The 275,594-nt window shown below is 42.8% G+C and overlaps 5 protein-coding genes across 6 annotated transcripts; 3 read left to right on the top strand and 2 right to left on the bottom strand.

The window, feature by feature from the left end:
- Positions 1-76,519: 76,519 nt before the first annotated feature.
- Positions 76,520-95,902, top strand: SMTNL2 (smoothelin like 2). The gene is made up of 9 exons (XM_059829315.1): positions 76,520-76,924; positions 84,857-84,944; positions 85,693-85,932; positions 86,640-86,693; positions 88,288-88,363; positions 89,731-89,901; positions 90,476-90,593; positions 91,941-92,092; positions 94,358-95,902. Exons 1-9 carry the CDS (start codon positions 76,520-76,522, stop codon positions 94,482-94,484), a joined length of 1,431 nt encoding a protein of 476 aa, XP_059685298.1. The 3' UTR covers positions 94,485-95,902.
- Positions 95,903-102,221: 6,319 nt separating this feature from the next.
- TEKT1 (tektin 1) lies at positions 102,222-106,777 on the top strand. The gene is made up of 7 exons (XM_059829344.1): positions 102,222-102,411; positions 102,803-102,968; positions 103,248-103,376; positions 103,784-103,927; positions 105,185-105,407; positions 106,075-106,271; positions 106,544-106,777. The coding sequence occupies exons 1-7, from the start codon at positions 102,222-102,224 to the stop codon at positions 106,701-106,703; spliced, it is 1,209 nt and encodes a 402-aa protein (XP_059685327.1). The 3' UTR covers positions 106,704-106,777.
- Positions 106,778-107,717: 940 nt separating this feature from the next.
- On the bottom strand, positions 107,718-110,919 carry FBXO39 (F-box protein 39). Its single transcript, XM_009806956.1, has 3 exons — positions 109,906-110,919; positions 108,604-108,780; positions 107,718-107,846 (listed from the first exon to the last, which is right to left on the bottom strand). Exons 1-3 carry the CDS (start codon positions 110,917-110,919, stop codon positions 107,718-107,720), a joined length of 1,320 nt encoding a protein of 439 aa, XP_009805258.1.
- Positions 110,920-114,267: 3,348 nt separating this feature from the next.
- PIMREG (PICALM interacting mitotic regulator) lies at positions 114,268-122,334 on the top strand. Of its 2 annotated transcripts, XM_059829277.1 has the most exons (5): positions 114,268-114,285; positions 115,815-116,134; positions 116,968-117,299; positions 120,599-120,645; positions 121,997-122,034. In XM_059829277.1, exons 2-4 carry the CDS (start codon positions 115,844-115,846, stop codon positions 120,627-120,629), a joined length of 654 nt encoding a protein of 217 aa, XP_059685260.1. In that variant the 5' UTR covers positions 114,268-114,285; positions 115,815-115,843; the 3' UTR covers positions 120,630-120,645; positions 121,997-122,034. The 2 variants fall into 2 exon arrangements, with proteins under 2 accessions (XP_059685260.1, XP_059685259.1); XM_059829276.1 differs by lacking the exon at positions 120,599-120,645 and having other exon boundaries at positions 121,997-122,334.
- A 7,613-nt stretch (positions 122,335-129,947) lies between these two features.
- On the bottom strand, positions 129,948-240,078 carry PITPNM3 (PITPNM family member 3). The gene is made up of 20 exons (XM_059829530.1): positions 240,048-240,078; positions 239,137-239,259; positions 216,947-217,054; positions 195,762-195,809; positions 176,235-176,311; positions 173,726-173,961; positions 165,881-166,070; positions 162,940-163,059; positions 155,644-155,825; positions 152,809-152,978; positions 149,863-150,033; positions 143,273-143,467; positions 142,390-142,538; positions 139,352-139,468; positions 138,544-138,660; positions 134,398-134,546; positions 132,266-132,415; positions 131,209-131,392; positions 130,677-130,805; positions 129,948-130,274 (listed from the first exon to the last, which is right to left on the bottom strand). The coding sequence occupies exons 1-20, from the start codon at positions 240,076-240,078 to the stop codon at positions 129,966-129,968; spliced, it is 2,955 nt and encodes a 984-aa protein (XP_059685513.1). The 3' UTR covers positions 129,948-129,965.
- Positions 240,079-275,594: the final 35,516 nt, after the last annotated feature.

Below are 275,594 nucleotides of genomic sequence, written 5' to 3'. Positions count from 1 at the left end.
GTTTCCGTCTCGGTGGCCCTGGAGGACTGCCGGATCATAGAGTTTCCGTCTCGGTGGCCCTGGAGGACTGCCGGATCATAGAGTTTCCGTCTCGGTGGCCCTGGAAGACTGCCGGATCATAGAGTTTCCGTCTCGGTGGCCCTGGAGGACTGCCGGATCATAGAGTTTCCGTCTCGGTGGCCCTGGAGGACTGCCGGATCATAGAGTTTCCGTCTCGGTGGCCCTGGAGGACTGCCGGATCATAGAGTTTCCGTCTCGGTGGCCCTGGAAGACTGCCGGATCATAGAGTTTCCGTCTCGGTGGCCCTGGAAGACTGCCGGATCATAGAGTTTTTTTTGATATAGTGTTTATTTTTTCCTTTGTTTATCAAATGTGTTTTGTATGATCTAATTTTGCATCGTTGGTGGTTGTATATGAGATTGTAGGGTTTTGTGAGCAATAAAGAAAAATAAAAATAATAAATCTGGTGCAGCAGTAGGAAATGGCTTGCTCCCTGGGAGAAAGTATTGTGTGTGGTTTGTGTTTTTTTTTTTAGTATTTATTTACTCCCAGGGAGTATGCCATTTTCTACTGCTGTTAAATTTGAGGGTAGAAATTTATTTATTTATCTGCTTGTCTAAAAAAGGCAAAGGCACACATGGGCCAAAAAAGATATTACTCTAACATAGCATATAACAAGAACACTCCCACCACTCAAAAACAGACAAAAGCAAACACAAGACAAGGGATACATGCATCCACTGCCACCACACAAAGGACTGAGACCCACAGCTGCAACACTAGGCATCTAAGACCAGGACAAAGCAAGGCAAACACCTACAGCCCCCAGGGAAGAGCTAACACAAAGACAAACAGAATGCATGGACAAAAAAACCCACTGCCAACAACAGAGAGGGAACTGAGGCTGGGAAACAAAGGCACAAGAGACAAAAAGAGAAAATGCATCTTTATTTAAACTTCATCATATCAATTTTCTTTTGCTTAGCTTAGGGTGCTCCAGAAACTAGGCCTTATTGGAGTTCCAACTACTATTTTTAGCTCTCTAAACAACAAAGGTAACTACAGCTCCCCTAGGAGCTTCCCATCTGTACTGCTCCATTTGATACTTTCCTTTACCCATACTCACATTTAATCCACACCCTCTCCTATTGTCATCACCTTCATGGGAGGGCTGCTTGGCTTAGGTGGCTTTTGGGGCCAGGTTTAATTTGGGTTGCTTTAAAATGCCTCAGGGTTCTTACAAAGAAAAAATCTTGACTCTACTGTTAATACTCAAGCTCTGCTTTAGAGCCCCAAAGATGCATGCTTTCTTTAAACCCATGTACAGCTACCTTTACCTCTATGTATCACCTACGCTCCCTCATATGCCTATTCCTATCTTTACACTATCATATACAAAATTTGCCACCACCAGTCCTGAGCAAGAGGGACTTTCTGGTCCCATAACTGATTTCCATTTTTTCCGCTCCTGCCAAGAGCTGCCTACAGGCATGCAAGGCCCACATCTCACTTTGTACTTTCATTTGGCATTTCAGTCATTACCGTGCTTTCAAGGGGGATGCGCTACCACCTGTTTTTTTTCCCCCACTTTGTGTTTATATCTGTCCTTTTCTGACTCCTAGTCAGTGTTACAGTATCTACACCTGTGGTTCAACTCTATGCTGTTCTTTTACTACCACAATAGAAATACTCAGTGCATAGAACATCAAGTAATCCCTACTATTCCTTTTGTTCAGTTTTTAGTAATTTCTCCCATTAATACATTTACACTCCAGAACTTTAAAGCTACCTTCATAGGCATAGCAACTCTTTAGTACCTGTGATTCTTGGCCTAGGACCCTCTTCTGCATTCCTCCCTCCCATTACATCCACCACTTTACATCCAGCCATTTTCCTCTTCACTGCAACATTGTCTCCACCAATTGTGTTCCCAAGCCAAAAGCCAGCAAGCTCTGCTTCTCTCAACACACCCTCAACTACAGCAGCTACACACAAAAATAAAATGCAGTCTGTTTCAGTACATGAGAAACTACGAAGCCCATCAAAAATATTTCCCATGGCCCCCATGTATAATACAGTTAGGCCCACCCACTTTGCAATCAAGCCTTCCCTGATCCTGACTCCCTAGTCCACCTCCCCACACCCTTCTACCACAAGATCTGTGACAGTCTTCCCATGACCATGCACTAAACACCATACCTCCCCACAATGACAGGCAAATGCCCTGTTCCAGGGAAGTGCTCCCCTGGAACAACATTTGCAGGGGCCTCAAAAAAAAAAAACCAGCAAAACGAACCACCCTGCCTACAAAAACACCAGCCCCAGCCTGACCTCCACCCAAACACTGGTAACAAACATCACCTCACACAGCGGCCGGGAATGGGGAAAAAAAAAAAAACCCAGCCAGGGGAAAAAAAAAATCCCCCGGCTGGGGTTTTTTTTTTATTTTATTTCTCTTTCCCTATGTCCACAAGAGACAACAATCTCACCTCCACCCTACACGGAAAAAACACATGATCAGGTAAAAACCAGATCACTATACAAGGCTAGGCACCTCCACAACACACCGCTCATTCAGCTACTGCCTACATCACCCCCCACTCTCACCTCATCCCCTCCTGCCACCCACCCGCCCCGAGGGGCTGGCGCCCATTTCCGCCACGCTCCCAGGAACAGCCTTCCCGGGGCGGCCTCAAAAAACACACCCACACGCCACCCTGCCTGCAAAAACCCCAGCCCCAGCCTGGCCTCTGCCCAAACATTGGTGACAAACATCACCTTGCAGAGCGGCCGGGACCGGGGGAAAAAAAACCCAGCCGGGGGAAAAAAAAAAATCCCCCAGCTGGGTTTTTTTTTATTCTATTTCTCTTTCCCTATGTCCACAAGAGACAACAATCTCACCTCCACCCTACATGGAAAAAACACATGATCAGGTAAAAACGAGATCACTATGCAAGGCTAGGCACCTCCACAACACACCGCTCATTCAGCTACTGCCTACATCACCCCCCACTCTCACCTCATCCCCTCCTGCCACCCAGCCACCCCAAGGGGCTGGCGCCCGTTTCCGCCACGCTCCCAGGAACAGCCTTCCCGGGGCGGCCTCAAAACACACACCCACACGCCACCCTGCCTGCAAAAACCCCAGCCCCAGCCTGGCCTCTGCCCAAACATTGGTGACAAACATCACCTTGCAGAGCGGCCGGGACCGGGGGAAAAAAAAACCCAGCCGGGGGAAAAAAAAAAATCCCCCAGCTGGGGTTTTTTTTATTCTATTTCTCTTTCCCTATGTCCACAAGAGACAACAATCTCACCTCCACCCTACATGGAAAAAACACATGATCAGGTAAAAACCAGATCACTATGCAAGGCTAGGCACCTCCACAACACACCGCTCATTCAGCTACTGCCTACATCACCCCCCACTCTCACCTCATCCCCTCCTGCCACCCAGCCACCCCAAGGGGCTGTCGCCCGTTTCCGCCACGCTCCCAGGAACAGCCTTCCCGGGGCGGCCTCAAAAAACACACCCACACGCCACCCTGCCTGCAAAAACCCCAGCCCCAGCCTGGCCTCTGCCCAAACATTGGTGACAAACATCACCTTGCAGAGCGGCCGGGACCGGGGGAAAAAAAAACCCAGCCGGGGGAAAAAAAAAAATCCCCCAGCTGGGGTTTTTTTTATTCTATTTCTCTTTCCCTATGTCCACAAGAGACAACAATCTCACCTCCACCCTACATGGAAAAAACACATGATCAGGTAAAAACCAGATCACTATGCAAGGCTAGGCACCTCCACAACACACCGCTCATTCAGCTACTGCCTACATCACCCCCCACTCTCACCTCATCCCCTCCTGCCACCCACCCACCCCAAGGGGCTGTCGCCCGTTTCCGCCACGCTCCCAGGAACAGCCTTCCCGGGGCGGCCTCAAAACACACACCCACACGCCACCCTGCCTGCAAAAACCCCAGCCCTGGTCTGGCCTCTGCCCAAACATTGGTGACAAACATCACCTTGCAGAGCGGCCGGGACCGGGGGAAAAAAAAACCCAGCCGGGGGAAAAAAAAAAATCCCCCGGCTGGGGTTTTTTTTATTCTATTTCTCTTTCCCTATGTCCACAAGAGACAAACAATCTCACCTCCACCCTACACGGAAAAAACACATCATCAAGTAAAAACCAGATCACTATACAAGGCTAGGCACCTCCACAACACACCACTCATTCAGCTACTGCCTACATCACCCCCCACTCTCACCTCATCCTCTCCTGCTGCCCACCCACCCCAAGAGGCCATCACCCATTTCCACCACACTCCTTGGAACACTGTTCCCAGGGGCCTCTAAAGAAAAACAGCCCTGCCTGCAAAAACCCCAGCCTGGGCCCGACCTCTTCCCAAACAGTAGCAAGAAATATCACCTTGCAGAGTGCCTAGAAACATGGTGGGAGGGTGCAGGGCAGGCACAGGAAGGAACCCACTGGGAGAAAGAAAAAAAACACAGAAAGAACACCCCACACACCCTGGCTGGTTTTTCTTCCCCCACTGAATGTCTGAAAACAATTTTGAAATTTCATTTCTGCATACAACCTGCAAGGTGATATTGTAAAACCACCACACCCCAACACAACTATACAAGCTTAGGCGCATGCAAAACACACCCCTCATTGAGCTACCATGCAAACAACTCCTCCCTCTCAGCTCATGGATTCTACTGTCCGGCCTCCAGAATGAGCTGTTGTTCCATGTCTGTGCTGCTCCCCAGAGCCTCAATAATCACCCTGCCTGCAAAAACCCAGGCCTGAGCCCATCCTCCTTCCAAACACAGGCAAGGAACATCATGTTGTACAGCAGCCAGGACCAAGGGAAAATACAACCACCCAGCTGGTGGAAAAAAGAAAAAACCACACAACACACCCAGCTGGGGAATTTTTCCCCAAAGATTTATTTTTAAAGAAAAGTTTTAGCATCTCAGTATTTATTACAACCTGCAACAAAACAATTCACACATACAAGGTTAGACACATTCAAAAACCAACAGCTGTTCAACATCTGCTCAATTCTACCCCTCGCTCTAAAAAATCTCCGTTTCACCACCCAGCCTCCACCACAGCATATCACCCCAGTTCTAAAGCCATTCCCAGAACCACCTCGCCATGCACCTCAAACATCCAATTCCAAAGCATTGGCGTTCATCACCAGAAGCTGACAAAGACTCCTCCCTACGCATGCCACTCCCTCACAGTTGCTTTTATTTCTATGCTCCAGCAAAACTCACTCAAGGATTTGGTCCAGGGATCCAACCAGCCCCATGGTGCCTGCATAACACAGCAGAAGGGACTCTACAGCCCAGTTACTTGTAGCTACCAGCTATCCCCCAAAACCACCTCCACCCAAACAGACCACACTACTCGACATACTGGCATCCCACATTTGGACCGCTCCACCCTGAGTGGTATCACTACACACACAAAGCTGCTCCACCTCAAACATGTATATGCAAACAAACATGACATAAGGCTGCGAGAATAGCGCACAGGTTAGAGTTAATGCCAGACCAAAACAGAGCCTCACAGTAAGCGCAACAATGCCACAGCCACCCTGGCACGGCCTGCCGTGTGAGAACACTGCTGCTCTGGACAGAAGGCAGGCAATGAAGCCGCAATGACCACTTGAGACAAAATGCCAGAAAATACTTAAGACTACGATGACACTGGGAACAAAGCCCTGGAGTAACCTGAGGAAGACACTCAGCAAGAGAAGACCCAATAGCAAAGCCCTAGCGAGAGCTGTGAGACAGATTGGCCAAAAACACCTGTGACGCTAAACTGGACAGGCTGCTTTCCACTTCTATGTCATGCCACAAAATGTGATGCAGTCAATTGGCGAGGCACCTATAACTCGAGACCGAAAAGATGCCACGGATGGCTACTCCGATTGAAGAATGAAACGAGTATGCCAGAGGTTCCTCACATTTGAAAGCCCAGATGCATCAACACATTAGGTAAGGCACATGTATGAAAACATGGTAGACATGCAACATGACCCTACCTGCTCATCCCAGAGCCACTTTACCAGTGTGCAGGCCGCACGACCTTTTGCACCCGCTACCCACATACAGCTCTCTCGCCGCAAACAACTGTGTTGTTACCCCACCATTTGGAAATGCGAGGTCCCCACCCCCTGCCGCTTTGCTATCATAGTGCTGCGGGTCACCGTACATCCTCAGTGGCCATCCTCAATAGCAGGCGCTTGACCTAAACACAAAGTTCCTTTAGTCACCTCGTGTCCCTCAGTCACCCACAAAAACAACACACAGAGCTGTTTATTACATGCTTCATATGTGAGAGAGCAGCCCACCAAAGCTCCACTCGCCTGCTGTTCTCCAACTTTAAAAAACACATCACAGACAGAGTCCTCTAGCACTTAAACCTAGAGTGCCATAACGACCAAGACGCCCCAAAGCGACCGACTATGCGGAGACCCATCACACTGCTCCTCAGACATCAGCGTCTCAACCGTTTCCAGAGGCTTGCCGCAGGGCACCTGTAATAACAATAGGATAACCGTTGCCAACTTATCGCCTTAGCTCACGCTACCTCACAATCCCACCACAATCCGCTCGACTCCCGTTCATGTGCGCAGACACCTCTAAGTCACCTTAACCCTCTACACCGGCTACACGATGCTAAACATTGCAACACTCTCACATCATCCACCACAAAACCCAAGTACAGACACAAGACGGTCTCAAAAGACAATCAATACGGGCGCGGAGCGACACCAACGCGCTGCAAAACCGGGCGCGGAGCGACACCAACGCGCTGCAAAACCGGGCGCGGAGCGACACCAACGCGCTGCAAAACCGGGCGCGGAGCGACACCAACGCGCTGCAAAACCGGGCGCGGAGCGACACCAACGCGCTGCAAAACCGGGCGCGGAGCGACACCAACGCGCTGCAAAACCGGGCGCGGAGCGACACCAACGCGCTGCAAAACCGGGCGCGGAGCGACACCAACGCGCTGCAAAACCGGGCGCGGAGCGACACCAACGCGCTGCAGAGCAAGACAGTCTCAGATGGCAGTCAATACAGGCACAGAGCAAGACAACGACCTGCAAAACCAAGTTCAGAGCAACACAAATGCACGGCAAAGTGAGACAGTCTCAGGTGGCGGTCAATACCGGTGCAGAACAATATAATCCACTGCAGAGCAAGACAGCCTCAGGTGGCAGTCACTACAAGTACAGAGAGATACATACGCACTACAAAAGCAAATACAGAGCACTGCAATGAAAGGCAGTCTCAAATGGTAGTCAAAACCAAATACAGAGTACAGCAACGCAATACAAAACCAGAACGATGCACATGCAAGAAGCCCGGCTTTAAGACCTAAGCCTATAGGATCACAAGGATGAAATGTTGTAGGGGATTCTCTATGAAAACAGAACTTTCAAGAGCTGGTCCAGATGGCCTCTGCAAAGGCAACCCTCCGGAAGCACCTGCCTTGCAAAACACGCTTTAGGCTCCCATTGCAGGACCAGAAGCACATGACAGGCTCTACACCAAAGCGGCGAGACATTCGAGACCCTATGGACACCTCCTGAGGCACATGCTAAGAGCAGAGAGCCTGCAGTGCAGAATGTAAAGACCTATGGAAGGCTCCACATAGGAGACAGAACACAGACTACACTAGGCACTAGTGACACTAGGACACCGACCAGAATGTTCATATCTAGCGGAATGGACCCCGGGCCCTCTATCTGCCCACAGACTTAACGGAGCCCAAATAACTCTCTCTGCAACTCTGACATTAGACCCCTCCCTGCTGGCCTCACCTCACCTACCGCTTCTGCCCCTTGACTTACCTTTCGGAGAGCAAGGTCCACAATCCCTCCTCATCGGGAGCACATCATCTAACCAGGATGTTCCCGCATTCACCGGGTTCCTCTTCATCACCTGCAAAACCAGAACATCACCAGTCACCGACACGCCAGCCAGCATTGACCTCTACCGTGATAACACCCTCCTCTGAAGCCCCGCGCCGCTTCTGATAGGATGTCACAGCTAGCATCTGCCACAACACCCTCCTCCTCAAAAGCAAGGTGGCGTTCTATTCACCTGCTCCACCATCAATTCCCAAGTCACCTGCCATGGCCCTGATTGCTTCTGGCACCTACGATACCAAGAGACACAAAATTATCATTGGGCTTATGAGAAGTCACCGGCCCCATGCTCCTCCTTGCTACTACCTAGCTCACTACAGGTGGTCATCCCAATTCCTAAGGTGGCCTGCACAGCGTCTGCAAAACCAAAAAGGTAAATACTTAAGTGAGTTGCCATATAATACTTCGCTACTAATCGCCAAACTGGCCAACAACTCCTATCCTTCTCAGACTGCTCATTGGGTGCGGCGTTGTCCCTACCAGGCTGCGTTCGGCACCTGCAAAAACTGAAGCAAAAAGGCACATGCTGAGATACTGCTGAAAACCACAGCGTGCCCGCAGTTACTCCCTATCTCCTGCACTTTACCTTGGCTTCTCACTGGACCCACCTCTGCCATTTATAGGCTGTCAGGTAGAGGCTTGGGTACCACCTGTAAATCATTAACAACACAACATGCTTATAAAACTTCACCAACAACACAACACCTGAAAAATAACTGCTATTTCAGCCCACTAGTCACATCTCACCTTACCCGAGTCTGCTTTGCAGCTTTGAAATAAAAAAGCTGCAAAACAAAACCTCTAAGCTAGTCATACAGCCACCAGTCGCATCTTCCCTCTGACACCTCGCACTGAACCACCTTCTTATGGCGCTCCACTCACGTCTGCTCCATTGTTTGATGACATACAGCTTGTCCTGCTCAATCTGAAAAAGCAATATTGAACAAGTCACCCAGATGCCAATCTATGGCTTAATTCCAGAGGTCTCAATTCCATTTAGGAATACCAACTACAGCCTGCCATTAAAAAACCCACATGATGACCACAAACTTCAAGCCCCACATACAAGCATTAACACCTTTGAGATTGTCTACTTTACTACCACTGAACAGCCCCTCCCCACACAGTGCCGACCATCTCCATAAAACACTATTGAAGTGACCATCCACACATCCTGCCAACGGCTACTCGATCAGAGATGACTGTACAACCCTTGCCTAGACAGTCTAGGCACATCAACATACCATAACCATAGACTCTTACAGCTATTCCACCTATCCCTGGCACCACACCCCCAGGCAGAGCAGCTCCAAGCCAGACACACACACACAGGCCAACACTACTCGGAACACTGCAGACAACATGACTCAAAGATGAGAGAAAACTCTCAGCAAGAAGAATGACACCCAGAACAGAGACTATGTCACACTAGAAGACCTAAATAGCCACAATGATGAGGCAAGAAGGCTCTACGGCAGCCCTGGAAGAGTCACACATAATTGCCCGTAATAAAAAGTAGTCCCTGTCAAAACCAAGATGATGGATGCACAGGAACCCTGGCTTCAAGAACTAAGAACGTAAGGATGCAGGGCAGAAGAACCCCCAGTCCATGAAAATAGACTGTGAGAGAGCAGAGCTGCTGACGCAGCCTGGAAGGATGCCGCGAAAATAGGACCGACGGAAACTTCTGAGGCACGAGACTGATCCACGCTTTAAGCTTATAACGGAAGAAAAGAAGCGCCCGATTGCCTCTGTGCCGATGAGTACGGGCATTCGAGACCCTAGGGATGGCACCCAAGGCGCATGCTGCGCTCCTCGAGCGCAAAGAGCAACGCGGACATTGAGACCCAAGGAAGATCTAAGACACAGAAGACAGACCACACAAACTACACACCAACACAGGCTGGAACTGCCCTGCGTAGCACGTGCTAGTCTTGTGCTGAACAGTAACCCGCGCCCTTTACCTGCCCAAAGGGGACTGTTCCTGGACAGCCCTCTCCCCTACGCTACCTTTAAAAGCCCTCCCTGCAATTCCCAACCTTGTCCCCTCCTCCCAGCCCCAGTCCCTCAACTTAGCTGTCAGAGCACTGGGGGTCTGCATCCATCCTCAGAGTTACATCGGCTAACTGGAACGTTCCTGCAGTCAACAGGTTCCTCTTCATCACCTGCAATAAAAAACAAAACAATAACAAAGCAGTGCTGGCAGTGAGCATCACATCAGCCCACGCCAACCTCTTCCACAACACACGCCTCCTCAGATGAGACGTGGCATTCCGCTTACCTGCTCGTTCCAGAGCTGGACGCTGCGGCTGTCGTCACCTGCTGTAAATAGATTCCAAAAGACACAAAATTATCACTGGGCTTGTGAGGAGTCACCAGCCCCATGCTCCTCCTCACTACCACCCCAGTTCACCCCAAATGAGCATCCAGTTCCAAAGGCAGCCCACACAGCCCCTGCAAAACCAAAAGGTAAATACTGAAGCGAGTTACTGTGTAATACTTTGCTCTTGCAGCCAACCACCTTACCTTCTCATACTGCTCGACAGCATGTGGCTTCACCTTGCAGAGGCTGTGTGCGGCACCTGGAAAAAAAAACAAAGCAAAAGGCACACGCTGAGATACTGCCTGAAACCTCAGCCTGCCCACAGTAATTCTCATCTCCTGCTCCTTTACCTTGACTGCTTTCCCACCTGGCCTCCATAATTTTGGGCTGCCACCTTGAGGCTCAGGTACCACCTGTAAGACACAAACAACAAGGGATGCTTCTACCTTCACCAACAATAGAACACCTCAAAAGTAACTGCTACTGCAGCCCACTAGTCATGGCTTACCTTGACCACGGCAGCTCCGCTACCAATATCCCACTGTGCTCATCATTTCACACATTCAAAATAAGAAAAACCAGAACCACAGGGTAGTCATACAGCCACCAGGTGCATCTTCCCTCCGACACCACACAGCAACCCACCTTCGTACGGCATGCCACTCGCCTGCTCTGTTGCTCTTTGGTGCTCATCTTGTCCCTCTGCATCCAAAAAAAGAAATTGATCAAGTCTCCCAGATGCTGATTGATAGCTGAAGAACTCCAGAGGTCTCGATTCCAGTTAGAAATACCATCTAGACTCCAAATACAGCCTGCCATTAAAACAAAATAGACCAAAAACTTTAGGCCCCACACATACAAGTCTTAATGCCTTTGAGATTCAATTTGCTTCACTACCACTGAACAGCCCCTCCCACACAGTTCCAATCATCCCCACAAAACGCTGTGGAAATGACTGTCCACACAACCTGCCGATGGCTACTTGATCCGAGATGACTGTACAACCCTTGCCTAGAGAGTCTAGGCACATCAACATACCATAACTGTAGAGTCTTACTACTATTCCACCTAGCTCTGACACCACACCCCCGGACAGAGCAGCACCAAGCCGGACACACACATGCAGAGACCGACACTATACAGAACACTACAGACAACACAACTCAAAGATGAGAGAAAACCCTCAGCAAGAAGACTGATGCCCTAAACAGAGATGCTGTCAGGCAAGAAGACCTGCAGGGCCGCAACAATGAGGCAAGGAGGCTCTCCAGGAGCCCCAGAAAAGAGTCTAATGTAACAGCCCGTAACAAGAAGTCACTGTCAAAACTGAGACGATGGATGCATGAGAAGCCTGGCTTCAAGACCTAAGAGTATGAAGGTTGCAAGGAAGAAGTCCCAGTCTGTGAAAATAGACAGCTAGAGAGCTAAGCTGCTGACACAGCCTGGAACAATGCTGCAAGAGAGGACTGACAAGAAACTTCAAGACACGAGACCGATCCACGCTTTAAGCTTATAACACAAGAAAAGATGCACTCAATTGGCTCCGTGCCGATGAGTATGGGCATTCGAGACCCTAGGGATGGCACCCAAGGTGCATGCTGTGCTCTTCAAGCACAAAGAGAAACAAGAACATTGAGACTCAAGGAAGGTCTAAGACACAGAAGACAGACTACACAAACTACACACCAATACACAGACACATGCTGGAACTGCCCTGCCCACGCTAGTCTCGAGCTGAGGAGTAACCTGCTCCCTTTACGCAGGCAGCCCTCTCCCCTACACTGATTTTAACACACATCCCTACAATTCCCAACCTTGTCCCCTCCTCCCAGGCCCTCCCCTTCAACATAGCTTTCAATGAGCCGGGGGTTTGATTCCATCCTTGACAAGAAACAAAACATTGGATAACTGGGATGTTCCTGCTGCAGTTGCCAGGTTCTTCTTCACCATCTGGAAGAAAAACAAGCACCAGCAGCAAGCATCCTGTCGGTTGACACCAACATCTTCCACATCACCCTCCTCCTCAAAAGCAATATGGCCTTCTGCTCACCTGCTCTGCATCGATTTCAGAGTCGGATGCTGTGGTCATGATTGCTTCTGGCACCTAAGATACCAAGAGACAGAAAATTACTGCTGCGCTTGCAAGGAGTCACCGGCCCTGTGTTCCTCCACACTACTACCCAGCTCACCTCAAAACCTTGTCCAATTCCACAGGCGGCCCACACAACACCTGCAAAACCAGACAAGAAACACTTCACTGAATTGTCGCAGCATACTTTGCTCCGAGATGCCAACCCGTCCGACAGCCACCTCACCTTCTCTGACTGCTTCTCGGCATGCTGCTTCACCTCTCTGAGCCCGTTTACAACACCTGAAAAAGAAGAGAGCAAAAGACACACGCTGAGATACTGCTGAAACTGCAGGCTGCCCACAGCAATTCCCATCTCCCACTTCTTTACCTTAGGCTGCCTCCACCATTTATACTTGGCCACATTCAGACCTGGCTGCCACCTGGAAGACACAAACAAGGGATGCTTTGACCTTCACCAAGAATACAACACCTGAAAAATAACTGCTACTTGAGCCTACTAGTCATGGCTCACCTTGCTGGAGTCACCTCCAGTGCCAATAGCCTGCTTTGCACCTTTAAAATTAACACACAAAATCTATAAGCTAGTCTTACAGCCACCAGTTGCATCTTCCCTCCAACACCACACACCAACCCACCTTCTTAAAGCTTTCTGCTGGCCTCTCCTCCATCACCCACTGGCACACAAGCTTGTCCCTCTGCATCTGAAAATGCAGTATTGAATGAGTCACCCAAATGCTGATTGATAGCTGAACAGCTCCAGAGGTCTTGATTCCATTTAGAAATACCATCTGGAGTCTAACTACAGCCTGCCATTAAAACAAAGTAGACCAAAAACTTTAGGCCCCACACATACAAGCCTTAATGCCTTTGAGAGTCAATCTGCTTCACTACCACTGAACAGCTCCTCCCACATGGCTCTAAATCACCCCCATCAAACACTATGGAAATGACTGTCCACAAAACCTGCCAATGGCTACTCAATGTAAGGTGACTGTACAACCATTGCCTAAATAGTCTAGGCATATCAACATATTAACCACAGACTCTTACTGCTATTCCACCCACCCCTGACTCCACACACCCGGGCAGAGCAGCTCCAAGCCAAACACACTCACACACAGAGACAGACGCCCCTCAAAACACTACAGACAATGCAACTCAGACGAGATAAAAGCTCTCAGCAGGAACAATGATGCCCAGACCGGAGATGCTGTCAGGCAAGAACACCTACAGGGCCGCAACAGTGAGGCGAGGAGGCTCTATGGCAGCCCCAGAAAAGAGCGCAACATAATGGCCCGTAAGAAGAAGTTACAGTCAAAACTGAGATGATGGATGCACAAGAAGCCTGGAATCAAGACCAAAGAACATAAGGATGCAGCGAATCATCCCAGTCCATGACTATAGAAGCCTAAGAGCAGAGCTGCTGACACAGCCTGGAACAACACCGCAAGAGAACCGACCAAAAACTTCAAGAGAAGTGAGACAGATCCAGGCTTTAAGCTTGTAACGCAAGAGAAGAAGCACCCAGTAGGTACTATGTCGATGAATACAAGCATTCGAGATCCTAGGGTTGGTGCCCAAGGCACATGCTGTACTTCTTGAGCACAAAGAAGAATGAGGACATTAGGACCTGAGGAAGCCCCAAGACACAGAAAACAGACAAACAACCACACCAACACAGGCTGGAACTGCCCTGCCCAGCATACATAATGTGTTGCTGATAAGCAACCCACTCCCTTTACCTGGACAGCCCTCTCCCCTACGCTAACATTTAATCTGCGTGCCCCCCACCCCCAGTTCCCAACCTTTTCTGCCTCCTCCCAGCCCCAGTCCTTCAACTTAGCTTTCATAGGGCCAGGGGTTTGAATCCATGCTCAGCAAAAACCCACACAAACCACATTAGCTAACTGGGACATTTCTGCAGTCACCAGGTTCCTCTTCATCACATGCAAAAAAAGAAAAAACAAACAAGTGGCAGCAGTAAGGACCACATCGGTCGACACTGACCTCTTGCACAACACCCTCCCCCCAAAAAGCAAGGTGGCCTTCCGCTCACGCACACCATGCCGATTCCAAACTCGGACGCTGCAGCCGTCATTGCTTCTGGCACCTAAGATACCAAGAGGCAGAAAATTACTGTTGCGCTTGCGAGAAATCACCGGCACCGCGCTCCTCCTCGCTACTACCCAGCTCACCTCAAAAGCTTGTCCAATTCCACACGCGGCCCACGCAACACCTGCAAAACCAAAGGAAAATGCTTCAGTGAGTGACCACAGGACACTTTGCTCTTAGACACCAACCACCTCACCTTCACGGACCTCTTGTCCGCACGCTGCTTTGTCCCTCCGAGGCAAAGTGCAGCACCTGCAAAAACAAAAGCCAAGAGGCACATGCTGAGGTACTGCCCAAAACCACAGCCTGCCTGCAGCAACTCCCCTCTCCTGCTCCTTTACCTTGGCTGCTCACCCACCCTGCCTCTGCTATTTACAGGTTGCCACACTGAGGCTCAGGTACCACCTGTAAGACACAAACAGCAAGGGGTGCTTCAACCTTCACCAAGAATACAACACCGGAAAAATAACTGCTACTTGAGCCTGCTAGTCATGGCTCCCCTCACCTGAGTCACCTCCAGTGCCAATAGCCTGCTTCACTCATTGCTTCACACCTTCAAAATAAAAAGCCCAATACCTATAAGATAGTCATATAGCCACCAGTCACATCTTCCCTCTGACACCATGCAACAAACCACCTTCTTGCACTGAGCGCTCACCTCTCCCTTTTGCCCATAGGCACCCCGCTCATCCCTCTGCATCTGAAAAAGCAATATCAAGCAAGTCACCCAGATGCAGAGCAATAGCTGAACAACACCAGGGGTCTTGTTTCCATTTAGGAATACAATCTGGAGTCCAACTACACCCTACCATGAGAAAAAAAATCTGGTCATCCCCTGTGTCTGCATAACACTATGGAAATGACTCTCCTTGCCTGCTGCATACATGGCTACTTACTCTGAAATGGACTGTACACCCTTTGCCTACAAAGCCTAGGCCTATCAAGATATTAACTAAAGAATCTTACCGCTATTTTTCTGCTGAGTCTATTACTGCTACGCCTCCAGGCAGAGCAGCTCCAACCCAGACAAAAACCACGAGCAGACCAACGCTGCACACAAACAAGACAAAGGACACGACCCAGAGACATGAGAACGCTCCCTGTAAGAAGAATGTCTCCCAGTCCAGAGGTGCCATCGGGCAAGACGACCTAGGTGGCCATGAGGAAGAATCTATGGCAGCTCCAGAAAAAGTCAAATGCCATGCCCCTTGACAAGAAGATATGGCCGCAACTGGGACGAAGCGTGTGCAAGAAGCCCTGCGTAAAGGCCTAAGAATGTAGGGATGCAGGGAAGAAGTCCGAGAAAAGGGATCTGTGAAAATAGGCCACTCAAGATCAGAGCTGCTGACTCAGCCTGGAACAATGCCACAAAAAGAGGACCAACTGGAAACTTCTGAGACGCAAGACCTATCCACACTTTAAGCTTGTTATGCAAGGAAAGAAGCGCCTAGTTGGCACTATGTCAATGCATACATGCATTCAAGACTGTGCTCCTTGGGCACAAAGATGACATGGAGACTTCAGGAAGGTCTAAGACACAGAAGACAGACTGCACAAACTACATAACACCACACCAACACAGGCTGGAACTGCCCTGCCCAGCATGCGCTAGTCTTGTGCTGAAAAACAACCTACTCCCTTTACCTGGACAGCTCTCACCTATACTACCTTCAAAACACCTCCCTGCAAGTCCCAACCTTGTCTGTCTCTTTGCAGCTGCAGTCCTTCCACTTATCTTACAAAGGGTCAGGAGTCTGAAGCCATCCTCAAGAAAAAACACACACAAGCCACATTAGTTAACTGGGGCATTTCTGCAGTCACCGGGTTCTTCTTCATCACATGCAAAAAAGAAAAAACAAACAAGTGCCAGCAGTAAGCATCACATCAGTCAACACTGACCCCTTGCACAACACCCTCCCCCCCAAAGCAAGGTGGCCTTCCGCTCACACGCACCACGCCTATTCCAAAGTTGGACCCTGTGGCCATCATTGCTTCTGGCACCTAAGATACCAAGAGGCAGAAAATTACTGTTGCACTTACGAGAAATTACCAGCCCCGTGCTCCTCCTCGCTACTACCCAGCTCACCTCAAAAGCTCGTCCAATTCCACACGCGGCCCACACAGCGCCTGCAAAACCAAAGGAAAATGCTTCACTGAGTGGCCACAAGATACTTTGCTCTTAGACACCAACCCAGACGACAACCACCTCACCTTCACGGACCTCTTGTCAGCACGCTGCTTTGTCCCTCCGAGGCAAAGTGCAGCACCTGCAAAGACAAAAGCCAAAAGGCACATGCTGAGGTACTGCCCAAAACCACAGCCTGCCTGCAGCAATTCCCATCTCCTGCTCCTTTACCTCAGCTGCTCACCCACCCTGCCTCTGCTATTTACATGTTGCCACACTGAGGCTCAGGTACCACCTGTAAGATACAAACAACAAGGGGTGCTTCAACCTTCAACAAGAATACAACACCTGAAAAATAACTGCTACTTGAGCCTACTAGTCATGGCTCACCTTGCTGGAGTCAGCTCTAGTGCCAATATCCTGCTTTGCACCTTTAAAATTAAAAAACACAAGATCCATAAGCTAGTCATACAGCCAGGAGTTGCATCTTCCCTCCAACACCACACACCAACCCACCTTCGTAAAGCATTCTGCTAGCCTCTCCTCCATCACCTGTTGGCACACAGCTTGTCCCTCTGCATCTGAAAATGCAATATTGAATTAGTCACCCAAATGCTGATTGATAGCTGAACAGCTCCAGAGGTCTTGATTCCATTTAGAAATACCATCTGGAGTTTAACTACAGCCTGCCATTAAAACAAAATAGACCAAAAACTTTAGGCCCCACTCATACAAGCCTTAATGCCTTTGAGATTCAATCTGCTTCACTACCACTGAACAGCTCCTCCCACATGGCTCTAATCACCCCCATCAAACACTATGGAAATGACTGTCCACACAACCTGCCAATGGCTACTCAATGTAAGGTGACTGTACAACCATTGCCTAAATAGTCTAGGCATATCAACATATTAACCACAGACTCTTACTGCTATTCCACCCACCCCTGACTCCACACACCCGGGCAGAGCAGCTCCAAGCCAAACACACTCACACACAGAGACCGATGCCCCTCAAAACACTACAGACAATGCAACTCAAAGATGAGATAAAAGCTCTCAGCAAGAACAACGATGCCTGGACCGGAGATGCTGTCAGGTAAGAACACCTACAGGGCCGCAACGGTGAGGCAAGGAGGCTCTATGGCAGCCCCAGAAAAGAGTGCAACATAATGGCCCGTAAGAAGTTAGTCAAAACTGAGATGATGGATGCACAAGAAGCCTGGCTTCAAGACCAAAAAACATAAGGATGCAGGGAATCATCCCAGTCTGTGACTATAGAAGCCTAAGAGCAGAGCTGCTGACACAGCCTGGAACAACACCACAAGAGAACCGACCAAAAACTTCAAGAGAAGTGAGACAGATCCAGGCTTTAAGCTTGTAACACAAGAGAAGCAGCACCCGATAGGTACTATGTTGATGAATACAAGCATTCGAGATCCTAGGGTTGGTGCCCAAGGCACATACTGTGCTTCTTGAGCACAAAGAAGAATGAGGACATTAGGACCCAAGGAAGCTTCAAGACACAGAAGACAGACCACAAACTACACCATACCAACACAGGCTGGAACTGCCCTGCCCAGCATACATAATGTGTTGCCGATAAGCAACCCACTCCCTTTACCCTGACAGCCCTCTCCCCTACACTAACTTTTAATCTCCCCATCCCCCCCATTCCCAACCTTTTCTGCCTCCTCCCAGCCCCAGTCCTTCAACTTAGCTTTCATAGGGCCAGGGGTCTGAAGCCATCCTCAAGAAAAAACACACACAAGCCACATTAGTTAACTGGGGCATTTCTGCAGTCACCGGGTTCTTCTTCATCACATGCAAAAAAGAAAAAACAAACAAGTGCCAGCAGTAAGCATCACATCAGTCAACACTGACCCCTTGCACAACACCCTCCCCCCCAAAGCAAGGTGGCCTTCCGCTCACACGCACCACGCCTATTCCAAAGTTGGACCCTGTGGCCATCATTGCTTCTGGCACCTAAGATACCAAGAGGCAGAAAATTACTGTTGCACTTACGAGAAATTACCAGCCCCGTGCTCCTCCTCGCTACTACCCAGCTCACCTCAAAAGCTCGTCCAATTCCACACGCGGCCCACACAGCGCCTGCAAAACCAAAGAGACACGCTTCACTGAGTGGCCACAAGATACTTTGCTCTTAGACACCAACCCAGACAACAACCACCTCACCTTCACGGACCTCTTGTCCGCACGCTGCTTTGTCCCTCCGAGGCAAAGTGCAGCACCTGCAAAGACAAAAGCCAAAAGGCACATGCTGAGGTACTGCCCAAAACCACAGCCTGCCTGCAGCAATTGCCATCTCCAGCTCCTTTACCTCGGCTGCTCACCCACCCTGCCTCTGCTATTTACAGGTTGCCACACTGAGGCTCAGGTACCACCTGTAAGACACAAACAGCAAGGGGTGCTTCAACCTTCACCAAGAATACAACAGCGGAAAAATAACTGCTACTTGAGCCTGCTAGTCATGGCTCCCCTCACCTGAGTCACCTCCAGTGCCAATAGCCGCCTTCGCTCATTGCTTCACACCTTCAGAATAAAAACCCAATACCTATAAGATAGTCATATAGCCACCAGTCACATCTTCCCTCTGACACCATGCAACAAACCACCTTCTTGCACCAACCGCTCACCTCTCCCCTTTTGCCCATAGGCACCTGGCTCATCCCTCTGCATCTGAAAAAGCAATAGCAAGCAAGTCACCCACATGCAGAGCAATAGCTGAACAACACCAGGGGTCTTGTTTCCATTCAGGTATACCATCTAGATTCTAACTACAGCCTGCCATGAAAAAACCTGGTCATCCCCTGTGTCTGCATAACGCTATAGAAATGACTCTCCTTGCCTGCTGCATACATGGCTACTTGCTCTAAAATGGACTGTACACCCTTTGCCTACAAAGCCTAGGCCTATCAAGATATTAACTAGAGAATCTTACTGCTATTTTCCTGCTAAGTCTATTACTGCTACGCCTCCAGGCAGAGCAGCTCCAACCTAGACAAAAAACCACGCACAGACCAACGCTGCACACAAACAAGACAAAGGACACGACCCAGAGACATAAGAATGCTCCCTGTGAGAAGAAGAATGACCAGAGATGCCATCAGGCAGAAAGACCTAGGTGGCCCTGAGGAAGAATCTATGGCAGCTCCAGAAAGAGTCAAATGCCGTGCCCCTTGACAAGAAGATATGGCCGCAACTGGGACGAAGCATGCGCAAGAAGCCCTGCGTAAAGGCCTAAGAATGTAGGGATGCAGGGAAGAAGTCCGAGAAAAGGGATCCATGAAAACAGGCCACTCAAGATCAGAGCTGCTGACTCAGCCTGGAACGATGCCACAAGAAGAGGACTGACTGGAAATTTCTGAGACACAAGACCTATCCACGCTTTAAGCTTGTTATGCAAGGAAAGAAGCGCCCAGTTGGCACTATGCCAACGTATACAGGCATTTGAGACCCTAGGGATGGCAGCCAGGGGACATAATGTGCTCCTTGAGTGCAAAGATGACACAGAGACCTCAGGAAGTTCTAAGACACAGAAGACAGACCGCACAAACTATGCAACACCACACCGACAGGCTGGAACTACCCTGCCCAGCATGCGCTAGTCTTGTGCTGAGAAGTAACCTGCTCCCTTTACCTGCCCAAAGGTGAATCTTCCTGGACAGCCCTCTCCCCTACAGTAACTTAAATACCCTCCCTCCAATCCCCAACCTTGTCCCCTCCAACCAGAGCCCCCTCCCCAGTCCTGGTCCTTCTACTTGGCTTTCAGAGGGCCAGGGGTCTGAATCCATCCTACATAAAAACCACATCAGCTAACTGGGATATTCCTGCAGTTGCCAGATTCTTCTTCACTATCTTCATAAAAACAGTGCCAGCAGTAAGCACCACATCAGTCAACACTGACCTCTTGCACAAGACCCCCCTCTCCTCAAAAGCAAGGTGGCCTTCCGCTCACCTGCTCTGTGCAGATTCTAAAGTCAGATGCTGTGGCCATCATTGCTTCTGGCACCTAAGATACTAAGAGACAGAAAGCTACCGTTGCACTTTGAGAAGTCACCAGCCCCGTGCTCCTCCTCACTACTACCCCAGCTTACCTCAAATCCAATTCCACAGGCAGCCTGAATGGCTCCAGCAAAACCAAAGAGAAACACCTAGCTGAGCCGCCACATGATTATCTGCTCTTAGACACCAATCCAGACAACCACCTCACCTTCTCAGACCGCTCATCAGCCTGCAGCTTCACCTCTCCGAGCCTGCTTGCAGCACCTGAAGAAACCAAAGCACAAGGCACATGCTGAGATACTGCCCGAAACCACAGCCTTCCAATCTTTCATTCTTTACCATGGTGGCTCACCCACCAAACACGAACAAGGGATGCTTCTTACTTCACCAAGAATACAACACCAGAAAAGTAACTGCTACTTGAGCCCACTAGTCACAGCTCACCTTGCCTGAGTCACCTCCAGTGCCAATAGCCTGCTTTGCTCATTGCTTCCACCTTCAATATAAAAAATCCCAAACCTGTAAGATACCCAGGCCTGATGCTTATAATCTATGAGGGACCTGCCACAAGCTGTAAAGGTTTAAGAACAAATTAGTACTCTGTGGGCAACTAGGTAATTAGCTGCCCCATACCCTGAAAGAGACTATGAATTATGTCCCAGCTGCTTTCTGAAAAAAGTGTTAAAAGTCCATGGACAGATGCATACAAAATGCTCCCCCTAACCCCTGCTTAAAAATCTCACCATCGGTCCTATTAGTAAAGACTATATCTGCAACATACACAACATACAGCACAACTGGTGAAAAAACCAACATTCCACCATCAATAAAGTCAGGAATTCCAGGAAAATGCAACACACCTAGAATAAAAAAAACCCCTACACATGATCAAACCGTCTTGCCACCCCTGAACACTCAATACAAAATTACTGACCTGAAAAAAAAACCCCACTGCATAGAGATATACTTTCTACTACATACGCTACTGAACCTTGACTGTACCTGAAGCTCTTACCTCAAACAGACACCTCTGCTTCTTCAAATATCAAAACACATCTGCTCTAACAGCTTCAACAGCTCAAAAGCAGCAATCAACTGGAGAAACAGCAGAGTACTAACACCAGAGAAGCCCAGGAGCAGAATGAGCTCCCTGATGACAGGCTGTGGCTCATATACCCCGGGCCTCGCCCACCGCCCTTCCCACAACCACCTGGGGAAGGGGAGGGGTGAATCACCAGAAGGCATAAAGGCAGCTGGAGGAACAGCAGGGAGTTTGCTCGTCTGCCTTAAGTTTACAGCATGTAAGATGCTGAACGGAGAAAGCGACCCTTACTGGAAATGACAATACCTGCTCTTTTACTACATCTATTGCATCAGCAACGTGACCGGGTAGGGAATGAAACAATTTTTCTGGGGCATAGATAGAAAAAGATAGATGTCGTACTAAGCTATGTAAGAAAGTAGTTCATTAAATGCAATAATTATATTACTATCAAAAATGATGTGGTTTAGTTTCCTATAAAAAATCCAATTGGAGGCCATCGAGATGGAGGAGAGGACAAAAACACTGCTCTGAGGAAGAGGGATGACCTGAGGAGATGTTCTGACAAACCAAGGGGGTACAAATTACACTCCAGAAATAAAAGCGTGCTGAGGAGACCCTCTAAAGCCTCGGGATGAACTGAGAGAAGAGAAAATAAGACACAAAGAAAATTGAAAAGGTGACAAGGTATGTGACAAACAAAAAAAGAACTAAAAACCAGGGATGTACAGTTTGTTAAAAGTAGACATAGAAAGAAAATTTTAAAAGCAAAAGGGGACAAGGCAGAGGAGAAAAAATGTAAAAATAGGGACAGAAAGCTAGATAAAAGTAGGCATAGAAAAAAAATTGAAAAATGAGGGCATTAAAGGAGGAAAAATTTAAAAAATAGGGACAACAAACTAAATAAGCAGAGACATAGAAAGAAAATTGAAAAATTGAGAGAGTACCCAAAAGACAAGAGGGAATTTAAAAATAGGGACAGGAACTGTATAAAAACAGATGTAAAAAAATTTAAAAAGCAAAAATTTGAGGAAATAAAAGAAAAGAATAAATCATAGTGACATATAGACATAGAGAGAAAATTTAAAAAACCATGGGGACCAGGAGAGTGAGAGAAATTAAAAAATAGGGACAGGGTGTTGGAGAGAGGTAAACATAGAAAGATAAATTAAAATGCAACGGGGTACAAGGAACACAGGAAAGCATTAAAAAGTAGGGCGAGGGAGCTGCCAAGAGGAAAACAGAGAAAAAAAATTGATAGGTGAAGTAGTACAGGGCAGAGTTGGCAGAAGAGTAACAAGTTTTGGGGAGGCGGACAGGCAGGTGGGCTGGTAGAGAGGGAGACAGAAGCGGGGACAGGCAGGGAGGCAGGCAGAGATCCGGGGAAGGGCGGCAGAGGTGGGCCGGCCGGGACGCACACGAGGGAACATGTGACTCACCACAGCTCCGGGCACTGGCAGGAGACCTTCACCGCCCCAACGCTTTTCTCTCTGCCTCAGCGGCAGGCGCCTCAATGCTCTTCTACCTCCAGGCTTCCCAGCGGCTCACCCATGCAGCCAGTGGAGGCACCGAGCTCCCAGCACTGCGTGCTGGTGGTGCGTTCTGTCAGGGACGGCTCGGCGAGCCCCTTCGTGGCTGCAGGGACTGGCCGTTCCTTGCTGGAGGCACCTGCCTGCAGGGCCCCCTTGGGTTCCCTCCTCCTCAGCCAGCTCCCCTTTGTCAGCTCCCTCAGGCAGGCGTGCCCTGGCAGCCCCCTTTACAGCTAGAGCCCCTTCACACAGCAGGGCCAGCCCCATCCTCAGCCTCACTGGCCACACCTGGGGCGGCCCCAGCTCCAGGCCCAGCTGGAGCCCATCAGGAACAGGGGCCCTGGCCAAAGCCCCCCAGCACATCCCTGCCTCCCCGGCACCTGTCCACAGCCAGGACCTCTGCACCCAGGGGCACAGAGGAGGCAGGAAAAGTTTATTTGTTAAAGCACATAAGGAATCCTGGCAGTGAGTTGGCTCCAAGGCTCAGTGCCCCAAGTCAGCAGAACAAAGGAAAAAGAGGGAAGAGGAAAGCAGGAGGAAGGACAGAGGGAGGTAGAGAAGAGGTGTGGGACAGGGAGCCAGGTAATGGGATGCTGGGAACACGACAATGGTGTAGAGAGAGGAGAGCAGAGATATTGAGCAAAAAAACAGGGACAGAGAGAGGGAGGAATAAAAAAGAGAGACAGGGAGCAGGAGGGAGAGGCGGAAGGGACCAGCAGGACAACAAGATAGAGACAAGTCAAGGAACAAATTCTAAAGTGATAGGGGAAAAGAACCACAGGCAATAAATGAAAACTAGAAACAGGGAGCCAGATAGAGGTAGGCATAGAAAGAAAATTTCAAAAAGCGACACAGTACAAGAAACATAGGCAAAAACTAAAAAATAGGGACGGGGCTAGAAAGAGGGAGATGTAGAAAGAAAATGTAAAAAGTGATGGTGTACCGGACAGAGAGGGAAGAATTAAGAATTACAGATAGGGAGATGGGTAGAGGGAGACAGAAAATTTTGAAAGCAACAGGATACAAGAACCATAGGCAAGAACTAAAAAATAGGTACACAGAACTGCATAGAGGGAGACGTAGGAAGAAAATTTGAAAAGCGGCGGGGTACAAGAAACAACAGGCAAGAAATTAAAATTAGGTCAGGGAGACAGAGAGAGGGAAAGGTAGCAAGAAAATTTGAAAAGCAACTGGGATCAAGAAACATATGCAAGAATTAAAAAGATGGAGAGGTAGAAAGAAAGTTTCAAAAGTGATGGAGTACAAGAAACATAGTCAAGAATTAAAAAAATAGGGACAGGGAGCCTAACAGAAGGAAACTGTGGTGGGCTGACCTTGGCTGGCCATCAAATGCCCACCAAGCTGCTCTATCACTCCCCCTCCTCAACAACACAGGGGGAGAAAATACAACAAAGCAGCTTGTGGGTCAAGATAAGGATGAAGAGATCACTCACCAATTACTGTCACAGGCAAAACAGACTCGACTTGGGGAAGTGAATTTAATTTATTGTCAATCAAAATCAGAGTAGGATAATGAGAAATAGGAACAAATCTGAAAAACACCTTCCCCCACCCCTCTTTTTTTTTTCCTGGGCTCATCTTCACATCTGAGTTCTCTACCTCTTCCCCCCAAGCAATGCAGGGGGACAGGGAGCGGGGGTTCTTGTGTGTGCTGCTCCTTCCTCCTCATGCTCTTCTTCTGCTCCAGCATGGGGTCCCTCCCATGGTGCTGCAGGTCCTGCCAGAAAAACCTGCTCCATCATGGGCTCCTCTCCATGGGGCCACAGGTGCTAACAGCAGCCTGCTCCAGTGCAGGCTCTCCACAGGGTCACAGCTTCCTTCAGGCACATCCACCTGCTCTGGTGTGGGGTCCTCCACAGGCTGCAGGTGCATGTCCGCTCCACTGTGGACCTCCATGGGCTGCAGGGGGACAACATGCATCACCATGCTCTTCACCATGGGTTGCAGGGGAATCTCTGCTGCTGTGCCTGGAGTACCTCCTGCCCCTCCTTCTTCACTGACCTTGGTGTCTGCAGAGTTGTTTCACACTTGCATTTTCTTTATCACAGCTTCTGCACAGCATTTTTTTAGCTGTGCTTAAATATGTCATCACAGAGGCAGTACCAGCATTGCTGCTGGGCTCAGCTTTGACCAGCAGCAGATCCATCTTGGAGCTGACACTGGCTGTGCCGAACATGGGGGCAACTCCTGGTGTCTTCTCACAGAACCCAGCCCTGCAGCCCCTACCCCCACCCACCCAGCTAACAAAACAATACCACAGTGATCAGCTACAGGGCAGAGAGGGATGATTGAAGAATAGGGAAGGGGAGCCACAGAGAGAGAGGTGGTGGGTGTCAGGGGTGGAAATAGCGATGGGCTACAGGCCAGAGATGAGGAAGGGACAGGGATCCAGACTGAGAGAGATGGAGAAAAACAAAGAGTAGTGATGGGCCACAGGGCAAAGATGGAGGAATTAAAAAAGGGGACCGTGAGGTGGACAGAGAGAGACTGAGAAATACCAAAATCCCCTTTAGCGATGAGCTAAAGGGGAGAGACAGAGGAATTAAAGGACAGGGAGCCAGGCAGAGAGAATGGTAAAGAGAAAAACAGGCTATGGGACAGAGGGGGAAGGGGGGAAATTAAAACACAGGGACAGGGACCTGGAACAAGAGAATCTAAGAAAGAAAAAGTATATGTAGAGAGAGGAATTTAAAAATAGGGACATGGGGCCAGACAGAGAGAGGTGGGGGGTGGGAATTATGAAGGGCAGATGGGGAGCAATTAAAAAAAAATGGGATACGAAGACAGACAGGTAGAGAAGGACAAAAATAGTGATGGGCTGCAGGACAGAGACAGAGGATGAAAAAAAGAGGGCCAGCCAACAGGGCAGAAGCTCAGAAAGAAAAAGAAAATGGAGAGGCAGGACAACAAAGAAAGAGGGAGACTTGGAGAACGAGAGAGGGAGAGGTGCAGGGAAACAGAAAAAAAATTACAGCAATGAGAGAAAGAGAAGGCAGGGGCAGGGAGGGACCGGGATGCAGAAGAGGGGTGACATGGCCCCAATGTTCCAGGACTCACCGCAGCTCCCGCTCTTGGAGCTGTTGGGAGAATTTGACAGTTCAGATGTGTCTTTCTCTCTCTCCCCCCCTCCCTTCCTCCTCTGTAGCTCCAGTCACTTGACTGTCATGCACCCAAAAGAATAGATTGGTGTCTTACAGCTCTTATATTGCCAGATACATAGCCTCACATGCATACACACCACATAGCTGTCCTGTGCTTTTGGCTATGCATACAGGCTCTGCCGTGCACACTGGTGATCGGATCTGCTGAGGACTACGGTAGGGGGGATCCTGCCTCATGTTGGGAGGCAGGCTGTCTCCTGTCTGCAGCTGGAGGCAGCTGCTGCCTGGATCCCCTTTACTTTATTCTTCAGCTGATTCACCTTTTCCTGGCCTCTCCAGCTTCAGCCGTGGAAACTCCTGTCCACAGCCAGTAAGTGCTCCAGCTGTCCCTTTTCACCCGTGCTGAAACAACAAAGTCGGTACCGAGCCCACGATCGGGATGGTTTTCCGAGATGAATAACTCAATAACACCTAGTTTGTTATTAAGCAGGCATTCTTTAATACAGCGCTGGGCAGCACTGGGGATTCGTCCACCACGAGTGCTCCAACGGGTTAGCAAAGCACCTCAGTTCATATACAGAAGAATCATACATATTCATCAGAATTCTAAAAAGGGCGGTCTTATGTGGATGAGTTCCCGGAATTCATTTGCATAGTCCAAGCATGCGTAGTAAAATTAGGGTTAGGGTCTTTTCACCCTCTGGTGGTCGTTCATAGTCTTCCTCACACTGTCCGCTAATTGAACTTCGGGCTTCCTTTGTCCATACATGGTCATGGAATTGGCTCATCCATCCTTTGGCCTCGGAATGTTACAAAAGGGTCAGTTTGAACTAGTTCTTTGGCACTTATCTTGACACAAACGTCTCGAGTCCCTGTTATCAATGATATATTCAGGAGGCATGATGAGCTACCTCAAGGCCCGTTTGATCCTGTCAGGAAGGGAGTTACACGTCTTGAAACATCCTATTATCAACTCTGCTCAGCAAATAACTAAAACTATGCAAGTAAAGCTTTTATGTATCACAGTAGGGTCTCAGCCAGGGACCGTCAGTGATTTAACCCTCCATTCATTCCCCCCTTTTCTTTAAACTTTGTAAATTCTTTTACAAAGATTCTAAATTGTCATATTTCATTACCTTAGGCAAAGCCCAAACTCTCACAGTCAGCTTTTTCAGCCTATACCACAAGAGGCAATTGATGGCTGTTAGTATGATAACAAATACCAACAGTATCAAAAGTGGATGAACTAAAACATTCAAAGTTTGTTTTGCAGAGGGTGAGTATCCTGAAAAGATATCCCACCAATGATGGGCACTATCAGATTCAATTTGACTAGACAGTCCAACAAGTTTGTCTCTAGTTATCACTGTTTTAATGACAGATTCTGCTAGTGTCTTATTTAGTTTTCTCAAATGTTCTTGAAGTTCTTGAGATTAGTTCAATATCTCGTTTAATTTCTTTAGAGATAAACTTGCATGACTTAAATTTGAGCTCTCATAATGCCAAAACATTGCCACTTGCTCCTCTGTATATGCAAAGAATGAGTATGTTTGCCCATGCCAAGTTAAATGAATGGGGTGGTCACGTTATATTCTTCAACTATTGATTGATTGTTAGTCACCAAGCACACATTTCTAGCATTAACCTCTACAAACATTTTGAACACATTAGGAGAAAGGATCGCCTATTTACAACTATTAACAGAACGTTCTAACAAGCAGAGTTCATATAATTGGGATTGTTGTCCACACAAAAGGCTGTCGGGGTGGTCTCGCAAAGATCTAAATCGTATGTTTTATTATTATTCCCAATATACTTCCCTCAGAATCCCAGTAACCAATATTCTAGATTCTCTTGACTCGAAAAGAGTGTTGGCAGAATTCAAAATTTACATATTATTTCTGGGTCGGTTACATTATAGAATATCAATTTTCCTGCACACCACATATCATACATTAATATTTGTTTTGGATCAGTCTTACAGACGTGGGTCCTATGGGTTGGGATTTCCATGATCCACCGGGCGCTTTCTTAATTCTTGAATAGTGGATCCAAGCAATGTGCTTCTCAAGCTCGACTGCAGTGTAGGTTGTGAGTAGAACTTGAAAGGGGCTGCTCCATTTCTCTCCGAGAGGATCACCTGAAATATTTTTAACATAAACCCAATCCCCAGTTTAAACAAATGCACTGGGGAATCCAAACCCCATGCTCTAGTAGACATTACTAATTTATTTACTTTTTGTAATTGCTTCCCCAATGCAATCAGATATTGTTGTATATTAATTTCTCCTACTTGGGTGAGATCTTGCCCTTGATACCTAGTTTGAAATGGTCTTCCATATAAAATTTCAAAAGGACTCAGTTTTCCTTTAGTCCTTGGTTTGACTCGGAGCCTTAGTAACACAATAGAGAGGGCTTGATCCCACCTTAAATTGGTTTCCTGGCAAATCTTACTTAACTGTGTCTTTATTAAGTGATTGATCTTTTCTACTTGCCCACTCACTTGCGGGCGATAAGCTGTGTGCAATTTCCAGTTAATTTCTAAAAATTTACTAACTTGTTGAACTATTTGTGAGACAAAGTGTGGTCCCCTATCAGAGGAGATAACTTCTGGCACTCCAAATCTAGGAATAATTTCTCTCAATAAAATTTTTGTTACCTCTCAGGCTTTATTGGTCCTGCAAGGGAAAGTTTCGGGCCACCCAGAAAAGGTGTCAGTTAATACTAATAGATAGCTATACCCCCCTTTTCTAGAGAGTTCCGAAAAAAATCTATCTGCCAATTTTGACCTGGAACTTTCCCTTTATCAATACTTCCAAATTTTACACGATTTTCTACTTTTGGATTATTCTTTAAGCATGTCTCACATCTATCACCTATGGTTTTCACAGTTTGAAACAAATTCCTGGCCACTATTTGCTTTGTAAGGGAATTATACAAAGCTTCAGTTCCCCAATGGGTCTTGTCATGTTCTGTTTTCGCCAGTTTCCATAATATTCTAAAGGGAACTATTATTCTAGTATCTTTTAATTTCGCCCAACCTGATGATTCAGCTTCTGCTTCCAAATCTTTAATTAATCTAAGATCCTTTTCATCATAATTGACCAAGTCTGGTAGTGGCAAAGCTCTTTCAGGAACCAAACTTAATACCTCACCTTGTTCGGCCGCTCTTTTTGCCTCATAATCTGCCAATTTATTCCCCGCTTCCTGAGCAGTGTTACCCTTCTGATGCCCTTTGCAATGCATAATTGCAACCATCGAAGGCAATTGTACCACATCCAAAAGTCTTAGGATCATGTCAGCATGTTTAATATGTTTTCCTTGGGCCGTCAAAAGTCCCCGTTCCTTCCAAATAGCTCCATGGGCATGAACTACACCAAAAGCATACTTTAAATCTGTCCAGATATTCACTTGTAGTCCTTCAGCAAGCTCTAATGCTCTCACCAAAGCAATTATTTCAGCTCGTTGTGCAGAGGTACCCTTAGGGAGTGACTTTGCTTCCACTACTTGGTCTGTGGTGGTCACGGCATACCCCGCCATCCGAGCTCCATCCTTTACAAAACTACTCCTGTCGGTATACCAAGTGTGTTCAGCTTCCTCCAGCAGCTCCTCCTTCAAGTCAGGCCTGCTTGCACACACGGCCTCAATGGTCTCTATGCAGTCATGCACAACAGTTTCCATTTCCTGCTTATCGCTTAGAAAAGAAGCGGGGTTAATGACAGTAGATGTAGTAATTTCCACATCATCTTGTTCCATCAATACTGCTTGATATTTCAAAAATCTTGATGGTGAGAGCCGATGTCCCCCTTTTCGTTCCAAGATGGAAGTCACAGCATGAGAAGTATACACAACCATCTTTTGCCTCAGAGTAAACTTTCAGGCTTCTTGAATAATCAGCACAACAGCAGCTACTGCTCGAAGGCATCCTGGCCATCCTTTACTAACTTCATCCAGTTGTTTAGAAAAGTAAGCTACTGCTCGTTTATAAGGACCCAGCTTCTGAGCCAGAATTCTCAAAGCCACTCCTTGCCTTTCATACGAAAACAGCCAGAAGGGCTTTGTTTTTAAATGCCCTTCTAGCTTCGTCAGTCCATACTAATTGTGTCTGGCTGTTTTCCAGTAGTTCGTATAATGGTTTAACCATAAGTCCATAATTATAAATCCATAATCGGCACCAACCTGTCATTCCCAAAAAGGTTCGAAGCTCTTTTACCGTGTTTGGTTCTGGAGTCCTGCAAATAGCTTCTTTTCGGTCTTTTCCGAGCTGTCTCTGTCCCTTGGAAATCACAAATCCCAGGTATATTACTTCTTTCTTCAGGATCTGGGCTTTCTGTAATGAGAGTCGGTAACCACTTAGTCCAAGAAAATTCAACAAACTCACAGTCCATTCTTTACATTCTTCATTCGTTTCTGTGGCTATCAAGATATCATCCACATATTGCAAAAACTTCCCATTTCCCCGAGGTCTTTCCCAGGCCTCTAATTCTTTAACTAATTGATTTCCAAAGATTGTGGGGCTGTTTTTAAATCCTTGAGGTAGCACTGTCCAGATTAGTTGGGTTTTTCGTCCTGAATCAGGGTTTTCCCATTCAAAGGCAAATAAATTGCAGCTTTCAGGGGCCAAGGTGAGGCAAAAGAATGCATCTTACAGATCTAATACTGTGAACCATTCATAGGTTTCCTTTAAATTAGTCAATAAGGTGTATGGGTTTGCCACTACCGGGTGTAAATCTTCCACTATCTTATTTATTGCCCTCAGGTCTTGTACTAATCGATAGGTTTTGCCATCAGGCTTTTTGACAGGTAGAATAGGAGTGTTATATTCTGAAGAACATTCAATTAATAATCCTAATTTTATAAACTCTTCTATAATGCTTTTCACTCCTCGCCTGTCTTCCAATTTCAGAGGATACTGCTTTACCCTAACAGGTCGTGCTCCCTCTTTGAGTTTAACAACAACCAATTCTGCATTTTTAGCTTTTCCAGGTATCCCTGAGGGCCATACTCCTGGGTATACCTGGTCTTTTATTTCTTGTGGAATTCTTTCTTCCCTAATTTGGGGTTCAGTAAGAGCCAAACTTAAAATTTCAATGTGGTTTTCTTCTGGTATTTTAAATTCAATTTCTCCATTTCTAAATCTTATTTTGGCATTCAGTTGTTCTAATAAGTCCCTTCCCAAAAGTGGTTTAGGAGCCTCAGGCAGGTAGAGGAATTTATGAATCCCTACGCTTTTCCCAATTTTGAATTTTAATGGTTTCATAAAGAATGCCTTCTCAACCTGTCCAGCTGCTCCTACAATATTAACAGTTTGCCTACTCACAGGTAATAAGGTCTGATTCAATACTGAAAACGTAGCACCTGTATCTGTTAAAAATTCTACAGGTTTCTTTTCTTTCCCTAGCTGAACTTTTACCAAGGGCTCCGCTAGGGAAGATTCCCCTGGTCCCCGTCAATCATCTTCTACATCTGTTACCATCACCGGGTTGCCCAGCCTCGGGCAATCCCTTTTCCAATGCCCCACTTGCTTGCAGTAAGCACACTGATCTTTCAGGAGGGGTTGATTTCCCCCAGGTGGGGCACTTACGCCGCTTCTCATGGCCCCCCTCCGTCCAACAGTGTTGTTTCCTGATGGGTTCCGAGGGGGTACCTGGCCCCCTGTGGTGCATAAGGCAGCCGCTGTAGCATTGGCAATTGTTTTGCTCATTACCCTCTCTTTCTGACTATCCCTATTCTGATACACTTGCCAGGCAGCCTCCAACAATTTCTCTAAATCTCTCATATCTGTCCCTTGCACTTTCTGTAATTTTCTCATGATACCATCCGCCGACTGTCGCAAAAACAGGAATATCAAATGACCCTTTCCCTCCTGAGAGGTAGGGTCTAAAGGGGTATATTTCTGCATTCCTTCTTTTAATTGGTTCAAAAAATCAGTAGGGGATTCTTTTTTATCTTGTTTAATTTCATACAATTTAGACCAATTCACTGATTTTGGGACAGCATTTCTTGTTCCATAAGCAATCCATTCCCTGTACCGCACTAACAAATTCCGGTCTCCCGTCTGATTAGGGTCCCAACCGGGATTAGTAAATCGGATCCACTGTTCCTGGCAGAGTTCCAGCCAAAACCAGAGCCTGCACCTGGGTTCTAGCCACTCTTACAACCATCTGCTTCTCTCACTCATTAAACACCGCATCCAACATTGCATCCACATCCTCCCAATCAGGGTCCTGATTCTTCAACCCCCAACAGCACCAGCATCTCCTTCTCTATCACCTTCTTCTGGTGGAGGCAAGCAATCCTCTAATCTCTCATTCTGTGAACCAATCTTTAAACATCTTTGCCCAATGCTGCAAGCCGAGCAGCATCTTTTTAGCTTCCTATTTTGCTTATTGTTCTTTTTCTATCGCCAGGACCATAGGGTCCTGGGGTGCTAAATTGATTCCGCATTCTTTTTGCCATTCAGGGTGATTTCGCAAAGTGAAAAACATATCTGCATAAACCACTTCATCCCATTTTCCTTCTCGGCGCATAAATAACATAAGCTGCAACAAAGTGTTGTACTTTCAAGTTCCCTTAAAAGGCCATTTTTCTCCATCATCTAGCTTGTATAAAGGCCACCACTGGTTACAATATTTAATTAAGGTCTTACAATTTACAGTCCCTCCAGGTGGTCCCCCGATATCTTTCCAGTGGTCTAAAATGCAGCCCAAAGGGCTCTTTTTCAACACTCCGCCTTGTTGGTTCCCCATTCTAAATTTATAGGACACAAGGACAGGGGTCAGGGCACGAACACTACACAAAACTGACAATTACTATCACAGATAAAATAACAACCATTAACTCCCGGGTAACAAATGTCAACTTAGGCTGATGAAAGATTTTCAAATACGCGTATATCAGACATATGTGTGCATCACACACACATATGTAAACTGCAATCAAATACAAATGCACAACCAAATGACCGTACTAACCAAATGATCAATACAAACCATGCAACGTAGTAACCAAGTGATTAATACAAATCATACATGCAATTGTATGCCAACCGGCGGGGTTCTCACAAACCACGACTTATGAGCAGCTTCAAATGACCGGTCCCAAACCAAAAAGAATGCCTTATTCTTACCAGAGGTCCTTGTCTGCCCCCGCGAGGATCCGCTGAATCCGTGAGTCCCTCCAGAGAATTCTCCGGGGCTGGCCTAGGGAGTCGCCGACTCAGAGGTTCCTGCAGCCAGACAGAGATGGTCCCATCTGGGTCACCAAAACTGAAACAACAAAGTCGGTACCGAGCCCGCAATTGGGACGGTTTTCCAAGACGAATAACTCAATAACACCTAGTTTGTTATTAAGCAGGCATTCTTTAATACAGCGCTGGGCAGCACTGGGAATTCGTCCACCACGAGTGCTCCAACGGGTTAGCAAAGCACCTCAGTTCATATACAGAAGAATCATACATATTCATCAGAATTCTAAAAAGGGCGGTCTTATGTGGATGAGTTCCCGGAATTCATTTGCATAGTCCAAGCATGCGTAGTAAAATTAGGGTTAGGGTCTTTTCACCCTCTGGTGGTCGTTCATAGTCTTCCTCACACTGTCCGCTAATTGAACTTCGGGCTTCCTTTGTCCATACATGGTCATGGAATTGGCTCATCCATCCTTTGGCCTCGGAATGTTACAAAAGGGTCAGTTTGAACTAGTTCTTTGGCACTTATCTTGACACAAACGTCTCGAGTCCCTGTTATCAATGATATATTCAGGAGGCATGATGAGCTACCTCAAGGCCCGTTTGATCCTGTCAGGAAGGGAGTTACACGTCTTGAAACATCCTATTATCAACTCTGCTCAGCAAATAACTAAAACTATGCAAGTAAAGCTTTTATGTATCACAGTAGGGTCTCAGCCAGGGACCGTCAGTGATTTAACCCTTCATTCAGTGCCACTATGAGAATGAGGCCAAAGGCAACCCACACAAACCTGAGCCAGAGGCATGAACAACATCCCCAGAGAGGAACCAACAACCGAGTCCTCAGTGCTGCTTCTGGGAGAGGGAAAGAACAAGCAACTGTTATCCACAGCGATTACATTAGCTCTCCTCAGGCAGGAACCCCTCCTTCTGCAGATGCTTCTGGAGACACTGCTCTTTCCCCAAACCGATGCTAGCAGCACCTGCATTTATGGAGAATAAAGCATATTCAAGGGCCAGCTCCCTGCCCTGAGGACAGGCCTCGGGGGCAGTCTGTGGCTGCGGGACAGGCTTCAGGGCAGGCGCCAGAGCTGGGGGCAGCTGCAGAGGGTGAGCAGGGCTGGAGGAGTTTTGTTGAGCTGGGGAGGCACCCAGCACCTTTTCCAGGGGGTGGGAAGGCCTCCAGGTACCCGGAGGCATGGGGGCAGCTATCTCCTGCCCCTCTTCCTGCTTCTTCTCCACCAGCTCTCTGAAGATCCCTGGGAGGTGCCCTGATGGGGCCTGACTCCAACTGACCTTCAACCTGTTGCTCTGGATGGTTGGAAAACTCCTTGCAGCTTGTCAGCACTCTCAAGCAGGCATGCCCCAGCAGCACCATCCTCTGGGGCTGCAGCCCTTTTACACAGAGGGGCCATCACTAGCAGACTCACTGGCCCCACCTGGGGTTCCTCCAGCCCCAGCCCACAGCTGCAGCCACAGCCCCTTACACCCATTCTGTAACCTGCTCCCCTGGACTCTCTGACAGCCACTCATCAAGTCCAAAGGGCTACAACCACAGCCGTGAGGGCAAAGGAGACAGCAGGAGTTTATTCGTTAATGCGTATAAGTCTCAGGGGTGAGTCTGCTCTGGGGCTTGGTGCCTGTACCCTCACCCTTCCCCTGGGACAACTCGGCAGTCATTACTGGAGCAGCAGATGCAGAGAACCAAAATACAGGGATGGGGAGCAGGATGGAGGAACAGAAGGATAAAAATAAAATGAGGGGGAAGGACTGAGGAGCAGAGAAAGAACGGTACGGGGAAAAGGACAGTGAGATGGAGAAATCAATAAAAAAGGGATGAGGAGCCCTGCAGGGACATGGCAGAAGAAACACAGGGTCAGGGAGCAGGACAGAGGGAAAGAGAGAAAATGATGAGCGTGGGGCAAAACAGATGGACTGAGAGAGAAAATGAATGAGAGGAATAAGGAAGGAGGGAAGGAGAGAAGAGAGAGAACAAGCCAGAGGGATTGAGGAAAAAGAGAGACACAGATCAGGACAAAAACATGGAGAAAGAAAAACGGACTGCAAGATAAAAAAAAAAAAAAAAGGCCAGGGAGCAGGTCAGAGAGGAATAACGGCACAGTGAGCTGGGCAGGGGGACATAGCAAGAAATGATGGGACAGGCAGTGGTACGGTGATATACAGACAAAAAGTTAGGGGGAGGATGGAGGACAGGGAGAATAAGAGGAAAGGGACAGGGAATGGGGCACAGGTGGAGAAAGAAACATTAGAGACAAGAGAGGAGGAGAACAACAGGACCAAGGCAGAGAGATGGAGAAAGATAAAAAAGACAGTGATGGGTAGCAGACCAGAGGGACAAGGAAAGAAAAAAAGAAGGACAGAGGGATCTAGAAAACAGGTGAGGAACAGGGAGCCAGAAAGCAGGATACTGCAAAAGAGAGAAGAGCAGGGAGCAGGACACTGGGATAAAGAGCCAATGAGAGCAACAGAGAGAATGACAGAGAGGTGGAGCACAAGAGAAAACAGGGACAGAGATGAATCAATAAATAATAGAGACAGGGAGCAGCACGAAGGGTGAGAAAATAAGGAATGAACCGGGGGGGCAGCAGCGAGCGCCCGGCCTGCAGTACCGCCGTCTGGCCGCCAGGGGGAAACAGCGAGCCCGCCAAAACCCACCACTGCGCATGCACAGCTCCCGACCTGCAGTACCACCTTTCGGTTGCCTAGGAGTAGGAGCAAAAGCAGCGGCGTGTGCCACCGCGGGTCCACGGCACCCGAGTTGCAGTACCACCATTCGGAAGCAGGGTGGTGTGCCACTGCACAGGCACACTTCAGTCATAGCTGCGGCGCTTGTCAGGGAGCAGCTGCAGCTGTAAGCCCGCAGGAAACCACACAAAACTGACAACAATACTACACCCTGTGCCCCAAGGACCACGGTGGTAGCAAGGACTACGCTGCGCCACACACGCTCAAGAGCGGTGCAGCTGCCTGGCAGCCAACTCCGTCAACACGGCTGACCAGAAGCCCCCCTGCCCCAGGACTACAGCTCTCAGCATGCCGCAAGAGGGACCCTGCCCTGCTTTTTGACCCTGCAGAGACACCATTCCCCCATCCTCCGCTGACCAAGCCGGAAGCCCCACACGCAGCCCCATGTTCCCCAGCGCACCTCCAGGCAGCCCCCCTGCATACCCCCCTGACCCCACTGCCGGCTCCAACATGATGTGGCTCCCCCACCGCCCGGTTACCAGCAGCCCTTGCCCCTGGCTCTGACACGGCATGGCATACCCAAAACCCTGCCACAGGCCCCACTGCCCACCCACAGGCACCACCACCCACCTTGACGCTTTCCCTGGGACCTGCTGGTTGATCACACAGACCTGCTCACCTTCTCCCTCGGTGCAGCCACAGCCCGGTGATGCTCGGCAACTGCTCTGCTCCTCCCTTGGTTCACACCAACCCCTCCACAGCCACCTGCAGAAGGGGAGCACCAGCCCTTCCACCAGCAGCCACACCTTAACAGGGAGGGGCCATCACCATCAGCCTCACTGCTCACACCTGGGGCTCCTCCAGCCCCAGTCCACAGCTGGAGCCCAGCAGGAACAGGGGGCCATCACCTGATCCCCACTGTGTGTCACCTCCTCCCCTGGGCTCCGTCACAGCCCCTCGCCAGGCCTGTGTGAGTGCAAATGCAGCCAGGAAGGCAAAGGAGATGGCGAGTGTTTATTCAGTCATGCACATCACAAGTACCAGGAGCAAGTCTGCTCCAGGGCTTAGGGCCCCCAATTCTCCCCCTGCCCCTGGGACACCTCAGCAGTCATTCCCAGAGCCACGCTCGTCGGTTCGCTGGGGAACGGATGGTCGGTCAGCTGGCTCTTGGAGCGATGGGCTGCTGGGCAGAGGTGGAGGCCGCCAAAAATGAGGAGCAGGAACAGGACACTAAAAGAGAAGAGAAAGAAGTGGCAGCCAGCTGGACAGTGGGGGTGTAACAAGAAAGCATGAGACAGGGAACAGGACAGCAAGAGAAAGATGGGGACAGGAAGCCTGACAGAGATGGAGAAAGAAGCAGCAGAGAGAGAGGAGGAGAGGCAGCAGGACAGAAAGAAGGACAGGGAGCAGGATGGAGATGCAGAAAAATCCTGGGACAGGTAGCATGACAGAGAGGGGAGAAAAAAGAATAGGGGGAGGGAGCTGGACTGAGAGAGATGGAGAAAGACAAAAAAGTGACAAAGAACAGGGCAGAGAGGGAGAAATGAAACCACAGGGACAGGGAGCTGCGACAGCAAATGATGGAGGACAGGGACAGCAGGGGCAGCGGGGACAACACAAAACAAACCACATAGCTACATGCTACAGGGCATGCAGAGAGTGAAGAACTAAGAAATAGGGACAGGGAGCCAGAAAAAGAGAGAGATGGAGAGCAAAAAGAATAGCAATGTGTACAGAAAGAAGAGGGGGAAATTCTGGAACAGGGTCATCAGAGAGCCAGAAACAGTGAGATGGACAAAGGACAAAAGCAACAGGCTACAGGGTGGAGCGGGAGTATTCATGAATAGGGACAGACAACTGGCTAGAGAGAGACAGAGAAAGGCAAAAGACTGCATGGGCAACAGGGCAGAGAAGGAGGAATTAAAAAACCAGGGACAGGGAGCTGGACAGAGAGAGAGAGGCAGAAACAAAAAGCAACAGGCTGCAGGGCAGAGAGGGAGGGATTGATAAATAGGGACAGCGGACCAGACAGAGCATGACAGAGATGGGGAAAAAAGATAGTGGTGGATTACAGGGAAGAGGGAGAAATTAAACAACAGCGAACTGGACGGAGAGTGATGGAGAAAGGCAAAAACAGCGGCAGGATAGAGAGCAGAGAGGAAGAAGAGAGAGAGGGCACACTGCAGGGACCAGAGCCAGCATGCAAAGGCTGGGTTGCAGTACCGTATTTTGGCCACGAGGCGGCAGCACTGCTGCACCCCTTAGCAGTGGTATCCCTGCAGCACCATGCTTGGGCCACGAGGCAGCAGCGAGCACCTGCCGGGCAGCACTTGCCCAGAGGCGGCACCGGCACTGCGGTTCCCAGCTCTGCGTGCCGAGGACCCGCTGACACCGCGGCAGTTGCGTTTCCTTAACAGGAGGCCGCAAGGAGCACGGCAGCCTCACCTCGCAGGCACGTTGGTATACTAGATGTCCTTAGCAGGTGACCGTAGAGCCATGGAGGGTCCATATTTGCTCTGTACAAGAGCGTAGCTCTGCACTACTTGCTGCTCCTGCCAGCAAGTGTCACAGTTGCACTTTGCTGCCTGCAACACACAATACGTAGCCAATGTGTCAGGTGAGCAGCTCAGTTCCTTTGGCTGCCTAATTTGCCTTCTTAAAACAAACACTTCAGCAATTAGTTTCTTTAATCCAGACTCCTCTAAATACCTCCTGGCCCACAAGCCATTTTCAGGTAGCAACACAGCTGAAATACAGTGCTGGTAGAAATCTAGTGTCATCTTGCTTTGATGTCAAAAGGCTTTTGTAACATGAACATCAAGACTATGTTCCAGGCAAGAAATATGACTTTACTTAACAAGCAAGACACCTGCCAAATAGCTGCACACAGTGATATGTGGCTGCCTATGACTGGCACCTTTCTCTGCTAAAAGCAGAGCACGGTTCCCTTGTGAAGAGCCACTGGCAGTGCAGAATGCACCAGGTCCCCAGGGAACAGCATCTGTGACTGGAGTGTGCAGCTGCCTGCTGTCATCCCAGCCCCTTGCCCTCAAGAACATGCCTGCTGTCATCCCAGCCCCTTGCCCTCAAGAACATGGCTGCCTGTAGCAGCAGCAGAACCACTGCTGCCCAAAGGGGAAAGGAATGACTTGCTGTAAAGCACTCCAGGCTGCCTGTGTCCCATGCAGAGTCAATGACCTCAGCAGCCTATACACAGGGCAAACCTAACAACCTGAGAAGGAGTCACAGGGTGTAGCAGTTTGTGCAACAAACATACTTTCCAGCCTAGCTAGACAGAGTAAGAGGCAAGAGAAACAGGCCTGCTGGGTCCCTTGAGAGGCAGAATTACTGTAGATTGTGCCATGGGCATTTTGCTCTTTGTCTTTGGCAGAGTTACTTCCCAGAGGTTGGGAGACAGGTGTGCTTGCACGGCCTGAGTACTGCTGCTTACAGAGCAAAAGGCACTATAAAGCAGCAATGAAGAACAAGGATGGCCTAGCAAGATGGTAGGAACAACATGGAGAGCCTAAAGCATTAGCCAGGCAGGGCTCACAACTAACCTTGCGTCATGGTTTGATCCCAGCCAGCAATTAAGCACCGCGCAACCACTCACTCACACCCCCCCGTCCCCCAGTGGGATGGGGAAGTGAACTGGAAGGGCAAAAGTGAGAAAACTCATGGTTTGAGATAAAACCACTTTAATAATTAAGAAGAAATAAAAACAACAACAAATTGTAAGGAAAAGGGGAAAAAATAACAAAGAGGAAAATAAAACCCACGAAAAACAAGTGATGCAAATGAAAACACTTGCTCACCACCAACAGACCACTGCCCAGCCAGTGCCAAGCAGCAGTCCTCCCACCAGCCTCCCCCCAGTTTTATTGCTGAGCGCGATGTCACATGGTCTGGTCCCCCTTTGGTCAGTTGGGGTCAGTGTCCCAGCTGTGTCCCCTCCCAATTCCTTGTGCACCCTCAGCCTGCTCGCTGGCAGGGCAGGGTGAGGAGCAGAACAGCCCTTGACACTGTGGCAAGCACTGCTGAGCAATAACCAACACATCCCCCTGTTCTCAACACTGTTTTCAGCACAAATCCAAAATGTAGGAGGAGGGAGAGCAGGGTGGGAGTGGGGTGCAGTGAAGTGTGGGGGGCATGTTGGAGTTTCAGGGGGGTGGCAGTGGTCAAGGGGGGAGGTGCAGGCAGCACCCCAGGGGTCCAAGAGAGAGAGGGGTTATGGGAGGACAGTGCAGAATATGAGAGGGTAGAGGGGGGAGAGAGGGCGCAAGATAAGAGGGTTGGGGATGTAGGGGGACACATCACGCAGTAAAAAAACCTCGCACAGGGTGTGTTTTCATGGAAAGCATTCAGAGGGCAGAGAGACATGTGGAGAGGGACGGGAGACAGACAACACGGTGGGGCAGACTGACAGGCATGGCATGGGGGTCCTTAGATCCAGGGAAGACAGACTACACAACACAGACACAGGCTGGCTCTGCTCTGCCCCACACACACTACTGTTGTACTGAAGAGTAACCCACTCCCTTTACCTGCCCAGAGGCAGCTGTTCTTGGACAGCCCTCTCCCCTACAATAACTTTAAAATCCCTCCCTGCATTTCCCAACCTTGTCATCTCCCACCACCGCCTCCCCATCCCTGGTTCCTCAACTTAGCTTTCAGAGGGCCAGGGGGCTGAATCCATCCTACACAAAAATAACATCAACTAACTGGGATGTTCCTGTAGTCACCAGGTTCCTCTTCATGATCTGAAAAAACCCTCGCAGAAACAGTGCCAGCAATTACCATGACATCAGCCTACATCAACCTCTTCCACAACACCCTCCTGTTCAAAAGCACCATGGCATTCTGCTCATGTGCTCCTCATAGATTCCAAAGTCGGACACTGTGGCCCTCATCTCTTGTCGCACCTAAGATAAAGAGACACAAAGTTACCATTGTGCTTGCGGAAATCACCAGCCCCATGCTCCTCTTTATTACCCAGCTCACCTCATAAGCTCATTCAGTTCTGAAGGTAGCCCGCACAGCATCATGCAGGGAAATGTTTAACCGAGTTGCCGTATGATTCGTTGCTATTAGATGCTAACCCAGCCAACAACTGCCTCACCTTCTCAGCCTGCTCAGACTGTGTGTGGTTTCACCCCTCCGACGCTCTGTGCAGCACCTGAAAAAACAAAAGCAAAAAGACACATGCTGAGATACTGCCCAGAACATCAGCGACTGCTATCTCCCTCTCCTTTACCTTGGCCACCTGCCCACCCAGCCACCACCATTTTGGGCTGCTGAACCGAGGCTTGCGCACCACCTGTAAAACCCAAAAAATGGGGGATAATTATAACTTCACCATACAACACCTGGAAAATAATGGCTACTTCAGCCCACTAGGCATTGCTCACCTTGCCTGAGTCAGCTCCGTTGCTGATATCCTGCTTTGCTCCTTCAAAACAAGGAAACCCCCCCACACACACACAGTCTAGTGAGCCACCAGTCGCATCTACCCTCTGACACCACATGCCAACCCACCTTCTTACAGCACTCTTCTCACCTCTGTCGCCCTTTGGCACACAGCTTGTCCCCCTGCATCTGCAAAAACAATATTGAAGAAGTCACCTGGATGGTGTGCGATAGCTGAACAATTCCAGAGGTCTTGTTCCCATTTAGGAATACCATCTAAATTCCAACTACGGCCTGCCATTAAAAAAGAAAACAAAGCATTAAGCCCCCCACATACAAGCCTTTGAGATTCAATCTGCTCAACTACCACTTGAGCAGCCTCTCCCAGGTGGTTCCAGTCATCCCCTCTGCTTCCTCATCAGCTGCAGATAACTACTTGCTCCCAGATGGACTGTATGGCCTTTGCCCACAAAGTCTAGGAATATTAACCATAGACTCTTACTGCTATTCTTCCCCTGACTCTACCGTTGCTATACCCCTGGGCAGAGCAGCTCCAACTCAGACAAAAACATCCACAGACCAACACTGCACAAACAACCCAAACAACACAACCCAAAAATGTGAGAAAATTCTGGGCAAGAAGAATGAATCCCAGACTGGAGATACCATCGGGCAAAAAGACTTACATCCGATTTCTGACAGAGAGAGCCTGCTGTGCAAAACAGACTAACAAATCCCATTGACTGACTCAGATACTTGGGCAACACTGAGAGACCCCAGAAGCACAAAACCCAAGCTATTGACCTCACCCCCCCATGGCACCATCCACTGGCCTTCGCTATCACACCTCACTCATCTGTCCTGCTTAGGCCAGACCTGTACTTAAACTGCAAGAATAAGTCAAACCATTCATCAACACAGAAAAATGATAGTTACTGCCAGATGACTCAAATATGGGGGAGACAGACAGAGCTGAAACTCAGGCCTGCAATTGCCAGAACAGATAATGGTACCTAGCGTCTGTGGCTGGCATAATGACAGACTTTTCCTCTATGGGTAAGTAACTCCTAAATGACTCTGAGCTGCAGCAAGGAGAACCCCTTGGTAGACAGCATTCTTGAACAAGAGTGCTGACATAAATGGGACACCAGACTGGGCTGCCAGAAGCTGCTTGCATACAGAATGCTATTATTAGCTAACACTGCACTAAAAAGTCTTCAGTCACAAATGTATAGGAGTTACAGGAGACCTGAGGGCAGACAGATGCTGAATATGACTCAATGGTCACAGAAATCTAATGGATATGGGTGCCAAAAATCTAATGGAGACCCCTCAGACCCAAATGCTTGATGAGAGCCACTTCTTGCCAAAATACAAGCTTGATGAGGAAAAGCCGAAGGTGATGCAGACCAAGCTATTAAAAAATCTGTGCAGAAGTATGCATTACTTCAAATGGCAGGATGGTTCTGCCAGGTTGGTCCGACCTGGGTACCAGGTTCTAATGCCTGTCCAGTAGTGTCCACAATACGCCTCGCAGCCTCCAAGTTAATAGAGGGTTCCCCCATCCAGGACCACGTTTGCATGTCTGAGCCCCCCCCCCCCCCCCGGAACCAGGCCCCCTGTGATGAAAATCAAACAGAACAAATACAGACTCTGCATCATCACCCTGGCCTCCGAAAGATGCTTCCTTCCTCCGCTGCTGGTAGACACAGATATCCTCATGCTGTTCCTTGAATGGGGGCTGGCCTTCAGGTGCCTGTACTGCCAAAGGAAGTGAAAATGATTATGCTCTAATAACGTGCTCCACCATCCTCTTGTTCTTCCAGAAATCTAAAGAAAGCTACCATCCCAATCACTATATAACACAAGTTTGTGCAGGAGATGACTGAGCATATCCCTATAAATGGAAAACTCTGCTACGACCCTGCTTTGCCTTTGCTAATGGCACCTGTCATCAGGGTGCTCTAAACACCTTTGTGAGTCACTGGAGAAATCAGATACAATTAGTTCAAAACATACAGCAAGTAAGATATGACCTAAAACCATATGCATATCCCACTTTATCAATGTAAGTTTTGTGGGGGAGGAAACCAGCTTCTGCAAGTGCACAAAACAGAACAACATTACACTAAACAGAACAAAAACCTTACCCTCTGACACACTTTGAAAGGGATTAGTGCACTCACATCATATATACTCACACAGTCAACCCACATACCAGACTTCCTCAGGGTCAGCCCTGCAAAGCTGAGAGAAAGCCTGATGCCACCTCCCCAGGTGCCCCAGAGCTCCGAGCACTCTGCTCACCTCTCTGCCACTCTCATCGTGTGAAAACACAGGCAAGGATACTTGGCAAAAAAAGAGGAAAAAGAGCCACAGCTTTGCCACAACACATCATGTTGCTCTTACCTCAAATAGCACCCTCTGCTTCCCTAAGCTTGAAAACATACCTTCCCAGATATCTTCACTAGCTCAAAGACCACTAGCAACAAAAAAACACCCAAACCCAGACCAGTAAGCTCAGTGGTAGCCAGAAGCAGAATGAGATGCCTGAGGTTGATATACCACTAAGCCCCACCTACCATCCCACCCACAATCTCCTGAGGAAGGGGAGGGGAAAACCAGCAAAATGCATAAAGACACCCAGCTGGGCAGAATAAAAACTTTTACTTTATCTTAGGTTTAAGTATACAAAGGACAGAAAAGGGAAATAAACTGATGCTATGAAAGCCTACATATATTACAGCAGTGATATAAACAGGTAGGTAGTTTAAGCTTGGTTTTACTCTAACAAATGCAAACCTTTAGTTTAAGCTGTTAAAGGCATTTGAGGTTATTGGAGGTTTAGTGTCATCTAAAAGGATAAGAGAGGAAAGAAGTCTCTGATACAGAAGGGGTCCTAAAAGGATTAGGCAGACAAAAGAAGGCTCTGGGGCAGATCTCCTGGCATGGTCCACGGAAGAACATAGCCCACTGGAAGCCGATTGCCAGAAAACTTCATCTCCCGGCATGCTGCGTGGAGCGACATGGCTGACCGCAAGCCCAGTTACTGAACGTGACATCTACCCGTATGCCACGTGGAACAACGTGACTGACTGAAAGTAAAGCGCCAGAAGACTTACATCTCCTGGCATGCTGTGGAGAACAAGGTGCCTGGCCAGCATCCTGATGCTGGAGGACTACATCTCCCAGCATGCTGCAGTCCATATTGCTGTGGGAGGTGTAACTCTAGGGAGAGGTCGTTCTTCCATCCCGACCCGGAAGCCACTTTGGAGCGCAGAGCTTCCAGAATGGCCCCGAGCTGCTCTAACCCTTCCCCTGCCACTGTGACCCTCCCCAGGGATTCCCCCACATCTCCCCGCTTCAACACAGTGGCCCTGACCTGACCCAGGTCTGTGTCCAACTGACCTAAGGCTACTATGACTCCTCAGAAAGCTCCCCCCTGTTGGCCCCCTCTGGCACAGACCTGGCGCTACGGCAGCCTTGCACCGCTTCTTTGCGGCCCCTCCACGATTCTGGCCCCTTGCCAATGCAGTGCGCTGCCCTGCTGTGGGCCCCGTACTGCGGCTTCCCCTATGACTCTAGGCTGGTTCTCTTATTGCATGAGGGGACTGCCAACTTTCCTGCAAGTTGCCCAGGAAGTTCTCGTCCACCCCTCCTGTAATGGGCGGGACCCACTGCCCGAGCACAGAACTGCCTGTCAACGCTCACCTACTTCACAGCTGCAGCTGTAGTTCGGGTCCTCGCGGGCAGTGTTCAGCAAGTCCCTGGCACATGACTGTCCCCTGGGGGCAACACACCCCTACCCATCTGCCCGCAGCTGCAGTCTGGTCCACCAGCCCCTTGGTCCAGAGTTGCTGTCCATGGGAAACAGATGAGCCGTTGCCATTAGCCCCATCAGGGTCAGCTGGGTCTGCCAAAGCAGCTGAGGTGTGCCCCAGCTCGTGAAAATGGCACAATGAAAGCTAAATAGAGAGACCTGGATTGTGCACGGAGAAGTAGCATTAAGAAGAGAAGAGAACAAATGGAGAACTTTGCAGTGCACCAAAAGGAAAAAAGAGAAACACCAGGGGGTGACATAGAAATGGATGACTCTGGGAGCACAGAAAGGCAAAAGAATGGGCCAGTGGCATGCCAAAAGGAAATCAGAAAACCCTGAAGCACACCAAAAAGCACCTGGAAACGTCTGAGACAGAAAAGAAGGCTAAACAGAAAACTTTGTCACACCTTGCATGACAAATGGCAGGCCTTGGTACACACCAAAACACCGCTAATGCATGCAGTGGGACTCAGTGGGGCTGATGGGAAGTCACCTGTCCTTATGGAAACTCCAACTCCCACCCCCACTGCCGAAGGCCCCAGCCCTTGTCACCAGACACACCAGGAATATCTCAGGGTGCTGACATATGATAATCCATGAGTGGCTTTCAGGACCTTGCACAGCACTGGAGGGACCCTGGCTGCCCCCAGGATGATGTGAACAGTTCCTAACAGCCCAGTGTCTGCAGCAATGTGAGACAAATTCCCTGCAGTCGTGTCAACAGCACAGGGGTTGCTCTAGAACCTTAAGGAACCTTAATATGGTCCGCCCTTAGGACTGGTCCCCACCTTCTCAGACACAATGTGTAACGTCCTCCCTGGAGCTCTGTGTTGAGACACTCTTTACTGATTGCAAAGGGACATGGATTTGAATGGCCCGCACGGGAAGCTGCTGCTGGGCACAGCCCCAGCGGCACACCCGAGAGCCAAGTCTGGAGGAGCTCCACTCGTGGATGACGACATGGCATGTCCATCAGAGACTGTGGGTGCTGAGGCCAGGGGAAGCCAGGTGCATCCCCCACGGGGTGGTGGTAATGCTGGGCAGCATGTGAGTCCGGGTCCACAGAAAGGAGGCAGGTGGCCCACATCTCGCTCACTCGCACACACCACAGTCATGCCTTCAGAGTGCCTCTGGGGAAGCATCCTTGCTGAGGGCTGTTTGTGCCATCTGAGAAAGGCACAATTAGATCTAGTGCTTGGAAGCAGAAAAGAAGCACATTCACACCGCAGAAGCAAGTTTGTTTGTTTGTTTTTCCTCCGTGGGAGGAATCAACTGTTGGAACAACTTGTCCAAGGAGGTACTGGATTTGCTGGTGCTTGGAGCTTTCCAATCAAGATTATATATCTGTATAAAATCAAAGTGCTGTATTTTATGACAGTGAAGCAGTTTGGCCACTCTATTTTTTTGTCCTAAGTTTAGTTAGCTGAACGTACTCAAGGGCAATAGGAGTTTACTTCTTTCTATTATGGGTGATCCAGAGTTTCTGTTTCACCAGCTACCTGGGAATGACAGGCAGGTGGGACAACTGAAAATTTGTCTAGAGGAACTAAGTCAGTGTCACAGACCTTGAGACAGCAAAGGGTATTTGAGGGAGCATGTTACTAAAATCTTAGCTGTATGCTGTTAGCTAACAGGCCCTGCCTGAAGAAGGAAATCATCCCAATGCCCACTTCTCTCAGGACGGGACCTATCCATTTTCTCTGGTGGGAAAGTTCCTGCCCTCCACTGTTTGCGCTTGCTTTTGCCCTGCAATTAATTCAATACCTCCCTGGTTTGATAACTCCTGTGTCAGTGAGGCTGTGCTGCGACACCGTTACTTCTAGCTTACTTTCTTTAAACAAACAAACAAACAAACAAACAACCCCTCCATCCTGGGGATTATCTCCGTTATCTAGTCTATACCATGACTGCTCAGACCATTGTAGCAGCTCTGTAAAGAGAAAGGTGGATGGGACGGTGAGAAGGAACTACTTATCCTAGCGTCACTGCTTGCGCAAGCCTGTCCGTGTATGTCATGCTGAGGCCAGAAAGAGAGAAGTGATTTGCCCAGCGTGGCTGAGACAGCCTTTGTCAAAGCTTAAGTTAGCACTTAGCCATGGCTGGCTTCTGGCCTGCACGCAAAATTCCAGTACCTTGGCTCAGTTTGTATGTATTTGCAAAGTATAACGCAGAATATCCACTTGTTCTCTGCTCCTGCATCCAAAGTAAGGGAGTGAGGATATGACAAGCAACCGAGAGCACTTTGCAGATTTATGGTCCTAGGGGAGTTTTACTCATGCTATCGGGGGTTTCAGAGAGTTGTTTTGAGAGATTCAGAAGATGTGATGAAGTCACAATGGCTGCATGTGTTTGAGGACAGAGTAACACAGTATCGTTTTAGCTGTGTTCCTCAGCTTCTTTCTTTGGCTTGTTTTATAGTTAAAGATTACAGTTATTTTGTGGGTGGTAGGTCTGGATTAGGAGGCTCTGACCCACCTTGGGAGGCGTTAATGTCCTGTCCGTAGTTCTGTGGGGGTGTGTCAAGTGATTGAGTTGTAAAACAAAACACTTGGGGAGGAGATTTTTCTTTTAAAACCAAATTAACTCTCTAGATGTGCTCTAGCTGGCAGCCCCATACAGCTGCTGTGGCTATGGTAACCCTTGCTCCAAGGAGACAGAAGTGAGCAAAAGGAGGTGGTGCTGGTGTGGAAGTGGCCTTAGGAGCCACTGCTGAAGAAAGTACTGCTCATTCAGATCCTCGCAGCCTGATGCATCCTGCTTGATTGCCCTCTGCGCTGTGTCTTGACTGAGGGCGGAGTTCATGGAATTTAGGTTCAGTAGTATTTACCTTACGCTATCTCTTGGGCACTGGAAGGGTTTTGCAGACTCTTGCTTGCTGTCCGTTTAGCTGTCACTGGCCTTTCTTGGTATGGGACAGCCACAATGGGGCTGTCAAAACCAGCTTTTCCAAGAGCTGTTTCACTGTAGCTTCCTCTGTCTTGACTGCCAGATTCACACAAGAGACATGGGCAAGGGATCTTTCCTGCAGAAGCTTTTCTGCATTGCACATTTACTTAGCCAGCCTCTGCTCTGGAAAGAAGGCAGGGCTTGTTGACTGTTAATAACCTTCATTTGGAGCCAGTTGTTGCCTTTCTTAGGAAAATTGTGACATGGTCGAAGGCTGAGCCTACCCTCAGAAACGCAGCATGACTGACAAGGCGATACGTGGAGCGTGTGCCATCTCCAGAGAGGATTCAGTGACAGTTACTTGGGATGTAGGAAGACAGCTGGTGACAGCTGGCGAGTTTATCCTTTTATCATTATGGCTGTCAATGCTGCTGTTCTTCCCTTAGTTCCATTTCCATGCATGTCAGTGCTGCAGCTGTGCTGATTAAGTGCAGAGGATTAATTCACTCGCTTGTTATTTCAGCCACTTATAGATCCAGATCCTGTTAATGGGTCTACCTGGCAGAGACAAGAGGATAGTTTGTTTGGGGTTTTTGGGGTTTTTTCCCCTCACCCTTTTGTAATTTGATTGATAAGAGGTAATTCTACAACTCAGTTTTCAGTCCTGCTGAAGCTATAGTATCATGCTTATCAGGGAAAGCCGCAAGTGAATGAATGCACATTGCATTCAGCTCTCAGGATTAGTTTCCCATCTGTCCATCTGCATCGCGGCACAAAATCAGAAACCAGTCCTTCCAGCATGCAACTCTGCACAGCATTTCCCCCGACCGAGTTATTCAATTCCCAAATTGTCAATTTTGGCATCTTCTCAACTCTTGTTCCCAACCAGTGAAATACATGTGAAAAGGAACTGCCTGCAGGCCGTAAAAGTATAACTGCAAGTACTGAATGAAAGCTGAGCTGAACTTCGTGGTCTTTTCATAGCTTTCTTCCCAAACTCTTTGGCATCACTGGCTCTCAGTTCTCTACGGGAGAAGGAGCCCGTAAAAGCCACACGGAAACATTAGCTGGCACGGGTAGAGTGGCCTCCCCTCCCCTCAGCTGCAGGTTTTGTTACCCCCTCTTTGACATCCACAGTGGTGTACTGAGCTGAGTCAGGGCTGAGAATGGTGGGAGAGAAGTTAAGTCTAAGGACTGGAGTCACAGGCGGCAACAGCAGCCTTTGTACTCCAGGCCTTTTTTGTTGACTCTTTTTTGAGGCCTTGAGTAAGCAAAGCCCCTCGTGCTTTCAGGGGAATAAAACCCCTCTTCCTTCCAGCCTTTGCCTGCCTCTGCGGCATACTCAGGGGACAGGCTGTGGCTGTACAGGGGCACGTGACCCAGCAGGGACACTGTTTTGATCGAGTCGTGACTGCCACAAATGGAAGACTGCTCTTGTAAAGACCCCAAACACTAAAGTGGAGGAAAGGACCACTTTCCCCCAGAGGACTGCTGAGTAGCTGTAGGCAAGTCTTCTTCCTGAGCAACTTACTAATGTGGTTTGCTGAGTTTTGGTAACGAGATTGGGAGGGGGATCAGACGGAACGCTGCTCCTGTTTTTCCTGCAGTCATATGTCCTGATCCTTCGTGGCCTTAAATGATATGTAGCCCAGTCAGTCTTTGTGTTAAGCGCTGTAGCTGTAGCATGGCCCATAATTTTCACTGGTCTCTGCTGATGAAGTATTTCAGTTGCATTAACCCATGTATCTCAGCCACTTAACTTCTTAAAGTTCTTCTGATGAAGTGCAGACCTTTTAGAAGTCAGCTCATCTGTGGCTTTCTCATCGCCCCCCAACACTGACTCTGGTATCATCTTTTATTTCCAGTTCGCAGATTCTGAAATGTAAAACCCTCTTTCCGTCTTGTTCCCTGCCCACTACACTTGCTACCTCTCAGCTCTCACCTTATACAATCAGAATGCTCTTGAGGACTGGGACAGACTTGGCTCTCTCTGTACTGCCTCAAGTATGGTGGAGTCCTGATTCTTTATTGAATTTCCTCACTGACTGGATGAATTTCATAGCTTGTGTTATGTAGGAGGTCAGCCTGGAACAGGCATTCCCAGATGTTTTGGATCATGAGTGAATGAACTTTTTTTGCAAATGGCCAGCCACTGTTCCCTTTAAATTTGGAATGAGAACAGTATACGATGATACCGTTTCATGCACCTGCTGTGAATCACTTACCTGTACCCTTACGGCTGCCGGTGGGCTGCAGAGCATGGTTGGGAATGCCGATGAGATGATCTAATCATCTGGTTTTAAAATCTAGTGAGTGAGAGCTATAGGCATTACTTTAATGTTCATAGTCGTGCCTGATACGTTTAAGCAGCACAGAGGCTACTTCCAAGAGCCTTCAGAATGTCTTTTGTGTGGTAATAAATTAGTAAGAATGCAGTAAATAATGTAGAACAGGAATATTTACAGAGTATATATTTTCCTGCAAAGCTTTGAAAGGCTCGATAAGGGAGGAATATCCCAGGTGCTCACTGATATACAGCTCCCTGAGGCAGAATGCAGCAGATGTTTAACAAGCTTTAACAGCCCCCAGGCAATAATTCAGGTCCAGGTCTGAGGGGTACTGTGTACAATGGAAGGCAATACTGGGAATTTTAGAATGTCAGAAAAGAGTCGTTCCCAAATGGTCGGTGGGCCAAAATAGAAGTAGTGACAGTGTACAAAAAGTGTCAGTGCAAGTTCCTCACTTCTGCGTTTTGTCCAAAGGATAGTGCCTTTGTTGACACAAACCTCTCAAATGCCCCGCAGATTGAACAGGGGCTGTTCCCAGAGACGAGCATGATACCAGATTAATCGCTGCTTGCTCCAGAGTTTGGCTTGCATTTTTCGTGTTGGCTTGGCTTGGTTTGGCTTGCATTTCCATCATTACTCTGATTACATTCCCAATTGGGTCAGTAGGTACCGTTGAAAAGGAGTAATTTGCATTCTTCACCATGGCATAATTTACAGATTCCTGACTCTTAGGTTGAAGTCTTCTGTGCGAGATAAGGAATAGGAGTGGAGGAGGGCATGGAAGATCCCTTCATTCGGACTTTAATTCTCACCTTCCCAAGATGCAGGCTTTGGTTCTAACAGTTTGTTGGCGGCTGCAGAGGTGCTCCAGGGAGGTGACCAGATGTCTGTGTTTTGCCTCTACTGTCTGGAATACAGGATGGTATCCAGTGTCCTGCTGAAAATTTCTATAAGGTTATTTTTTTTCTGTATTTTATTTGGGTCACGAGCCTTTCCTTGTCTGTCCCTTTCAGTGACATCCAGCACCAAGGCAGAGCCTCAGTAGACTAGAAGCAATCCTGACAGCACCCATGACATCTAAAAGGGATGTGCCACCGTAGGCCGTGGGATGCTTCTTCTGTTACAAGCTCCTTAAAGAAACCTAAGTGGTGAGTTTTCTTAAGGGGAATATTTTCCATAAGTGAATATCACAGCCTGACTGTCTGTACTCTGACGTTTTAAATATCTATCTATCTTCCTTGTTATTCAGCTATTCCCTGTGTGAAGCATACCCTTACTCCTGTTAGACAGCGCTATAAAGAGCCAGATATCCTGGAGTTAAAATCCCACCCACCAACGGCTGAAAAACAAACCATTAATTGTGGCTGCTCTCCTGAAAAACAGCTTCTCTCTCTCTCCTCTCTCCCTCTCCCCTCGCTTCTCTCTTTTTTAAACTGGGCAGTATGGTTGGAATTCTTGCATTTAGCTGGTTGACTGTCGCTCAAATTGTGGATTTTACTTCCCTCTGCTTTACTTTGATCACTTTGTCATCTCAAGATGCTAGAGATATGCCATGTCTTACTCGCAAATGCTATGCTCTCGGGCATTTGCATTCCATTCCGTTCTCCAGAGATGCCTATGCTGTCCACCTCATCATATTGGGTGCTGTCCAGTGGTACACCAAGTGAGGTGGCTACCGTCTGCCACTCTTTCTTTCTGAACTCTTCACCTTCCCTGGGGGAGAAGAGTGTGCCATGGAACCTCTGCTTTGGTAGAATGTTTTGGCTCTGGAGTTTTTCTTGGGAAGACTTGGGGTTATTTATTTTGATGTGATTTTCCTTTTTCTACAGCTCTAGGTTGGGGGAGACACATTCAAAATAATGCAACTTGTTCTTGGAAGGGCAGGAGAAGAGATGAGTGGTGGTCCTAGTTTCTGGAGGGTGATCAAGAGCATTGGGAAGGCTCGTTTCATAGATTTGAATCAGCCTGTAAGAAAGGCCAATTTTCAAAGGAAGAAAATGGTCTACCCGTCATCTTGATCGGTGATTCACAGTACTAAGAAAACCTAATGTCTCAGATGTGGCAGACACTAAGTGCAATACAGCCTCTGGAGTGGAGTGGGAGATTAAAATTAATGACAGCTTCGAATGTGTGGGTTGGAAGGGCTGAGGACAGAGAGAGAGAGAGGTCAGTTTGATCTGTGGGGTAAGCAGGAGTTACTTCCAAAATCTCAGTGTGAGTGAGGGCATACATTTGAAAGGTGAGCTGCATGGTGTTACGTCTGATTGCCCTAGATTACAATAACAAAGACAGTGAGTACAACATGAATCTTGAAAAATATTTAATATGCAATGATATTTTGATTAGGTTGAGGAGCTTTTTGACATGTGCGTTCACAGTAGGTGTGGATGTAGTCAGTATCTACCTTCCCAGGATTTGCATGGCCCTCTTGATGTAGCTGTAAGTGGCAGTATTCATATTTTAGGTTTGGGTGCATCATTTAAAAGTCTACATCTCCCTAGGTCTCTCTCTGTCTTGTTGACAGAGTGGGAGGTTCTTCAAGAGAGCCTTTCAGAGTACCTAGATTTACCCCAGATCTAGGCATCTTAAATGCCTTTGTAGATGCTGTGTGGCTATAATTCACAGGCCTTCGGCTTTCTCTTTATCTTATTCTGTTACTGAAGCTACCCCTTCTGCATTCAGGTTTCTCATGGGTTCTCTGGGTTTAAGCGTTTAGAAAGCATCTCATTCAGCCATCTGTTCAAGGCAGTACCCTGCAACTTGGAAAGTCATTCATGCTTGGAGTTAATAGGTTTTGTTTTTCCATTGATGTGGAGAACATTAGATACTGATTCCTGTCAGTGGACATGATGGAGCAGATCCAGAATTCTGGGAAAATGTTTTGGAGTCAATTTGGTTTTGGTAGGATTCTATTGAAAGTGCTAAAGGTGGCCTAAATTGCTAGGGATGGACCATAGGTGCAGATTTGAAGGGACAGTAACCTTTAGCAGGAAAAAGAGGAAGCAGTGGATGAGCAGGAACAACAACCCCTTTTGATAGGAGTTTGAATGACTTGACCGAGGTCACACACCAAACCCACATCACAGTCGGAACAAATATCAAAGCTACCAATTTCTTCTGCAAAGTCTTCATCTTGGGACCTTCAGCCATTCATGTCAACACTCCAGTGAGGTGCTATGTAGCTCAGAAGTGGGGTTTAAGACAGTGGGTTAATTACTCGTTTACCAGAATCTCTTTGCTTAGGTACATCCATTCAAAGTGAACCCTTCTAATCACTGGCCTTTTGATCTCAGTGTTTCTCATGGATCATTGTCAAATGCATGCACAGCGATACTGTGGTTCTAAGTTGCAGTGAGCATCGAGTTACAAAGCTTGCTGCTTTGTAAAGACACAGAATCGTCTTGTCATGCTGTTAATAACATCGTCTGTCTGTTTTTCCACCCCCCTCTCCCCCGCCTTCTTGGTTGTTTGTTTGGATGTTTGTATTTGGTGAAAATAATATCCCTTTGCCATGAAGAGTGCAATGTCCAAGCTGCAACTCGCATTACTGCATTTTATTTCCTCCTGCTGTCACACAACCCCTGCAGGTCATAATTCACTGTGGGTGTCATCACAGAACAGCCTTGCTGGCCCTGTTACTGTTATTGGGTCCAGAAAGATGAGTTGCTGACCTTTCCCAAGCGCTATTTCGGTTGACTGCTAAAAACCTTCAGAACAAAGTTGCGTGTTTCTTAGTGGTGCGAGCCAGACTCTATCTGCCCGCGAGCTTTCTGAATCTTAGCACATCTGTGAAGATAGGTCCAGGTATTTCAAAGGAGAGCCTAGTTTACCCTGTATATATTCTGAGGAAGGGTAAGCTTCAGGCCCTGACTACTGGTACTTAAGTACTACTGGTTAATCACATTCATGTAGTTTCCGGTTTGCTTGTGACGTAAGAGTGAGCTCACCTCTGCTTGCAAGCTCCCATGTAGAAGGCGTACTGCTGACCACCACATGGACTGCCTACTGTTGGTGTGGGCAGCCCAGTGCTGGTCTACGATGTAAGGAGCTCATTAGGAATACAGTAGCAGGGTGGGAAAAAAGGCGTTCTGTATTTCACTGCTTTCAGGATAACAGTTGTCAAATGCCTGCTATTCTGCTCTGCATCTTAACTCTTTTGGGTATTACTTGCAATGCTAATTTGGAGCAAAGCTCCCAACCTGTACCAAGCCGTATAGGGTATAGGTAAAGGAACTGCCAGTTCCACAGTTCTGCAGATTATGGAAGAAAACCCCACCTTTCTAAATACATCCTGGGGGATGGGGGCAGGGGGCAGGCAGAAGCAGCACGGAGGCAAAGCTCAGGCCTGATGCTAGAGGACTAAATGGGAACTGTACAAAGCTGAGTTCTCATCCAGCAGCTTAACCACTGATGCTGTAGGCAGATCGCTTCAGAAAATGCCTCCATTTCTGTCCTGTCCGTAAAATGAGGATAAAAATCTTGGCTTTCTTAAAGGACTTAGTGATCTACTCACAGGAAGAGGTCTATATAGCTAAGGAATCAGGGATTAGTTTGGTTCTACATAAAATGAGTTGAAGCAAGGTCACTGGCGAGCATGGTGCTGCTCTCTGCATCTCAGTGTTCACTGCTCTGATGTTAAAACCTCACCAGGGTCCAGCTAGCCTGTCCGGTGCTTCTAGACTAGTGCCTTTCAGTTGCTTGCACTAGCCCTTGGGTAGTGCCTAAGAAATGCTTGGCAACAGTTGGGATCAAAGGTTTTTGATGAAACAAAACACAAATGAGAAGAGAATGCTTTTCTCTGCCTCTAGATAAAGAACACCTTCCTTTGTTACTCATTTATTGGCCTGTATGAGAGGATAACAATCCTCCTTTATAGAATGGTTTGTTTGTGGTTTTTTTTCCACTGTGACAATGCAAGGCAAGACAATGACAGTGCTGAAGGTCCCGAGTTCAAACCACCTTGATGACCTATGGGGGGAACCGTTATGCTTAGGCAAAACGTGGTTACTCACTAGTATGAAATGCTCAGATGATAAGATGTTCAGATAGTTGGTAAAAGCATGAGCACTGTTATTCAAATAGTTGCCTGAGGAAGAGGGAGATGGTTTCTAGTTGCTTCCATTTTTTGATGTTGAATTCTATGCATTCCCACATAAATTGTCACACAAGCCTCAGCTTTTGAATGCCAGCCATTGTGGAGGACCAAACTCTGTATGTGCCCAGCCAGGTAACTCAAGACACAGTGATGGGTATGCAGTGGCCATAGCATGTTCTCTTTCTGTCTATACAAATGCATCCTCCTGCTGCCCCCCAAAATAACTTCCTGCTTAGTTTGGTCTGTCAGTTAACCAGCCAGCATACCCAGTAGCTGGAGAAAGGCCATCTGAACACCAATTGCCTCTCCATGTTCCAGATCATAATCTGTGAAGTGTCCAGTATTTATGGTACTGTGACCAATGCACTGATGTGGAAGCTGCCTGAGTTACCTGTGTCCTTATATCGTCAGCATGCTATATCCTGTTATACTACAGATGCCTGGGAGAGTGACTTTGCACGGAACTTAAATATTTTTAGTTTTAGTAACTTCAGATGGTCTAGGACAGTTGGTGCTGGCTAGAGATCAGCTCCCACTTCTTTACGTACGTTTGAACTACACTAAAGTCAAGGTCTTACGATTCATCCAAATACCACTGTCATCAACAAGAGTCAGTCCTTTATTTTGTCTGTATTTAAACAATGCAGTTAAGCAGAGGAATGGAGTTCAATCTTGGAGAAGCAGAACTTTGTGAAGGGTCTGGACATAATTGTTGCACGTGAGAGGTGAAACAAGGAATGCTAGCGTAGTATCAGTGCATTTGTACTGCCTTAAGTAACAGGAAACTGAGGCTCATTCTCATAGTGGGTTTGCATTAAATAGATAGGTGTATCATCAGAAGAAGTCTTTAGCATTGTTTTACTTCACTGGTAATACAGTTTAAGAATTTAAGAGAGGGTAATCACCTTGAGATTGTATCTCACCACTGCCCCCCTTTTATTGTTTGAACAGCTGGTTTCTGGGAATATACTGAAGTGGCCTCTAAGTTTAATATCTGCCGTAAGGTTCTACATGTTTTCAGTGCCAAAGTTTGTATGTCCAAATGATGCTCTGGTATCGTTTTTATTGTAGTGGCTTGCTATAGCTGAAACATAGTCTCCCTGTACGATCCTCAGTACTTCTGTGACTGCAAATTTGTAAGCAGCTGAGATAGCTGCTGATACTCTCCTCACCCACTCAGTTTCCCTGTCCTTTCTCATGACAGAGTGTTGGGGCTGTAGTTTAACTTATGGTCAGATACTTAAAAAAAAAAAAAAAAAAACCCAAACCAAAAGATACCTAACTGCCATTGCTGTTGGCAGAATTTGGCTGGGAAAACATCCTAATAAATCCAGTACTTAGTATGTGCAATCTGCAAAATCAAGACCAAGGCCTGCATTCTGGTTTTCGAGACGCAACTGTAAATCTCAAGTAACTCTGCAGGAATTGATAGAATAACTCCACATTTACCCTAGTATTATACCTGAGACTGGAATTTGCCCTGTTATCTTTTAAATTACCAGCATAGCATATGCATATTTTCCTTGATTAGGAGCTTCAGATCATTCCTTCTGTGATGTTTAATGTGAATATGCAAGGTCTGGGTTCTGCCTTTGGTAGGAGTCTTTCCCAACCTTCCAGAAATCATATTGAAAATATTACGTGGCTGCCTTTGATAAATGTCTGACTCTATTGCCAATTGCTGGTACAGTCAGTGATTTAATGAACATTAACCGTGTCACCTGTGTCACACAGTCCAAAATACCACAGCAGCCAAGGGCTAAAATTCTCCTGTTGAAGGAAGAGAGCTGATTGCTCTCTCTTTGGGACTGTATTAGATTTGTACAGGTTTGCCATAGGCTGTGAGCATGTTTTAACACTCGCGGCCTCCCTCCAAAAGGAGACATAATGAAATCGGTTCACTGAAGAACAAGAAAGAGAGGGACAGACCGTAGCAAGCTGGAAAGGATAACAAGCCAGAAAAGCAGAGCATTCAGGAAAAAGGGGACCCCAGTCGAGAAAAGAGACAAGCTGACATACTGGTCAGGCCACTATCCAAACAGTGGGAATTTTATGTGGTACACAGGAATGTGTTGGAGGGTTTGTGAAGGATGCTTGAGGAGCTCATCAACCAGCATTATCAGACAGGAAAACCACTATCAAGCCCTAGCCTGATAAATGGTCAAAGAGCCCTGGAGAATTCCTTAATGGAAGTTGGAGTAGTTTATGAAGTGTTTGGGGAATGCAGAGTGAGATAGTGGGGTACCTAGCAGTAGATTACACCCGAGGCAGGAGCAAGAACGGCATGCTACTGGTCTCTTGACATTCCTGAAACTCACCAGATGCTTGGCAAAGGTGTTTCTTAGAAGGAAGACAAAAGCAGACTGCCATTAGCTGATTTGGGAATAAAGCACTGGCCATTTTAGCCAGAGTTTCGCATGTCTTTTGGCAACTCCTGAGGGCAAGCTCCCCAGCCATGCAAGCATGCAGCGGTGTCCCAGCCTGACGGGGTGTCGGGATGCTAACCATAGAGCTGCCCCTTCCCATAGTATTGGGTGACCCTGCTACTTTCAAATGCAAAATCCAAAGGTCAGTTACTACAGTAGGAAGTTTTCATCCTCCCTCCCGGGGATTTGCTTGCGAGACCCTCAGCCCGGGTCACTCTCACAGCGCATCAGAGCCCCATAAGACTCGTGGTTACTTCTCCCTTTTTCCCACCTCTGTACCAGTCTCAGAATTTCCAGTGGTGTCACCTCTGGCCCCCAGACTGGGTAAGCTGAGTGCTGTGGAAAATAATGGCTAATAATAAGCCACATTGTAAGATACTGTGCATGATGAAGCAGGTGCTAAGGAGGAGATGTGATTAAGGAACTGGTTTTGGTGAAGTGACCGTAGATTTTTTCCACTTCTTCTGTAACAGAGCGCTTTGAGACAGGTGCTGACAAAAAATGTCCCATCGCTGAGGCCTTGCCCTCAGCTGGCAGTCCTGTGTAAGCTGGAGCTAGGCCAGGGTATCAGGTTGCCTTCTGCCATGAAAAGCTAGAACTCTGATCTGGAAAGAATTGGAACTGCTCATGGAACGCTGTCAGACACACGATCAGATAGCGATTTGCTGAGGAGAGGATGACCGGGCCTCAGTGTTATCCGAGATCAGTATTGAGAAAACAAAGTTTGCAGCCATGGCAGCGACTGCTGTCTCTTAAATGTCACCCCTTACAGGGCTTGGCACCCTGAAGTGTAACAGAGACTGTTAGTACTTCTTGTGGTGAGTGAACAGGGCCAAAAGAGCTGAAAGACCTGGCACAAATCAGGGAATGGCTGCTCCTTTTGCTGCCTGTGGATATATGTGATTGCACATATATCTGCAGGCACATGCCTTGTGAGTGCAGTCTGTTACTTTCTGCCATCATCATTTCAGTGTTGTCATAATTCCTGCCAAGCAAGGATGACACAGAAAAGTTGCCTGTCAGTTATGTTTAACTGAGGACTCTTGGCTATTAGCCCACACAAAGTGATTGTTATCTTCAGCTGTTTTCAAATAAGCTTTGCAGATTAGAACTAATGACCAAGATAAGTCACTAAGAACATAACAGATTTTTAATATTTAGAATGTTTATGCTCCTTTAGTTGCTAAAATCTTGTAATTTCACATGCCATCAGGCTGTGAAACCTCATCTCCTCATCTGAGCAGCGATTGTTCACGTGTGCTCAACTCATCCCATTTTAGAATCGGCTTCTGTTATTTAAACTATCCAAAGTCTTTCTACACCTAAGGTACCTCTTTAAATCCTTGTTGCACAAATTCCTTTGGATTACTTTGCTTTTAGATTAGTCCATTTTAGTAGGTTGTGTTTTCTCAAGCTTTGAAATGAGTATGCCTTAAGATGAGTCTAGAAAGATCTTATTTTCAGGTGAGGATTCGCCAGCTCATGCTTCAACTCACAAATAGACATGGGCACACCTATGCATGTTATATGGGCAAACAGTACCGGTCACACAAAGACACATGCACGCTCCTGTCAGAGTCTGTAAGATGTAGTGAATGTTCCCTGCAGAGGAGTAACTTCCAAAGGGTGGAATGTGGAAAGTCCTCTGATATATCAGCTTGTTTTCTGCAATACTTAATTGTCATTCCAAAAGTAAAAATCATCAACAGTGCTGTCCAGGAAGATAGGTTCACAGAATCCAAAAACATACCCGAGCTACTGTGGAGTAGGAACCTACTTCTTTCTTTATATGTGCCTCGTTTTTTAAAGAAGCCTTACAGCAAACTGAAGTCACATCCACCTCCTGTCACCCCAGTTTTGGCAGAAGAGTGTAAAGGGCCCTTAAGCCTCGGTAGTCCCAGAGATTCAATAGCTTGCCCAATGATTGCTGGAAAGTCAGTGGCAGAGGAAAGACTGGAGCCCAGTTGCTAGTCCCTGCTCTGGCTGGTCTGCTAACATGAATGAAAAGAGACTCAAGGAACCAAACCAGTTCATAAAATAAAACAAACTTACAAATGACATCCAAAGGGGAACAAATCTGAAGTGAGGAAAGCCGACAGTGAAGCACTTATCATATGCAGCTGTAGTGCAAAATTTATTTTAAGGGCTCCAGAATTATGACTGCAGCATGCTGTGTTGATCGGCACACGACTCACTGGTAAATCACGTTGAGGGCACTGGCAATGTTTTTGCGTCTGCACTTGCCTTCTGGTAATAATCATGTTTCACACAGTAAGTAAAAAGCCTCTGGTCTTTTGCATGTGCGTTGATGTGGTTTGCGCTTGATTTGGTACTGCATGTCTACATTTCTTGTGTCAAGCTGAAGTACAGCAAAACACTCAGGAGTATGTCTCTTTAAGAACAAAGCCAATCAGGTGCAAATTTGGACACAGGCATATGCATCTTTTTGAGTTGGAGTGCAAGTGACTGGACATGTATGCATTTCAGTGATGTGGTATTCCCTCTGCTTTGCCTGATGCCGTGAAGCTGCCCACTTAATCCAGTGCTTTTACAAACAGTATTTTTCAGCTCCGCTTTGATGCTGCCAGTCATTATAGGATGTTTTAAACACATATGCTGATTAATCCAAGCTGTCCTGTTGGCAGCAACCTAGAACTTTGAATCTTGTTCTCTAACTTCATCTCCTCATTGGTTAGAGGATTAATTTTGGAATACAAATAACAGCAAGCAGGAGTGAGCTGCAGAAGACGCCAGGCACTACTTGCTGGCATAGGGAACAGTCTCCCTGTGGAACGCTTGAGCTGTCTTGCAGGTTGCTGCTTAAACTCTGGTAGCCTGGAACCTGTCAGAGGAAGGGGTGAGAAGCAATGTCGGCTGGCAAAATGTCATGTCCTAACAGTTGGACATGTATCCTGGCGGTCCATCATAGTCATCAAGATTCCAAGCCTAAACCTGTGAATGTGCCGAGAGCTGATGGGTTAAGCTGGTGGTTAAGATGGGATGCTGCCTTATGAATGGTGCCAATGTTACAAATACTTCTTCTATTATAGGAGTGCTGAGAGCTCCCAGTTATGCCGGATGCTGCCTAGTCATTCATGGGGTAAAAAATAGTCTCCGAGAACCATATTCAGCACGACAGTCAATGGAAGGTGCTTTACCTGAGGGGATGTTATTAGCTGTATTCTGCATATAGGGGAACTGAGGTAGAGGAGGGATGAAGATGACTAGCGCAGGGAGGATGTCTCTGACAGAGTGGTTGAAGCGACTTGGGCTACCACATTAAGCGGTTATGCCTGTAGTTTTAAAAGCATCTGACCTGACATGAAAAATAAGAAAACTGCTGTCTTGAAAATGAATAAGAAAGAAACATTTCCCACCTTTAATCCATTGCACCTTTATGTCAAGTCTGTATAGTGCATTCCGGACTCCTTTGGAACCAAATCTTGGTGGTGGTTGTTGTTAGTATGAAAGGGTGCTTTCTGTAATAAATGCCAAGACTGCTTCTTGCAGGAAAAGCCTGACACAGCATCCCATACATCACTGGCAAATCTCCTACTGACTTGGCAAGCAGGATCTCACCCAAGCCATCTTTACAAAGCACAGCATCTGGCAATGAGCAGAAGCTGGTTGATTGTTTTCTTTTTTTAGCCAGTTTCCTGGTACAGAGTGGAAAAAAGGCCAACCCCATGAAAATCGGTAGAGGACAAAGGGATGTTAGGATGGGGCTTGGCAAAGAACAAATGGACAAAAGTGAAGATACTGCCACATGACCTACTTCTTGCAGGGAAAATCAGTTCCATACCTTCCCAGAGCACTCCCAGCTGGAATGCCAGGGAGAGGAATAGCAATGTTTTTGGCATATAAGTTGCAGTCAGGACTAGGATAAGCTGGGGAAGGACTGGCATAATTTGAAGAGCACGTGTTTACTTTGTCGGAGCAATAAAACCAATAATATTCTTCCATTGTAGATCCAATGCAGACTCGCTACAAAATTGGCTGGCTCATGAACAAACTGCCCTCGCGCAGTAGTAACCTCTTACTCATCAGTATGAAGTGCACACCCATGCAGACGCTCAGTTTAAACATTAGAGAAACCTTTTCCTAATAGCCAATTGCCAGAAGGGACAGAATTTGTGACATACTTTCTCTGGACTTAAAATTCTTAAACAATAAACACTCATGCGGTAAGCCTTTCTATGGGAGTCTTCTCCAAAAGAAGGCATTTTGCAGGTCCCTGGGAAATGGAGAGTCAGCAGGAGGATGAGCAGATGCCTGCTGGGATGAAAAGCCTGCCACCTTTTTCCTCTGAAACTTTCAAGTGTTGCTGTCTGCTTGCCACCTGGCTGTGTTTGAAGGTCGTCTGTTTGCAGATTCTGTGGAAACTGGGTACGTGCCAGCTCCTTTCTGAGCTTTTCCATTTGCCAGTCCTTGTCAGGCTACCATTTGCTAGGGTGAAATGTCCGTATCTGCAAAACTCAGTCATTAATGTTGCAGAAGTAGGAGCCCTGAACTGAGTTCTCTTTGAGGTCAGCCACTGTGCTTCTGCTCTGCCCCAGCAATACCAGGAAAACAGCGATTCAAAATTACTCTGAGGATTTTCCTCACCAGAGGGAGGAAACACAGACTGACCTGTTTGTACAGAAAAAACAAAGACAGCTTTACCTTCAGCTTTTAGCTAGAGATAGGGCTTCCTTGCCAAGCGGAAAAGGCACAGTATGAGAAGCGGTTAAGCATCTTTGGGCAACACCAAATTTATTCTCACAGCCCAATTTAAAAGTAAATGGAGTATAGATGGGATAGACTCACGTGTACTAAAACTGCAGGTGCTTATACAACACCACACATTACACACATCCATTCCTCACCCTAATGCCTGCTCTTCAGTGCTTCATTTTAGCTTCTGTTCTCACTTCTTTACTCTTTTGTTGCTTTCAGTACTGAGACCCTGAGGATCCTGCTTTATTTTCACTGCTCATTTGGCGGTGGCAGCGGAGAGCAGTGGTGGAGTGATATGGTCTTAGTCTCTTCACGAGCAGAATTTTGGCTGGCAGCAGTACGGAGGTTTCCAGTACCAGGACTATCCAGCATCTGTCACAGCAAGCCCTTTAGACTCTTTTGATGGCAGAGAATAAGGCCTTCAGTTACTTTACAGGATTTAAGGCATGGTTTTCAAGCTGTTGAGGAGAGGGGAAGGGAGAAGGGGGGAGGGAGAAGGAGAGGCAGACTTGCCCTGGGAAGCAACGTACCACAGGAGATAAATGGCTCCTACTCCAGCCAGATAAAGGGTGCAAGTAACTATGTGAGAACAAAAGATAGAAAGAGACATGGAAAACATGAGTGTGGCTGGGGCTGGTGATAGCACTGTTCTCTGACACCTTGCCAAAAGCAGCATTCCCACCGAGAAAACATTTTCCACCCCAGTGGTAGCTGTCAGAGAATACAGCAGTTGCATCCCACTGCCTTTCTAGAAGGAAAGCATCTCTTCTTTGATTTCTTTTGGTTTTTTTTTCCAAGGCAGGGACAGCTTCCCTGCTGGTATCAATCCCTGCCACCCTATTGGTTTATGAAGCTTTGCCAGCGTGGTGAGAGCTGTGTCTGCTGTTGGAAGTTACTGGGCAACGAGGTATGATACAAATGTGCTGTGCGCTAATTAAACAGCATGCTTTGTGCAGAGTGAGACTGAGGAACTGACTCCATTCAAGGGTACTCTTACTGCATGCTAAGAACCAGACTAAACGCTCACCGCTGCCCAGCAGAAGTGGCGGTCTTCCTTTCCTGGTTGCTGGGCTCCTGGGCTCTTCAGACTCTGTTCTGGGCTGACTCAGCTTACTAGCCCAGAAGACAGCAAATCCATTTCTTTTTTACTTGGACTGGTTTTCTGTGGAGATAGAGCTCTATCAGTAAATGATACTGTAACCTAGGAGAACTTCCCAGTTGCTCCAGAGTTTGTCAAGGCCTCTAACCTTAACGTGCACTTTGCCAGTTTAAGCCCTGAAAGCAAAGGAAACACAATTGGCCAGTTTTACACTGGAACTGGAGAAACGAGTGGAACTATGTTGCCTTGTGTGTGGTGGCAGTAACCGATGAGGAAATTATCAGTATGTATCTTTTCACCAAGGAAAGAGGGTTTGCACTCTTACGGTATGGCTTTCCAAGTGTCCCTGTCTTGCAGACCCATTTTTCCATTTCACGTATCTCACATGGTCTCTTTCCTCATGCCTGAGAGCATTGCTCTAAGCTCCTCCTTATTTCAAAGGCATTTTGATGACCAAAAAGGACATGGAATTTGCATATGGGCCAAGAGCACTTGGAATCCTTGAATCAATATATCGTGTCTCATTGTTTTCATTACTGTCTCAATTTTGCTTTTCGAATTGGGAAGGAAGACAAAATGGAAAGGTAAAAATAGAATGTGTGTTGGGAAAGGGAGATGTTGATCCCATGGGTTACTAACAATGCACAGCTTTGCCCTATCCCTGCTTGTTATCTGGGCCGCAGGCCAAATGTTTGGTTGATACAAATCTGCATAGTTCCAAAACACTGTGTTAATTTGCGTGCTTTATTACACCACCATTGAATAAGAGCATACTTCTCTTTAGTAAACATCTGATAGCATGATAAATCCAGTTATATTTTCAGAGAAGCTACTCCAGCCATGATATTTATCAGAGCAAGCAAGAACAGCCACACAATTCTGCATGTCTGGCTTTCTTCTTGAGCCTGTCTCCTATTTGGGTCAAATCACATGATACCCAGGAAGGTTTGGATGGATACCAAACAATAACCCAATATTGGGCTAGCAATTCCAATTTAGTATCCTCTGGCAAATGAAGGGAGGGAAATGAACGGTTCCACAGTTATTTTCAGTACTCATACATTTTTTGCAAGGTTTTACCCAATTGCCTAGTTACTTTGACCTTAAAGAACTTAAAATATGACAATCCCTTACCCTGCAAAGATCAATCCAACTGCTTAAGCTCAAGCACTTCCAGTGTTCACTGAGTTCAGTAAGTTTACTCATTACCTGTTGAAGAGCATATACATTTTCCACAGCAACCAAGGCACTAGGGTATGGAGGTGGTAACAACAGGGGCTATCAGGACAGTGTTGAATTTGAAAATGGAGGAAGTCACTCCTCCTTCCCTCCCTGTGGCTAGCAGGAGAGGAGTAGACACAGTGTCAGGAGAGATCACGCCTACCAGGAATGCTTTCAGTTGTTGCAGATCGACTGCATTCTTATCTCATGTTTCTCTCCTGGTACCGATGAATTCTGATGCAATTGTATTCACCTCTGGCGTAACAAAGACCCAGTTTTGTCCTTAGAGGCTGTGGAGTGATCCCGGGCTTTTTATTCTACTGCTGGTTTGCTCATCTTGGGTCATTCTTTATTCACGGAACGAGCTTTCTTGTTAGCCTTGAATATGGCCCTGCACCATCCCCAGTCCCAGCGACTCTGAAAACAAACCTGCCCAACAGAAGATGGGGTAAGCAGCAACATTCTTGTATCCAAAAGGCTTGGTGCTCCCCCTCCCTGCTCTCGTTGAAGTGAGGAGATTCTGTGTTGTGGGAGACGAAGCTCTTTCTTTCTGACTTGAACAGCAGCCTCAATTCTGCTTGCTTACATGCTGCAATGGAGTAAATCAGGAACAGCTCCGCTAGCAATGAGAAGGAGAGAAGACAGCCAAGATTAGGAAATTTTCGTTAGATGGGGAATTTGTAGGGACAAGGACTCTGGTCTCCCTCCACTAAGATCCTTGTTCATGAAAGATGCTGGAGAAAAAGCTGTTGATGATATATATGTGCACTGGTATGTGGGGACTTGTGTTATCACACAAATGAGCAGAGTTGGCACAGGAGCGGAGGGGCTCGTGGTGTCAATACGTAACTTGTCCCAGCAAAGAAGAGTATTTTGGGACAGCCAGAGGTGGCTCAGCCTCACAGTTTCTAGGGGCAGCATCAGTTTTCTATGTCCTTTCGCTAATGCTGCCTGGCGATGTGGCATGTCTCTCCTTATGTTATTTTTACTTCGGCTTACCCATCCATCTGTGGCAAATGTGGGGATGAAAGAAAGCTTCAGTCACAAAAGCAGTGGTAGCCACCCACCTGCCTAGGACATGGCACACAGCATGTTGATGTCAGGCAGAGTCATGGCTTGTTAGTGAGGAGTGAATACATGATGCTGTTATTTTCTAGAGAGCGACAATACTCCAGCGATGTGATGTATTACAGCCAACAAAATCGGCAGTCTGCCTTCTGCCTCTCCTGGAAAACTTTACTGTCCTTAAGGTGCTGATGTGTATAACAATGAGGAGGGCAGTTCTGCCCAGGGTTCAACTGACTTATTCTAGGTTTGCAGGATTTTAGTCTCTGACAAAGCTGGTGACCTCATTGTTTTCATAATTAACCTCCCATATATTGTAAAATATGTTGTAAAATGCAAAGTGACACAGTACTGTAAGTACTTAGCTGTCATTTTCTTGTCTGCAGTGATTTGACCCTTATAAAAAAAATGTCAAAGGTCTTACTAGAAAACCCTGGAAGCCAGAATATCTGACTGTAATTGTCTATGCCTTGATAAATCCCTAGCAGTTACTTGCTGTAGTAATACTTGATTGAAGACAATTCTGCAATGGCAGCTTTATGCTCTTACTTACAAGGTCTTTCTGAGGCTACTTGGGGAAAGAAGCTGAAGCTTAGAAATAATCTTTTCTTTGGGCCCAGTAGTCTAGTTGCAAGTCCAGATCTGGAAATGGGTTATTTCAATGTTTAAAGAAGGTCTAATGTGGCGGTTGGTTTAAGACCCTCTCAGGTTCTCTACCTTGATGAGACTGTGTCAGGTGATACACTCAATGGTGTAAAGACTCTTCTGACCATGTTGTAAGTAGGTCAAAGATGGTAGAAACTAAGATTTGCCTTGTCTCGCCAGGGTTTTTTAAAGCTTTGTTGTGAATTTGGGGCTGGGGAAAGGTGTCTAGTTACCAGCTTCAGCCACGTGGGTCTTCTATCCACATACCAGCTACAAGAAGAACAGCATAGCCTCGAATTTGGCAGGCTGTGGCTTTCCTACCTTAAAAAGTTACAGCATTTTATATGGAGTAGCAAATGGCACACTCTGGGGGTGCTATTTGAACTCAAAAAAATCAACAGAAACATATTACATTGTTATACATCACTCCAAAGGATAAAGCGGTTCTGAGAGAAGCAGCTTATTACAGGAGTAAAAAATCTAAAGACAAAAAAGCCAGTGAGGGCGTTCTTCCATTTCAAACTTTCTCTGATTAAGGAGCATGCAAGATGCCACATTTCTGTTCCATGCTTCACTGAATAAGCAAGGAACAAACTCTTTCCTGCGAGTACCAGACTGGCTGATTATCTCTTAAGTTCAGAGCACTCTTTCGAAAAATAAAGATCTAATATGGAAAAGCAGCAGCATGTGCTTTTGCCCTTTTGGGTCTCACTGCAGGACGCAGTTGACACAGACTGGCACAATGACTTACTCTGGGGACTGGTCTTTTGAAGACAGCATCGGGACCTCATGTGCCAGTGGTACTTGTGAAATAGGCTATGCCATTTGCAAACTAGACACTTCTCAGAAATTCAGAAGGTACCATGCAAGCAGATATTTATCTGCTCAGTGTGCAAGAATGCAGAACTTTCCATCATCTGGTCAAGGAGGAAGTGGCCTCTTCAGTACTGGAAATAACTGAAAGTTCTGAGCATAAGGATACTGTGGTAGTTCATAGGGTGCTACCTCCCATGAACTGAGCTGGCCTGGAAAGAATGTTAAATGTGCCTCTGACAAGAAGCTCTGCTCAGTTATCCTGAATGTCAGGGTGAGCCAAGCCTCTTAGCAACTGCTACTGTCATTTATTGGTGGGCCCTACCAAAGCCAATGGAAAACGATGCTGCTGTGCCAAGTTGCTCAGAGAAGTGAAAGGCAGAGAAGCATCTTAGCTGCAATGGTGGTGCCCAGAGTAGAATTTGTGTGATCTTGCATATCTGTGACAGCGGTGGACACCTTTTGCTGGCCCTATGCAGACCATGCTTACCATCTGGGTGAATGACTCTGCTTTTCATGTTGTGTACGATAGCATTTTTGAGACAAAATGTGGCAGTGTTGAGGTCACAGACCGATGCTATTTGTCTGCATCGCCATTTGTCTGTCGTCATATACTTGTATCGTACAGGGAATAGCCTGTTGTTCGCTCTTTGTTTAGCACTAACACAAGTGGAGTTCTGGCCCGTGACTGAGTTTCCCTTGTGCTACCATCATACAAATAAGTAAATAGTAATATTAAAAAGAGGGGGGACAAATGTGTTGTCTTGAGTAGAGCAGGTTGGATATTCCAGCATTTTTCAGGCTGTGCTCAGCACCCTGCAGAATTTGGCCTTGCATGTTTTGGTGTCTGATTAATTTTTTTTGCCTTTGGGAGGGGAGATGATAAGCTTTCGCTGCTGGGCCAAAGCATCTAAATCATGTATTTATATATTCTACAGGACTAGAAATTTCAGGGAGGCTGCCAAGCATTTTCTGATTAAGGGAAGTACAGCATGGCTTTCTGTAAAAATTCCATGAAGAGAACAGTTTGCTGTAGGGACATTGTAGAATTCTGCCTGCAGGACACACTAACTTTAAACTTTCTATTTATGTGGCAACCTGCTGCAATTAAGGTATCACACGTTCATGGCGACTGCGTCAGCAGAGGTAAATCCAGGCATGGCTTCTGTTGTTGGAATTGTGAGAGTAGCTGAATCGACTGTCTTGGGTTTTAATGCAAAATGGAAGGGCCTCTAAATGGTGCTTCTGTCATAGGAGCTCAATCCTATTTGGTAAAAGGAATAAGTTCTACCCTTATGAGTAACATGAGTGGTGATATAACTACATTAATGCTAGCTGTTTTGTAAATATTTCAGTTTAGGAAAATGATACTCCTAACTTACATTTTGTAATGTCATTACTAAAATTCAGGATTTTCTAAGAACTGGAAGATGGAATCCAGGTCACGCTGCCTTTAGGTGTCTTTCTGCTCTTATACTTGCAATGCATTTAATCTCTCCAGCCTTACAGGCCTTCAGATGCAGCTGTCCAGGTGAAAAACAATTGCAGTGACTCACAGGTTTTATAAAAACTGTGGAAGATAGAGGGTCTTAGTGACAGCCCTCCGCTTCTTTCCTTCCCCTCAAAATATTTCAGAAAAGCAGAAACTGTATTTGGCTTGGATTTTACAGAGTAGCTGCCTTGTGTTACGGTTTATCACATCAGGGTTTTTGTAAGACACTGGCCACTATCAGAAGTGTCTCTGTGTAAATCAATTCCAGAATAAGCCGTTACCTTTACTGTGCTACAGAATTAAGTTACGGAGCCCATGTCAAAGAGAATTAAATATCTACAGAGTGGAATAAATCCTCACTCCAATATAATTCACAGCAAAATGCACAGAAAAAAATTAACTCCGTATATGCCACTGGTTAATATACTGGTGTAAATAAATATTTCCTGAAAGGAGGTTGTAGCAAGGTGGGTGTTGGTCTCTTCTCCCAGGTAACAAGTGACAGGACAAGAGGAAATGGCCTTAAGTTGTGCCAGGGGAGATTTAGATTGGATATTAGGAAAAAATTCTTCACTGAAAAGGTTGTCAAGCATTGGAACAGGCTGCCCAGGGAAGTGGTGGAGTCACCATCCCTGGAGGTGTTCAAAAGATGTGTAGATGTGGTGCTTAGGGACATGGTTTAGTGCTGGATTTGGCAGTGCTAGGTTAAGAGTTGGACTCGATGATCTTAAAGGTCCTTTCCAACCTAAGTGATTGGAAATCATCATCTATGATTCTATGATTCCTCATTTGCCCCATTAATTAAGGAACACTCACAAGTAGTGAAAAATGCCAAAATGGTATCAATAATCTAAGTTAACACAAGGGGAAAATGACACATGACTTTCTCAAAGCCATGTGAAGAAAATGTGCCAGAGAGGACTAATTCAACCTCCAAGTCCTATTTTCAAGCCATGAACAGATGTCCCTTCTTCACATAGGGTTAAAGTATAATGGTAGAATCTCTCGCCTAGGTAGCAGAAAGACTTCTTTTTCTGCGCTCAAGTTTGCCAGATTGTTGCAGGTGATTGATGAAAAGCTGGAGGTGATACCCCCTACCACTGAAACAGCAGAATCCTGAAGGGGACATCTGTCCACCGCCTTCAATACCTACGTGCTGATTCTCTTCTCATTCCACTTTATACAACCTTAATTCCACTGAGCACATAGAATTAGTCTAGATTTACACCAGAGATTAGTCTAGATTTACACAGAACCTGGCTCAGACCTTTGGAACTAGACTGGTAATAGGTATAAGAACCCATGACTTTAAATTGTCCAATATTACTGTGCTAAACCTGACTACCCTCTAGTTTGCTAGTCACAGTGGACACAGTTGTAACATATCCTTAAAGATTATGTTAGGAGGAGGAGGCAGCAAAAGCCATGCTTCATCTCAGGGCCAACTTGCAGTAACATGACTAATGGGAGTCATCGGAGTTACTCCAGTTGTATTCACCGTGGTGCACCTGCACAAAGAACAGGGCCTATGCTGGAAGGAACAGACTAGCTTTGTGCAAATCCTTCTGCAACTAGAGGGGAGAACAAGAGAAAATCACAGGCAGTTGCTCTGTGCAGCGTTGCCACATACTTCTTAAGGGGAGCTCCATGGGAGGTATGCTAGCATCTGTGTGCATAGAGCCCCTTGGAGAAAAGGCAAATAGCTCAAGCATTTCTGGGTCGTATCCTATGAGAAGCCACGCATCAGATTATGTAGCAGGGCCACACGTGTGTATGCCAACGTCTTGCAGCAGGGAACAGGACATGACTGCACCCAGAGCCAGGATGCCTTTCAGTTGGGCTCCTTTGAATTAAAGACCTGCTTAAAAGTCTCACTCTCTCTGGCTACTGCTCAGCACAGATGCAGTTACGCCTGTGTCCCTTCAACTATGCTGCCCTTTGGGCAACAATGCTGAGTGTGTAACTCACTGCAGGCCACCACTCTTCTCTCCTTGGTTGGTCTGGGCTTTAACTGTAGAATGTCATGTGGAAGGAGTAATCTCAGAAGGTCTCATAAGGCAGACATTGTCTGCAAGTTGGGGATTGAAAACTGTGGCTTACACTGACAACCGCTGAGGATGCCACAGAACAGAACTAGAAAGGACTGCAGCAAGTGCTGATTCTGGACGTTAAAAGGAAGGAGTGGAGGAAGACTCTGTGTGGAACCTCAGCCTGTTCCAAGGGAGATAAGTAATATGATGTCAGTGCTCATGCCGATGTGTATCTTGTGAGAGAAAACAGACCCATGGCCCGAGAAGATCTGTGACAAAAGCTGAAAGCCTCATTTTGAACTCTCCATCATCCTGCTCTGCTCACAATGAAAACAAAGACAGCAGTTGCTGAGTGTGAGCTTTTATTCTGTTCCCAGCCCTGTGCCTCACAGGGCAGAACTGAAAGGAAATTCCATCCCATCCCATTGAGCTTCCCAGTTCCTGAAAACAGTAACAGAGAGATGGGTAGGAGGTGGAGGCTAACAAGATGGGAAGGATGTCAGATTTTAAAAGCCTTAAAACATTCAAAACCTTGAAAGAGATAGCTGGATACTCCTCTCACGCAAACATAACACAGAAGTATCTTCCAGATGTTTACACCAAGCGAATATCTAGATCAGATCCAAAGCGTTAAAAAATTCCCCCCAATTTATAGAAACGTAGTGCGATCCTCATTCTATGTAGCTCATCCTCCTTTCACTGAATTCAATGGAGCTTTACCACATCATGCATATTTAAGAAGTGACCCATTCAATCTCCAGACAAAACACCCACAAGGTGCATGGCCATTATATTCTTGTCACCACTTGCCATTGAAATACGTATTTCAGCATAGTCCTTAAATGTATTCTGGCAAAATGATACTATAGTTACGCATGTATTTGTAACAACACAGTGCTATTAAAATATCATGAAAAGCAGTTTACTATGCAGTGGAAGTAATCAGTGAACACCCAAGACTAAAAGAAAACAACTTTTTCATTCACAAATCTGAAGCTCAAATGTACACGTTAAAGTGAACCTCTGGATCATGCAGAACTTGCCAACCAATATTGACTTATATTTATTTTAGGTCCATTTTATGCCAGTGATTGAGTAATCACCTGTTTTATCATGTTCAATATATGCTAGCAGATAATCCAAGATGATGTAAATCCAAATGCTTGGATGAAGTTTAATTTGGATGATCTTGTGGCCTGTTTGTTGTGTCAAATTTTCACTCTCAAACCACAGGGAAAGCAATTTAGAGCTTAGCACTGCAAATTAAATTATTTTAGTCTAGTATCATTGTACTAGAGCACTGTGTTGACGTCAGATATTTGAACCACTGGGAAAAAAAAAATTATGGCAACGGATCAGTACAGGTCTGCCAGAACAGCTACACAGGTTTTTACAAAAACACACACATGTAAAACCATTGGCATTGAGCTTTAATTTGAAATAAAGCTTGGAACATTTAGTAGATTATGTAATACAGTGTTATTTCCTGTCCCCCAGACAACTGAGACAGACTTCTTTCTTTTCTTTCTCCCCTTTCCCATTTCCCCTCTTTGCAGAAGTCTTAATAGACTTGTGGAAGTGTTTCTATTCTCTGCTTAGAAATGCAAATATGATGAACCTCCCTGGGCAACGCTGGGAAAATGATCGTGCAACTGTTGCATGCCCTAGCTGTTCTACTGGGCACAGATCAGTTTTCAAAAGGATTATTCATACTTGCATAAGGATCAGTGACTCATATTGCTCTAGTCCATAGTTCCTGACCAGGACCACTGAAGGCAGTGGATTTACACAGAAGACAAAATGGGCATGTTGTAGCCTGTTGCACATTATCACTCCTGGTGGGGCACCAGATGGAAAGAACTCAAACTTGTTTATCAAAGCCCATGGTGAGCATGTTGGACTGGCATTCATTTAAAGACAAACTCAAAACTCCTCTATACGTAAATTGAGCATATTTTGTTCTGGACTGAAACATTTTTTGGTTTTTCCTTAGTTTGGTGCCTGGCCGTACCATTTTTCAATGACAATTTTCCAAGCAGAATTTTGCCTTAAGACAGCTAAACTGGGTATTTGAGATGGGCTGTGGAATCTAATAAGTTCCATGGATGCTGGTTTGCTTGCACGGTAGATTAGATACTCTAGAAATGCCATAAGGCCCTTACAAAACACATGTGATACTGCTACAGAAATTGTTCAAATGATTGTATTACTGTAGGCTGTTATATTTGGACCATTGCTATCAGAATATTGACAGGGTTATCATAAGCCAGGTTTTCCTGGGTGTTTCCTCTTCTCCTGCTGGGAGATTTTGCCAAATGAGATTTTGAGGATTTTATAGTTCTTGTCCAGGTTTCCCACATGCCAAGTATCTCCAGTCAGGCTATTCTTCCTCTAGAAATCCTGGATGTAACCACAGCACATTTTTAATATTGTTTGTTCATCCTCCCCATGACGTCCAGCCAAGCCGTGTTACCAGCTAATTTAGCTGGACCTGTATGTTCTTCAAGGTTCTAAATTGTGTCTGAAGACATGATAACTGGGACCTCTTTCTTGCTGGCAGAAGAGAGTTTATTTCATCATAGCAGACAAATGTCAAGAAGCCTCTTGTTTGGAGAAATGGAGGAAAGCAAACAGTATGTTCTAATGAAATGGCATGTTGCTGCTCTTCCAGGACAGTTTTTCTTTCTTTCTAGTACTCCAGATTGATTCTAAAAAGTGGTAAACACGAGCGCTCAGGGAACTATTGAGATCCCTCAAACAGAAAAATACCCATTGGTCTTAGTCTTTGGGCTGTGGCTCCGACCTGAAAAGAGATCCTTAATTGCTTGTACTTCAAAAGAAATCTTATTTCCTGAGAGGATTTTATTGAAGAAAAAGAGCATCAGATACAGAGACAGGGAAGGAGAGCTGAACATCAAATTCCTAGTGTGATTTGGACATCAAAATCTCTTAGGTAAATTTAAGCTCTGAGAATCTGAGTGTTGTCTTTCCATCTTTGAATTGTATCACTTGGTTTGGGCTTCACTTCTGGTGTTTACTTACAATAATGTGTTTTGAGAGGCTTTTGGAGACTAACATATTCCCATGCTGTGTCCAGCTGCGAGAGCTCAAAAGGAGATTTCAAATGGGAACAGAAAGGTAGGTGTGGTTTTAGGCTACTGAAGTATGAAGCCAATTCTTCATTTGTGGCAGGGCAGAGAGACAGACAGAGTGAAAGTTGTACTTAAATTTGTTGTGAGATTAGGAAGTATCTGAATTGTTGGTATCCTAACCTGTACTGTAAATTGTTCTAAATGCATGAACGAGAGGCAGTTTTAAAAATACTAGGTTTTTATGATTATTCTGTGGTTGCTGAGTCTGCAAACAACAAAAGAATTTGATTTTCTTGGCTCTGCTACACCCTGCTGAGAGTGGGTTAAAATTTTCTTTCAAAACACCTTTTGTCAGAAAACTGAGCTTTCAACTAGATTAATATTCTGTGGAAAAGTGTCAGCTTTCCTTAGTATTGTAAAATATTGAAATCTTTACCATGGAGGGAAAAATATTTTCCAAAGAATTATGGTATTAGTACCATTAGGTAATAGCTGATAGCTGTGAGCTGTCAATTTTAATATTCACACACACATTACTGTTAGATAAGGTTGTATATGTTAAGAAATGACCTGTGAACAAGTGGTAATTGACTTCTGTTATTATTGCTCTAGGGTTTTACACATACTGACGTAAACCCTTTGCAACCTGGAGGTGGGGTTAAAAGTCGAAGCAGAATTTCTCCAACATTCCCTGCTCATTCTAGATTTACAGGCTCGGCTATTTGCTGCTGTGCGTTAAGAGAACAACTGTTGACTACCATTAAACGATGACTCCTTTCTGTAAGAAAGCAGTCATTACCTTGTAAGACAAGCATTTTTCTACAGCAGTGTTTCAATACTGTAAAATAGGTCCCACAAAAGAGCTTGGGGTAAGAGAAGGGGAGGGCAAAGAAAAGGAATGCATACAGTGGTACTGGAAAAAAGGAGGAGATAAGTTGGTATTTAAAGTTATCAGTAGCTTAGATAAATGGGTAAATACTACATACGAATACACACACATACACATGTCTGCAGAGGAGCATTAAGTTTGTACACACAAAAATTGTCAAATGCAAAAAGCTTTAAAGTACAGTGTGCATCTTTGTCCTGCTTCACTCCTGGAGGGTTCTGACACAGACCTGCAGGGATTGTCTCTGTAGCGTTCTGCAAACATCTGGGAGTCTAGGCATGCTCATAAATAGGCTAACTCTGATTGTGTAAATTTGCTTGAAATATCTTCCAGATTTCCTTCTCCTGTGAGGCTTTATGCAGTCTTGTGCTGCAGTAGGCAATAAAGAGTGTTCCCCAACCCGAGAGTGTTCCCCATTGTGGCTCTGGCTAGTTTGACAGAAATGAGTATGTCATCCTGCATGCACACACATTGCATCTGCTGGATGATCTGGCTGCTTGGTGTAAACGCCCATTGAGTTGCAGCCCACAGTGGGAAACTCTTGAGCGTGAGAGTGAGTATTGGTGGGTGTGTGTACAAGTTCGTGCGCATGAAGGGACATGTCAGCCTTCAGCGTGCATGTCTAAAGGCGCATGCGTGTGCATTTCTGTCTGTTCTCCCAGAGCCAATTCTCCTCTCCTTTGCCTCAGTGCTCCCCCTGGAAGAGATAAGCTGTGCTTACTTTGGCATCATCGCCCAAGCAACCCGGGAAAGACCAGATACTCACCCCTCCTCTCCTCACTCTGTCCCTCTCCTATTCCTCCCCGACCCCGTCTCCCACGCCCTCCTCTCCCTTCCCCTCACCGGCGCCGCGGCCCCGCCCGCAGCCCCCCACGCCCGGCCCTCTCAGGCCTTTACAGCACTGGGCAGCTGTGAACAAGCCAGTGCCCCCGCCCCCTTCTCCCTCCCTCTTACACCGTTGCCTCCTGAAATTACATCTCCCCCTTTGAAGGAGCATACGCTGAGCGGGGCGGCCCAGGCAGCCGCCGCGCTCCCGCGCGCGTTCCCTCCGTGCCCCGCTGCTGCGCGGCGCTGCCCAGGCGCCCCCCGCCGGGCGCGGCGCGGGCTCGGCGGGGCTCTTTCTTCGCACCATGAGAGCGGGCCGTGGCCCGGCGGCAACGGGGACCGGCCAGCGCGGGGGCCGGGCTTAGGGCCGCCGGGAGGCAGAGGGCGCCCTCCGAGGGGAGGAGAGGCGGCGGCGGGAGGGGACACGGCAGGGCGTCTGCTGCTAGCGGCTCCCGACGCACCCCCCCTCCCCGGCTGCGCCGCGCAGCCTGCGGTCCGCGGACACCATGGCCAGCGAGATCGAGGATCTGAACAGCCGGGAGGCGCAGACCGTCTGCGAGGCCCTGGGGCGTTACGAGGACACGCTACGGGGCGCCGTCCGGGAGATCCACGTGGACATCCAGGTGTTCAAGCAAGGGGTAGGCCGGCAGGTGGAGGAGGTGCTGCGCCTCGCCAGCCCCCTGGCACACACCGTCTCTGAGCTACAGCAAGAGAACCGGCGCCTGCGGGCGCAGCTGGAGCGCCTGTCTCGGCAGGTGGAGGCCCTCGGCCGGTCGGCGGGCCTGCCGCAGGAGTGGGCGGACGAGGCGGCGGGAAGCCCCCCGGCCGCGGGGCCCGGCTCTCCGGGACAGGGTTCGGCCGGCGGCAGGTTCTCCAGCCACGCCAAGCTAGCGGTCAGTGGCCGGAGCCAAGTAAGTGCTGGCCGCGGCCGGGGAGGCGGCGCGAGGGAGGGCCAAGAGGGTGCACGAGTGGGTGCTTCATGGGTGTTGCCAAGCCCTGCACTGGCATGGGGGAGCGGTTAGGGATGCGGGGCTCCTCTTTTGCAGTGTAGGGTCAATGGGCTTTTGAGAGGTGCTCTGAGAAATGGTCTTGGCCCTGATACCACGTGGGGATGTTCCTGATTATGGCACTGTTTGGGCAAACTGGGATCTTTGTTGAAGTGGTAGCAACCTGTCAGTTCACTGTGGTTAGAAGTAAGAAGAGAAGCTGAGGCAGTCTCAGCTATCAATACACATATGCATGTCAATAGCTGTGTATCCTTTCTGGACTCAATTCAGGGGGATCTGTGTGCCAGCAATGCTGTTTGCCAGTTGGCAAGCTCACAAAGGAGAACAACTCAGCATATAGCAGGCAGTAACGTGTTTTCCTAAGATAGTGACTTAGCATCCTGCAGTGAGACAGTTTAGCTGCACAACCACTGTCCCACAGTGCGGCAGCTCATCCCTGAGAGGTGGGCCTCACGCAAACCATCATGCTCTCCATGACCTAAACTAGCACAAACACACACATTACTCCCAGTGATAAAACTCTTTCTGCAGTGTAGTGGAGCCTTGTAACTTGGTGCATGGGAACCCCAGGTAGTGGGAAGCTCATCTGGCACTGAGACGTTTTGTGTAATACTTTTTCTATGTGCCCAGCTCTATGGAAAGAATTGAGAGGTCCTGTACAATCCTTGACACCACGAGGTGACAGCCAGACAGTACACCATGATTGAGTCACATAAAACTGTGTGATACTAGAGACTTGGCTGTCACAGATGACAGCCTATTTCATGTAATCTTGAGTAAGCCATGTCTTAAGGGGTCTTCAAGATTGTTGGAGCATGAGAAGTTGGTCTGTGGTCTGTCCAGGCTTTGGGGATGGAAAATAAAAGCTTGGAAATAAAATTCACTCGAAGTTAAATTGGTGGCAATGACCAGAGAGTCTGTATTGCATTCTAGCCCTTTTCATTCCTACTAACTCAAGAATGGGGGCATAGACCTTCCACCAGCTGGGCAAGTGAAAAGGTAAAGCTGCTGCTTGATGCATTGTTCCAACATAGTTGTGGCAACTGCTGCCTTTTCCCCCATGTGACAAAGATAAGCAGCACACACAGAACTTTCAGATCTGTTCCTTTTTATTCCATGGAGCCATCCATACTTGCTTGTATTGCAAGGAACAGAAGTGAGCTGAGTGATATGGAAGGAACAAGGGGCTGTGGTCCCTTACATCATCGCACCACTGCCTACATTGTAGTGTGTACTTCACGGTCTGTGAAAAGTCTTGCATCGAGGTTACGGCAATATCCAGCTTTAGGTATCAGTCTGCATTAAAGCATAGAATCAGCTCTTGTTTAGATTGGAACCTTCACACTTTGGTTTGAGGTTTCAGGGAAGATCACTTAAGTACTGATAGTTCTTCAGTGCCCTCCCAGCAATTCTCCTTGGAAGGTTGGACAACTTCCCGAGTTAGCATAGCTGACCGAGAAGGAATTTCAGTACCGAGAACCACAGGACATGCAACTAGAGCTACACACACCAAATGCCTGCAGTGAAAACATGATTTTGTGGGTAAGGCTCTGATGTGGCTGTGCTCAAATGGCTAAAGAACAAGCCTTGGTAGCTGTGCCAATCACCCAGATTTTCTGTAACGAAGAAAGTGTTCCCTCAGTTGCTTGCAATTTCTGGTTATATGACCAAAGCACTTGAAACAGAGTACCATAAATGACACTGTGTGTGTTTTCAGATAAATGAGTACCCGTGACAAAAGTGGTGACACTTCTAGCCATGGTAAATACTTCTGTAAGTATGAGATACAAGGAACAAATAATACTGACCTAGAAATAGTAGCAAATCAAGATGTACTGTCTTTCTCCTGAAAGATTTATTGGTTGAGTTCCTTTTTACTGTTTGGTTAATGCAGCGTTTATCCCAACAAAAAGCTGGGTTCTGTTGCCTTCAACATTTCTAGCAAAATACTTGGGATAAGGGTTAAGACCATCTTTTGCAGATTGGATACTGGAGATTCTGAGCATCTTCTGTGTCTGAACCATTATTTTCTAATATTGCTAGATTATTTTTCAAGGTAATTTGATTGAAAAAAGTGAAGCCAGGGAGTTGCAAGCATAGTTCAGAAGTAAGGGCACAAATCTCCTTTTAATTCTAATCTTGAGGCAATCTCTGCTTATGCTGTCCTTGAAACCTGGTATACAACAGTCTAAGTGCTGATTTAGGTGGAATTTTAAATGGCCATTAGCCACTGTGATTTGGAGCTGAGTCTTTCTGGTATTTTGATGCCAAACTTTAATTTGGCTCTCTAACCAGGCCAGAATCTGAGAGCTGCTTTTGCAAAGGTGGAAAATAGGGTATGATTGAAGAATTCATTTTAAAGTGGGATCCTGGAGCCATAACTGCACTACTGAGGATTTATCCCTCACTAAGCAGTTTGTTGCTGCTTGTCATCCTTTGTAGTCACTGATGTCTCTCTCCTACCTGCCTGTGATTGTTAGAAAGGAAGAGTTTTGACCTTTTTTGTTGATCAGATCTTACATTTTGGCTGGAGCTTTATCACTTATGATCTTTCCATAGTGTTTGTGGTTGAGCATGATGCCTTTGTGAACAGGGAGGGCTAAAAATACTGTAAGGGTGTTCTGTTTTTATACTGTCAGATGAGTTTCTGTACAGTGTGGACAGACTGCTGCAGAGGACCTGCCTGCAGTGGTCAAAGCAGCAGAGAGACGAATAGCTGGCTATGACCACCTGGGAAGATGTAAACAAATATTACCCATTGGTATCTCTCTGTGGTGACCTGATGGCACCCAACGGTTAGTCAGCCTGGGGGTAACTGCATAATGACCTGGGGTATACAGGCAGGGAGATTAAGTGATCCAGCAGTCACCTGGCATTACATACTGTGATTCTAAACCATCTCAACTCCTATATTTGATAAGGGAAGTCCAATAGTTCCATTTCCTTCTTATTATTCTCTTACACTTCCTGCAGGTGTCCTTTTGGAATGGTGGCATTCCAGGGTTGCCTTGATCCTTATCTAGATAATTTTTTTTGTTGTTTGGTTTGTTTCGTTTTAATGCACCGTAACATAGCTGTGGGCACCTGCTAAAGCTGCCAAGGTAGAATTGTTCCCTGCTGTCCATTTTTACCCAGCCTTGCTTCAAAAAAGGTTCTGTGAAAAGTGCTTCTACTGTTTTTCTTCAGTGATTATTCCATGTGCAAAAGCTTTCCTGATATGCTCATGGTGGTCAAGGCATTTTCTTCAAGCTGCAGGGTCAGTTACAGATAGAGAATACCTGTGTTACCTGACAGACAGTGGCTTTCTAGTAGAAGAATTAAGGGGTCAATGTGGTGCAGTTCTTGCTGGCATCTAGCAGCCTTGTTTGCATTTCCTCACACATTTCATCATTCCCCATTTCTTATGTATCAATGGTCTCTTTATATGCAAGGAACAGAGCATCAAATCTTGCCTTGCGGAAGTCAGTGGTAGTTTTGCTGTTCACCAAAGTGAAGCATCAATTTCATCCAGCATGTGTAACAAGAGAGGGAGGTACCTCTCACAGATGAACAGCATTTCTACGTCCAATGATTTTTATCATGACCCTTTTGATAATTGGTGCTTTTATGAAAGACTTTGGATGACTGAGATCTCTCATTTGAGAGAGAGGAATCTCATTTGTCTGTCATTCTTTTACAAATTGACTTTCTTACAGGCAAAAGCTTGAAGATGTAACAGACATGTACCTTAGAGGCTCAGAGAGGAAATAAAAATTGTATTTCTCTCTTCTTTCTATTCTTATTATCTGGTACTTGTTATGAACGCATGGAATTTTCAGTACTGGGTTATAGTACTTGCATGTTTTATATTAGCTTCGAGTTAGGATCTCCAAGGTGTAACTTCTTTGCAGTGAAGGAGGAATTCCAGCAGCCCTACAACTACGGAAAGTATTATCACCCTACGTTACAGGGAGACTTCTGAGCTACAAAGAGATTAGTTTGAAGAGCAAGTCTGAGTAAGACACGCAAAACATTAGTGTTAACTTTCTTTTCTTCACCAGTTTCTCATCGTGGTGTTGCTACGTGAGTTGTACAAATAAGTGCTTCTCATTATTACGCACAGATATAGGACTCTGTCCCTCTGCTATTTACAATCTACGTAGCCAGTGTTGACAGAGGAAGTATTGTTATACACATGGCTTTGTCAGAAGCTTGGCATCTCCAAACAAAGTGGATTTAAAAGTACTTTAGCCTGACACTGCTAAATGCACGGTAGAATCTGATCCCAGATCCTCCCAGTGTCTTATCAGCACATCGGCCTTCCCTGTCCTCCAGCCTGGTATCAGTTTCTTCCCCAGCACTGTTAGCCAAAATGTGGTAATCAGGTTTGCATAAAATAAATTAATGCAGCACCTGTCACTGCATTAGGAAGCCAGTTCAGTGTGTAGGATGCTACACGATCTTTGCAATGACCACCTCATTTGACTGTTTTGCTCACTCTCACCCCCCCAGCTTATACAGTAGATTCATGTTTACAGTCAACACAGGCGTTCCACGCATTGAGGTCATAATGGCTGACACATTCTGCCACAGTTCTAACTGCATGCCATGGATACATTCTAGGGAGCTGCATTAGCTGTGCTTTACATTTCAGTTCTGGATATGGGCAATAATTGTTGACTAGGATCTCAATTACACTAAATACAGCAATAAATGTTCTGAACCCCTGATTCTGCGTGGTTTGTATAGTCAATATTTTGTGTATTTTTCACAAGTTAATCCTGGCAGCTAGTGATAACTGAATTTACTCATGCATAGTACCTTTTTCTTGACAAATATAGATGTTTAAAAATAATTTTATTTTCACAAATTAAAATATCTGGATACAATGACACAGATCCAGTTTAGCAGCAGTAAGTCAGACTGTGTATGGCATTCTCTGTGGGGATAGCAGATGATATAAAAATGAAAAATATTTTTGATTATCAGGAGAGACAAATGTTATTTTAAAGAAGTTGTTCTTCTGGTGATGTGTTGTGAAAAAATCCTGCAGACTAGCTTTGCAAAAGAGCTCATCGCTCCTTTTGGGCCTAAGCTGGGTAACTGAAGAGTGCAGCTTTGTTGGCTGTGAGCTCTTCTAAAAACCTGTCTGCAATGAAGCCTCTAAATGGGAGAGATCCCACAAAAATCATTGGAGCCTAGACAGCTAAACTGTAGTGCTTTTGCTTGTAAGAAAGTTTTAGATGCTGGGAAAGAGTGGGGAAGGTGAAACGTTCAGAACGTCTCAATCTAGTTTATTTTCCTTTCTTTTTAAATAAAGATAGTGGAAAATGGAAGCAAAAGTTCTCCTTGTTCAGATTGATATACTGAACTTCATTACAGATTTGATTTGTAGAACTTGCAGTGTATCTTAAGGCAGGCTAACCTAGCTGTGGAATGTACATTCTAACTCCCAGCAATCTTAGGTGCACCTGAAGCCTTCATTGGGCATCAGTGGAAATCTGTCAGTCTTGTTAATGGGGCTATAAGCAACATTGTGCTAAAACATAGTGTTGTGTGTGGTTGGTTGTTTGAGTGGTGGGGGTTGTTGTTGTTGTTTTTTAAAATTAAAAAAAAAAGCAGCCCCTCATGCATTGTAGTGGTAAACACACTAAGGAATGTCTTGGCTCGTCATGTAACCTCTGTGCTCTTATCTGGCGGAGCATGTAAGTGCATATATAACCCCAGGAAGATCATAGACTTAGAAACTAGGCAAGAGAATTAAAGGAAAGCTCCTGGCTGAGAAATTTTTAAAAGACGTCTTTTCTGAGTGTACATCTTCCACATTTTCCAGAAGTCTCCAGTCCTCTTCTGAATTTTGTATTGTTTTGTTTGAAAATCATATCCAGGTGATTTTATCTCTTTTCCTCACCTAGTGTAGAAAAAATTGATGGGAGAATCTGAACCCCAAGTTAAAAAATAGTATATGACCCAATATAATGAAATACACCAAGCTGAGCTTTAAAGACATTTCACAGTATCTCAATGTCTTGCTGCCATTCCTTTCTGTGTTTTATTATATTATATCTTTGTAAGACACTTGCTTACAAGGCAGAAGGTCCTCATCTTGAAGTCAGGTTAATGGGGTTTTACCACACTTTAATTGTTTCTCCAAATTATGCTATAGTCTTGAACAGCCTGGATACCGATTGTGATCTGAGAATGTAGGGTCCAAACTTAAAGTCAAGAGAAGGATTTTCCTCAACTTTAGTAGTGTAGGTGTGAAGCTCAAATTCTGTCATGTACACCTGTGTTCCATTGAAATCAGTTGGAGGTTGACACTTAAATGGAGGATCAGAATCTAAGCCCACAACTGTATATGCTTATGACATAACTGTATTTAGGCTGCCTTACTGTAATCTAATACTAGTTAACAGATTCTTAGCGAGATCTCAGACCATAGTTACCAGGAGTTGACTGGGATTTGTACTTGAGGTAGTGAAGGTTCTGGTATCTCAAGTAATGGATATTAAAACAGTCTGTGCACTCTGCAGCATCTAACAAGATTAAACGCTTTTAAAAAATTTCCAAGGTGCGTTAACATTGTTGTCTGGTGTTCTTAATTAAGGTTGGATGAGTGTAAACAGATGCATGGTAAACAGCAGACAAGTTCCAAGAAACTATTTGTGTTGATTTATCTTGAATTGGTCATATGGTTTCTGTATTTTACATGAGATATATTTTTCTACCCTGTGAACAAATTATTAGAATAATTTTTGATGAAGCTATGGAATAAATAAGTAAAATCAAACCGCCAGTTTGCTCCATATTTCCTGTGTACGAAAAGCAGAGACAAATTAAGTTATTACATGCACACACCCTGCTTCTTTCCTTTTCTGTTATGTTCTGTTGTTTTTATACTTACTTGCAATATAAAATCTTTTTCAGTATCTATCTTCAGTCTTTCTGTCTTAAAAAAACCCCTAAAAAACAAAAAACCAAAACTTGTTTGGATTGCATTTATAAGAATTTTGGATTATGTTTATAAGGACATATTACAGATTTTTTTAATTTATTCCTAAAATTTTTGGCCAATCTCGTAGTTAGATATCTGTCTAGAATAAATTAAAACTTTGTTATGGACTTTGTGTTGGGGAATTTCACTCTACTGCTTGTATATGCTGCTGCTTGGAAGCTATGTTTTTTTTAATTTAAGTAATTGTGTGTCTGTGAAGCAGTTTCTTCTTTCTTCAGTTCCTACAGGCAAGAATCACATGGTTCCTCATGACTTTTTGCACACCCACACACATACACAAACCAACCAAACAAAAAAAAAATTCTTGTCTGATTTTTCTGGAATTATATTGGCAAACATTATGGGAAAAATTGGTGCTTTTCTCAGAAAAAATCTGTCCTTACAGAAGTTGCAGGTTATAATGCAGCTTTAAAGTTCTAGGATCATACTTACTTTATGTAATGCTTTTACAATATGTTATCAGAATGTAATTTTTTCTGCAGCAAACAGAAAAAAACTGCAGAGCATTAAGCGTTTTATTTAATTTCAGTCTCTCCACTATTGTCCGGAGTCTTCTGTTTATCACCTTCGTAGTGGATGGTGATACCTTTATCTAACAATTGCGGAAGACCCCTCCTAGGTGCATGGGGGCTGTGAGGACAAGTATGTGAAGATTGATACAAGTCCTGCATTGCCACTGCTCAGTTTGCAGGTTTGGCTTTTGGGGTTAGATAATTGTTCCCTTCTTGTATTGTGGTCACTAGCACAAGGAAGACCTGTTCTTTGCAGGTGTTTCTGGATATTCTTCTAACTTGTGCTGCTGTTCGAAATTTAGCTGTCGTGTCTGTTGTTTGTTCTGACAGAGTGTAGACCTGGATGACCACCACAAACCTGAGTTTAGAAGAGTTTTTAGTTCTTCCATTATTGAAAATGGGCATCAGTCTTCATCAGGTAGGAACAGGACATGAAATGAAGTAGCACTACTTGTAAAATACCTGATCCTGACATTCATAGAGCAGCTGTCACATGTTGAAAGCATGAGAATCTGCTATGGTTTCAGCATGGATATTGTACTGTGGCACTGATACCATTTAACTTTATTTCCTAATTAGGTATTTAACTTTTAAACTTTATTGTTCAGCATGCACTATGGTGTTTCATAAATTAGAGACTATTACTGTCACATTATCTTGGGGCACTAGTGATAATAAGGCCGGCTACTCTGGGTGCCATTGTAGCCTTGCGTCCCAAAACATTTTGCAAATTACCGGTCTGCTTCCATCATCCTTCAATGGAGGAAGGACTTACTGTCTCCACTTTAGAGAAAACTGAGGCACACAGCATTTCATAAACCCATGAAAAGAACAAGAATGCCGACTCCTAACCCATGGCAGGAGATTGGGGGTGGGGGCTGCACAGAGGAAGAGGAGGAGCTTAATAAATGCAGATGCTTGTGGATTAATGATCTGAAGTTGTTGTTCTTGCTGAGATTCATGTAGGACAGGTATGATCGCTGCAAGGATCGCTTACACTAGGGTTGTTTCTGCAGTGTGCTGTAAATGGTATAATGTCCCACAGGGAGAGCTAGGTGGAATAATTCCAATGACTTGTAAAATAAAGTTGTTGCATGGAAATTGGTTTGTAACTTTCTTACAAATCTGCAAATAAATTTACCTCCTCTCTGCTTTTTATTCGCTAGGTCATGCAAAAGTCTCCCATGAACTGACCTCTTTTCACATGTCAGACTCTTCCCCTGAAGCCCATGCCCCTGCAGTCACCTTACAGATGCCCCACCTTCCTGTTACTGCAGTAACCAGGATATCAGAGAAGTTTTCAGGAGAGACCATCTGTTCAACAGGAACAACTAATGCGTCTGCTGGCCTGCTGGGACAGAGCAAGAGCAAAAATGCAATGGCAGTGAAAACTTCCAACCAGTCAGGTAAAAGAGACAGAAATAATTTGTTTGCTGAAGCTATGTCCCATTTCTTTACTTCAAGAAATCGGTGCTATGGGAATTGTCCTGTGACCTAGTGGTAATTATGAAACCTCACTTCTGTGGCTACGTATCCCATGGTGGAACACTCTGATTTAGAATATTGTGGGTCCTAGGTGGAGCTTTAGGCTATAATGTCACATCTGCTGAGAATTTTTGCTGCCTAATATAATTGAGTTCATAGTGCAGCCTATCCTCTAGCACAGTTACTGAATAAGTATCTCTTCAATGTGGCCAGCTGTTTTAATGAAACTTGCAGGAGTTTTTAGTGCTTTAAGACCTGAGGCCCCTTGAGAAGTTAGGCATGTATTTGGCTAACGGATTCAATAGTCATTTGGAGGGAGGAATGACTGACAGCAGACTGACACATATACACAAGTCAGAGTGACTGCAGAATCTTATTTATATCTAAATTGAGTTTAAAAAAAATTTAATTTCATTCATATTGAAGTCATTCATCTTTGAGCTGTATTTCGTATACATTTAGTGATAGTAACACTTGCAGTTCAAACTATATATATGGGTAAGAAGTTACCAGATGGAATTGCCAGCAAGAGATAGGGATTATTTGCAGATTATTCTTTCAACTTTTATCTTAGTAAAGCTAAGAATGTAGCAAAGCCTTCCTTTTTCTTTTTTTTCTGCTGTTTCAGTGAAGGCTTGGAATTCAAGCACAGTGAGAACAATGGGTTCATCTGCCACTGGAGGTGAGTGTTCCTATCGGCGTGTCCTTATGCAACACAAATTGAGAGGGATTCCATGCTCCATGTCTGGGGGATTCAGATGTGAGCATGTAGTTCCGATTAGTAGGTACATGGTAATATTAAAATTGCTGACAAGGCTGCATGCAGATTCAGTTTCCTAGGTATCATGGAAACTCGTTCCACTGTATCAGATTCTCAGTCAGTTCAAAGTGAGGGGTACTTACCCTTATTTGCACAGTGGTGTACATGTGTACTGTTAGGCAATCTCTGCAGTGGAAACAATAGGTGCCAGAAAAGTGTGGCAGAACAGACAGCTTGAACAGTGAAGATTTCAGCTGACCAAGTGAAAACTGTGTCTGAACGCTAGGTAATGGCAGCTGGAAAGTAGTGGGCCTACCCTATGGATGTTGAAGCAAATTCCTTTGAGCAGAATAGCAGTAAGTAGTCTCCTTTCTATATGAATGTGTCAAAGGACAAAATGCCTTAAGGATTTTCAATTTCAATCGAAATAGATGAGTCGGGCTCTGTCCAAAAGTACTTCTGATTGGTGTCACCAGGCTGTTACTGTCTACAAAATGTACTGGCATTTCACAGTGGTCTCACGTGTCAGTTTAGCAAAGATGTAGCTCATCCAGAATAGGCATTACACTTCCTCTCAACTTAAAACCTCTGAGATTTGCACAAATGTCTGGCAGTTGTTCATGGTCCCAAATTTGTCACATCTGTATACTGGTATTTACCAGGGTGTTTTTCGTGAGAAGTCTAGCTGATCTGGATCCCTTCTACAAGCAGTGGGGAGAGTTCAGCATTTTCAGAGAGTGATTTGGACATTGATCAGGCTGGATTGCTTCTAAGATGCCAGTATTTCTTCTATGTGTATAGAAGGATCCTTCAATAAATGAGTTGCTGGCTTATGCAACAAGTTTGGACTTTAGTGTGTTAAATCTGGGCAAGCCACTCTGTTGTTCTGCATTTACAGAGCATAGCTGGAGTCCAGAGCTGGGCTCTAAGAGGCAAAGCACAAAAGGTAGAACCTCAGGGGTGGGGGGAGGAAGATGCAAAGTTAGTTTTCAGCCACCTTTGCAACCTTTGGAGTGTGTTCTACTTTACAAACAAAAACATTTCCTGGTGGAAATTAGGTAATTTAAATTATGCTCTCAATCATGGCAGACTTCCCAGGACTCCGTAAGTCTGTCAGAATGACTGTTGCAAGCTGAGCTGTAGCACCGTTTCTTCCGTTCACTGAAATGTCCATGGCAGTGTGCCCTCCTCTCAGGTCTGCACAACGGCCTGAAATGATCCAGCCTTCCCGATGCAGTTTTATCAAAGGCATCCTCTCACAGCCCTTTCTGGTATGTTTATATGATCCTTGCTCCAGTGCAACAATTTTGCAGAGGGATTGAACCCCTGTGGAAAATCCCTCCCCAGCTTGTTAGCTCATACTGGAAGTTAGACAGAGGCCTGCAGCTTTTCACTGTCATGAGTAAAGATCAACGCATGGCTACCTATCAGGAAATAATGGTTTGAAAACGTATGAGGAAAGGGGATAAAAGAAGTTTCTGCCCTGATGCATCTTGTCTTTCCTGCTTCTATACAGAGAATACCACTTCTGTCGCTAAGTCTGTCTCAACTGCGAGCTGTGGGACGAGTAGTGGAACCAAAACTGGTGAAAGGTATGTGTTTTTCTTGACACTTTTTTAGGCCATTGTGGTCAGTATAGTCTCAAGGGACAGGTGTTCTGCTGGTTTGGAGAACAGGTGAGTCCCAGATGCTGTATTTTAAGCCTGCTAAAGGGTGTGAGCTTTCCTGAGGGCTATGTGGAACAGACATGGGAAGGGATAAAAATCTTTTGTAGAGCAGTTTAAAGCAGACCTGATTGTAGATTTCAGCATTGTTACAGTGTTAGTCAGTAAAACTCTCAGTGCCAGCGGTGGATTTGTTAGGAGGAGCAAGTTGTCAGGCCCTTTGAAAACACACTTAAAAATACTCAGCTGTGTTGAAATTTGTACTTGGGGCTTATTTTTGGAAACCAGCATATGACTGCCATCAAACATCCTTAGTTTGGCTAGCCTAGAGTTTAGTTCGTAGATAAATGCCTTGCTGAGGACTACTATACATTCTTGATTAACTCAGGGTCGCAGTTGCTTAGTGTAGGATTACATGGTATCACAATTACTACTGGCATGTCCAGGCATCCTCAGCATGCAAAATATCCATCAGGAAGAATGGGAGGGTAGCCAATTTAAATCCCTTAAATTGGGCTTGCATCAGCCTTGAAAATTATCCCAAATTTGGCATTATATTTCTTCTGAGTTAGTTCCAACATCAGCACTTCGATATTTGAGTCAAGATACACTGAGCACGCTAGAGAACTTGCTATCAGATCTGACCTCCATCTGTACCAGAAATTAATGTGTGACACTGATGCCATTGCTCTTTGCCTCAGTTTCCCCACCTCTGTCATGGGGAACATTTCCAAATGCGATGTGTGGCTTACTTCATCAATACTGATGAAGTGGTTTATGGCTCAAATAAACACAGATTAGAACATAATCCTATATTTCTCGATCAAATTACCAGCTTGCAGTCAGTGAAGCAACACTGACATGAGCTCAGGATTCTGTGTAGTATAAGTAAAAATTTCAGAACTAATTCCTAAATTACTCTTCAAGTTCCTTTTTTAAAATGTGACTTACCCTGCAGGAACCCTAGAGTTGGAAATTAAAGGGATTTAGTGCTCCTTTTCTTTTTTCTTAAGGGTGTCTAATTGTTGTTCTACTCAGTGCTGTAAAGCATTTGTGACTTGTCCAGCTATGTCTCATTTGTAGAAGTACCTTAGACTCTTCTATACTTAAGTGCTGATTTCCATCAATAAAACTTTGACTTTTACTTAAATTGCTTTTTACTCATTCAGGTCCTTTTGAAACAGCTGTTTTGGGAGGTTTAGAGCAGGCAACAGTTGGACCTTTATGCTGACTCCTGGCACTGCAAAGAGTTACTTTTTAGTTAACCGCATACTTTTCATGTTATGTTTCCCCAGTGCCACCGACAGTTACTGTGATGTGACCCCCAGCTCTCACTCCTCTCCTCCCACTGTACATCGCCAAGCTGAAAGGAGGCGAGAACTGGTGCGGTCTCAGACGCTCCCACGGACTACAGGAACACAGGCCAGAAAAGCGCTTTTCGAGAAATTTGAACACGATGGTGGAAAGTACGTCACACTCCTTGACTCCAGAATGGGTTTGTTAATGGGAAACTAATTTGTCAGTTATTACCAGCAGAGGACAGCTGGGTGGGAGGAGACTCTCTCAATACAGGATTTTGAGCTAAGGGACAATATGAGGTCACGTATAGCTTTGCTGACTTCACAGACTGAGCCCTGGAAATTCCCAGCTACAGATTCCTCTGGCTTTGGAGTGCTTCAGCTGAAGAAGCAGGTGCCTTTCATCAGGACAGAGTGCTGTGAAAGCTGCCTTCTCCGTCATTGTAAGAGACTGGGAATATAGTGACTTTCTGTTGCCATTCATTAAGGACAAAAAGCGTGGACTGTTCTTTATGCACCATGATGCGGGTATCATTTAAAAAGAAGAGGGCTTGGAATCCTGGCTCTAGTGAAATGAAAATGAGTTTTTCTTGCAGGACCAACAAGTTGAAGTTTCAGCAACGTGTTTCTCAAATATCATCTGGACAGGGGCTGACCTGGGCAAGGTTGCATAGATGTTGCTGACAAGTAGGTTAAAGTTTTTCTAGAATGTAATTTAATCTGATCTCTGTTAATTTTCCAGAGGAAAAGGAGAATCCAGAGCTAAGCTGAAGAGGTCGCAGAGTTTTGGGGTTGCCAGCGCTAGCAGCATTAAACAAATTCTGTTAGACTGGTGTCGCTCAAAAACCATAGGATACAAGGTGAAGACATGCTAGCACTTTCAGCTCTCTCTTTTTCAGGAGAATTTGCCAAAAAAGCATACTCAAAAAGTGAATGTAAAACATGCTAGACAATGAGTTAACTTCCTCAAGGTCATCAAGTTTGTGTGGGTAATGCAAACATCATGGTTTGCATGGGCAGCACTGCAAGACAGTCAGTGATTGCATGAGTGAGATCTGTATGTCTGTCAAAGCAATGCACTAGTGTTTGTCTGAAAGCCTACATTTTTGTGCTTATGGATATAGACACTCACAAATTTTTTTCTTGGTTTCAGGCTGTGATTTTTGCATTCTCATTATATATGGCAAGATCTGAGTAACATTTTGCCAGTATGTGGAGACTGGCCCTTTTGCTACACAGCAAACCAAAGTACTCTCCACTGGTAATAGACAAGTGAACGTGTAGTAAATGTTTGAGGTTGAATCACACGGTGTTAGTGAGCTAATTTCTATGAGGTAACATCAGTGTAGCTAAGAGAATTCAGCAGTTGAAATTTCAATAATTTTACCTGGCCTTAAACTGCAATTGCCAAAGCAATTTCCAGGAGAGAAAGAAATGTTTTTTTTCTAGGGTTTTTTTTGTGTAATGTTTTTCGATGTTACTGTAAAATGTACATTATTATTGCTGAACTTTATAAATTATAGTATACATAAGCAGAGCTAGTGAAAATTACTGTTAGTTGCTTACTAGAAAAGCTGGGGCTTGAATCTTATATGATGGGAAAGTAGCATGAGACAAGAGCCCAAGTATGTTTCTTTTCACTGTGGCAGCTGAACGTAACAACAAGCATTTGTTCTAAGAATCAGGTTTTGCAGTAGACGTCATTCTTCCTGTATTTCTACCTATCTGTATGTAAACAGGCATTGAATTGGACCTTACTGAAAAGCACAGCAAGCAAGTATAGTCTTTATCTAGTGTTACAGCCACAAAATGAACCGTTCTTCAATTATAAATACTTCACAGGGATAAGCAGTGTCCTTATTTTCTGCAGATACTGAGCTTGGTGCATTGGCCCTGCTCCAGAGCTCGCTGACGTTGACAAGATTCTTCCCAGTATTTTCAGTGGGCTTTGGATCAGGGACCCTGACTGTTTGTCTGCTTTGCATCTGGGCATTTCAAGCAAAAGGCTTTCATTGCTGAGCATGCAGTTTTTTCTCAGAACACAAATAATGTAATGGATATACAAAGAGGGGAAGAAAAACATAAAGCCTGTGCTCTGCTGCTTTGCTTAGCGGGAGAGAAGAACCGAAAACTGCAGTCAGCAAAAGCGGCTGCTTTTCCCTGTTCTCCCTTGCTGCATTAACATGCGTGTTTTTTTGTGATGACAGCACGTTGATCTCCAGAACTTCTCCTCAAGCTGGAATGATGGGATGGCATTCTGTGCTCTTGTGCATTCTTTCTTTCCTGAAGCTTTTGATTATAATAAGCTTGATCCCGCTAATCGCAAGCAGAACTTTGAGCTGGCCTTCACCATGGCTGAGTGAGTATCACATTAGATCTCTGTGAGTGCTTCCAGTTCAAGTCTAATGCGGCTGTGCAGCAGTGAAGAGTTTAATAGTTCTTCTTGTAGATCCTATATCCCTAGCTTACATGTGTCATGACAGAAAAGATAATAAAACTCTGCACAGAGAATGCATAGAACAGGAGACTTGGTGGTCTAAAATCAGAGGTGGTTTTACCAGGCACAGGATAAATCACTGGAGTCCCATGTTCAGGTCTTTCACAGTCTTCAGGCAGTACTTGAATTCTGCTTTCTCACCTATGTGATTCTCACGAGCCTTAGCACTGACACACTAAACTTGAGAAATCAGCCTCATGAGTTATGCTTGGACAGAAGACAAAAAAACCCTACTTCTCTTTGTGTTTGGGTTTTTTTTTTTGGGGGGGGGGTTATTATTTTGTCCAGAAATAATGAATGATTCTTAATTAATTTGCCGATATCAATCATAAAAAAGAAATTTGAATTCATAGAGCACAAGGCATCCAACGTTAACTGACAGTCCACAGGAACTGGACAAACAACTTGTAGTTTCTTAGCCAATCTCACCTGCTTGATACCTGATTTGAATTTGAGGCATGTTAATATATCCACCCAGCCTCTCTGTAAAAATGGTGACCCCTGAACGGCAGGGAGCAAGTAGATTAACTTTTTGGAATTGGGTTTTGTGGGAGGGTTCACCTCTGTCTGTGCGTTCCTTTGGTTGAACAAGAATGAAGGTTGAACTCGGTCTAAGCAGAGTTAGATCAAGGCTGAGGGCTTCTCAATATCTCAGCCTGGTAACTGCATTTTTGTAAAACGGACAGAGCTAGTACCATCAGTCACACTGCCCTAATCCTTTTTGCTGTAGTATACCAAGCAATTAAATGATAACTTGTTTGTTAAAGTCGTTATGAGTGTGTAACTTTTTTGACCCAGTATCAACATGATTCTTATTTGCTGTTTTGTTTGACTCGTGTAACAGTAAGAACACTCCATGCAGTATGCATCTGGGTTTGGTACGCTCTTTCCGAATCCTAACAGGCTGTGGGAATACACGGCTAAAGTTTCCTGCAGCTTCTGATACAGCTTCAAACACCGATACCACCACACTGAAGCTCTAGGGTTCTTTCAGAGTGCCTTTTTTTTTTTTTTTTTATTATTAAAGCAATAACTTACAGAACGGGATTTGCCATTTGCCATTCCAGAAAAAAGCTTTGAAAATTCTTACCATATGTTGGCTTTCCGTATTAGAGCCCCTAGCAAAGGAATTCATTTGGGAATTACAAGTGTTTTATATATGTATATATAAAAAATTTTGTTGCTTGTCAGTGAGCTGAAAGAGATTCTATGACACTTCTAGGTGGCTGATCTCTAAAGTAAAACTATCTGCAACTCTCAAAGGAAAGTTGCAGTGTTTTTCTATCTCAGTTTGTGTATAACGGTATAGGGGAGAACAGAAGACAGTGTGCACACAACAGTAAGAAACATTAGGTAAGAGGTATCTACAGAAATGACTACTTCATAGCTGTGATTGCCTTTAAACTAACTGTTCTCTTCTAGTGCCAGAAAAGGCTTTTCTCTTAGTTATTGCTGTTCGCCCCAGTGTGAGCTCTGCTGATCAAACTGCTTCCTGCCCCTGTGATTTTTTTATTTTTTTTTTTCATCCTAGGCCTCAGCAGATCTGTTCCTTTCTGGTGGTCCAGATCTCAGTCAGGCTTCTGCTCTCCAACCTGATCATCTGGGATTGTTGTCCAAGTTACTCACACCTTGAAGATACAGGGGTAGTGGAAAACAAGCCATCCACAGCCACATGGGCCTTCACTGGCACATCTCATCTCTTCTTATGTTTTCACATTCTTTTGGAGCTTCCTATATAATAACCAGAAAAACTCATAATTAGCAAACTCGCATGACCCTGCTTACTGAGACTTAGGCAGAGGAATGTGAGTTTGGGCTATATGCTACAGATACCAGGGATGTCAACGGCAGTCAACAGGGGGCAAAAAAACACCCTACAGGGCTTTGGATCAGATCCCAGTATAGAGGAAGAGAGGGAAAGAACAGGAATATTCCATGGTCACAAAAATAACAATCTCCAACCTAAGCCTAACCATTTAATTGTGAAATGAAATGTTGTTGATAAACCTCAGGATTTCTTAAATGCCTCAGTGATGCTCAAATCAGAGCAGCAAATGAATCTTGGAAGTAGTTACAAGCCTTAGATTTAACTCTTGATTTGCGGTATCTGTTTTATTATTACTATAGGAAGATGGCTCACTGCGATCGTCTGATAGAAGTGGATGACATGATGGTGATGGGTCACAAGCCAGATCCCATGTGTGTCTTCACATATGTCCAGTCTCTATACAATCATCTACGATGCTTTGAATAAAACCATCGACACCTCGCCAGCCAGAAGGGTCAAGTACAGTATACTAATGGGAGGAGTGACATTTTGCAAATGAAACCTAGTGTTTTCCCTTGCTTTTTACTGTCCCTTTGCTTACATTCAACTGCATGGCTGGCTGACTGAAGTGTTGCTGAGCAGCGCCCCAAAGTGTTGATCACATCAGCATGTCAGTAATATAGGAATATGTTTGAAAAAGACAAAAAAACATAGGGAAAGGCAAATGCTGTCATTTTGGTGCTAGTAGTAGGTTGTATTTTTAGTATTCTTGTGTTTAAAGATCACAGGAAGCTAATTTGCTGCTCCTATCTCTGTTAGGCTGCAGACACAGTTTTATGCAGTGATAGGTAACTCTGCTACAAAGGTGTTCCCTCTTAAAATGCAGGTAAAACTCCAAAGGATAGCACCTTCAGTTCCACTTCTCTGTTGAGCATAGCACAAAAGAAATAGCAGATGGACTAGGAAAATTCCATTTAGCAAATAATAACCTGGAGTACTCAACCACCAGGGCAGTATTGCCTCTCCTCCAACCCTATTCCCCCGTCTCCAGCTTACATGCACACACACACATCAAACAGGCATTGTTCTGTTCTCTTAAAGCAGAAAGAGAACATAGCCTCTTACCTGCTGACTGGGGCAACAGATAACTACCGTGTTACACAACAGCGTTTGTCTGTAATGGTCAAATCTAAAGTGATTTGCTTAGAGGCTTGCTAAAGCCTCTCCTGGCAGTCCTGGATTAACTTCTTGATTGTGAAGAATAGCAACAGCTGGGGCTGTTCTGTATATGAGATTGTGTGTTTGCATGATTTAGGATTACAGGAAAGGGGGGAGCTAGCAAGGTACAAAATCCTTTTAACAGTTGTAATAGAAGCAAGACTGCAGTGCGCTTTGACCTGGACTCTGAGGGAGAGCAGCTCTCCAGTGTGGACAGGAATTAAGTCCTTATGACTTGCTCAGTCCTCATGCTGACTCTGAGCTGGACAGGCAATATGCCAAAAAAGTATGAAAGATGTGGGAGTTTTGAAATGCCTTGGACTAGTTTCTGTTTTCAGTTAAATTAGCATTAAAACCACAATACAATGGGATTATTCCAGTTTTACTGGACAAAAAGGTCATGTGTCACCCTTTCTGGTTTTCTCTTTGATAAATCAACAGAGCTTTGTTTTCACAGTGAATGTTAAAAATGAAATTACTAAAAAAGCATACTTGAAAAAAAAAGAAGCCTTTTATTTCTTTCCCAAGAACAGGCTCATGGAAAGTAAAAACTGAAAGCCATGAGCCCTCTGTTCATGCTAGAGAATGTTTTTTTAACCTGCATCTGTGCTTTTTGTAGATATTTGTAAAGATGACTTTGGTTCTGTATTGATGACCATTTATAATAAAATATGTCAAACACTCTTCACATTTACTGCTTCTCTTTAGAATGAAGTGACAGATAACAAAGTAAAATCAGTGAAAAGAACCCAGAGCTTTTGCTTAGAAAATTTTTGTTCTAGTCATGATTCTGTATGCTCCGAGTTTCAGTTTAAAAAAAGTACAGAAGTTCAGTGGCATTTGGAATAGGATTTTAGTTCAGCCTGCCTTTCTAGTGAAGTTTACTTAAGAAACCATGAATGAAGCAACCACTTCATTAGCAGTCTCGGGGGGGGGGGGGGGGGGGGCAGGGGGACGAACCCAAACACCAAAAGTGTACAAAGGTAAAGTATAAGTTAACTGCTCAAGGTCTGGATCATCAAGTTCTGTTTGAAGTGTAGCTTGGCTGTTGCTATGACATTATGGAAACAGTTTGAAAGACACTTAAATGCACATCTTAATGTAAGTACCTGAAGGATGCTTGGTCAAATTAGCAGGATCCTTGGTATTGCTGATCTCGCAGCTTTAATGCAAGTGGACAGAGGTTGGGTGGTCTGTTCGTATTTGTCATGTGACTGCCATTGTCTTCAGTTTTTGACTTTGTCTTGAATGACCATAATTCTGAGGAGTAAGTGTGCACCTGTTGCTCTACCAAATGCACTGTATGGGTAAACACACTGTACTTGTGTTTTGGAGAAGTAATTAGAGTAAGCATCATGAGAAATCTGTCCACAACTGGCACATGCAATACACGTATTTACAGTCTTACAGCAGAATACTTTTCATTGACTAGCAGAGCCAAGTTCCATTGTAGCTACAACACAAGGGGCAATACTGACTTTACACATCATCTTCCTTCACAGTCCAAGATCATGTATGATTTTCCTGTGTGATGTGAGTGCTAAAGACAGTGCTTGGCCAATTTAGGCCTAGTAGCAAATAATTACATGAAGGAAGTTTTAGACAGTAAAATTACTGCCAATTCATCAGGGGGAGTTTATCATAGAATCATAGAATGGTTTGGGTTGGAAGGAACCTTAAAGATCAAGAAGTTTACATCCTTTCTATAATTTAGCTTGTTTTCACAGCTACCCAGAAGCTATTCCTACAGGTTTTCTGAAGTCTTCCCACTTCAGAGAGGTGATGGTAAAGATACATGGTACTTCCCAGCAAACTGACTGCAGGGGAGTGGAAGACGAAGCTGATTTTAACTGCTGGTGGTTCGTGTGTAAGAAGAAGATGGAGGTGGTGCTGCGACATAATTTTAGAAAAACCTACAGCTTGATGCATTAAGAGAAGAAGTCTGATCTATGTGAATAACCTTGACTATTAGATTGTATGATTAAATGAAATTTAAGTATGTAATGTATGCCCCCTGCTGGATTTTTTAGTATTTTTAGTTCAAAAAAAATGCAGAGTGTGTATATATGACAATAAATGTGTTTACCATAAGTGATAAAGAGAACAATATATTAAGTCGGCAGAGTATATGTTTCACACAGATGGACTGTTTCCTGGTTTTTCTAATGTTTCTGCACTGTATCTAAAATTCAGTACTGTCTTAAGGTGGTTTATTGGCAACTTGATCCTAATTTAAAGGCTAGATCAATTCATTCTGTGCAAGGTTTTCAAAATAATCTCCGTAGAAACATCACCTACTTTTTAAAATTAGGTTTGCACATAGGTTCCCACAGTAGGTAAGTCCTCCTCCTTGAAAGGACAATAATTGGATGGATACCTTTCATCACTTCTCCCTTTGTGTGACATTTCCAATGGTGTTTAATCTACACATATGCTCAAACCAGTGCAAACTCTTGGATGTATGTAATTAGGTATAAAACTAGCCCACAGGGTTCAACCTGCATCATTAATTTAAACCTGGCCTGGCTTACAGAGATAGGTTTAAAGCGTCCAAGATAAAAGTTGGTGTTGCTTTATGTAAGGTGCATCTAAAAGCCACTTTTAGTTACGCTAAAATCGCTCTGTCTAGCTAAAGCCTCAGCGGAATTAACATAGAACCATGGAATGGGTTGGGTTGGAAGGGACCTTTAAAGGTCATCTAGTCCAAACCCCTGCCATGGGCAGGCACATCTTTCACTAGGTCAGGTTGCTCAGAGCCCTGTCCAACCTGACCTTGAATGTTTCCAGGGATGGGGCATCTACCACTTTTCTGAACAACCTGTGCCAGTGTTTCGCCACCCTCATCGTAAAAAATTTCTTCCTTATATCTAGTGTAAATCTACTCTCTTTAGTTTAAAACCATCACCCCTTGACCTATCACTACAGGCCCTACTACAAAGTTTGTCCCCATCTTTCTTATAAGCCCCCTTGAAGTATTGAAAGGTTGCGGTAAGGTCTCCCCGGAGCCTTCTCTTCTCCAGGCTGAAGAACCCCAACTCTCTCAGCCTGTCTTCATAGGAGATTATTCCAGACACTAGTGGAACACCAGAATTCAGACCTGTTACATTAGTCTGCTTTGCAATTTCAGCCACATTGAAAGCAAGCAGTTAATGATGCTGCAGCACCAGCATAACCTAGAGAATTCTCCCACTTCAACGCACTGGTACAGCAGTTTGGATGACAGTTTAATCCTCTGAAGAAAGACGCTATCTATGGTATTTTTAATGCATCTACTAAGCAACATGGCAACGCATTTAATTTAGATCTAGTCTCATTAATGCTGGTTATTTAGACTCCTCCATAGAAAACACAAGGTATTTTTCCAGACTCTGAAGACTTTGGCCGCTTCTTCATAAATAATGAACCCAGTTTCTATGTCCAGACACAATTCACCAAGGTGAGGAAGTGCTCCTTTGTAAAATCCTTTACAAAGGCATTAGTATGGGACGTGGTACGAGAACAGCAGTTCAGCAGCACAGACGTTGGTGTTAGCTTACCAATACTGCTCTGCCGACGAGGATTTGCTTTTTCGTCCAGCTGTAACTGTGCTTGTACATGTTGTGTGCGAAAGGCAGTGCCGATTTCGATATACCCAGCGCTGCCACCCGCACAGGTCACAGTAGAAAGTATTACGCGACCCACCGCTCAGCGATGAGGACGACGCTGCCCACACGACCCTGCGCCACACGCGTCGGCCCGTGCCCGCTAGCGAGACGCGCGCGGGGCGCGGCTGCGGAGGCAGCCGATTGGCTGCGGGCAGCCAACGGCGGCTGGGGCGGGGGGGTGGAGGGGGGAGATGGCGGGGGCGGGGAGGCGTTGTACTGCGCGCGGCAGCAGCCCGGGCGGCCGGGCGGGCTCGGGGCGGGGGGTGGGAGCCTTTACGTGCGTCGGCGGAGCCCGGCCTGCCTCGGGGTCATTTTCTCCCCTTGTAAATTGTTAGAGGTTTTCAGGAATTAACAAGCTTTCTCAGTTGCATTCCTTCCTAAATTGTCCTAATTGCTGCGTCGATTTTACTTCTGTTATTTGACGAACAGCGCACTGGTTGTCAGCCTCAGGAAGTCTACAATGGTTTAACCCCTGAAACCCATCTGAGGTAAAAATGAAACTTTATTACGTCGTTTAATTCATATTGAAGGATCAGTTGTAAATTTCGTATTAACAGTTTGAAAGGAAATAATCTTTGACGGTAAGCTAAGAGGAACAGATTTAGGGTTGATAACTACAAATGAATTATTTTACTATGGTGTCACTCCAAAATTGGGTTAGGACACCATCAGATACTGGGGTTTCGGAACAAAACTGCATGAAGTCCCACGGGTCTCACAAGAATGTCTGTGAGGACCATCACTCAGGGATTCCCTAGCTCTCAAAGTGACTGAGCATGTTTTCAGAAAGAGAACACGTTAACTGTTCTCAGCCGCTGTTCAGATATCTCCGCATTTCAGGTTACTACGAATCATTTTGTCATCCCTCTTTAATTTCTTCTAAATACTTCTAAAAGCCTTGGAATGTTACTGAGAGTACAGATAATAAAATTCTGTGGAAGATGGCTAACATGCAGCCTGATAGATATTCTGTGGCTCACTGCTGGCCAAAGTAAACCTCTGTTCAAACTAGTTTTGAGTTTAGATCTACTTAAGTCATTGGGAATCTTTCAGTTATTATGGAAATGGCTCCAGTTCCTGCTCCAGCTGTTCATGTGACAAAAACTACTGCTTTCAACTGACTCATTTTAGCATGTTATGTTAAGACTCTGTTAAAAAAATATTCATTGGGGAAAAAAGTGTATCTAGACCAAGACGGGGGGGGGTCCAGAATGTACAAATCAAGGGACAACCCATAGAAGCATTGCTGTCTTGTACACATAGTTGCAGACTTCATGTGTGCAGTACCATATAACTTGATTTACAGGTCTGCCTCAGTAGTGGTCTATGTCACTGATGCTGATCAGTGTTCAGTGTTCAGCCTAGTCATAGTTTTGCTTTGCCTCATGAATCAGGAGCCTTCTGAGTGTCTGTGACCACAGCTTTCCATCCTCCTGCATCAGTTAGCATATATTGTTCATCGTCCTTGCTTGCCTTGCACCCCATTCTCTGCTGCTTCTTGAATCTCTAGGTCCTTCTCCTCTCAGGCTAATGGCTTCAGTTCTAATGTCAACCCTGTCTTCTGAAGCCTGTATTTTTCTTTGGCTAACTCTGAAATACCTGCATTTTTCTGTAAGACAGTGTTTCTTCAGCTAAAACCCCTTTTTTTCTCTTCTGGAGTACATGCAGATCTCTGTTTACACAGCAACTGGCATGAGAGGCACTATAGTTACCAGTTTTAACGATCACTGAGAGAATTTAGCTACTGTTTGAAATTAAAGATTATCAGTAGCTTTCTAGCTGTCACTGCATTGTATTTGCAGCCAACAATTGCAGTTGCTTCCCACGTTTCTGTCTTGGACCAGCTAAACTGTTTTTGGCCAATGCTACTTGCTTTATCACTTTGCAATCTCTTTGAACCTTGTTGGGAACTCTGAGAAACCCTGCTCTGATCTAAACTACGTAAGGGCTATATGGAGGGGGCATAACTGTACTATCTGATGTAATGCTCTTTTGTCTCCTTCGTTTCTTCCGTCTGGCTTCTAATCTCTTTTGTCCCAGGCAAGAATATAGTTGCCACAAAGATGGAGCATACTGCTAAGGATATTTTATGACTGATGTTTTAGTTAGCTAGGGACTTAATGTGCCTTTCATATGCTTACACAATCTTTATGCGTTTCTGCAAAAAATAGATTAAAAAAATCACTGTCCGAAGCTGTGGGAACTATCTCAATTAATGTACAAAGAATACGGTTTTATTTCCAGACAGATCTTAATGAGGCATGGGTGAAAGGAAGCACCTCTGGCTTGTGTGTGCTGTGCTTCTTCACCTGTTGTAATAGCAGAAGGTTGCTAGAGGCAGCGTTGCTGTTCCCACAGCAACCGGTTTGTTTTACCTTCCATGCTGTTCTGAGCCACCTCCTGGAATGTTTAGTTACACATTTAAAAAGAAACTATGTGCTGCTGCGGAGATTGAGTCTGGAAGACACTTGGGAGCAAACCCCCCCAGTGAACGGGAATTGAGGATGTGGCATCTAGCCAGGGTTTGACTGTGGGACCAGTCCAGGCTGGGAGCAGTATCAGCCAAGAGGTGTGTGAGGGAGAAAGGGGACTGTTTTAAGGGTACCTGTGCTGGAGTGTGGGCAAAGCTGTGTGTTGCTGAGGAGCAGATGTGTGCATTTGGGGTGAGGAGTTGTCTCAGGAACACTGTATGAGCATAGTGCAAGAATAGGAAAGTGGATAATCAAACTGCTGTGACTTTGCGTATATTTTGGGCATTGGTTTCACGCTACGTTAAACCAGTGTCCCCAGTATACTTTGCTCTTTGCTCTGCTTTAGCCCTTCCTAGGCTTTTCCATTTCCTCATTTACCTGCTGTATTTCCTCCTTCAGCTTTTCAGGTCCTGTTTTCTCTTTTTTCTTTCTAATGCCCATTACATTTCTTTTTTACAACCTAGAGCTCATCCACCTTTACAGCCAGGTGTTTACTTCTCCAACCCATGGGAGACAATTTATCTTTTGTATTTGTTCACTTTTTCTCAGTTTTCTGTGATTGTTCATTTAGTAATTCCATCCTTCCTCACAGGTGTCCTTTTCTTTCCCTTCTCTTCTCCCACCTATCGCAGACAGCCCATCTTGCCTCTCAGTTCCACTTTCAAGCCTCTTACTCTCTCCTCCTAGCTTCCATTCCCAAATTCTTCTGTTTCTTCATTCTCCCACTCCAAACTCTCTCCCCCACACCTTAGCAAAGTCTTGGGGAGTCTTGAACAAGTCATCTTTTCTCCCCTTCTTGCTTTTGCAGCCAAGTGTAATGCTATTCCTGTTTTCAGATTCCACATTCCAACAACTGACTTGCGCTATATCCAGAAACTTTCCAAAAAACAATGGCCAGACTGTTGCAAGCTCCACCCAAGTTTCATCCCTTAGAATGGGACATTGCAAACAAGATGCAGTGTGCCAATACAGAGTCTCAGAAATCCAGGTCAGAGCGCATGATAGCTGAGAGTCGGAGGCTGCTGGATGAAATAGAGAAGACAACTCAGAAAACCCAAAGTGATGTCAACAAGAAAATAGGTAATCCCATGTGTTCTGCAAGTGTCAAGATGTGTTATATGAGTTATATGTTTAAGATGGACTTAGAAAATTAGGTGATAGTGAATAGGAATATATGTTAATGCCATGCTCTCTGATCTCATGGAAAAATTCAAAATATTTAAAAAAATATTTTGAGGCAGACTGTTTCTTTTATAACAAATAAATTACTTCTCCAAAACACACAGAAAGCTATTCCATCCAAACCTCCTGACACAGGGTTGCAAAACTGTCTCCACACATCAGCCTGCAGCACTACATGCACTCCACTACTGAATAAGTCTATTTTTAGCATATATAAGATCTGACCCACGGTGCTCTGGCATATAAGATGGGCTTGTATTCATACCTGTTCGCAATTTTCATTCTGCAGAACAGAGACGGGAAGAAATAAAATTTTGGAAGCAAGAATTAGATAACAAACTTGAACAAATTGTTCATGAGACAGAGGTACTGTTGACTTTCAAGACTAGGCTGGAGAAATCATTGGAGAGCTGCAAAGAGCCACTCGTCATTGCCCAGAAGTGTCTCCTGAGCAGGTGAGATGATTGAGAAGAAAAGCATTCAGGGATAGAAAAAAAAATCTAGGTAATAAACCTTCAACAAATAATAAAAAAGGCAGCAAACTAAGGGCCTGCCTCTCTTTGCAGTGGATTCACAGTCTGGTTTAGGTGTAACACTGGGGAACCAAGGCCATAAAGGAAAAATTTCCTGTGTGGCAACAAAAAGCCTTCAATTTGCAAAGCTGGGCTTCATCATCTTCTGTTAGCTGCAGGCATTTGAACAATGCGGCTGATGGCTTTTCTCTTTTTATTTAGGCAGAGGCGAGCTGGGATTGACTTGGTGCATGATGAAGTGGAACAGGAACTGGTGAAGGAAGCTGAAGTCCTCCAGGGGGTTATGGCTTTGCTTGGACATACGTTGGAACAAACCAATGAGCAAATCAGGTACAGAGGCAAAGAGCTGAAAAGTAGGACAGTCATAATCCTGAGAAGTTGTAGGGTCATGCTGAGCACAGGTCCAAAGTTACCTTCAGTGCTAAAAGGAGGTCAGTCCTAATTCATACCATTTGATCAGTAATGGTGAGAAGTGTTTGTTAGAACTTAAAGTACTTGCACGCAATCCTCGGTCTTCTCATGATCCAGTCCCGTGCCTTTAATTCCAATGGGAATTGTACCATCAATTTATATGGAGGCAGCTTCATGCTCTAGATTTTGGGATTTTGCAATTCACAGTTCATACATGAAGAATTCCATAACAGCATTTGTATTACCTAATGCATGTATGCATGCACGTGAGGGACACCTGTGAGTGCCTACACTTTGGCTTAGAGTCCGGTTGTTTCTCCTCCTAGACTAAACCGTTCAGCAAAATACAACCTGGAAATGGATCTGAAGGACAAGTTCACAGCTTTGATGATTGATGATTACTGTGCTAGCTTGACAAACAACGCTCCTGATATCAGATACGCTGATAATGCAGTGAAAATAGAAGGAAAGTAAGTGGTTATTTAGTTCAATGAACATATGATAATTATACAGCTAGTATGAGCTGTTCCATTAATAGCAAGATTAAAGTAATTTTCTGTAAAACAGACTGTACTGTCCATCATCTGTCTGTTGTAGATTGTTTTTTATACTTCTGTCCATCACTTTAGTAGCTGCGTAATATATCTGTGAAATAAGCCACAATAATCATGTTCCTGGTGAACTGCAGTTTACTAAAAGTTTTTGAGGCTCACAGTTAGTTAAGGAAAAATTTCACACATTGCTTAAACCAGAATAGATTTACTAATCTAACTTCTCCTCTCCCAGGGTGTCCTAGTGGGGAGAACACTGGAGTGGGACACATGAGGTGTGGAGTCAGTTTCTGACTCAGTCATTAACCCGTCATATGTGCCCCTCCTGTGTGAGTGAGTTAGAGTGAATGGTTTAGATGGAGAAATAGCTATCACAGAAAAACAGGCTAAAAAGAGGAAACACACTGAGAAAGCGGTGTGTGAGACAATCTCCCAAGGACACTGTTGGTTCTGCGAGAACTGACAAAACTTGGAACACCAAGAGACTGGCAGCTCTTGCTGCTAGCACATTAGCATGCATCAACAATAGGTTGTATAACTCAGACCGCACCCAGAATGGTGTTGGCTGCTATGTGCAAATGACAATTACAGCTTTATACATCCACCCAATGAAACAAGGACCCCTCTGAGAAACTCTCCAAACACCTGCCTGCAAGTCACTGGTGCACAAGTATGACCCTCTGATTCTGGGGATACAGTTCAGGGTTGGTGTCCCAACTATTGCTCCAACCAGGTACTATAAGTGACTGTCTCATAGGTGGTGAACTGTGTGAGAGAATAAGTGAATGTTTTGTGTGAATAGTTACCTGCTATTAACAGCTGAATTAATTAGTAATAACAGTTTTAATTAATGAAAGGTGTTCTAAGAAACATTGGTTATTATCTGTGTTTCCTGCACAACAACTTAATCCTTTATCAGGGAAAGGAAAATTATAACAAAGTTGCTCTGTGACTTTAGCAAATTCGTTTCCATCCTACCCTTGTCTACTTCATTCTGAAATGTTTGTGACAGAGAGGGTCTTTATTTTTTATCCGTAGAATTCCCAGCCCAACTAGCGCTCACTGGGACACACAGTACTGCTTTGTTCTCGGTTTTGTGGAGTAATTATAGATTTATGAAGTCACAGAAGGCCTGATGCTGCTAGTTGATGACCTGTTATTTTGAATCTGTTTCAGTTTTGTTAGCCCTGAGGACTGGATAGATTTCTCAAACATAAGTGTTGAAAAGGCTGACAAGCAGAGAAACAATTCTTTGGCACTGAGGGCGCTGATTGATGGCATCATCTCACAGACAGCGAATGACATGCGCAAGCAATGTGAGATGGTGAATGTTGCGTTTAGAAATAGGGTGAAGGAAGTCAAGGATGCTAAGCACAAGCTAGAGACACTCCTTGCAATGGTAAGTGGTAGGGGACAGTCAGCAAAAAAGTGGAAACAATGGGCTTGGGTTATCTACCAGTTTCTTCAATCCAGTGGATTGAGCTACTTTGCTGTAAGAATTTTACCTTTGCAATACTGGCAACCCCTGCCACATTTTCCTTCCCGCCCCGCGCCCACCCCCCCCACCCCCCCACACCCCCCCCCCGCCAAAAGTCATCTTAGCTTTTATTTTCTCATCTCTGTGTGCATCACTACAGAGGTGAATTTCTGGAATCAGTCACTCAATGTAAGTGTTGCTGTAGACATCAGTAAAGTCAAGATTTCCCATGTGATTTTTTAGTTACATGGGGCTCCTATAGAATTTTCACAATTGTGATACAAGAGCCTAATAACTTACAAAGTCAGGGTCAATATGCTTGAAATTTGATACATGAAAACTGAGTGTTAATGTTAAAAATTATTTGCTTAGTGTAAATCTCCAGTGTCACTCAGAACAGTGTCACCTGCTTTCCAATGAAGGAATCGTAATCCTGGCTGACCTTTGTAAACTATCCTTTGATGAAATAACATCTTAACGTACTGACTGTTACTGTGATTATGATTACTGTAACTATTAAAGATGCTGATGATGTCACCCATTGTAAGAGAGACAGTGTGCAGCACTTCCTTCTGTTGGATTTGTTAAGGTGATGGATGAGACTGCCTCACAGAAGAAGAACATTGCAGCCTTAAAGAAAGCAATTGCTGATAAAGAAGGACCTGTTAAAGTGGCTCAAACCCGCTTGGAAGCAAGAAACCATCGCCCCAATGTGGAATTGTGTTATGACACAGTGCAATACAGGCTGATTAGTGAAGTTCGGGAGATCACAAAAAATATTCAAAGGCAAGTGGAAATGATGAAAGAGGGGAAATTCTGTGGTATAGATTACTGGGTTAATTTAATGAGTCAAAGTAACATTGGGTCCCAGCTATTCTCCCTGAAACGTTGGGAATTGCTTTTCCCTTAAGGGCAGGACACTTCAAGGGAACCTGCGTGGATATTGTCTCTCTATGAATCCCTTTCCATCTTTTCTTTCACTCAGAATTCTTATCCCATATGAAAAAAGAACTATCCATGTATTTTCAACTGATGTCTGTCTGTTTTTTCCCTGTTAGATTAAAGGACACACTGGCACAGGCTGAGACAGAGCTGAAAGGCCTGAGCCGCCGACAGCTTTCCTTGGAGGAGGAGATCCAGGTCAAGGAGAATACCTTGTACATTGATGAAGTGCTCTGCATGCAATTGAGAGAGTCTGGTTACATTAACAACTTCTGAAGCCATCACACTGGGAGACTGTGTGTGCTCCAAAAAGCCAGCTCTTTGGAGAAATCTTTCCAAATTTCTAAAAAAAATTTTTCCAAAAGAAATGTCTCCAAAATTTTTCTCTTTGCTGAAATGTTATTGACAAACCTCCAGATTTATTGGTTTGGCTCAATGCTGTCCTGGTTCTAGTTGTGTAAGATAATTAGAACAGACCTAGTACTTACAGCTGTCTGTTTCACAGCTATCTATGCTCTAGAACGCCCAATCAAATCTCCCACTGGCAATAAAATTCCAGAATAAGAAATGTCCCTTCTTCCATGTTATTTATTTCATGTGCAACCAATGACATCATTTGCCACTGAAAGGTCTAGAAGCTGTGGAAACTAGAGCAGGAGTCTCCTCGTAAGTCACTTGTTAGAAAGCTGGGCAAGTGGGAGGGGTGACTCTCAGGACTAGCCGTGTTATGTTTTATTCTTAACATCTGCTGTTAAGAACTAGACACAGGATGTATATCAGACTTAACAGGAGGTAGGGACTGGTGATACACTGGATAGTGCATCTGACTGCATTTGAGTCGAGACCAAGTCAAGGCTGACTTTGGGCTAATCGCTTGCTTGCCCCATGTCTCAGTTTCCCTATTTGTAAAATGGAAACAATGAGATGGGCTTCATTGGTAAGGTGTTTGAAGCTCTACAATGAGAAGCGCTGAAAAAAGAGGAGGCCCTTATTTTTACTTACTTTTTAGAAATGCCTGTAAGGGTGGAAAAGGGCTCACTGCTTCCTTTGCTTCTGGCGAGGAAAAACAAATTGAGGGCAAGAATAAATGATGCTGGAGACATAGGAGGCCAGTTCCCAAGTCCAACATTTTAATGCATGGAGTGTAAAATTATCCCTTGCCTCTGTCTTGCTGTAATGGTATCTCCCTTTCAGAGGCACTGCTGTCAAGATTCCAATTCCTTACTAATGCCCTCCAAAGGATCCGTTTGTTGCTTGCAGGTGTCACTGAGTGTTCTCTGTCCCTGGGGGCTACACCATTGGGTAGGTGATGACAAAATAATTAAGCTCCGAGTCAATCAGGTATTTGAACCTCCTGTAAATATCGCACAACAGCCGATCCTCCTCACTGGTCTCTTGTCGGGCTGTGTAAATCCTGACCTGTATGTATGAATGAAAGTCATGTCTCTCAGATACATGGAGCAGGCTCGGTCCTTTAAAGCTCACGACAAGAAGAAGCCTCTGTGACTAATGAGGAATCTAGAGAAGCCAAATTCCTTGGGTTTGAGTAAAATCTTGAGGTTTTACTCTGTTTTCACTCCAAGCTGACTGAAAACATCATCTTCTGCCAAAGAATTTTTGGGAAGAGCAAGGTTCCTTTTAACCCCAGAACTGATGCAACCCTGGGATCTGCACAGATCTGGGAGGATCTACTGAATTCAGAATCTAGCATGCAAAGTGGCATGACAGCATGGTTTACACCAGCTACAGTTGTGGTCTGGCCCAAGTTCAACACAGCATCACTAAAGAGTGAGCTATGTTTGTATCTTTTTGCAGTTTAGTGGGATTCAACCCACATGCCTCAATTTAAGCATAGATGTAAGCACTGGGCCTGGGAGGACTGAGAATCCCTGGCTTGAACTAGAGGTGACAGAGGGAACCCTAGTCTAGCAAAGACTTGCGGAATTGTTGGGGCTTCTTATTAAATTTCTGTAGTATTCTGTACATGGCTAAGTAGGTTGGAAAGCCCCCTTTCTGTGAGTGGTTCTCAGGCTCCTTATAATGCTAAAACATAACATCGGGAAGGTAGTTATGTTAACATTTCCGTAAGTGACTTTTCTATGGGCATGGGGACCTGACCTTTCTTGGGGTATTGGAGAGAGGAAGGGAATGGGAGTTTTGAAGCACAAAGTCTTACCTTTATGGTAGTCAAAATGCATTTTCTTTCTGCACGGTTTTGTAGCAGCCTCTCCATAAAGGTGACACTTAGAAATGCCCAAACTTTCAGAAATAACAACCTCTTGCATGATAAGATGAGCTGTAGCAGATCATCATCCAGCAACTCATGGTCATTGTTTAATTCAAGTGTTAATTTCTTGAAAAAAATGAACACTGTTAGTACTACTCAACATAGCTTGTGAGCGCAGTAACAAGGATTCAATAAACAAGAGCTTCCCTATTTTACCACCAGAAGTGACTGTCAGCAGATAAATTTTGTACCTTGACATTAGCAGAGAATCAGTTTTGTATTATGACAACAGTATATGCTACAGTAATCTCTACTCTCCTGTTAAGATGGGGGGGCGGGTCCCTCGTGCATTACGTGCCATCCTAAGAGACAACTTCCATTACCATTAGAAGATGCCACACCCACAGCTCATGCCATGATCTTATTTGACATACCGGAAATTATCCCAGATACAAGAGCAGATCCAAAGACAATTTCTAGAAAGCTTTACAGATCTCTGGTGTTTATTGGCAATCCTGCAATGCAACAGAACTTAAAGAAAGCTGTCAGCAACCTCAGGTATAAGGCCGTGTGCTTCTCTCAGGCATGCAAAGACCTGATGCTCATTTACATGGGTCAGCTGTTGCATACCTTTGGTGACACATCCTTGGTGACACCCAAGTGCTTTGACATGGGCACCAGTTAATTTACATGTGCTGTAAGACATTTGTGCATTGCCAAAATGGAGCAAAACGATCAGTGTAGGTTGATGCAGGTTACAGCTCTGTAAGCAAACAAGGTGTACAAACTATTTTCCTCATATACAGATTTCCCTGCAAAAGGGTGGGGTTCAGAAAAATCTGAAAGGATAAGAAAGTTATCAGTTACTAAACGTGAAGTTGTCTAACCAGAATAAGCCTAAAGCTTTTTTACAAAAATGACATTTTTCTGCCTGAAAGGTTCTTTTTGCTCACAGCTCACACATTACAACCACCAGTATTTCGGGTGTTTGAGATTTTTTATGAGGGCAACCTGACATCAGCCTGACAGCGAAGACTAGCAAAATGGGGATTCTAACTGGACAAGGATAACTACCTGAACTAGACTACAGCTGGAACACTGGAATGGCTCACTTATGAAAATTACCCTCTGAACATAAAACTGAAGTGGTCAGGAATTCCCATTGATGACTGCTGTTATGCAGAAGGCCTATATGATTACTTTGCTTAGCTTTGTGATACTGCAGTAAGATGTCACTATTGTTTCCCTTACCTGCAGAACATGCCAGTAGGCTGGGAGGAGGTTGGTGAGGGTAGGTCTCATTGTCCAGTCTGGGTCACTGAAATAGCAGCTCCGTAGACTGATAGTCCTGACGGGGATCTCCGCTAGCAGGATCCTGGCTAGGTGATCATGCTTCATGACTCTTTCAAAGAAGAAGTTCACGTTCAGTTTTGGGGCTCTCTTGGTCAAGTTTGCCCACGACAGTCCCCAGACCACTTGCCCATGAGGGTCATGGATATGACATTTGATATTCAAAGTGCACAGGGAATGAGCGCTGTGCTCCCGCAGGGTGTCCAGCAGTTCATCAGAGATGCAGTTATAATTGAAAGTCAGGATGACCAGGCTATGGAACTTGGACATAGTTTGGTGGAACAACGTGCTGCTGTAGACAGGAAGGTGGAGACCGAAGAAATCCTCAATATTGATTTCAGATATAAAACTTTTATTTGTCAAGCAGCTCAGAGAATTTAGAAGCTCACAGCCTTCTTCCAAGGTTACTCTTGCTCCTTTTAAGTTGAGATAATCAAGCTGTTTGCTCATTCTTTTCAGGAAGGTAGCTAAGTTCTTGATAAACTGAGCCCTGACCACATTTTTCCAGATCAGGCGGTCTAATTCCAGATACTTGATGCTCAGGGATACTAGGCGACTGTTACACTTACCCAGGTGTGAAAGAAGACCTCTCATAGTCACTTGAAATTTTTGGGTAAAGGTAGTATTGTAAGGATTCGATAACTTGATCTCAAGGTGCTCCAAGTACTTGCCAAATTTCTTGACATACCACAGTGCACTTTGAAACTCCAGTGTGTGTGCTTTTGATGGTCGGCCGTAGAATGTGATGGTTCTGCTTCGCCAGAGGGATCCTGAGTACATGGTGCAACTCCATTTTTTACAGACCAAGGCAGCCTGAGATCTGTCCCTGTCATCTAACCAATGGAAGACATGCCTCAGACAGACATCAGGTAGATGAGCCCAGGAGCTCTGCTCAGGTTCACTGTCATCTTCCATTGAGAAGACAGTTTTTCACTTCTCTCCTGGATGTTGAGCCAACCCTAGATGAAGAAAGCTGTGAGTAGATTTCTTGCCGTTCCCAACAGAATAGCTTTCCAAACAAATGGATGAAAGTTTCACATTCAAAAAAAACCCAACAATCCTTTCTTTGCCTCTGTACTCAAGCTGTCAGGGTCAAACAAGCTCGTGGGTCTAAACTATAGTCTGACCTAAATCAAAAGAAAAAAAGCAATGAGTGAAGAACAGTCAAAGTACAAGCACAGGACACATCTTTTAACTTTTTGGTCTTCAGTCTAGCTAAACAGTTGAAATGGTATCAACTGCTGATAGAGCAGCCACAGCCTCTAGAAATCTTTGGTTAGCATCACTTGCAATTGGTAATGGTTTGTGCTTTGGGCTGTACCCATTTGAACAGTACCGTCAGTGCAAAACTAGCACACATTACTTTTCTTATCCTTCTGGGGTACTGCTCTGTGACAATCATCTGAGGTAGTAACCTGCCATAGTTTAAGGTACAATCCCTGTTGACAGTAATAAGCAATATAAGCTGTTCCATCACTCGGTTCAAGCAGGATGTTCAGTCATTGTGCTCCAATGGACAGGGAGAAGGCTGGCGAGTCAGGAGACCAACTGGGTAGTGGTATAACACGTAACTAAACAACCACAGTACAAGAAGTTACCAGTTCCACGCTCAAGGCTGGACTGTGTAAATATTCAGCTCCCTGTGCACTTCTCCAGCTCTCATAGTCTTCCTCCAGAGTTCAAGATTTGTTTTCTCTACCTCCGACCCCTCCCTCCACAAAGTCCAGCCATTGCCATGGAGCAAAGAGGTAATGTTTGTGATGTCATGACAACTGAATTTATGCAAGAGCAAACAGTGAACGAAGCCGACTTGAGTTAAGTCATTTGGGCTAAGGTGAAGACAGTGAAAAGGAAAAGCAGACTTGTTTGGTAGTCCCTTAGGAAGTAAGAAATACAGGCCACAATCTACAAGCCAGGTGTGGGCTGTATGTCTTGTCACTTTTCACCAACCAGATAAATGGATCAAGTGGCTGAGCAATAAACAGCCAAGAAGGGAAGCAATGCATCCTCTAACTTTTCAGCTATGAATTGCACACTTCAGCCGTGAAATGCAACCTACATCCCCCTGGCCTGTTAGGTGCTTGTTTTCATGAGGCCTTTTACAGATCAGGCTATTAGTTGGCTCTGCAAGCAGCCAAAGGGCATGGAAAGCTAGTGTTTTGTTAGTACCTTTGCAGAGAGGCAAAAATTCAGAATGTATTCACTTTCTACCTCTATAATGCATGTGTCTTATCAATCATGTCCACTTGGTAAATCACTCCTTAGCTCTTGGGGATGAAACTGGAGAAAGATCTAGTGATACTTTCTTACGGTCTACCCCACAATCAAGGCTTATTGGCTGACAGGACTACAAGAAGATGCAACTCAAAAGTACGTTATGCCAATCTCCAAACAATCTACCTTTCCTCCTTTGCATGTGCTGTTCTGTTTGGTAACAAAGTTGAAATGGATGGAAAGAACAGAGGCACCATAAGAAGATGAAGAAAACATGCAGATCCCTGAGAGTCTGTTTACAACTACAAAGGCTCAGATATTTCTATTTTAATTTTATAAACAGGCATGAAAGGACAGGCTGACTGCTCAGTTCAGCTTCAGCCTGCTGCTTCCCTTCTGGCCTACAGTTCTGTCACACATTATCTCTCTGCCTGTATACACTGTCTGTTCAATTAGCACCATGTCTATTCTTAGCGATTCCCCCTCCCCCTCTTCCCATCCCAAATGCCAATCCAAAGCCCCAGCTCTCAAGACGATAACTGTTAGAAACTGAGCATGTGGATCTGATTACCACCTGAGTCCACCTCTTGTATTTAGTACCTCCATCCCCCACAAGAGCTCTTTGTTTCGCAGCTCTGTCAGTCATTTAGGAGGTCTTTAGATGAATGACCCCATTTTGCCTGTCCAGACAGAGATCTGAGTCACGTCTTAAAATACGGTGGCTCAAGCTGCAGTTTGCTAGTGGGAAGAGCCTAAAACTTTCCCTATGGAGATGTGGGGGGCAGGGCGGGGGGAAGAGGCATAACATATCTGCGACTATCTGGAAGCCATAAAGCCAATGGGCAGAGGAAAGCAGAACAGCATATAGGGCTGTAATACATAGAAACATGTCTATTAATAAGGGGTATTTATTGAGCTATACTTGTCCATGTTATCGTGTGTGAATACAATGGGGTACAAACACCATCACGTGGAACTCTTAAAACCATAGCTCTTAGGAACTTACAGAAAGTATGTTTATAAGCCAATAGTGGGACTCGAGGTATCCTGCAGTGTTACTGGGTTGGCTTCCCCATGGCTCTAAGCCAAGTCTTAGCTATGGAGGTGTCTCTAGCTGTCAGCTCTGAGTTTAACTTGGTGGGGGGAAAGCAAACCAAACCTTTGGAAAAAAACAGAAGCTGCTACAGCTCTTTCCAGGGCAATTTTTCAGGTAGAGGTGTTTTAAAGATAAATGCTTTGCATTATCTTGTTTTCCTCTACAGTAGGATTAAAAGAAAAAAATAGAACAAAACAAATCCCAACCCCAAAACAAACGACATTCTCTGCACTTGGCCTTTCTTTGCTGCCCGATTTGCTACAGAGGACATCCCAGATGGTTTCCAGTACAACACTGCAGTTACGCTGCCTCCTCCAGCAAGAGCTGCACAAGTCTAAGACTTTGGCTCGTAATTAATTACCAGATGCCACAGGAGCCCTGGCTTGGATACCCAAGTGGGCAACCCAGCCTCTGAAACCTTTTGCTATTCCTACTGACATGGACCTCTAGGCCACAGGGCCGCAAAGGCACTAAAACCGCGGGGCGCGAGGGGAGGGGGGGGAGGAGGGGGGGGGGGGGGGGGGAGGGGGGGAGGGGGGGGGGCGGGAACTGCTGCTGTGCTCGGGCACAGCCGCTATCAGCGTCTCTACAGCACCTGCAGCTGTGCTGCGGGGCGGGAGGGCACCGGTGACTTATCGGGACATACAGCCGCCACCAACACCTCCCCGAGCCTCGTCCTCCGCTTTACTCCCCCCCTCGCCACCCCGCCCGCCGGGGCAGCAGGCCCGGCGCCCGCCTCCAGGAACCCCGGCGCCTGCTACCGCGGCGGAGCAGCCACCACTGACGCGCATGCGCTGACCACGTAACGGCCACGGCGTGTGCGAGAGGGGCGCAGCCAATGGGTGCGGGCCGCGGCAGCGGCGCCAATCCGGGGAGCCGGAGTGGGCGGTGCGCCGTTCAAACGCGGCGGCGGAGGCGCGACGTGGTTCCTGTGGGGTGGCGGCGGGTCGGTCCCGGTCTCGTCTGTCACTGTGAGTACAGCCCCGAGCAGCTGCCGTCGCGCCCCGCGTTTCCTGGTCGTGTGAGAGGCCTGAGCCGGTCTCCTCCGGCCTTGGTGTCGCCTTTCGTACTTGTTGTTTCAACCGTCCCTGGCGGGCGAAATAGTGGTGTCGGCCGGGCTTGCCCTGTGCCGCCGTGTCAGCTCCCGCGACGCATAACCGGTTCTGTTAGCCAGGCCGCAGCTGTGTGGGCGGTTCTGGCCGCGACTGTCAGTAGCGAACACAGGGAGTGCCAGCTACGGGAGTGAAGTCCTGCCCGAGCAGCGTAAACAGCTTGGATGAGCTCCGGGGGCACAGCCTCGTTACCTCGGCAGGCGTGTGTAAAATGCCGGCCGTAGAAGCTGCCCGTAGTCTTGTCGTGGGTTCCAGATGAACTGGAGCACCACGTTGTATTGTGTAATGCCAGTTTGATAGCAGATAAATGTAACCCTGAGACAGTAGCTACTCCCTTTTGGGCGTTTCACCTAAGTAATATTTTCTAGCATAAATTAATCACCAGTAGTTAGCAGTTCATCAAAAGAAAGCTGGATAAGCTGTGAGCCAGTAAGAGAACTGACTGGTTGTCTGATTACTAGCCTTTCCTTGTTGCCACATGCAGGAATGCATTAAAGGTGTTAATATCCCAAACACCTTCAGGATTAAAAGATTTCAATAAGCCTTACTGCTTTCTGACACAAATAAGGACACTTGCAAGAGATGGGGACATTTTAGGAGATCAGAGATGGTAAGAAATATCAATAGGCTTTCCTAATACGAGGTATAATGATGGTAGAGACCACCCAGCTTTTTTTTTTAACAGTAATCTGCAATGAAGTATTGGTAAAATTAATTCATTCTCAATTCAGGTTGCTAAAATACATTTGCATTTCAATTGCTTTTTAGAAGTAGTTAACTAGCAGTATCTAGCTTGATAGCTAGTGAAAATGAAGAATTTAAAACTATATATATATATATGTTTAAATTGTCATAGATCATATAGAAAATAGGCATTTTACCCCTTTCCAGCAATGTCTTCTGCCAGTAACAATCCTGCCCATTTCAGGACTTGCATATCCACAATTGCAACTGTGACTTAGTTGTGAGCCTTCAGCTAGCAACTCAGGCAGGAGACAATAGCAGCTGTGTAAACTTGTCTGGCAGTGGAAGGCTGTTTTGATTAATGAAGGCAAAAATTTGGGATATGAGACCTTAGTCTGAGATACCAACATGAAACTTGCAGTTATAGAGCATTCTGCCTCACAAGCTTGAGTCTCACAGCTTACCAGGTCTGATGTCCAGTGCTGGAAATGCAGTATAAGACTTCTTCATGGACACGCACAGATCTAAATAGCTGTAGAAATCAATGCTAGCTCAAGCCTCCAAGTAAAAGTCTGCTCAGCTCTGATTTTGTTGTTTCAGCCAAACGTAACTGAATATGCTGTATAACAATTTCCATTTTTCCTTTTTCATACTGCTCTGTACCTTGCTCTGTCTAATTCTTGCTCTCATTCTGATTGTTTCAGAAATAAGGTTGACTAAGAACCAGAACAAGATGGTATCTCTGCTCCAAAATGTCAAGGCAACAATGGCCTGGCGGAAACACCAGCTCCTAGCTGACTTCGATGAGAATGAGAGCCCTGTACCCGACAAATTCAAGAGAAGGGCTTCTTTGAGTTCTCTCAATACCATCCGCATGTCTCTAAGGAAGCGAGTACCATTAAAGCAAGTAGAGATGAATTTTCATAAGACCCCAACTTGGGAAAGTCTGGGAGCAAGACAGAAGTGCCAAACTCTTCAGAGTATTAAAAGAACAGCAAAAAATGCTTTCGGAGCAGTGTCCCAGGTACTTTGCCTTTGCAGTGGAGTGTGGATAGAATTTAGTTTTTGCTTCAACGTCAGTACTAAGACTTCTGGACTCTGTACAGAATGCTGTATTCCAGGGAGTCTGTCCCATGCACCTGCGCACCATAATGGTTGTCTCAGAGCTACTAACTAGTAAAATCTGTAATATCCTTGCTAAAGTATAGGTAGGCAAATTATGGATTTAGCAGAACAGGGAGGATGGTAAAAAGAAGAAATATGAGATGTAGTTTCATCAAAAATTTTATTTTATTACTAAATAAATGCATTTCCCCTACTGTATTTCATCATGTATAGCAGAGCAGCCTTCACAAGGAGGAAGGTGGGTAGAGACTACCATTGCTTGCAAAGAATTGTTTCTGAGATGTGTAATGCTTTGGATTATTATTTTTTTTTCCTGTACCCATACTATTTATTAGCATGTTCTTCATTATAGTCAATGTAAATTTGGACTGACAAAAACCGCTAGATGGTAGCAGGGTAGCAAACTCGAGCTTGCACTTCCCTTTGGTGGAGACTTCTGATTTTAACTGCATCAATTACATGTTAGAGAGCCTGGCTCTTTCCTGCATAAGAGCAGCAGGAGCTCAGTTCCAATGCCTGCTGAAGTCCTTGACAAGTTCCAAGGATTGGGGGAGCAAACGATTCCTCCAACGCAAATAGGTACAGAGGGTTGAGAAGCATTCATGCTAGTCTAAACCTGATATGAGAACGAAAGCTAGGGATTCAGCTGAAATGTTCCTTGTCTTTCTGGTTCCAAACTCTAGGCTAATTGAGTTCATTTAGCATAACATATCTGTCTAATGCTTCTTTCAGAAAATACAGAAGTCTTGCCAAAGCCCAGTACACTCGATGGTGACCCACCCAGTTGAATCCATCAGCAGAAGCTGTGTAACCAGTTCTACCAAGAAAAGAAGTACTACACCTCGAACCCCTTGCCGTAAGAGTGTTACTCCAGCAGCCAGTTCCAAAGACACCCCAAGATCCAGCAAAAGACCCTTGCTTGGGCCAACAAGGGTGTCAGAACGTAGAGAATGGAGGGATTTCTCATCCCGGCTTGGTAAAGATGCTGTTTCTTTTCGGAGATCAAGAAGAGCAGCAGCACTGAAGAGTCCTTATTCATCACCTACTCCTGCCAACAGAAAGATGTAAGCCACATTCTTTTGTAAACCTTATTCCTTTTTTTTTTAATTACTGTAATTAGAGTATCTTGTAAGGTGAAAGGCAAGATATGAAGGTTGCTATCCTATTCCCCTGAAAAGGTGTGCTGTTCACATAGTTAAGAAAGTAATTACAAGTCCCTGTATAGACAGGGACTGAGCACTGTATAAAGCTGAAACATGAAGCTTAATTTTGTGCTGTGACAAGCTTTTTAAAAATCACTCCTACTGGGTAAGTTTACACCATGTTTCTTAGCACCAGTCCCCATCTGACACTAGAGACATACTTGAGTTCTTTGCTGATGCCTTTCTGGTAAAGAAAAATGCTCTCAGTGCATCTCACTCCTACTTAGCTCTCACTTTTCCAAAGTTGCTATTTGTATTACAAAGATACCCAGAATAGCTCTGCTTATGCTGAGCTCTTTATAGAGAGTAGAGAGATTCTTGTTTCAAAGATTTAACACAAATTTGATAAAGGGTTGTGAGTGAGGGAAATACCTAATTTCATAATACATAATGCACACATAGGTTTTTGTTTTGGTCAAAGTCACATGAAAAATGTCAAAGCGTGAAGCTGCATCCAGGCCTTGTGAAGCTGCATCCAGGCCTTGTGAAGCTGCATCCAGGCCTTGTGAAGCTGCATCCAGGCCTTGTGAAGCTGCATCCAGGCCTTGTGAAGCTGCATCCAGGCCTTGTGAAGCTGCATCCAGGCCTTGTGAAGCTGCATCCAGGCCTTGTGAAGCTGCATCCAGGCCTTGTGAAGCTGCATCCAGGCCTTGTGAAGCTGCATCCAGGCCTTGTGAAGCTGCATCCAGGCCTTGTGAAGCTGCATCCAGGCCTTGTGAAGCTGCATCCAGGCCTTGTGAAGCTGCATCCAGGCCTTGTGAAGCTGCATCCAGGCCTTGTGAAGCTGCATCCAGGCCTTGTGAAGCTGCATCCAGGCCTTGTGAAGCTGCATCCAGGCCTTGTGAAGCTGCATCCAGGCCTTGTGAAGCTGCATCCAGGCCTTGTGAAGCTGCATCCAGGCCTTGTGAAGCTGCATCCAGGCCTTGTGAAGCTGCATCCAGGCCTTGTGAAGCTGCATCCAGGCCTTGTGAAGCTGCATCCAGGCCTTGTGAAGCTGCATCCAGGCCTTGTGAAGCTGCATCCAGGCCTTGTGAAGCTGCATCCAGGCCTTGTGAAGCTGCATCCAGGCCTTGTGAAGCTGCATCCAGGCCTTGTGAAGCTGCATCCAGGCCTTGTGAAGCTGCATCCAGGCCTTGTGAAGCTGCATCCAGGCCTTGTGAAGCTGCATCCAGGCCTTGTGAAGCTGCATCCAGGCCTTGTGAAGCTGCATCCAGGCCTTGTGAAGCTGCATCCAGGCCTTGTGAAGCTGCATCCAGGCCTTGTGAAGCTGCATCCAGGCCTTGTGAAGCTGCATCCAGGCCTTGTGAAGCTGCATCCAGGCCTTGTGAAGCTGCATCCAGGCCTTGTGAAGCTGCATCCAGGCCTTGTGAAGCTGCATCCAGGCCTTGTGAAGCTGCATCCAGGCCTTGTGAAGCTGCATCCAGGCCTTGTGAAGCTGCATCCAGGCCTTGTGAAGCTGCATCCAGGCCTTGTGAAGCTGCATCCAGGCCTTGTGAAGCTGCATCCAGGCCTTGTGAAGCTGCATCCAGGCCTTGTGAAGCTGCATCCAGGCCTTGTGAAGCTGCATCCAGGCCTTGTGAAGCTGCATCCAGGCCTTGTGAAGCTGCATCCAGGCCTTGTGAAGCTGCATCCAGGCCTTGTGAAGCTGCATCCAGGCCTTGTGAAGCTGCATCCAGGCCTTGTGAAGCTGCATCCAGGCCTTGTGAAGCTGCATCCAGGCCTTGTGAAGCTGCATCCAGGCCTTGTGAAGCTGCATCCAGGCCTTGTGAAGCTGCATCCAGGCCTTGTGAAGCTGCATCCAGGCCTTGTGAAGCTGCATCCAGGCCTTGTGAAGCTGCATCCAGGCCTTGTGAAGCTGCATCCAGGCCTTGTGAAGCTGCATCCAGGCCTTGTGAAGCTGCATCCAGGCCTTGTGAAGCTGCATCCAGGCCTTGTGAAGCTGCATCCAGGCCTTGTGAAGCTGCATCCAGGCCTTGTGAAGCTGCATCCAGGCCTTGTGAAGCTGCATCCAGGCCTTGTGAAGCTGCATCCAGGCCTTGTGAAGCTGCATCCAGGCCTTGTGAAGCTGCATCCAGGCCTTGTGAAGCTGCATCCAGGCCTTGTGAAGCTGCATCCAGGCCTTGTGAAGCTGCATCCAGGCCTTGTGAAGCTGCATCCAGGCCTTGTGAAGCTGCATCCAGGCCTTGTGAAGCTGCATCCAGGCCTTGTGAAGCTGCATCCAGGCCTTGTGAAGCTGCATCCAGGCCTTGTGAAGCTGCATCCAGGCCTTGTGAAGCTGCATCCAGGCCTTGTGAAGCTGCATCCAGGCCTTGTGAAGCTGCATCCAGGCCTTGTGAAGCTGCATCCAGGCCTTGTGAAGCTGCATCCAGGCCTTGTGAAGCTGCATCCAGGCCTTGTGAAGCTGCATCCAGGGCCTTTCTTTTTTCAAGATACCTGTGCAGATTAAATCTGCAGCTGGACTTGCAGCTTCTAAAACCTGTCAAATGCTGTCCTTGTCTTCAGGCTTCTTGCTATGGAAGTCAGATTTTTTCCCAGCAAGAACCAACCTTTGACCTTGTGTGGGAACAGACCTCCCTGCCTCTGTCTGTAAAAGTTGTAAAAAAGAGGTACCGATCCAGGCTGGGGATGGAGGGGAGGAATCCCATTGCACTGACACTGTCATTGGTGCCTGCACATTTACAAGAAAATCCTTTTATTAGGTAGCATTGTTAACAAATAATCCATGGTACCCATAACTCAAAAATCTAAAGGATGCAGAAACCTTTTATACAACACCTTGGTTAATCCATGAGGTGGTAGGCTGCTGTGTTTGTAAAGGTTATGTCATTCTGAATTAGACATGTTAAGACAGTAAAAACTAAAGATCAGAAGTCTTGTCACAGGGCAATTCCCTAAACCTCTTCCTCCCTTAGAACACTTGATGTCAAGCATTCCATAATTAAATGTCAAGCACCTAAAATCCTCTAGAGAGGGCTTAGCATTAAGAACTTTTATCTGCAAAGCGGTAAGGGCTTAAAATCCTATGTAATTCCAAAAATTTTTAAAAAATTTACCAATGGGAGCATTTCTAGATAACTATAGGTTAAATCCTGTATTAAGTTAATGATCATATCCACTGAAAGTTCACTAAATCTCACTCCTAATATTTTCCCATCTGTTAGTGATATGACAGTTTCTCTCATTCGTAACTGAAGATAGTATCAACCAGGTAAAGTAGTTGTTCGCTTACCTTGTCTATACCTGCATGCATCTGTGGGGAGAAAACCTGCTGTTTGGAGAGAGAAAGGTTCATTAACTCATGCTGCTTTAAAGTATTATGCAGAACCACAGGGTTCTTGCCTCATAATCACTGGCTGTCTCTGTTACAGCAGATCATTGTGCAGTTGTAAAACCTCACCTCTACACTGTGGATTAGTGAAATCTTGTGGGTTTGCAATGAACCGTAAGTTGGGCTTGTATGTAAACAGCAGCTTTTCCCATCCCAGACCAGAAAACTACTGGTACTAATGTCTTTGTCACTTGACCTCAGTTCTCACTGGTTACTAACGAAGATCACAAAGCATGACAGAACAAACTATTATCCTGAGCTGTCTAATTTTACAGCCCTTCTCTTCCATCCGTAGCATTGTCTTAGCAGTTAAGACTATGCTATCGCAGTAACAGCGGTTGATACCTGTATTGCTGGCATTTTTAAACACAGCAATTGTACAGAAATGGATGGGAACAGGAATTCTTTGCTGTAAGTTTCTAAATATCACTTCTAGTGTCAATTCATTGAACCATTACCAGGTAAATGCCTCTATTACCTTCACTGAGATCTGTACTGTGACATTAATAAATATCTTCACCCATTATTTTGGAAGTATTCCTTTTGTTAAAGGGAAAGTTATATCCTGAATACTATGTCCTATTTTAGCAACCACAATAGGGGTAAAAAGTTGATTGCTGTAATATTTCAGGAAAAATGAGAGCAGTTTCAAATGCTTGACTGAAGCTTTAAACAGTGATGCATACTGTTTCTGCTAAGCAATTTGGTCCAGTTCTCCTGCATGTGTAGATGCATACAATGTGCTCCATCACTGGCTGGTTTGTAGGTTGCCTACTGGAGTAATTGTGAAATAAACTTTTTTGGAGATGCCCTTACAGTCTTGAATATGACTTTCTGTTCTGGTATCCAATTGCCATGAGTTTTAGTGTTACAGCTCCCTTTTCATCTTTTCCATGATGAAACCAACCTTGGTCTCAAACTGTTTATAGTTGCCAGCTCCATGTATTGTTCTGATGTTTTTCACTTTAATGAATTAGATTATACCACAAGAAATGCTCCTTTGCTAGTTAAAGTATTGCAGTACTTAATTTGTGTACTGCCATTTATGCTCACTGAAGGTAACAAAAATGTTTTCTTGCTAGTGTTTAGAACTGTTATACAGTGAAAGTGTACAGATCCCAGACCTCTTCCTTGCTCCCATCTAACAGTTTTCCAGCAGTTTGTGTGACAACCAGTTAATTACTCTTACTGACTTCATGCTGCTAATGGCAGTCATCTTGTTCTTCTGCAGGCGACACACAATATCAAACTACTACTATCTAATGGCACAAAACTTACAGTCTGCACATCGATCTCGGAAACTTTCTCAAGCTATCAGAAGGCGAGCAAAGAAGGTCCATCAAGCACTTGGCACCTAAACAGAGATGGCTGTAACTATTGTTAGTTTATGAGTATATACAAAGGAGAGCTCTGCGTAGCACTTGAAAGGGTGTGCTCTATACATTGAACATTTTATAATCTTTCTTGATAAAGCAGCTCATGACTTCCCTTCCCTTGCTTTCTCTTTTCATATGAACAAGAGAATCAAAATTGCACCACAGTGTATTATCTCCTGCTGAGATGAGGGACCATCTTGAATGTGACTTTCATAAGGCAGTAAGTACTTTGAACTGACCAGTAGGAATGGCCAGAGCAAGGGCCACAGATTTACGAAGGGTGACCATAGGTAATAGTAGTATTTAGACTGGTATCCAATTGCCATGAGTTTTAGTATGAGTACTTTGCATAAAGTACTGGCCCATTATTTTGAAAACCTAACAATTTTTTTCTGTATATGAACAAACCAGAAGTTAAGCATCATGTTTAACTGGAAGTTAAAGAAACAGTAGTGGCTTGCTTGAGTTCTGACCACAACTGCCATTCCAAGGCAACAGGTTTCTGTGGATTTGCTCATGTCACAAGAGAGGAGCCACATTAGGACTCTTAATTCATGGCCTGAAGGATTGCTATTAGATTAGCCTAACTAATCTTATATTAAGTAGTTGGGTTCCAGACAAATCAGAGCAACTTTATGTCATTTCTTACTGCTGCTTTAAATAGTATCTTGGCAGTTGAGTTAAACATTGCTTTTGTACTACAATGTCTGTCTTGTAGTAACTAATTTCTGTGTATAACTAAAATTAATGTAACCTCTTACAACTACTGTTATTAGCTAACATCACAGTGCAGATAATCTTATTTGATGAAGCATACTAAGCATTTGATACCTGTATTTTGCTTCTAATTACCTTTTTTAAAAAGGTAACATATGACAGGCCTTTTTTGGTAGGTGATTCAGTTTAACGAAGTTTAGTCTTCCAAGCTGAAGCAAAGATTTCTCAAGTTTCTAGAGTTCAACACCAAGGCTGTTTTCCATGGTAGCAGCTTTGTGTAGGCTTCTCAGATTACATTCACTCTAAGATGAACCTTCAAACAAAAGATTGATTTGAGAAACTTTGCTCTACTTGATAATTTTGAAGATGCACATGTAATTCAGTAAAATTGGAACTACTAAAATTTTAATGGTATTAAGTATAAATATGGGAAGCAGTCATGGTCAATTCTGATTTATGTGTTAAGTATCAATTTCAAACTTGCTCCTGATTTTTCTTTTTTTGTGACAAAGTAAACTGTTTTAAAATATTGAAACAGTTAATGAGGCCTGGAAACATGAAAACAACCCTGACTTCCAGGCTTTCAGATGACTAAGAGCTTTAGCTTGTGTTATTTCTTGATGTAGTCTGTGTGTGTGTGTGTTGTGTTGCTGTGTGGGTTTTTTTTACCACCTTTCTATATGGAACAGTAGCTTGAAGTTATTCTTTGCATGTACTGAAACTACTACTATAAAGCTTTCACAAAGATGGTGTCTCATTACTGAAATATTTTCTTTTATGACTTTTCAAAAGGAATGAAGGTTGGAGTTTTGTGAAGTCAACCTCCAATCTAAGTATTATTTCAGATAGTCAGATGTATTTATACTGTTTCCACTGGCTACTAGGATATGTACAATGATGATCTAATACTTTCCCCCATCACTAGTAAGAAAAATCAGTGACACTGTTTGCTTAAAGTAAGGAAGGTTTTATTTATTTGACTAATCTGTTATAAGATTTTAAAAACCAGCTCACATCAAAATCTATACCAGTTGTAGAAATCTTACTCCTTATTTCATATTAAGAAATTAATTATTGTACATCTTTGAATTTTTACAAGGCAGCCATAAGAAATATAAACATTTGTCACTAGATAGAACCTTCTCACTGACAAACAATATCTAAAAGTATGCACTTAATAAAACTATAGACTGAAAGAACATGTACAATTTCAAGTTTCCTTGTATGAATTCAGTTGTAAGTGGACTACCCCCTTCCCTCCCTGACAAATAGAAAAGTAAGTTATGCAAAAGGCTTGGGGTTCTGTGAGAGGACTGCCATTCTGGGTGCTACACCAGTCCTCCCAGAATAACCTTATCTTTAAAGCTTGCAGTCTGTAAATTATGTTTCAGCATTGTAATCTCTGATATATACCATCTCACAGGATTCCACAGTAAGCCTGCCTCTCTCTTTCTTCCTCCCATAAGTTCTGTACATCCTTACAAATGAGAAATGAACTGTCAAATTTGTTTCATGTTCCCCCGTCCCCCACAATTATATCCAGCTTCAAAGGTAGCTTATTGAGATGAATACAAATAGATAATAAACTGTAATCCCCTTACCTTGGGCTTGAACTAAAATGAGGGAAAGAGGAAAAACACCTGACTTCACTTTCAGAGTTCATGGCACAGGATTCTACCTGCTCCAGGCCATTTCTTGTTTCTGGAAAAAAGAGCTCTCTTCATGCAGAAAAATGTGTTATTACCTCCATTTTTATGGGGGACTGAATTTAGGATCATCTGTAGGAACTTATATTTACACTTGAGTGATTAAACATCATGGAAGTCAAATTACTTTGTTAAACCCACAATTTCTGCTGAAGCTATGAACACAGACCATGAAGAATCATTGCTCTTAGAGAAGCTGAGGAGGTAAGTTGGAAAGTTTTGTGTTTATGGGAATTCTATCCTGTACCATCTCCAGATGAGGGTGGAAAGTGCCATTTTCTCCCCTGCATGCCTGGAATGAACAATTCAATGCAGAAATTTTGAGTTCACATCCCACATTTCAAGCTCTAATCAGAAAAATGATGAAATTGCAGTGTACAATCTCTTCTCTCCATTATTAAGCCAATGAGCTTATTAAAGAGGTGCTCATACTCCAATCATCTAGAACTTTTATAATGTAATGTACTCAACTTTCTGTGGCTTAGATGCAAGAGGGGGGGAAAAATTGTGGGGAAAATCCTATTTGTTCAGTAAAAACTGATGCACGTACAAATTCTAAAACCTGAAATTACCTACTGATTTCAGGTATTATTAAAAATGCTTATAAACAAAGTTTTTAGCAAATTTAAGTCAGGAAACAATATCGAAAGAAGGAAAAAACGATTTTTTTTCCCTTCTAAATTTATTCCATGAAGTACATGACGATACTACAGATCTAAGTGTTGGGGATTTGCTTAAACACACACAGTAGTGCCCTGGCCTAAAGACTGCAATGTGTTCACTAATAATGGTAAACAAAGGCTATTTTGCAGAACTGCGGAGCTTCCAGATAAATTGTCGTTGTTCTGCTTATTTTCATAGTAGATTAAGGTGTGTAATTTTTTCTCTAGTTTACTGATAGTGCTACTTCTACACAACCAGTGAAAGTTTTAACTCTAGAAGTGACTTCCCTAGGTACTAGACGAACAGGTGACATAATCTGTGAGACTCTATTTTCATGTAAACAAATCAAAATGGCAGCTCTCATGAACCCCAATGAACAAGAAGAATTATCAATGCCATGTCATTTTTACATCTAACAAAATTTTATGCTGAATAGGTATAAACCATGCCACAAAACTAAATGGGAGTACTTTGGTCAAGCAAGAATCTCTTCCAACAGCACTAGTGTATGCAAACACTACAAAAAAAAAAGGTTATTCAAAATAAGCAGATTTGGATCAACATCACTATTCAGGTCTGTGGAATATTCTGCACTCTTTATACAGTGATATCTTTTTTCAAACTTACCTAAAACTAGACAATAAAATTGAATAAACAGCCACTGTTGTGTTTTTTTTTTTTAGAAGTATATTGGTTACAAATTTACTGTGAAAGCAGAACCAAAACTTCACTTAAAGTGTCTTCCAGTAGCTACACACATACACACACAAAAACGAAACACCATGGTTGTGAAGGTGTGTTTTCACAACATCTCAGGTAAGTCTACCACTGCTATTAATCACAGCCACTTTTTTACAGTAATTTAAAACTGCATCCATATCAACAGGGCAAAAAAGTAAATGCTTCCAACTGTGGCCTACTTTGCACTGACTTGTACTGCTGCCTTAGTACCCACTGGAATAACAAGTTTTGTCTTTCACAGTTTCACTTACACTTCTTCCATTCAGCCCGTGAAAAGAATGTGCTTTTTGTAACAGACTGGAGGCACTAAAGGTGCTGAAACTACTAATGAGTCAAAATTGTGTTCTTCGGGCACCCACCATTCCTGCTGGACTTCTCTGTCCCTTTCCCTTCTGTGTATGCTTTAACACTTCCACAGCCTATAAAGTTTAAGTAAGTAAGTAAGTAAGTAAGTAAGTGCTGACTGCACAGAGACTGCAGCAATGAGGACTTGCAACCAAAGAATAAGATGACTGTAGGGTCAAGCTTATCCTCAGCAAATGGCCTGCTTAGGAGGGCTGATAACCCTCCTGTGACAGCACAAGTAAAACTGAAATCCAGTTGCAAAGTGAATACCCATGAACCACTGCATGCAGTTTCATGTGGACAAAGTCTATAACTAAAATTCTGACCGGACGGAAATGTTGTAAGAGAAAACACGATTGAAAAATTATGCTATAAAACTAGTGATTCATCAGGCAAACCTCAGGGATCGCCCCAAGCACAGCTGGGGGAAATAAAAAAAAGCTAGTGGTTCAACATGCATGAGGTGCCCAGCCATTGCCAGAGAATGTATGTTGAACTGCCAGACTAGTTGTGAGACGTCTAAAATCACACTCATCATCTTGTTCATACTCTCAGCTCCAACAGAAGTTGTTTTACCATTTTAGTGGCAACTGGCTAGTGCTTTCAGAAAAAATGCATCTGATGTTTCAGAAGATCAGCTCCCAAATAACATGAAGCCTTAACCTCTAAGCTAATGCCTGTATCATTGTTTGCTAAAGTGCTCAGCTGGAGGCATGTGCTCAGGAGATAAACCATTCTAGCCCTGAGCAGTAAGTAGTGTTGGAATAATGCAAAGGCCACGTGAGCTCTCATATATTGTAGGAAACGAAGTCAGGGAAAATATTTTCAGCTTGATTTCAATACCATGTGTAGAAACTTTGCAATTGTTACCACTCTAAATCATCCACACACACACTAGCTTTTGTTTTACTACTATTAGCTCATAATATTCTTAAGAGAAGCCAGCACAATGACTACTGTAAAGGTGACCCAGTTATTAATAGAAATAAATACACAAAATCAGAGTTTTCATGACATGGTACCCTGCAAAATGATATTGTGTCTGCAAGAGTAAAAGACCTTAACAACGTAGGAGATTTCTCTAACCTTGTGCTCAGACGCTAGTTCCTTTAATACAGTAACAGAATTACATACAAATCCCTCTTTTGAAAGGAAGCAGGCCTTTCTACTACAGCAACTTAAAAAATAGATTATGGAGTCTCTTGGATGATAGAGGTAGATGGCTACAGCAACATTACCTTTGAACTTTGCAGCAGGAACAGCGATTAGTATCAGGAGACATGCTACACAACACCTAATGCTTAAAAAGAACTTTGCAATCAATCAATGTTGCTTTTAGGTTCCCTCAGCAAATTTAAAATTTGTCTAGTGAGTTCCTTCCTCACGAGCCTTGGATTCCCATGCCTATTTAAAATGAACAAGCAGGAGCATGCTAACAGAGAACTGACTGGAGGGAGATGGAGTCTGGTGTACCTGTGCAATCCCCTCCTAGCTGCAGAGGACAGGAGAAGAAATGGACTATGTGATTAGAATTAATATATACAGTGGGCCAAGACAGAACACTGAATAATTCCTCCAAATCTGTGGGTTAAAGAACTAGGTGTGATGCTACTGGGAAAGCATTTGTAAACCTGAAGACTACTTCAATATAGTTTGTGGATGTCTTTCATTTAGCTTTTGTAGCTGGCTGACTTGGCAACAGAGCATAAAAACGCAGCCCCCCCCATATTGTAGTTACCTGCTCCCAATTAGTGTGAGCTACCAAACTTTTAGTATCTTTCCTACATCTTCAGCAAAGATCACCCCTTCCCTTAAAGGAAGCATTATAAAAAACAAATTACTGAGGTGCCAGAGATTTTTCAGGAAGTTTGAAATAGGCTGACAACCTTGCCAAGTAACCTCCAAAAAAATAAATCAAGGATCTCCATTTATAAGCTACTTTGCTGCCTTTTAAAGCAAAAGCCACATTCCTATGCCCTTCAAAAAGCACACTGAAACTTTTGGGTGAATAGGGAGTATAGACTTAGGTTTACTTCTGCACTATCTTAATAGTTTTCCATTGCATTTCTTGTTTGCTTTACATGTCAACTTTCAAAATCATTAACCAACAGACTTGTTGAGAGACTGTTTCTGGTCTAGCTACAGCCTAGGAAAACCTGAAAGTAAGGGGTGAGGGGGAAGGCACGACACCCTTTCCACCCCAACTCCCCAAAATCAAAAACAAACCAACCAACCAACCTGAAAAAGAATTCTTCTACTGACGTCAAGCTTTCTCAGTGTCAATATAGTCTGGTTTTAACTTTTAAATAAAAGTTTTTTTATATGCACTTGTAACCTCATTGCAGGTTTTAAAACATGCTTCAGTTCAGTCATGAAAGTTCTCTTGGTCAATTTAGTGCAGTGGAAGTACCTGCGTGAAGAATCTGCAAACTACTACTATGTTAAAACTAACTACAACACTTTAGAAATACTTCCACTTAGGGAAAATTTCACACATTTTACTTCTAGTAAGTTCCTTGAGAGAGCCAAGAGAAATTTAAATCAGTAGGAAAACATCTATTTGGCACCTGTAATTTGGCATGTCCATTCTTTGAAGCTCAAATGCTGTAATTCTGAATGCTACAGATTGTCTCAACACAGCAGCTGCTATAAAGCATGAGAAGGTAAACAATTTACCCACAGGAATTCCATTACTTACTTTCTCCTCCAGTTTAAAGATTCTAGTTAGAATAATGAAAAAAGTGATTGCTCTGACGTTTGCAGATCTCTTACTAAAAGGGCTCCCTTTAGCTTACCATCTTAGGATCCGTCTCTCAGACTGAGATGGTCAGAGCCATCTCCTTACTCGGAGTAGTCCACACATTTTGCACAATCACCAAGTTCCACAAAACAATGTGATCTTTGTACACTTGCACATTACTTTGTATACAGCAACACTAACTGCTTCAAACTGTGGCAGACACATTTATTTCTAACATGAAGTTTTTATGATTTGGTTCATAAGTGGAGTTCTCCCATTTACTTGATGTCTTCATCACACAAACACGAGTGCCCATGTTAGGGTCTGTTGACCAACACTGTAAGCTGAAAGGAAATCTTGGGTTTAAGGCACCCAAAAAGCATCTTGCTGTACAAATCCTGACCATCCACTATTGTAGTTCCCACCTCTGCCTCCCTTGCAAGTGTATCGCTTTATCAAAAGTGAAGTGGAAGCAATTACAACTATTTAATGTTTAAAGTGTAAACCTCTTCTGTAACCTACAGGACCCTACTGTTTCTACTGTTCTGGGTGCTGCTAGTTAGCTGATACCACAATCCTCCTTCTGAGTAAAATCAGCCTGTTACAGCTTTTTCTCTTATTGCACATTTTATTACATCTATTGTAAAAAATAACCAAAGATATTTCCTGTTGCTTTGATGTTATAAGCACTTGTGATATTTTTAGATTGTTTTAAAATTTCCCAATAAACATGTCAAGAGGAACAAACTGGAAGTTCCCCAGTTGGTGTTAAGAAGGCAGATTCCAGAGCAGGGGAGACTCCAAGGTACAGGGTCCCCTCTACATCTCTTAGTTTGAAGCTGCCTAATATTATCTTTGAGGCATGCCTACAAGTTTAACGGGGTGCACCCAAGATCTATATTCCCAAGCTTCCTAGGGGACAGATTCAAATTTGTGAACTCCACCTCGAACCCAAGCAATGGAGGGCAAATGCCTGTCATGATCTTTGTCTGATTCGGGCTGGCTCTGGGCACGCTCTGGCTTGGGGTTTGAAGAAGGTGGGTCAGGTTGCTGTACAGACATAGTCCTGCGGAGGTGATTTCTCTTGCGCAAAAATTCAGGTTGGGAGTGGAGGCCAAAGCTGCCTTTTCTCAAGATCATCCGAGAGTTGTTCTTTTTGGATCGTGAATGGAGACTGAACTCCAGCGAGGCCAAGTGGGCTGCATAACCTTCACTGAGGAACTGAAATAGGAAGGAGAGAAAGGGAGTGACAAATTACTGCTGCCTTGACCTATGAGCTCTATGAGGAATTAAGTTCCTATCTTTGGCATACCAGTTAGATACCTAGAGAGTACTAACACTCCTCTCCCCTCACTTTTTTTTTTTCAGCAACCCATTCCATTTTGTCATTCAGCAATATGTGATGCATGCACTTGCAGATACAACCTATGACCACTCAATTCTCTTTACTATTCACCCTGCCAGAAAATGCCTCATCTGAAACCAAAACTGCCCATCTTTCTCTGAAACATTGTCTCTGCTCTTTGTCTTTTTTGTGTGCGTGTGTGTTTGTGCATGCATTCACACGCATGCATTTCCTTGTTCCCCCTTGGACTTCCTGATTGAGTAGCAAGAGTTACTTACTTGACACTGCGCCTGGTATTTCTTTGTTGATCGTCCAACTATGTAGATCTGGGATGGCGACAGAGCCAAGACATTGTACACAGAAATATCCTTCATGGAACCATATGCAGCACAGATTTTGATGTGGCACTGAAACAAATATTACTTCCAAAGTGACCGCTCTATTGAACACCATGCACTACAAGGATGGCACTTACTTTGCAATGAAGCAGCAGATGAGTTCATTGTTAACAACCTCATTCTGTAAACCACAGAAAGCTAAATCTGTCTGCCTGCATGCAAGCAAGAACTACAGATGTGCACACAGGAAAGAAAAAGTAGTTCATTTATTTATTTGTTATGCCAGGAGGCCCCTTTGGATGTTTTATCAGCCTTCCTTGCTCTTCAAAAACTGAGAAAAGAAATGAGGAATGGCAAAAAGACTTTGTGATGGCCAGTGAGATTTACTGTTCAAAAGGAAAGGAGATCTCTAACTTCACTGAATGACATTCTCTGGAAAAAGGTTTTAGGGCTATAAACAAGTTTCTAGTACCTCTTGCATGAGATTCCGGAGAAAAATGGTCTTTTGTCGCAGTGGGTCATGAACAAGTCCATCTGAGAAGAAGATCATCCCTTGTGGGAAGTTATGTTGAGACAACCATGAAACCACACGCTGTTTTTGCATATCTGGACGGCCAGTAATATAGATAATCAGATATCCCAGGTCCTGCCAATGCCTGTCAGAAACAGCAGGTAAATCATGTAGTTGCAGAAAGAGAAACAATACCCACAGGTCAGGTCAGCATTTCTTTGCTCAGCACAGACCCAGTTAGAAGTCGGACATTATCCTTCAACAAGTGGAAAGCAGCATGCCTAATCTCTGCTCCTATCGAGAAATTAAGTAATTATGTCTACATCTGGAGGGAGACAGAGGGAAGCAAGAGAGATTCTTATACAATATGTTATCTAAAATATGAGAGCTATTTAAAAATGTATTTAGAATAGAGCTTGCTACACATCAAGTTCTGCTACCTTTGAAACCTTTAATGAGATTTCCTGCCATTTCAGCTGTAAGGAGTGGACACTCTTGAAAACTGACATCCCTCCATTCCCATGCAAGTTCCAAAATGAGAGCTGTATCTCCCCATCCAGTCTGACATTAACAGACTTGCAAGAATGGATTAAAAGGCCTTTTCATCTTTCCTCCAAAAAATGCTCTTGCATTCATCGCACTTGATATTTTTGAAGTAGACGTATGTCCTTATTTGAAGTTAGTGAAACGCAAAATACACTCTTTGCTAATCACAGTAACACATGGAATCACTAATTCACTGCAGACACTTTAAGGCCATACTCCCAAGAAGTAACTTTTAATCTTTAGGCAATTTAAACTACAAATTTCAAAGTAAACCATAGCATTCTAAGATGCCTCTGAAAATCAGGCAGACCTGATGTCCAAGCAAATATAGAAATGTATCTGCAAAGAATCCTGGCCTTCAAGAAATTATTGTTTATTTAGCAAAAAACCCCTATTCTGCCCTCTTCCTTCCTATTGTGCTCAAACAGGAAAGTTAGAGATTTAAAAAGTGAAGTATGCAAACCTCATTTACCTGACAACATCAACGGCCCCAGCTCGGACTTTGGGGTCACTTCCCATAATGGAAACACTTGCTGCAAATGAACCATCAATGCTGAACACAACACATTCCATTCCTCGGGGGAGCACAGTCAGGTAACTTGCAGCACTACTTTGATCCCCTCTGGAGAGTCAAAGCAATAAATACATTTAAAAAGCAAAATGTCAGAATGTATTTTCTGCACGTTCCAGCTAAGACCCGAAATTAGATCTGTCTGGATCTACAGCTTCAAAAGTCGCTTTTAGGAAATAGCTTTCCAAAGAGAAATTTGGAAGCTGACTTTAATAAGAAATCACATGTGGATAAATACCTAAAAGAATTAGGAAAAAACCCACAGAACAGCCTGAATTACTCAAACTACTACTCGAACATGCTATCTGTGTATATATGTACACATGTAAGACATGAATGCTATCTATATGCACACACACACAGGTACATACACACATAAATTAGCTACATTTTTCCCCAGCAGTCTACAGTTATGGGCAAATTATCAGAAATTACAATGGAAGAAGTGATATGCACCTTTTATTGGCATGTACTTACACAAAGCAGCTTTTCTCCATTAGATGAACAGTTGGTAATACTAGCATTACCCATCCCTCTATCCTTGCAAATTACAATGGGAATGCCAATCCAGAAAAGGGTGGGGGGGACATGGGACAGAAGCCCACCCCAAAACAAACATAAACCAAACGAGAAATGCAATCATAGACGGCTTTTCTCATGGCAAGGCATGTGAAAGCTCTTCATGATGTATTTTTCCCAAGAGGTCTGGACATTAAGACACTAATAAAGCACAAAGCGATCCAAAGCTCTTAACCATCCCATGACCTCACATTCCCTAAAAAATGTAATCTAAAGACCACATCTTCTTTCCTTCAGAAAGATGATTATTGTATGATCTAGAAATTTATATCTGGTGATGAAGATTCTTACAATATGTATGCACTGCTTAATGAGCAAAGACAGGGCAATTTCTTTCATGCCTGTTTGAAATTTTTTCCTGCAGTCTAAAAGCCCATGGGAGCTTAGCTTCTGAATACACCTTAATTCATTTCTAAGTAACTCTCTTTTCTTGAATTGATTGTCTGTTCTATTACACTGAGGTAAAACATTTCTTCCTCCTTAATTAGCACTACAGAAGACTGTAAATTGACTTTGGACTTGGTTAACTGGTGGGTAACAACACATTCTGTTTCAGCTAAATTCATCTCACTGATTTAGCCTCCAAAGTAGGGATTCAAAGGAAGCTGTAAAGCTACTTCCTAAGTGGGTAGGCAATGTAATTCTAAGTGCAATATTAAAGTAAAACTCTGTATTAAATCAAACTGGACTTTTATTAAACATAAGATTTTTTTAAAAGCACAGCTACCCCAGTCCTGCACCTAGGCCAACAAATTTTATTTCACACATCTTCATTCTTCATGATTTACTTAGCATAAGAGACTTTTAAGAAATGCTGGAGAGCTAGGACAGCTGACTGATTTTACTTCAATGAATTGTTATTTTCAGGTGCCGTTTTGTTTTGTTTGTGTGGTTTTTCTTTTTTTTTTTTTTTTTTTTTTTTCCTTTTTCCCAATGTAGGGTAAGCATGGTCTTGAGTACAGAATTACGGTAACTCTTTTGATCAGCCTGACATCGACAGATAAACAGGTGGCTGACAGCAAGGCAGTACTGCCTCTACTGTTAATTTCCATAAGAAAAGCTTATGAGTCTGAGGAAAACAAAGCTACACCCTTCAGCAGTCTTTTCCCCAATGAACAGGCTGCAAAATATCCCAAGTCATACATTCTTGCCACAAGAAGACTGGTTACAGTCATTCAGTCCCCATATTTTGCAAGACGAAGTGCTCCTAAACTGAACTGCATTGAGGATTTGTGTTTCAGTAGGGATAAACCCATTGGCCTGGGCACCTCCAAACTGGCCAGTAAACAGATGATCACTGCTTCAAATCTAAGCTGACAACACGGTGACAAGACCAAGAAAAGATAACTAACTGGCGAAAATCTCCCTCCGCACCCCCTTCAATCTTACACACCTCAGTGTCTTCCTGATCACAACAACCCATCACAGCTGTAGTTCCAGCTTGGAGCTATTACCTGACCACCATTTTGATGGGATACACACCAACTCTCAGTCTCTTCTGTTTGGGTATGTTGTAGGATATCCGGCCACTGCTGTTGGATATCTCTGTGTCAAAGTACACCCACCTACCCGAAGATGGCTCAGTCATTATGAAGATATCAACCTACAAAACCAACAAAACAGTCATCTAGTGTGACAGTAGGCAACACACCCCCTATTTAAAAGGCCTGCCAAGCCTGGATCACGTTAGTATCTCCAACTATGGCTTGTACTAAAAGCTTACAGGGAAGTTTGATGGAACTTCAAAACTCAGTAAAAACTTCACAGAGGGTCCTCTCAATGAGAAAATGTTTCCTAACACACAGTACAAGAGTTTGCCTTCATCATTTAAAGCACTCAGCTTAGCACTGCAGGTGTCAAATGAGGGTACAGAGCTCAGAAATTTGGCAGGGACCCTAAACTAGAAACAAGATAATTTCAGTTTGCATGTGTATATTACATTTTTGCATACTAAACCTACAAAATGGAAAATTTAATCTGGTTATTAGCAAAATGAAACCGTTCTCAAATCATAACCTTGCCTACAAATGCAAAACCTAAACACTTCAAATTATCAAGATTTTTTTTTTCAAAAGGTTTCACCAATATGGTTTTCTTCAACTGAAATATTTCATCAAAATTAACATAAAGTGTATGAAATACTTCGTCTGACTTGAACTGGCACTTTTTAGCGATAAGTACATCAGTAAATCTGAGGGAGGCATCTGCAAAGCTCTCCTTCTGTACTCAATTTGTACAGAACTTAGGCATACAAGATTTATGTGGACTACTTCAGTGCTCAGCATGCAGCCAAATACTCTATAAGACTGGCCAGCAGCTTAGGAGATCATGCTGTTTGTGTGGATATCCTTGATAACTCTGCAGACATGCTCTTCTTGGACATAATGATATTACAAGACATTGGGATGTAACTATAAATAACACTAAATTTATTCTGAACTGATGAAATTCAGAACTAAATTTTTCTGAGGGATGAACTTTGGTGCAAGGGAAGAAAAGACAGGTATTGCTGAACCAGAATTGTTATCAGGATCAAACAATGCGTTTACTCCTTTCTTCTGCTTTTTGACTGCAAAGTGAATTCACAGTTTGAAAACAGATGTGCACCAGCTGCCTATTTAAAGTCTTAGATGGTATAAGTAGAAGAAAGCTTCACTTTGTACCCTAATTGATTCGGAATTTCCAGCTTTCAAATGCACCATCAGAGGAGAGAGGGCCAAGGAAAACATTTTTATGATTTGCTAGGGAAAAATCTAACTTTCTTCCAACCTGCAAAGGAATATAAAACCTAACCAGGAACAGAAATATTTTCTTTCAAGAATCATAGTTCTAACTTTGTTTTATTCAGCCATTCTATTCTTACCTTCTATTCTTTCCCTTTAATAAATTTTCTCAAGTCAAGCCATTAAAGATGGGGGCAGGGGGTGTGTGTGTACGTGTGGTTCAGAAAAACAGTTTTTAAGTTTGCACTGGGCATTCTGAAAAATCTGCACAACTACAGTCCTTTCAAGACCAACATTTTCTTTTTTTAATATCAATGTGAAAGCTACTAGAACAGCATTCTGCTGATTCCAGTCATTGAACTGTTCTGGTTCAGATCCTTGGAAGGACAACATACAAATGTAAAAAAAATCCAGGTAGTATTTCTATTAGTTTTGAAATCCTTCAAAATTAGAATGAAAACTATCAGTAATTCATCACTGAGTATGGAATTCTCCCCAGTGCATTAATTAGTAATAATCTTAACATTTTTACTTAGCAATTTCTTTCAAGAGATTTTAATGACAGGATTCTATTCAATACCCAAGCATAGTATGAATCTGTTTTACCACTGCCAAAACACAGCTTATTGTTCATCCCTATCCTTCTGAAATGGGAATATGACTTCAAGGCAACCAGCCAGCACGCAATAATCTATGTAGGGAGGAAAATCATTAGACTATAATGCACAGAAAATAATGGGTTAAGTAAATCCCAGAGAGACACCTCTGGCCCCAGGACAAGCACCGAAATGCATCTTCAACCTTGTTTGCATTTGCACACTAAAATGCTGAATATGTTGTCTTTTTTGTCAACCCAAATTCATCTCAGTAAAAGACCCAGGGCTAAAATGAATCCAGTCTACAAACCTGTAGAAACCCCAACAGACCCATTTTAGGAATTCTTAGGAGAACAAGGGTAGTCTCCAGGATCCTTGCCTCAATAAAAACTGGCATGTCAAGCCCACCTCTGGTTAATTAACATTTTCTAATAGGTCAACAGACTGAGGCTGAGATTGCCTAGGTGGCTAGTCCCATGGGAGCATGAGAGGATATGACTGGCAGAGACTCTCAGAGAAGCTTAAGCTCCTGTCTCCTTGTCTAGTCCACATGGCCTCATCCCCATTATCACTACTCTATTGTGCCTCAACAGGGGACACCCAAAGCAGATGAGTTCAAGGAAAATTTCCTGCCTGCTGAGGATAGCACTGTGATGTGACAGAGCAGATCAGGCTCTCCTGTCATACACAAACTAACACTTCAAGGTCTGCTCAAGTCTGCAGGCCATACTGCTAATTGACATAAATCCTTCTCCTGCTCTAATTCCCCCTAGGGAGAGGGACGGCCTTTCCTTTGACAGATTCAATGTTCTTGTGGTAAAAATGGTTTCTTCTAATTTCTGCACTGTACCAGTTACAAAATTGTCCAACTTTTGACCTGAGGCATTGCTAGGATACAGGCACAAATAATGCATGCCAGGAGCCTCATTACATGCACAACGTTGATCTGCAGTCTTCCTGACCGTAGATCTAACTGAAGACCTTCAATGCAATCCAATACACTCAGATACATTTAACTGATGTTTTGAACTTACATTTGAGAAATGGCACAAAGAGGAAATTACTTAGTCTTGGAACCATACAATTTTGGTGTTCTTCATAGGACCACTATGAACCCCTTTGGTGCCCTATTCATCATTGTGCCCAAAGAACCTTATCAATGAATAAAATATGATCAGATTGAAGAAATTTATAAAAGCTAATAAAGAGCTGTGATTAAAATCTTCAAGACAAAATCTGTGATCCTGTCTTGCATGTAAACTCAAGTGATGGGATGCTTCAAGTGTTTTTACAAACCATATGGGACAAGATTGAAGCAGTGATGGTCTTAAAAATATAACCATAACTTATATTGACAGTTCAGTGTGTATCAGCACAAGGTATGCTGAATTCTACGACAAAATCTTAGAAGCAGAACATCCCTCATGTCTTGGGGAGTTGACTAACAAAGCCCAGCTGTGACAGAAGCATAGTCATTAGAGACATGGTTCCAGAAACATCCATCCCTGCCATCTGCACTAACAAATATACTCCAAAGAAGGCATGCCATCAGCAGGCTGATCCCTAGAGGCATCAGGTTAGTGCTGCATCTTAGCAGAATGGGCACCCACAAAACAGGCCAAGTGAAGCCTCCACGCTTCAGTTTTACCCTCAGCTCAGCAGCATTGCTCTGTTAATTTCCACAAAAATTCTTACAGTCTCAGTGAACACGAACAAATGTGTTCACTTAATGCTTGGCTTTGTTAGCGGTAAGCCTGGCTACTGCAGGCAGCTTTAGGAGTGGCAGATCCAATCATGTCACATTACTACTTAAATTCTAAAACTAATCTTTACTCTTCCATGTGTAAGAGAAACAGCAGCCACCTAGCCTCTAGAATCCTTACTCCTTTATCTATTTGTCTTACCTGGATAGGAGGATGCACATTTTTCTTTTAGTGATTTGCCAACGACTATAAAATTCTTTTTCCTCCTTGCTCAAAAAGTTAATTGTCTCCAGTAGCTGGTACAATTGGATGGCAAGTTCACAAATCACTGCACAGCACACTCATCATTAACCAGAGGAAATGTTCAGCATCATGTAAGAAGGATGAGAGCTCAGAAAAAGGTCAGCTATCAGGAAAGCCCACTTACAGCATGTTTTTGCCAAAGTGGTGGAAACTAGTGACATACTTCCCCTCACTGTAAGGCTTTCTCTGGTACTGTACATGTGTGCTACATTCAACAACTGTTTCTAGTAAAAGCTGGTTCAGAAAAATAAGGAAATCGATTATTCAGACTTTACCTTTTCACCTGTTAAAGCTACCATGTCCAGAGGTCCATACATAAAGCGCCCAACTAGTACCTGAGGACCGTCTTCTGCTGCAATGACGTCATTAGCTCGGTGATTAGCAGTCACATTCTGAAATAAGTGCAGAAGGTGGGAAGGACAGTATTTCCTTTTGTAATGAGACTATTGTCTCTATTATGCTGTTATGAACAGTCCCACAGAAACACAGTCCTGGACAGTGTGTCTGAGGTACGTCACAGTGCACCGTAGAGCACCTAGCAAAACTGTGTTCCTATTTCAGCTGGAGCCAGGTTTCCAGTAATAGTGGGTTCCTGAATAGACTTTCTAGTGAGAGTGCTCAAGACGACCAAATACGAGAGAACATTTAAGGGAATGCCAATTATCTTTCAGTTCAAGTGGTGCCATAGATTCACATGATTATGTGCAAGACACATGCATCTTAATTGACATTTCTAACTGAAGTGGCATCTGAAGAATGAAGAAAGTATTTTTTTCTTGAGTTATGGATTCATCTAGCATATGAGAAAATAGAAGAACAACCGCTTTGCTTAACTGAAACTTAAGGCCCCTCTGTTATTTAAAGAAAGAAATATACTTTCTCCCAACATGTAGTGATAAACCAAGAATAAATTGTTCCTATTCCCTAACTGTTAATTTGTTTGCCTCTGGATTACGTTAGCAGTTTTCAGCTCTTTAGTCATATTCAGTTGTGTAAACTCATGCTGCTGGCAGTCAAACTCCATTTAAATTGCTGCCAAACCCAAGTTCTATAGCTGCCATAGATATTCAGATTTATACTTACTCTCAATTTGACATGTGTCCTTTTGCGTAGCCATTTTTCTCGTGGATTGGACGGACTTAGTGTTGCTGGATCCAGGTTGTCATTTTCCTTGAAATTTACATTTTCATACCTCATCACCTGAAATTATATTAATATTTTAATAAACAGTGTGTGGGCTGAGGAGTCCTGGTACTTGGCAAAGAAAGGGAGAGTACACTGCTGCCCCAGCTGAATGACACTGCAAAGCCAAAAGCACAATGAAAGTAGAAAGAGGTACAAGCCATATGTTCACATTAATTGTTTAGACAAATAAAATGCTTTCACTCTGTTGGCCAACACTTAATCTCAAGTACTTATTGAACAGCTTTTCCATTCACAACAGAGCTTGCACATTCTTCCAGAGAAACTGGTGAAAACATTAGGATGGTATCAAGTGACAGTCACATTGTTTGCTCATGGTCTGCAAAGTCAGTAAAGCAGCTTAAGACCACAAAAGTATTTTTTAATGTCCTTTATGGAGCAGAGGTCAGATTCCTGACTCCATCTGTATTGGTTTTCTATGCATATACCCAGAAAGAACAGTTCTTATCACCTTTTGGATATTACTCACCACTGGTGATAGGCTCAGGATTTGGCTTGTGGCTAGTAACATCTGAAGATAAGAGGACCATAACTTGTGAACATGCAGGACCCTAGTATGTCATACAAGCTACACATTCTTACAACCTAAATAGCACACACTTACCAAGAAACTTGCACGTCCAACTCAGACTTCAGGACACAACCAACAGATTTCAGAATTTAATTAAATTGAAACCACAAGCCCTGTCTTACTGTAATCTGTGGGTTGCACCCTGGGATCATGGAGAGCGTGAGGCTACTTCATTTTGAATGAGAAATGGCTTAGTCAGTCTCTTTCACAAGCTAGCAGAAAGTTACTCAAGTTGAACAGTCAGTTTTCTGTGCTGAAGTTTTCTGCCCTGGGTGCATTCTCTGGAAAAGTGGCCTAGAATCCCTTTGAAAGATGTCTCATATGAAGTCCCTTGAGTAAATCCTGCTGCATTCAGCCTTAGCAAAGCAACTGGCTTACAATAAATAATAGTAGTGCTGAGAGGTCAGTGTGTTTTTTAACAAATCGGCATAAATTCTGTTCACTGGAGGTTATGTGCAGGAAATATATGCACCCACAGGGCATTCAGGAGCCATTAGCTTTAACCTTAATCCCCAGCAAGGGCAGAATGTCTAGACTATGCTGGAACTAACCAGTCCTTTACGCAGTGCTGTAAGCTCACATATTGCATACAGGCATGTTCCAAATGCTGGAAGGGCTTACTAAATTCTGAAAGCTGTAATGCACATAACAAGGCTACGTAAGACACAACAATGTAACTTGATATGAATGCACAGAGATAACAAGTAGAATAAAGCAGGAATGATTGCTAGCAGACAACTGGGCTCAGGGAGGCATCTAAAAGGAAAGATGGGAGAATGTTCAGATAGACTCAAGGCAAAAAATGTCCTGAGAGAGAAGACACTGACAAGAGCTGTAAGAGAGCTGCAAAGGAGAGGAGAAACATCTATGTACAATTATCTAGGGCCCTTGAACAGAAAAAACAGGGATTTGCAGCCTGTCACTTTCAGTAGAAACCTCTCCTCTACTTTGGGATGAGCATCAAATTAAGATTCCTGTTTTGGAGACTGTTCTCATTCATGGAACAACTCTTCAGCAACTTTTGCTTTGCCTTGACTACGGTGACGCTAGTTATAAACAAAGTTTTTTAAATTATCTTTTAAAATTCTGCATTGCATAGTGATACATCTTGACCGGAATCAGATATACTAAAGGACGCTCTGAAAGGACAGCAAGAGGTTGAAGGACTCAGGGTTTCATCAGTTAAAAACAGCAATCAAAAACTCCGCAAGTGGTCTGGCTACCAGCCAGATTGTCTGCTGCACACTCCGCTCACAGACTACCATATAAAGATGGGGGCTCGGTACAATTGCACAGGGAGACTCAGCAGCAGTTCTGGACTGGAGGGAACTCAGCCACTGAGCTTCCATTCCCAGGAGCTACCAGGTGAGCCTCTAGGGAACTAATGTCATTGAGACCAGCACTGAGAGCAGGAGGTGGAGGGAGTTAACACTCAGAGACCAGCTAAAAGGAGTTGTAAGCGAGGCAGTCACATTGACATCTGCCAAACTGATTTAATGAAAAAAAGTCACCGTGCAGTTTTCTGCATTATTCTCTCTACTGTTTGCCTGGCAACAGCTGTTTCATCATTCACTGGATGTAAAAAACACACTGATTCTTGGGTTAATCCAAACTAAACTGCTTGTGACTGGCTTTTAGGTGAGGGTCACTTTGGGTTCTTGGAGGGACACTTATCCTTCAGGTTTCACTTGAACACCACTTAATTTTTTTTTACCCCAGGTCAGATTTCTCAGCCTCACCACTTTCTCTAAAGGTCAGAGCACTGCATTATCCCTAAGTCACTGTAAGCTGCTGTCTAATTACTGACACAGTTGGAACAAGAGACCCATCATATGACTCAGAAATAAATTCTGAGGAGACAGTGCACACAATGCCTCGAAATACTCCAGTATAGTTACAGGACAGACTTCATTTTCTTACGGGAGCAGTACTTTCAAACTGCTGTTTTAATATCAAATTATTAGCATATGTTGATAATTAGTAGGGAAATACATAATTAAGGCTGGAGATGGCCTATCCTTTCAAAAACAGGAAGAAATTAATACATAATACAGGGTTATACTGATCTGGGGCATGGGAGGGGTGAGTAAGTATGCATGACAGTGCATTGTTCCCAGTCACACAGTCAGTAGTAAGAACACCAGCCAGCAGTGCTAATGGTGGGCTCACTGTCCCCTTCACCTCTCCAATAAATCCACATCTGTCATTCCTACATCCAGTTGTATGTGATGCAACCACAGTTAGCCATCTAACTGAACTAAAGATTAAAAGACTGATCATCCTTGGAAGATGCAATCAACAATCACAAGGTTCTTCTTTGCAGAGAAAAAATAAAGATATCAATGACCTGTCTTAAAATGAAGGCCACAACGTCTGTGGATTCCCAGTAGCTGGAATGGAAGAGATGCGGCAGGGCCACAGTTGGAAAGGCTGTCAGCACATCTGGACAATACAAGGCATAATCTATTCGTTTTGTTCCCCACCACTTTGCAGTAACTACAAAAAAAAACCAAACAAAATAGCATCACATTTCTGTAAGATATCTTCCTAATAAATCTCTTGCTATCTTTATGTTTAAGCTAGATAATTGAATGAAGTCTTCTGCTTTTTTAATCTTGACATTTAGAGTCTGTTAATGGTATCCTTCAAACACGAAAGTACTGTTTTCACTGACTGCATCATCACTTAAATGTCTGCAATCTAAACAGCTCTATTGGGTCCAAGTTTTGGGAAGCAGAAATCACCTCAGCATGATTCCCGTTGCTTCCTGGTCCACGGAAAATGTACAGTGAAAGATTAGTACTTTTATGATCATATTATAAAGTGAGAATTGCAAATGCTTCCAAAATAGTGAATGGAATATTGATAGATGACTACAGTCCGTAACAGGACAATATAATGATTTATAGCACTTTTAATTACGGGTAACAAATCTTATCTATCTATATTTCTTCATGCCTGGAACATGCTTCTAAACCCCTGGTAATATGAAACCCTTAATGACTGTTTATGAGTGGCACCTTAACATAAAACTGTGACTTCACTTCTATTACTTTATCTACTTAAGTACAAACAGAATAGGAAGCTAAACTGTGTTATTTAAATTTGCAGCAACTTAGGTTGTTCCAAGCAGGTAGTTTTCCTTTTCATAATAAACTTTTCCACAGAAAGGATGTGGAGAGAAGGGTTGTTGCCGTATGAGACAGCACATGGTACCAGGCTTCACTCACTGTTGGTGAGGTAGGCTGATGGCAAGCTTTCTGTTGACCCTGAGTTTTCACTGTTTGTGCTTGCCAAGCTCAACTTTCTTGTTTTCCCTTGTGGTTGATCAGATGCGTTTGGAGATCCAGCACTCTCCTGAGAGAAAGGTATGTTCAAAGAGCTGTTCTCAAGGAACAGAGCACTGTGGTTGTGGATAGCGTCACCTGCAGGTTATAGAAATGAAAATAAAAAAACCAACAAAACAATGGGATGAACAACATGGCTTTGAAGTGTGTGTGTGTGTGTGTGTGTCTGTCTGTCTATCTATTTATTTATTTTTAATACAGAGCTAACGAGCATTTTCCTGAATAATACCAGATTTAATGACTGTGGATAAAACTCCTTCAGAGTGAGGAGGACAGCATGACTAAAAGGAGAAAGCACACCCTACTGCCATCAAAATGCAATGGCAGCTGGGTGCTGTTGGCCAAGATCTTCCAAACTGGGTAATTATGTTGGAAGGCTATTTTACTTCACACTCAATCCTATTCGTTTTAAAGTAATTCTCTGAGAAGAGCTACACAGCTCTGGGAGTCTATGATACTTCTCTTGTCCTCTTCCTGACATGAGCAAAATGACTTTATTAAGAGAGCCTTCAGCAAGGCTATCTACTGGTTTGCATGTTCTCAAATGGAACAGAATTCTCATTTATTCATGCCACTCTGACAGATGAGCTTTGGGCCATGACTAACACCTCTACTTAATGAAAGAAAACACAGCCTTCCTCCTGAGGTGTTCTGAAACAGGTAAGAACAGATGTGCATTTAAACAAAAGCATTACTGATAATTTTGCTTGAAGCAGCCTGCACATCCCTCCTGTACCTCGTAAAGGCAGAACCTCAACTGAGAGACAGGATATACAGCAAAGTGCATATCAAAAGCAGGTGACTCCTCAGTGTTGTTTTTCAGAGAACAAACTTGGAGAGATTAAAACAGTGAACAAAAGAAAAAGGAGACCCAGTTCAATGCACATAATACAAAAGAAAGCAGACAGCCCTTGATGATGTGTTGCTCTATTTCTGAGCGTATTTCAGTCCCATTCAGATAAATAACTGTAATCACGCTGTGCTCATATTTCACATGGTCTTGGGTTGGGGACTATGTCATAGAATTCTTTATGTAGCGGAGGCCTGGAATAAGTTTCTCTTCAACTTTTCAAATCTCACCAACTCTCAATGCAATGAATTCCTCAATGGCACACAAAGGAGAACACAACAACAAGCTGCTGCTTTCGAGGACACCATTCCTTAAAAAAATACACTGCAAGCCTAAGTGTCTATAGATTACCAGAACTGGTAAAACATGTCACCATTAAATGAAAAGGAATAGCAGCATAGCTCCCTACAATCTCCTCCCTTCCAGAAAGCAGACATGGCTTGAAAGATTCTGGCTTCTTTTGACATAAGCCTGAATATCTCAACTGCATGAGACAACACAAGGTGCTGCCCTGCAACCAAATCAGAGAAACAATTAAATTCTAACACTTTGTGATGGGTATGTAGTTTGGACAGAGTATGTTCAATTGTAGTTTCCATGGGAACATGTGCTTTGAGTTTTCATTAACGAAACTGCAATGTACTTGTTCTTTCAAAGGAATCTTGTTGATGCCATACACTAGGGAAAGCAATGTGTGGCTATAGGAAAGCTTGATGGAGGTGAAAAGAATGGAAGGATAATTTTATTACTTCTCTTGTCTCAGGCAAACTATATAGACTCCAACACAGACAACTAAAAAGAAAACACAATGCTGCTTTTCCTATTACTTACCTCACAAAATGAGGAAGTATTATATGCTCTTTGTAGTGAAAGAAGCAGCACAAAGAAGTAAAAGGTCTGCTTCTATGTCATACTAAATACTGAACAGCAAGGCACCTGGTCCTTCTGGCAACAAACCCCAAATCATGTGGCGTAAAATATCACAGCAAATCAGTTCACTGAAGAGAGTGGCAGAATCCACAGAGATAAGCAGTAAGCAATAGGGAAGCTGCCAAACTGCACCCCATTAGGGGTCTATCTGAACCAGAACCCTGATCCAAACATCAACCAACAGGAAATTCCACAGAAGAAGGTGCAGTGAATCCCATAAATAAGAGCTATATCTCCATGATATATCTCATGATTGGCAGTGTTCTGACACATGCTTTCTGCTTCCCCTTCCAGTATATTAACTGAAATAAAAAGGTTGTGCTTTTAAAATACATTTTCTGCTTCTGAATTGTTGTTGCTCTGCTGAAACAGTCATAAATTCGCCCTAATCTAATCCTTCCTCCCCCATTATAATTTTGCAAGACTTTTGGTTTTTCATTCCCACTAAAATGGAGATGGAGAGAGAAGTAAAAATAGTAACTTTGCACAGAATGGAAAACATGTTGCCAGCCAATATATCTGTTAGCCTTTTCCATATTATTGACTAGCTTAGGACCAGCTTGGTAAAGGGGTCTGGTGCCTTGCAACCTGTTGTTTATTTTGTAATACTGTTATTATAAGCTCAGTAACCCTTTTCCATATGAAGAGATCAAATCAATAAAATAGAAAGCATTTTTGGCAGTTTTTTCTCTCCTGATTCCTGAATTATCTTTACTTTAAGCAGGTAGGGCAGCCTTCCTTCAGCTCTGTAGGTCAGGTCTTTGTTGAATTGTAAAGGAGGACAGAGAGTACCGGTTAGAGATTAATAAAATACATGTGATACTATTTTTTTTCTAAAAGCCTTGTGCTCAACTTTAGACTAGGACGGTCTACCTACTTGCATAATTCTTCTATTTAAATAACTGAAACAGATACTTCCCACCCAAAACAGCATTTCTCATGGCTCTGAGGGTCACTAAAGGTTCTTATCATTTATCCTACTAATCTAAATTTACTATCATGCTTGGTAAGAAATAAAATAAAGGCAGATCATTTTACAGAGTCTCATCTTGGATAATTATGATAGTTACAGCCAATATAAAGAGGCAAAGCAACTTCCTCAAGGCCACACAGTAACCGTCTCCAGACTAAATTAACAACACTTTATTTTATGCATATACAATTGAAGTACCGTGCTTTTAGACCTTAATTTCTATCTATCCATAATGAAGCAGACCAGCTGGATGAGCCACAGTCTGGAATGGCACTCCTGCATGTTCCCTGCAAATAAAACTTTGCAAGACAAAATTTTTTCAATTATTTCAATTGTGCTGCAAAGTAAAATGTGAGGTAGGAGCTCAAACAGTATAGAGGATTATGATTATCTACATTCTGCTATGTCAAATGTCTAAAAAGTAGGATAGGTTGTAACTAGGTGTTTTGAATTACTACACAACAACCATATTTTTAACCCCCAGTAACATAAAATGCATCATGTCATAAGCAGCAAAGCAAAAAAAGGAATTAAATTCCACACGTTATTAAGTGTCAAAAGACATGACTGGCAGTAGATCAGAGACCTGTGACAAAGCTAAGGCTCACTTATAATAGCTACAAAAGCACTTTGAGTATGAAATGTCAACTAAGCAGCAGCTGAGAAAGCTGCTCTTTAATGAAAGGTCAAGACAGCACAGCTTTCTCTGGGCTGTAACATCACCTGAACTTCGTACAGTAAAAAAACCCCACCAATTCCTAAATCGCAGTTTTGTCTGAACCACTATCTACTGGTATGTCTTCTGTCAGCAGTCACCACAGATGGAAGAGTTATGAAGATAAATGTTTTCTCCACCTGCTCTGTATGTCTGGCAGTGCTTTGCATGCAGTTTCTTTTACTTTCACTTGTCTGTATATCACAGCAATACGAGGTAAATATCCCCTTAAGAGGTGACTCCTGAGAAAGTGGGATGCCTTATCTGATTACTTCCATTCTATCTATCCATTGCATAGATCGAAGATAGATATTAAACTTAAATCTTTGCTAATTTTTCTTTCTCTTTGCATATAATGTGTTGACTCTCCTATACATTCAGAAAACTGAATTTAAATTATGCCTCAAATAATTTTATTTTATTAAGCTATTTTATCAATAGCCTAATAATGTCATCACATCCACATCAGGAATTGTATCAACAGAAGATACAGTTGCAACTGACCAATTAATTGACAGAAAGAGGAATAATTCTCTGGACTGGCCAAATCTCTGTGATTGTCAAAATCAAGCTCTTAATAGATCAATCCATCACACGCACAAACAATACCACATTACTACAAACTGAATGACCCTGGGGGCACACTTAGTGATAAGTGTTGATGCTTGCTGGATGCAAAAGGCAATCATCTAGATAAATGTGTGCCCTGCTCTTTAAGTCCTGCCATTTAAGTCTTAGATGTTTCCTGAATCTCAATGAAAAAAGTAAACTTGATAAACTAAAAGCTTCAAGATAAACCCTATGCACAGAGCAGCTGGCTCCAAGAGCTTCATTTGATTAGCAAGAACTGAAAGACAGCTATAGAAATCCCACCCCCCTGCCCCAAGGCTTTCATCATGTTCTCCAGCCTGTGTAATCGCTGAACTGTTCCTATGAATCATATGGTGAAATTCTCTTCTAGTAGTAAATTTTTTTCATGTGGCTTCCAGAACTTTTTTTTTTCCACAGAGGCACCTATCAGGAATGTCAGGCAGACAACAGAATCATTCTTACTTTAATCATCAGTTCTTATAAGAAAAGGAACAGGGAATGAGATTGTTTAATGACATGAAAGATTGTCAGAAAAGGCTGTTTTGGGCAGTGCATAATAGTTAGAATTTGGTGTAACTAGGTCTCATTATAACTGATTAGTAAACTACAATTCCAGTTGACACTACGAGGGCTCTCATTTTAAGAAATACTTTCACAAGCCCAGGTATCAGAGAAAGGAAAAAAATAAAAATACAGTCACTAGAATTAATCCTGTGTGAATGAAGAACCTTAAATTCCAAAAGGATCTCAAAGCACTTGCATTTAAATGGGAGGACTTCACGTTCATTGAAATATAACGCAGCTTATGTGTAAAGCACAGCAATGATTTAACTCTGCACTGAGATTTAAATACAAAACCATACCAAGGGACATTTGCTGATCATTAGCACTCAGGAATTTTTATTTTATAATACATCCAATAGACACGGTTTCCAGATTTACATGCCCTGTAGGGGAATCTTCTGACCCCCTGACTTAGATGAACTCAAAAAGAACAGCAGTTGCTCCCAAATCACTTATAAAGCCTCTGCTTCAAGAATTACTGTATCTGAAGGGTTTACTTTAACACAACAAAGCTGGTAAAATGTACCAATGCAAGGTTTTTAATCTGAAAAGCAGCCTAAGGGAACTATTCTTCCTATGACAGTTACTTAAAGGAGGGTTCAACTTGTCAAGATAGCCTTAGATATGTCTCAGTTACAGTGCTTAACTAACCAGCAGGATTTCCAGGTGCACAGTCAGGCTTTATAATAACTCCAAGTCAGAATGCAAAGCAGGGAATATATTTCCATTGAAAGAAAACTCAGACACGGGGGTGAGGAGAGAGCACGTATTCCCTAGTTTGGGGAACAGGAACCTTAGCTATTCCTTAAGTCAATTCCTGAGGAACAGCCAGATCTTCGCACGTTTCAGTGAAGCCAAGACCTAGAAACCAACCTTCTGCAACTCAAGATCAACTGTTGCTTTTCAAACATTTCTTTAATCAGATTCAAATTGTTTTGCATCCAACGTACACCATATTTGAGCAGATAAAACAAAGGAGCTGTGTGTATCCTACTGCACAGAACAGGTTCCCAATGAAACGATTCTTCTAGCTCCAACAAATAGAAAACACTGCCATTTTACTATATTAGCCTCCAACCTTAAACTCTGAATCCTGAAAAACCTTTTGAAATACCCTGCTGAGGCTTGAATTCATGTCCAAATCTGTAGCAAAAAGAGTAAGTCTAATGTGCATGCATGTACAGATACACACTGATCAATTCCTTTTTTGCAGAGTATGACAAGTCAAGATACTTAGCACCTGTATGATTTTATCTGATTTTCTGTAAAGTCAAAACAGCACAATTCCTTCTACTAGCACCTTGCTCATCCATGCCTTCCTCTTTCCTCCCTGCAAATCAGTCTATTTCTGTTTTTTCCTGGATTCAAACATTTATTACCCAACATAACTATTGTTCAGTAGCCTACCTAGGAAAAGAGCAATCAAAAGACAATTTGCCCAGTGCTCTAATTTGTCCTAGTAGATATTTGCAATAAACCAACAACAAGTGACCAAGAAAAACAATATCTGAAGATATAGGTAAAGGTCAACTAATTGTAAAAATATATTGTTTAAAATGATAGTCAAAGACAGGGAAGTTTGCAAGTGACACTTCAACTAAAGCAGTGGTATCACCCGCCAACCCCTCTTCAACACAACTAGCATCACAAAGCTCATATGTAAAAATAATTTTTTCTTGGTAATCTTCTTTGGTTCCACACTTGCTAAGTATGTCTGTGCCATTCTGTCCTAGATGACTTGGTTTTAGCATGTTAGCACATTGGTTATTTCAAATCCTCTTGAGCTGAGTAAGGAGAGAATGCTGAAGAGAATAACAGGTAAAGGACAGCTATGAAAATAGGCACTGTACCTAACTGGTGAGATCTTCCATCCCCTAGTGGGTATCTCTGGTACCGTGGGACACTGAATGGAGGCAGGAGATGGAATCTTTTCTCCAGCAATGGTTCAAGTCTGCAGGCAGAGGGGTCAGCAGAGTGAAAGAAACTGTACACTTGGCTGCAGGCTGGGCGGACCTGGCATACTTGGATGAGAATGAGACAGAGAAAGAGAGTTCAGTATTGCCCCTTTACAATTTTCAAGGAGTCTATATAGAAACATGGTTAATATGGTCTTCTGCAAACTCCAGACTAGCATACATCTGGCCAAAAGAAATGTAACTAAATTGTTTGCTATTTCATATGTAAAGAACACTTCACTGCAAAGGAGTTCACAGAGACGTCACAATGTGAGATGCACTCGTTTAACAGACATGAAGACCAACCAGAGAAATAGACTGAAGTAAGGAAGGAAAAAGACGTTTTAAAATCTTCTAAATATATTATTAAACATTACAGCTATGATGCTCAGCACTTCAAATATTTACCAGCAAAATGGCTTGATGGACCTTTTACATCCAGTGGACTTAAAACTAGGTGACAGCAGGAGCAGGTAGGTGACAGAAAGCACTGCAGTTTCTGAAGTCACCTTATGGAAGATAATGTACAGGAACGAGGTTGGTCAAACTACAACAGCAAAGCAATGTTTATGATTCTTGCTGAAGGTGTGCAGCTCCTGAGGTTTTTGGGCTGCAACTGCAAGTGCAAATCTGAAAATCACTTACTTGGCTAATAAGGTATTCTTTTGACTAAACACACAGCACCAAAGCATAACATACTCAGATGGGTGATCACACAAGACTGCTAAGGTCTGTAAAACAGTCGGTGTACTCACTTCTCACCACACCACACTTCAATCACACTGAATCTTGCCAGCACAAGCACATCAATTCATTATAGGCTCATTAAACTTAATACAGTTTGTATAGTACTGCATTATATGTTACAACAGTCAGTTTATTAACTGCAAGAGTAAAGGAATGACTAAATTATTTATAAAATATGTTTGGGTGTATTATGCCCGCTCCCCATGAACTCCATGCAAGCAAGACATGTTTTCAGTATAAATATAGAGTAAACCCTAAATGTTCTTTTGATAGAACTACTATTTCCTTGCGGTGATAACAAAAACCTGTTAACATGTATGTTTTTCCTTAGAAGACATGTTTGGTACAGCATTGTTCCCATGCACAAGCCAAAGATATGCTTAACTGGAAACCGTGAAGAAAGACGTTAGAGTTTTAATATAAGGTGTCATGGAATATTAGATCTAATGGAGTCTATATTAAGTAACATTTCTCACCAGAGTACCCATCATGGAATTAAAAAAAAAATAAATCAAAACCACACTACTTAGTATAACTTAGTATAACTCAGAACCTCACTCAGCACTCAGTGATACTGAGTTGTAATACCAGCATCGCCATAAGCAGGTCAGAACAATACTTTGTTTTGTTCTGTTCTATATGAGTGTGTGTTCAATAAATGCTACAGCACAGGCACACAATGTTTTTTCTCAAACCAGTAAGACAATTAACCCTTTATTGATCACAGTAAAAACCTTCTCAAGATACTTCAACATTGAGGATCCAGTTCAGGAAAACGTTAATTCTAGAGATCAGGCACACATTTATGTATCTTTTTGAACAGGGTCAGAAGCAGGACTATGTGAAAAGCTAAAAGTTCAGTTGCTCAGAAAATGGGGTGTCCTAGCTCATGAACAGCCAGGACACAATGCAAGACCCTGAGGCACTTATGACATGGGAAAGAAAGAAGTTTCTCAAATTTAATATTCTACCCGCTCCCCCAAATTATCCTGCTGGTAAAGCGCCAAATCACACTCAGCCCATGTAGCTGTTGAAATATGGTATTGTCAGATACTCAAAATGCATTAAACCTCAGAAACCACATGTGTACCCAGCCCACATTTGTACAGGCAGGCACCTTGTCAACTCTCACTAAACCTATAATGAAGGGAGAATGGCACTGCCATTCAGACAGGAACTAAATGCAATCCATTGACGACAGATGAAGACTAGACTGCTCCTCACATGGTATCTGAGTTCACTGCCTAAGGTAGATGTGATGAATCACATCCATGGGGACCACTTTATTGCACACACTCTGTGCTGAACTATCTAGGAGACTTACCTTCCTGTCACGAAGATGTCAATACCCATAGCCTCTTAAGAAATGCTCTGGGACAAATCTTCCAATAAGGATATACCTATATACGATCCAGTTCTGCCAAACCGTGAACTTTTTTCTTCTTTGGACATGCAGTATGCATTGTATTTTGTATTCACTGACTCACTCTGAAGATGGTGCAATATCTCTTTAATTCTGCAGGATTTTTGTCACACAAAGTGACCAATGTGGGTCATTTGGGGGCATTAAGTGAAGCTTTGTGGGTTGTATTTTTTCCCCCCCAAGCTCTCTTTGTAAAATGTTTTAAGATTGTTATCAGTGGCAATTACCAGGTTTTCAGCTGCAGGATAACCAAAACCTACTTTTGATACCTGTTGTATGTTGGTCACAACCAACACACCCAGGGGCCAAACTTACCCATGAAGCCAGACATGAACAAGGTGCAATACTGAACCAAGCACAGATGTTATTTCTGGTATCTTTTTCAAGGACTGATCCTTGGTGAGATGTAAGCTTCACATTGTATGACATAGAATATATGATTAATAGCAAAGCAACAGACACACTACTGTAAATGGGTGAGCAGTGCCACCCGCGGAACAACCCTCATCACCTCAGTATCTATCTACACTAACACTCCCATCTTGTAAGGAAGAAACTTACCTCGCTCCCCAGACTTTAACTAGGCTCCTTTATTTACCTCCTTTTATATAAGTCTCTTTGTTTACAAAGGTCATTAAGCAGCCTGTATTCTAACCCCAGAAAGAGCTTACCATCCAGGCCAGGCAGAACAGTACTCCTCATGGCCAGCACCAAACCAAGCGGTGATCCAAAGAGGAAGAAATCAGACACCTCGAATTCAAATCGGCCCAGGTTTACTTCTGAGAGACTGGAATTCACAGGAGGAAAGTCTGCACCATCTTGCAACACACTTGAGTGGATGCTGAGCAAAGAAAATGCACAGATTCAACAATAATGAACAGGGCATCCAGAGAAAAAATCCATTCCCAACCAGGCTGCTTAGAAAGCTCTAGCATCTGTATCTAGATCCAAGCAATACGCCTTAAACTGTAGATAGTTATTGCAGTATAGCAACCACTTATCATGATTTTCATTGTGGCTATTCAGTAAATTTACTACCTTCAACATGCAAGAGTTTTCTACAGTTATTCTACAGAATACTTATTCGAAAGTTACACAAGGACTCTGAAGACTGAAGTTTACCTCCCTCCCTTTTAGCAGTACAGATGTATGTAAGCTTATTCTGAAACTTCTGCTACAAATTCTAACCTACTCAAGTTGTATAAGGACAATGGTATTAAAAGGTTACAGTCATAAAGTATGTTACATGGGTACATAAAAAGCATTGTTCTAATGAGAACAATGAGTTCTAATGAGCTATGAACTATGTTCCCTGAGCTATGAACTAGAATTTCACTACTTTTCAACTATTTATTACAGGTTAAAATTAGTGATGCATACAGACAGCTTTTAATTTTTTAAATTATTTAAACACTTTAATTTACTTAGTATACCATACATGCATGAGGTAAAGACGGATCACCTATCCCTCATTGATAGAGAAAAGACTCACCCCTCATTTAGTTCTGCTGGAGATGAAATTACTACATTTAGAAGGAGAAAGTAGCATGTGCTGTCCAGTCAGGAGACAGCGCAGAACATGCCTACATAGCGTGCAGAACCTGACTGAGAGATGCTGAACATGCTGACTTCAACCAGAGCTGTAACTGAAGCCTTCATGAGTTATCTGCACACTACACTCTGCATCAGTGGCCAAGCATGGATCAGAATCCAGAAATCCTGAAGACTGGTCCCAAATCAGGCCAAGACACCAGGCCTCTCTTTCAATCTGAGAACCTAGTGACATTCTCAATTTATAACCTGACGTTACTAACTGAAAACTCCAGGGACCAAGCTCAGGGCCCCTTTAGGATAGAAATGAAGAAAGCCAAGAATTAAACCCATCATCGGCACAGCAGTTAGCAGTTACCTCTGTATGCCAAAAGCACTCAGACAAAAAGCACAAGGCGACACACTGAAACACAACCACAGTGTGTAGGACAAGGACTTTTCTGTGTGAAAGAGCGATCTTTGTAACCTCGTTACTCACACTGATGCACCACCTCTAAACTGCAGTAAATGAGCTCATGAGGAAGAAAGTCTTAATGGTCTTACGCAAGTCTCACAGACAGGAAATGAAAGGCTTGGAATCTCTCTCTATGTACAGGGTGGGTCAGAGGATAACATGGTTTGGTTTGATTTGTGGTTTTTTTCCCCCCTCTTTACCTTACCAAGGAATTTTTTCTGCCATCTTTAGCCTGTGTTTGTCCAAGTACTCCTCGATAACTTAGCAACGGCCTAAAGTTTGAGGAGTACAAAATGTGAATAGAAGATAACACTTTTCTATCTACTTGCTTAAGTACAGCTGCATGTAAAGCTTTCAGTTTAAAATCAGAGACACACAGGAAATGAAAAAAGGCTTGGAAGAAAACTGTTATCTTTGTCTTTTATTTATCCTATTATCCCCCAAGTCTGAAGTGCTTTATACAAGCCAACACCACTTTAAACATAAAACAGTACTCCTTCTATACAAGAACCTAAAAGTGACTAACCAAAAATATCTTCATGTTTTCAGTCACAGAGAAGCAAAAAACAACCATTCTGCCTCAGAGGGAAAGACACTTTACAACATATCGATATCCAGAAAACCAAAAACAGTTTGAAAATAAAGGCAGAATAGTCAACAAAAGCAAAGCAAAGTACATTCAGTTAAAGCAAGAAAAGAAAATGACCTTAAATTGCTACTAACAAAACTTGAAGTAAAGCACAGTAGGTAAGTCTGCACTACACTCAACTGTAGCAGAACTAAAACCTCAACACACAATAAGACTTCTCCCTCTGCATAATTCCCAGTGAAATAAAGGAAGTAAGATGATGGATAGAGGAAAAGAAGCACAAAGAATTCAGATAAGTAAAAAACCAAATAGCTTAGAACAGGCAGAAACAATGAGACAAAGGGAATGCTTATCTTCCCATCAAACTTGTGTTTTAAAGGTTTCATAGGATCCAGGAAAGCTAATTAAGTTAACTCTCCTCCTCCCACCTCCTTCTCATTTAAGTCAAATGTTTATGCACAGATTTTTTTTTTTGTTTTAAAGCTGATCTGAATAGCTTATAGACCAATAGGAGCACCTAAAGCAATTATCTCACTCTTTACAGAATAACAGAAACCCTGTAAGTGAAGCCAGAGGGATCTTTAGAAAGAAAAACATAACAGAAATTTAGAATTATACAGCATTCATCCATCTTTAGTTGTGTGGGCTGCACCAAAGAAATGGAACTACTTTCATTCAGTTTTGCATATTTGAAACTTTCACAACTGAATAAAGATTAAATAAAAAACTCTGCATGTGTGTTCATACTAGACCCTCTATACCCATGGTTTTCTTCGAGGGCTATACAGGGACTTTAAGCAAACCTCCAGAAACACACCACAAACAATAAAAATGATTCTCTTGCTCTGATGCTGACAGGCTCCACTCAATGGCAAGCCTATTTCTTTTAGTCAGTCATCAAACACTAGTTACCTAGACAGGAAAGCATGGTGTTGGGTTATAGTATCACAGTCATAGGTGGATGAGTCACTCTGTTTCCTAGGCAACGGCTGCCTTGGCTTCTCATCCTCCATGATTCCCGAGATGTCAATATTGCTTTTGCTCAGGCGTTTGCTGCCACCCAGACTGGAGTCCTCTGCTAAGAGGGGATTATCCTTCAGAGAATGAACAGAGCAAAAGGAAGATTTAGACAGTGACCAAAATATGACAGAGCTTACATGAAATGGCTGCATTTATACATTTGACCTCACTTTATCCAAGAAAGGGTGGAAGGTGTTAGAATTTCTCTCTGCAGTAGAAGAAAAAGAAAAAAGAAAAAAAGAAAAAAAGAAAAAAAGAAAAAAAGAAAAAAAGAAAAAAAGAAAAAAAGAAAAAAGAAAAAAGAAAAAAGAAAAAAGAAAAAAGAAAAAAGAAAAAAAGAAAAAAAGAAAAAAGAAAAAAGAAAAAAGAAAAAAGAAAAAAGAAAAAAGAAAAAAGAAAAAAGAAAAAAGAAAAAAGAAAAAAGAAAAAAGAAAAAAGAAAAAAGAAAAAAAGAAAAAAGAAAAAAAGAAAAAAGAAGAAAAAAAGAAAAAAGAAAGAAAAAGAAAAAAGAGGGAAAAAAAAAGAAAAGAAAGACTAAATTTCCCTGTAAGATGTGTAGCCTAAAAGCTGGAAGGAGAATCAGGAATTTTAGCAGGGGGAGGAGGAGTAACACAAAAGCTTTATCCCTCATGACTTCATCATTCTTAGAGAACTATAAATACCATAAGGTAATCAGAAGGGGTCTTACCTGAACGCACAAAATGCCCATTACAACATTAATGGTCTTGCTCATCACGTTCCATGGATGCGGGACCTGATTTTTTAAGAATGTGAACTTCTGCCGGATGCAAGAGGAGACCAGTGGTACCATATCTTTAAGGTACCCCTTTAAATAGGAAATAGATTTATTTATTGTTCATTTCCTCCAGCACTTTTGCAGCTTGCACCAGCATCCTCCCTGACACATCCCTATTACCCCTGGACTTTTATTCCTGCATCCATTTCAGTAGCCAATGCAAACACTGCTTTTCAAAACAAATGCCATTGGACTCATACCCCCATTCATGCATGAGAGCTGGGTGCGTGAGGCATGCAAGACCTGGTTCTTTCTAACAACTGTGTAATCCAATTCTGTGTAAATCTCCTTCTATTCAGATCAACAAAATAAGACAGTGAGAAAATGCCTGACATCTATTTTTACAAAACTTCAAAGATATGAACATCAGCAAGGCACACTGGAGAAACAGATACAGTTAAACCCCTTCTAATTGTGTAATTATTGGTTTTCATCCATATTCTACTAACTCTTACAATGCAGTATTAGAATTCATGGGATGATATGATACAACTAGCATTAGCATCTTCATAACTTGCAGAAGATTAGTTTGGGACCAGCATGTTTACAGACAGTTATTCCTGTGATGGTGCAATGATAAAACTTAACATGCGTGTAGGAATCTCTTTCTGCGTTTCATAGTAATGTAGCAAAATTCACATCATGCCAACTTCAATATGAAAGTTGTGTAAGACTTAGGACCTTGCTTGGCATAATACTAACGTATCTACAATGCTAAAACTAAGCCCCACTTCTTGTAGTCATTACTGTTAATGAGTGCAGAGAACTATCTCACAGGGCCAGGTAGGAGGTGAGCGCTCCCGCTCCTGCTGTGTGTTGGCAGCTGACTGCCGCCACCGTTTTGTGTGCTGAAGTGATATAAAACCAAAGTAAAGTCTCCACCTAAAATACATGCTTCTGTTGAGTTCAAGCCAGAACCAACTACAGGCCCTACCTGTATTTTTTTATGTAACCAGTAACTTTTTTTCAGCCTGACACTGACTCTATGTAGCTTGATTTGTCCCGCAGTTTTCAACCTTACATTGAAGCTCTGTTATAACATCAGTCCTTTTTAGGAACTCGTATCTCTTCTCCAGAACACCAGGGACCTTTCAAAGCCAGAATTCCTATAACCAAAGTGTTCCTGACAGACTTTCTTACAGAGTAACTTTTTATAGGTGAATTCTCAAGAACATAAGTGAACAACATTTCTTTATCTGCTTGTGTCTCATGATTATATCAAACTGATTCAGCAGTCGAAGGTATTTATTTACCTCTTAGCCTTTGTGATGAGTTCTGATCTCTAGCGTGTTCCCAAGCAACAGGGCCATGAAAATGCAATATATTTATGATTTTAAATTGTAACTTGCATGCTACAAATATTCTGCAACCTTTGCCTAAAATTCCAATTTAGTGGTTTTACTATTAATAAATTTATTACAGTGCATAAGAATATTCATGGTGGCACACAAAATGGAGGTGAATCCACATACAGATAGCTGAAAAGTGAATTTTTGGAGACTGAACCAAAGCCCATGAAACAAACTGACAAATCCATTGATTTAAATGGGCTGTAGGTTAACCTCTCAAACATTATACCATCAGTGACTTCTGAAAACTGTATCAGTGTTGTCAAGGCTCAGAGTTTCATCAAAATCCTGGTGATATTTTAAGGCTCTCTTTGTTAAAATCACATGGCAGATATGTCAGCATCTCTGCTCCAATTACTTTTTAAAAAGGAATTTCTGTCAATGGATTGAAAAAAAAATGGGAACCCTTGAAGGTGCCAGAGCAAGAAAGCAGATGCAAGGAACTCAACATGATTAAATATTTTTGTTTAGGTCCCTTGATTTCCTGGTGGTCTCAGGAAGAAGGCTGGCTGTTGGAAAGGCATAGAGTTGACAGTAACCTAACACCAAATGCTTTTCTTTTAGTCATACAAATATTCCTCCACAGTATTTAAAAACTAGCTTGCGTCACCACAGAACTAGCTAAGATGACTTTTTAGTAATGGAAGCTAGTATCTTCATCCCTGAAAGCTGGCAACAATTCACCTTTGGCCTCTAAGCTTCAGTAACAGGTTCTCTCTGCAGAGGGTGCATTCTTCTCTTATGTCATAAGACAGTCTCAGACAGGTAAAATTTCGCAGGAATTTGACAGTCTCAGAACAATACTGTGTGGGAAACACATCAAGCTCCCTCTTCTGCACTGCTATCGTTAAAGGTTAACCTAGCATACCTAGCATTTCAGTTGTGCATGTTGATTTACTGGGCATGACGTTTCTGTCAGAGACACAGTACAATGCTAGCTGCTCGCTCTTTTTATTTTCTTTTTTTTTTTTTTTTGTTAAACTCTAGAATAATAACCATCACTTAAAGTGAGTTAACATGCCCTTATTACACTGCAGAAGAAAACCTTCATTTCCTTTGGTCAAAATCAACCCATTTTAAACTTCATTTTCTATGGGTAAAACTCTGGCCTTCCAAAGCATACATGCCACAGATAATTCAATGAGAGAAGAAAAAAGTAGTTTTAGAAGGACAAGGGACTAGATCTCTGTGAGATGACCCTAGGGAAGGTCACTGGGAAATCGCCTAGGCATTGTACAAGACAGCAGGATTAAAAGTTGTTCTTTTTCTTGTTGCATACAACTCTCTCCCCACACTCATTACATTTTCTCCACCACTGTTCCCTGCACCGGTTTTCTTGGACACAGCATTATGCCACTGCATTACACTGTTGAAGTGTCATTGGAACACTCTTTACAATTCATAACAGCAAATGCCCCAAGTGAAAATAGACTATCATGCTCAGTACTTCTAAGCAACTTGCAAAGACTTGTAAAATCCAACTAGACAAAACAGAGGATGTGAGAAAGAGTGCAAGGCTTACAGATGAGGACTGAGGCATGACAGATCAAGAGACTGGGCCAAAGTCACGCAGACAGACTATGGAAAACATGCTAATTGAATCTATTTCTCTGAAGCTACAGAAAGAAAAAGTTCATAGGACAATTATTTCCCATAACCTCACTCAGTACTGGAGCACATTAGCAGCCCTGTTCACATGGGGTGAGATTTCATGTCAAGAAGAGATGCTGAAGAACCTAATCTGTTCTCCAGAATCATGCAGATGAGTTGCAGGAAAATGAAACCAAGACAGCAGCAGTATATGATCTATAAGATTAAGCTTTGCAGACTGTTCCACCTATAGTCTTCAACAGCCAAGAGGACCTCCTGGCTTCTTGACAAGTGAATAATTAGTCTTATTCCTGAGAACAGGGAACCCAGGAACTATAGTTAGTGTCAGTTCTGGAGCTGGCTTTTATCCCACAACCAATCTGTTCATGTGATAGTCCCTTGGGGACTGAACTGGGAACAAATTCATTTTACACATGTTACTGAGCAGCCATTCAATAGGGAAAGCCTGACAACCATTTCACAGAGACAGAAGGTGATTTGGTGAGAAGAACTATCGCTGAGAAATTAACTTCACTAAACCATATGGGTCTTCTCTGCATCTGAATGGTGAAAATTACATCAGATGCTAAGAGCATGTTAAAATGTCTGCACACTGGGGCGTCATGGTGAAGAGAAAGTGTTCAAATTTGTAGTAGTCTAATACTTAAAAAAAAGTCTCATTAAAAAATCCCGTATTCAAACCTATTCAAAACACCTGGCCAGATTTTAATCTCACTGGTTTGAGCATTTAGGTTCACCTGCATGACACAGTCTTTCTTATATACTGCAAAAGAGACTGAGCCAATTCAGCATTCATATCAGGCAGATCAGGGAGTGAGAAATAGTTCCAAAAATATATTAAACCACTTAAAAAGACATTAGGCAACACATTAGAAAAAGGTTGAGGTGATCAGTATAGAGACTATTCGCTGCATTTTAAACCGTTAAAAAGCTTGTTTTCCATTGCTACAAGCTCTTTCAACTCCCCCACATGCCACAATTAAAATCTCATCTTCAGTAAAATGGTACCAATACTGGGATCTGAATCAGTCACCCACAGGTGGCTTTTATTTATCCTTGATCCATGTGAAGCAAATCATCAACTTTCTCCATTTGTCCTAATAAAGAGCTGTCTGCTTCTAAATTATGAGTATTTTAGCTGTTGCAACAAAAGAGAGCCATCTTCCTCTTCTAAGAGACAGTGTTCCCAACCAATTACAAATAGTGACTGCTAATACAAGACTTTGGATTTCCACTTCTGGTGATGGACCAAGCTCACTTCATCCTTCTGTCCTTTATTAACCCAAGGAGTGATATGGTGATGATGACAACACCACCACTGGCTTTCTTTGTTAAGTATTTTGACGTTTACATATGTAACTGATTTTTAAAGAGCAAGAGTTACTAGTCTGGTCTGAGCAGAGTGACATTTCATCAACTTCAGATTCTTTTATTGAACATGCAGATAGATTTTCAAATACTGCCCTGTACAAACATGTACACGCAACAATCATTATGACCTCAGTAATCATTCACATTTCTGCCTATACTGTAGAAGTCACTACCTATTATAGATAATCCTGACTTTATTATTTAGTGTATATTGGAAACTAAAATATAGAAAACAGACTACAATACACAAACCAACAAATACTCACCTGGGGTAGCAGAAGAATGTACCACTAATTCCTTATTTACATTGCCTCATTAAATTAACAGGTCCTCTCTCTCCAAAAGGAAGTTTCTAGTGCCTGAAGCTGTGAACTATTCAGAGAATGTAATGGCCACTGCATCACCAATCTAACTTATTACTACAGACCACTTTGAAATAAACAGAGTAAGAAGGGAACTACGTAAACCTAACCTACTCTATATTCATGGTATATAACCAGAACATAAAATGCAATGGTTGAGAGCACCTCAGTCTCATCCTTATTTGCAACTAGTTTCATTTCACAAATGCCCCTGACATTTGTGAAATGGTAAAGTAAAAACTCTCTTATATTTCTGCATCTCAATCTCTTCCGATGAGATCCATTTCTACTGGAGACACCAAGGAAGGGGAAAAAAACCCTACAGCAAAAAAAGAGTCCTCCTGAATGTGTTTCACAGGAGCAAGCTGAGAATAATGGACAGAAAGACAAGGTAAGGAAGAAAAGGTATACTTAGTTCTTCTGAACACATAGAGTGGTAGAGATGAAGACAGGAGGAGAAAAGGGAAAAGATGGAGAGTGCAATGGGAAGAGAAGCTCTGTGGTATCAGGAAAGAGAGGAACACAGGAAAGTTGAAACTATAAGCAAGAGCAGGGAAGTCAAAAGAACTTATACTCCCTAAAGCCTGATCCCCACTCTCGGGTTCATCAGCAGCCTTTGCACAATCAACCCCACTGTAGGACTGGGATCCGGGAGGACCATTTCTCCATTTACTTTTGCTTGCAATGCACTGTTCTCAGTGCTGGTACTATCAAAGGCTGGCTGCTGAGAATCCAGAGCCATGTTATTAATGGTGAGTAATTCTCCTTTCTGGAAACATTTAGAGGATGTCTCTCTGCTCGAGAGTACTCCCATCACACATAGCTCTCAACTGAACCAAGCAGGTTGGTATCACTGAGCCCATTTTTGAGGAGAGAGGTAACTAAAGAGTCAGGAGATGAAACAATTTGGCCAGAGTCACAAAAACATCAAAGAATGGAGTATGCGCACCTCACTGAATGTAAACTCTAACACACCACACCCCCTCTCCCCCTCTCCATATCAACTTGAGTCTGAAGTACGTAAGATTAGCTGAACTTCAATTTTCTTTCTTAAGTGTTGAACACAATAATGAAGCTTACATGCTAGCACTACTTTAAAAAAATGTGCTTTTACTATCATAAAATCTTTCCTGGAGCACAGTTAGAATTAATCCTCCCTTCTCTCTAGATGTAGCACTCATATAGACACTGTTATGCTCAGTGGTCCATTCACAGATCCTCAGGTCACTTGCATTCCTTATCAGGAAGGAGGCATTCTTTCACCAGTCACTAAAACGTATTTATGAACACATCTTAATGCTAGACTACCCCCAGGCAGTAGCATAAGGAATTCCAGACCCTATGTGAACAAATAAAAAATTATAAAAAGAAAGAGAAAAGATTTTGGCAAAAACAGGAGCCTACCAGAGATTACTGAGAGACGACATGTTTGCATCTACAGTTAGGGACGCAATAAAGGGCACTTGGTAACCCTGCTTTAAAGATTTACAGATAAAGCCTTCACTAGTGATTTCTGTATATCATAAAACTGAAGCTGCAGACTTAATTTTCAGACAGCAATTTTTTGATGTATGAGCAAAATCCCATGCTATCATGGCAATTTACAAAATCCTTAATTTTTCTCTGGTTTATATGGAGCTGATTTCCTCCAGGGAATGAATCTATAGGGTTTCAGCTGTGCGGATTTTTTTCTCTTCACCTGGATGCTGCTGATGCTTCCTCTCCTGCTACTGTTCCGACTCTCATCAGCTGTATCAGAATTATAGCAGATGGCATCAAAACCCAAAATTCCTCCAATGCAGTCACCAATGAGACACACCTGAGGAAATAAAAAGACTTTTTTTGGGAAATGTAGCAAGTGTTTTAAAAGAAACAAAAGCATCACAGCACTGCAGAGGAGTTGCTGTCTTACTTTACACCCTTGTTCCTGTTTTTTTTACACCTTGGTTCCTATTGCAGCTGAAAATGTGTAGTCATTTTCTCCCACTTCCTTTTATCTCCAGACATATGCCCTATTGCAAGAATATCTGTCCCAGAGACTATTTTGACCAGCTGGGAGTTCTGCCAAATGGGCTAGAATTCTTCTAGCTGCTTGCAGCCAGATTCCAGCTTGAAAAGTCCAGATCACCAGACAACCAGTCTCACAAAGATTTCAAGCCACTTAATGTTTCCTTCAGAGTCATATAGGGAAGAGGATCTCAACAGATTAAAACCAGACCGGTACTCCCATCAGAATAAGGGAATGGAACTTTTATATGAGGTATTAAGCAGAGACATTCTTGCTTCACATTTAATCTAAACATACAAGCTACCTTCAAAGTATGGACCTGGGAATTAAAATACATAGAGTACTAAAGTTGGGAATTTAATAGTTGGGAGTAATTTTATGGCACACTAGAATCTACCTCACAAGCCAATTCTACTGACCACCTCCCCATCCCACAGGATACGATTCTTCCTCCCTGTCCCCCTGCCTGTGTCTGAGGATGAGCAATAGCTCTATTACCTTTCTCCTTGATAACAACCCCCATGGTTCCACAGGTTCCAGCAATCCTTTCTCTCCAATTCTCAAACTGAAGCAAACGTCTAGTCTGTTGTTCCCAACTCCAATCAGTTTAACAGAAGACATTACCTCTCCTTACAAACCTTAACTTGCCTCCAGCCTTAATTCAGCTTGGTGACGACACTAAACTACAAGTTTTGGGTAACAGGATGTTGCGCATGATTTCTTCATAGTGAAGAGTGTTAGGAAAAGCGAGATGCAGGCAGGGAAAAATGTCAAACTTCTCTTAGTGCATTCTCACATACCACACTCTCTTTATTGAGTACATTTCTTGGGATAAAAACATTTTAAAAAATAAAATAAATTATCAAAATACATTAAGGTAACATCTATCCTAAGAATTATGGTTCTAAAATTGTATACAATTGAACAGCATGCTGATTTACTCTCTGATTTTCAAATTCCTACGCTACGCAATAAAGGCCACAAAGAACTGAAAATTATATGATACAGGTAACCTTAATAAAATGAACAGCACGTTTTGTGGGGGATTAATAACATCTCCTTCAATTTACCACTCCATTTCTAATCCTCATTATTATTGGCATTAAGGTAATGGAGTTAACTTGTTCCAGATACTGTACAAAACCAATAAGGCAATCTCTGATCTAATGAACTTGCAATATGAATGGACAGAAGAGGAAAGATACACACATGGTGGGGGCCAGGTTATATTTTAGAAGTGTGTATTTTAGAAGTACAGGACTTATTCTGAGGTAGAGTTGAGACTTCTATCAAAGGACCAAAGCAAAGGACTGTAGACAGCACAGAGAAGACACTTCCATTCTAACAATACTGGTAACTGTTGATGGTGAAAATTCTGTGGAGCATACAGAGGTCATGCAGACTTTTCCACCTGAAATATTAATATATATGGTTTGTAAAACACACTAAGGAGACTTCTTCGTGGTTTTGTCAAAGAAAAAAACCCGTAACACTCAATTTCTATTGAGAGAATTGTTTTCACAATTATTTCTGTAACTGGTATAATTCTTCTTTACATAATCTCACCTTTCGTAATGTTCTGTCACTGCAGCAGGGCTGCTTCTATACTTTAAGCAAGAATAGTTTACCATGGATATTAAAACTGGCTTCGAACCAAATTTTTGTCTAAAAATACTGATATGCCACAGCATGATCTTATTACTGCTATGGAAAAGAATTTGCTTGTGTAATAAGACACACGCTTTCCTTTAAAGATTACACTGTATTCTATATTAAATGTATTTTTTTTTCTTTTTCTGAAGTCTGGAGGTCACTGTACTTTAAGGAAGTGCATGTTTCCAGCTATGTAGAGGGCTCCATCACAAGATAATTTCAGTAACCCCCACAGGGTAGCAGTATCATATTTATTCTATGTGAAGCACGAAAGTACTGGATTTTGTAGTCTAAAGATGGAGAAGCAGAAACAATAACTGTGACACGTCAGCTGGAAGAAGTCTGCAGGTGACTTCACTGGGGAGTGGGTCACACCAGAAGAATTACATGACTTTCCCAAGGTTACACCGGAAATCTGCAACACTGCTGGCAACTGAGTATTTGTCTTCTAAGTTTCTTTACTGTCAAGTGTTTTAGCACTACTGTGATGGAGGCAAAAAAGACATAGCAATAGCTAAATGTTGGATTCCTTATGCTCTTAGTCAGAGGTGTCCCAACTTTTCTATCAGCTATAGCAGGTGTGTGAGGAACTCAGTAACATAGACTATCATTTGTCTCGGGCTGGCATGCTTGTCCACTGCATAGATTACCACACTTACCACACAACTAAGGCTCTTACACATTACCAGAGTTCACAGCAATACTTAGTAAGAGCTTAGGGGTCAAAATGCTTGTGGGAGAAGGTATAGTATCTCCTACCAACTGAGTAAGTCCAGGTTAGATACTGCACAGGATTCCAGAAGTGTCTTTCTCATGCTAGGCACTGAGAAGGCATTTTGCATAGGTAACGCCATGCGAACATTCATTCATCATATTTGCAGTATTGTCCCAGACTTGTAACTCAAAACCCTCAACACAATGGCATAAACAGCCTTGCTCCAAAGGAATTTTACTTTGATGTAAAAGAAAATAGTCCTACCTGTCCATTAAAACCAGCCCCATCTGTAGATTTGAGAAATTCATTGTAAACTTGATTGGCTCTACTGATCACCATGGCAACTGCATCCTGGTACTGAGGGGATGAAACAGCCAGCAAGGGCAAGGCAGCCAGTGGGATGTGGTCTTCACTGCTGCTGAGACAGCTCTCATCATAGCTGTAGGGATTTAGGCTAGAGAAGGACATGCTATCATCAGGAAAAATGCAAGAGGCAGCACACAGCATTAGAGAATGAACAGTTACTTATTAACAGAAATGGGTTGGGCTACTGCAGTTCACAATGAGAGAATACAAGAAGGATCATTTTCTCACAGAATTCAACTGCTTAAAAAAATCAAAGAATTACTGCTTTGTGTGAATGAGATCATGCTAGAAGGCATTTCTGTAGTTAAACATACTTGGTGCAATTTTTCCACATACAAGTAGACGTAGTTTAGAACAACAAAGAGATTATTCCATTTCAGCTTTTTTTTTCCCCATATAACAACTTATTAAATCAAAGAACGGGATCCAATTATCACAACAGAATATTGTTTCCTAAAACAAAAGCGTGACAGATGTATTGTTCAAAAGCATATGAAAACATTTTTCCCAGTGTCACATCCTTCCAAAAAGATGAAACAAAGCTGCACACATTCTGAAATCATACATAAATGTTTGCATAGTAACATTCTGCAAAAGGAGGTGACTCAACTGAAAAATGCAAGCTTAAATTTGGTAGAATGTCAGCTTTATTTTAGCTTGGATGTGCACCTTGCAAATTCCTCAGTAAATCTGCCAGTTGTGTCTTGACTGATTTTTTTTGATGAGTGGGAAAAACAACTCACAGAGAGCCGAAGATGCAAGGCACATTAGTGTGTGCCAGGTTCTCTTACAGTAAGTTGACTGTCCTTCAGAGATTAAAGGAAAGTCAGAAGTATTTTGGATAATTCAGCTCATTGAAAGTTCATCCAAAGCTGCAGGCAGACAACTTCAACGCTATTTTGTATTCACTTTCTTCAGGAACTTTGTGGGCTATCACAATATTAAAAAGCAAGCTGCCCGAGATGGAATTAGAGTTGCTAAAACCTGCCTCCTTGAGACGATTACCAGGTTAATGGAAGAAGAACAGAAGACTTGCAACGCTCAAGTACAGAAGCTGGTCTGTGTTCATGTCCTGAGCCTCACTGGACATTTCCACACTTGCCTCTTGCTGAAGCACTCCAATGATTTGGTATTTTTCATCCGAAGTAGTATAACAGTTTCTATGTCCTGGAGCTCAGCTGGTCTGCCAAGCTGTGTCATTTTACCAGTTAACAGAGCTTCATTTTGCCAGCTGATTAGACCATCCAAATGCACCAGCAGACATACAGTTATGAATACTAACTCTCAAAAATGAAAAATTTACTTTCAAAACCTACACAAAAAGGCCTCAATAACAATTGACAGGTAACACCTCAGAAAGGGAAAGGGAGAAGCACAGAAGGAAAAAAATTATGAAGCAAATGTTTGAAATGGAAAAAACCACCTGCATATGTTTTCATAATAAAAGTAAAATGCAAACAATATTCACAAGAGAACTTCACAAAACAGAGTCAATGGAAAAATGAATAGCTGGTAATATTTTTTTTTGTGGCTAAAGGAATATAGATCAAACTGAAATTGAGCAATTATTGTCTAGACAATTAATCACAGTTAACTGGATTACAAACGAGGGTTTGGGTTTTTTAATTACAATTTTTTTTATTGTAAAGGTTGCAGCCACAGAGACCTCTGTTGTTACTGTAACCACAACACAAAGGGAAGAAAGATCCAGACCAGTGAAAGACTGTATGGAACAGATGAAGCTGTTCATCATAGGGGACATGCTAAGTATTAGTGCTGAAGCTGAGACAAACAGGTTAAATATCAGCCCTGGAGCTGAAAGGAGCACAAGTCTTGTTATCTTGATGCTTTGGCAGGACACTGCAGGAGGTCATTCCAAAGCACCAGCTTGGAAACATCAACACTTGCACAAAGGTTGGAGATGGAGAGGGAAATCACAAGGAAGCAACTGAAATCACTACATGTAAGAGCCTGACAGGTAAAGTCACCAGTGTTAGAACCTAACACCTCCTTGATAAAAGGCAGCAAATGACTAGGCTGCAAGACAGAACTGATATTCCGTGGTGGTTAAGAGTACATCTAGCTCCCGGGGGAGAAGTGACTGATGGCACAGTGGCATCTGCCAGCAGGGATAACTGAGACTGCACCACGGAGCTGGGGAGTGAGGGGTTATTCAACCCAGGGGGGAGCGGGGAGGAAAAGAGGAACAAGGGAATAAAAGCTTATTCTAAATTCAGAAAGCATCTGGCTAGATGCAGATCAAGACAAAACCTTGGTCTCTCCTCAAAACTTCCTCAGGTCAGCAGTCCCTGACGATGGCAGAGGTGAGAGGAGGAAGCAGAGGCGGAAATCACCCATATGGTAACACTTGTTTGGATAACTGTCACACAACAGTTTTTTGACATTTATGGTTTGGCTATCTGCACTCCATGCTGACAGTCCTAGGGACTTGTTATTGCTGTTTCTGAATGCCAGAATATGCATTTACTTCCTCCACTTTCAGGATAAAAAAAACCCCAAATCATAATGACTGGACTTCTCCATACACTTTCTAATTAAATTATAGAACTATTTTAAAAAATTCATTAGGAAAATGCAACACCAAGAACTTACATTGCAGGACCCACCACTGTGCAAGGAGCATGCAAGGGGCTGAGCACTCCAAAACTCACCCAACAAAACACTTTTATCTCATTTGATAATTCATATGCTTACTTTCCTACTTAAGTGTTTGCTTCCTAAATGTAACTTTTGTTTTGGCCTTTTTTTCCTTGTCTCGCCTTCCCCCCCCCCCCCCCATTTGCAATTACTATTCTCCAGTTTGGCTAATACTGTAATTTAGGAGCTCTAGTCTGAGGTGTGAATGAATGTATGCTCATCAAATCATATGCTATAAAAAGCATAAAAGTTGATCTGCTCTGGGATATTTTTCTCCCTGAAAAGGGAAGAGAAGGCTCTCAAGTCATCTAGCTGGGACAAGAATGTGCCTTAGTTTTAACCCTTACCTGTCCTTAGCAGCAAAGATGGAGATACGTGTCACAGGAGATCAGTCATGCATTATAAATTTGCACAGGTTGCATAAACAGTGTCTTTCTGATTTAGATGAGAGATACAGGAAACTGAAAGTGATGGGAGCAGGCCAGATTAAACAATCTGAAACATTTACTAGATGGAGTGATTTTGCCCTGAAAGATCCCTTTCCTTTAAGCCACTATTTGCAAGGCAGGGAGGAGAACTGCATAGGTGCATTCAGATGAAAAGTCCCTCCGAACCCAGGCACTCAGCACACAGACACAGCATAATTCAAAACCTGTGCCAAGGTAAACAGGGGGTTGTACTACCTTGGCATGGTAGTACAATATGCCTGCACATTGAGAAAATGGAGGATACATTCAAACCAACAAGAAATCTTGTGCTGCTGCTTAGTCAGTCATCTGGCTCACCCTCAATGAAACATTACAGTAATTAAAAACACACTTCCTCCCCCACAGTTTGCTAAATGAAATGTTACCACAAGTTTATGTTCCACAACTGCATCCTGGAGTGCTGTCCATGAAAGCTGCTGGCATGAAGCTGCCAAAATGTGAGAGCAGGGAATCATCTCTCCTTTTGTCAGCCCCAAATGGGTACATCACAAGCAGCTGCCCCCAAGAACATACCAAGGCAATATCAATCTTATGTCAGTGTTGGGAATGATTCTATAGGACATTCAAACATTCAGCTTGGCTATTTTCAGTCTGGCTGAACACCGTGTGCTGCAACAAGAGGGAATCAAAAACCAGAGAAAGGAAGTGGGAGCTCTGTTCGTTTGGGCTGCCAGCACACACTCTTCCTTCCACTTCGCCAGTTCTCCACTACCTGGAAGATAGGCACTGCATTATGGGATACCCAAGAGACACTACTGAGCCCTCTGTTAATCAATGGTCCAAATGGGCAAAGATGGTCTCCCAAACACTCTTTGATGCTTCACCTCCTCCTCTACTATCAGTCCTCTTCCTTTACAGGGCAGCGACTTGGACATGCACACACTTCTCCTTTCCTGGCTGTTTCGGTGTATTCCTCCTTGATGCGAACAGTCAGGCATGCCCTTCCACCAGTCTGGTCTGCACTCTGCCACCTCTTCTTCCTATATGCCTGTCACAGCTTTAAGTCCAGCTAGTATTTCAGAACTTTAATGTATTCCCCATCTCTCCTCTCCAGCTCTGTCATCTGGACCTTATAGTCCAAAACGTGGTTGTAGACCTCCTCAACTCCTCTGCAGGGTTTTCTGCGCTACATGAGGTTTAAATGTAACCTTGGGCACTGTACTGCAACAAAAAGACTACAAGAGCGACCATCACCCAGGGGAAGCCCCAGACAAAACCAAGAGACGTTTCTCTTTGCTTAGAAAAGAAGAAATCAAGCAAGTCTGATTCTCTCCTCCCCACCACCACAAAGTTCACTAGTTATTCCTGGTTTATGCTTGTAGAAGAGTTGAAGCAGGCCCAAGAGCATGGTTTCTTTCTCCTTCCTGTATTATGCCATTTTAAATATTTATGTCAAGGAAAATATCACTAAGGAAAGAAATGCTACCAAAAAGGTTCTCTCATTTAATGAGTGAATTTCAAGACTGAAAAAGTGGGCGAAGAAGAGCAGACACTGAAGAGGATACATCCAATGGAAAATTCCATTTGTTATTTCTAAATTCATTTCACTAGAGCCACGGGGAAAAATAACAACATCAAAAACATTGCAAGATATTAGTCCTTTCCCTTACAGAATATTCTGTATCTGCTCAGCTATCTTCTAGAATACTGCTTGGACTACTACCAGAACTAAAGTGCAATCAGAACTACACTACCAGAATTGACAGAATATAATCTATTATCATTATGATGATGTGGAAGCCAATCATACAGCACTCAGTGGAAAGTTTGCTCACTGCCCGCTAAAACTTTCATTCATTTAGTGTGCAAGTAATGCTGCACGGAAAAGTTGTTTCAGTGGGGGCAAAAAAGTAAAATTAAGTTGGTTACACTATTGCTGATATGGTCCTTGTTTCTGCACGAACCTTGTATGGCTACCTGGCCGTTTAATAGGCTTGGAATGAAAGTGTAACATCTCCTCAATCATATAGGCTAAGATCAGCCTTTGTTCCTTGGTGTTAATAATCCAACAAAGAAACACCCAGATTACTCTCCTTCCCTCACAAATCATCTCCTCTCATGCTTAACAAGGTAACAGTTGTCAAAGTAAAATCTCAGCATAGCTGTTTCCTCTCCAGCTTTTAGGGAACACACCTTAACCACAGTACTCTCTTACTCCTACATCCCTTAAGGTTTTCTCATATATCCGAGGCTAGAGGCACAATCCAGACAGCAGAAATCTTCCTGTTTCTTTCTCAGGCTTTATGTTAGGCCCTTGGTTAATGTCAGAAAAATTCCTCCTTGTATCATTTTAGCCTTGTTTCTGTTCAACAAATTTGAGAAGAGAAGCACCGACAGACTGATTTTCTCATTTATGGTCAACCAGGAAATTTGTTACAGACCCAGGAATAGTATCCGTATCTCCTGATCCCCAAGTGGATACTATAATAAGAGTCATATTTCCTCTCTTGAAGGAGTTGCTACATGTCATTTTTCACATCTCACAGCATTGTTGAAAAGAATGCGTATCTGAAATTGTTACTGCCATACACATAACAATTGTTAAAATTAATAGTAGTAATAGTTTTGCAAGGCAATGATACCTTTCATATGAGCATGCACACGGGAACTTCAAAACGCATCATTGTTGACGCACAGTTAACAGTTCAGTTATGTTCTTGCCTTGACTGCAGAAGTGGTGAAGTCACCATCCCTGGAAGTATTTAAAAGACATGTAGATGTGGCACTTAGGGACATGGTTTAGTGGTGGACTTGGCAGTGTTAGGTTTACCATTGGACTTGGTGAGCTTAAACGTCTTTTCCAACCTAAATGATTCTACGAAATCCTACAATAAGCAGGTCTCTGAGATGCAGTTGCTAACTACTCCTTCTCTGAAAGTTGCATTTATTATTTCATAGTGACTTGGTTTTGTATCAAAATATTATCACAGCTTTTAACACAACAATATTTTTCAAATGCAGAAGTGACTACCAGGAATCTCGGAAAGCTACTTAGATTTAATGCCAATATGATCTAATGAACTATCTCTAAGCCAGACAATGAGAGACATGTACTAAAACATTTTTGTGAGAATTTTCTTAAACCCCCCCTGCCCAAAAAACAACCTCCCCAAAAAAATCCCAACACCGCAAAACTCTCCCCAAATCCCAAACCCACCAAACTATTTTTTTGCAGTTACTAAGCAACTTCCTAAAATGAAATCATTGTCTCTGCTTCATATAGCAACTAGTAAGTATTTCCTAGCAGAACCTGGTCTCAGACAGAAACAGGACCTGACACCTAGAAACGTAAATGTGAATGTCATGTAGCATAACCATACTACAGCTCAGTTTCATTCAAGTTTGCAGAGTTATGCTAGTTGTGAAATTTACTAATTTTATCAATGACAAGATGTTTGAGGCATTCTTGCCTAGTGCTCTTCATTAATGAAGAGCTGATCCAGTATCTACTGTAATGCACAGCATTCTCTCCCAGTTGCTCTCTAGAAGCCCTGAACTGGGGTCGATCTACCTTTATGCAAGTGAATTACCAAATTGCTTAAAGCAAACGACCCATCTCTCATATTAGTAAGGGCAACCTCATGAGTGCCATCTCCATTTACATCAGTTAGCAAATGGATCTGCTCAGACAGGAAATTCCATTAAAGCTAATGGAACCCTCTCACTATGCACGCAACCCAATCCCAGTTGTACTGCGAACTGAAGCCTTCATTAGCCAAAAGCACTGTTTCCTAGAGATGCATCCTTCATAGCCCATTCAAGACACATCTGTATATAGCATTCTTATAGGTTAATGACGATAAATGAGTGGTCTACCACAAAACACTACAGGACCTTAAAGTGCAGTAGCTGCTGTTGGGAATGAACAGATACTAAAGTTTTGCTGTCTTAAAATGTAAAAACCATGTTCATATGTAAATTCTCTCTCACCAAGAAGACGTGTTAAATCACTCTTGGTTTAGGTATTTATTTCTGTTCTCAATTTCCACTGCAAAGCAGAATTTACTTAAATCGGTCTAACTTTCTCAGCAATGCTTTCCAATCCCCACTTTATTCCTAAACCAATGTTAGCAATATACCATTTTTGTTTCTAAAACAAGAAACATTAAAACTATCAGAAGGGGTTTCTATAACTTCCTGTCCCCACAATGGCCAAATAATGAACAGATAAGTAAAATAGACAAATGTCAGTTGGCATATCTGCAGACAGATCTAGCTATATTTCAATTTTAAAAGAAGATAAAAGTTGACTACTGATTTTCTGGGTCACATTTGGGGGCAGAGGGAAGTTAACAGTTATCACAGTTTTCTTCTTCTTTCCAGATTTCTTCTGATTTTTTTATCTTTGGATGCATGTCAACAATAGGCTGTAGTTCACCATGGGTTTTGGTTTTTTGGTTTTGGTGGGTTTTTTGTGTGGTGTTTTTTTTTAAATAAATACATCCACTTAGAAAAGGATGAAATATTGTTCTAAGTCTTGCAGTAAGCAAAAGATTAAGAAGGATTCACAACATTTCATTATGAAAAAGACAGGTCACAGAAAGCCATTCAAAACCACACTGCAAAGCCAAACATTAGAAAATGCAAATCAACTTACTTGGAAACAAGAGAGAAAGCTGCTGAACAGATTGCTGGGCAGGGAACAAGTCTGATTAAGATGTGGCCCAAAGCAGCAGGGAAATGGGCTTGGGTCACTTTCTCAAACACAGAACTGAAGGTGTTGATGTCTGCCAGCTTGCTGCTGTGGTCCCCACCTCCAGTGTCTAAGATGTTCCCCCCATGTAGGATCAAAATTAGCACATGAGTTTCGCAGGTCTGGTGTTGAACTCCTTCCTGTGAGAAAAACAGGCAATAAGAAGGGAGGAAGCATTTTTATGGACAGTGTTGGTATACTTGGTGTCAATGTTCACAAGCAGTTAGCAGTGATTTTTTTCTTCCACCCCCACTGTGATCTTTTTGTGGTATTTGCCTTCACTGGGGGTGACAGGAAGGGGCGGGTGTGCGTGTCCCATTTAATTTAAGTATGTCTCAACCAGGTAGAGCACACTATGCTCTGCCAGAAAACCCTTGCAGCACAGATGTAGGTTTCAGACCAACAAAGATTATAAACAGCTTTGTGTACATGAAAAGCTATTTCAAATATATTGAGACTGGAGAAGAATTCCAACATCCACAGACAGCCTAAGCAAACGCCTGTCTAGGTATCATGAACGAGGCTGCTACGTTTACTGGAAAGGTTCTAACTCAAATCATCACAGGTTCTAAAATGACAAATTTCTCTGCTAATGAAAACATCCAGCAGAAGCAGCTGATACATTTATCTCAGTCTTTTGAGATTGGCAATTTCATATTAAAATAAAAAATGGGGCTAACTTATCCAGACATTTACTGAAAGAGTAAAAAAATGTATCATTGTTGATATCCATAAACTTCACAAATACATTTATGAATATGTGAATATGTGCATAGACAGACAATAATCAGTGTGCTCCGTAGAATAAACAAGATGTTATGTACTTGAGAGGGGAAAAACATTTTGAATGTCTCACAATGCTGCTTTTTTTTCTTCTTTACCCCTTGAGAGTTATATGCACTCAAAGAAGAACACAGTAATACATTAAAAGATTAGGAGATTTTTTGTTTTTAAATCTTGATTGCCATTTTCTTCTTTGCTTTGGGTCACATGATTCCTGGAGACTTCTAGTTCTTGATCAAACATGAACACAAAATAAAAATAACAGTAACATTTCTTGTACTTGTCTGAAGATTGTTAACTGCTAGAGGCATTGTGGGTCATGGTTTAATGGGCATGGTGGTGTTAGTTGATGGTTGGACTTGATCTTACAGGTCTTTTCCAACCTTAGTGATTCTGTGATTGGGTGATTTATTGAGAATCAGGCAATGTTCTGGATACTTTATTCTTAAGTTCTGGAACTAAAGCCACGATCTTCAACAGTAAATACAAAATTAGAAGAATTGCTCGGAGTTTAACAAGTATAACATTAATCAGAAAAGCTGACAAGTAAACAAACACACACACACACGCGCACACATTTCAGCCTGTAGTTTAGTGAGGGGTAGGGGTGGAAATGTTGTTGATATGGATAAGACAAAGCAATTGGTAACTTTAGCACCTGTATAACAGTGACAGAGAAATGGCTGAAAATGAGAGAATTATAAGTTGTCCCATAAAGCCACTATCTCTGTTCAGCCCATGATTTTTAGTATCCAGTAGAAGTATTCATTGTGAAGGCATTTTGCTGACCTACCTTGTATCTGCTGAAGTACTGGATCTTATGAAAATTTTTAAGGTTCCACTTTTCCTTGCTCTAATTTATAATTTCCCTCTCCATATGGTCCCATTCCAGTTATTCAGAAGAGAAATTTAATTCCCTTTAAAAGCTAAGAGTAGCTCCTTCCACAGCCAATGCCAGCTTGTAAGTAAGCGGCACTGCTGATGAGTTGGTGGAACCGAAAGCTTCAAAACAGAGGGGAAAATTAAAGCGGGTCAACATTGCTAAAGTCACTGTTACAAAAAGTCTCTCAGCTGGGTTTAACTGGTATCTTTCACAAGAGGACTCAGAGGGAATTAAATTAATTTTCCTCTCAGCAGGGCTAATCCAAAGGACATCTGAAGTCAATCAAAGACTGCCATCATTTTCAGGGGGCTGTAGGAGTGGAATTCTTCAAAAATGAAAGAGTAGACATCTCCGTTGCCTGTCCTGTGTGTGGACAGAGGACCTTAATCACTTAACTGGAAGGAACACAACTTTTTTAGATTCTTTACTGCTTCTAAAAAAAAGCAATTCTGTTACTATCAATGTCATGACTGCTGCTGAATCTGCTTCACAAAACCTGCATTTCCACTGAAGTACTAAGTAGACATAACAATTTCTCTTCAGAGAACTGGGTCATATTTCCACCTAAGTTAATTATGCAATGTCTAAAAAAGCTTGTGATGATTTTCAGCGATTGCATGTGCACCTACTGAACAAGGGAAAGACACACTAAGCCACCAAACGGGTTTATAATTCCATAATACAATATGAGAGTATTTCCACATGTCTACTCCTTGGAAATCAGCTTGCTTTGGGAAACAATCTCACCTCGTTGTCCTCGTGTATTTCAATACTGCCTTGTGCTGGGAACCTTTGTTTTCTTAAAGAGGCTCTATATAATTCACCTGAAAGGAAAAGAGACATAATTGATCATATAAATATTTGGCTGCCTCATCTTTTACAGACATCTATGGAGGTAAGGCACATTTCTAGTTTCAAGACAGAAGATCTGTTCATAGGAAATCCTGTGGAGAAACAGAAAAATAGACAAGGTTACTTGTAGTCCTACGTATTAGAGGCTCTTCTATTCTTAACAGTAACATTTAGAACAGGATTCAGGTCCTTATACAGAGGTGTGTAGTACCGGTACAGCTGCTGTTGGTCATCTGTGCCTTTCTGGAGCAGCAGTAGAAGAGGTCGCCTGAGATCCTGCATCATCTCTGCTCGTCCCATACAGATATCTTAGATACTCAGGTATGTCTTAAATGGCACTAAACACCTATATATAGGCAAGTGAATTAAGCCTTTAAAGTTCTCTAAAGACCTTCAGGATCCAGCTCTTCCACAAACCTCTGTGACTACCTGGGAAACTTCCAGAAGTAACTGCAGCACTCCATTACCAGGATGCAAAATTGGAGTAACAGATCATAGAACAAAAGACATTTTCTCCTCAAAAAACCTTGTAACCTGAAAAATAGGAAGTGACATTGCAGAGAAACACAGCGCTTTGCTAATACCTTTTCGCAACAGGATTGTGCATGCATCATCCAGTTAGAACAATGAAAGTCTCTGCATTGACTTTAGAGCATGACCAAAGGGACCCAAAGACCCGCTTGTGACTACTTCTTAGGCTGGCTAGACAGCAACCTGCTGTAAGTAATGGAACATTCACGATATCAGCTTTAAGACTGAGACTGTCCTCCATCTGGCCTTGGGAAGCAAAACCTAGGAAGCACTTCTTTGCAGAGAGAGTGGTCAAACACTGGAACAGGCTTCCTAGAGAGGTGGTCAATGCCCCATGCCTGTCAGTGTTTAAGAGGCATTTGGACAATGTGCTTAATGATATCCTTTAACATCTGGTCAGCCCTGAAGTGGTCAGGCAGTTGGACTACATGATTGTTGTAGGTCCCTTCCAACTGCAAATATTCTATTCCATAAAACTTCTACAGCTGGCTATGAAAATGCTTGCTCTCTGAACAAATCTCTGTCCTTGAGGACAAAGAAAATGATGATACAACACTATCCACTTTTTTTTTTTTTTTTTTTTTTTGCACTGTCTTTCTTCAGTCATTGAAGAGAATTGCTACAAGATCTTTCTGGTCTCTTCATAATGCAGTCTTTTTTCTATGGCTGCATGTGTTAGTTACCTAGGAAACAGCTGTAGGATAAAATTTGACTAGTACTGTTGTCAGCTTCATTGTCACATGTATATATGGGGCCCATCTCTTCCTTACAAACTAAAGGAATGTTCCAAACTCCTGTCTCTTACAGCACTTATGAGACATCTACATGAGAGGAGATGAGCAAAGCTTTGCAAAAACCACACTGAAGCCCACTTACTCAAACTTTTACTTACAGGGTTCTGCAGTCAGATCCTGGAACACAGATTTCTCAGGTAAAGAAAGAGGAGGCAAGAAGAAAAACATCAAACTTCTGATTTGCTGCTGTCTCTAAGAGGTATTCTGCTGCCATTGTGCTTCATTTCCAAACACAAGGAAAAGAAAGTGACTGTTGGTAGTCAGCACGGATTTACAAAGGGAAAATCATGCCTAACCAACCTGATAGCTTTCTATGATGAGACAACTGGCTTGCTGGATGAAGGGAGAGCATTGGATATTGTTTCTCTCAACTTTAGCAGGGCTTTCAACGCTGTCTCACGTAACATCCTCATAGAAAGACTGGGAAAGTGCAGGCTACATAAATGGACAGTGAGATGGACTGAAAACTGGCTGAACCGCCAGGTTTAAAGGGTTGTGATCAGCAGCGCAAAGTCCAGCTGGAAACCAGTGACTAGTGGTGTACCCCAAGGGGCCACCACTGGGTCCAGTCCTGTTCAGAATCTTTATTACTGACCTAGATGATGGGATAGAGTGTACTCTCAGCAAGCTTGCAGACAATACAAAACTGGGGAGAGTAGCTGAAACGCCAATCTCCAGAAGTCCCTTCCAACCTCAGTCATTCCCTGAATTAGACGACTTTGGAACACAATAATTAGGTTTTTCATGGCCTTCAAAACATAACAGTTCTTTAAAAATTAGTATCTGGTGGCCACTATAGCCCTCAAACCAGATATTTGGTAGTTTTTAGCAGTATTATGAAAACTCCAGCTTTACAGCACTCAAGTGGCTTTTTTTAAAAGACACTAAAAAGAGAGCAGCAGAACTGAAACCTGATGGTTTTCCATTTAGAATTTAAAACATCTACAATGTGATTGCTTCTACTACCATCTCAGCTTCCTAGCAGTGACTTTTTACTTAAGACAGGAAACAGGTAACATATACAAGTAAACCTGAGAGGAAGACTTTAACACCTAAAATATGGTTGAGTTTATTTGTTTAGTCTGCTAGCAATCTATGAAACAACCAATATTGACCTAGGAACAACAAGTCAGCTTCCTTTGAAATACAAACTCTAGTGATATCTAGACCAGTAGAGATGCTTTCTGCTTTATCTGTTAAATGTGCTCTTATTCATGAGTTCTCCTGCTCATTTCATGATGCCTGCTACTTTACCTTATATGCCATTGTTCTCTAGAATATTAATTTCTTTTTAAGACTACAAATTAGTCACTGTTTATTAAAATATGCCAAAATGGCAAAATTGCCATGATCTACTGCTAAGTCCAGTATGTCAACCTCTGCTTAAACATAACCATTCTCACATAGTGAGAAGCAACAGAGACCAGCAAAAGTGCCAGGCTGTTTTTAGATAACACCTTTTATTCCTATACCTCAGTGGACTTAAATAGAGAAATTAAATATTGCAACATCTGACTGAAGGGGAGTTACTTCAGCTGAAGTCGTGGGGGTCAGTTCTTTGGGGAGGACAAATGTGCTTTTCCCTTCTACAGAGAGTGATGCAATTCCAGACAAGATGTGAATCCTCCTATCTCTGTACCACCTCCTCCTTCCTGTCATGGGGGTAGAAGGAGGCTTTGAAGCCCTTCTGAATGTCAATACCAGAAATCTGTAATTTAAAACTTCAGCTGACTGCAGTGTTGCAGCCTTTAAAATTCTACTCATCTCACAAGGGTTAGCTGTTCCGAGAAAAACTGGGAGGCCTTCCCCCGTCCATGACAGATACAAGTTTTAGGGGTTAATGAGAAAGGGTTGTACTAAATAATAATACCAAAGTAGTTCACTGACAGCTTTCTGGATTTAAACATATTTTCCTCTGTTTCTTCCAGCATGTCAGAAGAAAATAAATGCATCACATAATGCTATAGATGACTCAGTTTACTTTTTTTTGGCATTCTAAGTTCACACCCTGTTTGTGGTTCCAGTCCCTTTGACATGTGTTTATAGGCAGTCTGCCAGACCCTAAGAGAGTGGACTGTAATTTTCACCTCACGAAGAACACTGATTAAGCAGGGTTTGGCCAGGTTATTCTAAAAGCACTGAATTTAGTCCAAAACACATTTCAAACACTCTCTGCTCTTCTGCATTAGGATTGAGAGCTAATTCTACAGCAGGTTCTACCACTATCACTCCTTATAGCCACTAGAAATTTATTTAACCTCTGTGGCTACGTTTCTCCGTATTTAAAAACAAGGTAATTATTCTTGTCTTTCTAGCGAGCGAGGATTTAAAGGATTAGTCATTTAATACTTGTATAAAACAAAACAATACAACAACAAAAACCAGAACACCAGAAAACAAACCCAACAGCAACAACACACACTCATAAACCCTGGAACTTCCACCCAATGCAATTGCTTTCTGTAACTCTCTGCAATTTAAAGCTGTTTCTAATTAAAAGCATTGTTTCCAAAAGGCTGTCCAGAAGAGTCACTTTTTTCTGAAGGTCATCATATGAAAAAGTGTAAGTTTTTTAACACCTAAGCTCACAACATAACCAGTACCACAGAAACATTAGTTTTGCGTCACAAAAAAAGGATTATTCAGGGCCATGAGGCACCACCTTATACTGAACCACAGTATTTATATTCAAGAGAATACTGAAACAGGAAACCCAGGACTCCTCATAACATGCTCACAAACAGCTTCAGTTATCTATACAGTGCAATGCACTAGACAAAATACTTCCTTGGATTATTCGTGTGCTGTTCCTTTGAAAATCTTGTTCTAAAGATAGGCTTTTAGAAAGCAGAGAGGGTGGTTTGCTTTTTCCCTAATGCATCAAATGCCAGGTTGCAGGATAGTTCCTTGCTTCACACACACAAAAATGTCATCAATACCTGGACACTAGGATTCTAGGCATTGTTTTAATCACAATTTCTATTCTGTTGTTAAAGTAGCCCCCTATCAGAAAATTGGGCTTCTTTCAAAACTGGTTTCTCACTTCAGCTGAGAAAAAGAAAGAAAAAAGCATGATATCAACTTGTATGGAAGCATACAAAGTTTTTTTTTTTCTTTTAGACACACCAATGTGCACAGTTCAACTGTCTTCAGAGCATTGCTACACTGCCAAAAGTTCAGGCTGCAGTAATGTTAGAACGTATACTGTCTTGTTTGGAAAATCTGCACCTAGAAGTGCAGTTTTAAAATAAAAAGAATGAGGAGATGTAAAAAAAAAAAAAGAAAAACGCAAAGGCAAGGCAAAGGCAAAGGGGAGCCAGGTGATTTTTTGCTGATTTGCAGCACAAGTCAGGAATTTCAGTGGATAGATCTTCAGCATTGAGCTGCCCAAAGAAACAAACTTGCCTGAATTCAAAGCAGTCCCACAGTGGGGGAGGCAGGGGGCTGTGCGTCATGCATGGCATGTGTAAGGGGATCAACACATGCCTTTATTTCAAGAGACTTACTGATTGTATACTTTGTAGATCCAAAATCTGATTATTTTCCATAGGTTCAGCTTTATTGTTCAGGTTAAATACCAGAGACTTAAATAAGTGGGGGACCTTCTCTGTCATGATGACAATGTGAAGGGTAAGACTATTTCAGCAGCTAAAGCTCTGTAGGAGACAGAAATGGACAGCATGACCTACTAGAGAAAATGAGAGAAATTTAATTAGGCACTGAAATGAAACTGATTACAGAGAAATTATGTGTTTTACTATTTACTGGAAGGGCTTTAATGAGGTAAAACAACAACACAGTTGTGCTGGACCGAACCTCTCTGATGACATTATCAACATGTTACAGATTTTTTCCAGCTGTCTTGATTCATACCAGCATTACACCACTTTATGCTAATTGTATCATTATGTAAATTACAGTAACAAAAAAGGTACTCAAATCCCATACAGAGTCAGAAACCAGTGGGTTGTAATAGCTTACATTGTAACAGCTAGTAACGCAGTCAGGAATGGTCAGGGTGGGATAAGATTAAAAACTTTCTGTTCATTTGTTGTGTCTTGTTTTTTAATTAACCTGCAAACGCACCAGCTACAGAGTCTGCTAGGCTTCTCAAATCTGGCACAAGGAGGGGAGACAGGAATAGGAGAACATGCTGAAATCTCATTCCTCAAGAAGGTCAACTCCGCTGCAGGCACCCAAGCTAACGGATCAGTGGTTGGTAGGCGGTAGTAGTGGCTAGTTCCAACTGCTGTCCTAATGTCCAAGTTTACAAAAGCAACCAGGTCTCCAAACACACTCAAGAGCCTTCAGAAACCCAGCCTTTGTTTTAATGCTTTTCTGGGAGCAAAACACTTGAAAACCTCAACCTAGACACAGCTGCTGAGGCACTCGACACAGCTCTGGCTCATATTACTAGGCAGAATGAATTCATCACGCTACTGAGTGAACTTGCCTCTGCAGACGGGAGCATCTTTTCAGGAGCTAGTCTGAGACTGTGGAATTAACTCACATATCACAAAACTTTACACCTCCCACCCCTCCTGCAAAATGCCCTGCTTGTCAGAGAACAGAGTTGCAAGTACAGTAGCATGGCAATAAAAAAAGTAAAAAAACCCCAAAAGAAACAAAATTCTGCTAAATCACAAAACTATCTTGCACATAAAACTCCACTGAGGACAGAAAGGAAAAAAAATGAACAGCATATGATGGATTTAAGCTACAACACTTCACCACACTCATAAAGGCAGTCATATACAAGGGAAGAAAATGGTGAACCCACTTTGGGACAAAGAATGAACTGGCTAGGATGTAAGGTTTGGATCAAATTTTTTCTTCAGTGTATGCTTCTTCTATGGTACTTAAGTGTGGTGGGTTGACCTTGGCTGGATGTCAGGTACCCACCCAGCCACGCTCTCACTCCCCCTCCTCAACTGGACAGGGGAGAGAAAATATAACAAAAGGCTCATGGGTCAAGATAAAGGCAGGGAGATCACTCAGCAATGACTGTCACAGGCTAACCAGACTCGACTTGGGGAAATTAGTTTAATTTATTACCAATCAAATCAGAGTAGGATAATGAGAAATAAAACCAAATCTTAAAGCACCTTCCCCCCATCCCTCCCTTCTTCCTGGGCTCAACTTGACTCCTGAATTCTCTGCCTCCTGCCCCCGAGTGGCACAGAGGGACAGGGAATGGGGGTTGCGGTCAGTTCGTTAAACATTGTCCCTGCTGCTCCTGCCTCCTGATGCGCCCCAGAATACAATTTGCCCTCTTGGCTGCCAGGGCACACTGCTGACTCCTATTGAGCCTGCTGCTGACATCACTCAGAAATCTTCCCCTATAAGAATTTAATAGCAGATGGGAGGTCTTCTAGTATTTTCAAATAATTCTGAGATAATACAGAAATCAGAGGACAGAGTACAAACCTCTCCTCACCCCTCTCTCTGGAACATTCTGGTATATCAGAGTAATTGAATGAGTTCCTTTACAAAATCCAAAAAAATACCTTTCTTAACCTGCCTTGTCTGTTCGGTCCCTAAACTCAGGTTCCAAATCTAAGAGTCAGGTCAGAGATTTATATTATTATGCTATTGATATTTTAATGGCACACATTCAGAGAGCAGAGTTCCACAGAGCTGGTTGTTGGACAAACAGAAAACACAGTGAGAATCTTCTAAGGGAAAGATTCTGAAAATATTGTTACTGACTAGAAGCAAATCCTACCCTTTGAAGACAAGGTTGCCTTTTTATAAGTGTTGCCATCTCTTAAGGTATCACACCTCGACTGCAGTGTTGTTCCTTGGCTCTTTTCAAGAACAACAGCGACTGGAGTCCATATAAGTGGAAACAATCCATGTTCATTAAAAGCAAACTCACCTGGAGTTCTTCATGGCTGTTTTATCTTGTTTAGTCACACAGTAGACCTATATGATGCGAGGTGAGAGTAAGCATGCCTATGGGAGGGGGAGAGGAGGAGCCATTCAATCCCAGTAGCTTTTGTACCTTGGCAAACTCAGCAGAAGAGTAGAGGCCTTTCATTACACTCCCAAAAGTTTTGTGACACAAAGCAACACTGGCTCCTCCTCAGAGCAAAAGAACCCAAATCATACGAAACAGGACTGTCACTAACCCTGACCAATCTACACCCAGAAAGAAAACCACTTTGTCCCAGATATGAGGTTGACACTTTGCTTGGGCTAAGGAGAGACAGTCCACATTTAGGAGACAAATGAGTATTTTCTATATGTTTTTAATGATGAAGTTTTGCTTGAAGCTCTTTATGAGCTTCAAAGGTCAGAATAAATGCCAGATGGAGAGATTATCAAGCAGAAGACTGCAGAGACAAAGATATGTCAGCAACTACCATGCAGTTTGGCTATTTATCACAGAGACCCACTGCTTACCCTGTGACCCTACCACTTACCTGATGGCTATAATCTCTGTCAAACATACATGGATTTCTCTCTCACCTGTACCACTCACTCTCATTTAAACAGATTTTTGGGTATTCAACAGCATCCTTGGAACAATATTGTCAGTGAAATACCACAGAAAACCATTCACATACTAGAAATATCCTCTGTCTTTTTTTACCTGTCAGGAAATGACCAAAATGAAACCGCCTGTGAAAAAAGTAGGGCAAGACAACGCATGGAATCTCTTTGTGATGTGTAAGGTCTATCAGACTTTAGGTTATTTACGTGTTTCAGTTTCTGAGCTATGACAGGTCTCTCACCTGTGCAAACAGCACAGTATTTGCATGCAGTGCTGCAAGGCAGAATGTAAAAAGCTGCTGTTGGCTGTAATGAATAAATTACATAGGGCAATACTGTGGCTCCTGATTGCAAGTCTGAGAGAATGAAATGAAGGGTGGTGTGTTTTGTATAAGAACGTGAATGAATGCATCTCTTCTAATTACTCAGGTGACAGCAATGCGCGCAACTCAGCTACATGGTTTGAAATCCTTACTTGCTCTCTTCCACTAAATCTGCTGGTGTAGGTTCTGCAAAGCTAGAACAGTTAGGAAGCCTGACATGACTGAAAAGATAAAACTGACTTTGCAGAAGACAAAAAGGGAAAAGGCTTTATTCATCGTAACACAGTCATTCAGAAAGACATGTGGTGCAGGAAACATAGACACACTTATGTGGCTGGGAAATTCTAGCTCTATTTGGTAGGAACATGTATACAGAAACACTAACCCACACATCTGTGCACACCCTTCTAACAAGTCTTGCATGCATGCAAGTTCTCAAGTAGCAGAGCTGCCCCCAGTGCAGATGCACAGGACTGTTCTATACTGAGGTTGTACCACAATTATAGAACAGCTTTAGTGATCTCAGTGCTGTCACATTAATTTCATGCCTCCTTGTCCAGATGAAATCCAGACTAGGAGACAAAATGGGACTATAATAAAAATTGGCACTGAAATAGGTTCTAGCTGCCTTCCAAAGTACTATGGAATTATCTCCTATTTCATAGCACCTGCTAGCTTGAAAGGCAATAGTCTTTAGTACCCCTGTTTTATATGAAATTAAAAAATCTAAGAAAATCTACTGGTTGTAAACTGCTACGACAAACCGGGGTCATCCCAGACGTCATCTGGGCTGCTTTGGACTATGAAGAACTGCTTCAAACATGGTCATCTTCTACCTGCTCCTACTTCCTTCCTAGCCTCCACATACAAAGCCGACAACAGCTCTTCCTCCTTTCAGTTCACCCAAGGTTGGACACAAAGTCCTCCCCTGCACACCACTCCACATTCCCTGGCCTTATTGACAGTAGGGACTGCAAGGAGCCCTCACAGAGACACTATAGATGGACACTTTAACAATCTGCCACTCATATCACAGATGAAGACTCAGCAGTCCCACTAGGCACATTACCAGACCATTACATTCATGTCCTGAGCAGCCACAGCTCATAACTCCTGCAAGCTCTAGGAGACCATTATTATATGGAAGGGAAGCTCAAGCACAGCTTCTCCACAGTATCAGACCTGGCTCCATGCCTCAGCACATACTGCATCATCCCTCTCTTTGGCTGCAGTTCTATCAACATAACCCAGAAGAGAGGGGACGAAGGGTTGCAGATCCCTGGCTCCATATTTGTGTACCTCCCAACTCAATCTCAGTTTGGTATCCACCAGGAACCCACTGTAAATACACCCCACAGCCTCTCCAGAGGTTTATCCATCGAGTATTTTTTTGCAAGGAAAGGAAGATCTCTGCATTTGGACAAGTCTCATACAAGAGCTTTGGAGTCCCCGTAGAAAAAGCCTTACTAGGTTTTTTTACAAGAAGAAAGGTTGATCTCAAACATCCCTGCTGAACCCTCGTTGGACAATACAGTCAGGCACAGGTACAATCCTTCCAGAAGCCAGACAGCAAGGTAACTCCATTGCAATAAATCAATGGAAAAATGGATACGTGCTGAATGTCCAGAACTAATATTAGCATTTGTTTCTTTTATTACCAATAACATGACACTAAAAAAGCGTTTTTCAGTGCTTCCACCTCAGTAACATCTCACCTCTGACACTGTTGTACTGTCTCTATGTTTCTCATACTAACAGAAGCCATGCACAGTGTGCTGCGCCCAATGTAAAGAATATACAAAGGTGGAAGACAAAGAAGACCATTGGCCTTCATCATTCTGAATTACCTGCAAACAGGACAATCACTCTTGTCAACTGAGTGAGCCCAGAGTGGAAAGCACAGAGTCATCCTGGAGATATAAATCAGATGCTTTAACCATTATAATGTTTCTCTTTAATCATGTGCAGTTTCAAATGGCATTGGACTACATGATCTTTAAAGGTCCCTTCCGATCCAAACCATTCTATGATTCTATGAACTCAGAGAAAAGGATGCAGATATAACGCTTAGCTTCCAGTGACTGGATATCAACATTCTTCTGAGTAAATAATTTCTTCTCTTCCCTCCCTCTCTTTTTATCTTATATGTGTTATCAAGGAAACGGCAACAGAATTTATCCAGAGATCTCCTAAGAGGGACACTTTTCAAAAGCCACCAAGTCCTATTTCCTAATGTCTCTGTCTCCTCAGTACCTTCCTCACACAAAATGTGTTTAGAGAATTCTACTGGGGAAAAGTGCACTTCTGGTTAAAGTGCAGCAAAATAAATTATGTAAGAATGCAAGCAGATAGGTTCAGATAGGCAGCATCCAACTGCTGAGAATCCACCTGAAAAAAGTCAGGCTGACAGTAGCAAAAACACTGGTTTAGGACTGCCTCAGGTGCTTCATTGCCTAACATCCAAATCTGCCTTCCCTGAGCAGTATTTATTTTCAGTGACTGTTTATTGCATCAAGTGAGATATTATCACCTCATCCATCATAACCAGACTGTAGTGTGAAATGGCACTCGTAAACCTTTCCCAGGTACAACAACCACCATATTTTGCTGCTAAAGACACTATTCATGTCAACAGCTACATGAGTATTACTAGTCATCTGGGGAGTACTTATGATTCAGAACTGGCTTGCAAAGATGTGGCATGTACAGTTTAAAGATAGATGGGGAATCTCTCCTAAGCTATTCCTGTCAAGTGCACCTTTCAGGCAACCTAAAATAACAAAGCAAAAAAAAACAAAACAAAACTAATCTTGGGTTGCCAAGTTTTCTCTTTTGTGCAAGAGCCAGATATACACTAACAGTGAGCGGAACTGCTGCTCCTCAGCAGGGTGGGGGTGAAGGTTAGGTGTGTAAAAAAAAAAAACCCAAAAAAACCCAACAACAACAAAAAAGCAAACCAAAAAACCGAGGAGACTGTCACAAAATACTCCGTTAGTCACACTGACATCTCTAGAGAAATGAGACAGCAAATCCAGGGGGCATGACACCTGAACATCTGCAACAATCATCTATTGGAGGGTTAAAAAAAATTTCAATTATAGAAGTGGCAGAAGAAAGTGACTATTTTCTGATAAGTGATCTGAAAAGCTAGAAAGAATTTTTTTGAGCACTCTTGTCATCCCTCAGGCAAAATTCTGGGATGTTTTCCCAGCAAGTTTTGTCAGTTACTTATTTGTTCTCTCCCTCCCAATTAATTGAAAGAAACTCTTTTGCTGTAACAAGCCAGTTTGTATAGGGAAAATCTGGTGCAAGAAGCACAGAAACTAAGAATGAATTACACATACCTCACCTCTTTGTGCTACTGCACTACAAGAATCTGAAAAAACCCCTTAATAAAGAGACTACCAGTGCCATGCAAACAGCTCCTCTATAATTGAAATTCAAGCTTTTAAAATGAGAGAGAGATATAAAGAAGCCATGTTAATAAAAATGTAAATGAAATTGAAATCCTGTACCAAGTATGCCTTTTTTCCCCCTAGTCTAGGAGCCAAAGTGAAAGCCTAGAAATTTAGCCATGCTCCCCTTCAAACAACTACACAACATGCAATAATTGCTCCCTCAAACCTCACTGAATCCTCCCATGATACCTCCAGCATGACAAGCTTTACCTCACTTCTCTCCAAGGAATTGGGAAGACTAAGGGAATTTCCATGCAAGCCTTTAGGTGAGTTAATATGGGTCTAATTCAGACAGTACAAATTCTATTCTGGAGTTTGAACCAAGTATTTCTAAGTTGCCTCTTAGTGGCTTCTCAATTGCTCTCTATAAGTCCTTAATTTCTCAGTCATGTAAGAACAGAAATTCAGGTTAGTTGAATGTGGCTCATTGCACTTCACTTTCTAATGCTTTGTTACATAGTGAACTCCACTGATAGTGTCAAACTGGCACAGAGCATTACAAGCCAGTGACTGGGATTCCTTTTTGTTGAATGAACAGACAAGTTAAAATATATTTATAAAGTACACATCACCATATTTAAAGAGAGTTGACAGAACACTGTATCCAACTCTTCTGCAATATTTCTAGATACTCTCTTTCTAGACATGAGCCAGTTAATGATCCACAGCTTCAGGAAAACACAGTAATATAAGTCAATCTCATATAGATACCTCCCCCTTCAAATATATCCCTTAGTAATAGCAGGAAGGGTAAAAATGGTATTATTTGACTTTCCATGAAAACTCCAGAAGTAATTGTTAGAATACTTTCAAGTGTTGAGTAAATGCTTCAGCATTCTTGCGATTGGCATTAACTATGTAAGATCATTACAATTTACCAGCTGGAAATACATGCAGCCTTAGATTTCAATCATCGATGAGAACACACAAACAAGTACACATGCAGAAAGCAAACTGTATTTCAGTGGCATCCAAACAAGTTCAAATAAAGTCACCATATGGTTGGAATGTTTAAAACAGCTGCTAACAGCACAGGAAAGGCAGATAATTTGTTCTCAAAGCAGTGCTAAACCTGTTGGACTGTTTATAAACAGACCTGAAATTCCTTTAGGATTCAAAGGATACAGGACTACATTAAAACAGCCGCACAACATAATGAAAAAAATGTGTAAAAAAAAAAAAAAAACCTGAAAATTTTAAAAGCCTTACTCAAGGACACAACTTAGCCAATCAGGCATCCTAGTACCTGCAGTAATACAGTACAATAATCTAAAAACAGAAAGAAGAACTCTGAACCAGGTCAGATCACATGAGTTCAGACAGTTTTGACCACCTGATGTTTTTATCTTCAAAATGGGACACTTAAGGCACTTTGACAAAGACAATAGGCCATCTATAACAGAATAACCTGAAAAGTGTAAGGTTTCATAGACTCAGTCCTTCAACTAGTCTGTAACTTCTCATCATGAAAATGAGTGGACCAATTGAGCAGGGCTCTCCTGAATGAAGATAAAGTTGGTAGTCTAGAATGGCAGACTGAATTTTGAATTCCAAAAGAACAGTGTCAAATGGCTTCCAATACACCAATAGAGAAAAATGGTGTCAGCTTCATTTCATCAGAAGTAACACACATTACCACTATATACTGAATGATCTTTATGTCAAAGACATCAGTTGTTTCTTTTAACCTCTCATCACTCAAAAAGATGCCCTGCTGCATTACGCCACAAAAAGCTCTTTTTTTTTAGAAACACACACACAAAAGTATCTCTGCAAGAACTCACTCCACATACCAGGAACAGGCCAAGGCCGCTATGCATAATGACAATTAAAAAAAGAGAGAGAGAGAGAGAGAGAGAGAGAGAGAGAGAGTGAGTGTGTGTGTGCGTGCGTGTAGGGGAGAGACTGCAAGAACAGCCTCAGTCCGTGTCACAGACTACTGAAATTTTAGGCAAATTCTAATAGTTAAAGTTATTAGTTAAAGTAACTTTACAGATTTTCCCAATCAAAATATTTGTAACAAGCAACACAGAAAGCCACTAGCAGTAATTTAACAATGAGCAAAATATTCTGAGACTCAGAGAGGTTTCATCTCAACATTAAGACATTTTTTACAGTAAGAACAATCATTCATTGGAACCTCCCCAGGAACAAGGTAGAGTCCCCATTGATGGAGGTTTTCAAGATCCGCTTGGACAGGGTGCTAGATAAGCTCATCTAGGTTCCTTTTCCAACAGAAGAGGTTGGACCAAATGATAATTTTGAGGTCCCTGGCTGATCTATGATTCTATGAGAGTGGGTTATGTTTCCTTGTAACCTGTCTTCTTAAATGGAAATGCCTTTTTCTAAGGCAGTAAGCTTGGCAACAATTTCGTTACTGCCAACACCACCAACAAACAGCCTCTTTCTGAACACCCAGGAGAGATGCAATGTCTCTTGGCCTTGTACTGGAAATTTTAAATGGTCCACAGAAGAGGATTTAAAACAGATGTGTAATCCTACACAAGCAAACTAGTTAATAATAGGCAGAAAAGGATACTGCCCTTTCCTTACTGGGAGGGGTCTTAAGACATTTAATTTTATTCAACAGTGTGTTGCATGAAAGTATGCACATTGCATGTGAAGCATTCTAGGTTTTTTTCCCCTCTTAGTCATGAAACTAAGGAATGTGGAAGACAAGCTGCAGAAACAGAGCTCTATAAAATTGCATGGTTTCTCTAAAACAGTAATTTTGTAACCTATGAGATATGACTGAATTCCATTTCTTTCACTGGTACCCATTCTAATTCCACAGTGGTTTTGCACTGAAAAAACTCCTATTGATTTGCAGTGAGAGTGTGGATACCTCAGCCTTCAGCTTAGTATCTAGTGTATTTTGCTCTTATTTAAGTATAGAAAGCTGTAGCAAAGCAAGGAGGAGGTGGAACCAGAGAACCAATTCTAATGCCAATATAGATTCTTGGCTGAAACCTGGGCTGGTAAAATCCAGCGCTGCTTGTCATTCAAGGCGATAGATTTGTCATGATCAAACCACAACATCACTTTAAAGAAGTTATCTGCCAGCTGAAACTTGTAAACTTCTTGCTGTCATAACAAAGTTGCAGAAAAAAGGAAGACATTTCTGACAAATATTTTTATAAAATGTTAATGTTTCTGTTAAGTAATTTTCTCTTTAGTGTATTTCACATTTCAAACTCCCCCGCCCCCCAGCTGTGGATAGGGAAATGTCAGTTTTCAGCAACTAAAATTTTATTTTCAAAACCCTGAAACCATGTCAAGCAGTGTAAAAACCAACACGTTTTCAGATTTTGATAAAAACCAGAAGGTCTTCTGCAAGTTTTTTGTAGAACAGGAAATCTTTTCCTGGAGAAAAGTAAAAAAAACAACCATAAAGCAACACATAAAGCAACACTCATTCTCTGTCACAGGACAACAGTCAAACACTTGGGTATTTCCAGTGAACTACAGTCATGGGATCCATGCTATTTCAATGGTTGCTAATGAACGTCCCTCATAAAAGACATTGTAAGTAGCATTTCTGTGTCAGTAAGGAATGTTGTCAAAATGACTGCATCCATGTGGAGCATACTGAGAAATAAAACATCTCAAAGTGCCTTTTCTGAATGATAGTTTTCTGCCACTGGATTTTTTTGCAATTATCTTGCTCTTTAAACATAATTTTATCTTTTTCTATTTTCATTTAGAAGTTCAAACTGAACTAGAAACTATTATTATACTTTCTCTTTGATGCTATTTAAGTAAAAATTAGTGAAGATGGAGTTTAGCAGTTTTCTCATAATTTCTTCGTTTCCTAAAGTCAGAGACACTCTTGTTTTTTTACCACTGTAGACAGACTTTTCTTGGAGAGCTTTATATTATTGAGGAAGAGCAACTCCTGCTGACTAATCCTGTTGTCCAGAACTGCAACAGGGCATTGTTTCTTACAAAAAATAAAATGAAGAAGGGATTTCGTCATTATGGAAGTGGTGAGCTCTCATGGATTTTCATCAGTTCTAAGCCACATCAGCGAACGTACATAGTAGAAATCAGGCAAAATTCCTGGATTATCGCTAACGGTGCATTGCACATTGTCAAAGCACGTCATATAATATAGATGTCACAAGAGACCTATATAGGCTTCCTACCTTACATGGATGCCAGGGCACCGTCACACTTCTCTTGGTGAATCATATGACATGAAAAAGATCTTGAGTCTGGTTTCCATCCTGTTCAGCGAGACCCACAGCAGGAGCCCTTGGCCCTGACTAGTCTATGCCTCCCTCTTTTTGTTGTCCCCTATTGCTAAGTGCAGTAGTCAGAAAATGAGATCTGACCAGCCTATGTGGAGCCATGTATTCTAAGATTTCATTTGCTAGAGAGAAGAAAAACAGGAAATGCACACAGAACACTCTGTCTACAAGAATATCTATCTCAAGTACAACAAGGGTTCTTGTAGGGTGAAAGTGGTGTTACTCAGATCTTGCCTTCCCCAAGCCTGAACTGTCCTTTTCTAGATTATGCACTGGAATTTTAAAATGCAGAAAATCAATACACAAAACCAACAAGCAGGAATAAAACAAAATAGAAATACAGATACCGGTTTTGCATATCATCAGAATACTTTTACACATTGCAGAAGCTAACCTTAGCACCCAGTAATTCTCCCACACTACTAGAACACTGCTGACAAATGCTAAGAAAGTAATTACTGTCTAGCTATTCAAAACCTCACTAGTCTACTGATAATCAAATGTATGGTCAAAAATTACTTGTTAGAAGCACAACCCTGCCTATTCTTTACTCAGAAATATGCAGATATTTATTAGGTCTCAAATCTTTATTGCTTCTTCAATAGCAGAAAGTTTCAAAATCACACACTGAATGCAAGGGGGAGTAATTCTGCTATCCCTTCCTCAGGCGCAGCTTCTCCTAGATCTTTGGCTTATGCATTCATGTAATTGCATCAACTGAAGCAATTAGAGGGAAGCGGCACTGCCATTCTGCACTAAGCAATAGCCTCCCAGATAGCTCTGGACAGGTCAGCTGAGTAGTATAAGCACAGGGCTGCATAACTCAGCATTCTGGAACAGAAACAGCTGAAATACAGAAAGGGGAAGGAGTACTTTCATTAAAATAGCAACAATAATTTTTAAAATGTTCAATTTTCATTTCCTCCCCAGGGAAATTTCTTGACATTTTAATATAAGCTCTGCTCAGAAGTTGTAATCCAGGCTCTGACAAATGCCCTTCATAACTTTCTACAGGCTTGTAGTCCGATACCAGCAACAGAGGTATCATGGATGAAAAAAACAAAATTAATGCTATTATGTTCCAACTGCAACAAGTCAAATGAAAAGAATACATGTTTCCCATTCTCTTTGGGGGGAGAGAAAGCGAGAGAGAGAGGCTGAAGCCTTGGAGAAAGGGTAAACCCTCTCAACCCAATCTGAAAACTAAAAAAAGAAAATTGCATGTCTGGATGAAAATCTGAGACAAAATAGCATCCTGGAGACACATCCTGGCATCTGGGGTTAACTCGGCCAACCTGGAATACCTGGTAACCTTAATTTAAAACAGGTGGCCAATGTAAGTACTGTGAATAATTCGGTTTGGCTGAGATCATACTGGGTACTCAACTATCACATGGAAACGGTGACCTCATTATTAAACAACTGTCAACAGTACGAAATTTAAAAGTTCCATCTTTTGGGAGATCATCAATGGATATAATTTAAAACATAAGACTGCATTACAAAAATCAGCAGGAACTATTAAGCATTTTATTGTCAGGACAGCCACTGGACCACATATCAGCTCATTGAGAACTACCCAAAGTAGTTAAATGGCTCTTAGCAATATGAGGTACCAAAAAAAATTAAAGTGAAGGAGGTGAGTAAAAACAGTAACTGACACCTACCTATTGCTGATCAGATGCTGAACTATAAGGAAGACAGCTCACAGTCCCAAATCAAATGCAACCACACTACAGAAATACTGCTTTTCAGTCTAAAGTTAATATCCAGGAACAGTGTCTACCATCTGAGCCAACTGATTTAATGACTATGGAAGAGATTTACCAAGTATTTCTGGAGACAGAAACACACACTGCTACTGCAGATACCAATGAGCCAGCGTCTCTGGCACGGATTGTTTTGGACTTGAATTCTCACTGGAATTGGTATATATATTATAAGTTGCCCATGTTCATCAGTGACTTACAGAGACGTCAAGCAAGCTGCGCGTCTATAGCCTTGCCTGAAATAACCCACTGCCCAAACAGTCTCTTCATGTGGAGTGTATCAGCATGAGAGGAAAAGCTTAGACAGTGATTCAACACTCCAAATCAGCCATGAAAAGCATCAATTCAATCCCTGACAAAAAAAAAAGTTACCCTAAATCTAGGGGAAAAGAATTCCATGATCATTCCCAAACTTCTGAGCACATGAGGAACAGTTCAAACCTGTACTAAGAATCAAGCCAAGTCCTCTTTTTTTTTTTTTTTACATGTAATTTCAAACATCCTTAATATTTTGTCACGTTAATTAGGGAGGAGTTTAGAGTAAAAACAAGAGAACTTGCTTTAGGTACAAACCATAAGGTGGTGATAGTCTCCAAAGAAAACTGTCATTTCCATTATCGCACTCCCATGAGAAATTATGCCGCTTCTTGCCATCTGCTGTGCTATTACTAGCCATTTATAATGACAAAACCGTCATGAGAAATATGTTCACATGAAGGCTGTAACATATGCTTTCTATTAACAAATGATAAAGAATATTGTAATACACTGCAGATGCAGTTTCACAAACTGCACTGTTTAGAGGAAAATAATGGCATGCATCACTGAGCCCAATCCTGTTCTGGAAGCCGCAACATGAGATAGTGCCTGTATTTACTTCCACAGCGTTTCTTCATTGAATGAGTCACACACACACATCCTACCATGTGTCCATTGTACGTGACTACTATGGAGTACCGGAGTAGAAGCAACACACAGGGTTTAGCTGAGGATCTAGACTCCAAGTGCTCCTCAGCTCCAGTTCTCAGACCAGGCCTGATGAGCAAAGCATGATTTCCAAAGGGGAAGAGGTTGGCACAAAGTGATAGCATGTGCTTATGAACACAGTTGCAGGAATAGCGAACAGTCATTTCACTGTGAAGTCAATGAGGGCAACAACAATTGTTCCCATAGAGAACTGTGATGAAAGAAAACACCCTCATTAACACCACTTACTTCTATAAGCCAATTTGCTCTCTTTAGCAAGCAATGCAAAAGCACAGAAATATCAACAGCACCGTGACACATGAATACACTCCTCAAAGTGGGGCACCAGCGGCAGAGGAACACTAGCAATGCCAGGCATGGCACTACTTTTCATTCCTACAGCATTCAGAAACTTCAACAGCAACACCTCTTGCATCTCTTTAAGCAGAGATGGGAGAAGGAAGTCCAGAGCACAAAGCACTGAAGGCTTCTACACTCCAAATCAAGCCAAATTGTACTGTCCTGTATGAGCTATCACGTATACCAGCAGCTTCACCCTCCAGTGCTCCACTTCTGCCACTCTAGCCAACGCTCTAAGGCACTATGTGATGTGTTACATAATGTTACAGGCACTTTCTTGGTACACTTTCATAATCCACATTAAAAACAAATACATTTAAAACAAAACTCAAAAGAATTCTAGTCCCTCCACACCCATCTCCCTTCCCAACTTAACATAACACCAGACCTGTGCTGGTTAACATTTCTATTCTATTATTATCTCTAGTTGTTGAACAGCCTTGGTACAAAGAAAAATGAAAAGAACTTCAACTCACGTTGTTTTTCCTGTAGAAAAGCAGATGAGCAAAATGCAGACTCTTCACCTGCAAAAGGAAAAAAACACAATGTGAAACAGGATTGCTTTACATCGACATCAAGCTCTTTACTTTTTCTACTGTATTGCAGTAAGTATTTTGCAGTTATCACTATGCTTATTCCTAAAACTCCCATTGGCTTCAGTGGGAATAGCTCAGCATATGATACACTTGAAACTGCTCTAATCTATTCATCAAAATGGTTAGTCTAGAAGCCAGATTTTACTTTTCATTTCAAGAAAGGCATCATAAGCAATGAAACTGTAGCTAGGAATCTATTATTACCTGTAGCATTAGCCACTGAATCTCTAAATAACTAAGAATCAGCATAACTTATCTAGCAACACAAAAGCCTTATTCCAAATATTTAATTAGCAGTGTTTTTAAGAATGTCTCTGTCCTTCCATTTCCTCCCACAGTCCACCTGTCCAAGGAAAGCTGCAAGTACAAAGGGATTTTCTCAGATCTAAATACAAAAACCTAAAATACAGAGACACAAGGATATGGGAATAGAAGGGCCTTTCATTTTATTTGTGCATATAGATAAAGACCTACAGCACTCAGGCCATTTCTACCATGGAGGGTAAACACCTTTGCCATCATTCCACCACAACAGAAATGAAAGCCCAACAGTAACAGCCCACAGCTACCATCAGAGCTGGGATGGGAACACAGCTCTCTTAATCACAGCTCTCTTAATCCCTTCTATAGATTCCTTCTTCAGAGGTCTAGGCAAATTTACTCTTTTTCCTGAAGCCTACCTACCATTTGAGTATATTCAACAAAGCAATAAAGATGGCACTCTTCTGCTGAGACACAGTCTGAATAAACAACAGAGGCAACGTTACATTCTATGTATTTGGAAACAAAAAAGAGACCAGTCAAATGACAAGGACCAGGAAAGCTGGTGGCATTCCATGATATGTGAATAAAACAGTGCACGTGTTGTAATCGCCTTCCCACTGATTTTCTTGTGTTCAGTGAAAGCTTCTGCCCAGTGCCTTAAGAATACTACAGAACTTGCATGCACTGTTCTTCATCCCATGGATTAAAAATGCTGTTACACTAAACCCCACTAAGGGTTAATCTATAATAAATAATTATAATTTTTAACTCCTCTGATGGATGCAGCAGTACAGAATAAAAGCTCTGCCACTATTCTCCTCTTCTTCAGATGCCCCAGGTATCACAATTGACAACTTGGCTTTTAAAGGGAGTAAAAAGAAAAAGAAAAAGTGACAGGCCCTTCAACATACAGCATATAAATCTGCTCTTCTCCATTTTTTATGCTGAAACTGTGAGCAAAGAGACCACCTTGGTACCTGACTTTCGAGGAATGAGTGTGATTTGAATTAACTGCTTTCCAAACTTCACATACAATCTCTTCAATTTTCAGTTACTCACCAGGGCAATTCACAGACTGTTGTTCTGCCAAAGAACTTGGGTCACAACTGTTTTCTGCTTTCAGCTTATTAGGGAGGACGTATTACCTGCAATAGCTCACAGGGAAAGTAATTGTTGAGGCAAAGCAGCCCTCAGTCATTGCCTTGGGAAGAACCAGTGAAGCTCTCATGAATGCGAGAGCTAAAAGCAAAAACCAGGCCTCAATGTCAAGAGCACAGACCAGCCTTCTGAAATGCTTATATACACAACTCTGTGATTTACTACATGACTGGAAAACAATGGGATTCGTGAAGAAAACTCCTTCCCACGACAGCTTTAAATGGCTGCACAGTTAGAAATTCTCCATCTCAAAAGAACAGCTCTTGATGGAAAGTGAAGCCACTTTCACTACAGAATTGAAATTCATTTTTATTCGGTAGGTTTCAAAAACAGATGATTACTTTAATTTAAAGCTTTACTAACAAATTTCAACTTATATTCAAAGTTTTTAACATCTAGATTTAGGTCTTTCAGTATGTGTTACCATGCCTGTCCCACATTTTTCACTGTTTAAAAGAGAAAAATAAGAAGAGGTCAGTGAAAAAAATTAAACAAAAGCATGAAGGCAAAACAAAAACACCAGAAAGAAAACACTTGCTTTCAGATGCTAAGTAGTATATAAAAGTCAATAAATTCTAGGTCTGCCCCATGTTTTCATGCATGTTTTCTAGTTCTTTTTCTGTAAAAAGCTCCCATCACATTCCTGCCACTGCCTGGATGGAATGACCATCACTTTGCAGGCACAGCACATAGTGTTAAAGAGCAAGTGCAGCAAAGAAATGCGATAGAAGGGACACAGATATTTCTCAAGGTTTTTTTAAATTGCAGTGGTTTTGGCTGGGATAGAGTTAAATTTCTTTATAGCAGCTTGTATGGTGCTATGTTTTCGATTTGTGATGAAAACAGTATTGATAACACAGGGATGTTTTTAGCTCTTGCTGAACAATGCATGCACAGCGTCAAGGCCTTTTCTGCTTCTCACACTGCCACACCAGTGAGTAGACTAGGGGTGGGCAAGAAGCTGGGAGGGGACACAGCTGGGACAGCTGACCCCAACTGACCCAAGGGATATCCCATACCATATGACATCCTGCTCAGCAATGAAAGCTGGGGAGAAGAAGGAGGAATGGAGGACCTTCAGAGTTTTAGCATTTGTCTTCCCAAGTCACCATTATGTGTGATGAAGCCCTGCTTTCCTGGAAATGGCTAAACATCTGCCTGTGGGTGTGAATTAGTAAATTAATTACTTATTTTGCTTTGCTTGTACATGCAGCTTTTGCTTTCCCTATTAAACTGTCTTTATCTCAACCCATGAGTTTTCTCACTTTTACCCTTCCAATTCTGTTCCCCATCCCACTGGGGGAGAGTGAGCAAACAGCTGTGTGGGGCTGAGCTGCTGGCTGGGGTTAAACCACAACTATCACCAAATGTGATAGAGGGGACATAAATATGCCTCAAGTTTTTTATAAATCTAGGCTTAGATTTTGTTTCTACAAAAGCTCTTCAGCTTTCTTTCAGACTCAGTACCTTGCTTCAAACTCATGTATGATCTGCAAGATGAATGCTGAATAGTTGAGATAGTCATACCCATCTGCCCCTCAAAAACTAGGAACTGCCAGGGTTAGTGCGACTCCAGACAAAACCTTGCTGTTTAATGCTTTCATGGTGGTAGCAGGGGGGAGTAAGAAAAGTTATCTATCACAAGTTTTTCAAAATTTGACCCAGCATGTGAAGATTAAGTACACTCATTTTCTCAGGTTTTTCTCAGCACTCTTGCAAGCTGCTCTACAAAGTACTGAAACATTTATGGAATCCCATACGACCACTGAAACAATCTGCCAAAAAAATTAAGTACCCCCACATAATCTGTTTTTAATTTCTTTCCTACAAACTTGCATTATTTCTAAGTATAAGCATTGCCTTAATTTGTTCTTTGTTGATGTTAATGGTAACAGCCCCCCAAAAAAGCGCACTGTGCCAGTTTGTAGGTCATAGACTTTTACCTGTCTTCACAAAAGGGCAGCAGGGTTGATAAACACTAGTACCCCAACAATATTGCCTGCAATATTTTCATGACATTTTTCAGATAGGTGTTTGATAGTAGTTTCTTTTTCTTTCTCCTTTTACATATTCCTTGATCTTGCACTGAACTTTCACAGGGATTCCATGAAGATGTGAGAATACTGTTGCCCTGTTTCACACACTTCAATGAACAGAGACCATCTTAGCAGAGTACTACCACAACAGGGATTGTTCAAATATAGTAAAGTACTTGCTACAAATTCCTTTCCAGCTTAAAGGTAAGGCCTCAAAAGCCCAGCAGAAACCAGCAAGCAAAGTAGACTGGAAAGTGTGAAAAGTGGCTAATAAAACAAACAGGTGATGCGCAATCATTAGCCAGCTGGGAGCTAGAGTCATAGTGGAACAGTTCTCAGAACGCTGCTATCCTCACATTCAAAGCTAAGAAGCAAGAAGCTACAGTACCAACTACTGCCAGGAGATATGGGAGCTGGCTGAATATTCCCTACCCTGCCTCAGTAATGCAGGTGAGAGTGAAAGCTCTTCTGAGCTTCCACCTAGCCCTACATTTCTGAGTCTGTGCTGAGTCTTCCCTGTGTTATCCTATTTGCCAGTAATCTCTCGTCCTTTCTATTCCCGTAGTCCTCCAGAGAATTCATCACCTCCACATCACTGCAGTATGTGTGTGCATGCAAGGAAAAGGTTCCTTTACTAAGAGAATTCAGTCACCTGCTGAGCAGATTAATGCAAATTGCACATTCAGCTGTATATCATCTCCTTTCACTTCACAGCCTCTGACCAGTGAAGATCTACATAATTTATAAACCTAATTTTTAAACATTCACAATTACATAAAAATAATCAGGAGAACAGGCTTGTCTCCATGGTTGTTAAGAGATGCAGTTGGAATAATTTAACTTTTGGGCTGATTGGATTGGTTTAAAAATTCTAAAAGCTCATATAGCTCCTAAAATTCTTGCTTATCTCCTCTATCCTCTGAATCTTCCAGCAAAATAGGCATAAAGCACATAACCAGCTATGCGCAAAGCAGTGTATTCCTGGGAAAGGCAGAAAGGGAAAAATGGTCAGAAGTGACAATATCTTTTCTCAGGGGAAGCTAAATCCTTGTTAGTAGGGATATAAATACAGAGCTTCAAGTTTATGACGCTAAGCATAAACACACTAAGTCAGCATCTCCAGGTAATCCCCGCACTCAGATTCTTCTCAAAGAGGCTGCAGAGTGCTTTTTACAGTAACTCAGCAAGGGACATGCTGCCTTCACAGCTCATCACCCACTCTGCTCAGGGCTTCCTTTTTAAGCATCAAATATTCTGAAAATTTGCCCTCCAATTTTTTTTTTATGTTGAGCTCTTGGGGGTGGGGGGGAAGGAAAAAAAAAATAAAAATCTTTCTTTGAGCTGTTTTGAAGACCTGTTCTGAGAGCTTATGGGCCCAATTCAGCAATCTACTATAGTAAATATGACTGTTGGCTTTGGCACAGGGGATATATTTGCTTAAAATTTCAAAAGTGCTTGAAATTACTAGGTGCAAAAGACATCCAATTTTTCACAATCTGTTATTTCACAGCACACATGATATTTTAAGCACAGGTGTTTGCTTTATTGATAACAAGAAATAAGCAAAGGCAGCCATGAATTTCTGAATTTCTTTAGAAATTTCTTTAGAAATTCAGAGATCTCAAAACCATCTTAAACTATGCTTAGATTGTGAGCTTTGATAGCTTTGAACTTTCAGACACCACAGTTAGACATCTTGTAAAGTCTAGCCCCTAAAACTTGTTGACACAAAAGTTCTTTCCGGCACGTAATTAAAATTTGATGTTATCCACTTTCAGAAACATTCACAAAAGGTGGTTCCTAAGAAGGCAGATCCAGAGAAGTAGGTTCATTAATGTCTTTCAGCCACAGGTTTCTAGACTTAGGTTCTCTTCTCATTTCCTCCTCCTTCTCATGAGTGAAATGTTCTCCAGCTTCAGGATACATGCCACAGCACAGACTACAATGCAAGTCTAAAGGCCCCCTAAATCACATTATGTTTCTCTTCACATACTCATCCCTAAATAGGTTCAAGGAATATGAACCTAGGCTGAAATGCAGACCTGCATATTTTAAATTACCCTTCTGAAGACATTTACTCTGATAGGATGGGAAAAACTTGGAGGAAAAAGCTTGATCGGAAAATGTCATGTCTGATTAACCACTAGACTACTAAAGGGCTGAGATGTTTAGACAAATTTAGAGACAAATTAATCAAGGCAGTTTAGTTTATGAGGAGTCTCACCAAATTCTTGATCAAACAAAATCATGCTAGTGAAATTAAGGCAGTAGGAACTCTATGCTCTAAAGGAGCGTTAACTATGCTCGTCAGAGGGGTCCAGATATTTTCATCACACACTAATTGCCACAGAATCTGCAAAAAATTGCCATTTCTCTGGCCTGGAATTAAAAGGTGATCTGCAATTACTCTAGCTGTGTGCTACCAGCTATTGCAATGCTACAAAAAAAATTAGTGAGCAGTTTTTTGGGCAGTGTTGAAACCAAAGCAGAATGCACCTTACATTCCCACAAAGGATTGGTAACACCAGTAGAAATAAACGTATCTATTCACCAGAGAAAGTAGCTGCAGGTAAAAACAAGACTCACAAACTTACCTTTAGTGTCACGCTCTGGTACATAGTCATTACACACACTTGTATCTTTGCAGATCTGTGCTCCTGAGATGCCAGAGGGCATTTTGTATAACTCTTGTCTCTTGTTTTGCTCGCCCCTGGGATTACATTGTTAATGGGATCAGCATCAGAGGACAGCACAGCAGAACAGAGCTGTGTGCCTCAGCAACAGTGAGATATTAGAGGGATCCTTCTTTGCCTTCTTCCTCACACATCCAGTCTTGCAACATTAACTACTGGAGTGCCAGTAGGCTTTATGATATGCATGACTTTCTCTGTTCTAATCATCTGAATTCATTTAACAACATAATCATACCACTGGAACAAACAATGTTCACGCACCACTTTAGAACGTGGCTTTCACCCCAGCAAGAATATTGCAAACTATAACTTCTAAATAGAAAAATCTGTTTTGTTAATATTTTTTTTTAATGCCATGGCAAATGTAACACTGGTGTGAGCACAATTATGTCAAACTTGGGAAAGTAGAGGGAGAGGAAAGGAGGTAATGTACCTACAGGTGGTAAGACCCTCTGGATGGGAATGGCAGCCAGGGAAACTCCAGGCCCAATGAAACTGATGCAAGAACACATGCTGATTTCAGCATGTAGACCAGACCTTAATACAGGTCGAAAAAGGAAAAGGGAATCTGTGGAGGGACTGCAAGGAAAGCAATAATCTCTGTAGCAGGACTCAGCTCTCAGCTAAAAAATATCTTAGTGGCTAGTTTAAGTTTCCTTCATTTTGCATGCACTTGCTGAGCTGTATTCTAGAACATACAGCATCACAAAATTAAACGATGGCAGTTGCAGAACACTGGTAACCTGCCCTAGTATAAACTGCTCCCATGGATGATGTGCAGAAATCCAGTTCACTGCTTCTCTCTAAAACCTGCTGCTAGAAGTAAATCTGTTCTTTATATGAGCCATCTGATGTGCCTTGGAACACTGTTGGCTGTTCTAGTTTCCATCCTTCCCTTCCACTGTTCACTCCACAAAGCCAAATTTTCTGTTTGCCATTCTTTACATTATTAGGCAGTGACAGATGCTACTGCAATAAATTTAATAGCAGTGTAAACACTACAGTCAGCTATGTACAAACACCCTTTAATTAATTATATGACTCTAGGAGGACATGACAAGGAGGGGGAGATCACATGCTAATGGGGGGAAGGAAGAGAGCAGTTTGTTTATGGAGAACATTCACTGTGGACAAAATTAGGCAAGGCAGCCTTCAGAGGAGAGAGAGCGAGCAACACTAGCACAAGGCAAAAATCACTATACTGAAAGCAGAGTCATGAGCGTGTAGAGATTTTTCTGTTATATTGTTTTGACCACTGCATAAATGTTGGAGAACCTTTGAGACGCATGGCAGATGTAGCAAAGGAGACTGAATCAGTGAGCCAATGAAAAATGAGACCAGATGAAGAGCTTGCTAAAAACATCTTAGAATGCACCCAGTCTTGCATAGAAGCACTAGCTTCCTGTAGGAATTTAATGGATCCAACTCAATATAGCTTGTAATTTCAGATACTATGGGTTAGTATCCACATCACAACTGACAAGTATCTTAACAAAAAGTCTAAACCATTCAATGCAAAAAATTAACCATTCCCATTTAAGTGGAAAATGCTAATTCACAGCCAAGTTGGCATATCTGTAATATTTGTTCTTTATTCTCTTGACCTAACCATCAAATCTAACTTTTTTTTTTTTAACATTAGAAATGCAAAATTCAACAAAACAATTAAGACCACATATAGTTAGGCTGAAAAGAAATAAGTTGATTTCATCTCTACAGGTTTTATACACAGGAAAGAAACAAGTGAGTAGGAAATATATATATATTTCACAGTATTATATAAGGAAATTATACAAATACACAAATTATACAAGGAAAGAAAACAAAAGAGGGGAAAAAAAAACCAACATCAATCTTGCCTGAAAAAACTGACCTTAAAAATCAAATTAACAGCTGCCTTCCTGCCATACTTTGCAGTTAACTCAGGGCTGATTGCTAGCACCTTGGCATTTTTCCTTGCCAAAAGTGTATTTAACCATTGTACAGGGAGCTGCAGGCTCTGGTTGACTCCTAACCAAGCACCATAGGTACAGATTTAAACACTGTATGAGCTTTCTTATTGACTTAAACCAAGATGAATTTCATTTTATGAGAAACAATAGATGGTTTCCAGACTACAAAGTCTTTCTCCTTCTGGGGAAAAAAAAAAAAAAAAAAACAAAATCAATCTGGAGAGTGATGTAGCTAAACTCTCCTCTTATACTTAGGATTTGTTATCTACTTAGCAACAACCCAGTTGAAAGTTTGAAGACAAATCTCCTGAAGCTGATGAATTACTTCTCTCTCATGTTAACGATTCTCCATAAGACATGACTGGTTAGACTCTTAATTTGATGGAAAGATAAAGCAATACTGTTCCACAGCCAAATTAAGAACTGCTTATGCCCTATTAAGTAATAAAATATTAATTACTTTCTCATTCACTTCCCTATCTCTACCTTCCACTACAGGGTGAGATTAGGGTAAATTTTTGTAGCTGCTGTCAGTGTATCCTACCCTTCTGTCTGGTGTTGTCTTACCCTGTGCTGCATCACATTAGCCTAACTAGAGATCCAAGAGGTCTGGGACAATGACAAAGGCATTTTCGTAAGTGCTTAATGCTCTTGAATGCCCAATACAATTTATGGGAGCTCACTGCACTTTGAAAAGCAAACCAAACCAAAACAAACTTTCTCAAAACAGAGTAAGAATCACTGTCATCGAGTTAAGTCTTTATAGCAGCCTTGTGCACACAAGACAACAGAAAAGATTAATTCCAAGTAGTGCAACAAAAGCTATTGTGAGTCCTAGGGCTTTAGAATTGCAATGGAAGCACCAAGCACAAGGGTGTCCAACGTACTATTGTGGAAGTAGCCAATGACTGACCATCCCTTCCATGCAGTAAGTCTCTGCTAAAACCTAGTAGGACAGATTCTGCTCTCCATTTTACTGGTGTAAGTCTAGTTTCTTCACCAGGGTAACTCTTTACAGTAGTCTCTGCAAAGGATCAAAAGGTACTTGCATCAGAAAGCACTGCAATTGAGAGATGACTGCTGCATATTTTCTGCAAGTATAAATATGCTGTAGTAATGCTTGTTTCAAATTAGTGTGAAATACAATAGTATAACTGGACGATGCTCTTAATCATATGGTTTAGTTTTAGGTAGTCCTGCGAGGAGCAGGGAGTTGGACTTGATGATCCTTATGGGTGCCTTCCAACCTGAAATATTCTGATTCTATGAATTAGCTTACTCCACAGATGTATATAAAACTTAATCTTAACCAAAAGCATTATTCTAGTCTTCCAGGTCTGTTCAGTGCCTTGTGGACATTATGACAGGAGAACAGAGATAGCAGTTGAGGGCATCAACAGGAAATTGCCCATCATCTCTTAGAAATATGCTGCTTCACATATAAAACAGACTTTTTTCCCCTTTTGCTAGATGGAAAGAGATGAGATCCAAGAGATATGGTATCAGAGGGTAAAAAAAAAAATCATCACTCAGTGATGTATTTACCGTACTTGAGATCTCAGGGAATATTTTTTTAAAGGGGAATTACAAAGAATAGCCAGAGTGGTGGGGAGTTATAGTGCATGCCGTGAATTCAACAGAATTTTATAGTCTACCATTCATAAGCCACAGTCTTTGGAGAACAATTCTACCTAGGTTTTAAAGTAAGAAGCTCAGAATTTGTTTTTTTTTTAAAAAATCAGTAGGAATTGCACAGCTCAATCCTAGGTGAAGCAGAAAGGGTAGAAATTGCAGGTTTCCATACACAGACCTAACAAAACTTGCGCAACAGTAGCACCTCCCAGCTCCAAACCAGTATCTTGTAATGTGCTGGATGTGAAGAATAAAAGTTTAATCTAAATCAACAATTCAAAGAAGTCCCAGAAAGAGAGCGATATTACTGTCAGCACTGTTTTCCAGATAGACAATCAATGCATTAGAAGATGAAAAGATCTGAGTAACTTGGTCTTGTGCAATGGGACCAAGAAAGGCCTTTCACTCACCTGATATGAAAATTTCCACTTGTGAAAGCTGATCATGTCCATCTATTTTGCTGGTTACCAGTAAAGCAATCCATCAGTCTGTATGTGTGGCATATGAAGCACAGGAAAAGTGAATTTCACAGGCATTTTACAGTCAGTTATGTTTTAAACAACTAAAAACCTAAATTGCATTTTGTCAATTGCCTAAATGAGAATTCATCCTCATTTGAAGCATTTTAATTCAATTAGCTGGATTTGCAAAGTAAAATAGTAGCATATTGCTGACAAAATTGACTAATCACAGAATCACTAAGGTTGGAAAAGACCTGTAAGATCATCAAGTCCAACCATCAACCAAAAAAACCCACCACCATGCCCACTAAGCCATGTCCCACAATGCCACGTCTACACATTCCTTGAATACCTCCAGGGAGGGTGACTCCACCACTTCCCTGGGCAGTTTATTCCAGTGTCTCACCACTCTCTCAGTAAAGAAATTTTTCCTAATATCCAGTCTGAACCTCCCCTGGCACAACTTGAGGCCATTTCCTCTTGTCCTGTCACTCGTCACTTGGGAGAAGAGGCCAACACCCACCTCTTAAAATTTAATTAGCGCATATTAAATCAATAGTCATCCTTTGTGGCAAGCTGAAATACAGAAATTACGATGTTATTTGTTTGCTTGCTTGCTTATTTACTTTATATTCTACAAAAATACCACTAATGCCAGCCCAGGGTATGTGGTAGACTTTAGAATATCTTCTTGGCTTCAGGCATGAGAAGCATGTTGACAATTCCAATCCTACCAATTTAAGGATGCTGTGATTGGGTAACTAAAGATGACTGCCTTAAGCCTGTTGTACAAATTAAGTTTTAAAACAATGAAACAGTCAAGGTTCATTGGCGTTTTGCCTGTTTCACTTTTTTTTGTGTGTGTGCATTTATGGATTTTTAATGTTTACATTTTGGAAAATGCAAAAGAATTAAAACCAAAACTATCCACAGAAATGTGATTCTCCCCCCCCCAAAGATTTCAGGAGGGACAAACTCACTACAAAACAGCCAACAGACAAGCATTTATGGAACCCCTCAAAAAGAAGACCAAGTTCAAGCCCCTGCTACAAATCTGGTAGAACTGGATTTCAAACCGTTTTACAGAAAGTTAAGTAATTGTATTTTGTTTACGTAGCAAGGTCTTGGTAGTGGGGAGCTACAGGGGTGGCTTCTGTGAGAAGACAAAAGGAGCTGCTCCCATATCCAACAGAGCTAGCTCCAGACAGCTCCAAGATGTACCCACCACTGCCCAAAGCTGAGCCCATCAGCGACGGTGGTAGCGCCTCTGTGGTAACATATTTAAGAAGGTGCAAAAAGCACTATGCAACAGCTGTGAGAGAGAGAAGTGAGAAAATGTGAGAGAAACAACTATGCAGACACCAAAGTCAGTGAAGAAGAAGGAGGAGAAGGTGCTCCAGGCACTGGAGCAGAGATTCCCCTGCAGCCCGTGGAGGAGACCATGGTGACACAGGTTGTCCCCCTGCGGCCCATGGAGGACCACAGTGGAACAGATATCCACCCCTCAGCCTGTGGAGGACCTCACACCAGAGCAGGTGGATGTGCCCTGAAGGAAGCTGCAACCTGTGGAAAGCCCATGCCAGAGCAGGCTCCTGGCAGGAACCGTGGCCCATGGAGAGGAGCCCACACTGAAGCAGGTCTTCTGGCAGGACTTGTGGCCCATGGGGGATCCACGCTGGAGCAGACCTTTCCTAAATGACTGCACCCTGTGGAAAGGACCCATGCTGGAGCAGTTCTCAAGTAACTGCAGCTTGAGGGAAGGACTCACACTAAAAAAGTTTATGAATGATTGTATCCCATGGGAGGGACCCCCGGCTGGCGCAGAGGAAGAGCATGAGGAGGAAGGAGCAGCAGAGATGAAGTGTTAAGAACTGACCGCAACACCCACTCCCCATCCCCTTGCACTGCTCAGGGAGGGGGGAGGAGGTAGAAGAGTTGGGAATGAAGTCAAGCTTGGGAAGAAGGAAAGAGTGGGGGGAAGGTGGTTTTAGTTTTGTTTTATTTCTCACTAGCCTACTCTGTTACAATTAACTAGCAATAAATTAAATTAATTTCCTCAAGTAGAGTCTGTTTTGCCCGTGATGATAATTGATAAGTAACGTACCTGCCCTCATCTCAACCCACGAGCTTTTTATTGTATTTTCTCCCCCTGTTCCACTGAGAAGGGGGAGTGATAGACCATCTTAGTAGGACCAAAAAAAAAAAAAATTGTCTTTAAGATATAAATGTACTTTCCATAGCAAAGGGTGGAATGATGAATCAAGAGAGAACAGTGAAATTTGTAAATATCCTGTATGAATTTATAATGGTTATTTCAGAATCCAGGATCTGAAACCAAATCCCCTTCAACCAGCTGAGGGCAATGGAGGCTATTATCACCCACCCCTTTGGAACAGTTTTCACCTGTCACAATGGATCAACTGACCCTGTAGAGCTTCCTTTCATATGGTATACTACTCCACACTTCAGTCTTGGAAGCTCTTGTTTGAGTACTGTGGGTAATATCCTCGTTGATTTCTCTCTTCAGTGGGCCAGCCAGACACTTGACACACTCATCAACAAAACATAGTGTGACTATAATCTCCTAATTCTCCATGGTCTTTTCATGATGTGGCAATCATCCTAGATACCAAGATCTTCTGAATTCTGTACATGCAAAAAAAGTGACTGAGATGTAAAAGGTCCTCCAAATCATTCAAAAGATACAACCTACTTGAAAGGCTATTGCTATCCTCTTAGGTGTACCCTTGCACTAGAATCTTCAATAACACGACCATCTTGTCATAAGGAGCTCACAATGAATTCATTCACCTGAATTCCAGCCTCCAGGACCTGCTCCAGCTGTTATTCTGTGCTACCAGGAGACCTTGGTGTGAAATAGCATTGCATATCCCAATGAATCAACGCAAGTTAGAAGTTTACACCAACATACCCTCATAGTTGGGGGTGAAGAAAACATACCCTCAGTTAGGGGTGAAGAAAGCTTAAAGAAATCCCACATTTTCAAATGTGATCTATAGTAGGTAACTCAATAAAGTATATGTCTCAGTATGTTTGAGTATGAGCTGCAGGGAAGACAGAGTGTCAGAAGAGATGAAAGAAAAAAATGAAAGCTTGACTACCAAACTCCTGCGTAAGACACAAATCTACTCTGCACCAAGTGTAGGCACATTAATTTCACTTAAGTTGAACCAACCTTAAAGCACAGGAGCTTCAGGCACCTGAACAAGAATGAAACAAATTAAACAGAAGGTAATACACAATTAAACCCACTGCACTTAAGCAGGAACTGCTTAAAAACACACACGTGCAAAATCAGTTGTCAGAAAAGGTAAGTATTAGTCATTCTAATTTTCATCAACTTTTCAGTTAGACTCTTTTCAGAGGCAACAGAGCACTCACTACATTCGTGCTAGTGTAAAAAATAGTATTTTGTGAGGTATGTCAAGCATTGACTCTACAGTTAGAAAACAAGGGTCTAATTTTTAATAGAGTATCCACTATTCAGTCGTGATCCATTTTCCTTTTACTGCAATTAATTACAAATAATGCCTGTCAGTATCAGAAGTGTTTCACCAATAAGGTGCCAAATTTTATGTTTTGCCTTATGTGCAATAACATACACCACAGTCACTTTACTGGGACTCCATGCAGTAACCAAGCACAGACTTTGGCCCTTTAACAGAGTAGCTAGGGGTTGTCTCTGGAATAGAAATCTGCAGAATGATACTGTTGTAACCATGGCCTTAAATACACCAGTTCTTAAATACAAGGTAAGCATCGTTCCCCGCTTCAACAATAGCCACACCTATCAAAGCAGATTTACTTCCATAAACAGATGATAGTTCAGACTCTGTAGACCCTGAAGTCCATCAGCTCCTTGCTGGAACATCCAGCTAAGAGCTAGTCAGTGTCAAAAAGCATTAATTATTTGGGGCTGGACCAGGAGTGTGGGGCCATGGGGAGGAGGGAAGTGTAACAGTTGACAACGAGAATGCCTCTCCACTTGCTTCTTAGAGGTCACAAAATTACCTCAGATGGTTACAACTGTTGGCACTCATGCAGCTAACATTTTAGCTGTTGTTCTAGATGCTCAGTTCTCTGTATCACTTGGCCAGGTCCCAGACCTGGCTAAACCCCTTAAGGAAACATTAAAGTCATTTTCATCAGAGCAGATGTGCATAAGCAAGCAGACACTTCCACACATCTCCAATAAATTCTCTATGAACCAGAAAAGCACTAAAACTTGACTCCTTTCCAAACGAGCTCTTAATCATCACCTGTTACTTAAAACATTGGAGGTCAACCTACATCCTGTCACAGAACATGGTCTTCTAAGAGTCAAAGCCAGACAACAGATTTGTTTTCACTTTTTGTTCTGAGGTCAAGGTTCCCTTATTTGTCTTACGTAATTTCATAGCTTTACTGCAATATAACTTTGAGAAGGTTCAGGACAAGAAGAGTCACCTGTTGCCATTTTAATGAGCATACAAACTTTATCCTCAAGTGTATTTGCCCTCAGGTATCAAGTACATTGTCTGGTGAAAGCCAGAAGTTGTGTGCTCTTGAGAAGCGCAAGCTGTGCGAGAAAAGACAGTCAAAAGAATCAGAAATGGCACACAGCGATTTTCAGGTGTTATCTAATTCTATTGCATCTTACGAAGATGTGTATTTCTTTTCCTTAAAAGAAATAATGACCAAACAAGAACATGCCAATTACCTGTTATCCCACAACTACACCACAAATCCACATTACTGCAAATATCCTGCTATTGTGATTTTAACACATAATCTAAACAGACCATTTCAACCTTTCTACTCACACATCCATCTGTCTTTCTGGAGACCATATTCACATCTCTCTAAATTTCTAAAGAGAGGCTTTTGTAGGAAAAAGCTATTCACAGACAAGAAAGATACACAAGCACTTTCCATTCATTGCCAGACAAACTTTCCTTCAGGAACTCTCCCACCATTGCTAAAGACAAGAGCTCTCTTTCTACCCATGTGAAGGTCAGCAGGCAAACCTGTTACACATACCAAGCATTCCCATCACATTACTGACTAATTAAAAGCAGTATGACAGGGCAAATAGACAAAGGAGATCCATAAAGATTGCATTAAGATCTCAAGCTTGGCATTTGCCGAATTCTGAAATCTTGGCTTTGCAAACTTAGTCTGGGATATTTGGCAACTGTAATGAAATATAGCCCATCCTGACCTTCTGGTGTGTTGGGCTCCTGTCACTTCAGTGAAGGGCTGAAAGTGAAATCTGCTATGTCAGCCAGCCAACTGAACAGATACACTTCCCACATCCAAACTGCCTCGCAGCAGCCAAGGGACAAAGAAGTCCCAACACTCACTTGCATCATAAAAGCTACAAATGAGCTAGGAAATCTGCTGCTCTTACGGTTTCTAAGGCTATTTTTGTTTTATAAAAAGCACAGAGCTAAACAAGAGACAATGAAAAATTAAGCTCCTGGGCAAGAGGAAAGGAGTTCAGTGTCCCTCAAAAGGCAAGTCAGTCTCCTTTTGTTCAAGAGGGAACTGGTTGTGTTAAAAAATGCTACTGAGAGAAAAAACAGATGGAAGAAGTAATAGAAAGGAATGGAAAGTAGCAGCACAAGTAACAACACAACACAGTCCTTAATGAACTGAGAGTTTGGATACCTTCAGCAGTCTCCAGACAAATTGTTTTCTGCAAAGCAATTATTTAATTTCGTATGTTCCCGCTGTTCTTGTGAAGAGACACTATCAGCAGTTAGAGGGTAGCACAGAGCTCAGCAAATCAAAAATCCCTACCAATGAACTGCAACATGTAGTGATAATGACTACGTGGAGAGACAGCAGTACCTCAATGTTAACGCCATTCAGAGGCTTGAACAAAACACTTTTTTATTTCTCCAAATTTTGACTGGAGAAAACAAACAGTAAGTAGGAAATGCTAAAAAGACCACTCCATTTCAACACAGCTGCCTCTCCCATCTTGCCATGATCAGTCAGTCCTGGTTGGAGTATTTTGCTATACCAAGAAATAGTAGCAAGAGTGCAGCCTGCAGTGAAAGGAACATTACTGTGGTCACGAAAAAGATGCATATCTTTGTTGATCAGCTTGACCACTTATGCGGTCATTATGCAAGCACCTTAGCCACTGTGAAATTTTTCCGCAATCGTACTAAGGTCAACTATAGGTGGAATTCTTTTCCTTGCTGCACGACACTTGCGGGATATATAGCTGGTGTACAGAAGACCTTTCTCCTTTCCAGACACTTTCTATGTCATCTCTCAGTGAAAGAAGGCAGTACAAGAAAAGCAAAGTCTAGCAACCTTTGCCAAGAAGAAACCTCCCGGGCATTTCTGGCAAGAAGGCCAAAAATCAGAGCTGTCCAGCAATGGCTGTCAGCTCAGTGAGGACAGGCAGAAAACCAAAGAGCCACAGACAAAAGCAGAAACTCAACACAAGAAAAATCATAAAGCTTGCATGTTTTATTAGATCTGGCCAAAAAAGAGGCCTGAAGTTGCAATGTAGGTTGCACAAATTTATGCATAGCAGCTCTGTCTGTGGCAACGATCCAGAAAATGCCAACTGCTTCTGCTCATCAGTTAGGAAGGCAGAGGTGAATAAAATTCCCCAGTGTGGAAGTTACCAGCTCAGGAAGGGCAATCTGATCTACTAAAGCTGCAGAACAACATAACCTTTTTGTCACTGCAGTTCAATGTAATTAAAGCTGGTTCATGTTCATGGATGTGTGATGCTGGTCAGCTGGCAAGGCCCAGATATATTGGCATTGAACTGCATTGCCCATTCCTTGACAGCTGCATGTTTCTTCTACTCTTTAGAAAAATAAGACGGATTGGGGGTGGGGGGGGAAGGAAGGAGGTGACAAAATGAATGGCAAAGAGCAATAAAGCCTGCTGTCTGTATATGAAGACTGAATCATAGGAGGACTGCTAATCTCCAACTGCTATGGCAAGCACTTATCTCCCTATGCAGCTCTGTGGTTCTTCATCCATTTCAGACGTTTCTGGATTCCCTCATACATTAATTTGCGTTTGTGAGAGAAAAGAAGAAGAAATGGCATGTTAAACTCTTATAACACTTTCCAGCTCTCAAGTCCGCATTTAAAATAGGCCAAATATAACAAGAGATGTGCAACTGAGGGAGAGAGGACAACCCTCCTATTCACGTGACCTTATTTTAAGTCTTACGCAGGTTTGGTCTCAAACAAACACGTTTTGACCTCGTGGGTAATGTCTAGTCCAGCCATGGCATTTTTTCCCCAGCATTTCACCCTTTGAAATGCTGACACAGGTTTATGTTTACATGTCGATTACTAGTTTGGATTGAATTACATATTTTTTCTGTAACACGTATTTGCCTGGTTTGCCAGTTAAAATGAATAGTAACCTCATTTCCCAATATAAAGAAACTCAAGTAATGAAATATAAAGCATGTATTGAATCCAATGTATACACATAGTCTTTGCTGTATATTTGCAAAGACTTCTTCACCTCACCTTCACTGCACTGTGGCAAGAGCACAAAAACAAACCAACAACAACCTCAACCTTACAAACATTAACAATATATACTTGAAGTAAGGATACGAACTCAAGATAGTTGTAGGAAATGCAAAGCACTGAAATCCAACAAACTGAATTTGTTCCTAGTGCTCAGTACATGCAATTTTCCTTAACATAAGGGACAGATACTTTGCACCAGGCGTGAATTTAAATGCATGACTATGATGTGTGAAAATGCTTTTGTTCCACAACAGGGAGGGCATCTGCATCAACATAATTTATGCAGCTGTATGAGTTTTGAATTCAGCTTGATTGCTGATTGTGTTATTTTCTGTAACGAAAACTTAATACATTTAAATGCTGCTGCCAGTTTTTCCCCAAAGACTTATTTCTACCTCTGACGAGAAAGGTTGCGCTGGTTAAGTGCTCTCAGTCATACTGAGTAATGACTGAATTAAATTATACACTTGCCATTTATAAAGTTCCTGAGGACCTTGTCTGTCTCACATTGGAACTGTAGCATTACTTAAGTAGCGTCTAGTGCGTCTTCAGCTCTGCCCAGAGCACACTACATCTTCTCATTCATCTTCATTTGTTGAAAGAGACCATAATTATGTGCTTTATTAATCAATTTATTAAACCATGAAAAAGAACCAGTGCTCTGCTCTCTGCACAGGCACCTAGAAAAACCACTGGCCCTAGAGACCAATTCAATTGTAACAAAGCTCTCTGCAACCACAGCCAATGAGCTCATCATCCTCCGAGAGCCAGTAAATCCAGCTTTGGGGGAAAAAGAAAAAAAAAAAGTTTCCCTGAATCAGCAGACCATACTCCTCACATCTTTCCATTGAAAGAGTGAAGTACCCTGGGAAAGAAGCCAAACAGGACATCTTTCTCTTTTATACATAATGTTTTTAAAGACAGAATCCAGCTTTATCTGAACTTTTAATTTTTTACTACAAACAACTGGGCTAAGGCTGAAATATCTTTTTACTGTGGCACAGAAGACAACATAGTCTTCCTTCAAACATGCTCCTCCTTCCCTCTTTGCCTTTATTATTTGTATCCAATGGCTGCTAATCACAGACTTCTCTAAAATCGCTGAATCAGTAGCACTATTCAGTCTCGTTAAGCTGTAACAAAAGCACTGTACAATTATCTGCGATAACAACACTACAATATAACCTGTCAGCATTTGGCAGATGATTCCATGAAGATAAGATACAGATGAGCGCATGTAAGGAAAAAAGAAAAAGTAATAATTTAAAAGAATAAAAAATAATCAACAAGTAGCTAATCAATAGGACTAAATCTGAGAGTATAAGGTGGCAGAGGAAAGAAGCAAATGCACATAATTGCCTCACCTATTTAGAAATCTGATGTCTTTATCAGGGGTGCATCAGGGAAAATTTCTAACTGGCAGTGTGCATTACAGCTACTTTCTTTTGCGTAACTGAAGCAGTGAAATCACATTCTGGCATAATGAGATATGGTACACGTAATACTGGCTTAGACTTGTGCTAGCCCAGTTCTTAACAACTTCAGTCCTTGCCCGACATCTCTATTCAAGACTGGTCAAAATCAGCACAATGAACCGTAACCTAAAAGCCACAGGATGGTTGCAGCATACATGAAGCAATATCAGAATGTAGCTGCATCTCACACATAGGCCAATTCATCAAATGCTTTGAGTTAGGTACACTGTCTCTAAAGCCTCTTCTGACAGCTGTGTGTGAACAGAAATGAAGTAAAAGAAGAGAATGGATGAGAATTCTTTCTTTTACAAAACATCACAGAGAATTAGATTAAATGAAAACAGAAATCCTTTGCATGAGGAAGGATGGACTGTAACTCAGGGGACTGCTTCATTTGTTTCTGCACAGATCTTCCATGCAACCCTGGGTCTCACATTCTCTTTGCTGCAGCTATTCAACTGCATAATGCAAACAATAATCCTTTTACCAGCTTTGTTTCTTAACAGCAGAAACCCTTAAAAATAATCTCTTAAAATTCTTGCCTTAGTGCCCAACACAAAGGGCACTATGAAAAAAACCAAACAAAACTATCCTCATATAATGGGTGTTAAAATGAAGATAAGCATTCTAAATCTTTGCCAGCCCTGGAAGAAATAGAGAAATATCTGCAAGAATGCAAGGATAGCTGGTTCTTGGAAAGTCATTTAGAAGACTAATTCATATTTGATGTAATACCGCATTAATTTTTCTTGCTGCTTTGTAGCAGAGAAAATGGCATATTTACAACACATAGAGTATCTCTTACAAATTGCCATTGAATCTCTGACTCCAAATGAAGTCACCAAGCAACAAAGTGAGGCCTTGATATCATTGTTAATAGCAAATGCAAAACAGACAAGTTTTTTCTTCTCTAATTACCTATTTAACAATTGTAAATACACTGTGTGTATTGTTTCTACCTGTCAGTTAAATACTATAAAAAGAAATCATTCTCATGGTAGGTAATCACGAAGTTTGTGACTCAGATAAACATTACTTTTATATACCTGTATAATAAAATAGACCTGTTTACAGATATCTTCAGGATTGACTACATGTAGCAAATCCATAAAGAAAAGCCTCCTGTAAAGACTCTTAAAATGGACAAATCCATCAAATTCTTTAAAAAGCTAGATTGATTAACAAGCACCGTTATACATGAGCCCCATACCACCGATGGCTAAGGAAGTTAGGTCCTTCTCTTTCCCTAAAGTCAATGAGGTAATTTTAATTTTCAAATGACTAGGTAATTTAGGAGCCCAAGTAACAATTAAAGGAAGACTGTTTAGGCTTTTGTCCTAGGTCCCAGATTCTTACTGGTGTACCAGTGCCCATTTCCCACTCATTTCAGTGGCACATAGTTACCTCTATGTTTACCTAAAACTGGCCCCAAATACTCCTGAAAGTACGTGTCCCCTTGAAAATTCCAGATAATGATTTACTGACTTTAAGGAGCAAAATAACCCGGTGACAATGACCAACAAGTCTCATATATATGTTGATTACAGGAAACACGCAAAACATAAGTTGTGGTCTTCTCATCTATCTCATAGTTGTTGAGCCGAGTCCAACACTGACTTCCCACTGAAGTCAACAAATTGTATTTGTATTACCTGGCCTGCCAGAGAAGAAGTTTCCTCCTGAAAGAGATCATTGCAATTAACTTCCCAGCACTAAAATACTACTTACATGTCTATGTAAATCTTCTAACTATGCGATGCTGTAAATGAGATTTCTGTTGAGTATTTACATAATATTTGACAACTAATTGCCTCAGTATTCAGATATGCTTGTTAACTTTAAATTAATATGTAAGGCAAGCTAAACATTACCTTGATTTTCTTCCAGCTTCCCAATTGTTTCTATCTGCTCAACAAGGTCGTTTGAGTTCCACTGGCTCATGCCTATGAGAATGGCACTTTTTCCTTCCACCATCTCTTCTGTAGGAGGAAAAAGGAGAACAGAATAAATTGCAGTGACGAACAAGAGAAAAAAGACAGGGTGAGAACTAGTAATTGAGAGAAAAATAAACACTCGTCATGGTCCCTAATGGGAATATATAACAGGTTAGCATGTGCAGGACTCTCCAGGAAAGCTTCTTGCTTACTGATATGCCCTATGGCATACCCACATGCTTCATATATTGTGTGCAGGAAAACCATGGAAAAGAGAGGACCGCCTGAATTTTTGCTCCTACCTTCAGCAGTCACTTAAAAACAAAGTTTATAAATCACTTTCAGTGTTTAATATCAAGTAACAGAATTAGTCAAAATTCTTCCCCCCCTTTGAAAAAATTCATTTTTTTTATTTGTTTTGCAAGCATTGCAGAATGAAGATCAAGACCCCCTAAAATAATTATGCACATCTGTGTTTTTCTCCTAACAGCTGACAAAAACTTCACTTAAGCTACCAGTTTTGCCCAACATGCAGTTCTCATTCTTCAGTTTCTAAAAACTGAAAATACTTTCAGTATTAAAGTACCAACCTGTAATTTTTTTTCGTGAAATTGACATTTCATGAAGGCTGACAATAGACTAGAACTATTTGCTGACCAGAAGTCGCGTAGATATTTTTTATTTAATATTTACACCAGCCCTGTGAAGCAACTTAGTAAGCTGGAAGCCTAGGGATAGTCTCTCTCTTACGGGACTGGATGGAGCAGAAATGCCTCAGAGTACATGCACTGAAAAAGACAAAAGCTTGCTAGTGTCAGTATCACTGTAAGCTTTTTGAAAAATGAATGGCCTTTTTGTTCTAAAAGCCTCCCACCTAACTCAAGAATACAAACACTGAATTCCGTCTGTGAAAATGCAGTCACCACTAACCCTGCCTCCATAATTCAGTAGCAACGTGAACAAAAAACCTTTATTTTCTGTGGGTGATATGTGTGAAAATGCTGTAATAATACTGTTGAACTCGTAACTCTATCTAGCACTGATGTAATTATATAATACATATTGATTATATACTACTACTATAGGCTAATCAAAATAGTCCACAACAGTCAACAAACTATATGAGCTGCTGCTCAGAACATGAATACAACACTTTCCAAGATGCAAGGGAAACCTCAGACAACATCCTGGGACTTTTATCAGTCATACATGGGCAGTTCAACATTCATTTCAGCCTGAAAAGAGAGCTGTAAATGTGTCTATAATTAAAAGCATTTTGAAGTTTACTATATTTCACAATTTTAATCTGTAATCCAAAGTAGTATTTTCCTACTCTAGACTGGCCTGAAGTGAAAGTCTCTCTGTAAAAGTCAACATTAAACCATCAATATTAGCAGTAGATTTCGATATCCTAAAATTCTGACTTCAGAACATTCAAAAGGCAGAGCAGGGGTAAGAATGGACGCACAGACCAGTTTAAGGCTTCTCAAGCATGTTTTTCCCCCTTTTATCAAAGCCACCTGTGCTACACAAAGCTTTAAATTTTCATCCAGGGACACAGAGACATAATGGAATGGCACCAAGCCCACAGCAGAGAACCAGCTCTTTTACTGGGATCCCATCCAGGGAGGAGGGCAGGAAAAGTTGAAAGCACAAAACACAAATGGTAGTTATTCTCTCTCTCAAAAAAAAAAAAAACCCCAAAAAACCCAAACAGGCTTAGAAGCTGTAGGAAAACATTTTCCTTCAATTTAACAGCTGTTTGGCAAGAAGGGTGCATTAGTCCCTTCTGTATAAATTTACTAAAAACATTTCAGCCTGGCTGTATACAGCCCAGAATGGTCTTTGTACCTAGGGTGAGTACACAGAGGGGAAAAAAAAAAAAAGTTAAATGAATATTCATGGTTCTTTAATTGTTAAGACCTTTTGTAGAGAGAAGAGCTCTATTATGGGAGTAAACACAGAAGAATTTGGCCAGAGCATTTCTGGCTAAAATGATCCACATTTTCAAACAAAAAAAAGAAACGTGAGTTTGTTGGCAACTAGGCCTTGCAGTGGGCCCTCTAAGTGATTTAAAAATTTATGTTCTTTCGTGTTCTCTCATATGTACCTCTCTCATTTAGAGAGATCTTGGTACTGGGGAGAAGGAAAGTGGATCTGTATAAAGGCTTTTAAACCACTTCATAGTCATCACCATATCTTATCTCCCCCTCAGTCCTACCTTTTAGAAACAAACACTAATAAAGGTCATTTGTCAGATTTATCAGAGAAGCTGGATCCAGCAAAGCCCCTACTGGACTTGATGCAATCTCAGCTGCTCCCTGAGGCAAAGAAAGTCAACCACTTAGAACACCACTTTGCTCAGGTTTTTGTCACTTTCTCTCCCAAAGGCCAATTTATTTGAAGCTCTGTAAGAAGGGAGGGAATGAGCCATGGGGTGGCTCTGGAGCACCCTGATGGGCTGGCTGAAAGCAGCTTGCTGGCACCCTGCCACAGCCACTGCAGATGGACTGAGCTGCCCCAAGGACATCCTGCACCTCCTGTGACCAAGTCAGCAACCAAAACCTTTGTCTAAAGCTCAGGGGTAGCTTGTCCACTGTGGGACGAGCTCCTTCTGCATTAACTGTTTCCATGAAGTGAAATGAGGGAAGGTGAGACCAGGCCATTGAGCTCCTGAATGTCAATGCAGAGGAGGCAACTCTTTTGGCCTTCTTCACGCAGCGTGCCTCCTGAGGGACCTGCCTCATCCAGCAGGAAGAGGCTGGACAGCCTTTCAGTGGTCTTAGACAGACAGCTTTGGGGAGAGGATCTACCCCGGTACTGGCTTTAGCACTTAGGTATTGTATCAAGAGGACGCTAATGAACTATCTGTTGCAGAGAAATAGGGCTCCAAAATTGTTTGAGCATTTAGATCTAGTATTTTCTTATTGCTTTCGCTGTTATCACAGAATCACTAAGGTTGGAAAAGACCTGTAAGACCATCAAGTCCAACCATCAACCAACAAGCACCACCATGCCCACTAAACCATGTCCCACAATGCCTCGTCCTTGAACACCTCCAGGGATGGTGACTCCACCACTTCCCTGGGCAGCCTGTTCCAATGCTTCACCACTCTCTCAGGAAATAAATTTTTCCTAATATCCAGCCAGAACTTCCCCTGGTGCAACTTGAGGCCATTTCCTCTTGTCCTGTCACTCATCACTTGGGAGAAGAGGCCAACACCCACCTCTCTGCAACCCCCTTTCAGGTAATTGTAGAGAGCAGTAAGGTCTCACCTCAGCCTCCTCTTCTCCAGACTGAACAACCCCAGCTCCCTCAGCCGCTCCTCATCAGACTTGTGCTCCAGACCCCTCACCAGCTTCGTCGCCCTTCTCCGGACACGCTCCAGCACCTCAATGTCCTTCTTGTAGTGAGGGGCCCAAAACTGAACACAGTACTCGAGGTGCGGCCTCACCAGCGCCGAGTACAGGGGCACGATCACCTCCCTACTTCTGCTGGCCACACTATTTCTGATACAGGCCAGGATGCTATTGGCCTTCTTGGCCACCTGGGCACACTGCTGGCTCATCTTCCGCCGGCTGTCGACCAACACCCCCAGGTCCTTTTCTGCAGGGGAGCTTTCCAGCCACTCGTCCCCAAGCCTGTAGCGTTGTCTGGGGTTGTTGTGGCCAAAGTGCAGGACCCGGCACTTGGCCTTGTTGAACCTCATACAGCTGGCCTCAGCCCATTGATCCAGCTGTCCAGACCCCTCTGCAGAACCTTCCTACCCTCGAGCAGATCAACACTCCCTCCCAACTTGGTGTCGTCTGCAAACTTGCTGAGGGTGCACTCGATCCCCTCATCCAGATCATCAATAAAGATATTAAACAAGACCAGTCCCAAAACTGAGCTCTGGGGGACTCCGCTTGTGACCGGCCGCCAACTGGATTTCACCCCATTCACCACAACTCTCTGGGCTCGGCCATCCAGCCAGTTTTTTACCCAGCGAAGAGTGCACCTGTCTAAGCCATGAGTCGCCAGCTTCTCCAGGAGAATACTGTGGGAGACAGTGTCGAAGGCTTTACTGAAGTCCAGGTAAACAACATCAACAGCCTTTTCCTCATCCACTAGGCGGGTCACCTGGTCATAGAAGGAGATCAGGTTGGTCAAACAGGACCTGCCTTTCATGAACCCGTTATGTCATTTACCAAGCCAGGCATTCCAGATGGCCTTACTGTTTAGGAGAAAGATGAAATAAGATTAGAGGTCAGACTCTGTTTCTCATTTCTACTGGCTTTCTGAGTTGGACAGAAAACATTAAATGTGGTCTGGAACACAATGGTATTTAGTCCCAGGCACCAGTGCCTAGTACACTCCAGACCCTGGCCCTATGCCGATTCAGAGGGGAGGCTGTGGATCATGGATTTAGGACCGCTTTTCCTCTCCCAGTCTAAAGAAAACTTCGCTTCCTCTACTTAGAGGGCTTATTAACTATTCAGGCATGAAATTCCTCTATAAATACACATGCGTGCTTTCCAAACTGGAGTTCTGCCATGCCTCTTTCCCCAGACTAAATAATAGGAAAGACGACCCATAAGGACAAGCATGAGAAGCTAACCTAGCGCAACTGCACAACACTACAGAATACCCACATTCAAACACTTGTGGTCTGGTGCACAGCTACGACGTTCATCACTATCAACTGCTCCCACAAGCATTAACCACCTCTGAACGCTCCTTGTCTCACCTCATCATCTGCTGGCACTCCAAACTGTGTGAGCCTGCAGGTCTTCAAGTTGCACTGTTCCCAGTTGTTTCAAAGCAGACTAATAAGGATAAACGTGTAGGCCACTCTGTAAATGTCTGCCCATATATACTGTTTGTCAGCAACCCAAAGAACAGCCATACAATAAAGCCAAAATCATGTGGTAGTACACCTAAGTCAGCAAGACAGTTTCTCAACTAGAATAAACTGATGCGTATAACTGAGTAAACAAGGTGCCTGGTTAGTCTTAACTGGGTATCTGGACCTGTGGAGTTTTCAAAGCAATTTTATGACTTGTGGACCACTACACAAAAGGATGTAAACATGCACCTCTGCCTTTCGAAATAACATTTCAAAGCAAATTCACTTAAATGTACACAGAAGGAAGGGAAAGCGGGGAAACAATTCACTCTGAAATTCGTTATGACTTTCAACCTCAAGCAAGCATCATCAATGAAAGGGGTAAAAATAATATTACAGATAAAAAGTACTCTATCTCCTTACCAGACTGCATACAAAAATGTCAAGTCTCCACTTGTTTGCCTGTTTGTTTTGGAAGTCGGATAAAACAGCCAAATAGGAATGTGCAGGCTTCTTTGAGCAGCTTTTCAAATCTGAGAAAAAACGCTAAACAGTGGCATTTCATACTCTGACCATTTTGTGAAGATGTATTTAGCTGTAACTTTTATCTTCTGTGATCAAACAGAAATATGTTGCAGTTAAACGATAGGGTAGTTTCCTGCATCAAATATCACTAGTTAGCAACATGTTGAGATGTAGTTGTACTTTTAAAACTGCTTATTGTTTGTATCATAGTAGAACCTATGGATATCAAAGAGGTTGGGAAATGCATTCAGTTTGCAAATGAGAAGCTTGAAGTGGAGGGCCCAAATACTCTCAAGTTTTGCGTATAGCTTCACTTAAGAAAGCCGATGTTTCATCTACAAGTGATCATGTTTTTGCAGTGGCAAAGAGCAAGATGAATGCGTGGAGGGGCAAAAGCCTTACAGGTTTTAGTGGGATCTCTGTGGATGTGGGATCTCTCTGTTTTGGTGGATTCTCTGTAAAAGAACCAGCATTTTCTTTCTTATTTCATAGATGCAACAGTCAGGCACAACTAGTTCTTAAGTAGTAGAAATTTGAACTTTCAAGGAGATTTTGGTTGGATTTGTAATCTGGTAGGAGATCTGTATGTAGGTAGCAAGTCTGACAGTCACCTTTGCAAGTGTGAAACTCTTGTTCTCTTTCAGCAAAGAGTAACCTTTCCAGAAACAAACATTTAAATCTCCTGTAGGTTAAAATGTAATTAAAGCAGGCTCTAGTCTTCAGTGTTGCCTGTTCAGGTCTGCGAAAAGTTTTGGAATGTATTTGGGAGGGAATGGTGCAACCTAAAAATTCCTACTCTTTTTCATCAATCCCAGGTTACTCTCAGTCCCAGGACTGTTAGAAGAGCAACAAAACAGTTTCTTCCAGTTCGGAAGGAGCAGATACAAGACCTGGATGAAGACCTATCAGGGATTACACTGCCCACCCATCCCAAGGAAACTTGAGGGAGGAGTATTACAGTACTACATCTTTCCTGATTGCTAGGAAATGTATGCCAATTCAGCGGCTGTTAAATCAGACTTCAACAGCCAAAAGACTTAACATTCTCCACAAGGCTATCAAAAGAGCAGAGCAAAACCTGTGATACATAATACATTCAGCACGCTTTGCCAGCACTTGCAGGAAGAGTAACACTTGAGTACAGCCTCAGTGGTCTCTGTTTTCTGCTTCCACTTCCACCTTCCAGAGCAGTTATGAGACGGGCAATGCTAGAAAGGCAAGCAGAGACTTCAACACATTTCCTCTTGCTTTTTTGTTAAACCATTCTTCATATCGGCATGAAAAATTTCAAAGCAGAAATATTTCTAACTCTAGTACGTTGATGAGGAGCATAAACTATTAAGGTACCTTTGGTTGAAGAAATAAGTCTCAGGCAACCTGTTCAGTCAAACCAACACTATGTAAGAGGTTGTCACAGCAGATTATTAAAAGGGTTACAGGTCATTTGGGGACGAGATAGAGCTAAAAGTCACTCAGCAAGAGAAATTAAACAAAACATAGATGCATCCACGAGAAAGGAATTATGCATTAAGAATAAAGCTTAAATATTTGGACTTTACTCAAACTATGGTGATTTATATGTACTGTAACTGAGATGGATTTTGAACTGCATTAGGTTAGAAAGCCAGCTAACTTGGATCACTACCGCTGCTCTGAGGGCAATGAACATTTTTGTAGATGAAAACCAGTAGGACAGCTTAAGTACATCCATGACTACCAACACGTTGCTATACTTGGAAAAGAACATGTACCTGAAAGTCTTTGTTCAAGTATAACTTTTCTTCAAGCAGAGCAAGATAGATATTGTTTTTCACACTCAGGATATAAATACATAGTACCCCCTATGCCTAACTCACCAACATTTTGCAGCAAGAATCATGAGCTTGTGCCTCTTGTGACTATCAATGATGATTTTTATCTTCCATTAAAATGCTTCGAGGAGATGATGGAAAAAACCACAACATTTTTAAGTTAGACAGAATGAATGTTAATATGAATAACACTGTTTACAGAAGGGAGATTTTTCTCTGCTTACTGTAAACGTAAGATCAATGTTGAAGAGCTCAATACAGCACAGGTAGTTTGGGTAAAAGATACTTCCAAACAGCAGGAACAAAGACAAGTACTGCTGAAAGACCTTCACCTTGAGTAGTCTTCAAGTCACACAGTTCTCTGTGAAATCAGGGTAGCCCTCTAGTTAGAGCAAGGGCTAGCCCTTTACCCCTGGGCCATTCCACCTTAAAACTCTCCTAACAGGCAAAGGGCTCCTGAGTACACAAATTCGGCCTTGAGTTTTTGTTCCCATTTAAACCTTTAGCTTGACACAGTGTTTCTGAAATGCAGCTTGTCTGAGAAGACTGCAACTATATGCGCCTAAGCAAAAGATTCCCGCTCCTCTCCTCACATGTTTGCTTATCCCCACTTCTCCACTGCTGAGGTGATGGCAGCAGAATACACTTGAAGTCTGAAGGACACATCTAAAGGCAGCTAGCTGACTCTCACTCAAAAAACCTGGACTGTCTCTGTGGCTGTTGCAGAACCTGCCTGACCCTGGGAAAGCCATTCAGTTTTTCCTTGCCTCCAGTGCCTTGCCAGCAAACACAGGATGACCCTGCATCTTTCCTTCCATCCCTTGCCTGGTCAAACTGTGAAAAGCTTCTTACGTTGTTCACACACAGCTGGAAGTTCACATTGGTAGGACATTTGATACACAGAGAAAATAATTTTAGTGATCATCATTTACCTGAGGAAAAATCTGCTAGCACCAAGGCAAAAAAAAATGTAATAAGCCTAAAGTTTCCAACATGCAAGCATAACTAGGTCCTGCCATGAACTGAGAACTTTCTGCCTAACTTACTGCATGCCACATGGAAAGCAAGAAACAAAGGGAAGCTGGGCAAAATAAACCAGTAAAATATTACTTCTCCCTTTCTCTATGGATTTCACTAAATTAAGTAGCAAGCCAGGGCAGATGAATCAACAGTCAAAACATGTACAGCTGCTCCACCTCAAACACAGGTGTTTGATTCTCTGTTTAGAAGGCTGTCAGCCAGAAATTTCTTTGTTTGAGGAACTGGGGTTTGACCCCAGCTGTCTTTCAGAATGCAAAAGCAGCTCACTAATTTTATGTTTTAATTGTGCCCACTGCTGTGCCCTCTGCCTCCTACTTCAGGCTGTCTCTGAAGTGCAAATTACACACAGGTAGATGTAGAGTCTGGGACAGCTTCCAAATTCTCCAATAAAGAAGCACAGTACTGAACTCCAGCTGCACTGTGCAAAAAGTCCTTTCAGCTGCAAGAATATCAAGCATTGATGAAGCACTCTGTATAAATAACAGAGAATGGGTGAGAAATACAGGTAAGAAACATTACAGGAAATGTAATGCTGGAGACAGAATAAGGGTATCAAGCTACTTCATTTCTAGGAGGTGAAAGCCACAGTCTCTCTCCTAGGCAGGTTCTCCTCACTCCACCACAAACTCCTGCAGTTTCTCTGGTGCTATGTTTAATCCACTGATGCCACTTACTTTAGCCCACACATAGGCTTTCCTCTACCAAAGATACAAGCTCCCTCATCACCCAGAGAGCTTCTGAGTGTAGAAACACCTTCTGCCTCTTTTGCTAGTATCTATGCTTTTGTGCAGATTTATATTCCTGACATTTAAACATTCCATTATTCCTGAAAGGCTGTTTGGGAGAAAGCGAAGATGATACTACATTAGGAGGAGCTGTGGACTCCCTCGAGGGTAGAGAGGCCTTACAGGGAGATGTGGATAGACTATAGAGCTGGGCAATCACCAACCGTATAAAATTTAATGTGAGCAAGTGCTGGATTCTCCACCTGGGACGGGGTAACCCTGGTTATACATACAAATTGGGGAAAAAGAAAGCAGTGCCGCGGAAAGAGATCTGGGGGTTTGGGTTGATGGCAAGTTAAATATGAGTCAACAGTGTGTCCTGGCAGCCAAGAGGACCAACCATGCCGTGGGGTGCACCAAGCACAGCATAGCTGGCCAGCTGAGGGTGATGATTGTCTCACTCTACACTGCACTGGTGCAGCCCCGCCTCTAGTACAGTGTGCAGTTTTGGGCACCTCAATATAAGGACAAACTACTACAGTGCATCCAGAGGAGGGCAACCAAGATGGTGAAAGATCTTGAGGACAAGACTTACGAGGAGCTGCTGGAGTCACTTGGTTTGTTCAGCTTGGAGAAGAGAAGGCTGAGGGGTGCCCTCATCACAGTCTACAACTTCTTCAAGGCGGGCAGTGGAGGGAGAGGTGCTGATCTCCTCTCTCTGGTGACCAGCAACAGGACACAAGGAAATGAAATGAAGCTGCATCAGGGGAAGGTCCAATTAGACATTAGGAAAAGGTTCTTCACTGAGAGGGTGGTCGGTCACCGGAACAGGCTCCCCAGGGAAGTGCTCACAGCATCAAGTGTGTCAGAGCTCAAGAAGCATCTGGATGATGCTCTTAGTCATATGATTTAGTTTTAGGTAGTCCTGCAAGGAGCAGGGACTTGGACTCTATGATCCTTATGGGCACCTTTGAACGTGAAATATATTGTATGATTCTATGAAAGAGTACATGCACAAAAATGACAGAACACGAAATCCTCCTTTCCTTTCTTTACCACTCATAGATGCCCTATTGTTACTTTTTTTTTTATTATTTTCTTTTCTTTGTTAACTGCTGGTGCTGATCAGATTGACAGAGCAGCCTGGTCACTGTTACATGGTTTACAGGCAGCAGCACCAGAGAACAAGAAACTTCAAAAGTAAGTGCAAGAAGACAATAATGAGATAATCTATACCAGAGAAGGTTTTCTACCTATGCCCTACTGGTAATATACAGGCCAGCAAACATAAGAGTTTACGTTCCCACTAGTAAGTTACAGAATATAAATGCAGTACTGTCATCCTTCAGGTAATCCAGTAACAGGTCCTTACAAACATCATCTTTTCCTTCAAACGATTTGGAGATTTTGAAGCTTACTGTCAGATTGGAAGGCAGGCTGATAACATCAATTTAGTAATACTCACTTCTGCCTCATGAGGACTCTCTCTTAGAATGGGCAGCTCACTATCACCTTCCATCCCATCTTTCTCGGAGCTGGTACTGAAAACTATACACCATTTCTGCTTTTTTTCAGAAGCACAAAAAATAGCAGAAGGCTTGTATCAGAATTCTCTTCTTCCAACTTAAAAATCTATTGGAGCAAGCACAGGTATCAACTTACGAACAGACAAAGTAATGGCATCCTTCTTGCACTCTTTTCAAAATTGGGTTATACTTTTCCTTCAAGACTCGTTAATGAGAGATGCAAGGTTCTAATGGCTGGGATCTGATGATACAAACATATAATTGACTAGTTAGGCTAGAACATCACCTTGGTGCTGTACAAACACCTCAAAGCTGACCTCCTGCTTCACTGTCTTTACCAAAACACTTGCAAGGGAGTCAGGACTAGCACACTGCTGAGAAAGCCTCCACATCTGCTTCAGTGAGGCTTGTGATGGACACCAGTATGAAAACATGGGACTGTTTGATTCTTTTTTTTCTTCCTTACATATTTAAACTTAAAAGAAAGTGTACTTACAATACCCAGCTCCCAGCACAAAGAACAGAAAAACTGAAATCTCAACCATCTCAAATAGGAATTTCCCATAAAATAATACCCTTTCCACCCACTCCTCCAAAAATGCATGAACATCAGGAGTTCTGATTACCTATGCAAGAGGTACAGGGGAGCAGCAGCTACCAAACCAACCGCAGAAGTGCCTAGAGAGTGAAAGCCTGACTATCACAACAACAGTTTGGGTAGTAGAGGAAGGGGATACGCTGTGCACTCCCTAGCACAAAGTTGATTTCCTCAGGGAAGAGTCAGCTTCACCCTTGCTGTGGGACACGTTATCTTTGAGTAACGACAAAGGGAGGCATGGCAGCAGGACCAATTGCTCAGATGACAAAGTGTCCATCCAGAGACCCCAAAGGCTGACATCAAATGCCAAACATAGCCAGAAAGAATATGATCTGGGATCATTTCCCTATGGATTGATTAATTAAACTGTTTCTTCTCTTCACATCTTTATTAAAACACAGTACTTTCAGGTTGTAACACCTATTGAACCTGTTTTGCCTGTGAAGCAGTACTGACCAAGGCAAATGAAATACCCCAAGGCCTCAACCAAAGCTGGATCTCCTTGAAACATTCCAGACCAACTAACCACCAGCAGTAAGATACTGACTTAACATGTTTAAACATGCATTGCATTCTCTAGAAAGTAAATTTAATTGTAGAAAGACTACTGGAATAGAACCATTTTTTCCCCTAGTTCAGCCAGTGATACAATTTATGGCTCTGGATAAGATTATTCCACTTGGTGCTGATTTCCTCAGCCTGTCTCCACCCATCTACTCAGAAGGAAGGTGGCAAAGACAAGGCTGTGAGAGACATGCGTTGTGCATTTGCGAAGAGTTTAGTACAATAAGGTTTTTGTACCAGCCAAAGGCTGTATGTGATCACTATAAGATACTACACATGAACAACGTTATCTTTGGTTGCTTAATAGACCAATGACCCTTACTGTAGAAATGAAGGAGTTCATTTCCCCATACCACTTTTCTTCTGGAAATCTATCTGGACAAAACTTGATTTGAAGACCATTTTTGCAAGCTAATTACGAAGTCATCAAAACTTGGAAATACTTGTGGAAATACTCTCTTGGAACAGTGGGCAATCACTGTTTATCAACATTTTAGTCTCCTGCACAATGTATTTTGAAGTCTGTTCTACGACTTAGCTTGAATATGGACTACATTCAGCAAATTCCAAGTGCATTTTTTGTCCTCATTAGTCTATGATCCATGCCTCAGCAACTCCAAAAATGCAGTCATCACACTGACCTTCAAAGCATTTTTGAACAATGGATGTTGGCAATTCAAAAGAATATTCCATCAAGCACAGTAAGCTATCATACTCCCAAAGATAGGACACAGTAACATTTTTTGCATCAAAGAAACTACCTCATCCAAAATGTCCGAATCATCATTACATACTAAATCAATATACTTTACACACAGCATTCTGTGCTCAAGAACTAGGAGTATCATGACATTTCTCCCAAATATATTTAAATATTATACTTGCACACTTACCCTCTTCCTTCCAAACTTTGGAAATCTTCCTGCGATAGGAGAGCTGAGACAGCAGACAGTATTAGAAATGCAAAAATTATTGCACAGACATTCCGATTTTGAAGTAGTTAATGTCAAAAAAGAGGAATTAAGAGAATGGAGGCAGCAGACTGGGACAAGGAAGATTTGGAATTGTCTTCTCCATTCCAAATTCCAATGCATTATATATAAATTGTTCTTGCTAAAGTGTGCTACTGCAGTAGCCACAAAGCTAAATAGCATGGACAGCACATGGAATACAGCATACTAGGTCCAGAACTGTTACTGAAAAAAAAATGAGGCCCATTTCAGTTGGGCCTGAGCAACTTCTGCTACGTCCTATTCTGGGCAAATGCAGAGTGAGCGAGGTTTTGGGAGGGAAGGTTGCATAAGCCTTTGAATCACTTCAGTTTGAGAATATTCTCAAGCATGAAGAGGAAGAAGGGCTTAATGGGAGCATGGAATGCTTTTCAAAAATCAAGATTAAGATTTTATCTTTCTTTTTCTCCGTATCTTTCCAATTTGGGGGTTCTCAATTTATGTAACTTTCAGTATTCTTGATTCTCAGAGCCTGGGTACTGGGGGCGGGGGGGGGAACCACCTTCAAACAAGACACCTCAAATTTACAGTACTTAGGCAGTCAGTGTTGACTTGGTTTTTAATTTGATAGGGTTTTTTCCACCCAAAAAGAATCTAGACTAAGTTCAGTAAACTATGAGGTTCCTTTAACATGCATGAACTCCAGGAAGAAGATATCTTTCCTTACATTTCTGAAGCGTTGTGTGAATCTGGTGCAGTAATAAATTACTGCTCATATATTAGTATCATCATCTGCACTAAACAAAATGGGAAACATACCACACATTACGAGAAGTGATGACACACTGTATAAACTCACAGCACTTCAAACTGATCAAGAATAAAAGTATTTTAAATAAATTCTGGAAGCATCAAAATATTGAAACTGGTATTGTCATGATATGACAATGTCTGCTACAAAACAACTTGATTCCAGCATCAAATCTACCATCTGACGAAAGACACTGGCTTTAAATTACACAGCTAAGTATCTGCAACCAATAATAGACACTATCTATCTGCTTTAGGCAACAGCTAAAAAAGATTTATGAACAGGGAGGTTTAGAAGACTGTTGCATACAGTTTGCACAGAAATATCTGGAAACTTTAATACCTATATTTGTCTCTTGGAAAGTCCTGTAAGCAGAGAAGGCAATGGAAGACTATGACTGGAGTCCATAGATATAATATATTACAAACACCAAAGACGAAGAGCTACTCTAATGCCACAGATGCAGGAGTAGCACTAGCAACATCAAGCACTTGGGTCTCTTCCAAAGAGATGGTAAACCACGTACCATCAGCAATGAATGTATCACATGGAAAATAATATGCTTATGGAAGTGGCTTACATTGATGTTTAAACTCGAGGGGGGGGGTGGGGGTGGGGAGGGAATGACACCCACTAAAAGCTGAGGCAGGAAAAGATAGATATCTTGACATGAAGACATTCACAAGCCATCTTTGCAACACAGCCTCTTCTTAGAAGTCACGTACTTTAGTGAATGAGAGTCAGCATCCTCACACCTTGAGAGGCTTTTTGCTAAGCACAATAGAATTTTACATCACACTGTTGCATTAGAGCACAATCACGCTGAGGAGTGTTTAGACCTCCCAAACTTCCACTTTAGTTCATTGGCAGCATTTCCAAATAACATTCAAGTTGCTCAGCAGAGCATTTTAAAATTATATAAATGAGACTGGTGAATCTATTTTCAGGAGAGGAAGGTGCAGCAAATTAAGAGCAGCTCTTAATTAGCAGAGAGCTACCATAGCCTCTTTCATGAATAAGAATCTTTAGAAAGCACAGGCGGAGCCTGGCTTGAAATATATACCACGTATCATCTATTTATATGAACACAGTAATACAGAAGACAGTGCCATAAGGCTCATTTTAAGAAGGCAAAACTAATGACAAAAGTTTTTATGCAGACTAAAACTCAGCTGGAGAAAATGAGGCAGCTGTATTTCACACCACCTCTTCAATCTTCAGCAAAGCTGTCAGCAGGCTTTTGACTATAACATCTGCTACAGTTACACACTTAGGAAGCAAGGAAAAAAAAATGCCCTCACATTCTAAATCAGAAGCCTAATGCACAGATAAAGAAATTATGAAGAAGGTATGTTCCTGATAGGTCAGATTCTCCTCTACTGGACTAGTTTAAATACAGAATAACTGTTGAAGTCAGACTTCGTTTGAATTTAAAGTAGGTCATAAAGTGGCTACAGGATCCCCTGGGAACAGCAATACTACCATTTGCATCTTCTCACAAACATGGTATCAACTGTTAACTTCAATTCTTCTGAGGGAAGCCACAAAAAGCCCGAAATCACCTCTCAGGTACATTAATAATAACCATCATCAACCACTTCCTCTTAAATACCCCTCTAATTTCCAGCCATCTGCCAGAAAAGATTTCTCGTAGTTTACAATTGGAAAAATGAAAACCTAGAAATAAAATGAATAGTTTTATATGACTCAGAAAATCAGTGCCCTAAAATAGACTGTATGTACCCACAGTCCATCTATTTTTTACCCACTTCTTTATAGTGCCTCCTACAAAGAGCCCAGTGCCCAAATGTGACCAGTCTTTAAGTCAGACAATCACACCTTTCTGTCACACGGCGTGATCCAACATGATCAGTTTTGCCATGTCTTCTCCACATTGTTCCTGAGCCATATCTTTAAAGTCTTCCTACTCCTGGAAGGGACATCTTGCTAACTTTCTGAAGTGGTATGAGGAAAAGTGTTTGCTGAACGAGAACTTGTACCAGAGCTCAAATGCTGCAGGGAACATTTCTGTCAGTCCACAGGGCAGAGATAAAAGGCTCACAGTAAGTATGTAGGTAGAAGCTACACTGGCTTTGTTTTTAACTTCCAAAGGTATGGATTGCTCCTTGTGCTCTGCTCTGCCAGCTGCTCCAGCCAGCAGGCTCTGCGCTGAAATTAGAGCTGCAAGTTGCTAGACTTGTCAACTGTTGAAAAACTCCCCCAAAAGGGCAGGGACATAAGGACAGCAGTATTTTGAGCAAAAAATCAAGATATCAAGAACGAAATTAAACAAGGTAACAGAGCCACAACAAGAATAAAAACGGCAAATTTGTCTTCATACTAGTGCCTGGAGTCTAGGTTATATAAAAGAAGAATTCAAATTGTTCATTTAGGAGCATGAATGCAACCTAGTTTGCAGTACATGGACTCAATGAGAAGAGTTACACAGCAATTGTTAAATGCTTATAGTCTGTTTAGGAAGCAGTACACTGACCAAGGGAGGGGAAACGCAAAAACAGTATTCCCTGCTTCTGCACCACCACATGAAATCAAAACTAACTGAAACGCTTACCAAGTGCTCCAACCCACCCCCAAACACACAACAGTTTCTGTTTTTAACACACATGCATCCTTCTTCTACACTTCTGCATTTCTTCACTGACTTCAACAAAAAAAGCATCTTCCACAATCAGCTGCTTTGGATATGACCCCAGACTGAGACTACCTTTGACCAGTTGCCTACTCTCACTTTGCTCTTAGATCTCCTGTTGCTAAAGCCAAATTATTACCTCTGGCTGCTATTTACATCACCAGGGAGCTGGAGTGGTAGATGTACCATGTTTTAGTGGCCTGACTAGCAAAGACAGTCTCACTGCAATGTCAGTATGTGCTGCTGAGTTCTCTCCTCATTATCAGCTTTTGCTTCATGCTCTCAAAGTGTCAGCCATCAGGGAGTATCAGCTGAAAGGGAGGTTAGATGTTTTTATTATTATTTATTCACATATTAGAAGATATACATTTAAATACACATGACTGTGATCCCCTGTATGATACAGAACACATTTCTGTGATCTCCTTGAAGGCATTTTCTGCTCCACAGCAACATCTCCCACTTAGTAGTGTCTCCTCCAGTCTAAAGCTTTGATACAGGCAATATAGATTATACCTCAAAATGTAAGTAAGATGGCAGACAATGCACCAAAAAGAAAAGAAAAGGAAAAAAAAAATAATATCTACCAACCTGAAAGCAGTGATACCAAAATGACTCGTGTGATGACAAACTTTAGGAAAAAGACCCAGACGTAAGCTATGTCCTTGGGAACGTGGACAGTTTAGACCAAAGATCTGAGAATCTCAGCTCTTATCTGGTATCTTAATCCAAAGGCAGCTACCTCCCCTAAAATTTCCACTTGTTTTTTTCATTTAGCAACATCACAGTTCAGTCAGCAACACCAAAATGATATCCTGACTCTGTGATAGAATGGACACAAGCTTCTGCACCCCTGCTCTGAGGGCAGTGAAGATTCACATTTGCAAACTAGGTGCAGCCAAGTCTGATGCTTGAGGAAACGGCAGCAAGACTTTGCGCTGGGGTCAAACGCAGCAGTGTAAAGTCAACATGGGGTAAGCAGGAACCCCTATTTAGGGCTATACGAAGGAAAAAATTTAAGAAAACTCATTAGATTAGACTGTACTAGTCTTCTCTAGCAGTCCCTCATCTTCTAGAAACACATCTATTCTTGCATGTCATAGCTTTTAAAAATATAAGCAAAACTGAAATCAGTCTTTTACATGCAAATATGTTTACTGGGGAGAGACGACTCCAGCAGACAAGCAGCTTTTCCAGTTTCTATAACTTTTAAACTCCAAACAGATTAGAATTCCAGACGCCCTCGCTCTTCCTTGCTTTAAATGGTTCTGAGTGAAAACGTTCACGTTACTCATTTTAAACACAGAAATCCAAGGCGTGAGTCTTCTGTCAACTGCACTAATTTGTTTCCCATGGTTCTTCTCAATTTCTGTCAGCATTAAGTATGAAGGAGAAGGGAGCAAGCTGTTTGACAACTGCACGTAGGATTAGTTTTCATTAGTTTTTTCCTTTCCTTTTTGACGAATTAAACAGCAGACTGAATTGATGCACATCGACTCGTTTCCAGAAAGCTCTCTTGATGCACAGCAATTGTTGGCCCTGCCTGCATCTCTTCCTTCTCTTTCTTTGTGGATATGTATTTGAGAAATGAGAAGGTGCATCTCAAACACTGATTTAAGACATCACATTTTGATTTCTCCAGTTCCTTTATAGAGTAAGATTTGGAAATCTGTACTAGAAATTATTTCTTCTCAAAATCAATCCAGACAGGCTGTTTTTCATAAGCTACTCACCTAGACAGCCTGCAGCACCTTTTTATAACCATGCTCTAACCCCCATGTCAGCCCCAGAATCCCAGGACACATTTTGCCCAGGGAACCACACACTACTGTTACAGCTATGGCTTTGTTTCAGTATCACTGTAGCTAGAATCCTTCTCTCCTTATTGCTCAGAAAAATTAAACACATTTCTCAAAAGCTGCAGAATTTACCCTTCACAAATCCCACTACAATCTGTCATGCTTCAAGGGTCAAATATTCAACAACAGTTCTCAGACAAGTTGCGGTAGCCAACCCACAATCAGGCCAAGCTAGCTGAAGTTTCACAAGTGAGAATACAAACATTACAACATCTAAAATTATGGTCATAAGTAATCAGTGAAAGTGATTACTTATTGACTGTGACTATGAAGTGAAACTCTCTGAATGAGGCTTAGAGTAGTTTTATGTGTAAATGTTTGCATATTTGGCCCTAGCCTGTCAAGTAACAATATTCAACCCCAAACCCCTATTGCTATAGTCAATCCTGTGGACTAGGCGCTAGGAGAGATGCAGCAAGTCAAACTTAAGCACAGCGGTCATCATCTTATTTAACATTGTGCTTTCTCCCTACAGTGCCAGCTTTTCACAGTGCCAAACAGATTCACTTCACTTTGAGTATATGCAATGCAGAACAGCATCTTCAACACTGATTTTCACATGTGTCACAGGGTATTGCTTCTGCCATATTACACTTCAGTTACTTAGTAGAAGCACGCAATTCTGCCATAGCTAAAGCTCAGACTTCCTCCTGACTGGAAAAGCCAAACCAAGCTTGGAGACCTGATCAACAAGAATGTAGAAAGCTTTTCTGTACTGGTGAATTAACTTGTTTACTAGTTCTCTCAGTGCAAGGAGACTTCCATAGACTGAGATGGATTTTCATGAGACATGACAGATTTTCATGACACAAATGCCTTGAGATTTTGGTTTTGCCTCCAAAACACAATATAACTAGCTGCCATTCTTATGATTAAAAAAGCAAATAAAATATATATCTACACACATATGCCACACACAGCCTCTCCCCCAAAACCTCAGTTAGACATCCACATCAGCCTTGTACCTATGACAATTTAACAATCTGATGTTAAATTCCCATAATAACGAAGCATCCGGGGCGAATCTTAAGTGCAAGGATCATCTGAGTACCAGCTGCAGTGCCTGTGTGCCTACCCACTGACAATAAAGATTACAAGGGAGAAATCAGCTTATAACATCCGTATTTCTTTCCTCTCTCTGTGCAGACAGCTGGAACATCCCTGTGCTAAAAGTCTCTTTCAGATAAGATAGCTGTTTGGTTCAGAACAAGGAGAAAATAATCAGTGTTCAGCAATATATTTTCTGAAACATGCACTCACGTGCATGCACACACACAGAGTTCAGAGCTCTTCACTCAGAGCTCTCAGATCCCTCTTCAAATAGAGATGGGTTGCTAAATCCCAGCTCAGAAGTGCAGATCTGAGCTGATTTCAGGCTGGGCATGAGCTGGCATTGTGACATCAAACAACACATAGTCGGGCTTTGTGCCTCAGCCTCCCTATACATTTTTTAAAAACCCTCTCATTTATTTACTTTTCTGGGTCACTTATTTCTTTCCTCTTCTGTGGATAGCTTCTTGATTCTCAGATATAGAACCCTCAGCACCAGCCAGGTAATTACTGTAAGCCTAGCTGCACAGGAACAGGGAAGAAAACTGGTATTTGATGCGTAGCTCATGTCTCAGACTTCGAAAAGGCTCTGAACTGAATACACACCTTACTAATACAGGCAAAAAATGAGGGAGTTTTGTTCCCTGGAATGTACTTAAGAGTGATTTTTAAAACAAACAAACCAACCAACCTACCATAGGACATCCTTTTAAATTAAGTCAGAAAGAACATCTGCATCTCTTTTTCTGCACAGTGGCTGTAGCATACTTGTACAGCCAGGGACTCCTTTCTAGCTGTGGTAAATCAAGAGGATGCAAGCATGCTTCTGAAAGAACATGAAGTCCACAGTCAATTTCACAGATTCTAGAGACAGAAGGATCCAATCACTCATTTCACCAGCCTTCCTGAATAAACCACCTCAAATAGTTTCATCCTGCTATACCTGATCAACCAAACACAAATCATTTGACTTTCATAAAAAACATTACTCCATTTAGAACTGCCTGACTTCAATGGACAGTTGTAGTGTTCTAGGCAAGGCCAGAATTTTGTGCCAAGTTTTCAGATTCCATTTTATTTTGAAAACTTTTCTTTCCCTGTTTGATTGAGGCTGTTGCCTATGGGGGGGGGGGGGGGGGGGGGGCGATAAAAGAAAATCTAACTCTCTTGTAAGCAGCTTGTCTTTCAAGTTTAAAGTTGTCATAAACTTTATAGCTCTAGTAGGCAATTTACAGAAAGGAAAATGGAAAATAAGTGGTTCACCATCAGATAAAGTCACCATCATTGTCAGAGCAACTGGCAGATAAACTGAAGTCGAGGCATCCTGGATCCAAACCTGTACTTTGAATAATACACTGTAATAATCTGATTAATATTAGTTATGCCTCTGCAAAACCAGCTTGTTTAGGAAAATAATACTGCAAATTCAGCCTCACAGAAATAAATCAGTGAGTTATCAGTGTGGTTGCTTCAGAGCTTCCAAACCATTCAGAGCACAGAGCTGATCCCCCCCACAAAAGCTGTTTCATTTTCACTGCCTGCCTCCTACCCTCTGCATTCATAAAGCAACTAAAAAGCTCCTGATGTAACAATTCCTTCATGCTGAATTTCAACTCACGCTTATTCCAGCATGAAAATGTAAGAGTTGATCGTCAGCTGTTCCTGCAACAATTCCACCCATAAAGAAAATTAAAACATGCCGAAGTATGAAGTTCACTGCAAGACAGCAGACATTTAATGCCAAATACTGCCTTAAACACACCAGCTGACACTTGCAATACAACCATGCATCTCCAGACATCAAATCATCACACAAGCAATGAGACTGAAGCCAATACAGATCCATAAAAGAAAATTAATTGCTCAGAAACAGGCCGCATTCAAGAAGAACAGAATGCTGGAAAGGGAGGGGGTTTTCTCTCTGTGCCATAAATATCAACAGAGGGAGAAACAGAGTGACAATCTTAGCCATGCAAATGTTTTTGCACTTAGACATCAGCAGAATGTCTGCTGAGTGTGCTGTTAATGAAGCAACCAAACTAAAAATAAAAAGCACATCTAAACCCAAGCCAAGTTTCCCATGGGACAGTTGAGTTTTCCACTTCGGATTAGGTTTACTTTAAACTATAGGTCTCAAAAAATATTTGGGGGGAGGAGAATCCCTCTACTTTTCACAGAATCATAAAATTGTTTGGGTTATAAGAGACCATTAAAAATCATCTAGTCCAACCCTTCCTGCCACAGGCAGGGACATCTTTCACTAGACCAAGTTGCTGAAAGCCACGGGGATTGCTCTGCACTTAATGAACCCAGTTTGCTACAAAAGCCAGAGGACATTCAACAAGTTTATTCCGTCACCCTTCCCTCCTGACTTCCAGGTAACATGGGACATAAGGACAGCTCAGTCTGACCTCAAGAGCCTACACTACGAAAGATCCTACAGTTGGATTTCACTGTAGTAGCAGAATTAATCCTTCCTTGCTGGTTATTCTCTTGAGAAAAGCAAATGAAACATGTCAGAAAAGCATTAGGTTTGGCTCCTGCAAACAAAGCAAAAACAGAGCCCCCGTCTCCCACTGTAGGTGGGAGGTTGTGTGTACACACAACCTAAAACTTTATTCTCACTTCAGAACAAAACTTGGCATGTTAAAAAGCATGCCAAGATTCAGGGTCTCATCAGATACTGTAGGAAGCATTGCATTTTGAATTCTCCTGATTAAATCCACAAGCATTCAGATATTGCTGCTTCATGAACAAGTAGAGGTCATAGTCACTTCAGTGAAAGTTTTGTCAGAGCGGAAAACCTAGGCCGTTGGTTTTAAAAGTTGGCCATCAGTAACACAGACACTCATGGCCTTCATCAGGAACTGTAAACAAGAGCACTCCAACTGTAACATCATATACTACCTGACCTGTGCACAAGCTGGGCTCAAGAGACCCCATGAAACTGTACTGTTGTAGTCATGCTGCTTCTGATGCCAGATCCAGTTCATGGCAGCTTGCTCATCCACCCCAGCACTTCACCCATCTCCCATAAATTTAGGCCCATTCAGGTATCCTTGAGAGAAGATCTGATACTTTTTTTCAGATTTCAGTCTGATGAGGACAATGTTGTCAGTTCATCCCCAAGGAGCTTAGTTACTTGCTGCAAAATTGGGAAAAGAATGGGGAGGACAAAAACATGTACCGACCTCGCGCATCGAAGAATTCATCATCGGAGCTCTCCACAGAGTCTTTGAGGACGTTCTGCATGTGCCACTGAGCACCACTGAATCGGCGCGGCTCAGCTGGAAATACAGAGAGACTCACATTAACTGAACGGAATGCTCACCTCTGCTCCAGACTTAAGGAAAAAAATTACATTAATAAACAGCTTGTGTAGATGGCTTAGGAAGATCATTTTGGTCAGTGCACATACTTTAATCTCAACAGTCAGCCAGAGTTCTCAGAGTGGCACAAAAATTACACCTCTTGCTTCCACCTAACAAAAGTGATTAAGTCAAGTTCTTGTTAAAGATAAGCCTGCATCACTTTCAGCTAACGCAGTGTCTTGAAAAGATAAATTCTTCCCTGTTGAACTCGCTAGGCTGTTCAATTCCAATACACTCAAACTGTACATTGTTTCTAAGACATGAATCAGCATTTCCCCAGGACATGGCAGTAGCTCCCATTTAAATTCAATTTCACTTCTAAAAGAAGTGCCATCCTATTTGGCTCACAGATTTACAGACAAACTACTGAATTCTCACTCACTGAGCTGTTTTGATCAGACAGCTTTGTTTTGTTGGAGCCTGGGACTTCCATTTGAAGCTTGCCATTTGAAGACAGGAAGGCAAAACCACATTAGAACAGGTACAGTAACGGATATAGTCATGACAGCTTAGACGGTCCCATACTCAAACTAATTTGTAATTAGTAAACGAGACCTACCTAACTGTATCACTTCTCCTTACATCTACAGCAATCCAACACTAGGAAACAGTAGTTAAATATATTGCGTTATATTAACAATAAAGTCTCCCCCAAATCAGCGGGGAAACAGGGATCAAATCCACCATATCCATAACAACACTACAGCTATTATAGAAAGGACCCTCATTACCAACAAGAATAGTGTCCTTGGGTTTATTCATTTCTCCAAATGATGACATCAGACCTGAAATCTAATATCCTGAGGCCCTGTCCACAAAAGCATTCTCCTTCTCCTAGTAGTAAAAGAGCAACTCAAGCAGGGGAGGCATCCTTCTACCTTATTCTGGGGGAAACATGCAACTAGGTCAAGCCTTTTGTTCTACTTTTACTACATCTATAGCTGAACTAATCAGAAATATAAATGGAAGGTGGTGGGAGGAAGCAGATTTTAGCTGGCCAAGAAGAGAGTAAAAATAATAATCCGTTAACAGCATTTTAATAGCTTAAAAAACCAAAACAAACCCGACCCAAAACCATTACAAATAATTGGTTATGAAGGAGTCCGTGTTCATTACAAGAGCGCAGCGTGTATTGGGAATGTGTCCAGTGATATTTGGCAGCTACCAGAGAATGCATACAGATCATTACATTTACTGTTACAGATTTCTGGAACCTTTTACTAACGATAGGGAACAGCAAACTGAATTATTCCTTACCAAACAACATGTTGCTGTCCCTCCGTTCAAATACATATATGTTAAAACTTATCACTATAGTCATTAAAATAGTGGTAGAAAGAACACTATTCTGGACTTCCAACAAAGAAAAGTCTGCATTTGGTCAATGCTTGGAAGAGCAGGAATTCCAAAATCTCAGAGCACAAGAATGGGAAGCACCACAAAAAAGCCAGAGTGACAGATGGGAAAGGGAGAATTTGCAAAAGTAAGTCTTTGGATAAGAGCCCATATACTACAAAAGAGCAGAAGGAGGGAATAATCTGCCTCACCTTTGGAGATGCTAGATCTGAAAAACAAAATATAATACTATTAGTCTTAGTAGAAAAATTCTTCAGTAAACTACTCTTTTTCAGCCTTATGTAGAACATTAGATTTCCTGATCACAGGCCTTAAGATCTATGAGCAGCCAGAAGGAAGGCAGTAAACTAGGAAATTTATGAAGAACCTATAAATGAGAGGCAGCTCCACAGAACATAACAAGAGTGAGACAGAGAATGACGAGAAGGCAAAGGACTACCTCAAACATCTCAAGAGTGCTCAGAATTTTCCTCTGCAAGAAAACAGCTCATTGCTCAGCTACCCTGGTCAATCAAGCATCTGTAGCTGAAGCTGAATTTCTGTGCTATGGATGTTTATTAAACCACGGGAATATCTAAACTAAGACAGATAGACTTTGTTGGCAACACACAGTTAATGCCTTTTGGGGTCCTATAGATGCAGACACTCCCATACTGAACATAAATTTCACACTGAAAAAATTCTGCTCAGATTTTCCAGACCAGACGCCTGTACTGATGAAGTTCTTCCAAGGCTAAAAACTGAGGAGTCTGATTTTCATATATTTAAGCATTCAGTGACTCCACATGAAGCCAGAGGGCTACATTTGCAGAAACAAACAAACAAAAATGCCACAACACAAAATACCCTCTCATGGCAGCAGACTGTTTTGAAGAGACATTTAGGTGCCCGACTTTTAGAATTTAGTTTCTCTGCGCTTTTTAAAGCCATGTAACTGTATGCCTCTAGTCAGGCACCACAAATGCAGGTATCCAAAGTCAGTAAACACTGGGAAAAAGAATAAACAAACAAAAACAAGCTAGAAGAAACAAGTATTTTGTATTTTGCATAATTATTTTCAGGATTTGTCTTATCATGATTTTAAAGATTCTCCAATTTTTGTTATGTCAGTCAGCTATATTTTCCATGGATTGGTGAAGTCCCATTCAATGTGGTCTTGGGCTTCCATAACTATCCAGCAAAAGCTTAAGATTTAAGACCAGAAGGACCCACTCATTCTCCCTTCCTTTTCTTCTTTGTCTTTACTGATATCTAGTCCCCTTGCAAAATCCACCTTCAAAGAACAAATACTAGAAGTTACAGGATTAATCAAACACCTGCAATACCTGGGTCAGTTACTTCCATTTCATAGTATATGCCTTCTCACCTCAATTTTGATTTGGTTCCTCCGCTGAAGACAGCCAGTTCTAGGAAGAAACTGTCTGCTATTGTTTGTTTTTACCTAACAGATTTTGAGATATTACTATGACAAAGACAGCAAATAACATCAAAAACACTACAGAAATCACTGAAGAGTAAGGTAGCATAAGCATCTGGATGATTCAATGATTTGCATCTGATAGTAACAAAGGCAGTTTCAGCGTCGTTTTCTTAAAAAAATAAAAATTAATTCAGATCAAGATATATATGACTGTGCTCCACTTCTGTGTACCAGAACTGAACTAGAATTTAGATTTAAAGGATTCAGAATGCAAGCTATTTATCAAGGAAGTCTCCTGGCACACAGAAAAATAACAAAAAAAGAAATTTTAAAAAAAATTAAAAATCAATGTTTCATCCCAGAAATTTTCAACTGGATTGTGAAAATAATCTGATGTGCATTTGACTGGAGGGAACAAAGCACTGTTACAACAACAAAAAAACCCAACCAAACAAACAAAAAAAAAAATCTCAAGAGAACAACAAAAGAAATCCAGATAAATTCAGTCTTGGTACAAAACTTCTTTTCTTAAGGACTGTATTCACTACTTGACAGTTTGGCTGTCAAACACAGAATAATTTGGAGCACAAAAAAACCAGTAAGACAGACCTCAGTCCTTCAGGAAACCAAGTATCCTCAGTTTCCATGTAATAGGATCCACAGTCTTCACATATCAGTGGAAAGGCTACAGCCAAGCTCCATGATCAGCCAGTTTTTCATTTCTGTATTTTCACTGAAGATTACAGATTCATCTGCTGTGTGTTTAATCACATCGGAAGCACTTTATCTTCACTGTGCTGAGGCCCTTAGGACACAAAGCGATTTTCTAAGCCATGCAAAGATCATGAGACAGCTTCTTCTGTTTGATTGTTTTGGGATTTGTTTTGTTTTGTTTTTACCAGTCAGGTTTAAAGTGGGTTATCTGAAATACAGGTAACAGCTACCAGGAGTACTATACTACAACCACCTGCACTTTCAAACAGGGCTACACTGCATTAGAAAAACAAAACCCGAAATGAAAGAAAACTTGGCAACAAACTCAAAAGTGACAATCTCTGTTTCAGGTAAATCTCAACATGGGCAGACAGCAGACTCGTACGGCTTATCTTGTAGATAAATACATAACTAGTGAATGTTTAACCAGTAAATTCCTCAACTAGGAATTCCTAGATTAGCTCTACCAGACTAATTCCACCTTTTCAAGCTGCCTAGGCTACATAAGGCCTCGTAAGTCCAGAAAAAGCTTTCAACTGTATTGTTACAGATTACTCTTCTAATGAATCAAGTAGTTAATATCTTATGAGGCTGGATAAAGGAGTTAAAACACAAAAGTGAGGAAGGTACAAGAGGGGTACATTGGATATAGGGGACAGCATGTCCAAACAGAACAACCATCTTTAGATCACACAGTTGATGTCTTCACCCTTTTGTAATAATCAAGGTGAATATAAACCACCAGCTTTTAACACAGCCTTTGAAAACTGAAGTTGGAAAAACCTGCAAGCAGTTTCTGTCCTTTCCGTCCAACATGGGAAAGGACAGAGAGAACACCAGCATTTTCTTTAGTAATCTTACTGATAATATTTTAAAGCTGACACTTTGTTTTGGTTTTCAGTGACAAAAGCTTTCCCCTCAAGTCCATTTTCCATACAAAGTGCCTCTAAGAGTTATTCTATTAAACATCCAGTCTTCCGTCGCCAGCCAAACAAACTGCTACTTTAGCTAACAATGTTAGTGCATAATAAGCATTGAACATTATTTAAAAGCTCTTAAAATTTTAAAGAGCAGCAACATCAGTTTGAAAAAGATATACTCTACTGTTTGGGCTTTTCCCTTTACTTCCGACCTATGGAAATTCAAAACTGGGCTGATAGCTGCTGTGTTGCAAATCAAGCCCTTACAGACACATGCCTGAAGAGAAAGAATGCTCTTTGCACAGGAGTTAAAAGTTGAAATGCAGCCATGTTATATGAAAGACAGATGGAAAACACTAAATCGGAATCAAACTGTTCTAGGATTGTACAAAGACTCAATCAAAAGCTCTACTGCTACTGTTAACAGACCCCAGCATAGGTCACAGACACCTTATGCCCAACACAACCTTACGCCTTTCCAAGGAGGGGAAAGGATCATCAGGGGCTTCAATTCTAATACAGTGGTGGGATTAGTCTTGACAGCCAAAATTCTGATAGAAGTCTCATTTTTAAACAGTAAACTAAATACGTGTGTAGACTTACATCTTGCAAATGCAGTGGGAAACAACTGCAACTTGCCTCCATTCCAGTGCTCTGCCTTTTTCCATCTATTTATTATCCATGTAAGAATAAGGCAAATACCTGCAGCTAACAGCACCAAATCTCTCTTCTGGCATAATCACTGAGGTCAATAGTTATCTCAGCAGGGAGCCATCTGTACACATGAAGTCAGCATATCAAATGAGTTCAAGTGTCTGCGTCCAAGCTCAGCAACCATAATGAAGCCCCAGCCCTGTATCAGCCTCCTGTAGATAACTCTGGCCATTCATTCAGTTGTTTAAACAATGATTCAGACATCTGGCTACACAGCATCACTTCACAGGAAAACCCCTGGGGCAAAGTCAGATTAAAAGAAATATGTAGATAGCCTCAGAGTATATGCAGTGAATCCATGTAATTCCACTTCATGTCCTGTTACTCATCATCTTAGCATGCAACAGGACAAGTTCACTTTCCTGCTTGTTTCCCAGACCAGCAAGGAGGAAAAAACAATGGGGAATAACATAATCATTAACCAATATTAAACACTTACCTGAAGCACTCCAAAAACTTTTAAAAGCCCCATATGTTCATGGCAGGTTTATGTTCACTACATAAGGCTAGACAGGTATACCATGGAAATAGAGAAAGTACAGTAAATCATAATTACATGTCAGCAAGGGTGGGAAAACTAGATGAGCATGCACTATTTCCAATGAGGTGCAGCACACAAAAGCTGCAGGCCCCCTCTACATAACCTTTACTTTTATTTATTTACTGCCAATCAAATTTTACCATTGAGCTCACAATACAGGAAGCAATTAAAATAATCAACCCATATCCTTTTTTTCCTAGCAGCAGCTTTTTGTTCTGCTTTTGTCTGTAGAGCAGATGTATCTTAAACCACATCGATACTGAGAAAATTGGCAGAGGTGGGAAGGGAGAACATACAAGCGCATATATGCACACACACAAGCGTTTGCGCATGTAAATGAAATTGTGGTGTAGACACTCCAACTTGAAAGATAAAATTACTCCCTGTGATTACACACAGCGGGCGCAGATCAGAGGGAATGCATAGAAGAGAATGCCAATAAGCTCCTATTGCCACAACTGCACAGACCGCATTTCTGAGCGGGCCAAGTTTCTGCATGTTGTCAGTACCTCATTTATGAGCAGTTCTGCAACACCCTACCTCCATCACAGAAAGGGATAGGTTTAGTCATTTTAGAAAAGGTCACCAGAGGCTGAAGCCCACTGTGCATAAAGCAACCAGAGCAAAAACCTGCAAGGTAAAAGCATGACTTTCTTTCCAGAGGAGAAGCATTAAACATCCATAACCCTCTTACAGATTTAAGGAAGCATGTATGTCAACGAGCATTGGACTCCTGTCCAAAAGGGTGTGTCACCCAGCAACAACAACAAAAAGAATAGCTGGAAGAGTAACAATCTACAGCAAAATCTTTATTCATATGTAAAGAAAAGTCTCATGTATGACCCCAGAAGATCTTTCACAGAATGACAGAATCACTAAGGTTGGAAAAGACCTGTAAGATCATCAAGTCCAACCATCAACCAACTAACACCACCATGCCCACTAAACCATGTCCCACAATGCCTCGTCCACACGTTCTTTGAACACCTCCAGGGATGGTGACTCCACCACTTCCCTGGGCAGTTTATTCCAGTGTCTCACCACTCTCTCAGGAAAGAAATTTTTCCTAATATCGAGTCTAAACCTCCCCTGGTGCAACTTGAGGCCATTTCCTCTTGTCCTGTCACTCGTCACTTAGGAGAAGAGGCCAACACCCACCTCTCTGCAACCTCCTTTCAGGTAATTGTAGAGAGTGATAAGGTCTCCCCTCAGCCTCCTCTTCTCCAGGCTGAACAACCCCAGCTCCCTCAGCTGCTCCTCATAAGACTTGTGCTCCAGACCCCTCACCAGCTTGTAGCTGGGGATGGTGGTGGAGAGCAGGGAAGAAAAGCACTCTTCCTAAAGTGAGTTAAAGGAATTAAGAAAGATTGTGCAAGAATCCATAGAGGAGCAAATCCATTTCAAAACCAATGGTATGACAATGAATTGAAAAAAGGATGGCAGCTCAAAGCTGAAGCTAATTGAAGCATTAAGGTTTCATTGCATCTATTTCCATTTTTCATTTTTACTCCCTCTTTGAATACATTACCAAAAAATACACTGGGACCCTGTCCACTTCCTGGTGGTATCTGCTGGGTTTCAGGCAGCTGACATGCAAGTGACATGCAGGTCTGTTAAGACACAGAACTTGCCCAAATAGCCTTTCAAACCCAGGATGTTGTACATGGAGGAAGAGGAAAGAGGACACCCATAGGTCTATGCAGGCTGATAACTGCACAGCTAGTGCATTGTCTGAGAAAAGTTACAGGCACAAAAAGGCGCAATGATCAATGCTGCATCCCCAAATGCCATACTAAATGCTTAAATACAGCAGAGAACAATTGGAGTCATGTATTCTGCCCACTGCATGGGAAACTTAACCAGCAGCTCCCACTGACAGCCACAGGTGTAGTTCTCAGTATCTCTAAGTATAAGACCAAAAATGTCCCATCAGTCCGTCTGTGGAGTCACTTCTATATTCTTCTGAGTGACAAGCTTAGAAACAAAATGTCTTTTTTTCCCCTGGGCAGACCACAGCTGTGTGCAAACCCACAGCATCTCTGGCAAAGCAGGGAGATGAAGCACGAGGAGGAAGGAATGGGTGCACAGGGTACTTAAGTGACCCTTCACACAACAAATCACTGCAACACTCAGCACAGAGCCACCAACTTGAAAGACAAATGCAAGAGAAAAAGGACAAGTCTATAGGTGGTTCGAATACAGATGAAGGAGGAAGAAAACCTTATGTTTAGTCATGGCCTCTGCTATAAACTCAGCAGGGCAAGTCACTTGCAGCAGGATTTCTTCAACAGTAGCTAGTGCTGATCCACAGCTGATCACAGAGTCAGACTGCTGCTCAAGCCTGTCATCTGGTTTCCCCAAATCAAAACAAAGGTGCTACAGCCACATGACTGTGGTCCAAGGTAACATAATACAAGTTCCCATCTGTCAAAAACATTCTGGAGGGTCAACTTCAGTACCAGACAGGTTCATGACAAATCAGGCATTCTCTGCCTGCAGTCAGAACAGAAACATAAAGCTAGCATAAGCACTGTGTCACGGGCTTCAACTGGTTTGACAGAAATGTGATGGTGTATCCCCATCTGATCAGAACAGACACTATATTGCAGGGTGACAACACACAAATTCATAATGTCCATGACTGGACAGCAAACACAGCACTTCTGAAAACTGGTCATCTCTCTCTGTAGTCCTCAGCAATGAGACAAGGAGAAGACTTAATCGCGTCTCCACTCTGTCATCTGTTTTTACTGGTCTCTTTCCCTGACGAGCCAACACCATCTAATGGGTGCCCAGACCTACCAGAATTGGATCCCAACCTCCTTTGCAACCTCTGCAATCAGAGTACACTAGTATCAGCTCTATGATAAAGAAAAAATGTACTGCAATTTACTAACAAAGTCCTTGGTTAATTTTTTTAAAAGATGGAATTTAGCTGCAGTAAAATTGTTATTTTTAAATGAAAATAGAAATCTAATAATGCATTTCTATTAGAGAGGTAGTTACATGCTCACATTTTTTTTCCAGCTCTGCTTATGTTAAGACTCAGTTTCTGGTGTTCACTCCCTCAACTGTTCAAAGTTCATTGCTGCATCTTGAAATGCCTGGGTTATCAGTCTGCAGGGAATTCATACTTCTTAAGGCCTCTTCTTAAGGAAAATGTGCCAAGACTATCAGGCCTAGTTCAATGACACTTAGAGGAGTAAACAGTCCATTAAAGAACATCCCTTCCTGGATTGGACTTCACTCCAATCTCACAATTGCCATTGATTTGCTGGATGATGTTGGGCATATTTTCTCTTTCCCCTGTCCTTTACCTGTCTCATTCACTTTAAGTTCTGACTGAAGGCGTTCCTAGAGAGCTGAGTCCAGTAGGCCCAAGGGTTGCCTAGATCCTGTCAATGTTGAAGAAAAAAAATTAAAAAAAAAATTACCTAGTCTTGTGCAGAACGACTGCTACACACAGCCACACCATTACTGTATTCCCATTCCTGGTTCAGCTTGGAAGAGTTGAGAGGGGGCATCACAGGGCGGCCCTGATAACTCACTGAGACCAGAGAAATATGGTGCCCTGCTAACCTCATCTGGCATCAAGGTCATACGTTTGAGCTAGAGATGAAGTTGCTTTTTTAATGTTCACAAAGACACTGTGTCACTTGCAGGCTGCTCATTATAGTAGAATTCACTCTTTCAGTAGCTGTGATGCCACAACCTCAGCAGAAGAGGAAAGGAATTAGCTGAGGAGGCTCACCAACTATAAGCAGAAGAGGCAACATGCAGAAGAGCTAGAGGCTGACTACAGACAGTTGGGTAACAGCAAGCTTGCCACCCACTGTCACGAAACAAGCCTGCCATCCTCAGAGCAGGCCTGCTGGCCTGAGAAACCTTATGCACCCTAGCAGCAAGCACAGAACAGTATGGCATAAGCATGCTTGGGCAATGTTAACTCCTTTGACAGGCCATTCCCAAAACTGATTTGGGTCACGCTAGCCTTTGCCTTAATGATACACAAGGTAGAAAACACAGCAAAGTCCCACTAACAGATACTCCGCATTGTGTGGGTCAAGAAAGCCAAGCAGCAAGGTAAAATCTTCATAGCCTTCTGAGAAGAGCCAGCTGTACAAGCTGGTCCCATTACACAGCTCTTGGAAAAGATCTTATTAATCCTCACTCTCCTATCTCAGAGCAAAAACTCATTCTCATGCCCTTTTACTGTGAAGGGATGTCAAGTATCACGCATGTGCCAGCAGAGGCAAAATGCCTTCCCTTTAATAAGTCATGCTGAGAGAAGTTTCTGAAGTCATTGCCACATGCTTGAAAAAGCACCAAAGGAAGAGAAAATACTTTGAACTCTTGTTTCTTACTCATTAGCGTGGCAATTAAAAGAAAAACAATATTAAAACAAAACAAAAAGAAAAAACCTCACCACACTTGCAGTCATTGGGCAGTACAGGTTCTAACACAATGTTTATAAAAATGCTGTCTCCATAAAATGGGAAAGAATTATCTTGAAACAGCAAGAAAACAAAAACATGAGCATCAAGAAACTGAAAGGGAAGCTGTTGCAGCAAATAATTTTTTTCTGTAACATTAACAGCAGCTTAAGCCAGGCTGTTCTCCAGAAAGTAAAACTGCTTTCCATGTTTTAAAACACGCAGAAAAGCACTAAGTATGGAGCAACCCCAGTTTTACTGTAACACCAAGGGCCTAGTTCTCACACAGAGATTGCCTCACTGCACCAAGTGTCATGAAATGAATATAAAGATGTATCTGCAACAATCTTAAAGCCTTTGGGGTTTTTTTGAACAACTTAATGTTCTTATTCTTGGTAACACAAACATCCTGCCAGCTTCTGCTTATGCAAAGTAATTCAAGTGACAAATTTATTTCCATATCTCCAAACAGGCAGATATCCCTTCATGTATGACAATGCTTTCCACCTGTATATGCCCTTCGGTTCATTAGTACTGACTGTTACCAGGGCTCTTGGGCCAGGGTTTGGGTTTAATTTGGATATGAAAATGTGAGCTAGAGAAGCTTAAGGACTTGACCTATCTCAGTAATTATGTCTAAGTTACCTTGACAAGACCATAAAATTTGAGCTGAAAGGTTCTCCTTAGCTTCCCTCAGTTCAGGTTACCATCACACAGATATCAGAAGCAGGACTGGAAATTGGAAAGACAAAATCTGACTTGGGCAAAACCAGCAGCCCGTTAGAGATAGCTATGCATGCTCAAAGCCTGCTGTGCTACTGCAACTACTTAGCTCTTGTTTCTCCACTCATTCAACTGGCACTGTTCAGCAAACAGGCTCTGGGGAGGGAAGAGGAGCAAATAAACTTCAAAACTTACCAATTCTTTAAAAGGGAGCCCACATTCCTATCTTTAAGGGAAGGAAAACAAATCTTAAAGAATTTAATTCCCACTGAAGAACAGTTCCATAAGAGATATTTGCCTAATATGTTTGTGATGTACTTTGGAAGCAGCCATTCAGCACACAAGAGGTAACAAAGACAAACAGGAGTGAAAACAAGAGTTAGGTGGTTTTGTTACAGTTTTCTTTCTTCCTGCACAAAATTATTGTAAAATCTTGAGTAACAACAAAGACAGACAAGAACTCAAAGTGCAAGCAAAATGAATACTGTTAAGTTAATACACACCCGATCAGCTACAGTGCCACCCAGAAAAGCTCACTGATACTGCATAAATTCACTGCCTTGGCTTAAAATTGATCCATATCTATAAATAATACACAATGCACAATGTCTGTGCAGTGTCGGCTCTTATTAATAACTGTTCCTTCCCATACATTTCTCACCACAAGCTATCCAATTTGCTTGGTTTTTGCTCTCTTCTCCTGACTCCCAAGTTATTTTGTTTTCTCTTTCGTTTTTTCTTTTCTTTACTCTTTGGCAGTAGGGGAAAATATCTTCTGATGTGTTCATTTTTAGGCGTAAAGTCGTTGTTTCAGTTTTTCAAGGCAGGGAGAGACAGAGAACAACTGACTTCAAGCAAGGCAATTTTAAAATGTTTTGTAGAAACAGTCTTGTTTCTCAGTAATAACCTTAAAATAAACCCAGCCAGACAGGAAGAATGTGAATCTCAGACACAGCAATGTAATGCAGCAATAAGCACATGTAGATTTTCACATAATCTGTACAAGCCCCAAATATAAAGACAAGTGAAAAACTTTACCTCAATCCCTAATCAAAGCCCTTAAAAAGATGCGTAAGCACTTAAGTACCTTTGAAGTCCTAACAAAGATCACTACTTACTTATTCTGATCATTAGTAGAGTCCTGCTCTGTCCTGTAGCTCAGCCAAATCTCATTGGTAGCAACTTGATGGGATGCAGAAGATGCCCAAGTCATACAGAGTTTGTCAGAATCAAAAGCTGTTCTCTACAGTTTTTTCTGCTCTAGTGATGGTAGTAACTGCTCTCAGGACTCCTGCCCTTTATGTTCAACTGTCTAAGCTCTGATCCCAAAACCCAAGGTCAAAGAGTTTATCTACATTTACACCAGAGAAAGCTATGAAGTTGGATTGGGTTTACGTGGCAAGGTTTTCGTAGCAGGGCGGGGGGGTGGGGCTACAGGGGTGGTTTCTGTGAGAAGATGCCAGAAGCTTCCCGTGTCCAACAGAGCCAGTTCAGCCAGCTCAAAGATGGACCCACCACCAGCCACAGCTGAGCCTATCAGCGATGTTGGTAGCACCTCTGTGACAACGTATTTAAGAAGGGGTAAAAACTGCTGCGCAACAGCAGTTGGGAGAGGGGAGTGAGGACATGTGAGAGAAACAGCCCTGCAGACCACCAAGGTCAGTGAAGAAGGAGGGGGAGGAGGTGCTCCAGGTGCCAGAGCAGATATCTCCCTGCAGCCTGTGGCAAAAACCATGGTGAAGCAGGTTGCCTCCCTGCAGCCCATGGAGGTCCACGGTGGAGCAGATATCCACTTGCAGCCCCTGAAGGACCCCACACTAGAGCAGGTGTCACAGCCCAAAGGAGGCTGTGACCCCGTAGCAAGCCTGCACTGGAGTAGGCTCCTGGCAGGACTTGTGGCCCTGTGGAGAGGAGCCCACACTGGAACCCACACTGGAGCAGGTCTTCTGGTAGGACCTGTGACCCCGTGGGGGACCCACACTGGAACAGTCTGCTCCTGAAACACTAAACCCCATGCAAAAGACCGATGCTGGAGCAGTTGGTGAAGAACTGCAGCCTGAGAAAGGCTCACCTTGGAGAAGTTCATGGAGGACTGTCTCCTGTGAGTGGGACCCCACGCTGGAGCAAGAGAAGAGCGTGAGGAGGAAGGAGTGGCAAAAACAATGTGTGATGAACTGACTATAACCCCCATTCCCCATCCCCCTGCGCTGCCCCAGGGGAGGAGGTAGAGAATTCAGGAGTGAAGTTGAGCCTGGGAAGAAGGGAGGGTGGGGGGGAAGGTGCTTTAAGATTGTTCTTATTTCTCCTACCTCTTATCCTCTCTTATCCTACTCTGATTTAGATTGGTAATAAATTAAATTAATTTCTCCAAGCTGAGTCTGTTTTGCCCATGACTGTAATTGCTGAGTGATCTCCCTGTCCTTATCTTGACCCATGAGCCTTTCATTGTATTTTCTCCCCCCATCTTGTTGAGGAGGGGGAGTGATAAATGCCTTGGTGGGCACCTGGCAGCTAGCCTGACCTTGGCCAACCACAGAAGTACACAAAGAGCATTCACACATAGGGCATTCATATGTAGTTGCCACTGCATTACGGGTTCCGTATCGGTGCAAATTTGGGAGGTGTTCCAAAATGTAATGTGCTAGGCAGAGTATTCTCTTCAGCACTCTCCATTCTTATTCCTTCATGAAACAACAACAAAAAACAAGGCAGACTTTGTTCCACTACCAGCTGGGACAGTTTCTACCTTTGGGCCCACTGACAAGAGAGAAAAAAACCGTAAGTTATTTCCCTGCTCACTGTGCTGGAGATGAGCTGTTACACCATCAGCCAAGGTGTGCTGAACAGAACAGTCATGGGTATATAAGGCTGAAATGTACCTTTTGTCCAGCACGCTCACATGGTACCATAATAAAAGATTTGTTTAACTTGCACAAGCTCCCTCATAAAAAGACATGAGGGACAGGATTGCCTCATTATTCTGATTGGGAGGCAGTATGCTGTTACTCTGCCAGTCCAAAACTTTTTCCTCATTTTCTGTCTTGATGTATTCATGGCTGCTCTACACCCACTTGGTTTAGAGTCAACACCAGTTTCAGTACCTTTTCTTCAATGTCCTGGCCACTCAACAAGCTAATCCACAGCAATGAAATCAGGCTTCGGTTTTGCTAGACATAGAAAGCCATTTCCTTCCAATTCCCTCACAAAGGAGGACTCTTCCACCCCCTGCCCCTGTCCCGCCTTTTCCTGGACCCTTTTATGCTTTCTTTCAGACCAGCAACTATCAGGGAAACGTCAAGTACCAGGCTAGAGAGGAGGACTATGCAGAGCTGAAAAAAACAGAAGGTGGTGTCACAATTCCTGACCTCTGATGCAGAAGCTGGGAAGTCAATGAAGAAGCTGTTGTGAAACTCAGTAGAAACCCTAATAAGAGAAGCTTCTTTGGAAAGAACTCTGGATTGTTACAAGAAGAAAAGAACTCACCCGAGTGATTGCTGGAAGACAATGCTTGACAGATGGAACCACTGTGATAAGTATCTGACTGTACCGCCTGTCAAGCCATATGCAAAAAATCAGCCTCTACAACTCAAGGAAAGATACTTGAGACACTTCAGGAAAATGAAGAAAATGCTCCTTTGGGAAGAGCACAGCAACACTTTGCACAGAACATTATTAAAGATGCAGTAGATGCAATGCTGCTAATCCACATCCCATTGGTCACACACTGTCAAGCTCCAAAGTCTTAAGGGGACTGTGTCATCTGCACAGCAAAGGCATGGAAGTCTTGGCACCTGCCTACAAAGGCTTTCATAAAAGCACAAAGCAGAGATTTAAAAAAAAAAAGTTTTAGAAGTCTAAAAGCACTGAAACATGGAAAGAAATAAATGCAGCAGTACTGAATTTCAGTGCCAGCACTGCAGTGCTGCGAGATGCATGACCCACAGACAAAACAGCTCTAAGGTGTTTCAAGTCATTTGCTTTATCTAATCATTCCCGTTCTGGAAGTGTTAAGATACTCAAAGCTTCTCTTCAAATCTATTCACTTTTAAATTTCACTAGTATTTTATGCTTATAAGCAGTAGTAGAACATGGAAAGGTGCTCATTTCCCAGGTTTGTACTTCCCTAGTGTTGGATGCAGTGGCTTCCCGGAATGTTTCATACATGGAAGTAAGGCCCTGTCCAAAAGTGGAAACTGCCATTTCCCTCAGCCACGGAGCCAATGCTGGCATTACAGCTTTAAAGTGTTCACCTCAAGCACAGCATGCTGCTCATGGAAAAATGGAAGTAAATACAAATGCACCTCCCAGGAGGGAAAAAAATGCCAATGGTTGCAGTAACACTTTCAACTTAAATTCAAAAGACCATGAGCACCTCCCTAACCAACACCATTCTAGTGTTACTTAATCTGGATTAAGCATCTCCTGATGAATAACATAAAGTTGAAGGAACTTCTGGGTGAAGAAGAGCCTAAAAGGCCTTGCAGGGATTGCTGCTTTTTTGCCAGAACAAAAAGCTTTCCATTTCAGCCACTGGAATTTGCTAGGAAGGAAGGAAGGGAGAAGGCTACATAAATGTATAATTGTAAAGACTTCACAAGTACTCTGAAGAAAACAGCAGCTCCCTGGAGAAGAACTGCCACTAGCCTGGCTGAAAAATCAGTAAAAGTGCTGGCCCCACAAAGAAAGCTCATGCTTCCAGTGACCTCGGAGTTTGGTGCAGAATGTGAAGGGAAGGCAGGGAAGTGTGACAAATCTCCAGCCATAAATATTGTCTGTGAGAAAAGCCCTTGGGAGCATCAGTTTTATTATATTACACTAGCAATGCTTCTAGATTTAGAAGCAGCTTAAACATAGCCACAGTCAGCAGCACAAGCCTGCATAAGCTCACTGCAGCAGTTCTTCACATCTATATTTATTTGCTGGCTGGACTGCATTGCATCACCCTAATACATTAGTCTTAATGAGTCTGCTTCCTTCTGTGCCAACAGATTAGCATTAGCCACCTTAATAGGACTCTATTAACATTTCTTGATTGCATTAGACACAGGCATTGCCTGGACTCGCTGATTTGATTTACACTGGCAACTGCTGCATATTTTGTTGTATTATTTTGTTTCAGAGAACGAAAAGACCAGTCCTACTTCAAAATCCAGGCTAACTCCTCGGTAAGGACACTTGATCCTTCTATGTCAGCAAACTTTCTCCTTATCAGATTTGTTGACTGATTCCCAGCAGCCTCATTTCAGCAATTTTTGCAAGCAGGGTAACAACTTACATTTGATTTCAGTTGTTCAGTATCACAATTTCTGACGACAGAAGGGGAAACCATGCAGAAATGCAATGCCTTTAATAGAAACCCACTACATCACTCATTTGCCAGTCACAATAGTTGAACTAGAAGCACATGTAGTAGTTCCCATAGGCTGCTGAGGCAGCACGACAGATAGTAGGCTACAAGGGGAACATTTCCAAGTGGCAGGAGAGTTCACAGAAATGCACAGATGCTTTTCTTCTAGGAGAAGCAGAAGCAAAGTTTCCTACCTAAACTGTTTTCTTTTGCATAGTACTGCAGGTTGCTACACTCGCCTGTTACAGAGGGAACTGACTGGGAGCTTGCCCTGAGTGCGCAGCCACAATAACAGCAGAGAAGACAAAAGCAGAGCCATCTTGCAGCAACATGCACAGAAGCTGAGTTCTCTGGTTAGGCTAGCACTAATCGTAATTAATTGTAATTAATATTAACTATAATTAAGATTACAATCAGGTTTTTTCTTCTGTAAAAAAGTCTTGCTTTTTTGCTTTAACAAAGCTGGAATTTAACAGCTGGAATTCCATTGGTACTTTGCTGCATCTGCGATCTGGTGATGCAAGACGAGGTGATGTGATGCATGAGTAAAATGCAACTTTGAAAAGCACTCTCTTGATTTGCCCTGCACTAAATCATTTCACATTTTAATTTTTCTGCGACTGACACTATCACGTATCTGCATGAAGACAACTCGTGCAGGACCTACAGAAAACAGTGTTCCACACCGTGGATATACTAGATCTGGGTTTGTGATTCACTATACTTCACCATACACCCCAACCTCACAGCAGCTCTCATTATATAAATTACTAATTAAAAGCAAAGTGATTTCTGAATGTTGTTGAAAAAGAATCAGTTAAAGTAAGATTTTTAGATTTATAATAAGGTCATTAGCCAATTTACCCATATTAGATATTGATTTCCTTAGCACTAAGATGTATAAATAAGGATCACAACTGAAACCTATATCCTGTACAGCAGTAACTTCCATAAGGGCAAGAGCAGCAGATACAGTAAGCTGCATCCTCTTGTGATAGGCAGCAAAATAGCTGACTGACCCCATACTTGAATGAGCACCTAAACTCATCCCTGAAGAAAGCTCAACTGCTCTGACCCTCATTTACAAAACAAACAAACAAACAAACAAAATTATCCTTTTCCCAGGAACATCCAGGATCTTACTTGACTAAGAATTGCTACAGAAATAGTTCCATGTCCTATTCTGTGACAGTCGTACTTCTGTTTGAGGGCAAATCAGACTGTACCTCTGTAGATGTCATCCAAATTTAGATGCAAGGAAAATTTCATCCTTGGTGTTTAGTGACTGTACATCATTCCAGCAATCTGCAGGAGAAATAGTTCCCACTTATTTATCAGCAGTTTCTAATGCTATCCATCCAAAGAAGAAGAAAAAACCCACTATGATCATGCAATCTCTGATATGTTCCACAAATAGACCTAAGGAGCAGAACAGCCACAGGAAAGGCCAATTCCACTTTCACCCACAAACACCAGCAAAGCTCATTTTCTCACAGTTTCACGAGCAAATTATCCTGCTGAAATCAACAGTAGTTGAAAAGTTTATGTAAGAATCGGGTCTAGTTTCTCCTGGTCAGGAGGCATAAAACCGAATTCTTTCCAAAGGCAGGGTTTTTTTGGGGGTATTTTTGGTTTGGTTTTTTTTTTTTAAGAAATATGGCAAACTGGCAGTGATATGACAATTAAGCAGTGCATGAGTGCACTTCATTCCATGTGATCTGAGGGCGTTTCTAAAAGAGAGAAAAAAAAAAAACACACAAGAGGAATTAAAGTGACCTTACTGGTCTGTAGCCAACATTCTCAGAACTAAGTAAATGGAGGCAGAAAAACAGAAAAGAAGTGAAGTAAGGCCTAAGAGGCTCTGAATGAAAAGCACTTTAAAAAACAAAGGTCTTCCTCCAAAAATTGAATAGCTAATGCTGCTGATTCCTGACTCTAATTTAACCACTTTCCTATACCATTTTAAAAAGCCTGGTGTCCAAAACCCACTCATCCTGTAAGTCCCAAGCATCCTAAGACAGAACAGTTCACCACTGTCATTCAATAATTCCCCACACTCTGCTACCAGTACCAAAAATGCTGTTTCAGTATCACTTGTTATGCAAAGATAGTATTTAAAATGCCTCTCAAGTCAGGAGAAAGAAAAGGCATCTACTTGTTCCATTCCAGTAACTGGCATTACCTTTGACTTAGAATGAACGAATACTGTACATGGTAGGCCACAGTTTGTTAGGTGCAATACATGTGGAGATGAAATCTGTGCTGAGCACAGTAATACCTTCTGTAAAATGGAAGGAACGTTTGCCTGCGGAAGTTATGTCCTCTAGTGGATAGCACACTTTACCAAGACACATGGCTCTGCCACTGGATGTAATGAGTTGAGAAGTCATTTTACAAATGCACGGGGAAGTAAGCCTAGCCCTGCTGCGAAACCACAGCCATGTTACCTTTCTTCACTGGTTCTGCCTTCTCAGCTTGAATTCGCTTTTACAAACACTGACTGCAGCTGAAAAAGAAAACCATGACTTGAGTCATCACTGTTTACAGCCGAACTTCACCAGCAGAATCAGAAGAAACACTCTGGGAATGAAATAGCAATGATTTTATACCTGAAGTATATTTGTGAGAGGGCAGAGTAGCAGAACAGTAGGCACAGTCCAGAAGCATCACTTTAAGAATCACTCCAGCACCTCCTAAAGGCCCTCTTCTCCTTAACAATGCATGAATCAGTGGTTACCAGGCAAATAGAACAGAAGGAAAGAAAGCAGGCTGATCTGAATGCCGATCATACCAGCCCCTCATGTGCACCAGCAGTGCCACTAATGTACCAGGCTAGTCCAACTGATCATCCAGGCTCAGGTGTGCTTGTACTGGACCTTCCAGGAAGATGCATTCAAGCAGCCTGGGATAGGAACAGCAGTTTTCACTGGATGTGATTACAGCAGTGGGCTTTCCTGTAAAGCTAATTCAGTACGATTCACGTCACTGTCGTATTACAGATTTCAAGCTTTGCAGCAGGCCCAGCAGTTTGCTCCATGTTTTGCTTGGTAATAAGCATTTGCAGATCAAGCCTAGACATAAGCACATGCCACAGACAGGCGACCATAGAAAAAGCACTCCTGAATACTACTACCACACCAACCTAGTTAGCAGAGACAAAACAGCACACAATGTTCTCATAGCTACTGAAAACTCAGTCTTTTACATAGCAAAGTATTGAAGACTGAATTAATCTCAATTAAAAAAAAAAAAATCAAAAATGGACTCTGTTGCACAGATTAAAACATTTTCACTTGTCGAAACTTGTTTCAGAACTGTGACCATTTTGAATTCAGGGAAGGTTTTCCTAATTAGATTAAAAAAGCACAAGCCACTTTTCCATTTGGAAAGAGATGCTGGGTAGAAGGAATGACCTTTGCTTCTGCCATTGACTGCTGTTGCACAATAATACTTCTTTCTGTTCTGCTAGTTTCGGATGCTTCCTGCCTACCCGTTAAGTGATTTAACTGAGCTACCCACACAGTGTTACCTAGTGACTACGCAGTTAAGACTTACTGGAGGCCAAAATTACCCCCCATTATTTTCTAGGTATGTTTTACTTCTTCTTTGGCAAATATAAAACTGAAGATGTACTTTAAAAAGATGCGAATTTAACTACTGAAGGCACTCCTCAGACTCAACAGCTCAGGCGTGACAGAGGGAGATGCTGATCCTTCCTGCAATTATTCCAGACTGAAAACTACAGTATGCTCAGGGTAAGCTCTCACCTGTGCACACACTACCAAAAAAGAAGGACCATATATGCCATTATTGTTAGCAGGGCCACGCAGAATTCATGCAAAGTCACACAATGAATCTGTAGCAGAGACTGGAACTGAAATGAAATCCACTGCAAGTGGAAGGGGCTTGGGCAAGGGAGTGGGAGGCCTATAGAAGTGTGAGGCCAAAGGGGAGAGGGGAAAAATAGAAGTGGAGGCAAGAGGGCGGTTGGAGAGAAAGTGCACACAAGGCCAAGGGGGATAGGGAAGAAAAAAGCAGAAGGCCAAGGGGGAGAGCGCTCAAAAGGGGAAAGTGGGAGGCCAGACAGGTGGAGGAGAGAAGGAGGAAAATAAAAAAAGAGAACCTGATGAGAGAAATGGAGGCTGAGAGTAAGTGGGAGGGGTGGTCTGAGGGGGTGACAGCAGGAGGCCAAAGGCCGAGGGGGAGAGCACCGTGCAAGGCCAACAGGACAGGAGGTGGCCAGAGTGGGAGCCGGTGGCTGGCCGGCGGGGGAAGCAGAAGGGGAACAGGAGGCCAAGGGGGAGAGTGTGCAGGGCCAGAGGAAGATGGGGAGTCAGAGTGGGGAAGGGGGAGCCCCAAAGGAGAGAGGGAGAGAAAAATAGAAGAGTGGCAGGCTGAGGGGGAGGAAAATAGGGAGCCAGAGAGGGGAGGCAAATAAAGGAGTGGGAGGCCAATGGAGGGGGGGAGAGACATCCAACCAGCCTAACTGGTAGCTGCTTAAAAGGGATGTAATCCTGTTTCCTTCTTCCCACCAGGGAGGGCAGTCACCTGACCCTGCAGTTGAGCCTGTAAAGACTGTAAAACCAGCAGAAAATAAACCAGCAGAAAATAAACTTTCTAAAAATTTCAGATAACAAAGAGTTTTCCACCTGTTCAGTTCCCAGAATCAGACTTCAGAAGAGCTGGGGAAGCTTGGGAGCTGGCATGGGAAAGAGGTGGAAATACAGAAGATTTCTCTTACTGTTAGCAGCAAGTCACCAGATCATCAAACCATTCATGAACCTGCAGTACTCTAAGTACAGGCTGAGTCCTGCCCTGCTGAAATCTGTGTATGCTTACAGTCTTGTGAACTGCAGACTTGGAAGCATTGCTGGAACTTCAGAAAGAAGACAGAAGAGGAAGAATTAAAAGGGGGAGAAGTGGGAGCTTTGAGGACAAGTATGAGGAGAAAGTTCCTGGTTTAAGAGGCAGCAAGATGAAAGGCAAGAAGTCAGGAACATATAAGTGGGAGAAAAGGAGAAGAAAGGTAATCCTGAAAGGACAATAAAGCAAGCAGGGTCTTAGAGTGAACAAAGCCACTAAGTTTATCAGAGAAGCTGCAGCCCAGAGAAAAGATGTTACAATACTCTCTCTGAGCGCAGTCCTGGGCTGACAGAGGTAGTGTACTGAGACAGGATTTCTAAGAGGTGGGAAAAGGGCTGACAGGCACAAAGGAAAAATTGAGGGGTGAAGGGAAGCATTAAAGGAAGAACAAAGTGGGCAGTTTGGGAAAGAAAGCAGCCTGGAACAGGAAGCGGAGAGGAGAAGCAGCTTGAAGACAGTCAGCAAGATTGAGCAGATACCAGGAAAGGCTAGAAAGGGGAAAGGGTCAGGAGCTCCCTTTATTCTCATTGTGGCTACATCAGTCCCTAAATAAAAGTCAAAAGGAGAGCAGAGACAGCTGACAAAGCCAGAGACATAGTCAAAGGCAGAAGAAAGTCCACACAAAATGCAGGTTCCCTTGTCAAGAAGTCAAGTGAAAGAGCTAACTGAAGGAACAGTTCAGACACCACTGTGGTCAGAAGTACCCAATATAACAAACTCCACTCTCCCATTCCTCGCTCAGTGTCTTTTACCTCACAGCAATTCAGCAATGACAAGTCCCTGGTTACCTACTCTGTACATCCTTCAACTGGCAGTTCTGCAGCAGATGGTAAGGACAGGCATGTATTTGCTTATTGAGTACAGGAAACAAATCAAGAAACTAAGCCACGCAGGCCTTTAAGCCCCTATTTTAAGGTACCAGTGACATTTCCAGTCTTGCACCTTATGAGATTACTGGCAAGATGGAGGAAGAGAGAGAGGTTTAACATGGCTGTTCAGGCTCCAAATCTTAGATCAAGCTTTCCTGTAAATGTGGTACATCTCTTAGAGTCATTTCTTGATGCTTCAGATGCCAGCTTCCCCACAGCAGAAATTAACTTCACCCTCCCTCTCAGCAGTATCATCACCTCCTCCAAACTCACTCCCCAAAACCAGAGAAGATATGAATATTCTCTAACCTTTTCCTGCAATGACTGTAGGTGGACTGCCTGCATCACATCTGAAGGACTGCTTTCACAGTGCAGAGATTTTGGCTTTCTGAGGAGGATCTGGCATTTTTGAGTCACTGCTGCCTGTTAAAAAATGAAGTAGGAGATGAAGAGCAGATACCACACCACCCCCACAGGGACACGTCAGGTAGTGATCTGCAGTTGCTGCTATGTGGTTTTGCAACCTACAAGCCTGCAAACGTCCAACCATTTCTGCGCAGGGACTATTCCAAGCGCTTAAGATCTGGAGTCCAGTAAGCGAGATCTGGCTACTCAAACGAGTCAAGTCGACCACCTCTAAAAGCCCTTTATAAGCACATGTGTCATTCAACAGTGATCAAGCAGCAGATTTCATGACTACTAGAATGATGGTCCTTCTTTGTATTTATGATAAGGCTACAGCACTGGCAGAGGCTGCAAGGCAGAGTACATAGAAGCAAAACAGCCACAACGTTTCTATATTTGTACATATTCCAGCTCACACTGATAAACTCAGTAGGCTCAATTTATAAAAGCAGCACATGTCCCCTGCTCCTAACCCAGATATGTTCTGCCAGAGGTCCTTTGTGAATTGTCAATCCTTGCTTTTCTTTACAATAAGAAGTAGTGACAACATTGTAAAGCTGGCATCAAAAGTCGTATTTTGTCTACCGAAGGGAGTAGAATCACATCCAAGAAAATTACCATCCTTTAAAATTCCTGTGCAAAGTTGGATTTGAACAAGTGAGCTATGTAGGCAGGCTACATTACTCAAGTACCACTGTAAGTGAAAGCAATGCTTCTTTATTCTCCCATCAAAGTTAAAAGGACTGCAAACTAATGCCAGAGAAAACACAATGAGACTTTTTCCCCATTTGATTATTTCTTCATCTTCCAAAGATGGAAAATAACCATTTAGTTCAATATTATATTTTCATCTTCTGAAATCATTGATGCTGTCATGTTCCTGAGTGCTATGTCTCTGGGCTGTCACCAATCCATGCCTATTTTGGAGGAATATTAAAAAAAGTAAAGATTGCTGGGCAAAAACTTTGGGTTTAGCTTTAATAGTACCATGCTGCTGTAAAGCTGTGCCAAGAACTGGCACCAAACACCAGACAAGTTTCACATACAGACCAGCAGGCATTCAGCCATAGGACAGTTAAGCCTTCACCCTCAAAAGCAACAGGCTTTGTGTACAACCTAGAAGAAAACCACTTCTGCAACAGCAAGAGGTTTCTCATCTGTTCTGCTAGCTGGCACCGGTCACTCATGCACACAGAGTATATGCCACCTGCTGCAGGGCTGTCACTGCCACCAGGCATGGGGCATCTGGGCTTTGCTGCTGAGTATCCCCAAGCCCCCTGGCCCCAGCCCCGGTCAACCGACCTCCAAATTGCTCAGACTCTGGAGGAAACATAAGCTAAAACACGTGAACCTGCAAGGCGCAGGAGAGACTGCATCTGCCTTTCAGCAAGTCCTACCCAACAAGCACACCTCTATTATTTTCAGAGCAGTCCATGGCTGCTGCATCCCAGCCTATTTCTCCGGAGGAGGCGGCAGCGACCACGGGCTCCACAAGGCGGCAGCCACAGAGCTCCTCCAGAGCTGGGAGAGACCCTTCCCGGCCCAGCACCGGGGAGGAGAGCCGAGAGGCGGCTAGACTGCGGCGACCGGGGCGGACGCCTGCGACGCCCCTGCCGCCCTGCACGGCACCCTCGCGACCACCAGCACAGACCGACGCGGAAGCCGAAGGCAGAGCGGACCCCGCTCAGAAAAGACAAGGAGGGCAAATGCACCTGTGTCTCGTTCACAAAAGTTTGCATTTGCCGTTCCGGTGAGCCAGCGGCGGAGCCGGCGGAGCCGGAGCCGGGACTGCCCGCGAGGCCGCCAGTGGGCGGGGAGCGCGCTAAAGTCTCACCTCCCGCCGCGTGGGGCCCCGCGCTCCCCTGCGGGCTGTCCCATCGCACCGTGCGGGATCAGCACTCACCTGGGCGCGGAGCTTTCGCCATTTCAGGACTGCCCACTCGCAGCCAAGCCGTCGCCGCCCGCGTCAGGTGCTCGCCCGCGGGGCCCTCCCGGCGCGCCGGCACCCCGCGCTCCGCCACCCCATCTGCTCCCGGCGGAGGGCCCGCACCGCCCACTCGCCTGCGGCGCTGAAAGACGCGGCAGGGAGACGCCGCCGCGCCGCTCAGTCCCGCCGCGCAACTCGCCCTCCGCGGCGCAGCCGCCGTCGTTAAAGGCGCAGCAAGCGGCTCCGCGGAGAGTGGGGGCCGGGCCGAGCTAGTGTGGGGCTGCGGCTGCTCCTAAACGGCCTGGAGGGAGCAGTTGGCGAGGTCCGAGCGGCCCTCCGGTGCGGGGAGAGGTGCAGCGGCGCGTCTCCCCGAGCCTGCCCGCAGGGCTTGTCTGGCCTCGCCACTGCCGGCTGGGATTCGCGCCGGTGCGAGGCACAGGCCGACACCGCCCGCTCCTGCGGGCAGCGGGGCCCAGAGCAGAGGCCCTCCGGGGCTGTGGCCAGCTCGGCCTGCCCGGTACCCTCCACGACGCGCCCGCCGGGGGCGGGGGTGGTCAGGTATGCCCGGAGAGGGAGTTACCGCCGGCCTGCTGCCCTGGCCCGGCGTGGCGGAGGGCACGCCAGGCGCCACGCGGCTCAGTCGCTGCAGCACTACCCGTGCAAACCGCTCCTGCATGTGGTTGCTCTGGTCTTCTAACAGCAAAAATCCGTTAGCTGTTGCCAAGTCCTTTGTCAATGCAGTGGTTGAACTGCTGCAACGCACTGCCTTTTAAGTCAGCAGTAGGCAAGCAGCTTACAGTCTGTTGAGAGTGAACTAGGGAACTTTCAGGGCAAGACTTGCTTCCTCCCTCTTCAAGAGCCTCACTAGAGGCATTTCTCATAACACCATCAAGGAAAAAAGTGGAGTAGCCAACTTCTCCAGATCTCCCAAGGATTGGGAGCAACTCACCTTAAGAAATGTCTTAAGTGGCAGCCTCTCTTGTGGGAATAATGGGAGGAGACAGGCAGAGAGCCTATGAGGGCTTGCATTTTCTTTACAGCATGTCAGAACACCACCAAGTAAAGCGCAGTAAACAAAAGTTTTGCCCAAGGAAGCATACAATTAAAGAGCCAAGCAAACACAATGTAACCAAGTCCTAAAGCAACTGACAGGCTTTGTGCTAATACCAACTTGTAGGTATAAAAATAAATACATGATTTGCTCTGAGTGTTGCGAAGCAGTTCATTCAAGGAGCCACAGCAAATACCACTGAGAACAGTGAGTTAAGTGGGTTTGTTTGAGGCTTAAGTGGAATAGCCACAACTCCCAGCAATTCTCACCCCCAGAGCCAGCTGCAAGTAAACTAACCATAGTTCACCCTCCCCCATCTATGGGTGACAGTGCCACACGCTGGAAAGTTCGGCAGTGAGCCACATTGCCTCTGCTGTTTCACTTGAAGTCCCAGTTAAAAGATTTGACCGCACGATTGCTTTCCCAAAGATGCTATAGTGTCACTAAGCCACCAAATAAAGCAATCCTAGAGAAAGGCTGTGGATATATTCACAGATCTGGTGGCAGTACTGGCTCAGGAGAAAATGTCTGAAAGGCAGAGATATGTTTGGACAAGAGTAGTAAGTTCCCTGCTCTGTGCTGCTTCCTACTGTGAAAGTCATAGTACTTTCCAAACAGCTTCTGTCTTGTACAGATGTGACCTGCCACCATCACTTCTGGGAAGGAGCAAGTCGGTAATCAATGGGATAAACCCACCTATTTTAACTGGATGTTAACTCAGTACGACTTGGAATAGGATGCAGAACAAAAGACAGATGATGGGACTGAAATGTAGTTTTAACAGGTAGTAGAAAATGCATGACTACCCACAGCTATCAAATGTGTGACAAACCCATCTGCAGTTTATCATCAAGGCTATCATGACAACAGCATGCAAGGAAGTGATGGACAACCAGCAGTTGTCTTCTCCCTGCTGTTCACCAAGGGCAAATGTGCATTAAGCTTTGCTTTCTGTTATGCCAGTACAAAATCTCTGAAATCTACAATGTTGGCATAGACAAAAGCATAAGTTAATCTCTTATTTCCAAAGCTGATGCTGTCACCTATGCAGAGGGCCAGCACAAGACTTATGCCTCACATCAGCATTATTTAAAGAAACCTACCCATACTGAAGGCACATGCTAGCAAGAGTCAGCCATCTAAAGAAGGTTGGATTAGCATTTGATACCAGTTTAATAGGATTGGTTTGTAATTTGAACATAAACTGGCACCACCGTCAACAGCTGCCCCATCCATTGTTCAACAATTTTATGGAAATCATACCAGCAAACTCTACTGGAAGAATATGCTTTACAAAGCAGCTTTTTCATTTTCCCTGCCCCAGATTCTATCATCTAGGACTCATCGCAGATGTGCTGCCTCCCCACCCACCATCCTCCCCCAAGGAGGTGGAAAGAAATTAGACCTTTGCACAATAGCACTGGGTGTAAGAAAGCGTAAGCTTTGTTGTTGTTCAAACACAACACCACAATTACTCTTATTCCAACATACACTCATCCTTAATGGCTCCTTTGCACTGGGCTAGATGCAGTGACTGGGAAAAAAAAAAGGCTTTCCATTGGCATGGCTGCCTGAGCAGGCAGTTAACTGCATGTCTCCTTTGAGGGGAAAAGATTAATTTACATTGTCCCAAATACTGAAAGCAGACAACTACCAGCCCTTGACAACATAAACCTCCAGAAATTTTTTCTTTCTCCTGAAGACTTGCAAAAGTTTCAGAGATTGCAACTAAATCCTTTCGGTACATAAAGGCACACAGGTTTTTTCATGCATTACAGAGGACATGTAGAACCTCTACGAGAGTAATAGCCAAATAATAATGTAAGAAAAACATACTAAGCCAGCCAATGGCCTGAGCTGGAATGCCTTTAAAGATATTTATACACCCAAGTACCTGTTGAGAAAAGAATCTAATTCCAAACACATTTAATTCCGAACACTTTCTGTTTTACTGGTGACCCAAGTTCTTTTTCTTACAATAGAGCAGAGAAACTCCTCTCAAGACAAAGCCTCTGTCAAAGGATGCTCCCCATCATTATTAGGTTTCTTAGTGTTGCAAGATATCTAATTATAGAAATCAAACCTTGTACAAAACATGGTTTGCATGTTAATTCATGCAGAAAAAGATCAACATGATAGGTAGTGCCATGTGTTAGAGGCAATACAGAGCCACCTGAGGATGGCAGCTCAGAGAAGAATGCTATCCACTGACACTGTTGCCCCCCTGAAAACATCTGCCCACCTAATGGTCCAAACCTGCTTAAACAGGGCAGGAAAAGTTGCTCTAGCTGTACACTTAAGGTCCTAGGCAGCAGAGCTGAAAGTTGATTAGTTGGTTAGTATCTCCAGGACTGAATTCAAGCCTGGCTTCTATAGAGTTGTGCCTGCTGACGCTAGGTTCAATCTGGTTTAAGCAGCCTTCGGAGGCAAACCAAGAGACTGCTGAGGAAGTAAGGGAAATGGGAGATCTGTCCTCTAGAGCCAACATTGTTTCTCCAAAGTCAGAAGATAATTGCTTATTTCAAGAAGGGGTGATGCTGAGTGCAGTTCCATCAACAGTTACAGGGCTTCAGTGATACAGCAGTGTGGGACTCAAGGAAAACAGCTGATGAGGAGGGTCCAATGAAGGTCAGGAGAACCCTTTAAGCTCAGTTCCTATATCCTCCTTGAAGTCACCACAGAATTTGAGAGGCAGCCCTAAGAAGCAGACACCACATTGAGTCAGAGAAAACACCAGGCGGTAGAGCAGCTCACAGCCAAATGTTGCATGTCAGCCACCCACTAGAAATGGGTTGCACTACGCTGTTTTACTTGGAAGGACTGAGAAATTCTCTGGCAGCAGATACACCTGCTTTGTGGCTGCTCATGCCAGTGAAACAGCCAAGGAAGCTGTCCAGGATCCAAGAACAAGCCTTGAGATGGCAACTCTTGGCAACAAAACTTCAAATAGTTTGAGAGGCCTCGCTGCACTGTTTATATGTCACCCACAGCCGAAATAAAAAAGAGACAGAATATGTCAGAGCCCAGCACTTTAGAGGAGAGCAGCATTCTGCCAAAAAGCAAAGGGAACAAAATCTTAATCCACAGAGGCATAACAGAAGACAGCAATGGATGGGCAACTGGTCCCAACAAAGACTTTATGGTACTCCCAGGTACAGGGAATTGTTTAGTCAGAAGGTACATGGCTTGGTGAGGAGGCTGTGATGTTGCCAGGTTGCTGATAGGTCTGGGTAATCACAGATACCAGAAAGGCCTCATACAGCCCTTACTACTAAGGTTGCACTGACTGACACCAGGATTACTCAGCTTTGCAGCTGAAGCTGGAGGCATGGCTGTAAAAAGTCCACAACAGACACAAGGTAGCCAGACAAATGCCTGGGCCTGGCAATGAAAATTTTCCTAACAATATCACAGGCCTTGCTCTGCAGAGAACCAGGGTCTAACTAATGGCCAAGCCAGCTGTCAATAGCTGCAGAAGCAAAAGCTGAGGGAGGCTCAGTCCTGAATCAGTCAGCCCCTGCATCTGTTACTTCTTCATTGGCTCTGAACGGAAAGATGCTCTTTCCTCCTGCCTCAAGTTTTCTGAATAGCCAGAGCCTATCCAATTAGAGGTCCATCAGAGCAGGAGCAGACTTGTGCTGATCAATAATGTCAGGGCTGAGGCCTTCTTAAATGCAGGTGAGGAAAAATGGTACTTGCTGTTTTAACTTCTGTGCTCTCCAGTATTGGTAGCTACATGAAGAAGGCAGAAGGTATAAAAACAGATGGAAAGAAAGTTGATAAGAATTAAAATCACAGGATTTAAGCAGGACCTCATAAGTAATTATTTTATATCTAGTATTTGTTACCACACTGCAGATTCACTACTTTAATCAAGATTGTCTGTTTTCTCTGCACTGTTTACAATTCTTTAATAAATGGGAGAGATTTGCTGAGCACAAGGCTAACAGCTTCCAGTTCCAGATGGGAGACAGAAATACAGCTGACAAAAACTCCTTGGGTACAAATGAGAGCACATGGAAGATGTGCTCCAGACCCTACAGGAAAGCTTCCACATTCAAATATGCCCATATAGTCATGACTTCTCATAACTGGTAGTACTGCAGAAAAAGTTACTTCGAAGAAGCAATCCTCCCTGACCACTCTAAATAGCACATCAAGGACAGTGATCTTAGCAATTTTCAGAAGACCAGTTCCACAGATTAAAAATAACCAAGTGTTCAGAAATTCATGAATCAAAACTTAAAGGAATAGTATGAAATTGTAGCAGCTGTAGCTTTTTATGCTGTTACTTTAGGGCAATTTTGGGAGCTTTTTTCTCAAGTTTTGACATGGGGAAGGGAGGAACCTGGAAAAGGAGGGCAATGTCTTAATTTTCAAAATGTTAGAATACAGGTCATATTTGTCGAGCTTTACGCTCTCAAAAATCAGGACAGGACAGTGACAAAACACCACATTGACAGGGAAAAGAGGAAGAAGCAAGCAAGCCTACAGGTACAATTTTTATCTAGATTGCTGCAGACACAGAAAAAGCCTAAGTTAATCAGCATCTGTCGATTGAAAACAAGAGCTAAAACTTGCCATGCCTACATACTGGTTTGCTCATACTGTGATCTTTCTGGTTAGATAATCTCATTCTTTCAATATGGACTAGTTCGGATTTTGTCCTCTCTTGCCTCCCCAATCTAACCCACACTCTCCAGTCTCCAATATTACTGCTATTTGCTCTGCTTTATTGAGCCCTTTCTGATTTTTCCATTAAAAAAAAAGAGGAAGACAGTGATAAAATTGCAGGGTCTCTCCAGTTCAGTGGGTAAGCATAGAGCATCTATTCTTTCTATGTGGAAAAGTCTATCAGTTTCCCAATGTTATTTTTCATAAAGGCAGCCTGCTTTTTCTAAAACATTGTTATAGTGGCTTAATGCGTTGCTAGGAAGCCTTCTTCCCAGAGTCTGATTGCTGGTCCATAGCAGAGCAGAATATTAGGAAAGATCAGCAGGAGGAAGGACTATGATAAATGCAGGAAGATTTGTTGATTAGTATCGGCTTGATCCTAAATCCATCTTTTTTTTTACTAAACAAGGGACTGGGTATTGGAAAAAAAAAAAAAGAATACATTCAGGAGAACAAAAATTAAACGCTAAAGGAGAAATCAGACAGCACAGTTCTCTGGGTGCTTTAGACAGTAGGCTATTTTTAATCATCTGTTTCCTAACTGAAATGTGCCAAGGGGAGAGGGAGAGACTGTGCTACCAGGATTTTTAGAAGCTTCTATGGAACATTCCTGTTCTGCAGTGCAGCAGCTGTTTGCACAGACATATCCAACCTCAATTTCCACTGGCTTTCTCAGGCACAGACCAATCTCAGCTAGGGCAAGCTGCTCATCCTACTTCTGGGAGCGACACTGCAAAGTGGCTGAACTTTGCCATAGGTCCACAGCTCATGGCACCCAGCCAGGCTTGTGGCTGGCTAGCTGCATGACAGACAAACCTGCATAAACCAAGCTCACACTCCAGTCACACTATGACTGAGGTAAGGCAGAGGAGCCCAAGGAGTCAGGGAAAGAAGGGTAGCTGAAGTTGTAGCTACCCTATTCAGCAGGATGGAGACTTTCACACCATCCTGCCATGCCACCCATGTCACTTTGTCTGAAGTTAGACCTACCCTGACTGTCACAGCTGAGAAACTCAGAGTGGCACAGCTAGGCTGGCATTAAATTGTCACTGTCAGATACCAATAGCCATATAGCCATGGTATCAAACAGCTTATCTGAAGCTGCAAAGCATCTGCAGGAAGCAAGGGAGTTACTTGTGTTGTTAGCCCCTCTGAGTTCTCCGCTACTATAGATATATTGCAATCAATAACCAATAAGACTGTCAGCAATAAACAGCCATTATAGCTTGACAATAGCATACACGTTTCTTTATACCATGTTTAGAGAGTTAACAGTTTGGAAAATCCCATCATAGATGAATTGGAAATGCACAAATAACTCCTAAAAAAAGCATTTTTTTTCCCCAGGACTTGCACCTTAATTTCTGCTGGTACACAAGTTATTCAGAACCAGCTCACAACAACATTCATGGGTAAAGAAATTAAGATTTTTATTATTATTATTTGCTGCATATTTAGAAGGTATAAATAGTCTCAGTTCACTCAGTGCTGGGTTCCTCCTCCAAATTCAGCTAAAAAAATTCAGTTAATGATTTGGTAAAAAGATGTAGGGTGTGGGGGGGAAAGCCCCCAACCCATATTTTTCTATCCATCAACCCATAAAGGCCCAGACTGAGTCAAGAGACTGACTCCACAGCCTCCTGTGCATATGCTGGGTGATTCCATGCACATCACTTTATTTCCCTGAGCCTCATTTCCTCCTGTCTGTAAAGATGGGCAGGTGATGCATTTCCTCACCTATAATACAATTCTAGATCTATTAATATTTCCAGTAATGGTTTCTCTTGAAGCAAGCAAGACTCACCTACTATAACTCCCAAACTGCTAGCTTCTTCCTTCTTTAGAATCTTATCTTCACTTTAGAATCTTTAGTATCTTATCTTCACTTTACATTTTGAGGAAACAGCCTCCTTAGATATTCACAGCTTCCCGCCAATAGACAATTATCATTGTCCTGCTGATACACACAGAGTGAGACCGCATACTAGGCATTGGCTATTTCAATACCCACTTTGTCTCTAGTAAGAGGAGTAAAAATAAAGTGTCTATGTGTAGGCAAAGTCACAGAATGCTGTGCAAAGGAGAGGGAAAAAAACACAACATTAATTAGAAACTTCCCTAGAAGTTACAGACTGGGGGATTGGACAACACTGACACTCTAGTGGCACAACTCTGGCTAAGGATGCTCTAATTTGTAGATTGTCTCAAGGGTCTATTTAAACAAATTAATGCAATAATGCAGCTGAGATCCAGTGAAAGCACAATGGCTTAATTTCCTCTGGAGATACTACTAGTAATAGCTCCACTAGGTACCAGCAGTGATATGATTTAGCTTCTTCAATGTGGTAAGAAGGTGTGGATTGGAGAAGGGATATGCGCCCTTCAATCCCGCTAAGATAGATCAGATCCAGTTAGGTTACTGTCTCAGCAAAAGCTGCTACAGTGCTATTAAGAAGAGTAAAAAAAAAATATTTTCCGTTGTTAGAGTGTTTCCAAATAAAGCAAGAAAGTACACACCTTGGGCATACCAACCTATTCACTTTCCTAAACATCTGTCAAAATGGAAAAGTAAAAACATTTATTACCCAAATACAAACAACACTGACACAGTGCATTGGGAAGACAGCGCTACTTGGTGCTCTGGAGACTTGAAACTGCTCTGTAGGCATCTGGCAGACTTCAGCAAGCTTTTCTCCCTCGCATGTATGTGGAGCTTGTTCAGCTCACACAATTTCTATTCAACAGATAAATCTTCCCCTGGCTCAGCTTTGCTAAGACATGCTGCCTGGAATCGCAAATGAAGCTGTTGCAGCTGGATTGCTCAGTTCCAAAATTGGGCCTCCTTATAAGCCAGGGCAATGCCATCAGTGTAATGCAGAAGAGCAAGTTAGTAATCCACAAGTGGAGACGCTCTGAAGAGGCCAGTGCATTCAAGAGGGTGAAATTCCATGCACCCCCCACCCCATTCCCACTACTATTAATAACCTCTTGTTAGGGAAGTCTTCATGCTGATGTTAAATGTCACTCTACACCCTCTGTCTCAGACTAATAACTTACAGAACATTTTTTCTCGGTGGCACCCATGGTGCTCTTATTTATCAGTACCATTTAAGAGAAGGCTATGGAACCATCTGTGTAATGCACAGAGAAAAATAATGTCAAGTATGCAGAAACTATGCTTTCAAGGCTGACATTTTCAAACTCCTTAATGACCCTTCAAGCTCAGCTACTCCAGGTTAGTTAGCCTTTTCCTTTCTCTGACAAAGGGTATTTTGCTACATTTTTGACACCGAGTCTTCATCCTGGAGCCACAGTACCTGCTGAGTTTCCAAAGAACATTGCTGGACTGCAGATATTTTTTTCCTCTGCTTCCTTGCCACAACCCAATTCACCCTACCTTTTGGCACAAGCCAGGTGCATTAAGCAGACATTAATGGTTTTCAGCTGTTTTGGGGAAGATTCAATCTGGTAGAAAGGTTATAGTGGAGAGAGATTTCCGCTTGTTCTGCTTTTTCGTAACTCACTGCCTAAAAGGTCAGTGTCACATTGCCCACGGACTAAACGTACACAAGGCAAAATAAATCCATTGCATCTTTCCCACAGCATTGACACTCACTGATCCAGAGCCTTGCCCTGTCTGGGACTGGGCAGCAGGCCTCTCCTGGTCTTAGACTGGTAATGATGCTGGACCCCTTCTTAGTAAGACCCACATGGCGCAACATGTCACCAACTTTCATCCCAGCCCCAGGGAGTTCTGACTGTGCCTGCAGGTAAAGTCCAAGCCTGCAAATGTTTCCAGGCTGTTCTTCAGGTTCTGGGAATGGACTGAAATCTGGATTAGAAGACAATTTATTGGGGCTTAGATTTAGAGACAGAATGTGCCATCAACAGCTTTGTCACAAAGCAGAAAAGCAAAGCTCCTGGACCTCAAGAGCATATATTTTAGAGCCAGCACACCCCCACCCCACCCTCCACCCCCAAAACCCAAGGCTAATGAGGGCTGTTGGAGAAGCAAAGGGTGATGTTTGAGAAAGGGAACAAATGTGCTAGTTACTGACTTTTCTTTGATGGGCTGTATTATTCTCTGGGCAGCCTTCAGCTTATACAATTGGTTCTGTTTTAGACAGATTTCAGGACACTGGAAGAGCCAGCATAAGGAGCTGTCTATATGGAACAGCCCAGCTTGATCTCCCTTGAGCGTCTCAGTTTGGGTCCATTTGAACAATACTATTTATGTTTCATTAATACTATGGATTTTTTGTTCTCTGCCAGCCCAAAAAGGGACAGAAATTGCTACAGTGAGTTAAAAAAAGGAAGAGGAAGAAGAAAGAAAAAGAGAGAGTCAGCATGTGCATTTTAAGAGGTTTATTAATAACTGACACCGATGGTGTCACCTCCTGCTGATACAATCATTGTTAAGCATGTACTCCTGACGTGGTTAGAAATCCACTCTGGAAGTCTTGACAACAGAAGCAACCATTCTTTTCTTTCTTCCCCTTTTAAAGACATTTACTTGTTCTCTGTCTCCTTCCTGCCCACCCAGTTCTGTTTGGCTGTTTTTTCCCCAGCCTAGATACTCAGACTGGTTGCAGAAGCAGGAGAGGAAAAACAGAGGGATGGGGGTTGACAGTGGGGGGGAATGCAGCAGCAGCAGTCTTACCTTTAGTTTAATTGTCGGTACTTAGTTTCATATTCAGAATAAGCTTCTTTTCCCAACTGAAAGACAACAGACAATTACAGAGAGCATAACCTTTCATTTGAATTTCAGCCACATTCACAAACCTCAGAGACGAATGAAAGTTCCAGTGAAAACACCCTGACAGTGAACTAGCTTTCATTCAGCTGCCTGCACTGGTGTAGCCTGCAGAATTTACAATATGAAGACCAGTTTCTTTGCAGGTTGCCTCACACTGAAGGCCAAATGCCTCACAATTGCTGAGCACCAAACTCCAACTGAAACTGCAGGAACTTGTCCTTACCAAGAATTCACTGGAACAACAAAAGACCAACTCCCCAGACATGAACCTTCATTAACGTTGCTATTCTCATGTTTGACTCACAGAAGGAAAGGAATAGCCAAGCACAAAAAATGAAATCAGTGCAATAAATAAATGAGTGACATTCAGTCCCTACTGACTTTAGTGGGAGTCTGAAGGACTAGAAAGCAGCTTCAAAAATCACCACAGTGAGCCAGGTTCCAGCTCCACAGAGCTTTCAGGTACCAAACAGAGGGTGGAGGACAAGTGCTTAATGCGTAAGGAAAGGTTACAATTCTCAGTATATACAAAGTGCCATTAAAAAAGAAATCTATATTTAAGTCCTGAGAAAACACTCCTCCCTACATTAAACAGCTGACTGAGCATGACTGAGAGCTAGTCAGACATAATTCATTCTCTCTTTATTCCAATCCCTTCCTCCCCCAGTTCTCACACTAATCTAACGGTCTGGTGCACCATGTATTCCCCATAGGAAGTCTACCTACATTAACCTCCAGAGAGCTGGCCTGCTCCAGAAACCTGAGCCCAGAGCAGGGACCAGTCTCACTCCTCCAGCTGGCACTCAGGCAGCTTTCCCAGCCCCAGAAGGAAACTCAGAAGGTATTCCAGCAACACCTTCTACAGAACGAGGTGGAAACAGCAAGTACGTAGCCCCACATGGTCCCAAGCTGCAGCATTTTCACCCTGGTTCCCCTCTCATACAGGTAACACCAGAGTCACTGCAGCAGCGGTCAGTCTAACCCACCCAGCTCCTTCCTCCTGCACACAAACGCAGGCTCTTGCCTTTTCCTGGCCACTACGAGATTGCTTCATCTTTGCCCCTTGAGCCCCTAGCCACAGCAACAGCACCCTCTCAGGTGTCACCCGCTGCATGTACCCCAGCTTGTCAGGGTGACCCTGTCTTTTGTGTGTGTGCCTCTGGCACAGCTAGACTGAAAACACAAATCTCCGCTGAGGGAAAACAGGACAAAAGGAAAGCACGGACTACAACCTTGACGCTGTGGGACCATATTCTGTGTTTTTTTGAAAGCGGGACTCTATAGCTAGATTTACATACATATATGTGGTACAGTAGGAATTTGATTGAAGGAAAACTCATGTAGCTCATGAATTAGCTCTGAATTCAGCAAATTTTTACACCCATGCCTATATAATTGCTTTAAAAGTTATGCATGTCCAAAAGCATCTTGACAAATCAGGGAGCTGCTTAAAAGGACATTTTAGGCCAAAAAGTAAATATATTAAAAATCAATCCTTGAAAAATACCACTCAGCAGCAGTGACTGAGTTTATTCTGTGAAAAGAGACATCTTCCTACAGCAAAA

This window comes from Gavia stellata, chromosome 25 (genome assembly GCF_030936135.1).
Source record: "Gavia stellata isolate bGavSte3 chromosome 25, bGavSte3.hap2, whole genome shotgun sequence".
NCBI classification, from domain to species: Eukaryota; Metazoa; Chordata; class Aves; order Gaviiformes; family Gaviidae; genus Gavia; species Gavia stellata.
Note: the sequence above shows the minus strand (reverse complement) of the source record. Positions and strands in the feature narration are given on the sequence as shown.

What these genes read in the sequence shown, in the direction of transcription:
- TEKT1 (XM_059829344.1), top strand. Translation starts at nt 102,222, where the DNA reads ATGGCCAGACTGTTGCAAGCTCCACCCAAGTTTCATCCCTTAGAATGG. An exon ending in CAAACCAATGAGCAAATCAG is followed by an intron (nt 103,377 to 103,783) that starts GTACAGAGGCAA and finishes TTCTCCTCCTAG; the next exon opens with ACTAAACCGTTCAGCAAAAT. An exon ending in ATCACAAAAAATATTCAAAG is followed by an intron (nt 106,272 to 106,543) that starts GCAAGTGGAAAT and finishes TTTCCCTGTTAG; the next exon opens with ATTAAAGGACACACTGGCAC.
- SMTNL2 (XM_059829315.1), top strand. Translation starts at nt 76,520, where the DNA reads ATGGCCAGCGAGATCGAGGATCTGAACAGCCGGGAGGCGCAGACCGTC. An exon ending in GAAAACTTCCAACCAGTCAG is followed by an intron (nt 85,933 to 86,639) that starts GTAAAAGAGACA and finishes CTGCTGTTTCAG; the next exon opens with TGAAGGCTTGGAATTCAAGC. An exon ending in CTGGCCTTCACCATGGCTGA is followed by an intron (nt 92,093 to 94,357) that starts GTGAGTATCACA and finishes TTATTACTATAG; the next exon opens with GAAGATGGCTCACTGCGATC.
- FBXO39 (XM_009806956.1), bottom strand. Translation starts at nt 110,919, where the DNA reads ATGGAAGATGACAGTGAACCTGAGCAGAGCTCCTGGGCTCATCTACCT. An exon ending in CCTACTGGCATGTTCTGCAG is followed by an intron (nt 108,781 to 109,905) that starts GTAAGGGAAACA and finishes ATTTTTTTCAAG; the next exon opens with AAATTAACACTTGAATTAAA. An exon ending in GCATTTTGACTACCATAAAG is followed by an intron (nt 107,847 to 108,603) that starts GTAAGACTTTGT and finishes TCATACATACAG; the next exon opens with GTCAGGATTTACACAGCCCG.
- PIMREG (XM_059829276.1), top strand. Translation starts at nt 115,844, where the DNA reads ATGGTATCTCTGCTCCAAAATGTCAAGGCAACAATGGCCTGGCGGAAA. An exon ending in CTTTCGGAGCAGTGTCCCAG is followed by an intron (nt 116,135 to 116,967) that starts GTACTTTGCCTT and finishes TGCTTCTTTCAG; the next exon opens with AAAATACAGAAGTCTTGCCA. An exon ending in ACTCCTGCCAACAGAAAGAT is followed by an intron (nt 117,300 to 121,996) that starts GTAAGCCACATT and finishes GTTCTTCTGCAG; the next exon opens with GCGACACACAATATCAAACT.
- PITPNM3 (XM_059829530.1), bottom strand. Translation starts at nt 240,078, where the DNA reads ATGAATAAACCCAAGGACACTATTCTTGTTG. An exon ending in GAAGCATCAGCAGCATCCAG is followed by an intron (nt 155,826 to 162,939) that starts GTGAAGAGAAAA and finishes CATTCTCTGAAG; the next exon opens with GATAATCCCCTCTTAGCAGA. An exon ending in TAGCTTTAACAGGTGAAAAG is followed by an intron (nt 134,547 to 138,543) that starts GTAAAGTCTGAA and finishes TTGGTTTTGTAG; the next exon opens with GTTGATATCTTCATAATGAC.